Genomic DNA, 203,439 nt, shown 5'->3' with positions numbered 1-203,439 from the left:
TATAACCATCAAACTGCAAAATCAAACCGAAAAGCTACAATCTACTTTGCATCACCAGTTTGTGTTATGTGATGTTTTCTATTTTCGAAAGAAAATAAAGAGCAGCTTTAACAGCAAATATCCTTATTTTTTCCAATCAGTCATTTTCTGAAGGTTTCTCTGATCAGTCTGTTATGTCTGCAAGTGGGATCTTTTGAAAAAAGCTGGTTTCATTAAATCTGAACAGCTTGAGCCAGCTAGTTTTTATGCAGTTCAGATTACACTAAACCAAAATTTAATTTTTTTACTTACCTCGGTTCAGAGTTTAGACGTAACCTGGTGTTTGCAGTCAGCAACGAAACAATGGCATTTTCCATAACTGTCCATGAAGTCAACATCCCAGACTTGGCAATCTCTTTAATGGTAATCTGGTCTTTATTACCATCCAATGGTAATATGACAACAGTCTTTACTTGGGGTGGGTGGGGTTCCTCAATAGGCAACTGGCTTGATCTTTTCAGTCTATTAGGGATTTCTCTTGCAGATTAACAAGAACCAAAGTAAAATAATTTTAAAATTTATTTTAGAAGGTACTTGAATAAGAGTGAAGGTAGGATATAAAGATCGACTTTTTCTCCTGAAATGAATTTAAATCGAAATTTAACAGTTCTTCACAATCACTTTCCATGGCTAGTTTTAATCATCAAACTTCAGTTGTTTAAAACCCATTTACATCTGGTTGATTGAACAAAGGGTAAGAGTAGGCAAGCTGTGGTTCTTGAGTCTCAGACCTTAATATATTTTTCTCCTCTCAGATGCTGCCAGATCTGCTGAGTTTCTCCTGCACTACCGTTTGTTGAAGCTGAAATTCTTGGTGATTTTATTAGTTTGGAATGCAGGGCTTATAGACTTGCCTATGTTGCAACCTTATGTGACCGGGTGAGAGAGAATGATTGCTTTTCCTTCAGTCCAACAAAATCTGGGCCCCTGTACAGAAAGCAGCCTTGTTGCTTGAATTTGCACACTCATCTGAAAGCTACTTTCCAGAGAAATGCTGGTACAGTGATCATGTCACTGGACTCGCTCTGCACAGGGGATCCATTCGTAGCTAGTGAAATTTAAAATCAGTCAAAATCTGGAATTGAAAGCTAGTCTTAGTTTGAGAGATGATGGGGGTAGTCATGGGCACATGTATTGGTCCCATCTATGCCTATCTCTTTGTCGGCTAAGTAGAACAGTCCATCTTCCGCAGTTACACCGGAACCACTCTTTTCTCTCTCTCCTCCACCCCCACCACTCCACCTTTTCCTCTGCTACATTGATGACTGCATCAGCGCCACCTTGTGCTCCCATGAGGAGGTTGAGCAGTTCATCAATTTCACCAACACTTTCCACCTTGACCTTAATTCACATAGACCATCTCAGACACCCCTCTCCCCTTCCTGGACCGCTCCATCTCCATCAATGACGACTGACTCAACACTGACACTTTTTACAAACCCATCTACTCCCACAGCTACCTGGAATACACCACCTTCCATAAAAATGCTATTCCCAATTTCTCTGTCTCCACCGCATCTGCTCCCAGGAGGACCAGTTCCACCACAGAACACACCAGATGGCCTCTTTCTTTAAAGTCTGTCATTTCCTCTTCTGTGTGGTTGAAGATGCCATCTAACACATCTCATCCATATCCTGCCCTCAAACCCCACCCCTCTAAATGCAACGAGGGCAGAACCCCCCCGGTCCTCACCTTCCATCCTACCAACCTCCACATCATCTGACATTTGTCACCTACTAACGGACCCCACCACCAGGGATGTATTTCCTTCTCCACCCCTATCTGCTTTCTGCAAAGACCATTCCCTCTGTGCCTACCTGGTCAGGTCTACACGCCCCCCCACACAACCTACCCTCTCCTGGCACCTTCCCCTGCCTGCCCAGGAATTGTTGAACCTGTACCCACATCTCCTCCTTTACCTCCATCCAAGGCCCCAAAGGAGCCTTCCACATCCATCAAGGTTTCACGTGCACTTCCACAAATGTCATTTATTGCATCTGTTGCTCCCAGTGCAGTCTCTTTTACATGTGGGAGACTGGACGCCTTCTCAGAGCGCTTCAGGGAACATCTCCAGGACACCAACACCAATCAACCCCACCAACCCATAGCCAAACATTTCAACTCCCCCTTCCACTCTGCTGAAGACATGCAAGTCCCGGGCCGTGATCACCACCACTCCCTCACCATCCGATGCCTGGAGGAAGAAAGCCTCCTCTTCCACCTCGGAACCCTTCAACCCCAGGGCATCAATGTGGACTTCACTAGTTTCCTCATTTTCCGTCCCCCCCACCTTTTAATCCAGTTCCAAACTTTCAGCTCAGCACCATCCTTATGACTTGTCCTAGCTGTCTATCTTCCTTTCCACCTATCCGCTCCACCCTCCCCTCTCTGGCCTATCACCTTTACCCATTCCTCCATCCACCTGTTGCACACTTAGCTACCTTCTCCCTCAGACCCAACCCCTCCCAATCATCTCTCCACCTCTGAGGCTTCCAGCCTCATTCCTGATTGAAGGGCTCTTGACTGAAATGTCAATTTTCCTGTTCCTTGGATGCTGCCTGACCTGCTGTGCTTTTCTAGCAACACTAATCTTGCCTTTGATGATCATGAACCTGTTATCAATTGTCTCAATTGCCTCTTTTGTTAGGGATCTGAAGATTCATGGAAGCCAAAGTGATTGAATCCTAACTTTCCCTGAGAGCCCAGCAAACCATTCTGTTCAAGGACAACTGGAGAAGGGAAACAAATGCTGGCCTCATCAGCAATAAAATCATCCCACAGAAGAATAAACTGAAAAGTATTCAGGGAGGAAAGTGAAATTTATGGCAATATCAGACATTTGTTGAAATGCTAACTCCTATTTCTTATTGTAGTATAACCTGGTACTACCTCAACAGTAACCTAAACAAGAATAGTAATTAGTTGAATTTTGATCATGGAAAGGGTGTGACCCAGTCTTCCACTGTTTAGAATCTATCTTGCAACTTCAATGAATTTTTAAAATTTGGTCAGGGGATGTTGACATTATTGGTTGAGCCAGCTTTTATTGACCATTTCTAGTCTCTGGAGGACAAACCTGTATATGGTGATCTTGATGAAGGAACTAAATATTTGTGAATGTGGTGTTAATCAAGAAGGCTTCTTAGCCCTAGATCGTATCCTTTATTGTTGTTGTAGCTGCAGTTATCCAGGCAAGTCAAGAACATTCCATCACGTTCCTGCCTTGTAGCTGGATGGGCTTTGGGGAGTTGGGTGGTGAATTACTTTTTACAGGATTCCTAGCCTTTGTCCTGCTATTATTCAGTGATCGTAACGTAATTATTTAATGTCAAAAGATGATTGGCCATCTCCAAACAAAATTTTATGTGTCATTTGTTGGGTGTAATTTTTTTGTGCCACAATTGTCCTGGTCTTGTTGCATTTGGACATGGAATGTTTCATTATTCAGCACCATTTGCAACTCCAAATAATGTACAATCATCAGTGAATGTCCCTGCTTCTGAACTTATGATAGAGGGTATGTCACTGAAGCAGCTGAAGACCATTGGGTCTGTACCGTTATCTTGAGGCACTCTGGGCTCTTGCGTGCAACAATGCTGCCATTACTTCTGAGCCAGGAGGCCCAGGTTTAAGTTCTACATGCTACAGAGGTGTGTAATCATAGAACTATAAAATTCCTACCGTGTAGAAACAGGCCATTTGGCCCAAGAAATCCACACTGACTCTGCAGAGTAAACCATCCAGACATATTCTCTAACAACTCTACATTTCCCCTGAATAATACTCTAACCCACACATCCCTGAACACTATGGGCAATTTAGTAAGACTAATTCATTTAACCTGCACATCTTTGGACTGTGGGAGGAAACACCCACAGACATGAGAAGAATATGCAAACTCCACACAGACAGTCACCAGAGGTTGGAATCAAACCTGGGTTCTTGATGCTGTGAGGCAGCAGTGCTAACCACTGAGCCATCATGTTGACCTTGATGAATGAATTCCTGAAGCATAATAGCAACTGCTTCAATATTGCTGAGAACACTTGTTCCAATTAATGACTAGAATGCTCTGTCAGCTACATGGAAATCACTATAACAATTCTAAAAGAGCAAGTTATTGAAGATCCCTACTGCCTTCTCTATATAAGAACACTAATTGAGGAAGGTAACTGGCAGGGATATCCTTGAGCTGAGGCAATTGTCCTCCACCAACCACAACCACGTTGATAGGATTTCTTCTTTTGGAGAGTCTTCATTTCTTAAACCACCAAATGCAATTTTCTGCTGTGGATAAAGTTTGATTTTTCATTATTCACTACAACTCAACTTCCCTTATATTTACAAGATTTCATTATTCCAGTATTTCAAGTCTAATCTCTTATCTGTATGTAGACAATTTTAGCGATAGCATAAATTGTCCTGGAGATAAACCAAATAGATATTGGATTGAATTTTCACTTTTCTTTCCACATAAACTTGGGTTATTCCCCTTTAAAGATAGTACAGTTCCCCACAGCTGCAATATCGCCCTACTCAATTGAACCTTGGCAGTGAATGTTAGACTGCACGGGTGGCAAATTTGCATTGGAGCTGAATCGAACTACCTCATCTGCTGTCCATACATCTGTGTATTGTGTGAGCTTTGCTGTCTAGGCATCTGTGTGTACTGACCTTATCAAGGCAAAACATAACTAACTGTGGTGCAGACCTTATTTAAGTGGGTGCCTATACTGCTAGAGTCACCTCATGCTACAATCAATCTCCTTATTCTGACTCTAAAATCTCTCGACCTGCACTCTGTTTGAAAGCTACGGTCTAGTTGGCTTGCCTCTAGCTTCAAGAATTAAGATGCTAGATTCCTAAAACTTTTACTTGTCAGCTTGGTACAGATTCCTCGTGACACCCACCCCCAATAAAAGGAAACCGAGTGAGGTTAAGAAAGGGACTGATTAGTAAGAGATTAGAAACCTTCCTCGAGTAGTGTTCTTTTGATGCTGAGAAGGTAGCACGGCTCTGCAATATCTTGCTTTTTTTGATTTGTTTGTAGAGATCACTGCAGCTAATAGAGCATTGTTGTCATTAATTGGAACCAGTGTTTTCAGTAATACTGAAGCAGTCCATTTCATGCTTCAAGAATACGTCTGTTAAGTCATTGAGTAATATTCCGTGCCCCCCCACCCCCACCAAAACTAACTTCCTCTCCAACCTACTCAGCATCATGACTTGAAAATTATCACCATTGGTTCACCGGCTGGGTCAATATCCTGAAATTCCTTCTCTAATGGCATTGTGGGTCAACCCACAGCAGGGGACAATAATGGTTCAAGAAGGCATCTGGGGATGGACAATAAATGCTGGCCAACCAGTGATGCCCTCATTCCCCCAATAAGTAAATATTTTAAAGGAGAATAAATGGGTCACATTTCAGATAAACTCAACCTGAAAAATCCTAGCTTTTCATCAATTTGTGTTTCCATTTTATTTTGGAGAACATAAGGTGAAATGAAACCAGATCTTTCAAACTTTATCTCAAGAGCCTGTTCCTATTCTGCCTCCTCCATTGGTCTTGCTGTTTGTTTCTCAAAAAAATCTTGCTGGCAATCTTTTCAGCAGGTTAGGTGAAAAGGAAATAGTGTGTTATGTGTAAGTCAACCTCTTCCTGCTCATTGTAGACAAAGATTTTGAGCAACACTTCTTCCTCTCTATAGAATCTCCTCTTCTGGTGGAAGAGGGGGAAACCTGAACTGGATGAAAAAAAATTAGAGTTGTTCAGCGCCTTAAATAGAGTTTGGAAAATGTGCCTTTGTGAAAACTAGACTTAGCTTAACCCACTACTGTTAAGAACACAGGTGCTGACAAGACCAGGTACCTTCACAGTACTAGAGAAGGAAGAAATCCAGGTTAAAGTGATTTTGGAGTTTTATGTAACCCCTGCTCCTCAAACTTGTTTCTGTCTTGCTCTGCTTGCTGGACCACCATTAATGGTTCCGCAAGGAACTTCAAGAAGGCAGCTCACTCCCACCAATTTGGGGAATTTACTCTGGGAGAGGGTAATCATGAACCTGTGGGCTTCTCCTCCTCGAAAGGTCTCATACGTTTTTTTTTTGACGAAGAGGTGGATCGATTCCTGACAGGATTGGTTTTCATAGAATCCCTGCAGCGTAGAAACAGGCCCTTCGGCCCAGCAAGTCCACACTGACCCATTCCCCTTCCCTATTACTCTACATTTACCCTTGACTACACCCCTGAAGACTGAGGGCAATTGAAATGGGGAGGGGCGGTGTAAGGCAGAAATGTGGAGTTGAGTTCAGGTGTAATCTTATTGAATGGTAGAGCTGGGCTCCAGGTGGTGGAGTGAGAAGGGGGAAAGCTTCCCTCCGTTCCTCCCTGCTTCTACATGTGCCAGATATGCAGCAGCTGCAGCACCTCGGTGTGATTTTGAAGATGGCTGGGCCCCGGGCTTTTTTGAGCGACTAGGGACGCCGTAGCTGTGACGTCGGCGCGCCGCGCATAAGCCGCTGGCCCTTTGACCTTTGGCTGCGAGCAGCAATGGCGGACGGCGAGGTGCCCAAGTGCTGCAGAAACCGGGGCGGAGTCCAGCGGGTCGAGAGCAAGCTCCGGGCAAGCGTCGAGAAGGGCGATTACTATGAGGCGCACCAGATGTACCGGACGCTTTTCTTCCGGTGAGTTTGACTGTGTAGAGAGTGGGGGGAACATGTCCGGGTTAGGGAGAGACAGGCGGGGAAGCGCGGCTCTGCCGGGTGAATCCGCCGTTCTCCTCCTCCTGCCTGATCCGTCTCCTCGAGCCTCGGCACCTTCCAGATCCTTCTCTCTCCGCGAGCCCCGCACAACCGAACCCTGTCGACCCACCCATTCCCTGGCCTCTGCCGCCGTTGATTGGTCGTTGCCGCAGATCGGCCATTGTGACGTGAGCTGCCTGATTGGTCAGCTCTCCTGTCAATCAGGGGATTGATGCTGGGACTGAGCAACACAGCGCAGACTTGGGAAGAATTTGTGGATTTGGGATGGGATAGGTAACACTACAATTCAGAAGAGGTTAACTAGCAATATAGTGCAATGCAAAAATAGCTCATAATAGGACAAATAACGGAACAAAAGATTATTCGAGAAGACGGATAAGTGGAAAGACCAATCATCCCACACAACTAGAATATGCTGTGAATTCTGGAAATAAAAAGAGAGAATGCTACAAATACTCCCATCAGGTCCATCCAAGGAGATAAAAAGTAAACTTTGACAACCTTGCATTAGAACAGTAAAAGTTTAGAAATGTTATGTGTTTTAGCTAAGTACAGCAAGAGTGAAAAGGTGATAAAGTAACAAAAGGATGCAGATGGAATGACTAAAGGCAGAAAATCTAGTTCAGTGGAGGTGTAAATTGGCATGGCAACATAATCACCAGTTTCTATGCAAAAGCAAAGTAATATCGATTCTGAAAACTCAAAATGAGAACAGGAAATTTTGTAAATACTGAACTAGTCATGCAGCACTCATAGAAAAGAGAAGGATGTTAGTATACTTATTGACCTTTTACCAGAACATTGTTCATTCAGAATAGTTCACAGGCCTGTATTGTTAATTCCATTCCTCTCTCCACTCATACTGTCTGACCTGTTGAATATTTCCAGCATTTTTTTAGTGATGTCACCATCACCATTATCCAAAATCAAAATGGAGTCTGAGCTTGTGATGTGAAATTATTAAACTTGGTGTTGACAAAGAGTGACAAATAAAAGTATCAAATTGGAAGGTGAGCTGTCATTCCTCAAGCTTGAGTTGACTTCTATTGGAAAAATATCAGAGGCCAAGGACTCATCTGTCAGAGTGCACGTGGCTGGAGAACTTACAACATGACTGGAAGCTTGGTGATCACATTTGTGAACTGGATGATGTTCTGCAAAGTGGTCCCACCCAGTGTAGAGGGAACTACATTGTGTGCAGCTAATATAGTATATTAAATTGAAGGAAATAAGTAAATTGCTATTTCAACTGGTGTTGTAATCTAGACAATAAGAATGTAAAAGGAAGGTTCCTTTCCTCATATGACTGTGTGCTGTTGGAAGGAGAGGGTGTGATTCAAGAGTGGATCGGGTTGTGGTGGTAGGAAGCGTGCAGAAAGGTGGGTGGGCACAATGTGTGTTTGATGGTGATATCATGCTTGAGCTAGTGAAATGGAGGATGATACATTTTAATTTGAAAACTTGTGAGAAAAATGAGGTTGAGAATTCTCGTGGTTCTGGGAGATCAAATGAAAACAGAAGTTTGAGAAACTAAAGAGTTACAGTTGAGAAACCTGCCAAGCTAATTGGAGAGGAATCCTCGGTAAAGGGCCATAAATCATCCATGGCAATACTGAGTGAATTTAATGAAGAATTTGAGAGAATGGAATAAAGACATCGATGGGAAGAGACTGGACAATAGATGGAAAAATAAAGTTGCGTTGGGAAGAGATCAGTTCCACAAAGCAAAGAGAAGTGGGAATAATGGATCTGCCAAAACAATTGTGTTTGTGAATGAGAAATGAAGGTAGATATGGCAATTTGGTTTGGAGATTCAAGATGGCAGCAGTCTGAACAGTCTGCTGTGTTGGGCTCTGTGCCAGGCAAGGTGGGCTTCTACTCCCCCACCCAATTAGTCAGCCCTGAGAAAAGTTTGCAGCATAAAGCAGGTAGAGCACCTAGAGCCCCTTTAACTTAGGATTTGGAAGAACAGGAGCTGATGTGAAGACATCTGAGGGAAAGGCAGCAGAAAGGACACTCCCCATCTATGTCAGGCATACCTGCAGCTTTTACCTCAACTCCCATGGTGGCGCCCTTGAGTTCAGCGGAGCAATAGAATTTACTAATGGAGTTTGTAAAACTCTGTGAAAAAAATCAAGAGAGCACTGGAACCAATTACTGCCATGCTGACAAAGCACGAGCAGGAGATCGGGGCCTTGGATCAGCGTGTGGAGGCGGTGGAACAAAGGACGGCAGCCTCTGAGGCTGTGACGGAGAGTTCCGAAGGGTGGGTCTGAACCATGGAAGGTCATGTTTGGGCCCTGCAAGAACAAGTAGACGACCTTGAAAATAGAAGTTGGAGAAAAAGAACTACAGATCTTGGGCTTACATGAGCATGAAGACCTCGCTGATTTTCTTGAGAGTTGCTGGGCCTGGAGATTGAGTTGGGTTGAATGAGAATGAAGCGGGCCTACCAGATCGCAATACACAAGTCCGGGCTGGCTCAGTGCCCCTGCCTGGTCCTAGTACAACTCCAGCATTACAAAGAAAAGCATTTAATAATAGAAACAGCCAGAAGACTGGGGAAGAGATCCACAAGCTTTGGCTTATAAAGGTTTGAAAATAAGTGATGTTTTTCATGACTTTTCTGTGGCCATAGTTAAGACATCTTTGATGTAAAGAAAGAAAATTGAGATTTAAACATTCAAAACTCTGAGATACCCGCCAGTGCTACCTTTCAATTATGAGGTTACTGTCTACAACTTCAACTCAGCGGAAAAGAATTTTTGAACTAGCTGAAATGGTAGACTTCAGCCAAGGAGGAAAGGAGGCGTACAGACAGTGTTGTAATATAACTTTTTGTATCTTCTCTCTTTTTGTTGTTCTCCCTTTTGAGTCTCGGGCTTCATAGGCTTGGTATTGCTTTGCGGTAAAATCCAGTATGTTTTATATTATATCTGTTTTGGAGGTTATTAGTTATGCTATTGTTCTGTTTTAGAGTCATAGAGATGTACAGTATGGAAACAGACCTTTGGTCCAACCTGTCCATGTCGACCAATATCCCAACCTAATCTAGTCCCACGTGCCAGCACCCCGTCCATAATCCCTCCAAACCTTTCCTATTCATATATACCCATCCAAATGACTCTTAAATGTTGTAATTGTACCAGCCTCCACCACTTCTTCTGGCAGCTCATTCCATACACCCTCTGCGTGAAAATGTTGCCCCGTAAGTCTCTTTTATATCTTTCCCCTCTCATTGTAAACCTATGCCTTCCAGTTCTGGACTCCCCAACCCCAGGGAAAAGACTTTGCCTGTTTACCCTATCCGTGCCCCTCATAATTTTGTAAACCTCTATAAGGTCATCCCTCAGCCTCTGACGCTCCAGGGAAAACAGCACCAGCCTGTTCAGCCTCTCCCTATAGCTCAAATTCTCCAACCCTGGCAACATCCTTGTAAATCTTTTCTGAACCCTTTCAAGTTTCACAACATCTTTCTGATAGGAAGGAGACCAGAATTGAACGCAATATTCCAACAGTGGCCTAACCAATGTCCTGTACAGCTGCAACATGACCTCCCAACTCCTGTACTCTATAATCTGACCAATAAAGGAAAACATACCAAACGCCTTCTTCACTATCCCATCTACCTGTGACTCCACTTTCAAGGAGCTATGAACCTGCACTCCACAGTCTTTGTTCAGCAACACTCCCTAGGACCTTACCATTCAGTGTGGAAGTCCTGCTAAGATTTGCTTTCCCAAAATGCAGCACCTCGCATTTACCTGAATTAAACTCCGTCTGCCACTTCTCAGCCCATTGACCCATCTGGTCCAGATCCTGTTGTAATCTGAGGTATCCGTCTTCGCTGTCCACTACACCTCCGATTTTGGTGTCATCTGCGAACTTACTAACTGTACCTCTTATGCTCGCATCCAAATCATTTATGTAAATGACAAAACGTAGAGGACCAGCACCGATCCTTGTGGCACTCCACTGGTCACAGGCCTCCAATCTGAAAAACAACCCTCCACCCCCATCCTCTGCCAGTTCTGTATCCAAATGGCTAGTTCTCCCTGTATTCCACGAGATCTAACTTTGTTGGGTGAGGGGTGGTTACTTCTTTGATGTAAAGATGTGTGGGACTGAGATGACGAAGTGGGAAGTGGACATCCATTGATAATTTGTAGGAGTGTAAATACAGAGGAACAAGATGGGTGGGCACAAATTCGTTTGGATAATTGATTATTTGGTTAATTGATTTCCTCTGGGGAGCGGAGTTTTCTGTGAAGTCTGCTCCACGTTCAGGAGACTACGCAGCAGCACACCGCGCATTGGCCCCTGCCCCCAACCCCATCCGTTCCCACCCCCCAACGTCGCCAGGGCAGCCAGACTGTTCACCAACAGTAAGCCTGCTTCTGCCTTTGTGGGGTAAGTCTCCAAATAGCACACACACATGCTCAATTTTTTACTGCAACTTTTTGATAGGTTTCACCTCTGCCCTGTGCAGGGCAATGTTGGAGAGATTATCTGGGGAAGGGGGGATTTAGGGTTCACCCCTATGTCGAACTCCATGGAAAGTGTAGGGTGAGAGAGAGAGAGAGAGAGGGCAGGATATTAGTGTATTGAAGATGATGACTGGACTGTCCAGGACTCATTTCAGTGAGTTGAGTTAGTATTTAATCATTGTACGTGTAAACAAAAGACCAGCTTTTTGACGTACTGTTTCTATCAGGACTTTGAGATCCCATTCGAATAATTGATATTTGGATATTCGAAGTTCCTCTGAAATATGTTTTTTTTTCCTTGGGTTTGGGGCGTGGCCTTAACTGGAAAGTGTTAGGATGGTTGTGAGGTTAGGAGTGAATGCTGCTTATGGGCAAGGATGGGGAAATCTCTGGGAATTTGTAGTTTTGTGTTTATTTGTTTAAGTTAGGAGTAGAGTTTTTTTTTTAGTTTTAGTAGTTTTGGTAGTGTTGGTAGGAATAGTCTTTAGATTTGATAAAGTCTGTTTTTTTTCTCCACTCGTCGCACACTGAATGACTTCTTCCTCTCAGGGGACTGTGGGCTGTCATGTGCAGTCATGGCTAGCGATCTGTTCGGGTGGTGCACCTAGAATATGAAGAGGAGTCATTCTCCCCATTAAAAGGAAAAAGGTGCTCTCAAATCTTAGGAAAGAAAAGGTTGACATAGCTCTGTTGCAAAAGACACATTTGACAGATGGGGAACATCTGAAGTTACAGCAGAGGGGATACGAAAGGATACTCTTTTTCACCTTTAACTCCAAAAGCAGAGGAGTGGCCATGCTGGTACGAAAGAACCTCCCAGTTCAGGTGTCAGATCAAATCCGAGAATGGATGGTTAGTCGTTCTCAAGGTGCCGATACACTGAGAAGAATACGGCATCCTGAATGTTTACTGTCCCCCGGCACACCATGTCAAGTTTTTAATTGAAGCAGTCTCTAAATTAATGGCTCTTGAGGTGCGCCGTACGATTATAAAAGGGGACTTTTAATTGTCTCATGGACCCTGGGCTCAACTGGATGCCGAGAGGACTGTTGGGTACACCTCGGCAGTATAGATAGTTAGTGGACTTGTGTGAGGTGTCAGGGCTAGTGGATGTGTGGTGATGCCTGCACCCGAATGGGAGAGACTTTACCTTTTACCCCAACCCGCACAAGTGCCACACAAGATTTGATATGTTCTTTGTTCTGTCAGTTTGTTTGGACTAGTTGTTACCTACAGAATTGGAAGCATAACTATTTCAGACCATGTGGCAGTATATTTGATTCAGACCAAAGGTAGTGGAGTAGGCACCTGGCACTGACGCATGGATCTGTTTCTGTTGAAGGATGACAACTTTGTACAGTCTGGTAAAAACAATGACTGCAGATGCTGGAAACCAGATTCTGGATTAGTGGTGCTGAAAGATCACAGCAGTTAAGGCAGCATCTAAGGAGCAGCGAAATCGACGTTTCAGGCAAAAGCCCTTCATCAGGAATAAACTTCGTACACAATGTTCTAAGGGAGTTTAGGGCTTTTTTGGGACATCAATTGGGGTATGGCCAGTAATACATCAGTGCTCTGTGAGACCACCAAAGCATTCTTAAGGGGTATGATTATTTCATACTCGGCAACGAGGAGGAGACGGTGGGGGGAGCAGCAGCAGATGCTTGAAGCCTGGCTAAAGGCAGCTGAATCGGCATATTACACCAGACCATCCGTGGTCAAATTGCAACGGGTCACGGCTCTCTGGGCTGCTCTGGATTCAGTGCTCATGCAAGAGGCACGGGGAGGGCCTCCTTTGCAAAGCAAAGGCTGTTTGAACGTGGAGATAAGCTGGGTAGCCTAGGCTTACCTGGCTAGGAAGAAAAGTGCTCTACAGTCAGGGAGAGAACCAGCTGAGTCACTCGTGAACTGAGGAAGATCAGTGCCAGATTCTGAGAGTTCTGTGCAGAGGGTTGTGTGGATGGAGATGTGAAAATGGAATCCTTCTTTGAAAACTTGGAGCTCCCCAGTTTAAATGCAGATCAGGCCTCCCTTTTAAATGTGCACCTCTGACAGTACAGGAGGTGATAAAGCAGCTCCAAGGTGGTAAGGCACTGAGTGAATTTTACAAGGAGTCCATGCACATGTTAATTGAACCGCTGCTGGAGATGTTTCATTCATGTAGCCAGAACTTCTTCCGTCCTCTCTTAAGCAGGCTAATATCTCCCTTATCTTAGGGAAACACCCAGAGGACTGCGCATCGTATACACCCATCTCATTGTTGAATGTGGATTTAAAAATTCTTTCAAAGATGTTTCCTCTGGGATTGGAAGAGATGCTGCCTGTTATTATAAAAGAGGACCAGACAGGTTTTGTCAAGGGCCGCAGCTCCTCCAATAATATCAGGTGGTTGTTGAATATAGTGCAAATATGTCAGCAGAGAACGACTTCTGGTTTGGTGGTCTCTCTGGAAAAAGGCTTTTGATCGAGTGGAATGGTCATATCTCTTTGTTCCAGATTGTTTTTACCTGGGAGGGGCCTTGGCCAGATGGGTGGCAGTGTTACATAAAGACCCCAAGGCAGCGGTTATCACCAATGGGATTAAATCGAGCAATTTTAGTGTGGGGAGGGCAGCCGGCAAGGACGTCCCCTGTCGCCGCTACTATTTACCTTAGTACTTGAACCACTGGTGGAGGCTATCCAAAAAGACCCTGAAATATTGGCGCTGAAGGTGGGAGTTGGGAACACAAAATCACGCTTTAAGCGGACAATGACCTTTCGTTTTTGGCGAACCTCAAAAAGCCCATACCCCGGCTAATATAAAATATTAAATTATTTGGTGGCTTTTTGGGATACAAGATAAATTTCACAAAATTTGAAATCATGTTTGTGAAGGGGGGAGGGGGCAGGTTTGGTCAGCGTACTGAAACTGGAGGACGGAATAGAGTTTCCTCTTTAGATGGTCATAGAAAAGTATTCTCTATCTGGGAATTTTTATTACCCCTCACTTCTGGCATCCGTATGGAGCTCCCGGATTTGAGGAGATATCAAATAGGCACCCTGTTGTCATATGCAAGGGAATGGGTGCGTATGACTCAAAGTTGATATGGCTTAATGTGGAGGTCTCGCAGGTGAAGTGTCCTCGCATAAACTTGCTGTTCATGGATAAGATGAAGTCAATAGCTGAGTATTGTGCAAGTCCGTTTATCATAAATATGGTAAAAGCATGGAGGATAATGCAACAGAGTGAGGGCAATTTGCTTAAGACTTCGCCGTGAGCCCCAAGTTTTAGACCAGAGTTAATAGATGTCACCTTTAGAGGTCAGAGGGTAAAGGAATCTCCTGTCTGGGAGATCTGTTTGAGGGAGAGGTCTTGATGTCTTTTAGCCAATTAGGACAGAAATACACAATCCCTAATAGGGATCTTTTCCAATATTCCTAGGTTAGAGATTACATACAGAAGAAGACCACAATCTATACCCAACCCTACAAGTCGGATATAGAACATAGAGTGCTCCAATGCGGGGGCGCTCTCTCAATTAGTACCATATATCATCTGCAAAGAAGGACTGCCCTGGGGAATATGGAGAGACTCCATGAAATTTGAAATCAGGAGTTAGGGGAAGAAATCTCATTGGAAACATGGGAGGATAAAGGAGGGAATGTAAAGAAGATTTCAATATGCAATAAGGCACAAGTGATGCAATTGAAGATCTTCCACAGGGCCCATATGGTGCCAGAGAGGTTAGCAAAATTTAGGAAAGGATGTTCCCCGGAATGCCCCAAATTTAAAAACAGTATTGGCATCTTCCACATTACTTTTGGTCCTGTTACAAGATTCGTGGATATTGGGGGGCCATAATGAATGAGCTGGAGAGGAGCCTGGGAATGGAAATTAGGGAGGATCTGGTATCCCTCCTTGTGGGGCTACTGAATCTTCCCTCTCTGGGTGAGCACGGGAAGAGGTTATTCAACATTCTAACGCACTGTGAGAGGAAAATCATTCTACTGAATTGGATAGCAGAAAAGCCTCCACGTCTTGCAGGGTGGCACAGACTTGTGATGGAGCTCGTCCCTTCAGATTACCTGACAAGGGTGGTGCACCACAGGACAGAGTAATTTTATACGACATGACAGCTCTTTCTAAATTATATAGACATTAATCTATCGGTGGTATTTATTTGGGCCTTTATATAGTCTCAAGGGCCGTATATGGTGGAATGGGGTGGGGGTAAGGCTTGCTAAATACGGGTATGATCACTGTTGCTCCCGTGGACAGGAGCCTTAATGGTGGTGCAACAAATGGAGTAATGTAATATAGTACAATGTGTTGTAATTTAATTTAATGTTGTTTTATTTAATTTTGAGTTCATGCTAATTTGGTTTAAATAAATATGAATCAACTGTATCTTAATAGTGGGCAATGTATTGTTAATGTGACTGTAATATAACATTTTAGTACGACATTTTATTTTTCTGTACTTTTGTACTTTTATAACTTTTATTTGGTTTCTGTTTTTGTAAAAAAGTGAAATTTTTATACATTAAAAAGAAGAAATGGCTATATGGGTTTGGGGAGCTATGAGATTGGAAATTTTCCTCCGCTGCTTCTATAAGAGATGGGATCAGTAATTGTTTGATAATGGGATGATGCCCAGCAGATGAGGATTAAATATCAGAGAGCTGACATTAACCCATTGTGAGATAGAGTCCAGGTCACAAGATGACAACTTGCTAGTTGGACCAAGCCTTCTCCTGTGTTGTTTAATTCTAGGAACAACAGGCCACTCCATTGGCTACTTTAATGACAACACAAAAGGAATTTAACCTCTTAAAACTCTTAAACCTCTTTTCCCTGGGGTCAGGGAAAAGACTTTGCTTATTTATCCTATCCATGCTCCTCATAATTTTGTAAACCTCTATAAGGTCACCCCTCAGCCTCCGCTCCAGGGAAAACAGCCCCAGCCTGTTCAGCCTCTCCCTATAGCTCAAATCCTCCAAATCTGGCAACATCCTTGTAAATCTTTAGATCAAATCTAAAAGTTGAAGTTCTAAACTGGAAAAAGGCCAATTTTGACGATATTAGGCAAGAACTTTCAAAAGCTGATTGGGGGCAGATGTTCGCAGGTAAAGGGACGGCTGGAAAATGGGAAGCCTTCAGAAATGGGATAACGAGAATCCAGAGAGAGAGTATATTCCTGTCAGGGTGAAAGGAAAGGCTGGTAGGTATAGAGAATGCTGGATGACTAAAGAAATTGAGGGTTTGGTTAAGAAAAAGAAGGAAGCATATGTAAGGTACAGACAGGATAGATCGAGTGAATCCTTAGAACAGTATAAAGGAAGTAGGAGTATAATTAAGAGGGAAATCAGGAGGGAAAAAAGGGGACATGAGATAGCTTTGGCAAATAGAATTAAGGAGAATCCAAAGGGTTTTTACAAATACATTGAGGACAAAAAGGTAGCTAGGGAGAGAATAGGGCCCCTCAAAGATCAGCAAGGCGTTCTTTGTGTGGTGCCACAGGAGATGGGGGAGATACTAAACGAGTATTTTGCATCAGTGTTTACTGTGGAAAAGGATATGGAAGATGGGGAATGTAGGGAAAGAATGTAAGGAAATAGATGGTGACATCTTGCAAAATGTCCATATTACAGAGGAGGAAGTGCTGGATGTCTTGAAACACACAAAGGTGGATAAATCCCCAGGACCTGATCAGGTGTACCCGAGAGCTAGAGAGGTGATTGCTGAGGTGTGTATATCATCGATAGTCACAAGTAAGGTGCCAGAAGACTGGAGGTTGGCTAACGTGGTGCTACTGTTTAAGAAGGGTGGTAAGGACAAGCCAGGGAACTATAGACCAGTGAGCCTGACGTCGGTGGTGGGCAAGTTGTTGGGAAGAAATCCTGAGAGATAGGATGTATATGTATTTGGAAAGGCAAGGACTGATTAGGGATAGTCAACACGATTTTGTGTGTGGGAAATCATGTCTCACAAACTTGATTGAGTTTTTTGAGGAACTAACAAAGAGGATTGATTAGGACAGAGCGGTAAATGTGTTCTATATGGACTTCAGTAAGGCGTTCGACAGGGTTCCCATGGGAGACTGATTAGAAAGGTTAGGATTTGGATGCAAAACTGGCTCAAAGGTAGAAGGCAGAGAGTGGTGGTCGAGGGTTGTTTTTCAGACTGGAGGCATATGATTAATGGAGTGCCACAAGGATCGGTGCTGGGTCCTCTACGTTTTGTCATTTACTTAAATGATTTGGATATGAGCATAAGAGGTACAGTTAATAAGTTTGCAGATGACACCAAAATTGGAGGTGTAGTGGACAGCGAAGAGGGTTACCTCAAATTACAACAGGATCTGGATCAGATGGATCAATGGGCTGAGAAGTGGCAGATGGAGTTTAATTCAGATAAATGCGAGGTGCTGCATTTTGGGAAAGCAAATCTTAGCAGGACTTATACACTTAATGGTTAGGTCCTAGGGAGTGTTGCTGAACAAAGAGACTTTGGAATGCAGGTTTTTAGCTCCTTGAAAGTGGAGTTGCAGGTAGATAAGATAGTGAAGAAGGCATATAGTATGCTTTCCTTTTTGGTCAGAATATAGAGTACAGGAGTTGGGAGGTCATATTGCGGCTGTACAGGACATTGGTTAGGCCACTGTTGGAATATTGCGTTCAATTCTGGTCTCCTTCCTATCAGAAAGATGTTGTGAAACTTGAAAGGGTTCAGAAAAGATTTACAAGGAAGTTGCTAGGGTTGGAGGATTTGAGCTATAGGGAGAGGCTGAACAGGCTGGTGCTGTTTTCCCTGGAGCGTCGGAGGCTGAGGGGTGACCTTATAGAGGTTTACAAAATTATGAGGGGCATGGATAGGATAAATAGATAAAGTCTTTTACCTGGGGTAGGGGAGTCCAGAACTAGAGGGCATAGGTTTAGGTTGAGAGGGGAAAGATATAAAAGAGACCTACGGGGCAACATTTTCACACAGAGGGTGGTACGTGTGTGGAATGAGCTGGCAGAGGAAGTGGTGGAGGCTGGTACAATTGCAATATTTAAGAGGCATTTGGATGGGTATATGAATAGGAAGGGTTTGGAGGGATATGGGCCGGGTGCTGGCATGTGGGACTAGATTGGGTTGGGATATCTGGTCGGCATGGATGGATTGGACCGAAGGGTCTGTTTCCATCCTGTACATCTCTATGACTCTATGACTGTATTCCTTCCCCCTTCCCCATTTCATCTATACTATTCAGATGACCTACTGTATGTGGTAGTGAATGCCATAATATTGTTCTTTAATAAATTTCTTTTTGAGTTTTGTATTACATTTATTATTCCTATTTACGGAGCTCAGTTTTGGCCTTTACTCAGAAATGGAAGCATTATTCTCTCCGTGTACCCTATAAAATAATCTCCAAATGATAAAAATCTCAGTTAGGCTAAACATAACACACACTCCTATCTCTCACTTCCTCCCCACACCCACCCACACTTTGAGGGAAATAATGTACAGCTAAGCATTGCATTTCCATTAAAATTTCACCTGTCTAAGGAAAGCTTGACATATAATGTGGAGGAATAGGAACAAATGCACCAACACAATTATGGTTCAGCTTAAGTATTTAACATGTAGCAAGTAGGTAAGCAGGTGAATGGATTTAATTGATTGATTAATTAATTGACTGGGCAACTGTAAAGACAGAATAGACAGCAGTTGTGCTGGAAGGTACTGAAAAACTCTTAAGTTGAGGCTTGTGTTGCTCAGTGGTAGAGTCTCTACAGTGTTATGTAAAACTGTAAGGGACTCTAGAAAATATATTTTTTCATATAAACCATGTCCCACCTGCTCCACCAGTGTGTTATAACATCCTTGAATAGGTTTATAGGAAAATATGTAAAACTGTAAGTCCCTACCTCTGAGCCTGGACGCATGGGTTCAAATTCCAACTTCTCTTGAAGTGTATGATAATCTCTCAGAGCACATTTATTAGAAAATAATAAAAAAATGACTAAGTTAAGGTGACTGTTGGTAGTACACTGTTATTGACCCTACCTCTGAGCCAGGAAGCACCATTTTTCCATTCCCACCTAATTGTGTTAAGGTGAAGATTGGAAACTAAGAGTTCTTTCCAGATAATTCCATTTAAAATAATTATCTTGGAGAAGGATGGCTGCAGTCAGTTGCAAAGTGTCAGGATGTTACTTCCCACAAATGTTGAGGAGCTGAACCTCATAATCAATGAAAACTGAACATATAGACATGGGTAACAAAAACAGAAGTTGCTGGAAAAGCTCAGCAGGTCTGGCAGCAGGTGTGAAGAGAAATCAAAGTTAACATTTCAGGTCCGGTGACTTTCTCAGAAGATTTTGTTTATGATTTACAGTGTCTGCAGTTCTTTCGGTTTTTATATGGACATGGTTTATGTCTTTACCCAAAAAAAAGGCAAGAATGGCCTCTGCACTGTGGCAAGATTAGATACTAATTCTCAGAGCTCAATACATGGGCACTGAGAAAGATTCAGAAATTCTATTGAAATTTATAAACAATATCTTAAGACCTAAAAATACATGAGACGTGATCGAACTTTAATAAATTTAGAAAGCAGGATGTTCTTTAGAAGAATATGGAAAAGAATTTAACAGCTCATGCAAGCCTGCAAAAATCCTACTTTGACATTCCTAATTCGGTAGTTGCCTTTACATTGTTTGGCAATGCTGAGGAGTCGAACAGTTTACTGGAGTTAGAGTTTCAGAAAGATGCATGCATCATGAATAGATCTCAGAGGCCTTAAAAACTAAAGTCCTGAAAAGTATTTGTTCCCAGCGCTCTTCATTAGTTCAAATAGGACATTTAGCAGCAACAGGAAGAATGGAGATTCAATGATAGTGGTGAAGCCAGACTGCCCAAATACGGGCTGAAAGCATCCATACGAAAGGAGAATTACAATTAAAAGAATTCAAGGTAGTGCTATCTCTGGCAATGGTTAAGAACACAAGTTAGGGAACTGTAACCAAACAGTGAACCCTAGGAATGCCTGGGATATGATTGCTAGCTGTTTTACATAACATTATCCTGAATGGATAGTTTTCAAAACCACATGACAGAAGATTTGGAGAAAGAGAATGATATTGGTCAGGCAGAGTAAATTTTACGAGATATGAAGTTTAACCTGAGTAATGAAGCTTTTAGCTGCAAACTCATACACTGCTAACACAGAGCAATTGAATGTCCAGAGTATACGAAGCAGATTAGTTAAATAATAAAGACTGAAGTATAATTAAGGCATTTGAAAGCTCTTTTTGCTTCACCTTTGGGGATGACAATGTGCTGAAATCACTAAAAGAGAGTAATGATTCCCTGTAAAATAGTTGAGGTAAACCACTTTATCAGCATAGATGTAGTATCAAATGAAATACACTTACTGTCAAGGAAGCCATTAAAAAAGGTTCAAATGAAACTGGAAATGGAACATAGCAAGACAGTTATTTATGCAAAGTCAGTAGATTTACAATTTACACAAACTGGGTATTATTGTATTGCTTTAACAAAGTTTAGCGTCTCTAATCAAAAAATTAAGCAGGTATTACTGGCATTGAGATAGAAGTTTAATGGGGGAGAAAATGATTAGTTATTTTAACTACATTGGCAATTTGCCGATTCAGGTAACTAAAAAATGACACAGAGATGCAAACCAAGGCTGTTTACCCCAGAAGACAACAATTCAATAAGGAGCATTGCAAGGTGTGTTATTCAATGAAGACTGATCTTGAAGTAAAAGCCTATACACATTTAACATTATTTAAAATAATCTTAAAGTATACAAATTATGAATATTGGGTTGATGTTAAATGGCAGAATTTCGGAACTAAAAATAACAAGCAACTGGCTTGACCTAAAGCGTTGCACTATGTCTTTAAACATTTTCTTTTTCCATTACTTAACTATAAACTTTGCCTTAGAAGTTGCTACAGTATTTCACTAATTGTTTCCTGTGTAAAGTAGTTCTGCTAAACTACACTACTGTAATGATTAAATTATGGGATCTGAAGTGACAATGCTGTGAAGAAAGTTTTTTTATTATTTAAAAATCACCGCCCTGGGGAAATAAACTCCTTACTCAACAGCAACCCATTTCATCTGTTTTAAAAAGTACTCTGTGATAGTTCTAAATTATGTGAATAACCAAACCAGCTGTTGCCTACCAGATCAGTTAAAATTCAACAATCAATAATTGATAAAAGTGTACAGATTGATCAGAGTTTCCTCATTGTCGCATATTAATTATATGTGTTTCCTGCTTTAAAGGTAATTGCTTAAGGGACTGAATGTGACTTTGTTCATCACTTTGTTTGAGTACAGCAGTCTAGGGATTGTGAACACGTTTCTTTCTGGAGTCCACTCAAAAGTCAATTAGTATGCAAGTTGGAACACAATGCAGGACAGTATGAAAGTAGCTGTTTCTAAATACAGGAAATGTTCATACCTTGGATTATTAAAATTGCACACTAATATGAACTCTCATTCATAAGTATGAGCATTTGTAAGTTGGACATTCATAAATTGGGGATCCCCTGTACTCCTTTATCAATATTTCTGCAACATCCTTTGGTTTAGAGCAGTACAAACTCAAATGCATGTAACTCAGATAAGAAAAGGATCACTGAAATATGTGAATCCTTAAAAAAATCATCAGATTTATTTGACAAGGTGGAAATCTTGGCTGTGTTAGTTAATTTGGTGTTTATCAGAAATTCAGCCTCGTGGTCAGTATTGTTTTGGATGTGTATTACTGTTTCAGTGTGACTAGTGGTGGGATTTTAAAAGTATAATATTCTGTCCAAATAATGATAGTTGTTACTATAGTGATGAAACTTCAGAATCTGTTGTGGTATAGCTGCACAGGAGGATACTCAGTTTTGTGGAATGGAGCATGTGATAGAGTGAGAGATGCTAGTGTGAACTGCAGGGTAATGCTGCACCAGCTGAGGTTACTGTGAAAGACTTGCCATCTCAACCTTTCCCTTTGCCCAAGGCTTGCTGACTCTGGTTAAACTACAACCAGTCGTCTCTCAAATGAAAGAGAGTGGTCCAGTAAGACAATGTCAACTTCACCTTTTATAATAAGGGGAGAGATGCAAATTATCACATCTGGTAACTTTGCAGAGGAACATCGATACTTTAAGTGAGGACAAAGGTCTGGCAGATGGAATATACTGTAAATAAATGTAAGTAATTTATTTTGGGAGGAGTAACAATAAAGAGGACTATTACTTGAATGGAAAAAAATTGCAGCATGCCACTATGCGGAGGGACCTGGGTGTCTTTGTGCATGAATCACAAAAGGTCGGTCTGCAGTACATCAGGTAATTTAGAAGGCAAATGGAATTTTGTCCTTAAAGATACTGAGTTTAAAAGCAGGGAGGTTATGTTGCAGTTGTAGGTACTGGTGAAGTCACATTTGGAGTACTGTGTGTAGTTTTGGTCTCCTTACTTGAAAAAGGATGTACTGGCATAAAGGGAGTACAGAGGAGGTTCACTAGATTGATTCCGGAGTTGAGGAGCTGCAGAGTAGACTGGGATTATATTCATTGGAATTTAAAAGAAAGTGGGGGGATCTTATAGAAGCATATAAAATTATGAAGGGAATAGATCAGATAGATGTATAGAGAATGTTTCCATTGGCAGGAACCTCGGACAAGAGGGCATAGCTTCAAAATTAGGGGGAGTAGATTTAGGACTGAATTGAGGAGGTACTTCTTTACCCAAGGGTTGTGAATCTATGGAACTCCCTTCCCAGTGAAGTAGTTGATGCTACTTCAGTAAATGTTTTCAGAGGTAAGATGTTTTTTTTAAACAGTAAAGGAATTAAGGGTTACGATGAGAGGGTGGCTAAGTGGAACTGAGGCCACAAAATGATCATCCATAATCTTATTGAAAGGTGGCGCAGGCTGGAATGGTCAGATGGCCTACTCCTACTCCTAGTTCTTAGGTTCTTATGTTCTTATGGTTGCAGTTGTGCCCATTTGCACACAGTTGTATAAATTAAGCAGACCACAATTTGAATAAGTCGCTTGTTGACTTTTTAATCTAGATGATTTGTCCATGTATGATCGCATATTTGACTTGAAAGACTTGTCATTAAATTATGCAGTAATTGTGTTTAATGACTTTGTAAACAGTTCATGCAGTATATGAGCAGGGCTCGAAATTGTGTTGGGTCTCAAAATTGAAGGAACAAATATTTTTGTGGCAAGCAATAAATGGCTCAATGTCAAATAGTAGTGCAGTTCAGTTACTTAGGTGGTGTTTGGAAATCATTACAAGTGGAAATTCAATCTGCCCTCCCAAATGTTATTTAGAGTCATAGAGATGTATAGCATGGAAACAAACACCGCGGTCCAACCTGTCTATGCCGACCAGATATCCCAACCCAATCTAGTCCCACCTGCCAGCACCCGGCCCGTATCCCTCCCAACCCTTCCTGTTCATATACCCATCCAAATGCCTCTTAAATGTTGCAATTGTACCTGCTTCCCTTACAGTTTTACATAACACTGTAGAGACTCTACCACTGAGCAACACAAGCCCCAACTTAAGAGTTTTTCAGTGCCTTCCAGCACAACTGCTGTCTATTCTGTCTTTACAGTTGCCCAGTCAATTAATTAATCAATCAATTAAATCCATTCACCTGCTTACCTACTTGCTACATGTTAAATACTTAAGCTGAACCATAATTGTGTTGGTGCATTTGTTCCTATTCCTCCACATTATATGTCAAGCTTTCCTTAGACAGGTGAAATTTTAATGGAAATGCAATGCTTAGCTGTACATTATTTCCCTCAAAGTGTGGGTGGGTGTGGGGAGGAAGTGAGAGATGGGAGTGTGTGTTATGTTTAGCCTAACTGAGATTTTTATCATTTGGAGATTATTTTACAGGGTACACGGAGAGAATAATGCTTCCATTTCTGAGTAAAGGCCAAAACTGAGCTCCGTAAATAGGAATAATAAATGTAATACAAAACTCAAAAAGAAATTTATTAAAGAATAATATTATGGCATTCACTACCACATACAGTAGGTCATCTGAATAGTATAGATGAAATGGGGAAGTGGAAAGGAATACAGTCATAGAGTCATAGAGATGTACAGGATGGAAACAGACCCTTCGGTCCAATCCATCCATGCCGACCAGATATCCCAACCCAATCTAGTCCCACATGCCAGCACCCGGCCCATATCCCTCCAAACCCTTCCTATTCATATACCCATCCAAATGCCTTTTAAATGTTGCAATTGTACCAGCCTCCACCACTTCCTCTGCCAGCTCGTTCCACACAAGTACCACCCTCTGTGTGAAAAAGTTGCCCCGTAGGTCTCTTTTATATCTTTCCCCTCTCAACCTAAACCTATGCCCTCTAGTTCTGGACTCGCCGACCCCAGGTAAAAGACTTTGTCTATTTACCGTATCCATGCCCCTCATAATTTTGTAAACCTCTATAAGGTCACCTCTCAGCCTCCGACGCTCCAGGGAAAACAGCCCAAGCCTGTTCAGCCTCTCCCTATAGCTCAAATCCTCAAACCCTAGCAACATCCTTGTAAATCTTTTCTGAACCCTTTCAAGTTTCACAACATCTTTCTGATAGGAAGGAGACCAGAATTGTGTGCAATATTCCAACAGTGGCCTAACCAATGTCCTGTACAGCCGCAATATGACCTAACAACTCCTGTACTCAATACTCTGACCAATAAAGGAAAGCATACCATACTTGATTAGGAGCAGCATTGTATTTCCTTCATTCAGATCTACTTCATTGCAGCAAGGCTGGGTTGCTCTGGCTGCTGATTTATTATGTTCTAAGTGCTGTAAACTTTAAAAAATCTTATTAAATAATGTGCGTAATTGCTGAGTAATATTCATAGTTTTCTGTTTTGACACATTGTGGTCTGCTGTGCTTGCCTTGCTTTGCAGTTGATAATAGCTGTAAAAAAAACTTACAAAATTATGTGACTGGATCCAGGAGTATTTGTGACAGCTAACAGGAAAATCATTTTACTAAAATGTTTAAAGTTGGGTTACAAATACATCAACAATAATGCTTTTATGATTCCAGTTCTTATCATTACAAATAATTATACATTCTTAATCGATAGAAAACTTAGTTAAAATCTGTGATTCAAATAGTACAAATGTAATTTAAACTTATTTTAGTCACCTTTTTAGGGGATCAGTTATTTCCTTAATTTTAATTCTTTCCAGATCTTAAGTCCCTTGTTTTGATCCATTTTAAACCGATGCACTTAACCATTTCTATCAATTTCCAATGAGTTAAGAGAAATAATATCTAATTTTGGTTTTTTTTAACTTTTTTTGAGTCCGAATTTAACTTATGACTATCGCGTCTGAGCTTAGATTTCTTCAAATAAATTTGAAAAAAAAATTTTAACAAAATAAAATATAATTGGATTAAGGAATTTATTCAAAGCTTTAGCAGTCTTGGATTTCTGTTATACACAAATAGATGATTCTTTCTCTGGACAGAATCCCTATAGTGTGGAAGCAGGCCCTTCGACCCAACAAGTCCACACCGACCCTTCGAAGAGTATCCCATCCAGACCCATGCCCCTATTACTCTACATTTACACCTGATTAATGCACCTAATCTACACATTCTTGAACACTATGGACAATTTAGCATAGCTAGTTCAGCTAACCTGAACATCTTTGGACTGACCGGAGTACCCGGAGGAAGCCCACGCAGACACAGGGGGAATGTGCACACTCCACACAGACAGTTGCCCGAGGCTGGGTCTCTCCCTCTCTCTCTCCCTCTCCCTCTCTCTCTCTCTCTCTCTGTCTCTCTCTCTCTCTGTGTCTCTCTCTCTCTCTCTCTGTGTCTCTCTCTCTCTCTCTCTGTGTCTCTCTCTCTCTCTCTGTGTGTCTCTCTCTCTCTCTCTCTGTGTGTGTCTCTCTCTCTCTCTCTGTGTCTCTCTCTCTCTCTGTGTGTCTCTCTCTCTCTCTGTGTGTCTGTCTGTCTCTCCCCCTGTCTGTCTCTCCCCCTCTGGCAGACATGATTATTCATAGTCACTGTATCTATCCTAAAAATGATTCTGCTCTCTTTCTTGTGAGTCTTTGCATTAGTTATCTGCAACTCTGTCTTAATCTTCCATTGGTTATCAATATGAAACATATCAATTATACTCAAATTTTCAGGTGCAGCTTCTGTGGAGAAAAGCAACTTTATTATTTAAGGCATTATCTTCTTCAGAATAAGGAAGTCATGCAGATGAGCAGCTTTTAAGAAAGTTACTCAATGAAAAAAATGTTATGAAGTAGTTCATGGACAATAGAAGATGGTGAACTTGCCCACCTGAATTATGTGAGATGAAAGGAGGCATGAAGAGACAAATTGGCAAAATAAAAGATCTAAATGTGATCTGGTGGAAGAAAATGACAATCATTCCCAGGAGCCCGAGACCACCTGCTATCAACCTATCAATTGACAGTCCTCCTTTTGGTTCATGTCACAGATGCTGTGCCTGGCATTTTAAGTGTTTCCAGCATTTTTCTCTTACAGATGTCTTGCACCTTAACAGCTGTCAGTGTCAGGGGAGAATCAGGACATGTATTTTTTGCATCCAGTATAAATGTTACACATATAATCATGCAGGTTAGAGCTCCCTTTTCAATACCGTACTCTTGGTTCTTATCTTCACTTTGCAGTACCAGCTGTATAACTTTCCCATTCCAGGCATCAAATCTTAAATTTTGCACATGACGGAATGATATTTTCATCCATAGTTTCAACTAACTCCTGTAATGTGCAATTTATAATTTCTATACATGTAAAATAATATGGCCCCTTCTTGTGAAATAAAAAAAATCATGTCATTTCAAACTTTGATTTTTATTTTAGATCTCTCCTGTGTAACAAAATTGTAGAACACTTACAGTCAGCAAAGAATGGCAATCATATTCTCCTGATTTGTATTGTTCAAGAACTTGCCAATGATAAGCCAAATTAAATATGAACAGTGTTATAGTTTGGTTTCAGTCCAGGGACCCGGGGCTCAATGTAATAGGCCATTATAGTTTAGTAATTATGAATTGTGCTATCACACAACAGAGACCATCAGTAAAACTATTCGTATTTACTTTTGTCAAATTGAAGAATTCACATTAATACAGTCAACCATGCAGCCTATCAATATTGTTGTTAAGGCTAATCATGAAGAATAAAATGTGTTTAAACGAGCATGTGTGTGTACTGTGCTAGTATGAAGTGAGTATTACTTTGAATAATTGGTGTAGGATAGCACAATGCAGACACCTAATGACCACAAGTGAAAAAGTGCTGTGGACCTTACTGCTGATTTGAGATTTTCGCCCAATGCAATATGTCAAATGTGATGCACCTACTTTAACAAATGGATGTGTGATTCAAGTTACATTGCCTTTAAGAATGTATTAAAAAGCTCAGAAATTTATTATTTTTGACAACAGTGCTGCATATCTGGATGTAGGTTTGCTCGCTGAGCTGGAAGGTTCATTTCCACACGTTTCGTTACCCAATAGGTAACATCTTCAGTGGACCTCAGGTGAAGCACTGTACATGATTCCTGCTTTCATATTGCTGCATATCATATGTAATTAGAAGACAAATTTGAGCAGCTATTTAATATTAATTCCCTGCTTGGATAAATATTTTCAGTGACATTCACATTGAAAAGAAGTACTGCATGAAGGATAGTTTCACATTGTGATCTCTTAAGGATATTTCCTTTTAATGTATTACATTTCCAGATATCAGTATCAAGTTCCCATCCCATTTTATTTGTAAGAAGATTTAGGAGGATCCTTGCTTTAAAATTCCTTATTGTGGAGGTTAGATTTCTGAAAGATCTTTGCTTACTTTTATCTTGTAAAATTACTGCAGTCTTGTGAAGCATTTTTGATGAGGTTTTTCGCAGAACGTTTACTCAAACTCAGTGACTTGCTTCATTGTGCTACATAATAAACATTGATCTTTGATCTTTAAAATATATGTTTCTGCAGTGATTACATTTCAGATAATTCAGTAAGTTTTGCAATCTGATTTAGAGAAAAGGACTGTAATATTAATCATATTTTACATTGTTAAATGTTTGCAAAAACTCTTTAAATTGTTAATATGCCAGTATTGTTGGTGGTGATCTTCGAAAATGTGAGTGAGGTCTCATAACTGTCTCTGCTCCATTGCTTCTAGAATCTAAGTAGCATGGTAATTTTTAGAAGACACAGAGAAGATATTATGCTTGTATTTCTTCCAGGTATATGTCACAAAGTAAACATGCCGAAGCTAGAGAACTTGTGTATTCTGGGGCGTTGCTGTTCTTCAGTTACAGTCAGGTAATATCTTATATAATTTGCAATCTTGCTTGTTTCGACAACTCATAAAATATTATGCTGATAATTACCTGTGCTTTTGGTTGAAAATTATTAGTTCTATCTGAGATGCTTTTATAAATGTAAGTACTTTATTTGTTCTTCATTTTGTCCGATGCTTTGTTTTAAACTTTGCAAAAGATCAAAAGTATTGAATTCTACTGAGTCACTTTAATGAATCGAATATTTAGTAAGTTGCCCAGGAGGTTGCTTCACCTATAATTTATAATCTTCTTTTATTCATTCTTAAACTTGGATGTTATTGGCAATGTCTGCATTTGTTGCCCATTTCTAATTATTCTTGAACAGTTTTTGTGAGTATTGCCTTGAATGGCTGCTGTTCATGAGCTGTTAGGTAGGGAGTTCCAGGATGTTGATCTGTCGATGGTGAAAGAATGGCGACACATTTTCTAATCAGTGATAAGTATTTTGACAGAATCTATGCTGATAGTGGTACTCTCATCTATCTACTGCCCTTGACCTTCAAGTTGATGGAACCTGTTGGTTTAGAAGGTACTGTTAGAGAAATCTTGGTGGGTTGCTGCACCTTGTACATGGTATTACACTGTTGCTGCTGTGTTCTGGTGGTAGAGTTGGTGGATGGTGTGTCAATCAAGAGGGCTTGTCTTGGGTGGTGTTGAACCTCTTGATTGTTACTGCAGATGAACGCAACCGGGCAAGTGGAGAATACCCCATCACAACCCTGACATGTCTTGTAGCTGATGAACTGGCTTGGGAGAGTCAGGAGGTGGGATGCTTGCGGAATTCTCAATCTCTGACCTGCTTTTATGGCCACAGCATTTGTGTGCCTGCTCCAGTTAAGTTTCTGGTCATTGGTAACTCGCCAGGATGTGGAATATCAAAGGGAGATGATTAGATTCTCTTTTGTTAGTAATGGTCATTGCCTGACAGTTGTATGCCCTGAATATCTCTTGCCGTTTAGCAGCTAAATTTGGATGTTGTCCACGTTTTGCTGCATGTAGTTTCAACTACATGCCTTGGTATCTGACAGTTAAAAATGACACTGAACACTATGAACATCGTCAGTGAACGTTCCTGTAGATACGAGATGTCTGTTCTGTTGTCCATTGGTGTTTACTTTCTGATTATGAAAGTTTTCTCTCCAGCTATTAATTTGCTCTTGTTTTCTTGAAACAGCTAAACAGTGCTGCTGATTTATCTATGCTAGTTTTAGAGTCCTTGGAAAAGTCCGAAGCAAAGGTTGCAGATGAACTCTTAGGTATGTAAATTGTTGACATTCTCCCTTTTCTGCACTTCCAACATTTGTGCAAATACTCTGATAAAATAAGTTAATTATTAGATCCATAGCAGAAATTAAAGAAAATAAATATGGAATGAAATCTTTACAATGAATTAGTTATTTTTGGTTTTCAACTTTGGGACAGTTACTATTTGCTTAGCAGTTTAGGTGAGGAAATGAGCATTATTCTAGGAGGATATATAACAAGAAATAATTGAGATGCCATAGATATTATTAATATATCATGTAGATATCTTGTTAGTTGCTCATGATGTGTGTTGTTGAAGTGTATAGATCAAGAAGGTTCAAGGTTGTTATTGACCTAAACTAAAATTGTTTCCAGGCACAATTTTAGTCAGAGACTAAATCAGTCTGAGACTTGCTGGTGGATAGTTGGTTTCAGTTGGAACAAGATTGGGAAAATAGAACAGTACAGCACAGAACAGACCCTTCAGCCCACAAGAGCTGATTCGGTTTCACCTCCAGTTGTACAAATTTTCTGTGAAAAATTGGAGACCGAGATTTTGACATTTTTTCTTTGTTGTTCAGAAAGTACCAGGAAAACATCTAAAGCAGGTTGTAGGAAAGTTCAGATTCAGATAAATGGCCGAAAAAAAGAGTGGAGGGGGAGGGTTGCTTTTCAGTCTGGAAGCCTATCACTAGCAATGTACAACAAAGGTCAGCTCTGGATCCTCTTTTTTGTTTGTCATATGTAAATGTTTTGGATAGAATATAGAAAGCATGGTTACTAAGTTTGTGGACGACACCAAAATTGGTGGCGTAATCGACAGTGAAGCCAGATTTCGAAGATTACAAAGGGATCTTGGTCAAATGGGTCAGTGGGCTGAAAAATGACTGATGGAGTTCACTTTGGATAAATGCAAGGTATTGCATTTTGGTACAAAAACAGGGACAGGGCTTGTACAATTAAAGGTAGAGCCTTGGTTAGTACAGTGGGACCTAGAGGTTCAGATACATAACTCTTTAAAGCTTGTGTCACGTATAGACAAGGTGGTTAAAAGGCATTTAGCATGCTTGCTTTCATTGCTCAGTCTTTTTAGTTTAGGAATTGGGAAGTCATGTTGAAGTTGTACAGGACTTTAGTTGGGCCTCTTCTGGAGTTCTGCTTCCAGTTTTTGTCACCCAGTTTTAGGAAGGATATTATTAAGCTTGAGAGGGTTCAGAAAGATTTACTAAGATGTTGCTTGGTGTGGGAGGTTTGAGTTATAAAGAAAAAGGCTGGGTAGATTGGGACTTTTTTCACTGGTGTGCAGGAGGTGAGAGGTGACCTTTGTAGAAGTTTGTAAAATCATGAGGGGTACAAGTCGGGTTAATGATGCTGTCTTTTCCCTCGGATGGGGGATTTCAAATGGGCATATTTTTATGGTGAGAGGAGAAAGATTTTTAAAAATGATATGGGGCAATTTTGTGCAATTTGTTTTAATACAGAAGGAAGTTCAAGTGTGGAATGAACTTCCTGAGGAAGTGGTGAATGTGGGCACAGTTACAATGTTTAAAAGACACTAGATAGCTACATAAATAGGGAAGGTTTGGTGAGATATGGGCAGGAGCAGGCAGTTGGGACTAGTTTAGTTTGGAGTTATGTTCATTATGGACTGGTTGAACTGAAGAGTCTGTTTCTATTCTATATAATTCAATGATTCTGTGACTTGCTGGATGTTGATGAGGTATAATTATTTTATGTTTCTTTATATTTTTAACCACAAGCTAATTTATTTTAAGAGAAATCTGAATGTGTATGATAAACATGAAAGTGTTGCTGTTATGGATTGTAGCTGTGTGTCATGTTACTGGGCATTTATGCTGTGCTCCAGTTTTGGTGTCTGCAGCCGTTCATGATTTTTACAGGAGACTGACCATTACTGATTGCATTTTAACTAATTGTCTTTGTCTTTGTTCTGTTTCAAAATAAGGTGCATTGTTTTAATAGAAAATCAAACTGTGCAATACCTGTTGTACTACCTTGTTGTATTTTTGTGCCTGATTGTGTTTACAAAATACATAAATCAGTTTGCAGGTTTATTGGTATCTGGAAAGAATCATGCCTGTAGTGTGTTGATTCTGGTGGATTTGTTTTTACAGTTACCTAATATAGACGGTTGATAACTTGTAGCAATTTTTCTTATAGTTTGTTGGGTTTGTTAAGTTTCAAAGTGAGATATCAGTTAATTAGGCAAAGAAAGTATACCTTCCTATGGTTTCCATAGATATGCGATGTAAACTTAACTTGTGTCTGAAAACATTTTGGTGCTTATAATTAAAGTAGCTGGTATGTTCAGACTCCATTATTCAAATAATACTTTGATGTACTAACAAGTGACAACAACCCGTTGATTCTTCATAGACTTCAGCTTTTAATACTGTTGCCTTTAATAAGACTCAATTCTGCTACTTAAAATTTTTTAATAAATTACTCCGTACAGAGGAACATCGATTATCCAAACTAGGTGGACAGGCTTAGAGTTTTCTGAGAAGTCTGCTCCCTGTTCAGGAGACCAGGCAAAAGCACACTGCATGCGGGGACCCCCCCCCACACCATACACACACCCCAATCCAGTCCGCCCCACTGCCTGTTCCCACCCACCGTCCGACCTGCCCCCCCCCAACATTCTGGGGTAGCCGGACTATACACTTAAGACTGCTGCTTAGTGGGGTAAATCTCTCTCTCTCTCTCTCTCTCTCTCTCACACACTCACACTCACACTCCCACACACACACACTCTCCCACTATGCCCTGTACAGGGCAATGTTGGAAAGATAATCTGGGGAAGAGGGGTTTAGGGTAAAACACCATTGAAAATGTAGGGAGAGAGAGAGCGGGCAGGAGGTCAGTCATTTAGAGATGGCGCCAGGACTGTTCTTGGCAGCATTTCAGTGAGTCGAATTAGTTTTTAATCATTGTACCTGTAAACAAAAGACGCGATCAGGGTTGAAACAGCTCTTTGACGTAATGTTTCTATCCGCACGTTGAGATCCCCTTCAGATAATCTGATATTCGGATAATTGAGGTTCCTCTGTATAGTGAACAGTTTCCGAACTTTGTGGTAGGATTCCATGAAATAGTAATGATATTCAGAAGGAACTGTTTACCAGTCCTACGGTGGCTAATTACTACTAAAATACTAGTGACTCCCTACTATTTTAAACCAATCTCAAGTTAAGCATTTAAAACAATCCTTCAAATGGACCATTCCATATCTTTTATTGCATCCCAAACAACATTTGTTACTAATTCTACTCCAATGATTGACATACAAAAGACTGCTTTTGACTCAAAGATTCACATTGACATTCACAGCGCAGAAGGAGGCTGTTTGGCCTTTCCTAGGAACTCGGGAGTGGAAGTACACCATTCAGGCCCTCGAGCCTGACCATACTTCAATATGATTATTGCTGATCCTCAATCTCCATGCAATATTCCTACTCTCAATCCATATCCTTTGATCACTTTAATGTCTAAGAGTTTATCAGTCTATTTCTTGAATAAACTCAATGACTGTGCTTCCACAGCCTTTTATGGTAGCAAATTCCACAGGTTAACCACCCTCATTGAAGAAACAATTCCTCAATTCAATCAAAATTGCCTACCCTGTGAGCTAAGACTGTAACTCTTGTTTGTAGACTCCTCAGTATGGGAAACCATCCTTCTTGAATCCTTGTCTAGGCCTGTTAGAATTTTGTATTTCGATCAAATCCCCTCCCACTCTGCTAAATTCTAAAGAATACAGGCCCAATTGAACCAATTTATCCTCCTACAACTGTTTTGCCATCCCCAGTGTCAGCCAAGTGAACCTCTGCGGGATTCTCTCTATGACAAATATGTCCTGCCTGAGGGAGACCAAAACTGCTCACGATACTTAAAGTCTGAACTCACCAAGACCCTGCATAACTGCAATAGGACATCCCTACTTCTGTACTGTCATCCTCTTGCAATGAAGGCCAATATACTGTTTGCCTTCCTAATTGCTAGCTGTGTCTGCTAGTTTATTTTCATTAACTGGTGTACAAGGACACCTACATCCCTTTGTACATTTCCTTGTCTGTCACTATTTAAATGTTACTCTGCTTTCTGTTTTGACACCAAAGTATATAACCTCATTTATCACATTATACTACATCTGCCATGTGGTTTATCCAAACACTGAACTTATCTAGGTCATCATGAAGACTGCCTGAATCCTCCTCACAACTCAATCCCACCATCAGCAAACTTGAAAGCATTGTTTCTGGGTCCCTTGTCAAAGTCATGAATAGCTGGGGTCCAAATTCTGATTTCTGCAGTATGTCACTGGTCACCCATTGTCACCCAGAAAAGGACTTCCTTGTTCCCACTCAGTTTCAAGTCTGTCAACCAGTTCTTGATCCATGCCAGTATATAATCCTCAGTCAAGTGTGTTTTAACTTTGCCCACTGGCTTCTTCTATTGAAACTTCAAGCGCCTTGATATCGAAATGCACCACGTCCTCTGGTTCTCCCTTGTCTGCTGTACCGGGAACATCTTTGAAAAAGTTCCAATTGATTTGTTAGGTCTTCTTTGTTATTAATCACTCTTGGGCCATGAACATTGCTGGCTGGCCAGCATTTATTGCTTGACCCTTTTTTGTAAACCCATGCTGATTTTGTCTAATCTTGTTAATGCTTCCAAATGTTGTGTTATTGCATCTTTTATAATAGACTCCAGCATTTTCCCCACTATTAGTGTTAGGCTAACTGATCTGTATTTCTGAAATTTCTCTCTCCTATTTTAAATAATGGGGTTACATTTTCCACAATCCAATCTGTAGGAATTGCCCTAATATCTTCAGAATTTATTAAGATGACACAAATGCCTCTAGTATTTCCAAACCACTTCCTTTTAGTTTTCTGGGTGTCAGAAATTTTGCCAATCTTTACATCCATTAATTTCTCTTGCACTTTTTTTTTGCTAATACAGATTATCTTCAATTCCAATCACTAAACTGTTGAATCCCAAACATTTCTGGCAAATTATTTATCCTGCTTTGTGAAGACAGAACCACAATATGAGTTCAATTCTACTGCCACTCCTTTGTTCTCCTTTAAAATTTCTCCCATTTCTGACTGAAAACCCTACATTTGTTTTTACTCCTTTTTTTCTCTTCACATGTTTATAGAAGTTTTTGCTAACTGCAAGTTTACTGTCCTAGTCTATTTTCTTTGATCATTTTTGTCCTTTTTTGCTGAGTTGTAAACTGTCACAGCCCCCCCGTTTGTCGCTGTTTCTGGCAATCTTCAGATCTAATACTATCCCTAATTTCTTTTGTAAGCCATGGCTTAGCCACCTTTGTTTTATTTTTGCATCAAATCAGAATGAATAATTGCTATAATTTATGCATATTGTGTCAACAAAGGTCTGACCACACTAAATCCATTTTGCCGCTTTTGACCCATTGTACTGGAGGCTGTGGCAATGCAGTGAATATCTAACTACTACTAAATATTATGAAAGTTTCAGACTCAACCATTCTTTCAGGCAGTGAGTTTTAGTCTCCCACCATTTGTTAGTGAAATAATGTCTTCTCAACTCTCTTCATAGCCTTATATCTCTTGCCTTAAATCTATGCCCCTCCTTATTGACCCCTGTACTAATAGAAAAAGTACCATCCCACCTACGCTATCTGTGCTCCTCCTCTTTCGCTGCTCCAAAGAAGAAAAACAATGAGCTATCCAAATTTTCCTCATAGCATAATATCCTAGTACATCTCCCTTTTACAATCACATCCTTCCTGTAATATGAAGACCAGAGTTTTTGATTGGGTTAGATTAGATTCCCTACAGTGTGAAAACAGGCCCTTCGGCCCAACAAGTCCACACCGACCCTCCAAAGAGAAACCCACCCTCCTCTGACTAATGCACCTAACAACTTTGGACAATTTAGCATGGCCAATTCACCTAACCTGCACATCTTTGGAATGTGGGAGGAAACCAAAGTACCCAGAGGAAACTCATGCAGACACTGGGAGAATGTGCAAATTCCACACAGACAGTCGCCCAAGGCTGGAATCAAATCTAGGATCCTGGCGCTGTGAGGCAGTAGGGCTAACCACTGAGCCACCGGGGGTTCTCTAGCTTTATACAGTTCCAGCAAAATCTCTTTTCGTCTTGACTAATAAAGATAACTATATCCCATATGCCTCCTTAAACATTTTAGCTTGGGCCTTTTTTACTGTAGCATAGGTTGAGGGGTGACCTTACAGAGATTTATAAAATCATGAGGGTTATAGATGGGCAATTGGCAGGTGTTTTTTTCCTAGGGTGGAGGATTTTAAGACCGGGCATATTTTTAAGGTGAGAGGAGAACAATTTAGAAAAGATGGGAGGGGCAATTATGGGCCAAAGCGGAGGCAGGTAGGACTAGTTGAGTTTAGGATTATGGTCAGCATGGACTGTTTGGACTGAAGGGTCTGTTTCTGTGCCAAATGACTGTATGATCTGTCCTGCTATCTTCAGAGATCTATGTATATGCACACCGAGTACCTCTGATCTTTCCAGTGTCTTACTATAGGTCGCCCTGCTATGATGCATGTTTCATCAGCACAAACTGGCTATAATACAATCAACGAATTGAGAACGTTGTTTAGATAACGCAAGCTTTCTACTGAATGGGTATAGCGATTCTCTATAAGCGATCTCCTACAGTGCAGCTTTCTATTGTGGTTTTCCATGGTGTGATTTTCTATAGCGCGTGGTTGCAGAAAAACAAATCTGTCATGTCATAGCAGAACAACCTATACTCATTGTACAATCCCTTGCTTTGTCAGCTCCCGAGTGAATTACCTCACTTTTCTCGGTTGAATTCCATTTGCCCCTGCTGTGTCCAGTTGGCTGTTCATTGATATCTTTCTGCATTTTATGCCTATCTTCACTACATGCCATCTTACTAATTTTCATATCATCAGCAAACTTCTTGATCATACATCCTACTTTTAAGTCCAGATCATTTAATATACATGACAAACAAGAAGAACCCAGCACTGAGCACTCTGGAATCCCAGTGAAAACAGACATTCAGTCATAGAAATATCCCTCTGCCATTATCCTCTACTTCCTGCCTTTCAGTTAACTTTGGATCTAATGTGCTACTTTGCCTCGGATGCCATGCATTTTTGCTTTCTTAACCAATCAACCATGAGGAACCTTATAAAAATCTTGCTGAAGTTCAGGTATAACCTATCAAATAGATTACTCCCACCTGTTTACTTCCTCAAATAATTTAATCAAATTTGTCAAACACATCAATGCTGACTATCCCTGTTTTAATCCCTGTCTCTCTCAGTGCAAATATATTCTGTCCCTCACAATTCTTTCTAATAATTACTACCAAGGTTGGATTGACTGGCCTGTAATTTCTCAGTTGTCCCTTCCTCTATTTTCTAATAATGGGGCAATGTTAGTAATCTCCCAGTCCTCTGGTGCCATTCCTGAGGACACAAAAACTATTTGAAAATTACTGCCAGAGCACCGATATCTTTTTCCTTCCTCCCTCAACAGCCTGGGATACATCTGATCCAAGCCTGCAAATGTATCAACTTTTAAGGCTGATATGCCCTCTTGTACCTCCCCACACACATACTCAATTTCTTTGAATATTTCATAGTCCTCCAACCTGATGTTTATATCTGCAGCAGTCCAGTTGAGATTCTGATGCAAAGTATTAATTGAGAATTGTGCATGTTTCAGGGTCCTACTGTCTCTTCTTTTATTCTCATGCTCTTTATATATTTTTAAAGGCCCTTTGGCTTTTCCTCCATTCCACCCTCCAATGCTTTCTCATGCACTCTATTTTCTTTTCTGCTTTCTTTTTAAGTAACCCTTTGCACTTTTTATACTTCTCCACAGTCTGTGACCTATTGAGCCGTTGATATCTGCTGTAAGATTCTCTTTAAATCCTAATCTTTATATTTCGTGATACCTAGGTTTCTGGTTTTAGTTCCACCGTTTGTCTTTATGGAAGCATATTTGCCCTGTAATCTCATATAGTCTTGCTTGAATCCTTTCCACTGCTTTGACACAGTTTTATCTGGAGGTATCTATTCCCAGTCTACTTGCAACAAATTATACCTTATTTTAGTAAAATTGGTATTTCTCCAGTTTAGAATTTTTATTCCCAGTACACCCTTATTCTTCTCTATCACTATCCTATATCTAACTGATTTATGGTCACTATCTCCAAAATATTTCCTGATAGATGCGCTTCCTAACTGCTCAGGCTGATTTCCAAATGTTGGCTCCAAAACTGCTGTGTCTCATTTTTGGCTTTCTCCACACATGTTCTCTTGAATGCAATTTTAAGTATTATGTTTCCTCTTTACCAAGCACACTAAAACTATGCCCATTAATGTTTAGGTAGTTAAAGTCTCCTCCTGTTTTGCTTGTGCTCTTCAGATTCTAGCAGAGTCAATGCCCTAGTGTGCCCACTCCAATTACATTAAAACAATCTCTAGATAGTTATCCTATTTTCATATCAGTTATAATGTAAACAATATTTTTTAAAAAATCATAGTTTTTGTTACTTTCTCCAAATGAATAGCTGGATTAGTATAATACAAATTAATTTGGCTGTAGAAGCACTTCACTGTGCCATTTTCCAAAGTCTTTGAAGTTGTTTATTTCCATATTTTACATGGATAATGAATGTGTTGCCAAGCCTCTTGTTGAAGTTGGAAAAATATCTTTTTTCTTCATTTCCACAAAGTAACCTAATTAGTTTTTGAATGGCTTTAAATTCTCCCATTTTCAATCACATGCATAACCACCTTTCCTCCTTTAAAGGTTGATGATTTATTTGTTAAGGTGTTATTTATGTTAAGCACTAATTTTGACATGTTGCAATTCCAGATACCCTGCAGAATTTTGTAAAATGGTTACAAAATGGGGTCAACATTTCATGTTTTTCAGAAAGTCTTGGTAAACTTTTCAGTCTAATGGATCCAAACTCACCTGAAAGAGCAGCATTTGTATCCAGAGCACTGAAGTGGTCTAGTGGAGGTTCAGCAAAACTCGGACACCCAAAGTTACATCAACTGTTGGCAGTCACGCTATGGAAAGGTAAGGACCATGATAGCCAAAGCCACTATACAAGTTGCAGTTATGCCACTTTTACAATGATCTGCAGTTGTTTAAGGTGACTTGAGCCACGTTATCATCTGATGTCCAAACACTGGCAGCTTGAACACATCTGTTACATACTGCTTACATTTCATAGCAAGGGCGAATACCTCCAAACCAATGGGAAGCTAGCTTTGAAAATTATAACCTGATTGGCCCGAAGCACTCGATGATAAATTCAATCTTTAGTCTTTACTGTTTTAAGAAGGTGCATGCTGCATGCACCACCCTTCACAAAAAATAGTAGTAGTATTGTTAGAACCCTTGTTGATATTTTATGAATTTTATTTTATGAATTTTAGTTTGAAGCTGTGAACTGGGAACAGTGAGCTAAAAATAACTTTTGGACTGTGGGTAACACTTTATATTAAATCGAAAGCAGAGCACTTTTTTATTTATTTGAGTCCAGGTGTGGAAGTTAATTGAAGGTAGATTCCTGGTCAAAATATTCTTCTAACACTTCATCACTGAGCAAGAGCATTATGTTTAACCAGATTGTAAAAGTTGGCTGTTAATGAGGTCAGTACCAGGGAATTAGTTCTAGAAACTCTGGAAAAGAATTTATACTCAAGCAGATAGCAAATGTTAAATGGTAACTGGGACATTGTGGAGGAAATGGAGATAGACAGTCTGTCAGAAAGTGGTCAGGGTTTGACTTGGTTTGGGACTATGTTTTCTAGAAAAAAGGAATCTGGTTGTTGATGCTACAGCATGAAGACTTAAAAGCTCCCTCCCCTAAACTCTCTTACCAGCTCTTGGACGCTCAGAGAATAAAACACTTGAGTTATAAGTATTACTGGCTTTATTTCTGTGAACTGTAAAAGTGACCATGATCAACGTGTTCAGAAAATCAACCAAGAAACCCATAATATATGCCCTGGAACAGTGCATAATGAAAACCACATAAGTAAACTGGCCAGTTTTTCTTTTAGTAATCCCTCAACTCTTTTTTGTTTGTCTGTCTATGTGAAAGGGACTGAGTGCAAAGACCAATTAGATTACTTTGTTGTTGAATTTACTGTGCTAAAGTTGTTATATTGTTAATAAATTTCTAAGTTTTTAGATTTAAGGTACAAACCATTGTCTGGTATCATGTATTAGTAGTCAGTAGGATTGGTTATTCGAAAATCTGGTTAGGAAATATTGGGGTTAATTTTAAGGGACTCTGCAGGTTGTAATTATACTGTGTTATGAATACAGACAGTAAGTCTGATTTGGTTTGGCTGTCTCCTTTTTGTAACAATCTATATTTCAGTTTTGCTTCCACAGCTGGTCATTGTACATTGAAAAGAGAAACAATAGTTAAGAATTTTTGAAGTTCCTAGAACTGTTTCTATTAAATTCAATTTAAGAGTATATGTTTACTATCAAGGTAAAGTTAAAATTGTCTGCCATCTCTTTTATTGGCAAAATATAGTTCTGGTTGAGTTGATGTGTTTAATGATTTGACTAGATTCCTAATTCATAATGTGCTTAGAGAGTCAGTCAGACATCTTTCAGATAGATACATAGAAAATTGATGACACAGAAGGAGATCTTCAGTTCATCTTATCAGTACTGGTAAATTGCTTACATACAATGATTTTGCATCTCTTTCCAGAACAAAACTATAGTGAATCTCGGTATCACTTCCTTCATTCAGCAGATGGGGAGGGTTGTGCAAATATGTTAGTAGAATATTCTGCATCAAAAGGTTACCGGAATGAAGTGGACATGTTTGTGGCTCAGGCAGTCTTACAGTAAGTATTTTGTAAACAAGATACAAATGTGTTCAGTCGATAGACTGTTCTCCTTATACTATAATAATACTTCCAGATAGTTAGTTAGATTTAAATTATTAAATAATATAAACTTAATCTGATGTATCTTGGTTTCTGTTGAGAGTTAACCATTTTCAAGGCCATTTGTAGTGGTACGCCAAGCTAAAAATACTAGCCAATTGCAAGCTTTAGGTTTGAACCAGATGCACAAGAGAGATTGAAACAACACGTAGTTACTGTACTCCATAATTGGGCTAACTACTTTAGTTTTTTAACTTGGCATTTGGAAGCAGGGAAGCAGCAAAACAAAATACATATAGACGTGGAGCATTATGTAATCAATGACCTTCGTACACTTTCGAAATTGAGTGTTTTGGAGTTTTAAAAAGGCATTCACCAAATATATTTAGACTGATTAATTCAATAAAATGCTTTTAGACTCAGACGTTCAGAAAAGAATTTAAGCAAAAGCATGGATGATAGTTGTTCTGTGGTGACATCTCCATAGTAGCACCTTGACCAATCAGTCCACTTGTCAACCAAACAGAGCCCTTCTTCTCATGCAATATAAAATATTTCTTTTGAAGATTGATGTCTTAGTGCAAGATGAAAAGTTTCATGAGCATGCTGTCTTCAGCAAAACTAAAGACTTTTAATGGTTTTTCTAGAAATATAGCAAGAAACAAATATATAATTCATTTGAAATTCTTTGCTCAAGTGGCCTGGTTTTAATTAAAGCTTACAGTTTGGAAAGAAGTATGTAGAAAAGTAAACATACTGCAACTGTTTGTACTTTTACTTGGGCTTTTGCCAGTACAGTTTATAAAACAGCAAAACAATAAAGAGGTTCTTCTACAAAAATTAATAAAAAAAGTAATTTGATTCCATTTTAGTTGGTGTCATTGAGCAATGCCCACGTGATAATTGACATATTCCAGAGAGGACCAGGGAAAATGGGGACAAGCTTTTCAATGTTGTTTTCAAGCTCATGTAGTTAATAATGCTCTATTATTTATTTCGAGTGTCACATTGAAAAAAAAATCAATAATAATAGAACTATGAATGCAGAGAGACTATTTATCCTCATTGTCTGAAATTTTGAAGAGAAAGTTATTCCATTGATCTTTTCTCACAGAAAGTTAGGTCTCAAAATTGTATTCTAAACAGTTTTGACAAATGTGTGCTTTGTGATTTATGCATTCCCAATGTATTTTCATTTGTTCTGAGATGGAGATGCTCTCCATACTGCACATTAAATTATGGCTGCTGAAAGTAGCTGGTCGCCTTTTCTTTTGCCCTGTTTGCCTGTAAACAAGGTATCTCAGAAAGCAAGTGAATGAATTTGAATGAAATTTGTTTTATGTTTAGGGTGTATCATTAGGAATAGGCCATGCTTTTGAGAGGTATTGACCTGAATGCTGCGGGTTAACCACCTGCTTTTCTTAATAATGTCATGGGATTTTTGAGTCCACCTGAGGGGTTGTAAGGGGCTATGTTTTAGCATCTCATTTGAAAGATGGTACTTTCAACATTGCAGCTTTCCTTCAGTATATCTCTGGAGTATCTGTCTTGATGTTTGTGCTTGGTTACTGACCACCAACTGAATACTGACACTGCATGAAATGATATGCTGTCTGAGTCTGTGTGTTATACTTTTTCAGTTTCCTTTAGTTTGTTATAAAGTTATTACAGCTGTTCAAAAATGTCATTTGAGTATTCTTAATTTTTTTTTCAGATTTCTTTGCTTAAAAAATAAAAACACTGCATCACTGGTCTTCACAACTTACACAGAAAAGCATCCCTCTATAGAAAAGGGGCCTCCATTTTTACAGCCCTTGTTAAACTTTATTTGGTTCTTATTACTTGCTGTTGAAGGGTAAGTTTTGTTTTACTATAAAAATGATTGTTTTCTTAAAATGCTAAAACTTATCCAATGCCTTAATTGTTGTGTGTTTTTTTTGCTGAAGGGGGAAACTAACTGTTTTTACAGTGTTATGTGAACAGTATCAGCCATCTTTAAAAAGAGATCCAATGTACATTGAGGTGAGTTACTGTTCAGCTGCATTTATTTCTGTGGGTTGGACCCAAGATTCACATTCAAAATTGTTCTCTATGAAGTATCTGAATGTAAATATAGAGGAAAATGTACAACCAATCTGAGCTTTTCACAACTTTAAGAACACTACAAAGAGTCACTTCAGAAAGTGCTTTGAGAGAAGAACAGTGAAAGAATACTTCTGTACATCATCATATAAATGATCAGTTTCAGAGATTTAAAAAAAATCACATTCTCGCTATGTCTGCGTGGGTTTCCTCTGGATGCTCCGGTTTCCTCCCACAATCCAAAGATATGCAGGTCAGGTGAATTGGCCATACTAAATTGCTCATAATGTTAGGTGCATTAGTCGGGGTAAATATAGGGTCAGGGAATATGTCTGGGTGGGTTACTCTTCAGAGGGTCGGTGTGGACTTGTTGGGCCGAAGGGCCTGTTTCCATACTATAGGGAATCTAATCTACTTCTCTCCACAATTTAATGTCATTTGTGACACCAAAGTGGAAGAATTTACCAATTTGTTCGCCATCATGAAGACTATGATGTGGTTGCTGAATTCAGCAACAAATTCAAAGGCAGTTTTTGGACAGTTTGTTTGCTTGCTTGCATGTATACTTTTGGGATGATGTTCTTATCTCCTACTCAGGACTTATCCCCTCACAAATGGAAGTTTGCCTCCTATGGTATGCCTGAAGAGAAAAGAGAAAATCAGGCATCCCTGATCCTCCTTATACTGTTAGTTTTTCCATGCTTTAGTGAAATTATTACATGCGTAATGTAATTTTCTTTGAGCCATGCAGCATTTTATTTTGTTACACAAGTTTGCTTCAAAGAAGAACCCAAGAATTTATAATGATAAATACAGCTTGACCTCTTTATCAGAAAAACTCTACCTTACTCAACTACAATATCTAAGGATACCACTTCATCATTTGTGTCCAGAAATGCACCATTGTTTTAGAATTTCCAAACTAAGACAGTGCAGTACGGAACAAGGGGGTCTTTCTAAAACACTGCGTAATGGACATCATGACATTAAGTTTCTATTTTTAAAATCTCAAGGTCAGTTACATTTACAAATCCTTTTTAATTCTCATCGCTTGCACTAAATTTTCATTAAATTAATGCCATTCTCAAAATGTGTTAGTCATAACATGCAAGCAATTAATTGAGGGGTACATGGGTCCACCTTTCCTAAGTTTATGGCTATTTATGGCCATAATGCAAAGGCCAAAATTGAAGGCATGCGATGGACACCCTTTTGCATTGCTCTGGTGTTTCCAAATGAGGTGGCAAAGATGTGTGGGCAGAACAAAATTGAACTGTACCTGTAGCTGGAATAAATATAAGCTTTAAAGGACAGCTGTACTTTTGAGCTATAGGGCAAGAAAATGATCTCATTTCCATTTAAATCTATCAGCTACTGAATTTCATAAAGCAAAGGAGAAGATCAAGGAACAGATTGCTTTTGTGATTTGGTTTTTTTTAATTCCATTTTGCTGTCTCCACTAATTACAGGCCAGTACTTCTCCACATGCAGGAGCTTATTTGTTTCTGGTTTTTCCTTATTTCACCATCCTGTTTTGTGGGGGATCTACTTTCAGTATGAATTTATGTTTGGTGAGTAGAGAAATGATTGAAGAAGATTGTTAGCTTACCCAGTGATATATAGGTCTTGCAAACGTTTTCACACAGCATATCAGGATCTGGAATGTGCTGTCTGAAAAGATAGTGGTAGTAGCTTCATCAGTAACTTTCAAAGGGAATTGGACACACACCTAATAAGGAAACATTTGTAGCACTGAGGAAATAGCAGGCGAGTGGAAATGGATAGCGTTGTTGAAGAGCTGGCATAGGTATGACAGGCTGAAATCCACCTGCCGTTGCAAGTTACCTGAAGTCCCAGAACTGATAAAATTGAAAGTTGGACCACAATATCAATGTGGTGAAAGGCACAATGAAGAGGATTAGGAAGGCCTTATTTCCTCTTTCTCCCATTTCACACATTTCAGGCAGCAAAGGGAAGCAAATACCCATTTGCGTATGGAGGAGTCACTCTATTTGAATGAGGACTGTAAGGTGGTAAGTAAGTTTTAATACAACTAGTGATAATTGATACATGGGAATTTTCAGCAAATATCTCATAGAAGCTCCTTCTAGCCTGAAAGTATTGCCCAAGCGTTGTTATTTTGCTAATTCAGTATTGTGGCCAAGACTAACTTTAAGAACGCCATTGGGAAGATTTCTGTATGTTGTGTTTAATGTTTTCTCATGCAGTGATCAAGGAGGAAGCCTTTCCTTCTAATTGAGCAATTGATTGATAAAAGGCAGTAATGAGTTAACTATACTAAATTTATTTTATTGATTTCCTACAACTTGTGATGACTCTAATAAAACATTTTCCTGTAGTTATTCATTTCTCTATTATTTGCCTTAATGGTTTAAACGTCTGTACATATAAGTTGATAAGCTGACAGTGTAATTTTTTCATAACGATATTTGAGTGAATAAATCATTTTAGATTGCACAAGACAAATTTACATCACTTCACCTTTATTTTATTACAGATAAAAAAGGTAACTTTAGAATGATTTTGTCATACTCAGTTATTCAGTTATGTGGAATTGTAGACATAAATGAAGCCACGAGAATAAATTATATTGAGTTTTCCAATGAGTTATGGAAACTGCGTTGGGGAGCACAGAGAGAGAGAGAGAGACGGTGGTGAATTAACTCAAGTTTAAAAACAACTCAGCAGAAATTAAAAATGCCATTGAGACTGAGTGGTTGTGAAAAGCTTTAAATGTAGTTATGCATTAAGTTTGACATAATTATAGATGAGAGGTATGACATTCAGAGAGTCCTATGGATGGATTAATTTCATGATGATAGAAAAGATTTTACTACCCCAAAAAAACTGAAGTATGGCTTTCACTGGCCTTTTGTTGCAGCAATACATTATGCAACTTTCTTTATATTCATGCAACATATAAATTATGAATAGCTGCAAGTGAACATGGTCTAAATGATAATGTTGTTAGTTTAGATTATCAAAAACATTTTGTGTTAAACATTATTTCCAGAAGACCAATGCATAGCACTTTTAAAATGCATTGCTCTGGTTTTCATAATCTAATTCAATTATTTTTATTGTCCAAAGTTCCATACAGTGATGTTTGGGAAATCCTTGATACCGAATCAAAATGCGTATGTGAAAATTATGTTTGTGTTAATACGAATGTTACTTTAACCATTATGAGACCATTACCATAATAGACTTGAGAGTGGGTTCATTTCAGAGAAACCCATCTGTCTGAAAAGTTCGTGATTGCTTCATGGTTTTTGTTTTCTTTCCTTGTCCATCAGATTATGGCTTAACTTTTTAATTTTGTAATTTTTTCATCTTAGTATCTCGATCGAATAGGTCAGATCTTCTTTGGAGTTGCACCAAGACAGACATCTTCATATGGGGGATTATTAGGTAAGCTAAGCATGGAACCATTTATAAACTATGTGATTCATTTCCTTAAGTGGTGTTTACCCCAATTATTTCTAATATTTGTATGGACAGCTACTACTTTAGTAACTAAAATGTAGACCGAGAAGTTTAGGAAACAAAGCTTATCTGCATATCTGCATTAGGGATATTCTGCTCAAAAATTAGCCATTTCAGAAGATATAGTTTCTGATTTTCGTGCTCATTAAGGACTTAGGCAATTATTATCTATTTGCATTTCAGGGATACGTTTAGCATCAAACATCAACAGGTTAGATGGAATTCAACGTTCATCTGTTCCCAGCAGTTTAATCTCAGTATTGCATCAGTGTGATTTATTTTTCTTTTTGTATCAGTCATTGTGTAGCACTGTTTCCTGAGGATTATAAAGGGTTTGAGTTATCAATTCCATCCAATTAGGTTTTATTCCTTTGAATTTAAAAGTTCAAAGCATGATCTACTCACTATTTTTAAAATGATTAAAGGAATTTGATAGAGTAGACATAATGAATTTTTTTTCTGGTTGGCCAGTCCAAACAACAAAATACATTGCTAAAGTTAGAACTGGATCATTTATACTTTAAATTAGGAAGCATTTTCATTCCATTCATGTATTGAAAATCTCTGTTTTAGCTGTGGATGTTGAGTTAGTTGAAATTTTTTAGATTAACATAGATAGATTTTTGTTAATAAAGGTAAATGACAGGCAAGTGAGGTTCAGGGTAAAGATCAGCCAAGATCTCATTGAATACTGGAACAGGCTTAAGGGGCTGAAAGGACACCAGTTGTTGTTGTTATTGAGATTGAAGAGCCTACAAATCCCCCAACTAGAGGAGACTTAAACAATTTTGATCCGCTGTAACTTCTTGTAGTCTCAATAATTTTTAAAATGATCTCTTTGTTCTTAGAAATGATGAAGCAGAATGTTTTCAGCTAGAGGGTAGTAAATCTGTGGAATTCATTGCCATAGAGGGCTGTGGAGACCAAGTTATTGAGTATTTAAGACAGAGATAAATAAGTTCTTGATTAGTACAGGAATCAAGGATTAGGGGGAGAAGACGATACTGGGGTTGAGAAACATATATCAGCCATGATCGAATGGTGGAGCAGACTTGATGGGCTGGATGGCCTAATACTGCTCCTACATCTTATGGTCTTATGGTTCTTCAGATGTAGGTGATACTGTAAAGTCCATATTTATTCCCCATCCTAGTTACACTGAGCAACTGATAATGGGCTGTTTCTTGAACTGCTGCAGCCTTGTGATGATAGTGTTTCTACAAACATGTTAGCTCAGGAATATTAATGCAGCAAAGGTGAAGGAGCAGTGCTAGTTCAATTTCAAATTAAGATTGTGAATAGTTTTGGGAGAAACATGGAGGACGTCACCGTGTATCGAAGAATATTTCTGAATAGTCGAGATCTCTACAAAGAGAAATACTCTTGATCTAAGATTGGTGACATGCAACTTTGCAACCTACACATAGTATACGCTGCTGGCATTGTGATAGAGGAATTGCACTATTGAATCCATTGGCAATAGCACTAATGAAGAAAATGCCTGACTTAAGCGTTTTAGATAGGAGAGTGTATCTTGAATTGATCAGGTTTAACTAACTATTAACTTAAAAACATTAAATGGCGAAGTTGTATTTCCATTGAACTGTCATTTGTCAAGAATAAATAATTTTATCAACTTATCCACAGTGCAATAAGTCAGGCGTTTGTTTTTATGTTTTGTTGTCCGCATTATTCCTATGCTAGAATTTCATTTATGTAGTACAGAGATCGGAGAGTGAATACCAGAACTAGATAGCTGAAGACATGGCACCAAAAGAAAATCACATTAATTTTTGGGATGCGTAAGAGGCCAGAAATGGAGATTTTAGGAGAATTATAGGGCTGGAGCCAATTTAACAGAGAAGCACAGAGGTGTATGTTAAGTGCAAGATAGGATAGGGATGAAAGAGCTTTGGATGACCTCACATTTACGAAGGGTGGAGCTTGAGAGACCAGCCAGCCAAGCATTGGAATTGTTAAGTATGGAGGTGACAAATGCTTGGAAAATAATTTTATTAATAGTTTGAAACACAATTTGTGATTAGTGATTTCCCTATGGTGGAAGTCAGCAACCTTGTCATGGGAGTGAAGTTGCAAAACAGATGATTCAGCCAGAGATAGAAGTGGTTGTGAGGTGAAAAGTTAACCAATAACTGGAATTAAAAGCTTACCTAATAGTGACCTCTATCCACTGTCAATTGAGAAAATCCATCTGGTTCACTAATATCTTTTAAGGAAAGATATCTACTCTCTTTATCTGATTTGGCCTAAATCCCCGATCCCTCCAGACCCACAGCAGTGTGACTTTTGACTGCCCTCAGAAATGACCAATCAAACTACACAGTTCCAGGGCAATTAGGGATGGATACTAAATGCCAGGCAGCCAGTTGTGCTCGCATCCCATAGATGCTTTTTAAAAATTTGTCTATGAATTTTACCACGATGGTATATCAGGCCTCTTTCGCTGTCAAGTGTAACACAGCATCTGTCATGTGTTTGTGCTTCAAAAAGTTTACTAATTTATACTTAGTTTTCTACGTACTGATGGTATTCTTATAGCTGTCTCACATTGCACAGTTGACTGTTGTTTTGGTGGGAGGATGACGAGAGAAGTGGATAATCAAGGAATGGGACTGGTCAAGGCATTATGACAATACTTGAACGACCGTTATATTTAAGAATTATTCATGTGTTATCGTTCAACTGTAATGAACCGGCTGTGGAAAAAAATCGCACTCAGTCTAAATGTTCAGAAACATGGAGAGGAGAATCTCTGCTAAATTTAGGTTAGTTGGACTGAAAGAGATCTTGGAGGACCAGCTAACTGTGGATCATTTGATAAATCAGCTTTGACACAGCTTTCAGTTTATACATAGTACAGCATTAAACAAGACTGATGTACGACCAGCTCTATCAAAAACGCTTTGCTTTTCCTTCAAGTGTTGGTTGGCAAATGAATGTCATTGCACAGCTCAAGTTCCTTCCCATCAATACTGAATTGGAAATGTATACACACACTTTGGAGAGTTTGAAGAACTAATTACCAACAATAGTTAAAGCATTCCAAAGCTGAAAAATGGTAATATTTGTTTAATATAAATTAAATACATCATCATTTTTGATATCATTTTGTCCCTATAGAGTGGAAAGAGGCCATGGTGCCCATTGAATCTGCACTGACCATCAGAACAGCATTCCACTCAAACCCACCCCTGCATTTACCATGGTTAATTCACCTAACCTGCACATCTTTAGGGCTGTGTGAGGGAACTGGAGCATCTGGCAGAAACCCATGCAGACACTGGAAGGACGTGCAGATAGTCATCCAAGGCTGGAATTGAACCCGAGTCCCTAGCACAGTGAGGCAATACTGGTAACCACTGTGTCACCATGCCATCAGAAACCTAGATGATATTTAATTAGATGGCCAATGATTGCAATTTGACCCTTTAAATAGCATTTGATGGAACAATAAAAGCCTTAAATTTCAAAAAGCTTTAAAGTATCGGGTACCAGTAGCCAGTTAAAATTCTGCTGAAGTGGGGTGAGGACTTATTCTGGCATTCATAAGTATTATTAATCAACCTATTTAATAACATTGTTAAGCACCTCTGGAGTAGGTGTGACTTGAGAGGTGGGAGACATTGCCCTGCACCACCTAGTCCTCCATCGTGTTTTTTTTTAATCAACCTTGTTCTGATATGTTACGACACATCTCTGAGAGATGTGGGACTTGAACCTGGATTTTCTGGCTCAAGGATAAGAATGCTACCACTGCAGTCTCTTACAAAGTCTCTGAGAGTCCAGCACTCCCTCAGAGGCTTTTTGTCAACAGGTCCTTGTATCAGACTAGAACACACAACTTTGGATTCATAGGCAAGGATGTCTCCATGATTTTAAAAATATTTTCTAATTAACTCTGTTCAAGAGTTGTTATCACGTACCTATGGAACAGTTAGGAACACTGACTGTACTACCAAAGCCTCGGTTGAATAATCAGTGATTTTTATATATATATGCATTTACCCAGAACCTCAGAGATGTATTAAAGCTTTAATTAGAAAGCAAAACTTGCACGATAATCAATACTGGAAATTAAAGTGGAGGGTATGGTCATCACCGATTTATAGATAGTATTGCCATTATAGATTGTACATGTTCTCCAAGATGAATTTAAGCATGTTGACTAGGCTTCCAACTATTCTATTGACCCAGGAAAGATGATGATAGTGCAACCTCTATTGAACTGATTAAATATGGTTTGTGTCTCTACCAGAAAGTGTATTTTAACACTCTAGGAAAAGGAATCCCCTCCCATCACAAAGCTTCTGCATCCCTTCTCAATCAGTCTGACTGAGATTGCAAAAACTTTCTCTTTGAGAACACACAGGTATGGTCTGGATTTTGTCCGGGCAGCAGTGGCTCTATTGAAGAACTGGAAAACTGGGGGCAATCTTACCTTGGTCGTTTGGGGTAGCCCTGACCACAGTGTGTGTCAGTCAGGCAGCTGATAAGCTGCTGTTGGGGTTCTTAACCTTTTCAAGAGACAAAGCCAACCTACAAGAAGTGAAATCCAATCGGAGTGTCGTCAGCTGTTCAATTCCAGGAACATCACTACTACAATCTCACCCAGCTCAAAGAAGCAGCCCGGATTGTGGCCTTTGGAAGTTTAGTATTGTCAAGATACCTTGGCCCTATAATATTTAGCCTTTCAGTCTTTGGCATCCAGAAGAGTTGTGACTGCAAGACAGATTGTTACAATGCCATGATTGGTGGGAGGGCATGATTACTACATGACAAATTTCTATAGGCAGTTCCTATAATAATTTTGGAGACCAACATTTATAGTGAAAAATATTGAAACCGGAAATGCAGTTGTATGATTTTTGACAGATTGGAGACAGATTTAATAATATAAGCATCTGAATTTTATGCAGTTTTATACAGTTTTGACCTTTATCCAAAGGGAAATGATTGTTCGCAAAGTTGAGATGAAAGCATTAAAACCAAGGTGAAGTACATTTTGTCTGCAAAGTATTGAATTTTTTTTATAGTCTTCAAATTCACTTGGCAGGTAACCTTTTGAACAGTCTGATGGGTACAGGAGACGAAGATGAATTGGATGGAGAAGGACCGGAAGATGTCAATCCCATTGATCTTGACTAAGAAGAAAATTAACCTTCTGATCTAAAGGTCTAGAGACAATATTCCACTGAGGTGTCTAATGATTGATCTGCTTACACAAGTAATATAAACAGCTATACCATGGGACATTTTATATGACAGTTTCATAGCTGAATGTCTGCAAAGGGCTCTCTTTCCCTTTCTACTGAAGGAGGTGCAACAAGTAATTTCCTATTAATGTCTATTGGAAATGCTGTATTATTTATGTTCAGTAGATATTTCATGATTTAAAAAACTGGTTCCAATTGGCTGTGTGTTGACTGATGTAAAGTTTTGTCTTTCTAGATTATTTTACATAAGATTTAAATACTTTACAGCTTTGTACTAGGACACTGTACAATGGCACTACACGTGGGTAGTCTCAGCTATGATGTAAAACCACTAAGGAAATTCTGCCAAGAAGAGGTGAGACATCTCCAGTTGCTAAAATTAGCTCTTATATAACACATCACAGTGGTTGTCAATAGGAACAAAAGAAAAGCTGTAGGGATCAGCAGCACTTGATTTAACCTACACAATTGGTGTAGCTTTTGCGCACAGATTACAAAGGATCATGCACAAAAATGGGCTTAATTATTTCTGAACCAATAAACTTCATTAAAGGAGATTGTTGTCACCTTGACTTTATTTGAGGTGGTAAATTATATTCTAAGTAAATACAGCTGCTACAAAATATTGTAAATATGTCTGGGCAGGTTCTGCATGTTTCAAGTTTGCATGCAAGAAACTTACTTTAAACATTGACAGTTCAAGTGCCACAATGTGTTTAAGAAATTTTGCACGATGTACACCTAAATCAGGAACTAGATTTGTCTTGTGAAATGCAGAGACCTAATTAGATTGGAACCAGTAACATACAAAATGTTAAAATAATTATACAGTATGCTTTATAGATCTGATAACCATATCCAGCTGTTTTTCACCAAGCACTATCTGTAATTCATGTATGTGGAATGTTTGGAAAGGTTAAATCCTAAAGGGATTAACTGGCAGCAATTTAAACAGCAGACTTGAAATGATTCTTTAGTGATATTTTTGTGCAGAAGGATTGCACTGTTGCTCTTTTAATACATGTATTTATCATTAAAGAAAAATAATTAGTTTCTTTGTTTGATACAAAGTTGGAACTGCCTCATGGAATGTTTACTTTTGTTTAAACTTGAGAAAACTCAACTGCAGTTAAGTATTCACATAGGATATTAATGTTCAAATCATAGGGCACTCCGTAGTAGTCTTGTACATAAAATAAGAATGTATAATATTTTCAAGATTGTTGCACTTTGTTTTTATTTAAATTAGCCATCTCACAAATCATATTTTTCAAAATGCCTAAAGAAAAGGGCTTTGTTAAATGTATGATCAGCGTAGAATTAACATGTTAGAGGCATTCAGGTTCAGTCTAGCTAGCTTCCACAGAAGCAGTTTCTGGCTGATGCTTCTATTGTGTTCTTATTAAAAGGCTGTTCTTTGCTAGCACAGTTGTCACATCTAGATTTGTTCTGCAAAGATTAATTGGGGAAATTAGCATTTGTTTTTAATGTACCATATATGCTCATGTAAAAGTCAAATTTTTGAGACCACATTTTTAGGCCAAAAGTCATGGGGTTGACAGATTACGTATTTGAGGCATTGAAGCAAAATCCAAAATAGACCGCAGCAATGGAATAAAGCAAAAGCCAACAACACTAAAGAATTTATATTAACTGCCTAATAATCTGATCACTTTAATTTAAATAAATAAAAACCTTACTTAAACTATAAATGTTTTAAGCATTTATTTGACAGTACATTTTCATTATATTTGAATGTTTGCAATTAAGTAGGATCGTTAACATTACTTTGATTCTGAAATGTTTGGGCTTTGGTCTCTGAAAAGCCAGGATCAATATATTTTTGTTCGCACAAAGTGTGTGAAAAATGACTTTTTAAGGCCATACATTATGGGGTCAACTTTTCCATGATTGACTTTTATAGGGCTATATGTGGATGATACACCTTTGCGCACACCTTCAAAATACAGAAATTATTTTAACATGATTTTGCATTGTATAAATTTGTTTTTTGCATATAATTTGAATACAGAACTGTCTCAAAAGTAGAAGACAGATGGTGGTGGTTGTGACCAATGGTATGCCACAAGGATCGGTGCTGGGTCCACTGCTTTTTGTCATTTATGTAAATGATTTGAACACAGTTCAAATGTTAGTAAGTTTGCAGATGACACCAAAATTGGTGATTTAATGGACAGCAAAGAAAGTTACCTCACAGTACAGTGGGGCCTTGATCAGATGGGCCAAGGAATAACAGATTGAGTTTAATTTAGATAAATGTGAAGTGCTGCATTTTGGCAAGGACTTATACCCTTAATGGTAATGCCCTGGGGAATGTTGCTAAGCAAAGAGACCTTGGAGTGCAGGTTCAGAGTTCCTTCAAAGTGGAGTCACAAATAGATAGGATAGTGAAGAAGGCGTTTGGTATGTTTTCCTTTATTGGTCAGCACATTGAGTATAGGAGTTGGGAGGTCATGCTGTGGATGTACAGGACATTGGTTAGGTTACTCTTGGAATATTGCATTCAGTTTTGTTCTTACTATAAGAAGGGTGTTGCGAAACTTTAAAGGCTTCAGAAAAAAATTGCAAGGTGGTTGCCAAGATTGGAGGATTTGAGCTATAGGGAGAACCTGCTAAGGCTGGGGCTGTTTTACCTGGATCATCGGATGCTGAGGGGCGACCTTGTACAGCCATAAGGGGCATGGATAGGGCGATTAGACAAGGTCTTTTCCCCAGGGTTGGGGACTCCAGATCTAGTGGCTTAGGTTTAAGGTCAAAGGGTAAAGATTTAAAAGGGACATGGGGGCAATCTTTTCGCACTGAGGGTGTTGTGTGCATAGAATGAGCTTCCAGAGGATGTGGTGGAGGCTGGTATAGTTACACGATTTAAAAGGCATCTGGATGGGTATATGAATAGGAAGGATTTAGAGGGATATGGGCCAAATGCTAGCAAGTGGGACTATATTAATTTAGAATATCTGGTTGGCATGGATGAGTTAGGCTGAATAGTCTTTTTCTGTCTGTATAGCTCTATGACTCTTATCTGTTTAATACATCACAGACAGGCTTTGATATTGCTATCAAACCCAGATCAGTTTTAAACTGGAAGATGCAGGAGTCTTTGGGTTACGGACTGACCACCTGCTGTACCATCTCGATACACCTCCAATCACAAGCAGCTGCGCCAACAAATATCACCAGCAACATCCTCTCAGGTTAAGTCTAGGGCTTGTAGTTCAACTAGTCCCTAACTTCTTCATTATTTCTGTGCGGTTTTGAAAATGTTCTTTCTTGAAGTTAACTGCTGGTTAGATAGATGCTAGACTGGTCTGCAGAAGGTAGTGAGGAAACCAACAGTAGGGAAAAAAACACTTGACGTATTCTTACCGTACTGCCAGCTCCAGATGCATCTTTCCATGACAGTATTGGTTAACAGTCCTGTGGAAACGAAGTCCTAGGTAGTGTAAAGGCTATGAGCCCTGTTAACATTCCAGTAATAGTGCTGCAGATGTGTACTCCAGAACTTGCCTCTTCCCCTGTTGAGCTCTTCCAGCACTGTTACAATACTGGAATCCATCTGACAGTGAGAATAATTGTCTAGGTATGTGCTGTACGCAAAAAGCAGGACAAATCCAACCTGGTCAATCATCACCTCATCAGTCTACTCTTGATTGAAAGAAGGTCTCATCTGTAGTGCTAGCTTGTAGCGCCTGCTCAGTGATGCCCAGTTTAGGTTCCAACATGTGAACCCAGCTCCTGACCTCATTACAGCTTGGTCCAAACATGAAAAAAAGAGTTCAGTTCCAGAGGTGAAGTTAGAGTGAAAGTGATTGACATCAAAGCTGCATTTGACTGTGTGGCATCATGGAGCCCTAGCAAAACTGGAATCAGTGGGTATCAGGGATGTACACTCTGGTGGTTGAGTCACACTCACACGTAGGAAGATGGTTGTGGTTATTGGAGGTCAGTCATCTCTGCTCCAGGACATCTCTCCAGAACTCAACATTGAGTTCAATAACTTCAGAGTATGAATACACTCTTCCATTTTGATTACACCCCTCTCACCATGCATGCACATGCACGCACACACTTATTTTCTGCTATTTACTCTGATGATTGACTCCTGTTTTCCATCTACCGCTCTCCTTTGAGATCATTAGCGCGCTCTGTCCAGTGGAAGCAAGCCAGTCCAGCCTCTACTCATAAAACAACCTGCTCATTCCAGGTATCAATCTAGTAAGCCTGCTCTGAACCACCTCCAACATATTTACATCTCCGTAAATAGAGACCAAAGCTGCGCACACTGTTCGAGACACGATCTGGTCAATGCCCTATATAACTGAAGCTTAACTTCCTTACTTCTATGTTCAATTCATCTAATAATAAAGGATAGCATTATATTATCTTTATTAATTACTTGCTGTACCTAAAAATTAACCCTTTATGACTATCACTAGGCTGTCCCGATATGTGTGCACCTCAGAATTTTGGAACCATCTCTATTTAAGTAATATCCTACTTTTTATTTATTTTTATTTGCTACTTTTCAGCCTGATGTAATTTTTCCAGAGTCAATTGAATTTTGGAAAATTAACACCAAGACATCTGCTACCTTATTAGCCACCGCTTACAAGGATCTGAGGACTTGCCAATCTGCAGATCCATCAGCTTGCTCAATTCCATTCCCCGAGTAGTGATAATTACATAAAATTCTTTGCTCTCCTCCCCTTTCTGAATTACAGATATTATTGGGATTTGGTATCCTATGGAGTGAAGCCAGAAGTAAAATATTTGCCCATCATTCTCACTCAAGGAGACTAGTACTCAATTTATCTATTCTTTCCCTTTTTAAATATCTGTAGAAATTCTTACAAGTCATTTTTACCTTTTTACTACTGATTTTTTTTCTCTCCTGATTAACCTTTTAGTCATTCTCTGTCACTCTCTCTACTTTTCCCAATCATTCAAATTGCCAATCACTCACTTTGACACTCACCTTTGCACCATTACATGATTTTTCCTTAAGTCTGATATTTTTGTTACCTTCCTCAAGTAACCATAGATGTTGGGTCCATCCCTTAGAATTTGCAACTTGGGAACTGCTGTTTGGTGCTTACAAATCACTCTTTTTTTCATTGTGCTGGGCCCTCAAATTTTTACAATGGATATCAAAGATTTAGATGAGGTGAACAAGGAATGGTGGTTCAAGTTGAATCTGACAAATATAGGGAGGAAAGTATGTCTTAAGAGGGCATCATCTTAGTATGCGTCCTAAAGTGAATGGGCAAAAATCTGACGGATGGAGTATGCGAAAATGTGAAGTTTGTCAATTTGGTAGAAAGAATAAAAAAGGAGTTTTAATTTAATGGTGGAAGACTGAAGAATTCCGAGATGTAGAAGAATCTAGATGTTCTCGTGCATGAGTTACTTAAGGTTAGTACATATTCAAGTTTGTTAGCATTAAAAAGACTAAAGGAGTACTGAATAAAACAGTAGGGAGGTTATGCTTCAATTATGCAGGACTATGTGAGACCACATTTTGAATACTGTGCACTGTTTTAATCTCCTTAATTAGGGATGGATGTAAATGCTTTGAAGCTGTTTCAGTGGAAGAATTGATACTTGGAATGAGTGAGTTAACTCATGAGGAACGGTTGGACAGGTTGGGCTTGTTTTATTTGTGATTTGATTGAAGTTTATAGGTGGATGCTGAAATTATGTTTCGTCTTGTTGATAAGTTCAGAGTGGGGGTCACTCTTTTAGAAGAGAAATGAGGAATTATTTTTCTCTCCGAGGTTGTGTGACTTCAGAACTGTCTGCCTCGGAGGCAGAGTCATTGAATACTTTTAAAGCAGAGGTAGAAAGATTCCTGTTGGACAGGGGAATCAGAGATTAGCAGGAGTAAATGGTAATGTGGAAATCAGAATCCAAACAGATCAGTCATGCTCTTATTGGCAGGGAAAACTCAAAAGACTAAATGGTTTACTTCTGCTCCTAATTCATATGTTTTACTGTTTCTTCGTTCCACTCAAACCAATTCCATATCTTCAACTTTAGAACTAAGGTAATCTCTTCCTATAGTACCAATGCTTTCTTTAATTAACAGCTACACCACACTTTTCTCCCACCTTCTGTCCATCTTGAACACAGGGTACCTTTAGAAGTTCAAATCCCCAGATTTGGTTTTCTTGTAGCTACATTTCTGGAAATGGATATCAGGTCTTAAATTTGAACATATTTGAGCTGATAATTGATCTGTTTTATTATGAATGTTTCTGACATTCATATACAGAGTCCTTAATTCCCCCTTTTTTTAAAAACAGGCCACAGTTTACAAAAACTATCTGCTGGCCCACTCTTACATTTACACGATCTCCTCCAGCAATAGTCTGATTATCATTACCATTATTGCTATCTTAATCTATTACCCTGCCCTTTCCCTTAAGGGATAAGATAAAGATGCATGGTGTTATGGGCGATGTATTCGCATGGATAGAGGATTGGTTAACTAACAGGAAGCAAAAAGTGGGGATAAATGAGTGCTTTTCTGGTTAGCAATCAGTGACTAGTGGTGTGCCTCAGGGATCAGTGTTGGGCAATTATTCACAATTTGTGTAGATGATTTGGAGTTGGGGACTACGTGTAGTGTGTCAAAGTTTGCAGATGACACTAAGTTGAGTGGTAGAGCAAAGTATGCAGAGGACTGTGAAACTTTGCAAAGGGACATAGTTTAAATGAGTGGGCAAAGACCTGGCAGATGGAGTATAATGTTAATAAATGTGAAGTCATCCATTTTGGTCAGAATAACAATAAAAAGGACTATTACTTGAATGGTAAGTAATTGCAGCATGCTGCTGTACAGAGGGATCTGGGTGTCCTTGTGCATGAATCACCAGAAGGCTGGCCTGCAGGTGCAACAGGTCATTAAGAAGGCAAATAGAATTTTGTCCTTCATTGCTCAAGGGATTGAGTTAAAAGCAGGGAGGTTATGTTGCAGCTGTATATGGTGCTGGTGAAACCATGCCTGGAGTACTGCATGAAGTTTTGGTCTCCTTATTGGAGAATGGATGTACTGGCACTGGAGGGAGTGCAGAGGAGGTTCACTAGGTTGATTCTGGAGGTGGGGAGGTTGGCTTATGAGGAGAGACTGAGTAGACTAGGATTATATTCATTAGAGTTCAGAAGAAAAGGGAATAGATATGATAAAAATAGAGAGGGTGTTTCCAGTGGCAAATGTAACTAGGACAAAAGGGCATAGCCTCAAAATTGGGGGGAGCAGATTTAGGACTGAATAGAGTAGAACTTCTTTACCCAGAGGGTTCTGAATCAGTGGAATTCCCTGCCCAGTGAAGTAGTTCAGGCTTCCTCCGCAAATGTTTTCAAAGCTGTGATAACTTTTTCAACAGTAAAGGCATTAAGGGTTACGGTGAGAGGGCGGGTAAGTGGAGCTGAGGCCACGAAAAGATCAGCCATGATCTTATTGAATGGTGGAGCAGGCTCAAAGGGCCAGATGGCCTACTCCTGCTCCCAAGTTCTTTATGTTCTTAATCATCGTAACGCAATCTTACCCCATGGCCTCAATTAAAACAATCCCCCACTTCACTTAGATTTTCATAGCTTTCCACATGGGAGCGTGGTTCTTGAGTTGGTGTGGGAAATGGGGAGTGGATTAGAAATCACATCCATGAGCGGGAGGAGATGTTGTGGATGGAGCTGCTTGAGGAATGCAGACAGGGGTTTAATTGTACAATACACAAATGTATTCATATATGTGACAGCAAATCGCACTAAATAGCATTACAAAAATTGCATTTAATTTTCAGATGTAACTTACAAACTGTGAATAAGTTCAATTATTGAGAAAATTGCATGCAGCTCATTTAATGGAAATGTTTGCCAGTTTATGACAGGATTTTGACTGCATGGTATGCAAATTGTTAAATATTTGCCTGAAGAGGAAACAGTTGACACAATGAAGGGCAAACCTTCAGAAGACTTCATTACTTTTAATTGAGATGTGCCTTGGTTTCTAATTAGAGATAGATTACATAATAAAATTAATTTCATGCTGACAATTTGCACTTCAACATTACTTTCCCTTTTATTATTTCATGATTTGTGTGTTGCTGGTAAAGCTAGTAATTGTTACCCATCCCTAATTGCCCTCACGAACAGTTAATAATTAATTACATTGCTTTGGCCTGGAATCTAACGTAGACCAAATTAGGATAAGGATCGTAGCTTTGCTTCCCTGAAGTACATCAGTGGACCAGGTGAGTTTGTCCAATAATTAATTGTACAAAGAATCAGAAAGGGTTTGTGCATGGGAGGGAGTTCTGGAATCCTGGCTGGAGATAACAATGGCGATCTTAAAAAGAGAAGCAGTTTATAGCTCACTGTCTTGCTCATTGCTTTGTTACTTGAATACTGTGGCTTGATTTGTCTATGCAGTTGGAACATGTTCTCATCCATTTATTTGGGGCCCCAAGTTAACTGGTTAACCTTTGTACATCATTTTAGAAATAATATTTTTGTAAGGGCACATGTTCTATACCTGCTAAAGATGAATGAATAACCAAACAGTAGTATCTTGTTCCCCACTATTACCCCTGCAGACTACCACCAATGTTGCCTCAAGCAGCAAAGTGAAAACACTACTCTCAAAGTCCCATTATTTCAATTTAAATGGAGTCATGTAGCCATTAAGTATTTATAGAATCAATGAAGATTTGTATTTTATCCTAGCTGGTCAATTCAAACACATTGGATTACATTTCAGTAAATGGCAAGTGGGCAAGTTCAGTAGTCAGGTGCAGAGCATAACTCTAGATGAACAATGATGTGTTTGTTTCATACTTCATTTTGATGTGGGTATCATTAAGGCCATAAAACAACAATTTCTTACTTGGAAGAAACTGAAATAGTGACAGGATTGGACACATTGTGTTTTTCACCACTCAGTACCTGCATTTGAAACCACATCATTTCAGACTACACAGGAATTACTAGATGAAAGAAGACCAATGACCCCCCCCCCCCCCCTTCCCCATCTTAGTTTACCTTCTTTCATCATGCTCATCATATGATATATGATAACAAAGTTGTTGACTAATTGACTTGCCTTCAAATTCAGAATTAGACGATAGCAGACTGCTCCAAAACAAAACATGGAAGATTCTAGAAAGGTGAAAATCGTTTGTCCTTTCAAATGTGCTGAACTTACCAATGGTCATGTCCCAAATTACTCAGATATATGAGGCGTTTGGACAGTCTTTAAATAGCTTTTAGGGAGTGTGAGCCCTTAATTTGTAATAGTTTCATTTAGAAAGCTAGTGAGACAACTGGATCCTGAAAACTGCTGGTAATTATTTCATTTATAGTTGCATATTTTGAGACAGACAAAAAGATTTTGGTCAGATTTTTTAGTTTGTGCTGACTGGTTGTTTGATGCGTACTCAGTGATTGAAAAGACATAGATTATGTTACATCCCCGGTTTCAACAAGGGCAAAGACAATCACTGATAATCTGCAAAAAAACTTCATTAGTATGATTAAGGATGGAATAATACCCCTGTATTAAATGGTTTTAAAAAAGTAAATAATCAGGATTTTAAAAACAAGTATCACTTTAGATTACTTCCTTCCAAATTAGATTAGATTAGATTACTTAGTGTGGAAACAGGCCCTTCGGCTCAACAAGTCCACACTGACCCTCCTAAGAGCAACCCACCCAGACCCATCCCCTACATTTACCTCTTCACCTAACACTATGGGCAATTTAGCCGGGTCAATTCACTTAACCTGCACATTTTTGGACTGTGGGAGGAAACCGGAGCAGCCAGAGGAAACCCATGCAGACACTGGGAGAATATGCAAACTCCACACAGAAAGTTGCCTGAGGCAGGAATTGAACCTGGGTCTCTGGCACTGTGAGGCAGCAGTGCTAACCACTGTGCCGCCCACTTGTGTGATTTCAGAGTGGCTGACAAAGCCAGCATTTATTTTTCATTTCCTGAGAAGGTAGTGGTCAGCTGTATCTTTGAATTTCTGTAGTCTGTTTGGTTAATGTGCTCTCTAGTTAGACAATTCCAAGATTTTAATCCAGTGATCTGAAATGAAGGAATGACAGTCATATAAGCTCACCAAGATGGTGCATGACTTGGAGGTGATGGTGTTCCACTTGATTAACCAATATACTACTCAAAAAAAAATATTTTGGTGACTGTGAAAACAGAATAAATGTCTTTGGAATCCATACTTCTGTTTTTACTACGGTGTCCTTACACTTAAAGACTCTGCACCAAAAGGAGATGATAAAATGTTCTGAAAGAACAGCAGACAATTACCACAAATCAACTTGTCTCATTTGTGCAACACAATCAAGACCTTTTAATTGAAAGTAATCAAAATACAAAGTCTGATCTGGGACACCATGATAACTTTAAGTATTTCATTTCAGCACCATATTCTCCACTGTACATAATGCATAATTTCCATAATCAAATGCACACCATATTAAAATAACAAATGGAATGGACATGAGAACATGTATGCTTTAATTAATCCTATGCTTCATTTTACTCTTCCTTGTAACCATTGGTATCTTAATTTTTGGTTATCCACTTTTTTTTGATACCTTAAAACTTACTAAGTAAATTAATTCTATTATTCTTTAGCTACCAGTGCATACTTCATTTTAATTGTTAGCAGCATAACACTTTACATTTCCCAAAACCATATGTAAGTGGCCATCTGGACCAATTACAAAAATCCTAATAACTACGAGAGAAGGAAGAAATGAAATGCAGGGTTTGTGTTACTTCCAATGCATGATTCTTCAGCTACAATCTCTTCATATTACTGGCTGTGAATTCATTGAACTATACAGGGAGGTACAAGTGACCAAAAATGAGGAGGCTGAAACAGTGCAAATTGCACATAACAATATATTAGATTCTGAAAACTTCATTCTGTATTTGGAATAAAGAATATAATGTAGATTACTATTTTTCCTTCACCTAATTCACTTCTTGCCTTAACACATCTGCTGAGGTTCATCTCGAATCTGCTCTCCTGATGCGCTGGTTTCCTGAAGTGTATAGTTACCTAGTGTGCTTTCAGTGACACCCAGGGATACAGCTTCATTCTATGTCAGTTGACATAATCCACTTTTCCACATTATCAAATTGTTATAGTGGAATCTTCATATCAATACTCTTTCCCTTTGAAGATTGGAACAACCATATCATAAGAGCATATTTCCACTGACATTTTGTAAAAAAAAATCCATCACACAATTATGTTTACTCCAATAAATTCTGTAACAAGCTTGCTATACATTATTAGAAATGCTATATTTTGGACGTTATTATTTGAGGTACCTTAGGGATGCTTAATGGTTGGGTTGAGATTAGATCTCAGAAAAGATTATTGGTCCCATTTTTGAGGTACACCTTTAAAGAATGCATTTAGTGTAATGTATTAATGTTACTGTAATCAAGTTACTGCACACTGGTAAAAGAAAATTGATTGATGTTGGTAGTTTAATTGGAAGAATTAATTCACAACTTTGCAAAATAAATTTCAGATCTTTTTATGTCAGTTTTAAAAAATATGCATTTTAAAAAGCTGCAGATTAAATTTAGGAAGAATTGTTGCAATGTGAAGGCTTTTTACATTGTTTACCACGGTAATTATATATTACACTATTATCTGGCACAAACATCACGGAACACAACATATCACTCAAATTTAACTTTAAGCTGCGCAGTACAGAAAAAGCTAATTATTATTTCCTTTAAATGGAGAACAAATCTCTGAGAACACACTCCTCTGAAAACACCTAGATACACAATTTAATTCAAGCTGTACATTTTGTACAGAAGAAAGCAGTACACAGAGACTAGGTACTGACTGTATTTTCAGCTTCACTGACACCTGTATTTGCATTTTTTGTTTTGACAATCCACAGAAAATATACACACAAGAAATAAAAAAAATTTCAAGTTTTCTAGGTGAGTCAGTTGTCACAATTGCAACTAAAACAAAAAGTATTTACTGACATTTGAGAAAGTTTATCATGTAGAATCACTGCTCATTAAAGTCTGTACAGCTAAATTTAATTTTTACTTTTTATACTTAAGTACAGTTGCTTGAAGACTGTAAGAACAAAGTTGACGAACAGAGAATTGGCATATGACCAGCAATGGACAATTACAGGTGGGTACATAACATGAGATTGAATTTTAAAAAATCTTAAGCTTTTCATGTCACTGTATTTATAGTGTCCTACTGCAGTGGAAACAATGTGGTTAAATATTAACAAATAGAAATACTCATGCAGTGTTGTACTGTGAACTGAACCATGTTTTGACAGTCATCCCAAATGCTGAAGTGAAACTCATGCTCCTGATTTTACAATTTAGCGACATGCACATCACTTTCAACTTCACTTTCTTGCTACAGTTTAATTTTCTTCAAATGCTTATACCCCACTTTCCCATCCCTCCCAATGGTAGTTGTTGAGAGGAGGGAGGGAGTTTTGGGGAGCACAGGGATGGAGGAGAAGGAAACAGACTGCTGCACAAACACTGAACAATCCATATTTGAAAAAGAACAGTGACGAGCAGATGAAGTCTTAATGGGCCCACAGCCTCAGCAAGCAAGGATCTTCTACGGCTTGTGTTTGAAATGTGCTTCCACTGGAAAATAAGACAAAAGGAAGGAAGTCATTGTTGTTGAAAATACATTTTTGACAAAGAAACTTAGTATTTCAAAGAATATTATATATAATGTCCTGTCCTAAAAAGCAGAAAATGCTGGTGTCTATGGAGAGGGATTCAGTTGATGCTTCAGTTGCGTAACTTTTCGTCAGTATTGTATGATGTTAGATTGAACAGGTTTTAAACAGGTAAAAAATAACGAGGACATCAAGAAAGGGGAAAGAGTGATGGATTTGGGCGGGGGGGGTGCGGGGAGGAGAACAAGTGATTAATTGCCAAAATGATGAAGGCACAATTAAGCTGTCATGGGTGATTTTTGCAACAGGCTGATGATGAATTAATTGGACTGTTCTCTTTGCCTCAATCTGTCTGTTTAAGTTCATTAGCTCAATAGAGATCATGTATGCAGTTTAATTAGTCAACAGTTAAGTTTCATTCCTTGCAAATTAATTGAGCCATATTGTTGTTTGAAATTATTTATTAAAGATTTATTAAGGGGTAATTAGTGTTTTGATGAATGAGATGTCACATTTCTTCCCCTATATATATCAGCTTGTTTAAAGTTTTAGAGAAAATATTTCAAACAAATGCAGGAAATGTGAAAACGGGGATGAGCCAAGATATTCCACTTAGGGGTTTAATGATCGCAATCTCCAGCAGGTACTTATTAAATTTCGCTGACCTGTTACTGGAGAACACACACATTAAAAGAGATTAAACTCCAGAACAGCAAAATGTTTCAGATTCTTAAAAAAAAACAAAATAAACATATTAATGGCTTCAAGTTTCTTCCAGCCAGAACACAGCAAGCCAGGCAGCATCAGGAGGTGGAGAAGTTTCAACTGTAACCCTTCTTCAAGACAGATGCAGTTATGGTTTGCATGAGTTTTAACCATTCTTCAAAGAAACAGATTTTCTGGCAAATTTTCATTTCAATGCATGAAGCATCTATATCAAAGAATGGGACACTGACTGATGCTCAAGTAATTTAATGAATTATTCCAAAGCAGATTGCCAATAACCTACACACAGAAAAATGCATCATGACTGATAATCAGCATTGTCTTATTATTTGTCTTTATGACGGCCCTTTTTAAATGATATTGTGGTTCCAGAGCTACACAGAGGGACAGCAGACAGATTGATCCTAATTACACAAAATCGTGTGCATTGAAAGATAGTCTTAGTGTTGGGACCAAGCCTTGACAGCATTCAGAATTTTGAGTATATTTCACCCTTCACCTTTTGTGTTTGCTGACCTACGTTGGCTCCTGGTCAAGCAACGCCTCTAATTTTAAAAATTCTCAGCTTTATTTTCAAATCTCTCCATGGCTTTTCCCCTCTCTATCGCTGTGACCGTCTTCCATCTGACAACCCTCTGAGATGTCTGCAGTGCTCAGATTTTGAAAACATATGCATCCCCGACTTTAATTGATTTGCCACGAGTGATTGTATCTTCAGTTGCCTGGGGCCTACGCTCTGGAGTTCATTCCCTAAACCTCGACAACTTTCCTTTGATAGTCTACTTAAAACCTACATCTCTGATCAGATTTCAGATCCTCCTAACATCTCCTCACATAGCTCCATGGCAAATATTATTTGGTAACATCCCTGTGAAGTGCATTGAGACTTTATATTATGATAAAGTTGCTATATAGACACAGGTTGTTATTGATTACACTATAGACTCTCTTTGTCTACATGAGGAAGACGACTTTGCGCAAAGACATTTGTTCCTTACCTGCGTACTCTTGGGGCAACATTGCCCTGTCAATAACCTTCTGAAAGGCTTCCATCCAAATGCGACGTTCACTCTCAGTTTCACATGCAAACAAAAACTTCCTGTCAGGGGTTACTATGGTAATTCCATATTGCCAATGATTCCCTTGGGTTGATGGAGGAAGACCATCTAAAACACTATAGCTATTTTCCTTACTCCCGATGAATACTTCACCCCGAGCAAAGGCATCCTGCAATGAGAGAACGGGGATGGTTTATCTTCTCTCGTTAACATTGTTCTGCGTCACTGTCTAAAAGGAAAGAGGCCAGTGAAGGTGATCTATTTTGAAAGAGTGGGCCATTCTTGCTAGGGTACAATCCTATAGTTATGGTCAGTTATACCCAAGGTGTAGTGGATAGCCTGCCCACCTCTGAGTACAGGTGCCTCTCCAGGACCTTAAACACAAAGATCTGAGTTGCTGTGTGCAGGGGATTACTAAATGAGAACTACACTCTTAGAGGTCCTATCTATCAAATAAAACATTAAATCAGAGTTAACCCCAGCGTTATGACTGATTTGTATCCTTCAAGAAACATCATTGGAAAAGATTATCTGGTACTGTCATGGAATCCTATACACAAAATAACCATCATAGTCAGTGAGAATTTTATCTAGGGCTAGACGGTGGGGAGTATTAACAACGTAGCTGACCCTGATCCTTTCCAAAGCTGTTCCCAGAATCAAGTGGAAATCCTTCCTCCCCTTAAAATTAGAGCCAGGCTATTCATCAGTGAAATCAGGGAGTTCTGTATCATTTCTAGTAAAAAGCTGTGGATGCTGCAGTTCAAGAGAAATGTCAGAGACCAATATTGATAGATTTTTATTTTGATAAGGGTGACATGAAGGGATATGGATCATAAACTCTAATCATGAATCATCTAATCCTTAGGTCTGTCTCCCTCCCCCATACCACCTCCAGTCCTCTGCACTTCTTTCACAATTTCATCTCCTCGTCTCCATTATTAACAATGATGTCGTCAGCCTCATGTGCGTCAAGCTCCTGAATTTGCTTCTCACGTCTTGTCATTCTGAGTATCACAACCACACTATTCATCTTCCCCCTCCCCCCCACCCCAGCCATATTTACACAAGTACCAACAGATTCAAAACAGCTTCGTACCCTCTGTTATAAAATTTATGAATGGACCTCTCAACTTTTAAATTTAATGTTGATCTTGCTCTATATGCACCTTTACTACAGATGACATTGTATTTTCAAATCTGCCTATTAACCTAATGTACTTTGTATGGTCTGCCTGTACCGGATGCAAACAAAACTTTTCACTGTATTTAGGTACATGTGACAATAATAAATCAAAACAAAAATGTCCCCTAATCCCCAAACATCTGTCCTCCTCTGGCTTGATACCCTGATATTTTTGTCCACAATCACCTGATGAAGAAGCGGCACTCCAAAAGCTAGTGCTTCGAATTAAACCTGTTGGACTATAACCTGGTGGTGTGTGATTTTTAACTTTGTACACCCCAGTCCAACGTTGGCATCTCCAAACCATGACTTATTTTTAGTTACAGTAAATGCTTTGTGATGTTTCTCTACATCGAAGATGCTGTCTAGGTGCCAGTTGTTGTAGTTCTACGGAAAGAGACAGCAAAGGGAAAGAGGAATCCTTCACTATTGCACATTAAAACAAAATAACTTTCCCCTGAATTTTAAACTAGGTAGTCAGTTTTATTTACCATAGTGGTACAGTGCAACAATTTAACTACTTAATTACTAAAAGGTTCCTTCAATGGCATTTGTTACCTTTAACAAACAGTTTCTACAGTTACACGTTCAGAACATGGAAGTAATGTTATACAATCGAATACCAATCATTTTGTTATCTGCAAGTGGCCGCAATCAAAATGCAACAACATAGACTCCTTCACATTTAGAGACCATCCTCTGTGTTTAATCTCATACTGAAAGAATATTCTGAGGCCATTTTCCCTGATGCTGCCTTTTTGAGTTTAAATACAAAAATACACATTGACCAAACTGCTACTTATAGATATGGCAATGAAATTCATTCAGCTGGATTTATTAGCAAGCTGGGTCAGAATAAACAACGGGTTAGGAGAGAAGTGGATCTCATGGTGTACTGGCAGCATATTGTACATTGTATCTACTTTCCCAGACTGAAAAAGAATGTTCAGTGCCAAGGATTCATTACTGCTGGTGAAGACCAATTTCTTCCCATGGATTTCCCATTGTGTACTTAACAATCAACTGGAGGTTATTGGCCCTCAAAGACTAAGTGTGCTAGGTACTTGTGTACATATAAATTGTTTTGATTTTTAGATGTAATTTACTTAGACTTATCCCTCTTTTCAGTCAGTCAGTTTGCACTTGAAATGGATAAAATTGTCACTTTTTTTTAACAACATGGTAGAACATTCATATTTGTTTCATGAATTAAAAAATGACATTTGCTAGCAATGGAATTGGAGGAATCCAGTTCCAGGGTTGGCCAGTAAGAGATTATGCTTTGAGCTTTTAAGAAAAAGAAACACATCAATTTCCCAAAAGTAAGAAATGAATACATGTGTTCTGTGCCTACCAGTGGGTCTTTGAAATACATCAGCCTCCTGTCATCTAACGTGAACCATCGTTTCTTAAACCCCTCAGTTTGCTGAGGAAACACAGAACAAGGTTAGAAGCACAGATGCAAAAAAACGATGAAAGCTAGTTCTGTACGATAAATATGTAGTCATTTTTCAATCACAAGTCATTTAACACTTAACAGCACGTCCGCAGGAAGTTTTGAAGAAGAAAAAGGAATGACTGAAAAGCTTTCAAGCAGAACAAACTCATGAAAAATAAACAGGGCAATTTACTTTACAAATATGCAAATTCAAACTGATCATTACCTGTGATCTTGCTTATGTCAAAGATCCATACATTGTTTAATTAGATTCTTCTTGCATTTGATTTCAAAGTTCATTCTTGACACTCATTGCCAATCCCTAACTGCTTTAAGAAAGTCGTGGTGGTTAGTCACTTTCCTGAATGGCTGCAGTCCATGTGGTGCATGGACACCACAGCACTGATAGAAAGAAAGTTCCAGTATTTTGACCCAGCAACAGAGAAAGAAGGAGCAAGAGATATCAAATATATAACTTGGAGGGGAAAGAGACAGTTGCAAGTGTTATATGCTGATTTTGTCCATCTAGGTGGCTTTGGACATACTGCTCAAGCACGGTGAGCAATTTTCTGCAATGCATCTTTAAGGAAATCTGCCATCTTTACCTGGTGTGGCCTACATGCGATTCCAGGCCCACAGCAATGTGGTTGACTCTTAACTGCCCTCTGAAATGGCTCTAGCAAATCACTCCATTCAAGGGCAATGAGGAGTGGACAACAAATTGCCAGCCATGCCCACATCCCATAAAAGAATTAAAAAATAATAATTTGGTACATTCTGCAGCCACTATGTACCGGTGCAGGGAATCAGTAATTAAGGTGGTGAACAATAGTGTGCATAGGTCCTTAGGGTAAAAACCTCCTGACTACTCCATCCCAAAATTTGCAGACTCCTGCTACTCATTCTTCTCTCTCTGTATTCACTTACCCTCCTTTTGGGGGCAAGTACTAATTTGCCTGAGACAAGGAAAATGTGGTTCTAGGAAATCATAGAATTTCAGGTTAATGTTCAAAATTGTTAAATTTTATTCAGGACTTTCAAATCAGTAGATTGAGACAACCCAAACAATCTTAATAAAACCAATGCACCTCAAATCAGATTGCTGAGCAAAAGAGACTCCACTAAAATAATGCTGAAAATATTGTGCTATGTCTATCAGCAGCCTGGTTTAAGAGCTACTGCCGTCCATTAAACAATAATGATTTTTTTTGTAGCACATGTTTTGATCACTAAATGAAGATTGTGTCCGGCTAAAAAAGTTTTGTGGAAGATTTTTCCCTGATAAGGAGTGACTTATAGAAACCGGTCAGGTGATATGCCTATCCTGGCCTCTCCTATTTTGCTTCTATATGTACTGTTTGGAGATGTTAGTAGAAGAGTTGGAGAATATTCACCATTGGAAGGATTACCAAGAGAACAGTAAGAACCTGACAGTGAAGGAAGCAGACAGACAATATTAATGAATGGTTTAACCACGATGCAGCAACAGTGTTGCTATGGTGGGAAGCTTCTGGATTAGCAGTGCTAGAAGAGCACAGCAGTTCAGGCAGCATCCAAAGTGCAGTGAAATTGACGTTTTGGGCAAAAGCCCTTCTGTCTCCAGATATGTCACTTGACAAAGACTCTGGTTTCAGAATGCAAAGTGAAAGTAACCGTAAAGTGAAAGTAAAGTTACTTGCTGAATAGCATTAGGTTAAAAGTTGGGAATCCAAGATTTTGGGATGATCCAACAAACGTGGAATTGGCTTTCAGAAACTGGGTTCAGGTCTGATTGCAATCATGAAACTGCTGTTGAATTTCGCTGCTTCAACCACACCTGCCAGCAGGGGGAGATAGCAGACTGGCAGAGATGTTGGTTGAGCTTGATGATTTGTCGATTCATCTAGAGGCTGAGAGTTCAACTTCTCATCACGTGGTTGTCTGAAGGGTTGCCAAATCATTCTGAGGAACCTTGTAAAGATATGATTTGGAGATGCCGGTGTTGGACTGGGATGTACAAAGTTAAAAATCTCACAATAGACAATCAAGGTATTTTTCAATGTATAATTTCAGTTACATCACACTGTAAACTTTTGCTATAAATTCTGCGCTTTACAATTGTGTCCTCCACAACCACCTGATGAAGGAGCAGCACTCCGAAAGCTAGTGCTTCCAATTAAACCTGTTGGACTACAACCTGGTGTTGTGAGATTTTTAACCTCGTAAAGATAATTAGTGAAAAAAATAAATGAGGAATTCTTTTGAAACAAAACGACTGTGAAGATATACTTTCCATCCTCACAAAATAATGATTTTGTCATAGGATATCACAACTGTGAGCCTTGTACATATACAATAGGTGATGTAGTAATGATGGACCTAATACCTCTATGTGACTCAGTATAAAGTTCAGTCTGATAATGGTCTCAGAAATCAGCTTGTGACATTTCACAACATTTTTAAAAATTCAGTCATGAGATATGGGCATCACTAGCTTTTTGTCTACTCCTAGCTGCCCGACAGAAGGTGGTGGTGAGCTGCCTTCCTGCACTGCTGCAATTCTTGGGTGTAGGTCGGCCCACAATGTCCTTAGGGAAGGAGTTCCAGTGTTTTGACCCAGCGATACTGAAGAAACCAGCAATATATTTCCAAGGAAAGTAGGGCTTGGAGGAGAACTTTCTTCCCTGCATCTGCTGCCCTTGTCCTTCTGGCTGGTAGGGGTCACCAGTTTGAGGATGCTTTCAAAGGAAGTTTGGTGAGTTTTCACAGCACATCTTGTAGATGATACACACTGTGTCAGTGGTAAAAGGAGTAAATGTTGATGGTGGTGGATGTGGTGCCAGTGAAATGGACTGCTTTGTCCTGAATGGTATCATGTTTCTTAAGCATTGGTAGAGCTGCACCCACCAGGAGTATTCCATCACATTCCTGACCTGTGCTTTAGACAGACTTTGGGGAGTCAAGGGGTGAGTTACTTGCCACAGTATTCCTAGCCTCTAACCTGCTCTTGTAAACACTTTATTTATGTGGAAAGTCCAGTTGAGTTTCTGGTCAATGTAACCACAGGGAGGTTTATAATGGCGAATTGAGCGAGATGCTAAATAACTGCAAGTTGTCCTTGTGAAGTAAAAAGGACTTTTGCCATGTTTTAATTGACTTAGCATTTCACCAAAATCACTGAGACAACACCAACTTTTACTCATGTAGCATCTTTAAAGGGAAATAGATTGCTTCATGATACAGGGCCCTGGTCAGACTATAACCAGAAAACTATGTTCATGATATAAAGCAGTGAACACTCATAACATGAAGCTGGTCTTGAGGTCAAAGGAATCATTAAAACCTAAATAGAGACGCTGGAGTTTTTTTTTGTAGGAAGGAAGGCAGCTGAGGGACAAGATTTCCAATGAAAGCTGGGTGTGTTCATGAAAGTTTTATCATGTAACTAACTCCTCTAACTACCTGTATCCCAGACACTCCAATTAAATAAGATGCTGTAATTAATTAATCCAGAAAACACCAGGTGAGCGGATCAGGACTAAGGACAAGGGAGCTACACTTCATGCTAAACATCAGGACCCTTCCTCAGCCCACAACTCTGGGGCTCCTCCAGTCCATCTGTTGTGCTCCTCCAATCAGAAAACCCATGTCTCTGGTGTTCCTCCAATCACAAGCTGGTTCTCACTTGCATTTGTTGTTACTGGGCTCAGTTCTGAGGAAGGGTCAGTCGACCCAAAACATTAACTCTGATTTCTCCCCACAGATGTTACCGGACTTGCTGAGCTTTTCCAGCAACTTCTATTTTTGTCTCTGGGCAAACCTGTGATTGGAGGAGCAGGTGGAAAGATAAATGGCTGCATTGACTAAAGTTGCCATTGGTGGAGTCAGCCCCTGGGGTGGGGAGTGTTGGAGGCGCAATAATGGCCTTGGAAACAGGAGAATCAACAGGGTTCATGCTTTCTCTCCCTGGCCCGCAAGAGGTAATCTTGTACAAATATACCATTTGACTGTGTCACACTTTGAGCAAATTCAATTCAAACTGAGAATTCAAACACTGAGTGGCCTGGGAAGAGGTTAACCTTGAACAGGACTTCACATCTGTAGACTGCCTGGAAGAAGTGCGAGAGTTTAAAATTGCTAAAAGGAATATTTGGAAAAGACGGAAGGGAGGCATCCTCATAAAGAGCTGTCCACCCTCAGCACTGTCTTTCTAGGAAATCAATGGAGGAGAACCTTAGATGAGATCAGATGTGATTTTCCAGATGGATGAAGTCAGATTGACTAACTTGGGATCTACACAAGAGATCCATATTTAAAAGGGTAACTAGGGAGTGGGTAGGGCCCTTCAAAGACCAGCAAGGCAGCCTTTGTGTGGAGCCGCAGGAGAGGGCAGATACTAAATAAGTATTTTGCATCAGTGTTTACTGTGGAGAAGGACATGGAAGATATAGAATGTGGGGAAGTAGATGGTGACATCTTGAAAAACGTCCATATTACAGAGGAGGAAGTGCTGGATGTCTTGGAACGCATAAAAGTGGATAAATCCCCAGGACCTAATGAGGTGTACCCTAGAGTCTGTGGGAAGCGAGGAAAGTGATTGCTGGGCCCTTGCTGAGATATTTGTATCATCAATAGTCACAGGTGAGGTGCCAGTAGACTTAAGGCTGGCTGAAGTGGTACCATTACGGATACGGTAATGGGTAGCTCAGTGGACAGGAAAGGTACAGAAGAGGAAGAGCATTATCAAGTATCGCAGGTAGATAGGATAGTGAAGAAGGCATTTGGTTTGTTTTCCTTTATTGGTCAGAATATTGAGTACAAGAGTTGGGACGTCATGTTGTGGCTGTACAAGACATTGGTTAGGCCACTTTTGGAATATTGCATGCAATTCTGGTCTCCTTCCTATCGGAAGGATGTTGTGAAACTTGAAAGGGCTCAGAAAATATTTACAAGAATGTTGCCAGAGTTGGAGGATTTGAGCTATAGGGAGAGGTTGAATAGGCTGGGGCTGTTTTCCCTGGAGCATCGAAGGCTGAGAGGTGACCTCATAGAGGTTTATAAAATCATGAAGGGCATGGATAGGATAAATCAATGATGTCTTTTCCCTGGGGTTGGGGAGTCCAGAACTAGAGGGCATAGGTCTAGGGTGAGAGGGGAAAGATATAAAAGGGACCTAAGGGGCAACTTTTTCACGCAAGGATAGTGCGTGTATGAAAAGAGCTGCCAGAGGAAGTGGTGGAGGCTGGTACAATTGCAACATTTAAAAGACATCTGGATGTATATGAATAGGAAGGGTTTGGAGGGATATGGGCCAAGTGCTGGCAAATGGGACTAGATTAGGTTAGGATATCTGATCGGCGTAAACGGTTAGACTGAAAGATCCGTTTCTGTGTTGTACATCTCTATGCCTATGGTTCTATGACTTCATGAAGTGATGAAGGTTCATTCTATATTGATATTAACTGGAAACTCAGTTCGAATATAGAACTTATATTGCTATAAGTTTGATAGGTATTTCTATATTGTATGCATTAAGAAAGACAACGTTAGTTTTATTTTTGAGTTCCAGATGGCAAAGGGTTATCCAGAAATGTGTTTAACTGAGACCCTCTAAACAGAAAACCTCAAGGTGAATAGTGCTTTAGAAAAAAGCATAAAAGACAATTTCAAAATATTGGGCTGTTGTAGAGACAAAAACTAATTTCCTTTTTCTCAAGGGAGAACCATCCAGAAGGATAGAGAGAGCAGGTCTGTGGCAGCAAAAGGTGCTGTTACCTTAGCCACCTCCAAAAGCAGTTTAATGAAATCTTGAGGTTTAAAAGTTATTAGGAGAAAAACTCTAGAAAGTGAAGGCTTTGGAAGAGTAGATTAATGAAACCTTGTTAAGAAATATGAACTGTGCTAGAAATCTGTTTAAGGATTTCAGGAAGTGACACTAACTAAATGAGTAGCAGCTAATGAATTGCTACAGTTCCTGAGAAGGAGTGGATGTAGCTGTGCAAACTGAACAAGGAACTTTACAGTAGAAATTAGATGACCTTTCACTGAGGTCCAGGTGTTAGTGAAGTTATTATTGAGGGTGAACGGGTTTAATCTTTATTTCTGAAATTTGACTAATTGTTGTAATTGTAATACAATTCTTTTTCTTTTTTGTGTAAAGAACTTTTACAATCTTGTGTTTAAAGTACATTGCCAGTCTCTTTGTGAATATGTACAGTGACTGACCAGCACAGTAACAAGCTGCAAAATAAAACTTACAATCTATCAAGCCAGGTCTTAATCTGGGATCTGACTTGTCCACCACTAGCATCAGCTGGGATCATAACAATGGAGAGATGATAACTGAAGCATTTGATATGTAAATATTATGAAGCTTGTTTACAAACAGTAAAGCTTTCTTAGATAAATAAATTATTGGAAAAATATTGAAAAATATGCAAAAGTCTTACTGACCTTTGGACCAGTCTTCTCCATGTATCCCTCTTTACCATAATTTCTCGTTAGTTTTGGTACCAGCTGAGATACAAAGGAAAAAGTGTTGCTGTTAATATTTTCTCAGGACACACGGCAGAATTATATCCCCAGTTCAAACCAAGGGCTGGAATTAAAGCTGGGTGACATAGCTGGATCCAATTGAGGAGCTGTTGACCCCTATCCGATAGTGTTAGTAATTGGAGACAGCAATGGGTAGCTCAGTGGACAGGAAAGGTACAGAAGAGGAAGAGCATTATCAAGATTGTGTGTTGTGGAACAAAGAGGTTCCAATCAAATAACAGCTCTGGGAATACTGATAATCTGCCTTCAGCAGATGATGTCAAGGCTATCAGTCGACTCAACTGAAAAATGGCAGATAACATTTGTGCCGTACAGTGCCAGGTAATAACGAGAGAGAATCTAATCACCATCCATCAGCATTAGTGGTATTACTATCACCGAATCGTCCCACTACCAACATTGTAAGGTTACCAGTGACCAGAAACTGAGCTGGACTCACCATATAAATACTATGGCTACAAGAACAGGTCAGAGGCTAGAAATCTGGATCAGTATTCTGTAACTCACCTCCTGACTTTCCGAAACCTGTCAACCACCTTCAAGTCACATGTCAGGAGCGTGAAGGAATGCTCCCCATTTGTCTGAATAGATACAGCTCCAACAACATTCAAGCTTGACACCATCCAGAACGAAGCAGTGCACCTGATCGGCATCACTTCCAAAAACATTCACTCCCTCGATGCTCATCTATCTACAAGATACACTGCAGAAACTCACCTGAGACCCTTCGACAGAATATTCCAAACCCATAACCACTCCATCAAGGACAAGGTCAAGGACAGCAAATATATGGGACACACAAAGTGTCGCTGCCCCTCCAAGCCATTCAGCATCCTGACTTGGGAATATATTGCTATTTCTTCTGTGTCATTGGGTCAAAATACTGGAACTCCCTCTCCAACAGCACTGTGAGTCTATCTAGGGATTGTAGGATTCAAGAGGGCAGCTCAGTACACCTACACAAAAGCAATGAGGGACAGGCAATAAATGCTGGCACAGCCAGCAACACCCACATTCCATGAGTATATAAGAGAAAACTGACCCCGTACCATTCTGTGAGGTAGATGCTAAGAGACTATTTCCCCTGTCTGTAGTGTTTTGAATTGTGATCAATATTTAAGTCAGCCACTTAAAAAACTAAGGCGAAGAGAAATGCCTTCATTCACCGGTTTGTGAATCTTTAAAATTCTGTATCGTAGGGGACAATGAATACTCGATCGCCGGATTCACTCACTACTGAGATTGTGGTGAGATACAGCAGAAGGTGAAGCTGAGGTTCAAGATCTTACTGAATAGCAATGCAGGGGCAGGAGGCTATCTCTTGTTACTCACATTCTTATTCAATTTATCAGAAGGCTATTTACATGGGTCAAGTTGCCCAAGCTGCACAATACTTCCAGCTGTCTCCAAGTCTCCCTGTTCGTTGTCAAGAAAAAGCAGCAAGGAATTCAGCAACTTGGTGGATCCATGTAACCTTTCAGTGTTGCATCTCAGTCTCAACTGCCTTCAGCTAAACCTAACAAACTCCCTCATCAGCCAAAACTCTGGCTAACTGTGGCCTGATTGGGCAGTTAAATGGCTCAGAATATTATGACCTTTCACACCCATCAATAATTCACATAACCAACAGACACCACTGCACTGAAGCCTTCATACTGAAGCAGCAGAAAACCTGTTTTTAATTCATTCAAAGTTGTTGGTATCTATTGCCCAACCCTACTTACCTTTGACAAGGTGATGCTCTGCAAACTTGAATCCTATGCTGTTGGTACCCCGATACTGATTGTTGGATAGGGCGTTCCAGGACTTTGACCCAGTGGCAATGAAGGAATGGATGATATATTTCAAAGTCAGGATGGTATGGGACTAGGAGGAGAGCTTGCAGGTTAATTGACTTCTGTGAAACCTGGATCACCCTTGATTTTCAGTGAGCATAGTGACAGCATCAAGTAACTCTCAAAGTTGCTGATGTCTCTGGAGATTGAGACAAATTGCTGTACGAAATCACTGCACCTGCACTATCAGTTTATTCCATTTTAGACCCTGTAAGTAAATTGGTGATGAAGGAAATGGTTTTAACAGCAAACTGTAAAGCAGGAAAATAATCCAACTTTTGCAAGTTAAATTAATTGAAAATGACACAGGATATACAGCATAGAAATAGGTCAGGAGAAAGTGAGGTCTGCAGATGCTGGAGATCAGAGCTGAAAATGTGTTGCTGGAAAAGCGCAGCAGATCAGGCAGCATCCAAGGAACAGGAGATTCGACGTTTTGGGCATAAGCCCTTCTTCAGGAAATAGGTTAATCAGCCCAAGTTGATGCTTTTTGAATAGGAAATATTTTTGACAAATCTGTTAAAGTTGATGGAGGTTATAATAGCCAAAGTAGATAAAAAGGAACCAGTAGATACATTGCATTTAATTTCCAAACACTGTACATTCATTAAGAGGCCTGATTAAAGTTACAAGATACAAGTTGAGGGCAGCACTCCTTCATTCTTTGCAGCTGTGCAGGCCTCAGAGGTCTGTGTGTGGCAGTGACTTACAGAAGCAGTAGTCAAAACTACAATCAGCTTGCCAATTCTAATCACAGCACACGGAGTCTTGGAATGACTGTGCACACACACAGCTTAAAGAGAACTTTAGTTCGGGATGATACGTTATCATGGAGTGAAGACGGGATAACTTTACAGGAAATAGAGTTGGGTTAACACATCATCTTCTGGTGGTAGACTGAAACTAATGAATAGCCACAGAAATCAGTACTGGGACCTCAACTGTTTACAGTCTCTGCTACAGATGTGGCCATAGGGATGACGTGTATTGTAGTTAAACGTACAGCCAATGTAAAAGAGAGATGGAAAAACATGTAGCCAGGAAGACGCAGAGTATATTAGTAGGTTAAATGAATAGGTAAAATCTGGCAGTTGGAGTACAATGTGTGGAAAATGCAAGGTTATCCATTTGATAGGAAAAATAGAAAAGCAATACATTATTTCAATGGGGAGAGAAAGAGAGAGAGAGTTAGAGAGAGAGGGAAAAACTACAGATGCCTCCTCTCACACCATTTAATCAAACCCCATCAACATATCTTCCAACTTCTTTCTCTTTCATGTGTTTATTCCACTTCCCCTTAAAGGAATCTAAGCTATTCATCTCAATCTCTGGCAACAATTTCCACATACTAACCATTCTCTGGGTAAGAATTTAAATATATAATTGGACTCACATCAGCATCACTAGCTCCAGGGAATGCCACTTGTAAATAATGGAAACGTGCTGCTCGGATTGCATTGAACCAGTCAACTATTTCCTGTTTATAAATGAGAAAGAATTAGTAAACATCCTTTCAAAAATAACTACTGATGGTCAGGCAAATGACCGACACTGTAAATTTGGTTAAGCAAATAACCAATTCCACATATCTGTTGGCCAACAAATTGACTGATGCTATACATTTGATAGCCTATGTTTAAACTATTACTGTAGTTTTAAATAAATACAGGCATTGCGTTTTGAATTTGATGCATTTTGCATTTGTTACTGAATTAGAAGTAGGTTAATGGCTTGAAGGTGCTGGGTGCATTGTTATTTTATCAAGTGCATGTATGAGGGAGACATGGAACAAAGAGTTCTGAACATTTAGCCCATTACAAAATGTAACAATGGACTTTGAATTGTGTAAAACCTACACAGTTTAGCAATTTGTAGCTCATTAGGTGTGAGCCATGGCTCAGTAACTCACAACCAAGGTCATTTTTGAAAGGTCCCATGCCAGGGCTTGAGAACAAAATCTATGCTGACACTCCCAGTGCAGAACTGAGGGATTGTACTGCCAGAAATTCCATTCTGTGCAGTGAGATCATAGAATCCCAACATAGAATCCCTATAGTGTGGAAACAGGCCCTTCAGCCCAATGCGTCTGACCCTTCAATGAGTAATCTACCCAGATCTATTCCCATACCTATCACTCTATATTTACCCCTGACTAATGCACCTAACCTACATATCCCTGAACACGATGGGCAATTTAGCATGGCCAATTCACCTAACCTGGACTGTGGGAGGAAACCAAAGCACCCGGAGGAAACCCATGCAGACATGGGAAGAATGTGCAAACTCCATACAGACAGTCGCCCAAGGCTGGAATCAAACCTGGATCCCTGGTGCTGTGAGGCAGCAGTGCTAACCACTGAGCCACCAAGTATGATATTAAACAGATATTATACCTCTGTGGATGTGAAAGATCCCATAATACTATTTTAAAGAAAAGCAGGGATGGTTAGGTTGCACATAGCACAGATCCTACACTGATATTTCAACGGAGTACAGAGGCAGTACTGCATATTTAAAATGGCAGCACCGGTATTACAACTTGGTGAAGTGATCAATGCCATTTTCAAAATGGCTATGACGCCATCAATACTAGTCCATTAAATGTCCTGGCTGCCAATGATGGAAAATCGCACGTATGTTTTGCCATGTCTTGAAACCAGCAATTAAAACAGCAGCAACTCCATGAAAAAAAAGCAGTTCAAGAACACGAACTCGTGCGTCACTGAACTGAGACATAAAACATAATTAAAGACCACAGACCACCAACGGCCAGTCTACTATCATCAGCCAGACTGAGTGCAGTCTGTATCTATTTGTTTTAAAATAAGGACCACAGTTTAAATAAAATGCACACTATCTTGTTTCCCCTTGCTTTGAAAATAAACCAACCCTCAGTAACACGCTACATCCATTTTGAAATAGTTACTTCAGTTTGCATAATCTCACCTTTCCATCTTCGTGATAGACGAATATATTCCTGGTACTGTTGTCTTTTAAGTATGTAATTTGTAATCCATTTGGATTCCCAATTTTTGTCGGTTGAAAAGTGGCATTGATTTGTTCCAGCCTCAGGACAGCTTTTGGATCTTTCGCCTGGGAAATAGAGAAAGCAAAAGGTGAGCCAAACTGAAAGGTGGAGAGTTGCCAACTCCTGGTTGCATCTACACCTGGCAATGTCATCAAAACATCCTCCTTCCACTACAGCACAGATAAACAGCTCTTCTCTTCAGATCACCAAAATCTTTACTACTAATAAACAAACGTGTTCAAAAGAAAATAATCAATCCATATCCCGGACACTGCAGGCCGGTCAGGGAGGGTTGCTCGCCACATAACGAGACCTTTTGATTTTTGTTTCAAACTGTTTACTATCCCAATTTTTCCTACAGTGTTGCAACTTGACATTAATCTCCAGGAGTATTTCTGTTCTCTATTGACAGTATATCGGACCGTAGTTTCTGCTTTTCCTGGTCAAGCAATATCTGGATTTTGAAGTTCTCCTCCTTGATCTCACCCCAGCCCACTTCTGGAATATCTGCCCACCTTGACATTTTGAAGAGGAGCAGGTGAGTTCTCCCCTGTGCCCAGGTCTAAGACGTATCCCTTAATCAACATCATAAAGTCATGATCACATTGTAACATCTTGCTGTGTGCAGGCTGATGATGCAGTGAATTTCTACATTGGAACAATGACAATTCTTCAAAGGTACCTCATCACCTGAAAAGCACTTTGGGATGCCATGAGGTTAGGAAAGGATCTTTGTTTTGTTTTCGGAAATGCTGTCTTACTTGATCCTCTACCTTGCCAGGTTGGGTGAAACACTACGTGTTGGGGGCAGGGAGAGTAGAGAGGCAAAACCAACCAAATCATATTGAGGGTCCATGCCCATCAGACATCAATGCTTTCAGTGATTTTTCACTGTTGACAGCTGGAGGGTGGCAATGGATGGTAATGAGTGGCTATAACTCATCAAATATTGTTTTCTTTCACTGGTCCTGGGTGGTTCAAAAGTCTCAAAGGGTTATTTAGGGTTACTTTCCAAATAAGTTGCTACAACAGGTTGTGAGGGACAGTACAAAACAGACTATTTATTGTCATAGCTTGTGGTTTTCATCTCTCTTAGCTTAAAACAATCAACTATTTTAAGAATGGCACCTGCAACTGTCTTCTTGCAAACTGCCCCATATGAAATTATCAGAAGAAAGTCACTACTCTATGTCAAGATCTGTTGATAAATCAGTGCATTTACGTGCTAAAACCAAATCATCTCTCTAATAGGGTTACCCCAACATGGACAATGGCTAATCTTTTGTTCTTGATTAGTTAGATTCAGTTACAGAATCATTTTGCCAATCAATGCAAAGAGTAGATTCTCCTCTGCTTTTGAACTTTTATGAACCTCATGAGGATGCTGAGCTTAGTATTCTAGTTGTAAAATAATGTCAAGCCCTCAGTTTCTAAGAATATGCCAATGACAATATTTTGAAATGACATATGGACTTCCTGGTCTAGTCTGTACAGTTTGAGTTAAATAAAATACTGTCTGATGAATTTCCTCATGTACAGAAACCAGGATAATGAAAATAATCTTCAGATATCATGATACGGAATTGAGGGGTGAGCAGAAAGAATTGCTAGTTGTGACTTTATGTGGGCTGTAGGTATGGCTGCAAAAGTGCAAGTTGATATGCCCAAGGCTATGCTATTGTCATCCTCGATCAATGTTGTGAATGAATTGGACTCAAGAAAATGAGTCATTTTAGACTACTCTTGCAGGTCTCTTAACAACTAGTCATAGAACAGGATCCGCATGAACCTTTTAGCAATGAAATTGTCCATCTCATGTTAGGGAGCATGGCAGCAGGGACTAAAACAACAAGACATAAGGGCATTGTGAGGAGAAAACAGATTGCAACCTCTTATCTCCTCCAGTACTTGCCCCAGTTCCTGCTGTACCCTTCCCAGCACAAATCCAATTGCTCCTTTCTGACAGTATCGTCATTACCGAGAGCAGCATAGTAATTATTTCAGTGACATAGCAATCCAGTGGTCAAGGAGTCATAGAGATGTACACATGGAAACAGACTCTTTGGCCCAACTCGTCCATGATAACCAGATATCTCAACCTGCCAGCCCCCTTTCCTCTCGGAAGGATGTTGTGAAACTTGAAAGGGTTCAGAAAAAATTTACAAGGATGTTGTCAGAGTTGGGAGGATTTGAGCTATAGGGAGAGGTTGAATAGGCTTGGGCTGTTTTCCCTGGAGCATCGGAGGCTGAGGGGTGGTGTTATAGAGCCTTTTAAAAATAATGAAGGGCATGGATAGGATAAATAGACAAAGTCTTTTCCCTGGGGTGGGGGAGTCCAGAACTAGAGGGCATAGGTTTAGGGTGAGAGGGGAAAGATATAAAGGAAACCTAAGGGGCAACCTTTCATGCAGAGGATAGTACGTGTATGGAATGAACTGCCAGAGGAAGCGGTGGAGTCTGGTACAATTGCAATATTTAAAAGGCATTTGGATGTGTATATGAATAGGAAGGGTTTGGAGGGATAGGTATGGACTAATAATCTGGAAGTATGAGTTGAAATCCCAGTATAACAGCTAGGGGATTTTGTTTTGGAAAATTAAGTCAATCTGGAATTAAATTGCTTGCAATGGTGATGGCGATATGTAACTAACGGATTGATGCAAGGAACCATTGGGTTAACCAACGTTCTGCAGCAAAGGAGATCAAGCAACTTTACTTTGCTCAATATGTGACTCCAGAAACACAGCAATGCAGTCAACTCTTTATGGCCCATTGAAATGTCCTAGCAAGTCTATCAGTTTCATTGAAACTGTGACTGAAAATTATAATACAGTTGGACCACAATTACTGAAAAAGCTGTACACCCATGGCCTTCTCATGTTGCCTGGTATGTAAGGTTCTAGCTATGAAGAAAGGTTGAGTAGGTTAGGTTTGTTTCCATTAGAAAAAAGGAGATTGAGGAGGGGGGATCTGATTGAGGTTTACAAAATCATGAAGGGTATAGACAGGGTGGATAGAGATAAGCTTTTTCCCAGGGTGAAGGATTCAATAACAAGATGTCACGCTTTCAAGGTGAGAGGTGAAAAGTTTAAGGGAGATACACGCGGCAAGTACTTCACACAGAGGGTGGTGGGTGTCTGGAACACGTTGCCAGCAGAGGTGGTAGAGGCAGGCATGGTAGATTCATTTAAGATACATCTGGACAGATGCATGAGTAGGTGGGGAGCAGAGGGATACAGATGCTTAGGAATTGGGCGACATGTTTAGACAGTGGATTTGGATCGGCTCAGGCTTGGAGGGCCGAAGGGCCTGTTCCTGGGCTGAAAATTTTCCTTGTTCTTTTGTTCTAAGAGCAAGTGGAGACATTCGCTTACCATGAATGTATAAAAAGATACTTGGGTCTACTTGACAGAATGAGTCTGTGCTCAGAGCAGATGTGAGCCTGAAATAGATGCATGGCATGGCAATAATGTTCACCGATTCTGAATGTTACTGGAGGGATTCCTGCTGCCAATTGCACACTGAACCTTTTCAAAGCTGCTATTTTTAAACTTACAAACTGTGATTTAAATCAGACTGTTTTATGCATGTTTCAGGTTTTGCCATATCCGTGAGCAGACAAGGAACTTCAGTACAGGTGAGGGGCTTGTGTACTTACATCATGTTTGTTGAAATATTTCAGCACGCCTTCTCGTTCTGATAATATGAACTTCCTGCTCAAGAACTGACCATTGTCACGCCCCCGTTTCCAAAGAAAGCCTTCTCTGTAACCTGGAAGAAAATGCAACAGAAGGCTGAAGCACCAATTAATCATCTCCACTGGGAAAACAGCTCCCTTCAGGGTTAGCAATTAAATTCCTCCAGAGAAAACATTTGTTCGTCCCTTGTGTAACTTGTTCCTGCACAGACTAGTGGAAGTGGGTGGCACAGATGTATTTAAGGAGAATCTAGTTAGTGCGAAAGAAAAAGGAATAAAAGGATCTGTTGATAGGAAGAGATCCAGTAAGGCAACAGTGGACTCTTATGAAACATTAAACACCAACATAGCCTGTTTCTGCTATCTAAAATTTTAAACTGTATTGGAGACACGTTGTTTTCCAAATTATATTAAATTATATTAATTTTCACAATGCTTAATAATTGGGAAGTGAGTATTGTTGACTTTTAGAGGTAGCAACATTGGAAGACAAGCTAATACTCCCTCAATCCCACGCCACTTTCAGGCACCATTATTTCAGTGTCACCAATACTATTGAACACAACCACTTATGGGTTAAACATCAGGAAATGGATTGGGATAAAGAAGATCTGTAGCCCATTTGATGCTGTTAATCTGGAAGAGTCATTTCCTCCCCTGCAGCTGTTGATGCCCCATCTAGCCATGCACACAGTTTAACATCTCATTTGAATTTTCCTGCCCCTTCTTTCTCATTCATTTTGTGCAGTTGGAATCTGCCAGGAACCCCTGGATGTATGTTCCCATGGTACGGCTCCCTTGGTGCAACCAGTTCAAAAAGGTGTTTGAGCAAAGTCCTGTTTACAGACGAACCTCGATTATCCGAATAAGATGGGCAGTTAGTATTTCATTTGGAATATTGATTATTCAGTTAATTTATGCAATGCCTCTTCTCTAGGGCGCAGAGTTTTCCGAAGTTTCCTTTTTCCTCACTCTGCCTGCCTTGCTCCCTCTCTCTGTCTCAGGGTTTATTTCTTGTGTGTAAGGGACCTGCAGCATTGCTGAAGTCTCCCGCCTCCACCACCTCCTCCCCACCACAATCAGTTCAATGGGATTGTCACAGCGAACACTTGCTTAGTCCACTCCTCGTTCAGGAGACTAAGCAGCAGCATACTGCGCACTGGACAACCACCTGATGGAAGGAGCAGCGCTCCGAAAGCTACTGCTTCCAATTAAACCTGTTGGATTATAACCTGGTGTTGTGGAATTCATAGTGGTTTGGTAAATTAGATATAAAATTGGCTTGGTCATTGAAGACAGTGGGTAGTTGTGGAGGGGTGTGTTTCTGACTGGAGGTCTGGGACTAACGGTGTTCCACAAGGATCAGTAATGGGATTTCTGTTGTGGGTTTTATGTAGGTAAATGATTTGTATGGTTTGATTAGTAAATTTGCAGATAACATGAAAATTGGAGGAGTTGTGGATAGTGAGAAAGTTTGTCAAATGATACAGCAGGATATAAATCAGTTGGGAAGTTGGGTGGAGAAATAAGAGATGAAATTTAATCCAGATAAGTGTGAGGTGATGTATTTTTGGAGGTCAAATGCAAGAGCAAAGTATACAGTAAATGGCAGGACCCTTAAGAAGCATTGCGATACAGAGAGATCTTGGGGTCCACATCCATAGCTCCCCGAAAATGGTAACACAAGTGGATAAAGTGGTTAAGAAGGATTACGGCATGTTTGCCCTCATTAGTCAGAGCACTGAGTATAAAAGTTGACAAGTCATGTTACAGCTGTATAAGACTTTTAGTTTAGGTTACATTTAGAATAGTGTGTGCAATTCTGGTCACCACAATATAGGAAGGATGTGGAAACTTTGAAAAGGGTGAGAAAGAATGTTTCCTGGATTGGGGTGTATCAGAAATTGGACAAACTTGGATTGTTTTCACTCGAGTGTTAGAAGCTCAGGGGCAACCTGATGGAAGTATGTATATTGATGGGAGACATGGATAAGGTGGATGGTTGGATCTCTTTTCCCAGGATGGAAATGTTAAATACCAGGATTGTAGGCTTCAGGTGAGAAGGGCAAAGTTTAAAGGAGATGCGCAAAGCAAGTTTTTTTTTAGAACGCAGAGGGTGTATGTGCCTAGAATACTGCTGGTGGAAATGATAAAAACAGATGTGATAGAATATTTAAGAGGCATTTAGATACATGAACAGGAAGAGAATAGAGAGATATGGACCATGTAGGCAAATGGGATTAGCTTAGAATGGCATCATAGTCAATATGGGCTGAAGAGCCTGTTCCTGGGCAATAATGTCCAGTGTTGCTCCATTATATCTGGGACTATGTTTCAAAACTATTTATTTCATTGCAAAGCATTTTGGGATGTCCCAGAATGTACTTTATAAATGTAAGTCCTTCCTTTAGCTTAGTTGTACATGTAGTTGGGTCAGCAAGTACACAAATTTCATCCAATGAATAATTTATACCAGATCGAGGACATCCCTCCTAATATTACTAACCAAACAGTAACACGTCCACTTTAAACTTTCCTTCAAATCAATCCACGGTCTCACACTTCCTTCTGTAGTCTCTCCAAGCCTACAACTCCCTGAAATATGTACTCTCTTCCATTTCCACCATTTTGAGTTTTCACTTTTCTTTGGCTTCAGATGACACTCCCTTCTTTAAACATCTCCTCCTCTCTATTGCTGTTTTCTCCTTTAAATACACTCCTTAAAATATCAGCCATGAGACCTTAGGTTTACATTATGTCGTGTTAAACCAAGAACCTTTTGTGCAGCATCTTGAAATATCTGACTGTTAAATGTAAGTCGTTGTTGAGATGTCCTTGCTACAGTCAAATAGCCTGTGTCAATGATTGTCTAGACTTGAGGGTAGTCCCTCAGATGAAGTTGTAGAAGACAGAGTGTGGAAATGCACTGCAGCATGAATCACATTTGCTGGAGAAAGGAGGGAAAAAGGTAGCAGGAACAGTGACATAGTCCTTTCGCCTCTCTCACAGTGATAGACTCACACATGTAGAACTCATGAAAATTTCCAATTATCTTTTGATGCTGTCAAAGCAAGTTTTAAATAAAAGACTGCTGCAACACAGGCCTTGAACCACGTTATTTGAGAAGTTCTGAGTTAGTTCTTGGCTGTGGAGTAACTCTTTCTTTGTACACTGAAAACATATCCATCACAAAGGCAATGTATTTACCTTCCATTCCAGCAGTTCAGCAAAACTCAAAATCATATCCTTTTATCTGAGTTCATCAATTCTGAATTGCTTCCCAATCTGGTGATCTTTACCACACTTTCGGTCATCTATTTCAATATCTCCTTATGTGGCCAATGTCCAATATTGTTTGATGATATCTCCTGTGATCTACATTCTTGTGATTATTTCCTTACAAGTGCTACGTAAACAAGTGTGTGTTGTTGTTACCACATGATATAATCTCTAGCAAACCACTGCTTGCATTATCAGTTTTATTACACACATTGGACTCGAGCTGATCATTATTTCCAATTATTACTCCTGACTGACAGAAGCCATTGCATACAAATGAGCTCTGAATTAGGAGGAAACACGGTAATATTGAGCTGCAAAACCCATACTACAACATTAATGCTCTAGCCTTTGAGTCAAAATTGTGGGAATACATCCCACTTCATGAGTTTGCAATCTATGCATGTAATCTAGGTTGACACAGCCTGAAGTGCAGCATTGTTGGAAGTGCCGTCCTTCAAATGAAATGTTAAATGGAAATCCTTTCTGCCCTCTTCGATGGTACTATTCTGAAGAGCAGGGATTTTCCCCTCTGACATGCAATATTTATCTCTCAAACAACATGGTTGAAATAATTAATGTGGTCATTATCATATTGCTATTTGTGGGAGCTTACTGTAGATAAATTGTTATGGTACCTTCATTGCAACATTTCAAACATACTTAATTAACTGTTCAGTGCTTTGAGACATCTTGAAGCATAGAGGTGCTATAGAAATGAAGTTATTTTCTTCTTCCTAAACCCACAGGTCACTATTATAACAGTGTGCTCAATGTTTGCAAAAATTGCTGCTCCCTTTACATTTATAATCTATTAATAAATCAGTCATTTCATACAATTAAAAATAACTTTTCAGTTATTAGAATGGAACAAAATAAATAAAAAGAACAAATGTATAGCTTTTATAAAAAACATCTGATATTTTGAAATGAGTGGCTTTGAGAAAAAAATGTACTGTCTTCAAAACAAAAGATGTTTAAAATTAACCAAACGCATTCGACTGCAATCTATTTTCAGTATGTCAAACCAACTTTTGTTCCACTTAACCCTCGATCATGTCGGCTGCACACACTAACTGGTTAATATTTTAGTCAGTCACAGTTCACAGTTATTTAATTGGAGATATTCATTCAATGTGTTCCTGATCCTGCTGGAATGGAGGTTTCAGGAAAAACTGACAGTACTTGATGTAACGTGATGATTTCCCTTCCAAGCTCAAGTTCCGATGTTGGATAATTCTGGGATCTTTCAATCTCCGATCATATCTCAAATTCCTGTGGCCAGCAGAGTTCTCCCTGAGGATTTCCCCCAGGCTTCTCAAAGTTCAAACTTGTCCTATGTGACAACTGAGTTCATTCTTAAACAATAGTCAAAGGAGCTGCTCTTGTAGCTGACTGCTTGAACAGCCAACATCATCAAAGTTCTTTCATTTTTCGATTTGATGGAAGATGCCAGTTTGTTTAGCTTTATTCACTAGCAGTTAAGTGGCTGACTGACTGCATAAAATATTTAAACGGAGATTAAGAGATGCATGGCTTGGGGTTACACCATTCTAAAAAGGCTAGGAAGTCTCATCTTTATCAACCGGAAATGCACAATAACTGATTTGGCTGATGTCAAAATATGTATTAAATATACATGCTTCACAAGAGAGATGACCCACTCCAAAGAAAAATGGATCATAATCGGACCACAGTCTTGTATCTTGACACAACTCTTCCCTCCAATGCTAACAAACAATGAAAGCATTTATAAAGCCTTTAACATAGTAGGCTTTAAGAAATGTCTGATAGGATGAAAGCAAGGTCTGCTGGCAGAAACCTTCAGGAAAGGAAATCCAGAACTTCAGGTCTAGTCACCTGATTGAACAGTCACCAAGAGGTGGCGCTATTACAACACTCCAAACAAGTGGGATGCTCTACTGTTGAATGGATTGTTATCCAGAATGTGATACTACACAGAATATAATTGAACTGTAAGAGGTCGCTATTGGTTATGATTAATATGGCAACAACCCAAATTATTACAGTTAATAAGCAGATTTATTGAAATCTTAATTGGAAGAGGATTTCCTGAAAATATACTTTAATTTCATCCTCTAAATGATTAAAAGAATCCTTTGGGAACACAGGCTCGTTGCTGATGGACCTACTCGGCATCTTTAATTATTTTCCTCGTAGGTCTCCTTTTTTTAAGGCATCTTTCTTTCCCATTTTCAATACATTTTGGTCCCCCTTCTTCCTTTTTGCCACCATCTGAACATGGGTGCTTACATTGCAACTGTATCTACGCTTAAAAGTTTGCCCTATCAGGTGAAAAAAAAGTTCAGAGGATTGTACTGAGATCATGAAAAACACAACAGAAACACAAGTCTTTCTTTCCCTTGTGAAAATTGACGTTGTCAACATCAACAATCAATAGGTGAATGGAAGGCAATAAATTCTTTGAATTGATCCTTTTCCTGGACAACTCCCAGTGAAGATGAGCCGGCACTTTTTTCAACAGTAATGAAACGCATGTTGATGACGTTGTTACTAATCTTGTAACTGAAGAATCGTTTTTAAGAATTAGCATCCCTACAGTATGGAAACAAGCCCTTCAGTTCAACAAGTCCACACCAATCCTCTGAAGAGCAACTCACCAAGACCCATTCCCCTACCATATATTTATTCCTAACTAATGCACCTAACCTATCTACCTTTGGATCCTGGTAGGAAGCCGGAGAACCCAGAGGAGGCCCACACAGACACGGGGAGAATGTGCAAACTCCACTCAGATAGTTGCCCGAGGCTGGAATGGAACCTGGGTCCCTGGTGCTGTGAGGCAGCAGTGCTAACCACTGAGCCACCATGCTGCTCCTATCTATATTTAGGTATCTTTGCACTTAAGATGGCACTGTAAGTAGCAACTTATAAACTTTTCACTGTATTCATTTGAGTACATGTGACAATAAAGCTAATGCAATTCAAGCAAACACATATATTCGTACCACTTGAAGTAGTCACAAACAGATAGCTGACCCAGTGTAGTGAGTAAAGCCTGGTTTTTAGCAGGTTATCTGTCATGATTTACCATTACTGAGGAGACAACATAAAATGCACTAACAACATTTGCATTCATGCAGTGCTGTTAACAAAATAAAATATCTCCAGGAGCTTTAACAAATATGACTTGACAGAAACCACATAAAGAGATAGTGTATTGGTGGCTCAAACTTTCTCAAAGAGATAGGATGGTAGAAAGGTGGAGATGTTTTGGGGAGAGAAGTTCAGAGGCTAGGGCCCAGGCAACAAAGGTCAAGCCATCAATAATGGAGTGACAAAACCTGGGACTGCTCCACAGACAAGAATTGGAGGTGTGCAGATATCTTAGAGAATTGTGTGACTGGAGGAGCTTACAAAGAGAGAAAGGGACAGAGCCATGGAGAGATTTGAAAACTCAGAAAAGAGTTTTAAATGAGGACCAGGAGCCACCATAAATCAATGAGAACAGCAGTGGTGGGTATATAGGACTTGGGGAAAGTTAAGATATGGGCAGAGCTTTAGATAAGCTCAAGTTCACTTGAAGGTTCAAGATGAGGGGCAGTGCAGGACAGCATTAGAGTCCCAAAAGTATTTTGCAAAGGGGCAGCTACCTATATACAGAAAGGAACTCTCTGGTATTTTCCAATTGCCAGTCTATGCAATGTCCTAATTAAATAGCAGGCTAATTGAATTAGCTCACTGAAAAAACTGTGGATGGTGAAATATGAAACAGAAACAGAAATTCTGAGAAAATCTCAGCAGGTCTGGCAGCATCTGTGGAGAGCAATCAGAGATAACGTTTTGAGTCCAGTGACCATCTCACATATGCGTTCAGAGAAAAGGTCACTGGACCTAAATGTTAATTCTGATTTCTCTCCACAGATGCCGCCAGACCTGCTAAGCTTTCCCAGCAATTTGTGTTTTTGGTTGGAATTGAATTAGCCTCTAATTCTTTAGCAAACACACAATACGCTCTTGCCTTTTTATCCAGGTGCAGTGTTCAAATGGTGTCTCAGTTTAATTAATGCCTGTGAACCGATGTCTGATAGAATATTTAATGCTGTTTAAGACTAGTGAGCATTATCCAGTTGACTATCAGTGCCTGTATGTTAAGTCTATTGTAGTGCAGTGGTAGTGTCCCTACCTCCCAGCCAGAAGGCTAGGTTCAAGTCTTACCTGCTCCAGAGGTGTCCAAAAACATCTCTGGGTTGGTTGGTTGATTGGATGGAAATGATCTCAGTCCCTATCAGCACAAGATAGGGCTTCTTGATGCAGCCTACACTAAAGGTTAGAAATGCTGGCACTATGACAGGTGGCAAGGATCTCTCAAAAAGTGTAACTCTCTCCCCTTGCCACCGACTTCAAGCTGTTCAGCTGGTATTAGTTGTTTAAATCTCGTTGCTCTTGGAGTGAATTCTGCTGCAATATTAAACCCATTCTTTTCTTCACTGGATGTTGCCAAAGTTGTTATTTCTAGCATTTCCTCTTTTTATTTGCTCCAAAGGCAGGAGCTCGTGTTTAACTGGCATTTTTCATGAGGTAGAAGCAACCCAAGCATTTGGAGTATTTTCAGATGAAGTTGGCAACAACTCTACATACGGAGATATAAGACCCAGGTGAAATCCTTTTTAAGAAGCAGCATCTTAAACGAGGCAAGAGGTGTGAGGAGGAAATTCTAGAGTTGCAACACAAAATACTTTCCTTGGACACTTCAGAAGAGAATTAAGAGTCAATTGAGTTCTTGCTACTCCTTCAATCAAACAGGCAATACTCATGCAAAACCAAACACACTGCACTTCCATTGTGCACTCCCGAGGGCAACTTTCCAATATTAGCAGAGCTGCCGTCCACTTGAGGATAAGTTCATAAAGTGTATTTAGGCCAGTTTCTTTGAACATGACATTGTGGAACCAAACCAGGGACATGGTAGTGTGTAAGCATTCAGGATTAATTGATGATCTCCTAGTAACCAACCCTCTCGGCAAGACAGCTGATAATATGATAGAGTTTCACATTCAACTTGAGAGTGAGAAAAGTGGGTCTGAAACCAAAATGTCTTAAAACTTTAAATAAAGACCATTAAAAGGTGTGAAAACACTGCTGATTGCAGGGGACTAAGAAAAGAGATTAAAAGGTAAAACGATAGATATAAATATCATTTAGTGTCTGTAGCAGAATAATTCTCAAAAGATAGACTTTCTGGATAAATGGATGGAACACATGAGAAGAAGGCAGCATGGCCACCTCAGGAAATTAAGCATGACATCAAATTCAAATAAAAAGGCATACAGTGTTTTAAAGATTAGCAATAGGCTGAATATACAAAAAAAATAAAAATGAAAGCAAAAATGCAAAACAAATAAAGGGGAGAAATTCAAATAAGAATGATCTAGAAAGATATAAAACATACAGTAAGAGCTTCAACAGGGTATACACAAAGCTTTACCCTGGATAGATGAGACTGGATAACTAAATAATGGGCAACAGGGAAATGGCAGAGACTTGAATAACTATTTAGTGTTTTTCTTCGTGGTACAACATGATCAAAGAACATTTTAAGAATAGTACAAAAGAAAGGGACATCCAGAGGGAGGAACCTAAAATTATCACTACCACAAACAGAAAAACATACTAGGAAATCTAATTTGACATATTGTTGGATTAGATTACATTCCCTACAGTGTGGAAACAGGCTCTTTGGCCAAACCAGTCCACACCAACCTTCTGAAGAGTAATTCACCCAGACCCATTTCCCTCTGACTAATGCACCTAACTCTACAGGCAATGTAGCACGGCCAATTCGCCTAAGCTGCACATCTTTGGACTGTGGAAGGAAACCCACGCAGACACGGGAAGAATGTTCAAACTCAACATGGACAGTCGCCCGAGGCTGGAATCGGATCTGGGACCCTGGTGATGCGACGCAGCAGTGCTAACCACTGAGCCGTCATGCTGCCCTGGACCTATAAACTGTACCAAAGGATTCAAAGTTTGTGAGAAGATTTGTAGTTCGGGTGCTCGTTGTTGTGGTTCTGTTCGCCGAGCTGGGAATTTGTGTTGCAGACATTTCGTCCCCTGTCTAGGTGACATTCTCAGTGCTTGGGAGCCTCCTGTGAAGTGCTTCTGTGATCTTTCCTTCGGCATTTGTAGTGGTTTGAATCTGCCGCTTCCGGTTGTCAGTTCCAGCTGTCCATTGCAGTGGCCGGTATATTGGGTCCAGGTCGATGTGCTTATTGATTGAATCTGTGGATGAGTGCCATGCCTCTAGGAATTCCCTGGCTGTTCTCTGTTTGTCTTGTCCTATAATAGTAGTGTTGACAAGCAACATGAATTCGACTGGGACAACACTACTATTATAGGACAAGCCAAACAGAGAACAGCCAGGGAATTCCTAGAGGCATGGCACTCATCCACAGATTCAATCAATAAGCACATCGACCTGGACCCAATATATCGGCCACTGTAGCGGACAGCTGGAACTGACAACCGGAAGCGGCAGATTCAAACCACCATAAATGTCAGAGAAAACATCACAGAAGCACTTCACAGGAGGCTGCCAAGCACTGAGGATGTCACCTAGACAGGGGACGAAACGTCTGCAACACAAATTCCCAGCTCGGCGAACAGAACCACAACAATGTACCAAAGGATCTTAAAAGAAATGGCTCAAGATAGTAGATCTACAATTTCTCAACTCTGGACAAGTGCTGATGGACAAGTGAAAAACTGCAGATGTTGCACCTGTATTCAAGCAATAGGGCAATAGAAAGCAAGAAACTATAGGCCACCAAATCCACAACTGCAATTGAGGAAATGCTGGGATCTGTTATTAAGGAAGGAGTAGCAGGGCAGTTGGGAAATTGTAATACAACTAGACCGAGTCACCATGGTTTTATGAAAGGGAAATAGTTTTTGACAAATTTATTGGAACCTTTTGAGGATATACTAAGCAAGGGAGTTCGAGTGTGAAAGTAGGAAAGTCTTGCTACAACCATACAAAGCATTAATGAGATCAGAGGCAAAATACTGTATGGAGGGGTGTGGTTTTATGGAGAAAGGTTTAGCAGGTTGGGCCTTTTCTCATTTGAATTTAGAAGAATGGGAAGTGACCTATTGAAACATAACATTGAGAGGGAGGTGGTAAGTGATCAGAGGATATTTCTCCTTGTGGGGTCTTTAGAACTAGGGGGCACAGTTTCACAATGAGGAGTTTTCCATTTAAGCTAGAGACGAAGGGAAATTTCTTCCCTGAGCAATGTGTCAATCCTTGGAATTCTCTTCCCCAAACAGCTGTGAGTCATTCAACACATTAAAAGCGGGTTATTCAAATTTTTGACCTTCAAACAAGTGAGGTTATTAGGGTTGGAGGGGAGGTTACACTGTGAGGTGGAATTAACATGATCAGATTGAATCTTATTGAATCTTGACCTAATTAAAAGGCAGAGGCAGCACTTATAGGCAAAATAGCCTACTCCGGTTCCTGTTTCTTATGTTCTTATATTCACTTGCAGTTCAAGTCTGAATGTCATTGGAGGGCAGGATTTCCACATTGAAAAGGCCTGCACTTCACCCGATATCAAGAGACTTGTCTTATAATCTTATTTAATTAAAATGGTCTGGCAGTCATCAAGGATACTTTTTTTTAATAAAAGCTAGTTAATTAAAATATTCCCACACATACATAAAAGTCCTGAATATTACATTAGTCTAACTAATTTATTCATTAAGATGAATCAAAAGCACTTTGCAAAATCCAACCATTGGGTTTAGTATTAAACAGAAATTATAGTAGAGCTATTGTAATCTACTACATGCAGATCTCCAATACTGGTGCAAGGTAAAGTACCACAAAGGATCACTTATATCGATCAGAAAGGGCAGATGGGGTTTCACTTTAATATCTGATTTCAAAGACGACACCTCTGATAAACTGAAGGACTCAGCGTCCGGACTCTGGAGTGCAGCCTGAATTATGGGCTCAAGCTTTAATAAGGGTTCTGACCTATAAACCTCAGACTCAGAATCATAGGGCCATAAAGATGTACAGCAGAGAAACAGACCCTTCAGTCCAACCCATCCTAAATAAATCTCGTTCCAGTTGCCAGCATTTGGCCCATATCCCTCCAAACCCTTCCTATTCATATACCTATCCAGATGCCTTTTATATGTTGTAATTTACTAGTTTCCATCACTTCCTCTGGCAGCTGTGTGAAGAAATTGCCCTTTAGCTCCCTTTTAAGTATTTCCCTTCTCTTCTTAAACCCATGCCCTGTAGTTCGGGACACCCTCATCACACGGAGTAGACCTTTTCTATTTGCCCTATCCACACCCCTCATGATTTTATAAATCTCTATGAGGTCATCCCTCAGCCTCCGGCACTCCAGGGAAAATAGCGCCTGTCTATTCAGCCTCTCCCTACAGCTCAAACCCACCAACTCTGGCAACATCCTTGTAAATCTTTTCTGAACCCTTTCAAGTTTCACAAAATCCTTCTTATAGCAGGGAGACCAGAATTGCGCTCAGTATTCCATTGCTGGTCGAATCAATGTCCTGTACAAGTCCTTACACTGAACCATGTCTGACACTCTGCTAGCTGTACAGAAAAACAAGGTGCACTGAAGTGTGTATCCAACTCGATGACACAAACAGGGAGGAATAAGAATCTCCACATACAATTTAATCTGTCTCGCAGGTCTAATTATTGTAAGGGTCTTGGATAAAAATGGGTGCTGAGATTGTGACATCATTAATCTTCAAGTGTTGAATGCAACATAGGCACCAAACAAACTTTGTGCTCACTTGGAGGATGGTGAAGCACAGTCTAGTGCGGAATAAGTTGCTCAGTGGCAGCACAGCACAGCCCAAGCTCATGTGAGGTGAGTTTGTCAATTTTCCTGATCCTTGGATGCTACCTGACCTGCTGTGCTTTTCCGGCACCACTCTAATCTTGACTAATCTCCAGTATCTGCAGTACCCACTTCTTCCATGTGAGACCAGCCCCATTCACAGGCAGCCTGCACCTCTTAAAGGGCATACTGAAGTAGAAGCTGGAATTTAGAGTGCAAAGATGGTGCAGCAATGAGACATAGTGCCTTTTGAAGTGGTGCTATCATCAAACCTGCAGGGAAACAAGGTCAATGTATAATCCAATGTAGCCACAAGATCATCATTTAAATCTACAATGGCCCTGTCAGCAAAAATAACAACAATTTCTATTTATAATATCTATTTAACATATTAAAACATTCCAAATTCATGGAATTTCAGCACTTATTGCTAAAGGAATACAGTACAAGAGTAGGGAAGTGTTGCTGCATCTGTTTGAGACATTAATGAGACTGCACCTGGGTAATTGTGTACGATCTTGATCCCCTTACTTGAGGGGGGATATGGTTGCATTGAAAGCAGTTCAGGGGAGTTTCACTAAATTGATTCCAGAGATGACAGATTTGTCTGCTCAAGAAAGATTGAGCAGTTTAGGCTGTACATATTGGAGTTTAGAAAAATGAGAGAGCAACAAAGCTGCTCCTTTAACAAGGTTATGCTGTTCCTGGCTTTTTTTTCAGAGGTTGTAAATGACACAGACTCCAAAAAGTCTAGACTGTAGGGTTTTAGGGCCAATTTGATAATAGCTAACAGTTACTGCCTCAGACAGCGGCTTCCAAGTTTTAAAAAAGAACACTTGTACAATGAAAGAGGAGTGGCCAGTTCTCTTGGCTCAGTTTTCCTCTGGTTATGTTTGGTTTGGATTTTAGCAGTAGTGTGGAAAAAGCTGATGGACCCAAAGAAGCAGATCCAGGCTGGTACTCTCTCTCTGACCTCTCTCTTGTAAGACCCTGTGTTTGATTTTACCTTTTGTACAAAGGGGTGTTTGTGGGGATTGTTGCAAGTATTTGGAACAGCATCATTAAGTTGGGGTGATCTGTTGGGTTTTCAGATAGGATAAGTTATTCAGCATTCTGTTCTCTTTTGTTTGTGTTTCATTCAGTAATCTTGTAAATTAACTCAGTTTTGTTTAAAACTAAGTGGTTTGACCAGCTGATTCTCTCCTACAATATCCAGCTTCCAGCTGCTTAAAACAACTAGCAGACTTAGGGTCCAGGCTACCTTCTTGAAATGTTTTGAGGGGTCTGACCTACTCTATAACAGAGCGGAAATCTAATTCTGGTGTAAAAGATGCTGAAGAGGATGAACAAAATAGATGTAGAGATGATGTTTCCTCACGTAGGACAATCGTGAAGAGATTTAAAGCAGAAATGAGGAGAAACTACTTCTCTCAAAGGATTGTAAGTCTGTGGAATTCACTACCCCAGATGCTGGGACATAAAAGTAAAATGAGGGAGGAGACAGACAAATTTTTAATTAGTGCTGGGTTGAAGGGTTATGGGAATCAGGCAGGAGTTGGTGTCATAATGAGATCAGGCATGATTGCAATAAGTGGTAGTGCAGGGTCAAGGGGCTGAATGGCCTATTCCTCCTCCTAGTTCTTATGTTCTTTAAAAGAGCTTCACTGATTGATTACCTGGCCTCACAGCATTTAGACCCAGCTGGGACACAATGAGTTACAAACTCTGTTCGACTCGGCTTTCCCTGTATCAATTACAAAACCAGGGCTTGTGCCATCCCAGCCAGAATCGGTCTAACATTGTTCTTTGTGTGACAGGGTTAACATTTTCCACACGGTTAATCTGTTGTCATGCCGCCGGCAGCTCGGTTAAACCGAAGGTAGACGTGGGCCATGTTCTCCATGATTTTGTTTTCCAGCGCGTGGGCCTCTAATGTCCTTGTGCAGCACAGCTTCTGAAAGCAGATGTCAATCATCGATTGGTGTGCATGGAAACGCTACAGTTGCACAGCCTGCTGGGAATGCTGGAGACAGGCAGAGCAAGGGGTTCTTTCACATGGCAGGGCAAGCAACAGAATGGGACCATCATGAAGATGGCAGAGTGCAGGGGGGAGAATGGTGTTCAGGGCAGTACACCAGACTCCCTTCACGTTCCACAGAAACACATTTGAAAAAACCTTTCCACATTTTGGCGGTTGTTGGATACTTGGTTTGAGACAACTGCTTGGGAATCCCAAGACAAGCAGCCGCAATTCCTGCACAATTTGATCCGATAGGGTCAAATGGTAAGGAAAAAGGGGAAGGGAGCCTCATTTCTCCAAGGGCCCGATATGTGCTGTAGTCAGCGAGCCTAACATCCGCGAAGGTAACTTCAATAACATGGCAGACACTGGGCTATCATCACCAAAATTGAGTCGGTCTTGTCACCCTGGAAAACTGGTGGGAGGGCCAATTACAACATCTAGTTCAGTATGGCAGCTACCTTCTACCATATTGATATATGACGTGAAGCTGCCGGGGTTGGAGGGGGGTGGACAAGTCAGAGGTCACCCAACAATGGTCTTTCCGCCAATAAATTCCGTGTCTGTGCACTTCCTTCCACTTCACCTGAGGAAAGAGCAGTGCTCTGAAAGCTTGTGATTTCAAATAAACCCTTTGGACTGTAACCTGGTGTCAGGTGACTCATATTTATATAGTTCCTGTTCACCAATATAAGCAACTTTGGTTAAATGTTTGTTTATATATTTGGTGGCAGACTGGTAAGTACCTAATCTCAACAGAGAACATAAAAGGTATCAAACCACATCACAGTTACTCTCAATCCCCATCTAAACATTGTCAATCCAACTCTTCTTTCATGGTGTAACAAAAAAAATCAAAATACAATATTGTGTCATATCACTTGCATTGCTCAGAGAGCAGTTACAGAGTCATACAACACAAAAACAGGCCCTTCGGTCCAACTAGTCCATGCTGACCACATTCCCAAACTAATCTACTCCCACCTGCCTGCATTTAGCCCATGTCCCTTCAAATGTCTTCTATTCATATACTTATTTGAATTTCTTTTAAATGTTGTAACTGTACCTGCATCCACTACTTCCTCTGACAGTTCATCCTGGACAAGAACCACTTAAAAAAAACTGCCCCTCATATTCTTTTTTAAATCTTTCTCCTCTCACCTTAAAATTATGCCCCCTGGTTTTGAAGTGAAACAATTCTGCCTGAACAGTCACTTTTCACTTTAGAAACCAGAAAAAGACAGTGGAAAGTAGCCATTCTGTCTCAGAAAAATAACTTTTGCTCTTCCAGAGATATCTATACTAAACAGAGCATTAGAGGAAGTTAGACTTCATGTCAGAATCAAATGAAGATATTGAAGAAGTACAATGGCATTGTTTAAATGTTTAAGAAAAGATGGAGGATCAAACAAACATTGGAAGTTAAAACCACAGAGCTTTCCAACACACAAACAGGCCATTCATGAATTTATTTTTGATCAACTTCTTTGTAGAAGTCCATGCCTATTCTCCACAGCCCTGCACTACTATCTTCTGAACCTTCCCATTGGTCCCTGCCATGCCATAGCATTACCTGGTCGAACAAGTCACTGCACAAAGAAAGATTTCCTTGTTCCTACACTGTCACAGAACTAATGCATAAGACAGCACAGAATGTCGCCATTTGGTCCACTGTGTTTGTGTCAACCCTTTGGTATGGGCTAACCAATTAATCCCATTCTCGTTTGAATGTTACCATTGAATGTGTTGGAGATCTCAACAACTGGGTCTACAAAAGAAGGTTTCTTTACAACACCCATTAATTCTATGACCTCTGATCACTGACCCTTGTCACTGGAAACATAGTTTGTCCAACTCATGAATGGCTACTCAGGAATCTTCTCACAGGAGTGAACTTCAAAAACATTTCCCTTGCTGCAAATTTTCCTCCTGCCCGATTTATAGATTTTGTCACCTTGAAAGTTCTTCTATACTTCTGCTTCTCTATCTTTGCACTAATCAATGAAGTTTATGTGGCAAACTTGGTAACCGAAGGGAAATACCAGTAGTGATGGAACAGTGAAAAACTATAGGAATTGAAACCAGTAGATAAAACTGGTCCTGAAACCAGTAGCACTGGTCATAGAATCAGTAATACAGGTCCTGCCATCTGCAACAATGATCTTCACAAACCAGTAATATTGTTCTTGGTGTCAGACAATACTGGTCAATGTCCCAGTAGCAGTGCAGTGCACTGGAAATGCACATTAAAAGCCAGTCTATATGCAGTAAATGTTCCTGTTTGTGGTGATATATGTAGATCCTGCCCAGACAGGCAGGAAGCAGGTAGTTTGACCAGAAAGTAAAACCTTGCCAACCAGGAAATGCATGTGCAGGGTTGTTAATACATCACATGGACTTTCTATAAAGCACTTAATTGGGTTATTTTTGTCATGTAATTCATTCCCAGCCCTGACTTCCACTTTCATAAAAGTTGGAGATTAGACAGAAAGAAGTAATGACCAACAAGAATGAACCAAATTAATGGTTCTAAGATTCAGATTAATTTATATGTTTCTACACTGTACATATAGTTACAAAACAACACAAAAACAAAGGTTTCATATAAAAGCAAAATACTGGAGAGGCTGGAAATCTGAAGCAAAGACAAAGAATGCTGCAGAACTCAGCAGGTCTGGTCGCATCTGTACAGCAAGAAAGAATTAATACTTTGAGTCAAGTACGACTTTGCTTTGGAACGGTTCAAAAAAGTTCTTTTTCTCTCTTTCCAAGAATGTACAGTAGAGATTTAATGAAGGTAATGGCCTTATCTCCTGGGTGAAAGGTCAGGGAATGCTTGCTTCTACTTGGGGTAGGGGCATTCAGAGTTAGATATCTGACCCCAAATTGGAAGAAAGTCCCACCTCCAACCAATGGCCAGAAATTTTAAGTTCAATTCATAAATCTGCACTATGAAGCTAGCCTCAGTAACGGTGACTTGGTGCAACGTGTCGATACTAAATATATAAATATTCAGAGTGCATCAATAAAGTAAAAGATTATACGGCAGACTCAGGCAAGTGATGGCTGTGTGTCAAGCATTATGCTAAATCTCATCCTGCAACTAAGTAGAAGAATGTTGAACAAAAAAAAATAATATTGATCCATACCAAAAATTTGGTATATAACAGTCTCTGTTGATCTTAATAAGGGCATAGAATCTCCCTGCAAGGCCCACGAAGACCCAGAGTGACCATGGCAACACTCATCAAAATCTACCTGGTTCACTAATGTCCTTCAAGGAATGAAATCTGCCATCCTTATCTAGTCTGGACCACATGAGATTCCAGATCCATAGCAATGTAGCTGATTTATCTGCTCTCTGAAATAGCCTAGAAAGCCACTCAGTTATAGGGTAATTAAGGATGAGCAGCAAATGTTGGCCTTGTCTGTGATGTCCACATTGATATTTCTTTTAAAAAGCTAGCAAGATGGTGCATGCAGCGAGTGAAAAGGAAGAGTTCTAACTTCTGGGTAGCAGCTGTCACCATATCCAGAGCCACCCACTGATTTGTCTTAAGCAGAGCAGATAAAGATGCAACAGCCATATGGTACCTGGCTGCAACTGGAACTGCTGAGTACTAGATTGGCACACTTTAAACCCATCCTTAAAAAGGATTGCTCCCAGGCAGAGTTCTAGTGAGACTGGCTGTGGAGGCTCAGATGTAGTGCTACAGCTAGAATAAAGAGGGAGTTTTATTACAAAACATGCTTTACAACTTCTTTTAGATCAACAACCCCACTTAATGCAAGGCATTTTAACCAGAGCTGTATGGCCGTCACTTTTGGTAGAAACGAGATAACAAAGTCTGACTTATACAAACATCCTGCAGTACAATACATGAGCATGTGTATCCCAGAGCTCTGCTTGATAACAGCTTTACACTCAGAGCATTACCAGTACTGGCCTGTAAAGATAACTAGCACCTGCACTGCCTATGGGGCAATGCTTAAGTTTAATGAAGATAAATTGCACTTATGAAATTAAAAGCTCAAAGTTCATTCACTACTCACTGTAAGTAAGGAATTTTGAGTTAAAACAAGCTTTAATTGTAGAATCTTGTGCAGTCTGACTTAAAATATTGTGGCCAGTAGAAAAATCCATAACTATTCTTTTCTAAAATGAATGAAATCCTGTATTAATATTTCCAGAAATTATAAATTAGAATTTTGGGAAGCAATGGAACTATAAACAAATGCTTGTGTTTACCCAGTTATTATTTTCTATTTAAGATACTGTATTATCGTAATTCTCAGGAAGAAGGCCTCACTTGCTCCAGTTAACAATTATGGTGCATGCCTGCCAAGTCTGTACAAATCTTCATGTTTGCTCCAACCCAGCTAGAACTGGAGAAATTACTGTGAAGCTATGACTTATCTTTGCAGTACATTGCAATGAAGCTAAAAATGAGATAACGTAGAGATCCCTCCTGAGCTCATCCACTGACTGCGACTCATCAATAATACATGATCAGTCAGACACAATCTGACTGCAGAGTGGGTAATATGCGTAAAACCAGAACTACATTTAATTCATCACTGCGCAGTGAAGGGTAAGTGTAATGTTTCATCTTCAGTGGAGCTCTTAAGCAGGCAGCTTACACTGAACAGGGTGAACTGACTGCCACATGGAGTGGTTGATACAGGAAGCATTGATGCATTTAAAAGGAGAAGTTTGATGCTCACAGCAGGAAGCAGGGAACAGAGGGATATGGCGTTTGGGAGGGGCAGTGTAAAGTAGCAACTCCTCCAGCTTATAATCACCACACTTACCAGTGAAGCTCCAGTTCATAGATGACAATTAATTATGAAAATTGTTTTTTTTCTTTAAATCATGTTAATTGCTCAGCTAAATAATGAGACAAGAGTTTGTTTCAAGTGATGCATTTTAATGGTTCCAACTCGTTGCACACAAAAAGCACTTACAGTGGAGGTAAAGGTTATATGATGATGTAAGCCAGCTAGTATAGATGTACGATTTCATTTCTCCAAACATCCCCTCTCCATTAAAAACTAAAATAAAATTGTATGCACTATCTTTTGCAGTGGGAGAAAGTGAGGACTGCAGATGCTGGAGATCAGAGTCAAAAAGCATGGTACTGGTAAAGCACAGCCGGTCAGGCAGCATCTGAGGAGCAGGACGATCAACGTTTCGGGTAGAAGCTCTTTCTGATGAAGCGTTTGTCCTCGATTTGTCAACTCTCCTGCTCCTTGGATACTGCCTGAACAGCTGTGCTTTTCCAGCATCATACTTTGACTAAACATAACTTGTCACTGCAAAAGATAAGTTACTCAATTATAATATTGAGTTACACAATATGCATGGTCTCAAAGAAAATGAATCAATCATTCATTAGCACAACAGCACACTAAATATCACTGTATATTCATCTTTTTCAGGGGAGTTGTGCGACCAACAGCATGTGAGCAATCTACATCTGTTTCCCCTGTTTGTATGCCATGGCCAGTTGTGATCTCGTGGACAATGTAATATTTAATGCAGCACAGTGGCTCAGCAGTTAATGTTACTGCCTCACAGTGCCAGGGACCTAAGTTCAATTCCAGCTTCGGGCAACTGTCTGTGTGGAGTTTGTACATTCTCCATGTGTCTGTGTGGGTCTCCTCCTATGATTGCAAAGATGTGCAGGTTAGGTGGACTGGCCATGCTAAATTACCCACAGTGTACAGGCTAGATGGATTGACCATGGGAAATGGGGGGTGGGGGGGTCAGCATGGACGCAATGGACTGAATGACCTGATTCTATGATTCTTTGGAAATGCTTTGGAGCATTTGAGGAAGATGCCTTGAAATGGCTTGTGGTCAAACTCCACTGTCACTTCGTTACCCCCAAACAGATACTGAGGAAAATACTCACAAGCAAAGACAAAGACAAAGGCTAGGAATGCTCTAAATCAGTTGTATTCGCACCTCAGATGCAATGCAATTGGTTGTTCTCCTTCTGCTACAAGTCCTGTCTGGCTGGCTTCACACTGCAGGGCAACTTTATTATTTACAGCAGAGGTATTCTGGCACTAGCACGGCCATCACTGACCTTCATGGTCCCAGTAAAAGCTGCTTCTTATCCTGGGGCCCACTATCAGAGCACATCCTTAGCAGTGAGCTTGTATGGTGACTCACTCTGTATTACAGTAGGCAAGAAGCTTGCTTATTAGTTCACAAATCCAATAAATCAATGCAATGCTTTTACATCTGTTGGTAATCCCATCAGAATTCAGTCTTTTTGCACTCAGTACATCACCTATGCAATTGTGCTTAGTCTCCAACTGAGTCATTTTTTCACTCTTCTGGCAACCTCTGTCTACTAGTCACACCCGAACAGATGTGTCATGGTTTTTTTCCCCATTGTGTCTCCACATCTATGGTCTAGCAGATCATCCAGAAGAGCTTTCTGAAGATCATGGACTATCTGGTGGTCTCTGAGCTGATACTCTTCTGGGAGTAATGCAAGTTCTAGCTGGCATTCTCAACCATATATACCCCCAGAATGGGGTCCAAATTACAGTTAGAAAACTCTTGCTTTTATTGAATTGCTTTGCATCAAAGGCTTTGGCAAGTTATGGGAAAAATTCTTCAACAGTGGGCGGGGGGGGGGGGGGGGGGGGGGGGGGGGGGGGTAGTGAAATCTCAAAACTTTGAGATCCTTTGGATTTATGCGTACTCTTAGTTTTACAGCTTTTTCTTTCCTCCATTTTTAACTTGCTGCTAATCCAGCTTGTAGGAAGTGTCACTCTCTTGATTATACTCTTTTCTAGCTCATGTCTTGCAGGCTGGGCTTTAGGGGGCCAGAATTCTGAGACAGCAGTCAAATCAGGCTCATACTTTCATCTACCTAAAAGACGATATTCAGCAGAAAAATATTTTGACCTAGAAAGGCACCTTTGTAATCTTTTAGGATCTATTCAGCTGAGTGATCTAGAAAATGCTGAAAATCTCTTCTGGCACATTAAGTGTCCAAGTTTCAGTTGACCAGAGTGGATTTCATTTTAAATGTTTACTATCTAGAACTCCACATCTTCATTCTTCCCATTACAATGGGCTCTAATTTAACGTGTCCTCTTGGTACGAGTATAATTTTGTCGTGTAAGCCGATTCTTATTGGCAAGAACTTTGCTTTTGGGTTACCACCTCAAACCATTTTGCACAGATCTGCACCTATGTCTATCTGACACCTATTGAAGGAGGTTTGGTGATTTGGCAGAATGGATGGCTGACACCATTTCAGAAACCATCTGTATGGACTTGAACTGCTTCTTTCCAGCTAAGCACCAACAGACAGAGATTCAGCTTCTTGTAGTTTAAGTACTGCTATCCCAAGTTGCACTTGCTTCCTTGACTTTTATGCGCTGCCTTCCCACAATGTTTACATCCTGCCTTCATCTTCTTGATAGCTTTTTTAGCATTGAGTAGAGGAGTTGCAGCTGTACAGGACATTGGTTAGGCCACCTTTGGAATATTGTGTGCAATTCTGAGCAAGACTCGAAAGGGTTCAGAAAAGATTTACAAGGATGTTACCAGCACTGGAGGGATTGAGGGATAGGGAGAGGCTAAATAGGCTGGGGCTGTTTTCCCTGGAGTGTTGGAAGCTGGGAGGTGACCTTACATAGGTTTATAAAACCTCGAGGGGCATGGATAGGGTGAATAAACAAGGTCTTTTCCTTGGGAGTGGGGGGAAAGAGGAGTCCAAACTAGAGGGCATAGGTTTAAGGAAAGATTTGAAAGGGACCTAAGGGGCAACTTTTTCATTCAGAGGGTGGTGTGTGTATGGAATGAACTGACAGAGGAAATGGGAGAGGCTAGTACAATTTCAACATTTAAAATACATTTGGAAGGGTAAATGAATAGGAAGGGTTTAGAGGGCTACTGGCAAATGGGACTAGAATTATTTAGGATATCAGGTTGGCATCAAAAGGTGTTGGATTGAAGGTTCAGTTCCCATGCTGTAAATCTCTAGGACATTAATATTACTTCCCTTTTCCCAGATTGTTTTCCTCCTTTGGTTTGGAATGTATCAATATTATGCAAAGCCATGTCTGTTCTCCCATTAATACACACTAGCTAATGATCAGCAATATTACAGCCTCAAAATATCGATAGTTTTCTTGAGAGCATGTCCCTCCTCCTTCAGTAGGCATGCTTTCATAGCAGGATCGCCCATGCCCAATACAATCCTATCTCTGGAGATCATCATTCAAACTCTCAGGATGCAAATAACTATAATCACTGAGGGTACATACAGAATAATAGCATCCCTCTCCTTGGGTTGAGTAAATATCATCCATAAGTAACTTTAAAAATGTGTTCAAAGTCAGTCTTCAGATATATATATATTTTTAAAATTTATTCCTTGCTGTTTCTTTCAGTAGCTGGCTCTCTTAAGCTCTAAAAAACCCACACATTTTTCACCTCATCATTTCTGACAGCATGCCTTTTGTTGGCTGCCACAGACACATAATTGCGGCAATCCAGCCAGCACATCAAGTAGAGCCACACATTGACGTGTACCAACCCATTTGGCAAAGCACAAATCACAACTGTCTTTTAGATGCTCTGTGCATCCCTTCCACTTCTTACATCACCACAAAGCTTCTTGTGCTTGACGCAGTTGCACTGCCTGTACATTGGTTTAACAGAGCTTCCGAAATAACGAGACTGTTGGCTGACCTATTGCTGTTCTGGATCTTCCAACACTGTGGATAATAATTTATTGTCACTTGTACTCTACAATGAATAGCACCGTGAAATAGCGAAAAGCTTCAACGGTCACCACAATTCAATGCCATTCGGAATAGTTCAAAAGTAAAAAAAGATATAGCTCACATATGTTCAGGCCACCACCCACGCCCACCACCTCCTCCAAGAGCTCCATTTCCCCAGCCCCCAATACCTCATCTTCACCATGGACATTCAGTCCCTCTATACCTTCTTCTGCCATGAGCAAGGCCTCCAAGCCCTCCATTTCATCCTCTATCAACATCCCCACCAGTACCCTTCCACACACTCTTATTCGTTTGGCTGAACTGGTCTTCACCCTCAAATTTCTCCTTCAAATACTCTCACTTCCTCCAGAGAAAAGGGGTAGCCACGGGCACCTGCATGGGCCCCACTATGCCTGTCTTTGTCGGCTACGTAGAACAGTCCATCTCCCGTAGTTACACCGGCACCACTCCGCACCTTTTCCTCCGCTACACTGATGACTACATCAGCACCACCTCGTCCTCCCACGAGAAAGTTGAACAGTTCATCAACTTCACCAATACATTACAGCGACCTTATGTTCACCTGGACAGTCTCTGATACCTCCCTCCCCTTCCTAGGCCTCTCCATCTCCAACAACAACCGACTGAACATTGACATTTTTTTTTAAAACAAATCCACCGACTCCCACAGCTACCTGGATCACACCTCTTCTCACCCTGCAAAAATACCATTCCATATTCCCAATTCCTCCGCCTCCATCACCTGTGCTCCCAGGAGGACCAGTTCCACCACAGAACACACCAGATGGCCTCCTTCTTTAAAGACTGCAATTTCCCCTCCCACGTGGTTGATGATGCCTTCCAGCACATCTCATCCACTTCCCGCACCTCTGCCTTGAACCCCACCTCTCTAATCACAAGGACAGAACACCCCCCCCCCCCCCACCCCGGTCCTCATCTTCCACCCCACCAACCTCCGTATACATCTCATCATCCTCTACCATTTCCACCACGTACAAACGGACCCCAGCACCAGAGATATATTCCCTCCCCTCCTCTATCCGCTTTCCGTAAAGACCATTCCCTCCATGATTGCCTAGTCAGTCCACACCTCACAACAACCCACCTTCCTCTCCCGGCATCTTCTTCTGCCACTGCAGGAATTGTAAAACCTGCGCCCACACCTCCCTTCTCACCTCTGTCCAAGGCACGAAAGGAGTCTTCCACATCCATCAAAGTTTCACCTGCACTTCCACACATGTCATTTATTGTATCGGTTACTTCCAATGTGGTTTCCTCTACACTGGGGAGGCAGGACATTTCAAATCCCCCTCCCACTCTGCCGAGCACATGCAGGTCCTGGGCCTCCTCCATCGCCATTCCCTTACCTGGAAGAATACCTCATCTTCCACATCAGGACCTTCCAACCCCGTGGGATCAATGTGGATACACCAGTTTCATCATTTCCCCTCCCCCCACCTTACCCCAGTTCCAACCTTCCAACTCAGCACTGTCCTCATGACCTGTCCATCCTCCTTCCCACCTATCCTCTCCACCCTCCCCTCCAACCTACCACCTTTGCCCCCACTTCCATCCACCAAGCACACTCTCAGCAACCTTCCCCCATCCCACCCTCCTCACATTTAACTCTCCAGCCCCCCTGAGGCTCCCAGCCTCATTCCTGATGAAGGGCTTTTGCCCGAAATGTCAATTTTCGTGCTTCTCTGATGCTGCCTGACCTGTTGTGCTTTTCCGGCACCACACTCTTGATTCTGATAGTTGAAAGAGAGTCCATCTTCATTCCTCTGCCTCCACCACAAATTCTGAGCTGGCTGACCATCAACACCTGCACCAACAGCCTTTGGACATTTGCACTGGACCAGCCAACATTGAAGTTGCCACTCTTCATCGCTGGGCCCACCTTGTTGACAGGGTTGCCAATGCCAGGTCCTGTACTTGCCCAGTGACCAGGCACCCCCAGACCTATTGCCATTGGTAGCTCACTGATAACCAGGAGTCCCCACTCTGGGCCTGCCACAGCCAGGAGCTGCTGCCTCACCGATAACCCAGTCAAGGTCTGCAGCCACCAGGAGTCTCAGTCTCCACTGCCAGGCCAGACACCTCCAATTTAATATTCCAATTAATTCATTTCATGGCCTTTCCTTGTCCTGGGCTATGGACAGGTCCACAGTGAGAACTTTACCTATAATGCTGTGTTTCAAGAGGAAGGCGGCAGGTATTGAAGGATCCCCCTCGCCAGATTCTCCACATGCATTTTACACAGACTCCATTGCTTTTTCTTCATCCACAATAGGCAGCCTAACGTTTAACCATTCGGGCTTCATACTCTAGACTTCCCACCCTGAAATCTTCTCCTTCCTATAGTTCACAGCTTTGATTAAGCTCTTACTCACCCCAGTTCTGAAGTAGTCACAGGACATGAAACATTAACTGTTTTCTTTCTGCAGATGCCACCAGACTTGCTGAAACATTCCCAGCAATTTCTGTTTGTTTCTAGTCATCCCTCTTTGGTTTGGTATCCATTCTTCTGCTTATCCTTTCCTAGTCAATTGTTAGTTATTTAATCCATGTAAATGCAAATCATTTAAGTGGTTGTTAATGGTAATGATTTGGCTCTCGATATCATCTTCTTGCATTTAATTAGGGATTAACTGGCTTGTTTCCTGACTGCATTAACAGCATTGCGAAATAAATATATCATTTGATCATCTATACTGATCTAAAATTCTATCATTTAGCCCCTAGATTCTGAGATGTCTCTTTTCCATTGCCAAACTTTGTTTGAAAATGTTCTAGCAACATGTCTTGGGCCACACTATTGCGTTAAGGTCACCTTAGGAATAGAGTTATGTATATTAGTTTTGTAGACAGCATTTAGAAAATAATGCCAAAAAAGAAATTGGTTTCAAGTTACAAGCGGAGGTATGGAGATGTAAGAGTTCTTTCAAATAAATATTGTTTGAAGCAAATGATACATCCCAGAAAAAGAGGACCTGCCAGCCTCGAGAAGAGACTTATTCAGGTTAAATTTACTACTTGCTAATGGAGATATGATGGACTTTAGGTTTTGAAAAAAAAGTTATACAAATGGTAAAGGCTCTGCGCATGGACAAAATCCATGTCATTTTTGGAATATCTACCTTGATAAGGCTTGCCGATCATGAAGGCTGCTAACTGTATTGTATTCTTCTGTTTGTCACAAATGTGCCAATCACACAACAAGGACTGGTAAAACAAAAACGTGGGATCTCCTTTTGAGGGCAATAGCATATACCAGTAATGTGTAGAAATGTCTAACCTGCTGTCTGCTGTTGTATTCTGGTTACAGAATCATGGGACCATAAATCACAGCCAGTCCTATAGTGGAAAGTGACGTTGAGCAGCTTTAGAAATAGCCTCTTAAAAGGTACATGTGCTTCACATCCCAACACTTGGAAAGAAATAGAACTCTGGACTTTTCTTTGTCCTCACCTATTCTCAGCAACTTTGATCCCGCACTGTCGCACTGCAGGTATTAAGAGAATACGTTGATAGCTGAAACTTTTATTTTGGGGTCCATACCCCACACAGCATGACTTCTCTGGAAATGCCAATACAAATAGTGGGCCAATAGGAAATCCTGTACCTGAGGAGACTGGCGATGTTGGCGAGAGAGACCCTCATGATGTAATTCTAGTTGGGTATGGGCAGAGGAGAACAGAGGGCTTGACATTGCTTCAGTGATGAAATGGAGTGCGTGACCTCTTGCCTCACCAGATTGGCTGTTGGGACACCATCTCCTATAGCTATGTTTCAGCTTTGGGCAGGCAACACGTTTCAGAGAGGGACTATAAAGCAGGTTGTGGTGGTTCACCATTTGTGGGCAGTTGGCCTTATCACCACTGACATGCCTTTAGGAAACTGGATGCAGCTCCATGGCAGTAGACTGGCAACCCAGTTTGGGACTGGATTTTCCTGCTGCTATATTCTCAGGAGTGTCTAAATGTTCAAAGCATCATTTCCACATTGCCAAATCCATTTGATTTTGAATTCAATTTGCCCAATTCAGTCTGTGCTAGTGAACCAATCGGAATGCAAAAGGGATCCACAAAGCAAATCAGAGGAAAACAGACAGTGTACAAATAGATTAGCGTACAATGTAAAGGAGTAACACAAAAGGTCACCTACATACATATCAACAGTAAAAGCATAGTTGCAGGAAGTGTGGGAGATCAGAAGGAAAGAATCATTGCCATGGCTTCAAGCCCAAATGATTCCTCATTGAACCTGCTCTCCCTTTGACTCACAGAACGCCCCCCCTCCCTTTCCTCAGCTCCACTTGCTAGTATATTAATGACCCAAAACTCAAAGATAATAGTCTTAATCTGAAACAAAAACAAATTACTAGGAATACTCAGCAGATCTGGCAGCACCAGTAGAGAGAAAACAGAGTTAACCTTTTGGGTTCAATGACCCTTCTTCAGAACTGGTCTTAATCTCACGCTGTCTCAATACGGTGATGAACACAATTGGTTACTGTTGTGGTTCTGTTCGCCGAGCTGGGAGTTTTTGTTGCAAACGTTTCGTCCCCTTTCTAGGTGACATCTTCAGTGCTTGGGAGCCTCCGGTGAAGCGCTTCTGTGCTGATTCCTCCGGCATTTAAACTGGTTTGAATCTGCCGCTTCCGGTTGTCAGTTGCTGTCCGCTGCAGTGGCCGGTATATAGGGTATATACCAACCACTGCAGCGGACAGCAACTGACAACCGGAAGCGGCAGATTCAAACCAGTTTAAATGCCGGAGGAATCGGCACAGAAGCGCTTCACAGGAGGCTCCCAGGCACTGAAGATGTCACCTACAAAGGGGACGAAACGTTTGCAACAAAAACTTCCAGCTCGGCGAATAGAACCACAACAATGAGCAACCGGGCTACAAATCTTCTCACAGAATTTGAACATTTGGGTACTTGACCAAATCTCAGCTCTAAATTACAAAATGTACGGTGTGAGGACAGAGAGATGTGCCAAATTCAGTCACATATCAATGATGGTTGCAGGACTAGCTAATAAAGATTTTTTTTTAAATATATAGAATACTGGAATTAATAAGAGTACAAGCGAAGTGGTTATGTTAAATCTTTATAAAATGCTGGTTAGGCTATTGTTAGGTTATTATCTCACTGAGCAGTTAACTTTGAGTGCATTGCCTGGAAGAGTGATGGAAGCAAGAACCAAAAACAATGTGCATTTATGCAGCGCCCTTTTATTGTCTCAGAAGTCTTAAGAGCTTTTCAGCCAATAAAGTGTAGTCACAAACAGAAGAATCTGCTACAAACGGTGACAATGTGACAACGAACGTAATACAGATTCTAAGAGATAAATATTCACAGTGACAATGGGGATAACTCCAACATTCCTCTTCTATAGAAGAGCATGGGATCTTTTATATCCTCCCAAAAAAAAAACAGGGCCACAGTTTAACATCTCACCTCAACGATAACATCACAGCAGCATAGCACTCAAACCGCATCAGAATATAAATCTGGATTTTTGTACTCAAATCCTGGAGTCGGGTATTAACCCACAACCTTATGTCTCAGAGGCAAGAAAGGTAACTTTCCCAAGGGAACTTGATAAAAAAAAGAAACAATTCCAGGCTTATGGGGAAAGAGCAGAGAGTGATGGGCTGAATGGCCACCTATGTTCTGACTGTGTGCGCATTGTCAGTGCTATAATTTGAATTTTCAGAACCAGCAGAATTGAAGTTTGGGTCACAATTTCAAAGATGGGAGGAAAGTATAAAAAGGAGGGTTGGGAAGCGTTTATTCCATCTTCCGCCCACTCTCACATACACGTTGCAAAGGGAAACCAAATGACCCTGTTCTATAATTCTGTGACATTAATTGGGAAAAGACCATGATGCTCAAATAGAGAAACAGATGGGTTTTCCGTGGCAGATCAATTTGTCTTGATGCTCAAAGCCTTTAATTTTATGTTAATACAAGACTGGGACAAGGAGTACACCATAAGGACGACCCTCCCTGGAGGGATTAGTAACTCCACTGAATAGGGCATTGTGGATTTAAGTAAATCAGGTACACCCCCTTAGCATACATTTGATGAGGCAGAGTCAGTCCACAGGCTAACTGATATTTAGCACATTAATAATACTTTCAGCAATTTCCCCATATGCTGCCCCAACCTGTGGGCAACAGCACAATAACTAAATGGGGAAAACAGTTAATCTAACCATCTGCTCTTCCAAGAGTCCTGTTCCTATGTACCTCCAGCTTTCTACTGCTGGGAGTAAGATAAAATTGCATTTCTGTTGCAGTGCTCAAAAGTGCTTTAATGTCAGTGAAGGACCTATCAGAGTGCAATGATAACATTCATTTTGTGTACAACAAATGTCCACAAATAGCAGTATGATTGTGACTGGATTTTTGGTGTTGGGATAAACACTGACCAGGAAACCCTGGACACCAGAGACAGCAGTGGTTAGCACTGCTGCCTCACAGCACCAGAGGCCTGGGTTCAATTCTGCCCTTTGGTGATGTTGTGGAGTTTGCATATTCTCCCTGTGTCTGCATGGGGATGTTCTTCGTAAGGTCAGTATGGACTCGATGGGCCAAATGGCTGGTCTCCACTCTGTACGGATTCTATGGTTCTGTGAAACAGACAACTATTCCTCTGCTCTTCTTCGAGATACTGCTTGGGATTGCATCTATTTGAGAGATGTGGCATCTGTCATGGTACAGCATGCCCACAGTACTGGCATTTGGAGCACAAACTAAGACTTGTTTGTGTCTGTCTCTGCAGTGGGGACTTGAACCCATGAGAGAGAGGCCATAGTACAGCTCACTGAGTCATGGCTGACATTGCTAATGATAACCTTGCTCACAGCTACACACCCAGGCTACAGTACACAGTATGTAATATTCTTGGAATGCTTAGCCAGTGCTAGGTTTAAAATCTGAGAAACAGGCCTTTGCTTTTGTCTCAGCTGACACAGCTGGGTGACCAAACAAAGTTCCTTTAGAACCAGTTCTGCGAATTTTCAACTAAAGACTTCTGTTTTTGTGTTGATGGAAAATTGAATAACAGTTTTGTGTTCAACAAAGGTGTGGAGCCCCACACCAATGTAGGCACTTGCACCCATGACTCCCAGCAATACAGCAGCTTTATTGTGTACAGCTTTTCGCATGATGCTCAGGCCCTCTATCCATTAAGAAACAGTGGCCTTATTGATACCAGCATTGAAGCTAACAACAGTGACGAGATGCTCCTCAGATTTGTCTAGCGAGGTGCTGCACTGGGACAAAAACACCCAGTAAATCATTGACGGCAGAGTGGAAAACCAACAAGGAACAGACTTGAGCAAACAATTTTCAATTCAGCCTGCAGCATTAAGTCATAAATAAATCCAAATTAAAACCAGTTGACACTGAAACTGCCAGTAAAATGATCAGTTGTAATGCTCATTCAGCAACCTCAGTCCACGGTAATTGTATAATTTCTTGTGACGTGTAGTTATTCTGAAGGCCTGGAGTCAGAACGGAGTTTAAATCCCACCCAGAGAGGCTAGGGATGGGGGGGACGCGGGGGGAAAGGGGGGTGCACAAAGTGTGCGGGATTTAAGTTCAGTTAATTAAAAACAAAAATCGAGAAGAAGGACAGCAATAACATAAGTAAAAGCAAGTAAAAACTGAAAGAACTGCCGATGCAGAAAAATCAGAAACATATACAGAAATTGCTGGAAAAGCTCGTCAGGTCTGGCAGCATTTGTGGAGAGAAATACGAGTTAACGTTTTGGGTCCAGTGACCCTTCCTCAGATCTCAGTGGTAACAGCAACTGCAAAACTACTGGAGTCTTGCAAAATCCCATCTGGTTCACTGGTGTCCTTTAGGGAAGGAAATGTGGCTTACACATGACTCTCCAGACCCACAACAATATGGTTGATACTTAACTGAGATAGCCTAGCAAGACACTGTGTTATACTCAATAAAATGACATTACCTATTTGGCTCACATCACAGACTTGCTGAAATCAGTCTGTTTAGTTGCTATTGATTTTAGAAGAATGGAGTTGAAATTTTACACTTTATTTTGGAATCAACAGTGACACTAACACTTGCCAAAATCTTAATTAGATTAGATTACTTAGTGTGGAAACAGGCTCTTCGGCCCAACAAGTCCATACCGACCCGCAACCCACCCATACCCCTACATTTACCCCTTACCTAACACTACGGGCAATTTAGCATGGCCAATTCACCTGACCCGCACATCTTTGGACTGTGGGAGGAAACCGGAGCACCCGGAGGAAACCCACGCAGACACGGGGAGAACGTGCAAACTCCACACAGTCAGTCAGTCGCCTGAGTTGGGAACTGAACCCAGGTCTCAGGCGCTGCGAGACAGCAGTGCTAACCACTGTGCCACCGTGCCGCCCATTCATTCAACTCAGTAGAAACAGATATTTTTCCCCAACATAGATTGAAAAAATTCATCAATACTAATACTAATATCACTAACTCATGTACAAAAAGCTGTACTACAGAGATGATATGTTTTACTCACTGGGTATCACCCTCACTATTTGAAAATGTTCAAGAGTCAGATTTGAATATAGTACAGGCTGAAATGCATAATGAGAAGGTGCTGCACCACCAACAGTGCAACAACCTCTCAGTAAATCAGCATCAGAGCATCAGCTGCAAACTGTACAAGAACGAAGGGAAAATGACTTGAGCCCACAAGCTCAGGTGGGAGTGTTACCCACTGAGCGCAAAATCAATTCTGACTGCAGATTCTGAAATGTTGACACCAGCCCAGAAGGAAAATATTCACAATGGGAAAGCTAGGTAAGTAAGCAAGAACAAGGAGTAATTTTCTACTTAACTTGAGAAGTAATAGATTTTGTTGTCCTCTCTCCCAATCCTTACAACCCAGGTCTAAAATTAGTTACAGTAGCCCTTTTCAGCTGAACAAATGAGGTTCACCTAACTTTGCTCAGGGTAGCAGCAGGTATTGGTTATTTCTAGGTGCTGACATAGATTTACTCATGTTTTATGGAGAAGGGTGTCTGGTTTGTTTTCGATAGGTGCAGACTATTACATTTTGTTCTTGTTGTAGAACCAAAGTGCCAGGGATACTCAGCAGGTTTGGCAGCATCTGTGGAGAGAGAAACAGAATTAACGTTGAGACCAGTAGGACTCGAGTTCAGAAGAAAGGTTGACTCTATTTCTCCCTCTCTCCAGAGTTGCTTCCAAACTTGCTGAGTTTCTCCAGCACTTTGTTTTTAGTTCAGATTTCCAGCATCCACTGCGCTTTGCTTCTATTACCATGGTGCTCTCTTGACTGTCTTTACAAAATGGTCAGCTTGTAGGAAAACAACTGAGAAATTCCCAAAGAGAAGGAGGCACTGCGAATCCTGGCGATCCAGAAGTCTGGGATATAAATCCCACGACTGACACAGTGCCTCAGTTACTGATCAAATCAGATCTTCCAAATTCTGAAGCCCGGGTACGAAACAATGTAATGTACCTACCAACTGAGCCATGCAAATCCCTTTATGCCCACCCTCAACTATCTCTTCCAGCTATCATAACTGTACTCCTTCAATTCTGGCCTTGAAGATCCCCAGTTATAAGTGCTCCAACATTGGTACCCATGCCTTCAGTTTCCCACTTTTGCATTTATTGTCTCCTCCTTTCAGTCATTTCTTTGAACCAATATTTTTGACCCGTTTTTGGCTACCTGCCTTAATATATCCTTCTGTGATGCAGTGTTAAATTCTATTTGATAATCGTATCTGCCTTAGGGTATGTAACGACATTAAAAGACGTGCTTATATTACAGACAAGTTGTTGTTGATCATCAGCACAAGGGCAGCACATGGAAAACTAATAATCAGTTTATTAATGGATGATGCATTCAGAATTCCCCATGTTGCCATTGGTAACAGTTCATTCTGTAAGCCATTATTAATGATCTATTCTCTAAGGATGTCATATTACATCCTAACCAGCCTGCTCAGTAATAAAGCAGGGGTTGTATGCATCCATGGTGAGTTAGAAATGACCTTGGACTGTTTAATAGAAGTGATTTGAGTGATATATTTACAATCGCCTGTATCGAGCTAATTGGAAGTGTCAGGGAAGATCCATCAATCTCAGTCCCAGTTCTTGACACTAACCAACAAAGGGTAACAGCATCATCTCAGAATGAGACTACCCCTCCCTGTCTGCCCAAGCAGAGAACCAAACCTACGCAAAAACAAACAACCTTCCTGCCATTTCCTGGACACTGCGGATATTTCCATGACTGGCTTTAAAGATGAGCTGAATACCAGAGAACCAGGTAATGAAAACTGACCTGCTATTAATAAAGAACACGAGTTGATCATCACAAGGACAGTCTTGGCATTCCACTGAAGCTGGTGCGATTTCCACAAAATAAATGGTGACAATCTCAACTTCACTCGAAATTGCAGTCAAAGGGCACATAACCTAATTATTCATAAAATGTTTTGTTGAATTAATTTACTCATCTCCAGCAGTAGGTTAAATTAACACTATAAAAGGTTTTATGATCCTAAGTCACTGTTTATTGACACAAGGACCTTCAACCTCACTACCAGCATAATAATTCACTCAATAAGTTATCAATACAGACTTAGAGTGGAATCTTCACAGCACCTGAATGGGGAGTATTGGCTAGAAATTTAGGAAAAATCATGTAAATTGGCCAGTGAGGATCTTCAAGCATTGAGAATTTTCCACCAGGTACAACCATGGCACAGAGAAATGGAGAAGCAGGTACACTAGCAAACTCAGGACCAGCACTACTGAACAGCTTCTACATGCAGTGCTGCAGCTGAAGGTCTCTTTGAGACTCACAGTGGAGTACAGTAAGACCAGAAGCTACTGTCCTTGATGCCATTTCCCCCCCAGAGTGAGGTGCAGTTCCACTACTGTCTGAGGATATCCTAGGATATTGTCAGAGAACGGTCAACTGCTGGAACATGACTTACCGAATGGAGGAATGGGTAGTCATCCTATCCCTGTGGCTATCAGAGAGACATCCTTAACTGACAAATGTATCAAGCTTGCTACTGGTGCAATTTGTGTCAGATCACACCCAAGAAGCTGCCATGATGCTTATATCCTAGAACACGCTCATGTTCCTGCCATACACTCCAAAATATATATGTGTCGGTGTCGATGTCGGTGCACATTCAGATGTCACACTCTGCAAAACTGGAGGAGACAGAGAAGGCGTTGATGAGCTGGGAGAGCAGGAGCTGCTTTGCAAGGAGATTGGAGACACTTAGCAGGATGAAAAGCTTCTGCACGATAGAGTGCTGTAACATCAGACAGAACAAGCCAGGTGGGACTTAACTGACCTCCAGTTCCAGTTGACAACAACTGGCTGTAGTGGTCATTCACTGATTACAAATTTCCCGGTGCGCAAAAGGCAAGCAATACTTTCTGATCTGAGAAGCAAATACAGCTTTTTGTTTTGTTGTTCTCTTTTGCTGTTTCTGAATAAAAGGTGAATACTTCAAAGTGTTTCAAGGCTTTGCTGTACGTGATCATCCCACATTGAACAGTGACAAGATACTGGGCTACACAGTGCACTGGGGAAAGAACAGCACTGATTTGGAGAGAGTTGAGAGATGGCATGGTGACTCTGGGTGAGTAAGGTCGTGGTCCGGTGCTTAAACAATGATAGGTATTGCCCTTGATGCATAACCTACGTGCCCTGAGAAGTATTAGTTTGTGATTACTCTCCACTATTTGCACAATAAAAAGTCAACTCTAGGCAACCAACACTGACTGGGTACAGGCTGGCACCAGGGACCCCATCAATGGTGAGAATGTTTGCCTAGGGCAATTAGGAGCACACAACAAGTGGGGCAGCAGAAGGAAATGGTGAATCAGTGACGAGGTAAGGTTGAAAAGATAGTGTGGTCACCAAGCCTCTCGGAAAGCCAGCCTCCACAAAACCTGTCAAAAATGACACTTGGCTGATTTCTGATAAGATTCAGCTCTCAAAAAAGGTTACGCAATTTCTTCAGAATTATTTTACTGATAGCTTCCTCAGCCAATGTGACAAACTCTGGAATTGCGAGAAAAGCTCATTTCAAAAGAATGTAAAAGAGTGTAAGAAATAGGACAGAAGGGGCTTAATAATGACTGAATGCTGACAAAATTAGCATAGAACATTGAACAGTACAGGCCCTTTGGCCCTCAGTGTTGTGCCAACTTTTCATCCTATTCTAAGATCAAACTAACCTACATACCCTACATTTTACTATCCTCCATGTGCCGATCCAAGAGTCACTTAAAATGTCCCTAATGTATCTGACTCTACTAGCACTACTGGCAGTGCACTCCACGCACCCACCAGCCTGTGTGAAGTACCGACCTCTGAAGTCTCCCCTAAACCTTCCTCCAATCACCTTAAAATTATGCTGCCTTGTGATAGCCATTTTAGCCCTGGGAAAAAGTCTCTGGATATCCACTCTATCTATCCCTCTCATTATTTAAATCTTTCACCTCTATCAAGTTACTTCGCAGCCTTCTTCACTCCTGTGAGAAAAGCCTTAACTCCCTCAATTTTTCTTCATAAGACATGCCCTCCAGTCCAGACAGCATCCTGGTAAATCCCCTCTGCACCTTCTCTAAAGCTTCCACATCCTTCCTACAATGAGGCAATCAGAACTGAACACAGTATTCGAAGTGTGGTCTAACCACATAACCTCGCGGCTCTTAAATTCAATCCCCCTGCTAATGAAAGCCAACATACCATACGTCTTCTTAACAACCCAAATCAACCTGGGTGGTAACTTTGAGGGATCTATGGATGTGGATCCCAAGATCCCTCTATTCCTCCACACGGCCAAGAATCCTGCCTGTAGCCCTATAATCTGCATTCAAATTCCACCTTCCAAAATGAATCACTTCACACTTATCCAGGTTGAATTCCATCTGCCACTTCTCAGTCCAGCTTTGCATCCAGTCAATGACCCGTTACAACCTTCAACAGCTCTTCACAACTCCACCAATCTTCATATCATTGGCAAACTTACTAACCCACCCTTCCACTTCCTCATCCAAGTAATTTATAAAAATCACACAGAATAGAGGTCCCAGAACAGATCCCCGTGGAACACCACAGTTCACCAAGTTCCAGGCTGAATACTTTTCATCTATTACCACCCTCTGTCTTCTATGGGCCAGCTGATTCTGTATCCATTCCCAGTATCCCATGCCTCCTTATTTTCTAAATGAGCCTAACATGGGGAACATTATCAAACGCCTTACTAAAATCCATATAGACCACATCCACTGCTCTACCCTCAATGTGATTTATCACATTCTCAAATAATTCAATAAGGCTTGTGAGGCATGATCTGCCCCTCACAAAGCCATGCTGACTATCTCTAATCAAACTATGCTTTTCCAAATAATCAAACCTGCCTCTCAGAATCCTCTCCAAAAATTTGCCCACCACCAACATAAAACTGACTGGTCTGTAAATCCCAGAGTTATCCCTATTCTCTTTCTTTAAGAAGGGAATAAAATTTGCCACCCTCCAATTATCTGGACAAATCCAGCGGATAGTGAGATCATTGCCAAAGGTGCAGCAATCTCTTCCTTCATCTCCCTTTGGTATAACCCATCTGGCCCAGGGGATTTATCCATCCTCAAGTTTTTCAAAGTTTCCAGCACACCCTCTTTCTATTCAAGCATATCAGACTGTTTCACGCTGTCCTCACAAACGACAAGGTCCCGCTCATTAGTGAATACTTAAGCAAAGTATTCATTTAGGACCTCCCCTACCTCTTCTGACTCCAGGCACAAGTTCCCTCCACTACCCCTGAATGAGCCTACCCTCACTCTGGCCAAGCTGTTGTTCCTCACATAAGTGTAGAACACCTTGGTGTCTTCCTTAGTCCTATCCGCCAAGGCCAGGCCTACCCACCTGAGCATGCTCCAATTGGTGCACTACGTCAGGTCCGAACACCGCCGTTTTAAGGTGTTGAATGGCAGTGGCCACGAACAGGACATCTACCACTGCCCTGCTTGCTATGTCCTGCAGCAGCATCCAGCCCAGGCCCCTGGCACGAGCCCAACTCTGGTCATCCTTTCCGCCGCAGCCCTGCCCTCCGCTAGCCACTCAAACCCGCGAGTACGGAGATGCGGATTCCTGAGCAACGGCTCCCTGACGACAGCCGCTACTCCAGCCGGAGGGTAGGCACGACTAATTCGACCATGTTCCAGACAGTGATCAGGTCCTGGTAAAAGACAGGCAGCGTCCTGAGGGTGACCTCCACACCGTCACAGTCGATAAACAGGCGCTATGTGTCATAGTGGAGGTTACACACCTGGCGGAAAAAAATGCATCACCAGGATGCACCACCTAGGAGGAGGCTCAGCATAAAAGTTTCGTTGCAAGGTCTGAAGGCAGGAAGTCCTACCTGGGTGCGAACGCACACCAGCCACTGACCATCCTCCTTAGTAGGGAGACTCAGGACCTGCGCAACGACCCAGTGTGTGTTTTTGTCCCAGAAGTGAACCAGTGTTCTCTGTATGTCAGCGACAAAACTAGGAGGAGGAGGGACCAAAGTGACCAGCTGGTACCACAGCATGGCAGCCACCAGCTGGCTTATGACCAGAACTCGACTCGTGTAAGATAGCACTCAGAGCAGTCCTGTCCAGTGGCCTAGGCAAACTGAGACTTTGGCCTCCAACTCCTGCCAGTTCGTCAGCCAGGATTCCTCAGCCGGACTGAGGAATAAGAAGATGTTCTTGCCTTTTAAAGAAAACAGTTTACTGCTATCAGGTACAAGTTACTTAGAGATTGGTCTCCTAATAGTCTGAGTAACAATGAATAAACAAGTCTTCATTACCTGATGATGCTCAGTCTTTCCCACCCAAGTCCTTACCACATTAGGTTGCCAGAGAAATTCTACCCATTAACCCTTTCAGAACCATTACCTTATACAACAATGGCCATGATCTTTGAGGGCAGACCGTCTGACAGATCAGAAAAGCAGAGGAGTTACAGAAAGTTCTGGTGGCTGAGAAGATGACCTAGAGTACCCAGAGGCCAGTGAGCCTTGCATATTCTCAGCCCACTGTCTTCAAGTGCAGCAGAAGCTTCAGTCTCTCTGCCTTTATTCCTGATGAAGGGCTTTTGCCCGAAACGTCGATTTCGCTGCTCCTTGGATGCCGCCTGAACTGCTGCGCTCTTCCAGCACCACTGATCCAGAAGCTGGTTTCCAGCATCTGCGGTCACTGTTTTGACCCTGGCAAATATTTTATCCATCCTTCAGCCTCCTGTAACTTTGTTACGCTGCATTTCAGCAATTTGAGAGTGTCTTTTCATTCTGCCCTTATCGGTCTCTGATTTTTCAAGCAAACAGGTTTGGGATGGGCTAACATCACCCTTTGCCAACAGCCTCACTGACAATACAGGAGAGAAGTTTTAAAAAAAAATCATTCCCTGCTTTATAGTGTGCTACAGGGATGGGAAGTTTAACAAGGAAAGAACCCAAGCCGAAAAAAGTGCAGATGTAATTAGATTTAATGGCAGGCTGACTAATTATCACAGAGGCAGTGCAAGGTATAATTTGGCTTTGCTAGTTTACAGAGAGCTGGAATCCTTGGCCTCTGATATAAAAGCACCATCTGACTGATAGAAGTATTCTCTGCCCAAGTTTGTATTGCAGGTGAATTGTCAAATTCTCAGTTTCAAAGAAAAACAGATATTGTGCAGTTAGCAAATCTTTGAGTACTTGAGTTGCAGGACATTTAGTTTTGTTGCTGTTTGAATTTATCCCCTACCTATTCGCCCTTCTTCACATCCACTCGATGCTAAAGGCGAGCTTGTATGAACAGCCATTCTTGACCCAAACCCATTTACATTCACACACACACACAGACACACAATAGGAAGCTTGAACATCTACAAAGACATTTTCAGCTGCTTGTGCAAAACACACGCACATGTAAACGTGGACTCGTCACTGACCCAGGCCGCACCTCAAGGCCAAGTCATCAGACAAGTTTAAATTTAACCTCACGGGAATCTAGTTTGAGCAAACCTTTTGCAAATATCAGATGGGAGTATCTGGATCCAGAGGAAAACACAAAACAAGTTCAACAGGAGTTCTGCATTCGTCTGCAAAACACAGATGTGCAGTAACTGTTAGATAAATATCGCTGTAATATCGGAAAAGGGATTTTACTTTGTGAGTGGATAGAATGCAGAATCTGGTATCACCAGGAGGGGTTAAGTTGAGTTGTATAAAAGGGCTAAATCACTATCACTGGTGACTACATTTTCAGATTACTAATCCTTAAACCCATGAGTTTCCTCTCTGGACTCCCTTGCACCTCCTTCCTCCTCTAAGATGCTTGGAGTATTAGTATTAGTACTGTGGCTACAAGAACAGGTTGGAGGCTAGGAATCCTGCACTTAACTCACCTACTGACTCTCCAAAGCCTATCCACCATCTGCAAGGCACAAGTCAGGAGTGGGATAGAATACTCCTCACTTGCCTGCATGGGTGCAGCTTCAATAACATTAAAGTTTGACACTATCCAGGACAAAGCAACCTGCTTGATTGGCACCACATCCCCAAACATTCACTTGCTTCATCATCAACAATGCTCAGTAGCAGCAGTGAGTACTAATTACAAGATGTACTACAGAAATTTTCCAATGATCCTTAGTCAGTACTTTCCAAACCCATGACTAGTTCTGTCTAGGAGGCCAAGGGCAGCAGAAAAAAGGGAACACCACCACGCACAAGTTCCCCTCCAAGCTATTTAACATCCTGACTTGGAAATATATCGCTGTTCCTTCACTGTCACTGGGTAAAAATTCTGGAACTCCCTCCCCAACAGCATTGTGGGCTGTATACATCAAAACTAAAGCGGTTCAAGGCGGCAGCTCACCACCAACTTCAAGGGCAACTAGGGACAGGCATCCGTATCCCAGTTCAGTTGCTTAGATATCTCTAACAGTGATACTGCATACTGCTAATTGAACGCAAGAAAAAAAATCTTTGTTTAGAGTCTTGCACAATCTCCTAACACTCCAAAATGCTTCAGAGACATTTAAATACTTTTGAATTGGGAAACTGAAGATGATAATTTAATTGCAGCCAATAATGGAATGTTGGGTATGCCTGCAGAGCTGGTTACACACAGGCTGTGTAACTCCTGCCTTCACATAAAATGAGTCTACATTTAGATGCTTAACGAGGCTCAGCATTTATTTTAGTGGTAAGGTTGGAGAAGGGCAGGGGCTGGAGGTGGTTCTTTGGTCTTGAAACATTTGTTGGTTTTATGAGTTGGTACATATGACCAACAGCCTGGATGTGAACAAGTCATTTAAATTTTGAGGAACACCAAGCCTGATCTTGATTTTACTCAAATAGATAACTCCGCTTCAAAGCTAAACTCACCAGGTTTCACACTAGAGAGGAGCCTGAACTGGTTTTCCATCCTTACTACAATGTCAAGACCAATTATAGCTTTTTCCACACCCCTTTGGCTGTAATCAGTAAGTCAGTGTAGCCTGGCATTGTCAAATTCCAAGACCTAATGCAGTGCTTTTGCCCAGCTCACATGACACTGACACCCCTTTATAAAGATCAGCAAGTAATTTAATCCTCTTTGTTGTGCTCTTTGATGTTGCCTGCTTTCGGGTGGATCAACACTCCCCTCACTATAAATGGAAGTTTTAACCAGTCCAGTTATGGAGCATTGTAGGGAGGTCTCCAGCATGCTACTGAATTTCATATGACTAGGAAAGAGAGTTATTTTTCATTTGGAAATACATATCTACGCCAGCGAGGAAGGTTATTCACTGACTCAGTCTATCCTTTGCGCGGCCTCAGGAAAGTGACCAAAATAATCAAAGACCCCTCCCACCCCAGTTATTCTCTGCTCCACCGTCTTCCATCAGGCAGAAAATATAAACGTTTCAATACACGTCCAAGTAGATTCAAGAACAGCTTCTTCCACCCTTAAACTTTTGAATGGACATCTCAAATGTCAATTCTGGTGTCTCTCTCTCTGCAGCTGTAACACTGTATTCTGCACTCTGTTCTACTACTCTGATGCACTTTGTATGGTACAATCTGCCCATACAGCATACAAAACAACAGTTTTCACTGTATCTTAGCAGGACTTATACTCTTAATGGTAAGGTCCTGGGGAGTGTTGCTGAACAAAGAGACCTTGGAGTGCAGGTTCATAGCTCCTTAAAAGTGGAGTTGCAGGTAGCTAGGATAGTGAAGGCGGCGATTCCTTTATTGGTCAGAGTATTGAGTACAGGAGTTGGGAGGACAACTTGAGGCAAATACCGATATGAAGCACAGGACATTGGTTAGGCCAGTGTTGGAATATTGCGTGAAATTCTGGTCTCCTTCCTATCAGAAAGATGTGAAACTTGAAAGGGTTCAGAAAAGATTTACAAGGATGTTGCCAGGGTTGGAGGATTTGAGCTATAGAGAGAGGCTGAACAGGCTGGGAGTGTTTTCCTTGGAGTGTCGGGTGACCTTATAGAGGTTTACAAAATCATGAAGGGCATGGATAGGATAAATAGACAAAGTCTTTTCCCTGGGGTGGGGGTGTCCAGAACTAGAGGGCATAGCTTGAGGGTGAGAGGGGAAAGATAAAAAAGGGACCTAAGGGGCAACTCTTTCACACAGAGGGTGGTACGTGTATGGAATGAACTTCCAGAGGAAATGGTGGAGATTAGTACAATTGCAACATTTAAGAGGCATTTGGATGGGTATATGAATAGGAAGGGTTTGGAGGGATATGGGCCGGGTGCTGGCAGGTGGGACTAGATTGGGAAGGATATCTGGTCGGCATGGACGGGTTGGACCGAAGGGTCTGTTTCCATGCTGTACATCTCTATGACTTTATGTGGCAACAGTAAAACAAATTTATCAATCAAAGTTAGAACTCAAGCTGGGGGGAGGTGCAGGGAAATGTCTGGATGCTTGCATGAGAAGCCATAACGTTTGCAAATGCAGCAAGCCATCTCAGCATCCACAGGTTAGGACACTTACCAACACAAGCTAAACCCAGGGGCTGACTGGGTACAATTGTGGCAGCTTTACCTGATCTCTGGGAACTTGCGAGCAAAGATGTTCATGAAAGGTATTCACTGAAATTAGACAAGGCGCTTGATGAATATACAGGAGGCAGGAGAAAAACAAAACTTTAACAAGGAATTACGATGGGTAAAAAGGGCCATAAAATATCCTTGGTAAGTAGGTGAAGGAGAATCCCAAGACATTTTATGCATATATTAGGAGCAATAGGGTAGATGGAGAAAAGGTAGGTCTTACTCAAGGAAGAAGGACAGAGTTTATCCGTGGAGCCAGAGAAATTGGATGCGGTCATTGATGAGTGCTTCACATCGGTATTTGCCAAAGAGAAGGATACGGATTAGGAAGGGGCATTTTGACATTCTAGGGCATTCCAATATTAAGAACTATGTATTGGGTGTCTTCAAAATCATTAAAGTAGATAAGTCCCCAGGGCTTGATGGGATCTACCCCAGCATACCGAGGGAGGAGATTGTTGGGGCCTTGACAGAGATCTTTGTATCCTCTTTAGCCACAAGCAAGGTTCCAGAAGACTGGAGAATAGCCAAGGAGGGCAACACTGATAATCCAGAAAGTTATAGGCCGGTGAGTTTTATATCAGTAGTAGGGAAATTATCAGAGAAGATTCCTAGGGACAGTCTTTACTTGCATTTGGAAAATAATAGCCTTAGTTGGGATAGTCAACATGGTTTTGTGCAGGGAAGGTCTGTCAAATTTGATTGAGTTTTTTTTGAGGATGAAATGAACGAGAGCAATGGCCTTTATCTATATGGATTTTACTAAAGCATTTGGCAATGTCCCACATGGTAGGCTGGTCCAGAAGATTAATTCATATGGGATCCATGGTGAGTTGGTAGGTTGGATAAAAATTTAGAGTCAAGAGAGAGTGTGGCGAGTTCAACAGTTTGAACATTCCCCCTCCCCCCCGACATTATCCCAGTCCCAAGCCTCCAACTTGGCACCGCCCTCTTGACCTGTCCATCATCTTTCCCATATATCCACTCCACCCTAACACCTTCTCCCCCACCTTCATCCACCTATCGCATTCTCAGCTACCTTCCCCCAACCCTACCCCTTTCTCATTTATTCCTCAGCACCCCCCCCCAGCCTCATTCCTGATGAAGGGCTTATGCCTGAATCATTGATTCTCCTGCACCTCGGATGCTGCCTGACCTGCTGTGCTTTTCTAGCACCACACTCTTGACTCTGATCTCCAACATCTGCAATCCTCACTTTCTCCCTTCTGGATAAAACTTTAGCGTGGTTGTAGAAGACAGAGGGTAAGTGATGGAGGGCTGTTTTTCTACTGGAGGTCTGTGATACATGGTGCTCCACAAGGAAAAATGAAATTAGTAAATTTACAGATGACATTAAAACCACAGGAGTTGTGGACAGGTTGCCAAACAGTACAGCAGGACATAGATCAGCTAGAAGGTTGGTGGAGAAATATGGAGTTGAATCTGAACAAGTATATGGTGATGAATTTTGGAAGGCAAATGCAAGAGCAAACTATGTAGTAAGTGACAGGCTCCTTAGCTGTGTTGGTATACAGAAGGATCATGGGTGGAAGTCAATAGCTCGCTGAATGTGGCAACACAAATGGATAAAGGTGGTCAAGGCAGCATGCTTACCTTCATTAATCATGGCACCATGTGTAAAAATTGGCAAGTCTTATTGATGCTGTATAAGACTTTAGTTAGGCCACATTTGGAGTACTGTGTGCAGTCCTGGTTGCCACACTATGGGAAGGGTGTGGAAACTTTGAATAGATGCACAAAAGAATGTTGCCTGGATGGGAGTGTACCAGCATGAAGGAAAGAATGGAAAAACTTGGACTGTTTTCACTTGAGCAATGGCAGCTGAAGGGTGACCTGATAGGAGTGTCTAATATTATGAGGCATGGATAGGGTGAATAGATGAAATCTTTTTGGCAGGGTGGAAATAGGTTTCAGTTAAGAGGGGGAAAGTTCAAAAGACATGTGCAAGGCAAGTTTTTTTTTAAAAGGGCACAAACCATGTCAGGTTCCTGGAATGCGCTGGCAGGTGAGGTGATCCCAACAGATATGTTAGCAACATTTTAAGTGGCATTTGAATTATCACATGAACAAGCAGAGAATAGAGGGATACAGACTACATGTAGGCAGGTAGAAATAGTTTAGAATGGTGTTATGTTTGGCATAGATATGATGGGCCGAAGTGTTTGTTGCTATGCTACTGTTCTTCATTCCAAGAAGGTTTGTAGTGTTGAGTCAATAACAATGAATAATTGGTCAATCATAATGAAAACACCTTGCATAATCATCAACAGTTAGGCAGCTGCACCTAGACAAATTCTCGCACTAGTAAATCAGTCACAGATTATGAACCCCTGTCAAACTATTCAAAAGACATACTGATATTTGAAATTGCAAAGAAAGACACTGGGAACTCATTTACTAAGTAGGCTAACACTCACAACCCTGCACTGCCCAAACAATATTTAGAATAAGACTGCTAGCATTTTTGTTCATTTCAAGAGCCTGCTCTCTCTGTCCTGTTGATGCCTTGCTCCTCAACTGATTGACAGCCTCTCTTGTCTATCTCTTGATCTGTGCATGGGTCAGCTCTGATGCAGCAGCATGAAACAGAACCAACACTATTATAGATGCACAGAGTGAAAGGTTAGAAGGAGAAAAACAAACAAGGAGCTGGGATTGATGGCGTGCATTTCTGGGCTTAGGACACTGTTTTGGATGACAGATGACCAAGAGAATAAAAGACATGTATCGAGATAAAAGCACAATTAGAAGTTAATGGGTATGACCTTCTCGGCATTATCGAGACACCGTTACAAGGAGTCAAAACTGGGAACTAAGTAATTCCAGGGAATGTGACTTTTCAAAAGCACAAGCAAGAACTAAAACACTGGGATATTTTTGTTGGTACAAGATTGAATAAGTACGAATAAGCAAGAAAATCCCCATGGGAAACTGGGGTTAGCAAGGTTAGATCTCATGGAATATAGGAATTATTAACCATTGGGATACAGAATTTGCTCAAAAGGTAGAAGAGGGTGGTAGTGGAGGGTTTCTTTTCAGATTGGGGGTCTGTGACCAGTGGAGTGACACAAGGATTGGTGCTAAGTCCACTACCTTACTTCGTTTATATAAGTCATTTGAATGGGAGCATAAGAGGTATAGTTAGTAAGTTTGCAGATGACACCAAAATTGGGGATATAATGGACAGCAAAGAAGGTTACCTCCGATTACAACTTGATCAGATAGGCCAATGGACTGAGAAGTGGCAGATGGCATTTAATTCAGAGAAATGCGAGGTGCTGCATTTTTGAGAAAGTAAATCTTAGCAGGACATATACACTTAAATGGTAAGATCCTAGGGAGTGTTGCTGAACAAAGAGACCGTGCAGTGCATGTTCATAGCTCCTTGGAAGTAGAGTCAAAGGTAGATAGGATCGTGAAGAAGGCATTTGGTATGCTTTCCTTTATTGGTCAGAACATTGAGTACAGGAGCTGGGAGGTCATGTTGCAGCTGTACAGGGCATTGGTTAAGCCACTGTTGGAATATTGCATGCAATTCTGGTCCCCCTTCCTATCAGAGGGATATTGTGAAACTTGAAAGGGTTCAGAAAAGATTTACAAAGGATGTTGCCAGGGTTGGAGGATTTGAGCTATGGAGAGAGGTAGAATAGGCTAGGACCATTTTCCCTGGAGCGTTGGAGGCTGAGGGGTGACTTCAGAGGTTTATAATATCATGAAGGGCATGGCTAGGATAAATAGACCAAAGAGGCAACATTTTCACACAGAGGGCAGTGCATGTGTGGAATGGGCTGCCAGAGGGAGTGGTGGAAGTTGGTACAACTGCAACATTTAAAAGGCATTTGGATGGGTATATGAATAGGGAGGGTTTGGAGGGATATGGGTCAGGTGCTGACAGGTGGGATTAGATTGGGTTGTGATATCTGGTCACATGGACAAGTTGGACTGAAGGGTCTGTTTCTGTGCTGTACATCTCTATGACGTTAAACAATCTTGGATTGGAAAATGCAGAATCCGTGGGGTGGTGGGGGGAAGGGGGGGGGAGGAGGTAGGAAATAAAATGGCGACACTGGTGGGAGGTGTCAATAGGCCATCTAATAATAGCAATGCTGTAGGACACACAGGATAAATAGGGAGATAATGAGGGCATGTAAAATAAAAAGGGAGTACATGAGGGATTTCAATCTTAACGTAGATTGGGAAAAGCAAAATTGACAGAGGTAGTTGTGAGGAAGAACTGAATGTGTATTTGGGAGAGTTTCCTTGAACAATGTGTTACAAATTCAAAAGAGATAAGGCTATTTTTGATCTTTTAACATGCCTGGTTTAATATATGTGCTCAGTGAAATATCACCCAGGGAACAGTGACCATAACATGGTCAAATTTAACATTCAGTTTGAGTGAATGAAACTTAGGTTGGAAACACCTGTTTTAAAGTTAAATAAGGGTAAAAGAAAGGGAATGAGAGCGGAGTGGTCTGGGAAAGAAGTTTTGCAGAAAAGATGTTTGATGAACAGTGGCAAGTGTTGAAGAAAATAGATCACAATTCATAATAAAAGATATATCCAAGTGAGAAAGTAGGATTCTAGGAAGATGAATAAATATGGTTCTCCTTAATTTCCTCGAACAACAACAAATTGAAAGAAAAATAAAACACAATGTGACAAACATTAGTAATATGCCAGAGGATTGGGGAAGTATTTAAACAGAAAAATTAAATCTGACCAAAAAAAAGGGAGAGAAAAACAACGAGGGCAAACTAGCAAGTAATATAGAAATGAACATAAAAGCTATATTAAATACTTCAAGATAGATGCCAAAGTCAACACAGTTTGGAGGTGCTGGTATTGAACTAGGGTGTACAAAGTTAAGAATCACAACACCAGGTTATAGTCCAACAGGGTTATTTGGAAGCACAAGCTTTCGGAGTGCGGCTTCTTCATCAGGTGGTTGAGGAGTGTGGGTTATGGTGGTTGTCCACCTGATGAAGGAACAGCGCTCCAAAAGCTAGTGCTTCCAAATAAACCTGTTGGACTATAAACCGGAGTTATGGGACTTTTAAAGGTGAACACAGGCCTCTGAGAAAATATTAATGAGAACCAGGAAGTGGCAGAAAAGTTAAATAAATATGTTGCATCAGTCTCCAACAGCATTCCAAAGATACCAAATATTCAAGGGACAAAAGTGGGAATGGGGAATTGGTGAGAGCAATGCTGGGTGTGGGGGGGAATCAATACAATAACTATTGAGAGAAAAAGTAAAGTGCTCAGGAAACATGAACCCTGATGGTCAACTAATAGAAGATAGAGATGGGATAAGGGGGTTCGCTTTCAGGAATGCCAACCTGCAATTAATGGAGTTTCACAGAGATCAGTGCCAGGGCTACGATTATTTACAAGTATATAAATGACGTGGATGCGGGAAGGGAATATACTGTAGACAAGTTTGCAGATTAGAAAAATAAGTGGGAGGGCAAATGGTGAAGATGGAAAGACTGGGACTTCTTCCACTGAAGCGTAGGAGGTTGAGGGGTGACCTTATTGAGGTTTATAAAATCATGAGGGGCATAGATGAGGTGAATGACAAGGGTCTTTCTCATAGGGTGGGAGAGTTTGAAACTACAGGACATTTTTAAATGAGAGTAGAGGAAAAAGATTTAAAAAGTGTGGGGCAACTTTTTTTCTTAAAAGTGGATGTTCAATGTCTGGAATGAACTGCCAGAGAAAGTGGTGGATGCAGATACAGTTACAATGTTTAAGATTAGATTAGACTTACAGTGTGGAAACAGGCCCTTCGGCCCAACAAGTCCACACCGACCTGCCGAAGCGCGGCTTACCCATACCCCTACATTTACCCCTACGGGCAATTTAGCATGGCCAATTCACCTGACCCGCACATCTTTGGACTGTGGGAGGAAACCGGAGCACCCGGAGGAAACTCACAGAGACACGGGGAGAATGTGCAAACTCCACACAGTCAGTCACCTGAGTTGGGAATTGAACCCGGGTCTCAGGCGCTGTGAGGCAGCAGTGCTAACCACTGTGCCACCGTGCCGCCCACATGTTTAAAAGACATGTGGATGAGTTCATGAGTAGGAAAGGTTTGAATGGGTTATGCAGAAAGCGAGGACTGTAGATCAGAGTCAAGAGTGTGGTGATGGAAAAGAACAGACACTTCGGGCATAAGCCCTTCATCAGGAACTAGGCTTGTGGATTGGGGGCTGAGAGATAAATTGGAGGGGGGGGGGGCGTGGTTTCACACACTACCACCCTTGGACCCCAATGCAACAAGGACAGAACCCCCTCCCCCCCGCCAAGTCCTCACCTTCCACCCCACCAACTTCCACAACATTGCATCATCCTCTGCCATTTCTGCCACCTCCAAAAGGACACTCTCCACCAGGGATATATTTCCCCCCTCACATCTATCAGCATTCCGGAAAGACTATTCCCTCAGTGACTCCCTCATCAGGCCCACACTCCACTCGTGGCACTTTTCCCTGCCGCTGCAGCAAATGCAAAATCTCTACCCATACCACTCCCCTCCCCAAGGGATCCTTCCACATTCCTCAAATTTACCTGTACTTCTACCAATATCAAGTGGCTGAACACCTCAACTCCCCCTCCCACTCAGTCAAGGACATGCAGGTCTGGGGCTGCCTCCACTGCCAAACTTTTATCACCAGATGCCTGGAGGAGAAACACCTCATATTCCACTTTGAGACTCTGCAACCACACGGGATAAATGTGGATTTCAACAGCTTCCTCATTTCCCCTCCCACCTACGTTATCCCAGTCCCATGCCTCCAACTCAGCAACGCCCTCCAGATCTGTCCATCACTGCCCCCTCTGACCCATGACCTTCTCCCTCACCTTCATCCACCTATCGCTTTCTCAGCTACCTTTCACTCTCCCATTCATCTCTCAGCCCCGACCCACAAGCCTCATTCCTGATGAAGGGCTTATGCCCAAAACATCGATTCTCCTGCTCCTCGGATGCTGCCTGACTTGCTGTGCTTTTCCAGCAACACACTCGACTTGGAGGGGTATGAGCCAAGCACACGTAGGTGGGACTAGTTTAGTTTGGGAACATGGTTAGCATGGATTGGTTGGACCAAAGGTTCATTTTCCATGCTATATGACTATGACACAAAGAGGTTACAGTATGATGCCTGCAGCAGTAGTAGACTCGCCAACTTTAAGGGCATTTAAATGGTCATTGGATAAATATATGAATGGTGATGGAATAGTGGAGGTTACATGGGCTTCAGGTCGGTACCTCAGGTTGGCGCAACATAGTGGGCCAAATGGGCTGTACTGCCCTGTATTGTTCTGTGTTCTATGTTTTATGTCTGTTTCCATGCTGTACCTCTGTGACTCTAAGGTCGATGCCCCCAGGTTATTGATCCTTTCATCAAGGGAAAAGTTCCTTTGTGTCTCTGCTGTATATGCCCCTCTTAATTTTATGTGCCTCAATGTAAGGCTTTTGATAAGGTTCCCCATGGTAGGCTTATGCAGAAAGTCAGGAGGCATGGGATAGTGGGAAGTTTGGCCAGTTGGATAGAGAACTGGCTAACCGGTCGAAGTCAGAGTGGTGGTAGATGATAAATATTCAGCCTGGAGCCCAGTTACAAGTGGAGTTCCGCAGGGATCAGTTCTGGGTCCTCTGCTGTTTGTAATTTTTGTTAATGACTTGGAAGAGGGAGTCGAAGGGTGGGTCAGTAAGTTTGCAGATGATACGAAGATTGGTGGAGTTGTGGATAGTGAGGAGGGCTGTTGTCGGCTGCAAAGGGACTTAGATATGATGCAGAGCTGGGCTGAGGAGTGGCAGATGGAGTTCAACCCTGTCAAGTTTTTTTTGCGGAGTGGACTCAATGGGCCGAATGGCCTTACTTCCACTCCTCTGTCTTATGGTCTAAGTGTGAGGTTGTCCATTTTGGAAGGACAAATAAGAATGCGGAATACAGGGTTTATCAGTAGGTTTCTGAGTAAGGTGGAGGAGTGGAGGGATCTTGAGGTCTATATTCATAGATCTTTGAAAGTTGCCACTCAGGTGGATAGAGCTTGTAAGAAGGCCTATGGTGTATTAGCGTTCATTAGCAGAGGGATTGAATTCAAGAGTTGTGAGGTGATATTGCAGCTGTACAGGACCTTGGTAAGGCCACATTTGGAGTACTGTGTGCAGTTCTGGTAGCCTCATTTTAGGAAAGATGTGGAAGCTTTGGAGAGGGTGCAGAGGAGATTTACCAGGATGTTGCCTGGAATGGAGAATAGGTCGTACGAGGATAGGTTGAGAGTGCTAGGCCTTTTCTCATTGGAATGGCGAAGGAGGAGGGGTGACTTGATAGAGGTTTATAAGATGATCTGGGGAATTGATAGAGTAGACAGTCAGAGACTTTTTCCCTGGGTACAGAGTGTTACAAGGAGACATAAATTTAAGGTGAAGGGTAGAAGGTATAGGCGGGATGTCAGGGGTAGGTTCTTTACCCAGAGAGTGGTGGGGGCATGGAATGCGCTGCCTGTGGGAGTGGCAGAGTGAGAATCATTAGTGACCTTTAAGCGGCACCTCCATGGATAGGTGCTTAAGCTAGGACAAATGTTCGGCACAACATCATGGGCCGAAGGGCCTGTTCTGTGCTGTATTGTTCGATGTTCTATGATAGAAACGAGTGGACAAAAACCTGGTAGATGGGATAGATTGTGGGACAGTATAAAGTTATGCTTCTTAGCAGGAAGGAAAAAAAAAGAGCTAAATGTTATTAAAGTAGAGAAGTCTGCAGAAGGTTGCAACCACAGTATTGTGGGTCCTCATGTATGAATCACAAAAAAAGCAGGCCAATGTCAATATTCAGCAGGTAATAGGGAAGGCTAATGATATATTGGCCATTATTTCCAAGGGAATTAAAATATTCACTAGATCACACCTTAGAATAGCTTTAGAACACAACAGCGAAGAGTCTTGACACTCTTGTCTAAAGACATATTGCCATTAGAAGCAGTCCAGGAAGAGTTCTCTAGGTTAAACTGAGATATGAAGAGATTTTAAGGGAAAAGGTATACCAGGTTGGTTTAGTACTCATTGGACTTAAGAATAATAAGTTAACTTCTCAAACCATTCAGGATTCTTAGGGGACTTGACAGAGTATATGCGGAAAACTGGTTTCTCCTTCCGGGAGTGCCTAAAACCAGAGGACATAATCTCAGAGTGAGGGATCACCCATGTAATACAGAAGCAAGGAGGAATCTCATCTCAGAGAGCGTCAGTCAACTTGTTGAATTCTTTTCCACAGAGGGCTGTCGACCCTGAGTCGTTAAGTATATTCCAGGCTAATATGGACAGATTTTTCGTCAGTAAGGGTTAATCAAGGGTCCTGGGTAAAAGGCATAAAAGTAGAGTTGAGGATTATCCAGTCAGGCATGATCACATTGAATGGCAGAGCAGGCTCTATGGGCTGAATGGCCTACTTCTGCTCCTACGTCTTGGTCCTATAGCTGTTGAGATGTTTTAAAAAAAATGAAGTAGATGCAGAGAGGAGGAAAACAAGAAGACAAGCACTAGAGAAGAAAATAAAGAGGCGGTAGTGGGGGGAGGGGGGGGGGAAAGAGAGAGAAGAGAGAGAGGAAGAGAACATTCATGGGTCAAAGAGAACAAAGATGAAGAAAGTGAAGGACAAAAACAAAAGAAAAACAAATGAGGGCGAAGAAATGTCAGAAGGATGAGAGAAAAGGGAAGGTGGACAGTCCAGAACAAAGCTGAAGATTGGGCTGAACACTAGCAGAAAAAGCAAATGAGAGAATTTCTGAAAAGAGGAAGTGAGAAAGATAGATACCTTTATTTTTTAAGGATGGGGGCCAGCTCAAAATGAGGACCATTGAATTAAATAATTTTCCCAAATTTATCCTCAAATATATATATTGGACTGAAGTGGACCTGACTTGACACCTTGAAAAGGGTTCTGGTATTCTAACATGTCAATGGAGGGATTACAATGATTTCCCTAAATGATTGTGGTAATTAGTTGTGCTTTCGTCTGGTAATATCAATACAGCCGTGTTACAATTCACCTTACAATTTGGTTTGGTAGTTGCTCAACATTTCTTTATCAAATGGTTTAGAGGAGAACAGGTTAACTTAGCTCCTGGTCTCCATCAGTCCCTCTCTGGACTTAGCAACGGGATTCAGAAAATGAATCAATAGTATCCCTCAAACAAGAACTGGGTATACATTTAAAAGAAAAAAAAGATTTGAATGGTCATGGGAAAAGAGCAGAAGACTGAAAGAGCAATAAAATTTGAATCAAAGAGCTGGCACGGAAATGAAAAGTTGAATGGCCTCCCAATGAGCTCAAAGATTACTTAATTCAATGTAATTATTTCCCCAACGTATTCATTTTTTTTTAAAAATGCAAGTGACAAGTTAATGGAATCAGAAGAATGAGGAGAGATAAAATTGGGATATTTATGATAAAAGGTATGGATATTGTAGATGTGGAGCAGATACTTCCTCTTATGGGGTATTCTAGGGTGACAGATCATAATCTTAGTATAAGTGGTAGCAAATTTAAAACAGAATTGAGGAGAAACTACTCCCCACAAAAGGGTTGTGAATCTTGGAATTTGCTACTCCAAAGTGCGGTGGATGCTGGGACAGTGCGTAAATTTAAGGAGAAGTTGGACAGATTTTTAGTTAGCAATGGGTTGAAGGGTTATGGGGAGAAGGCAGAAAAATGGGAGTGAGGAGCATATCTGTCATGATTCAATCGCAGAGCAGGCTTGATGGGCCAAATGGCCTAATTCTTATGAACTAATTATTCATTGGAATTTATTAAATAGGTATTTGTAAACAGACTTGACTCTTTTACACTCTTGTAGGTGAAGACCATTACTGAATAGATGCTGGAATGACACACCCATATCAGAATTTTCAGAAGTATTTATACATAAAGCTAGAGATGGATTTGCAGAGGGACTGTCTGTACCCTGACACATCAGAAACTGTGTGTGTTCTCTAGAAGGTGAAATACCCATAGACCCAGTACCCATTCAAAAGCAGCAGAATTAACTTGGGTGCTTAATGTATCCTATTACTTTGAGAGATTAAAGGACTTTCGTACCTGCAGAGTAAGGCTCCTGTTTCTCGATGCAGATAAATTCCTTTCTTTCATACTTGGCACGGATCCACTGTTCCCGAAGTACTCTGAAAAGCAAGGAACCAGGTGTCTGATAAGTGAAAAAGGAGCTTGCTGAGGGCTTCATTGTTCAGTATAATTGGTAAATAAGATAATTGCACCAACATATTGAGTTTCTACTTGCAGCAGGTTGTTTGTGCTGTTTGTAACCATCTCTCTTTCTAATCTGTGTGCATTTCTGTCCAACTTTTGTCCGTCAAGATTTGCTTTAATGGATTTTTAAAAAAATTTGTTAATGACTTGTGAGTCTAGTTGGATGGCCTGCATTTATTACTCATCCAGATTGCCTTTGCCTTTGGGAAGCTGCAGTCCTTGGGGTATAGGGTCACCCACAGAGCTGTGAGGAAGGGAATTCCAGGATTTGAACCCAGTAAGTGTGAAGTAATAATTATATAGTTCTAAATCAGGATAGCCTGTGGTTTGCAGAGGAATTTGCAGGTGATGGGTGTTCCCATGCATCTCCTGCCCTTGCCCTTCTAAGTGATGGAGGTAACAGATTTGCAAGATGCTGACAGACCCCTGGTGAGCTACCGCACTGCATGTTGCACAGTGTTACCACTGCCCATTGGCACTGGAGAGAATGAATGTTGAATTTGGTGGATGGGATGCTAATCAAGTGGGCTGCTTTGTCCCAGGCTACACTCATCCAGGTAAGTGGGGAGTATTCTATTACATTTCAGACTTGTGCCTGTAGATGGTGGACACGTTGAGTGGAAACAGGAGATGAGTTATTCACCGTGGAACACCCACCCTGCTCTTACAGCCAACGGCTTGTCCAGTTTAATTATGCCCTGCCATTCACTCAACCAGTCTTTCAAAATTGTAAAGGAACTCAGGATTCAAGGAGGGTGTGGGAGGAGGATTATTATTTAAGCCTTTGCATTGACTGAAAAAGTGTAATTCACCTAAAGCTATAGCAAGGGAGGCATTTAACAGAGCCCTTACATCGAACCCACAACAACATGAGTGTTTCCACCCACATATTGTGTGATGATTGTTAAAATCTCAGGGATTCTGTAACATTACACCAACAGAACGCTTTGGCAGCTCAGGTTGGAAGGGAAGTGGAATTGGAAACAAATCATTAAAACCTTTATTAAATGAGATTACATTTAACACCAGCTCAGACATCACATACCAGAAATTTATATCTCCAATTTTTTCAGATATTGGGAAATAGACGCAATGAAAAGTGCAGGTGTTAAACAGTCAAAGAGAAGCTCGTCGGCAGTAGTTCAACTTGGGTTGGTAGTGACCTAAACAATAGGGTTAGGCTGACAAAAAAAGCTGAACAAAAAAAAAGTTAGCTGCACGGTATTAATGATGCTGACAGGAAATTATAATTAGAAATGACATTGGTACTGTCTGACCCATGAATGTTTCCAATTCCTCAGCGGATGTTTTTATTTGAAAAATTGAACTTTGGGTCCAAATTTCCTTTCAGGGAGGCTATAATGAGCAATTTCAACAGAGTGCAGGAGTTGATACGTTTGCGCTCCATGTTTGGTGTCTTACAATTCACTTACCACCTCAAATTTACTAACTCAGGCTCATTTGAAGTTTTTTTTTCTTCGCTGTCATTTGTTTAAAACGGTTAGGTAATTTGGAAAGTAATTTTATAGAAGAATGTGGTTGTTTTCTAAGACCACATGCAGGAATTTCTACAAATTTAAGAAAGTCATAAAATTAAACTATGAATATTGTCACTGACTGAAACTATTCTTCAATTATTTTTGGCATATAGGAGGGAGAGTGAGGAATGTCCTGTCAAGGGAAATCAACATCTACAGGACTCCCACTCCTCCACTAAAACATTCCAAGTCTATTGCTTTGATTAAGCTGCTAGTCATTTGGCTTAATATGATTAGATTAGATTCCCTACGGTGTGGAAACAGGCCCTGCAGCCCAACAAGTCCACACTGACCCTCCAAAGAGTAACCCACCCAGACCCATTCCCCTATATTTACCCCTGACTAATACATCTAAAACTATGGGCAATTTGGCATAACCATTGGTATAACCAATTCACCTAACCTGCACATCTTTGGATTGAGGGAGGAAACCGGAACACCTGGAGAAAACCCACGCAGACACAGGGAAAATGTGCAGCTTCCACACAGGCATTCACCAGAGGGAGGAATTGAACCCAAGTCCCTGGTGCTGTGAGGCAACAGTGCTAACCATTGAGCCACCATGCCACCCTTACATGACAGTACCATAATTTAGTTTACAATGCACTCATGAAGCATCTTTGAACCTTTTTATTACAGTGAAAAGATGCTATCGATTTTGTATAACCTTGATCACCTTCTGTGCCACACATTTTAATTTCACACAGTTTGACTGCATCCCAAAAGCAAATCCATATAATCATTTTTGTAAACTGCACAGCAAATTAAGTTCTCTATCCAGTGAGATTCTGTCCAGTGGAAAGCCTCTTCACATCACAAGTCCCTGTGAAAGTTTTCTTGCACACTCAAAAGCATATTATTCAATATCTCATGACAGCTTTGCAAAGGAAAGGTTGAAAAACGTGGAGCTTTGGAGACTACAAGAGGTTCAATTAAACTCGTCTTTTTCTTACAAATGCTTCAAAACTTTTATTGACCTGATACACTCAGGCTATTTTTCTTTTTTTAAAAAAAAAAGATGGTGCAGGAAATGGTCTGGTGTCAGCTAAATGCCAAAAGGTCCAGGTAATGAGAGTTAGACTACGTCACCTAACCACACGGAAATTATAAAAAGGATAAAATCTCTGACCAGAGAAAACAAAAGCAGCATTCTGTGCACTATCTTGCCACCCAGGTTGTGTTCTCCTTTCCAATGAGCACTGGAGAATGTAGTTAAAATTGACACGCTGAATCTGGAACAGTATCTCGTACAATACGTCTGGAGCATTACTTGGCTCCACATCAATAATAATGAAACTGTGACTGTTTCCTCAGGCAGAACAATGCATAATAAACAATTCTCTACCACTTCCTCTTTCAACACCCATGTCACATAAACAGAGTCTCATGGCAGTATTTCATTCCATACTGAAACCCAGCACAATGCTAATCAGAGGCAGATGCTGTTGGTGCAAAGCACTCACATTAGACCTTGTGCAACTTACCAGCCAGCACCCGGAACAATTCTCATCAGAAAATGAATTAATATGGGATTAAAACATTTACTTGGAACATGGGGGTCTCCATGTGAATCGCATAAAAATGATATAACTGAAATACATTTCAGCCCCAACACCATTTCCCAGGTTTGGACGTGTGCCATTGCCAAGATGATGCTGTCACAGACAATAAAACTGCAGATGCTGGAATCCAAGGTAGACAAGCAGGAGGGTGGAAGAACACAGCAAGCCAGGCAGCATCAGGAGGTGAAGAAGTCAATGATTCAAGTGTAACCCTTCTTCAGGACTGGGGGTAGGTGTAAGGGGAGCTGCAGATAAAGGGGGTGGGGAAGGAAGACAGAGTTGTGGTAAGGTCGGGATAGAGGAAGCGATGAAGGGCTTATGCTCGAAACGTTGAATTCTCTATTCCTGAGATGCTACCTGGCCTGCTGTGCTTTGACCAGCAACACATTTTCAGCTGTGATCTCCAGCATCTGCAGACCTCATTTTTCACTCAGGATAGAGGAAGACAGGTAGAGGGTACGACCTGATTGGTTGGAAGGAAGGGTTGATCAGAGGAATGGAAGGGAGGGGCAGGGGCTGGGAAGGGAGGTTATTTGAGATTGGAGAACTCAATGTTGAATACTCCAGGCTGCCCAGGCAGAAGATGAGGTGGCGTTCCTCCAATTTGTAGTCTGATTCGCTGTGGCAATGGAGGAAGCCAAGGATGGGGAGTGGGAAGGAGCATTAAAATGGGTGGTGACATGGCTGAGATGCTTGATGAAACATTCCTTTAATTTAAGTTTCATCTCCCCTGATATAGAGGTGTGTGTGTGTGTATGTGTGTGTGTGTGTGTGTGTGTGTGTGTGTGTGTGTGTGTGTGTGTGTGTGTCAAACAAACCACAGACTGGCAGAGGGAATGATCCCTGTGGATGACAGAGAGAAGTGGGGAGGGAAAGAGGTTCTTGATGGTGGGGTCTAAGTTGGAGTTGGCAGAAATATTTAAAGGATAATGTATTGATGTTGAGACTAGTGGGGTGGCAGGTGAGGACAAGAGACACCCTGTCTTTATTGCGTTTGGAGAGGTGGGAGCGAAGTGAAAGAGGGAAGGAAGGCAGTGCAGTGTAGGGCTGTCTGAATGGCAGCATGGGAAAAAGCGTGTTGTTCAAAATAGGTGGACATCTGGGATGCCTGGGAGTGGAATGTCTCCTCATCCAAGCAGATGTGGTAGAGGTGGAGGGATTGCGAGAACAGGATGGAGTTCTTGCAGGATGCTGTGTGGGAGGAGATGTAGTTAAGAGAGTCTGTGCGTTTATAGTAAACGTCCATCTGGAGACTGTCACCCGAGATGGAGATGGTGAGGTCCAGCAAGGGGAGGGAGGTATCCGAGATGGACCAAGTGAATTTGAGGGTGGGATGGAAGTGGTGGGTGCCGTCGATGAACTGCTCCAGTTCAGCCTGGGTGCAGGACACTGACCCAATGCAGTCATCGATGGAACGGTGGAAGGGTTGGGGCACAGTGCCTGTGTAGGGACTGAAGAGGAAGTGTTCAACATAGCCGACAAAGAGGCAGGTGTAGCTGGGGCCCATCCGAGTGACCACAGCCATTCCCTGCATTTGGAGGAAATGGGAGGACTGAAAGGATAAGTTATCAAGGGTGAAGACTAGTTCAGTGAGGAACATGCAGGAGAAAGGACAACCATCAAAACAAAAAAAAACTTAAAATTATATTGTGTTTTTCATAATTTCAGGATACCCTAAAGTGCTTTCTAGTCACTTTTGAAGCAAAGAATCATTGTCAGAATTATGGCAGTCAATATCTATAGAGCATTCTTCCACAAATAGAAGTCAGATAAATGACGTGATAATCTGTCATGTTAGTAATGTCAATGCTGATTTGTACACCATGGAAAACTCCCTTGTACTTCCTCCAAATACGACGGAATCTTTTGCACCTGGCTGTCAGGGCATCAAGTCTTAATAATCCAAAGGGCAGGATCTCAGTGCAGCACCTACAGCATCAAATTCTGGATTCCCCAGTTTTCAACACTTCACTATTGGTGGCCACGCCTTCAGCTAAGTGGACCCTGATGGAAATTTTATACATAAATGAATGTGCCCCGTCAGATATGAAGTAATGTAGTGAGATCGTCCATGCTGCAGATCACAGAGAAAGTGTGAGAAGGTGACAAGGAATGTTGTTTTGTTGAAATGTTATCAAGATTTACTCATCTGACTTGAAAAGGTCCATCTGCTCCCGGTATATCTATCCTCAACCAGCTTCTCCTTCTCCTGAAACTGTTGAATCATATGAAGGCATTTTATTATTGTCAGTCACAATGCCATAAAGCAGCAAAGTTAACACAGTAACACCTCGCCTTTACAAGGACCTTTGAGAAGGTTTGACAGGCACTGTCAAACATAAGTTGTTAGAATAACTGACAAAAACAGACCATTAGTAGTTGACAGTGGATTGTTCCCATTAGCAGTTATTGATTCTCTCAGGTGGACTATTACCCATTCCTTTGTCTCCCTTGCTGTTCCCTTTCTCTGGGCTTCATCTACAGTTTATTCCTCCCCTCTTCAGCATATATACCAACATTTTCCTAGCTATAATCAGTTCTGAAGAAGGGTTACCAGACCAAAAATATTAACCTTTCTTTCACTCCACAAATGCAGTCAGACCTGCTGTGTTTCTCCAGCAAATTTTCTCTTTGTTGCATATCACTTAAACTTGTCAGTAGCTATAATTGCTATGGTTTATTCATCTTAAGTAAGAGTTGCTGAACTTGTTTCACTGATGTCTCGGTTTTTAAACTGAATAACCCAGGTCACTCTAGAGACAGATGCTGTCAACTTAACATTCAGGGACAAGGGGGACATTATAAAAAGGGATTTATATTTTCATACTGTTAATTGAAATCTAGAGATCCTTTCAGTGAAAGTGTGCGCACTGGAATAATTAAGTCGAAGAGACTCCTTTTGTATTCTTCGGTCTAGAATTTGAAATAAAAGCAGCGATTTCACTGATGTAGCAAGTCACGTGTTCGTACGGACCAACAGCCTGAACTAGAGAGAATAGCACCTGTGAATGAAAGGAGTAGGTACAACTCTAAAATGAATATTGTGAACACACACCCAAAGTTCAGGCCAAGAAACACACAAATATAGTAAATCTGTTTTAACAACAGTTTGTATTTAAATCGCAATTTAGTGTAGGAAAATGTCACAAGACATTTCAAAGGGGCATTATCAAGCAAATATTGACACCAAGCCACACAAGACCAAAAAAGTTTGGCTAAAGACATCGGACTTCAGGAGCATCTTTGAAAAGTACCAGGGAGGCAGAGAGGGTTGGAGGGGAAATTCCAGAGCTCAGGGCCCAGGCAACTGATGGTACAGTTAGAAAAACGTGGTGCTGGAAACTCTGGTCTCCAGCACCTGCAGTCCTCACTTTCTCCTAGCTGATGGTACAGTCACTACTAATGAAGCAGAGATGTTGCAGAGCCCAGAATTAGGTAAACCTTGATTGAGAAGATGAAGGAGATCACAGAGATAGGAAAAGGCAAGAGATTTCAAAACAAGGATGCATGTGTTAAAAGTCAAGACGTTATTAGTATAGATGAGTGAGTACAAGGAAGCTGGGTGAATGGGGCTCAGTGGGAGTTAGGATTATGCAGAGTTTTAGGTGAGTACACACCCACTTAGTGAAAAGCATGACCCCAATGCCCATAATGGTGAGAGAAACAGATTCTTCCACAACTTCCCCACCATATAGTTTCAGTGATTGGGAACACAGGCATCCTATTCACCACTATTGTGATCAGCTGGCACATCACAGTCCAGGGACGGGGTTTGGGAACTTTCTGTTCTGTACAGTTCCAATCAATTAAAGGTACTGACTTGTTGAGGCAGGGAGCTGTATAAATGTAAAATTTAACTGATAACCTTTTGAAGCAATCCTTGCACAGCATTACACTTAAATTGAGATGATTTTCTGAGTAAAAATAAGGTTGGGAACATACTTTTGAAAGCCAGAGGGTAAAGGAATGTTGCAAGTCTGATGACAACTCAATCTACTGAGTCTTTGTGTTTGTAGCAAAGCAATGTTACACGTCCAACAATCAATAGGCAGCTCTTTAATGTAAGGAGATCTTTACTTTACCAAGAGATCTTGATAAGCTGAACATGCTCTTTATCAATTCACTCTTGGTGCTTTGGGGAATTTACAAAGAAAGCGCTTATATTGATATGGTGCCTTTCATGACCTTAAGACATTCTTAAGTGCTTTAAAGCCAAATCAAGAAACATCATGTCCAATCACTCCTGGAATATACTCAGTGTCTTACAATTATGCACTCCACAACCACCTGATGGAGTGGTGCTCTGAAAGCTAGTGCTTCCAATTAAACTTGTTGCACTATAACCTGGTGTTGCGTAATTTTTAAAATAATGGAAAAGTATGCCAGATTATACACAAGGTCCCAGAAACAGTAGGATAGAATCAACAAGTAATCTGTTTTTCCTGATGATGAAGAGATAAATTTTGTACAGGACACTGCTTTCAAAAGAGCAGGGGAGCTCTACCATGTCCATGGGATCTTTTCAGTCCAACTGATGAGGCAGATAGGGCATTATCCAAAAGACATAACAAATCACGGATGAAATGCTGTCTTTCACTGATACTATGCAACCTGAACAGTCAAGAGATACACTTTACTTATTGACTGCATTACTTACTGACAATCTGTAAACGTTGGTCTATAATAAAATGCCGGCAACTTCGACTCATATTTTGCTTTGGTTGCAGTGTTCCCATTAGAGGCCATAAACTACAAAAAGAGAAAACATCAGAGAGTTTTGAATCAATTGATTTTCATTTAGGTTCGGAAGGTCTAATGACTTATTGATTCCACACCCACCCTCCCCCATTTGCCCACGTTACAGTTAAATGTCATGCAGCCAGGAAAACAGATGAGCAAACTATACTTTTTATTCATTCGTGGGATGGTAATTTATTGCCCTGTTCTTAATTTCTCGAAAGGTTTGTGGTGAACTGTCTTCTTGAACACAACCTGACCTGGATCAGAGGACAATTAAAGGACCCAATCACATTATCGTGGACCTGGAGTCACATACACAGTTAAAGACAATAAATTTTCATTTCTAAAAGGGACTACTGTGAACCAGTTATGATGACAATTTCAGGACCTTTATGATAGTTTTCTAGCTTTTTATTTCTGATTTAATTAATTGAATTAAAATTACCAAGCCAGTTTAGTGGGATTTGGTCATGTCCCTGGATTACTGGTGCTGTAACAAACCATTGTATTCGCCATGCCCAGCCATGGAAAAATGCCCTTTGAGCAGGTCAGTATGAGAAATACATTTTTTTTATATTCATTCACAGGATGTGGGCATCACTGACCAGGCCAGCATTTTTATTGCCTACCAATCAGGACTCAACCACATTGCTGTGGATCTGAGTCACATGTTGGCCTGACTGGATAGGGACGTCGGTTTCCTTCCTTAAGGGCATTAGTAAACTAGATGGATCTTTTTTAGCCATCAACTGGAGTTTCAAGATCTTGATTAGACACTTCATTCCATACTCCCATTAAATTCAAATTCCACTACCTGCCATGACAAGATTTGAACCTGGGTCCCCAGAACTTTACATGGGTCTCTAGATTAATAGTCTAGCTATAAGCTGAAGGGAAGGTGATGGTCTAGTGGTATTAAGGTTGTCAATTCTGGATGGGTGCATTCCCAGAGGTGCCGTCATGTGACTTCTGGCCTCCAAACACCCAAATCCCACACTCCTGCCATCAGTCATCATCATGTCCATCCTTCCAATGCACTGCCTTCATATGACCAATTAGAAAGTGAACAGCTGCTTCATGACCCAATGGGTCCATTCCTCGCAGTTAGCAAAAAGCCTTGTCTTCAATCATTTGTCATAATTAAATGTTACGATCGCAGTGGATGTTATTACCAGACAAGTCTGATCCCAGAATGAAATCTGGCTTGATAGACCACATTTTGTTTGGCTTTGATTTTAATGAGGTGGTAACTCATTGAAACATGAGCATGCAAAGTTGTAGATTTAATTTTAACATACGAAATTTATTTAGTAAAAGGCATAAAAATGAAATAGATAAACCAGACTAATTACTCATAAGACAAACTTAAAATGTTTTGAAACGCAGTGAAATATAATTGTTGTGGTTCTGTTCGCCGATCTGGGAGTTTTTGTTGCAAACGTTTCGTCCCCTTTCTAGGTGACATCCTCAGTGCTTGGGAGCCTCCTGTGAAGCGCTTCGGTCATGTTTCCTTCGGCATTTATAGTGGCACTATAATATAAATGCCACTATAAATGCCGAAGGAAACATGACAGAAGTGCTTCACAGGAGGCTCCCAAGCACTGAGGATGTCACCTAGAAAGGGGACGAAACGTTTGCAACAAAAACTCCCAGCTTGGCGAACAGAACCACAACAACAAACACCCGAGCTACAAATCTTCTCACAAACTTTGAGTGAAATATAATCCTAATAATCCCAAAAACTCCTTTACAGATCCTAAAACTCCCCTGCACAGCACCCAATGCATCTCTTGCGGTACTTAAATTAGAAAATCCCTTTCCCTCACACCTCAAATGGGTTGAATTGCACTTCACCTCCCAATCTGGAAAATCTGATTACTCCGTATGAAGCATAGATGTTCTCAGCTTTAAATAATCACTTCAGGGTTCTAACAAACACTTCCAGTCTGCACTATCACCAACACCTTACTCCAAGGTTAACTCTAAGTTACTGCAAGGTCTAGTGGTAACAAATCCAACTTGCTTCTCCCTTTCTCAGAGGCAACCTTATACATTAAAGGTTCTACAGAATTGTCCAAAACTGAAAATCAGAGTTCTCTAAGCTTGGATGAGCACAAATAGCTTAAAAACAAGAAACTTGTGAAATTTCTAATAGAAACCTTGAGGTATAATTATTTATCTTGCTCGGTCAAACTTTCCTGAGGTAAGTGAAAAACCATTATTGATGAAAACTGCTCTCAAACTATTTTTTTAAAAAATCAGCATGGCTACAGAAACACTCAAGTTAATTATTAATTTGCTCAGACATAGAAAAGAACATGTTACTATTTCAAAATCCAAAGATCCAAACTTAACACAAATGATTTTAAAAACATATATAAATCATAAAACTTTCATCATATAAACAAGAGCCAACATAGAATCACTAGTGTGGAAGCAAGGCATATGGCTGATCAAATCCACACTAACCCTCCAAAGAATATCCCACCCAAACCCATCCCCATAGCCTTGCATTTCCCTGGACTCTATAGGCAATTTAGCATGGCCAATCCACCTAACTTGCACACCTTTGGACTGCAGGAAGAAATTGGAGCACCCAGAGGAAACCTATGCAGACATGGAAAGAATGTGCAAACTCCACACACAGTCATCTGAGGGTGGAATCAAACCTATGCCCCTGACGTTGTGAGGCAGCAGTACTAACCACTGAGCCACTGTGCCACCCCATTCAGGTTTTTAAAAAAAATACTTGGTTGCCTCAATGATGTTTCGCCTAGTTTGCTTGCAGCTGTGCCCTGGGTGATTGGTCTTTAAATGCTGTAGATTCCCAGGAAATCCTGAAGGGTTGCCAACCTTTGATCTGGAGAGATGTCAGGCTTTCTGTTGTGGGTGTGACATCCAGATAGACACACAGATCAACCCTGGTTTGAAATCCATACATTCAATCCTTATTGTTTACATAAAGCCAGAATGAATAGAAGGTCTTTGAAAATAAATACATTATAAATAGGAATGAGGGAGGCCATGCGATCTTTTGACCTTGTTCTGCCATTCAGTAAGATCATGGTTGATCTTATTTAAATTCACCTTCCTGCGCTGTCCCTATATCCCTTAATAAATTTAGTACTCAAAACTCTATCGAGCTCTCGGTCTTGAATTTGCTCAAGAATTGAGCAACCACATTTGATCAACATTCACACTTAATTTCCCACTTATATTTTGTGCATTTTCTGCAGGCTGAACTGTTAGAAACATAGCTGATTTATTCCTAAACCATTACTCTGCTGCCATAGGCAGCCTTAAAATAGTATGGGATAAATATGGGTCATACATGGATAGGTAAAATTTGTTTGCATCATTTGCTCACTAAAACTAGAATTCAGATCACAATTCATGTGACGTTGATAAGCTGTAACAAATGTTGTGCTCAAAGCTGGATATGTTTATTTCAAGAAGCTGAATTCCAAATCTGTCAGACAAAATCTGTGCAAACATTTCAACTCAAACACCTACCTTAACTTCATCATCTTCCCAGGCATCTAACCGAACAGATTTCACTTTGCTAACTTGAGGGATGTTTCGATGAATTCCTGAGCAATTTAAACAGATAAAAATTCCAAGAGTATAAGATGCCCAGTCACGATCTGAAACATAGATTAAAGGTTCCATGAAGTTGCCATTAATTTATTAGTGAGAACCACAATATATTATTATACTTAGTCTTTTCTTCCAAATCAATATTCCCTCCATTTCCATGTGATACTGGGATTTAAGAAGCATATTCTCAAGTAATAGCTTAAGAATTTAGGAGCATAGTGACATGAAGCTACTCTGCTCAGGTTTATTCTGCTTTTAAATTAGATAATAGCTGACCCAAACTCCATTTACCTACCTTCCATTCTTATTCTTTAATGCAAAGATCTTACAACGTCCGTTCTGAAAAAGGAGGTCAATTGACTTGAACAGCTTTTTAAATAAAGAGGTGACAATATTTCCATCACGCTTTGTGCTAAGATGCTATTCTTTGAAATATTCTAACAGGTATCAGAAGACGATCAGTGTGACAACAAAGATATCTTTAAATATTGTGCTGGTCCAACATGTACAGAAGTTCAAATCTGTTTTTACAGTTTGACTGAATAGGTGTCAATCTTCTATCACAAATACACATGGCTTGCCAACAGCATAGTATGTGAACTGCATTCTCATATAACCCCCACCCGTTTTACGTTGAATGTTGCACTTTAACAACTAACGAGTTAAGCCTTAGTTTAAAACTAAAATCAAATGGTTAATTTATTTATAAAGTTGGTTAACTCAGCTGTCTGTTTCATTAAGATTCTAATCCTCATCCTAACCAGCTTCAACTGCATCAACCTTCCATCATGAGGTCAGAGGTGGGGTGTTTGGATGAATGCACTATGTTCAGCACATTTGTATTGCCTTAGATACTGTGTCCATCTGCAACAAGACCCAGAAAACAGTTTGGGTTTGGAGCAATAATGACAAATAACATCCGCATCACACAAGTTGCTGGGCAATGACCATCTCCAAATAGAAAGAAAGAATCTAACCATCTCCCATTGACATTCAATTGCATCAGCATAACTGAATCCCCATTTTAACATCTTAGTGGGGAAAGCAGGGCTACCTATGTGAGACAAAGTGTATTTAAATGTCATAAGCAAGGGAGAAAATGGAATATGGAGGGTGATAGCAGCAAGTTGGAAAAGGACTGAAGATATTGCTCTGAAATGAATTGGTGAGCAGTCAGAAGTCCAACCTGTCCAATTCACAAGACAGTTGTTCAACAATAAGTATTTGCCTTTTTAATCAGGGATCTTCCCTCCTCTGTCAATAGCCAACTCCCCAACTATTGTCTATTTATCCTATCCATGCCCCTCATGATTTTATAAACCTCTACAAGGTCACCCCTCAGCCTCAGACGCTGCAGGGAAAATAGGCCCAGCCTATTCAACCTCTCCCAATAGCTCAAACCCTCCAAACCCTGGCAACATTGGAGTTCAATGCAGCTAAATGTGAGGTGATGCACTTTGTGAAGAATAACAGGAAGGCAGAGTACAGAGTCGATGGAAAGATTCTTGGTAGTGTGGATGTACAGAGGGATGTTGGGGTCCATGTACATAGATCCCTGAAAGTTGCCACCCAGGTTGATAGTGCTGTTAAGAAGGCATACAGTGTGTTAGGTTTCGTTAATAGAGAGATAGAGTTCCGGAGCTGCAATATCATGCTGCAACTATACAAAATGCCAAGGTGGTTACACTTGGAATATTGTGTACAGTTCTGGTCTCCATATTTTGGGAAGGATGTGGAAGCATTGAAAAAGGTGCAGAGGAGATTTACCAGGATGTTGCCTGGTCTGAAGGGAAGGTCTTATGAGGAAAGGCTGAGACACTTAGGTCTGTTCTCATTGGAAAGACGACAGCTAAGAGAGATTTGATAGAGACATACAAGACGATCAGAGGATTAGATAGGGTAGACAGTGAAAGTCTCTTTCCAGAGGATGATGACATCAGCTTTTATGAGGGGACAATACTAAAAATTGAGGAGTGATAGATTTAAGACAGACATCAGAGGCAGGTTCTTTGAGCAGAGAGTGGTAAGGGCATGGAATGCCCTACCTGCTTATGTAGTCAACTCAGCCACATTAGGGAGACTTAAACAATCCATAGGTAAGCACATGGACGATGATGGGATAGTGTAAGGGGAACGAGCTGAGAATAGTTCACAGGTCGGCGCAAGATCGAGGGCCGAAGGGCCTGTTCTGCACTGTATTGTTCTATGTTCTAACAACCTTCCAATTGGAAGGAGACCAGAATACGACAATATTCCAAAAGTGGCCTAACCAATGTCCTGTACAGCCACAACATGACCTCCCAACTCCTGTACTCAATGCACTGACCAATAAAGGAAAGCATACCAAACACCTTCTTCACTATCCTATCCAACTGCGACTTTACTTTCAAGGAATTATGAACCTGCACTCCAAAGTCTCTTTCTTCAGCAACACTTCCCAGGACCTTATCATTAAGTGTATAAGTCCTGCGCTGATTTGCTTTCCCAAAATGTGACACCTCACATTTATCTAAATTAAACTCCATCTGCCACTCCTCAGCCCATTGGCCCATCTGATCAAGATCCTATTGTACTCTGAGGTAACCTCCTTTGCTGTCCACTACACCGCCAATTTTGGTGTCATCTGCAAATGTATGAACCATACCTCCAATATTCACATCCAAATCATTTTGTATAAATAATGAGAAGTAGTAGACCCAGCACTGATCCTTGCGGCACTCCACTGGTTACAGGCCTCTACTCTGAAAAGCAACCCTCCACCAGCACCCTCTGTCTTCTACCTTCAAGCCAGTTCTGTATCCAACGGCTTGCTGAATTCCATGAGATCTAACCTTGCTAACCAGTCTCCCATGGGGACACTGTCCAACGCCTTACTGAAGTCCATATAAATCAATGGGATTGATATATTATATTGCTGAAAGTTATATATTTACAGAAACATTCACCTCTGTAACTTAAAGCAGAGTGCCTTTTTTTCAAAAATTGCCCGGAGTTTGTTTCTAAAACATAAATGGATTCAGTATTAAGCCTTTGTAAGCAGAGCCTGAGCTTGATCTAATATGTTGCACTCTGAACTATTACAAAACCAAAATCTCCTCCAGTCTAAAGCTGTCATTTTCATCCCATCTTCAAAAGTGCTTCCTAGCTACAGTCTCCATCTCCCTCCCTGACAACAATCTGTCATATGATGAACTTCCAACCTTATAGGTGCAAAAAAATCAGTAAGATTGATGCAGAGGTGAAAGTTGACAATCGCCTGATTTCACTCATCTTAGTTCATCAGTTGCTAAAACCCTCATTCATACCTTAGCTACCTGCAGCCTTGACTGTTTCAACCTATTCCTAACTGGTCTCACACATTCTACATTCTAGGATCATCCAAACCCTTTCAGCCAATGTCTTAACTCACATCAGACCCTGTTCTCCTTTCACCTCTGTGCTTGCAGACCTACAGTTTGCTCCCAGTCAAACAATGTCTTAGCTTTAGAATGCTCACCTTCATTTTCAAATTCCTACAAGGTATTGCACCTTCTTACTGCTGTGGTCTCATCCAGATCCCCACCCTTTCAGGTTTCTGTGCTTCTTTAATTCTGGTCTCTTGAGCATCCCCAATTTTAATTACTCCACCAATAGTGGCCATGCCTTCAGCTTCCAAAAGCTCAAAGCTCCCTTAATTTCAGCTCGCGGTCATTTTCCTCTTTAAACAGTAGTGTTAAAACATGCCTTTTTGAACATTTGACCCATATGCCCTGGTGTCAAATTTTGTTTTCATAATGTTCCTATGAAGGATCTTGGGATGCTTTACTTTATTGAAAAAGTCGTCACATAAATGGAGATTATAGTTTTTCTGCTGGTTGGAAGTGTCCTGGCCAGTACTAAAGGTATTTCAATGCAATTGCCACAAAGCACTTAGAACAAGATAGCTCCTAATTAATGGATTGGCATCCATCAAGGTTGACAAATGAGAAGGAGATAATGTTCATATATTGTAGTCACAGCTGTTTATCAGCAGATAGGTTCATGAAGTCTTGAAATGGCAATCCAGAGTATAAACACTCATATCGAATGAACGTGCCTAAAAGTTCCCTCTTTGTTATATCAGAAGCATATAGTGAACTAATATTGATGTTTGTTCTGGTAATCTAAAGAGTCATAGAGACGTCCAGCATGGAAACAGACCCTTCGGTCCAACCCGTCCATGCCGACCAGATATCCCAACTCAATCTCGTCCCACCTGCCAGCACCCGGCCCATATCCCTCCAAACCCTTCCTATTCATATACCCATCCAAATGCCTCTTAAATGTTGCAATTGTACCAGCCTCCACCACTTCCTCTGGCAGCTCATTCCATACACGTACCACCGTGTGTGTGTGAAAAAGTTGCCCCTTAGGTCTCTTGTATATCTTTCCCCTCTCACCCTAAATCTATGCCCTCTCGTTCTGGACTTCAACCCCAGGGAAAATACTTTGCCTATTTACCCTATCCATCAAGACTATGAAGACAACTGTTGCAAATGGGGAAAATGAAGGTGAGTGATGCCAACTCTAACCCTCTGCCTAATTTATATATGCCTTACCATGTGCACACAGGCAGTGTGGATTAGTTCAAGACTGTTCATTTCTTTAAGAAAATCCATAATTTTATTTCTATCTAGATTTTAGATGTTATTCAATAAATTAAAACATCTGGAAAAGTGCAGTGCAGCTGTGAGTTAACATTATTGTGCATTTGCCAAAAACATAGAATGAGATCATATCCTTTAATTCAACTGTTATAAATTATCAAGTCACAAAATTAATGGACTGAATAATTCATAGTTATATCTCAATCAAAACCACATTTGAAATGTTTTAGATTTCAAGTTAACTTGTGATTTTGTGAAGTAAGGGAGCCTTTGGTTTCATTTTAGTTTCATTGCCTACTAGCTGCTGAATAAAATTAACTTGTACTGCACCATAATCTCTAATAAGGCGTTAGCATAGGGCCAGTGGATAGATATTGAATAACTTTGTATTTGACCATTTGTTCACACTGTTGTGACGTCAAATAGGTCAGTAGATACTACTTTTACCTCAAAATCAGATTAGGAGTTCAAGCATCCTTCAGAGACTCCAGTACAAAAATCTAGATTAATGTTCCTAAAACACTCAGAGGTCATGTTACATTGTCAGACGTGCCAGATTTCCAAAGAGATGTTAAACTGAAGCCCTTTCAAAATTCAAAAAGATCCAATGGCACTATCCCAAAGATAGCTGCGTTTTTGGGAATCTAATCTGTGGACTTTGTGGAAATGAAAACTGGAGGATATCAATAATGCTGTGTTCTTGAACTCTATGCATGTCAAAACCCAGGGAAGGGCACTTGGACAGTGATAATACGATGAACAGTTGGAAAACGGTAGAGCATCAGGAAGCAAGTACAAAAGATGCAGCCTTCAGTCTCGCTCCTTACTGAACTTAGGTACCCATTTTTATTCAAAAACGTTCCACCCCTCAATATTAGGACAAGCTTTGCCAACCCTTCAAGAACTTAATTGTGACTGCTAATAAAAAAACCTAGGTTTAATTTGGATGGAAATCCAGTTAGAAGATAAGAAAAAAAACTCATCATTCCATGGATGTCAGTGAGTGAGCTTGGTCAACAAGACTCCGTTTGGGAAGACTCATCAAGTTTGATCCTGGTTGAACAGACCACTGGACAGTAAGGGTGTTTTCTACTTTTGTTTTCATTCTAAGATACCATCTCTGGAGAGTTTCATAAGAGACAAGTGAATAACGATATGTTTGTCTGGGGTAAAGGAGGATATAGTTCAAATGCCAGATTATGGCTTAGTTATTAACCAGTTTTCTCCCCCAATTGTTTGAGGCAAGAGATTTATTTTATTATAAATGGGTTACGTTTGGAAATCATTCAAGAGGCTTAGAGAACATGCATTCTATCCTGGAGTAGCAGCAAACAAGGGAAGCAATTGACCATTTTAATGATCACACTGACACATTTAAAGCAATGGGGTTTGCTTACCATTACTTTCCTCCTGTTACAGTCATGTCCCTGTGTCCCGGCTAATAGTCATCCCTCAGCCAAGAAGCTGCAAATCAGATCACGTGGCTGATATCATATTACTATTTGTAGACTTGCGTACAAGTTGGCTGTCTCACTTCTCACGTTTCAACAAAAATGTACTTTATTGACCATAAATTAGGCTTAAGATATTCGATGTGGAATTGTTTGCAATTGAAAGTTTGATGGTATGGGAACAGGATTTACTCAGGAAATTGGTGGCATCCCCATTCTCCTGCCTGGAGTATAGAAGAATGAGATGGTGGGAGGGAAATCTCAGCATCCTATAAAATTCTAAACAGGACTAAAGCAGGTGAGATGGCAGGAAGGCTGTACACTATATCCAAATGGTGGGGGGCTCCAGAACCATGCGTCATAATTTAAAAGGGTATGGGATAAACCTTTTTAGACTGAGAGGCCAAGAAATTTCTTCACCCAGAGAGTAGGGAGCCAGTGGAATTCAATACAGAATGAGGTTTAAGCCAAAATAGAGTGTTTTCAAGGAGATAATTATAGCTCTGGTGGCTCAAAGGATCAAGGGTGGAGGGGTGAGGTATTAAGCTCGTTGATCAGCCATGATCAGGTTCAATGGCAGAGCAGGCTTGTGGGGTTGAATGGTCTATTCCTGCTCCCATCTTCGATGTTTCCATTGTTAAGCAAGTGGCAAGAAGCCCCACACACAATTGTCTCACTTCACTGCTAATTGAGGCCCCTTAAGCAACTGATACCCATTTAAGAGCCTCGTCCAAACACTCTTCATATTAATCCAGGAGAGACAGGGATTTGCCAAGTGATGGATAGAGCAAGCACATGATTGTGTTTGCATGCACATGTGTGGGTAGACACAGGGACAGGAGACCCTGGTTGAAAGGCCCATTGAGGGATGCTGTTTCAGGATGGGAGTGAGCTGCTGATCCAGTCTCCCCTCTGACGCCCACAGGGCCACCATTTGCGTGCAACTGAGCTATCATGCAGTTTCTGATAACAAGGCATCAGAAGTGAAGCCTGTTACATGCCTGGTTGGTACAAGATGAGGTGGGCCTTCCCAAAAAAAAAGTGTGACGGGATGGTGTTCAGTTCTCGTCAGCTCTCTAGCAGAGAACAGAAACCCCTGCCATCTCGACTAGATTCTGCCTCTGTAGATCACGAAAGATAGCACAGAAAAGCAAGTCGTGCACTTAATTGTGGGAGAAGGTGGAGTAAAGAAAATAACTAGCAAATGTACCATAGGTGAGAAACACAAATCAACACAGGACTCCAGTCTTCAAAATAAAACCATAAATATAAATAGATTTTGAAAATCCTGACCACATTCAGAAGACATTTACTAAAAACACAGAAATTGACAACATCCATCCTCTGTATAATTTATTAAAAAGATGGCTGGGTTTGGCTTAAATGGATTGAGTTCCCTTCTTGGCTCCAAGTTCTGTAACAGTTTTTAAATGAGCAAATTAAACTGCACTTAATACAGACATAGTTTGAAAAGGATTTGTTTTTATAAATAGAAAAATATACTCAAGGGAGAGGAAACCCTCTTTAATGCATGTCCTCCGAAACCAATGGATTTTGAGAGATTGCCAAGCATCCTGACATGTCCAATTTTTTTCTTGCTGAAGGAGGCAAATGTGTGCATCATCATCAAGTCTGTATTAGAATGAGCTGTTCAAAGCGTGGGACTTAAAGAGGAGCTGACAATGTCATCTGACCTTTGTTGATTAATAGGTACAAGCCAGATTTTGTAACAAGTCAGGATCAGTGTCTGCTTTTTCACCTAGGAAAGCCGCACCAAAATAAAAAAAATTATTACCAGGGGAGTAGGTTTCACTGGCAAGAGGCCAGTATTTATTGCCCATCATCAGATGCTCCAAGGACGTGATGGTGGGTCACCTTTTGGAACTACTGCCACCCACATCATGAGGATAGTGGTTTCAAAAACAAAAGTCATGCAGTTCAATATTTGTCGGCTTGCCAGGCAGCAGACAGTTAAGTGACACTCGCATCACTGTGGCTCTGGAGTCATAGCTGGCCAAAGATGGCAGGTTCCTCTTAAAAAAAAAATGGACATTAGCAATCAAGCTTTTCTTTTTTAAAAAAAAGTCTTACTGATGCAGCAATTCCTCTTCAAAATGAAAATCTGGTTTACAAAAACATTAAAATTCACAATCTTTCATGGTGAGGTTTGAAAACTCACTCAACATAAATAGATGTTATGAAGATGTGGGTGTACTGTACCTTTAAGAGGGTTAAAAGAAACAGAACTACCTGACAGCACCAAGTGTTCAGAAAAAAGAAAAAAAACATAACATTTGGTGGAACAACTTGATTAGCTGGTTGCCTGGAAACGACAAAACGGATTCAAATTAGACCAGTTTAAACTATACCCCAGAGAAATACCATACTCCAATCCAGTTTGAATTTAATATAGCGACAATCTCAAAAGCCAATGATGCAATTCAATGCTTTGGGAGTATAAGACCAGGGAAAATTGAACTGTTGAGATGAAAACTGCCAAGCCTATGACATCTGCACACTGCCCAGTAAATAACTCTTTAAAAAAAGGTACCTTTATCAATCAGTAACCTCTGAAGCAGCATCCCCAAGACGACAAAAAGACCGAAAAACAATAGAATGAAAGCTGCTCAGTTTTGAGATGAGAAGTTTTGTTGAGTAAATCATAATCGGGCATTTTATTGGACTAGTGTTATAGAAGGGAAGGTAACAGACAGGTTAGTGTAAGGACTTGTAAATGGCTGTTAATTTATAACAGAGGTTACTCATGGATAAAAGTACCTTTTTGACAGAGCTATTTTCTGGGCAGTGTCCAGACGTCATTGGTTTGGCAATTTCCTCAACTGTTCAATTTTCCCTGGTCTTATACCCCCAAAGCATCAGATTGGGTTACTGAATTTGATATATTGATAATCTTAAAACCCAAACTGGATTGGAGTTTGGCATTTTCCGGAGTATAGTTTAAACTGATTGGCCTAATTAGAATCTGTTTTGTCGTTTCCAGGCAACCAACTAATCAAGTTGTTCCATCAAATGTCACATTTTTCATTCAGAATACTTAGTTCGGTCAGGTAGTTCTGTTTCATTTAACTCTTAAAAAGGTACAGTACACCCACATCTTCATAACATAGAACACCAACATAAACCACAACAAAGAGTCAAATATGGGGGTGGCACAGTGACTCAGTTGTTAGCACTACAGCCTCAGTGCCAGGGACTCAGGTTCAATTCACACCTCAGGCAACTGTGTGGAGTTTGCAAATTCTTCCTGTGACTGCATGGGTTTCCTTTGGGTGCTCCGGTTTCCTCCCATAATCCAAAGATGTGCAGGGCAGGTGAATTGGCCATGCTAAATTGCCCATAGCGTTATGTGCATTAGTCAGGATAGAGGTGTGGGTTACGCTTTGGAGTGTCGGTGGAGACTTGTAGGGCCAAAGGGCCTGTTTCCACACCGGAGAGAATCTAATCTAAATAGCTGTCTTGAATATTTTGTTTCAGACTGGAGTACTCAAAAAGGACCGGAGTTTGGTACCATTTGGATTCCAATATTCTTTGACTAAAAAGAATGATAAATATCAACAATATAAAACTAAGAATTGCAGGTACAGAAAGTTAGTTTCTTAAAGAGTCACCAGACGCTAATGTTAACTCTGCTTTCTCCCCACAGACCTGCTGAATTTTGCTGGCAATTTCTCTTTTTGTGGAAAAAAAGCAGTGGTGCCTCTACAGAAGACTGCTGAACAACACGACAGCAATATCAGCATCACACAAGATGTAACCCACTGTATTTGGGTTCATTTCCATTATAAAATCATCTTGATAGCAGACAGCACCACAGTTGGGCAGCAGCTGGTATCTCCACGAACAGTCGCAACCCAAGAATTGGGCACAGCCAGCAATTTGAAACACATGAGGAATCATTGGAGGCATACAGTTTCTGTCCCAATTGTCAGAATAACTTAATCTCAGATGCATTTGTTGGGTCTCCAAACTTTCAATTGGTATAGGTCTGTGTTGTGTAGGGCTGTCTCTATTGGAATACAACAAGTGGCTCTAATCCTTTGTGAGATGTTTGTGTGCACGTTGGCATCAAATGTAGACTTGGTGTATAGTTGCAGATTAATACATGCACCAGTTTGACTTCAGCTTTCCCTAATTTTGGGATGTGATCAGATTGCCTCACCAGCTATACTTCAGAGACATTCATTGGATACTTTTGGCAAGTTTTGCAATCATAACATACTGTAACCATCAACACTTGGCGACCATTCCTGCATTTATTTCTAGCTTAATCCTATTCAGTCTCTGGACTAATTTATCTCGGCTAGAGCTCGAATGAAACTAGACTTCAGCTTCTTGGCAATTAATTCAGTTTGAACTACATTTATTTTTCACACAGACGTGCACAAAAAACCTCATGTTAAATCATTGTTCTGAACTACATGCACTGTTCCTCTCCCAACATCTAAAACCCGCAAAATTATGTTGATTTGACTCTCAAAAGGACCATAATTGGGCCAAATTAAGAACAGGTTGGGAAGTTCCAAATCGGTTTGACTCAGCAGGAAGCTGGATTTCAGTCACTGCTATGGTAACACTGATCCAGCTCAACTCGATTGCAGCACCGAGTGTGCTATTCTGTACAGGCACTATTTCTTCGAATGAGAAACTAAGCAGAGATCCTATTCCACTTCTGTTCACAGACAGACAAACTCCATGGTATTATTTCAAAGAAGAAGAAGAATTGAAAAATCTTAATCTATTGGACCAAGTTTAATTTGGATAAATGTGACGTACTGCATTTTGGTAAAATAAAAAGAACAGGACTTATACAGTCAATGATAATGTTGCCAAACAGGACAGTGGCTCAGACACAATTATTAGAAGAAATTTTAGTCACACACAGACAGGGTGGTGAAGGCTGTGTTTAGCATGCATGCCATCATTGCACGGAGCATAAAAATTGGGATTGGGATGTCATGTTGTGGCTGTACTGGATGTTAGTGAGGCCTTTTCTGGAGTATGGTGTACAGTTTTGGTTGCCATGCTATAGGAAAGATATTATTAAATTGTAAATCCTTTTTGCAACCTTTTCCAAGGATGTTGCTGGGATTGAGGGTTTGAGTTATAAGGAGACTGTGGGATCTTTTCCCCTGGAGGTTGATAGACAACTTAGAGAGGTTTACAAAATCATGAGGCACACATTTAAAGTGAATAGCAAAAGCTAGGGTAGGGAAGCTCAAAATTAGAGAGCATAATTTTAAGATGAGAGATTTGAAAAAAAATTAAGAAAAGGGCTGGAGGAGCAGCATTTTCACACAAACAAAGGGTGATTCATGTGTGGAATTAATGACAGGAAGAGGTAAATGCAGATACTGTAACATTTAAAAACATTTGGACAGGTACATGAACAGGAAAAATTTAGAGTGAAATGGGCCAAAAGCACACAATGGGACTATATTAATTTGGGAAACCTGGTCAGCATGGACGAGTTGAACCGAAGGGTCCATTTCTATTTTGTATAGCGCTATAAATGCTATCCCTAGTGTTTTGGCCAGCATTTATCACTAAAGCCATAGATTATTTGGCCACTTCATTGGCTCATGTTCATGAGCCAACTGTGCTCATATACCTCCAAGTCCACCAACAATGACACTTCTAAAGTGCTTCCATTGGCTGTGAAATGTTGAGAGCAGAGAGGTTGTGACAGGTGCCATATAAATGTAAGCCTTCTTTTAAATCATTGGCCACTTTAGTGCATTCAGCAAAGCCGTGAAACAGCAGCATGAAAATACATGGAAAGATGAGCCTTCAGGAACTATAGCCACACCCAGTCCAGTTCCCTTTCAACAGCCCCATGCTGAATCAGCAATGCTAAGTTGATCTGCGTCTAGACTTAAACTTTTTTTAACATTCTAAGTACAAAGGAAACAAAGTTTAAGTTTCCTTTGTAAGGAGGTGGTATCACTAACAAATTTTCAGATTCACTTCTATATTTCTTTTGCTGCTAGCTCTCCATAACCCTGCATGCTTGTTTTAAAAAACCTTTGGGGCCATCACAAGAATGTATGATCTTCTAAACTTTTTGCAAAGTAACATAAGAGTTGAGACTTTGTATTAAAGTTGTCCCACAGTTTCTGTTCTATGACCAGAAACTGTAATAAACTATACAATCAAATACAGTTGTAAAGGACTCCAATAAAGCACCACGATACAAACTACATAACATTTTCTCCAAATAATTGTATGAACAACTTCTTTGCTGCTTATTTGCCCTCATGGTGTGCAGTTTAACTTAAATTACAATTGTGACTACACTTAAAAAAAATGTACCTTCCTCATGAAAGAATGGAGACACATCCAGAGGTCCTGTAAACTTCTATATTAAAAACAAATGCATCCAGAGGTTTTATTTCAGACCTGAATTAAGCAGTGGTGCAACTTTTATATAGAGGTCTTTTGGAAAGATGTACACAATTTTGAGCTTCCCAATCTCCTTTTGTTGAGCTTTCACTGGATTGGGATGGGGTGAGGGCAGCAGGTCCAGGGTGACAGGAAACATTCTGAAATAATATGCACATGACAAATATTTTACTGATCACATCAAATTCTCACTTATGGGATCAGCCAAGGTTCAGTTGGCAGTATGCTCACCTCAGGGTCAGAATGGAGTGGGCTCATGCCAATTACTTCCACACTAGCTACTCTTTAACACTCAAGTGCCCACCTAATCACAGGCAATACTACAGCTGACTCACCAAGAACAACCTGTGTTAACAATCAAGTTATCGCAATCTGCATCAGTCTCAAAATACCTGAAATACAGAGGCACGATTTGAAATTTCCATTAAGTCTGGAATCATGACTGTCAGATTGTCATGGAGTCCTACAGCAGAGAGACAGGCCCTTCAGACAAACTGATCCATGCCAACCAAAATGTCAGTCCACACTAACCCTGTTTCCCTGCACTTGGCCCATATCTTTAACTATGCACTTGTCCAAATGCCTTTTCAATGTTGTTAATCTAGCAGCCTCAACCACTTCCACAGGTGTACCATCCTGTGTAAAAACACTGCCACTCAGGTTCCCATTTATTCTTTTCCCCTCCAACCTTAAACTGATGTCCTTTAGTCCTCAATTCCCTAATCTTAGGAAAAAGACTGAATGCATTCATCCTATCCACACCTAATAATCTTATACACTTCTATATAAAAAAAGTTCCCTTCAGTCTCCTATGCTGTAAAAGGAAAAAGTCCTAGCTTTTCCAACCTTTTGATAGCTCAGACCATGGAATCCAGGCAACATCTTTAACTTTCTTCTGCAATCTTTCCAATTTAGTAACATCCTTCCTATAATAAGGTGACGAAAACTGAACCCAGTATTCCAAGTGCCGTCTCACCAACATCCTGCACAACTGCAACATAAACTTTTCAACTTCAATACTGAATGCCCTGACTGATGAAGGCCAGTGTGCCAACAGCCTTCTTCCCTGCCCTGTTTACCTGTGACTCTACCTTCAGAGAACTGTGCACCTGAACTCCAAGATCCCTCTGTTCCACTAGACTCCTTATGGCTCTACCATTCACTATGAAACCCCTACCTTTCCAAAGTGCAAGACCTCAAACTTAATCTACATTAAACTCCATTTGCCATTTCTCGGCCCACTTCCCCATCTGATCAAGGTCCTGCTGCAATTTCCGATAACCTTCCTCACTGTCCATGATACCACCTATTTTAGTGTCATCAGACTTACTAATCATGTCTTGTACATTCTCACCCAAAGTATTGATATAGATAACAAACAACAATGGGCCTAGCACTGACCCAGGGCACTCCACTAGTCATAGGCCTCCAGTCTGACAAGAATCCTCCACAATTATCTTCTGTTTCCTACCATCAAACCCATTTTATATCTAATTTGTCAGCTCGCCCTGGATTCCAGGCAATCTAACCTACGAGAGCAGCCTACCATATGGAACTTTATCAAAAACCTTACTGAAATCAATTTAGACCTCATATACCGCCCTACTCTTGTTAACCTTCTTGGTCATTTCAAATAACACTAACAAATTATGAACATCTTTAAACATATTGCGAGTCCAGGATTATTTGTAAAATCTCTGAAAGATAGAAAGCCCCTATAATTCCCATCTCATGCAACAAAGGGACAGTGGTGTGGAAGGAGATGGGAAATGGGGTGAGGAGTATAATCACTTGATCTTGACCAAGCATATATATAAAAAAAACACTAGATTAGACAGAGCTGCTGAAGGCACTGCCCTAGTGGTATTATCACTAAACTATTGATCTAAGTAATGTTCTAGGAACCAGAGTTCAAAGTCTCACCATGGTAGATGGTGAAGTTTGAATTCAAAAAAAACAAAAAAAATTGAGAGTGTAATGATGGCCATGAATATTATTCAAAAACCCATCTGATTCACTAGTCACCTTTCAGGAAGGAATCGGTCATCCTAACCCAGTCTGGCCTACATGTGACTCCAGACCTACCAGTAATGTAATTGACTTTCAACTGCCCTTTAGGCATGGGCAATAAATGTTGGCCTAGCCACGATGCCCACAACTCAAAATAAATCATGTGAAATTAGTCACCCATTCTGAAATCAAAATAGCTGTTATATTCACCTCTTCATTCCCATCAGTTTTACAACAGTAATGGGTGCAACTATAAAGCTGACTAAAAGCCTACTCCCTATTTTAATAGACACTGTCCATTTCTCGTCATTTCAGTAATCATAAAACTAGCACTGTCCAAATGGAGGCAGTAATGAAAATTTCTTGCCATATACCTCAGCGATACTGAACTAAATTATATCTCCACACAAAAGGAAAATGGTGTTACGATGTGGGAGATGCTGAAAAAAGGTTAAATGTATACAGTCAGTGACATTTTGAGATGTTCGGTCAACCATTCCACAGTATTTATTTAATTTAATCAGAAGCACGTTCTCATATTTTGGCCATTGCCTGGCCCTTTAAGCTGATGCAGTGATTCATGCTTGTAGCATTAGTTACTTCTACACCCAATGATAAACTCTAACAGGAGGTAGGAATACCATCAGGACACCATGCGAAAAGATTAAAATGATGTTAACACACGAGTTGGAGTCAGTGAGGCATTAGTTCGACTCAGCCACATTCCTGACAGTCTACACTCAGGAGATTAAAAAGGTTGCCCTTTGCTTCCATGGGATTTAGCCTACTTCATCCTCCACCAGTCAGCTGCAAAAAAAAGTATTTTTTTTAAATCTAGTGTCAGAGTGAAAAAGCAAAAACAGTTATTCATTTTTGGTACTTCCTCAGCTCATTAATATATTGTTGTCACTGAGTCAATATACTTTAGTGTGGTGAAAATTGATTCTTGTGCAATACTCTTGATTCATCATCTAAAGTGCCCCCATTACAATCACCTGTTGTGACAAATCCATTGTCATCACACTGCCTGGGAGTCAATATTACCAATGAAAAAGAAACATGACATTCTGCAGATGCTAGAAATCTGACATAAGAACAGAATATAGGGGAAGCAGATCAGGCAAAATATGCGACAGAGAGAAACAGAGTTAAGGCTGAAGGCAATTGCTTTTAACTAGAACCTGCTGATTTGGAACATTAACGGTTTTTCTCCCCACGAAAGCTTCAGTATTTCTAGTGTTTGGTTTGTCTGTCTCTTCCGCTCTCTGCTGTTACAATTGGAACAAGGGGAGAAAAATTGGCTCCCCGCTTTTAAAACTCCTGTTGTTCACAACAAACTTGCATTAACATAGCACCTTTCACAACCACAGGATATCCCAAATTAGAATTTTTGCTTCTTTAAGCATATGACCATCACATTTCAATTAAAATACAATTTGCTAGAAAATGAGGGTGCTCATTACAAGCTTTTGTTGAATGTTAAAGGAAAGGAGGAATTTTTACACGCATGTTTTTTTTAAAAAAAAAAGAGGGTCTACTACATGGAAAATAAAAATTTACCCAGTTAAAAACACTTCTTAGAGCCCTTAAAAAGGTGTTGGATTCTTAACTTCAGGCGATAGTTATTAATGGTTGACTCAGATCTTCAGCAGTAGTAGAGTCTGCAGACCTTGGAGTTTTCTGTAAATGGTTGTTTGCCCAATTTGTTTTTCCAAACCAAATGCTGTTTTTCAAGATGACTAGAGTAACAGTCAGAGAAACAGCTTTTGTAGTCATAAATAAGTTTACTTCCCAGCGGTCTGCTGCTGTAAAATACAAGTTCACTGTGTTGTGGTTTAGCTCCATTGTCTTTTCAAACTGGTTAATTGGTGTGCAACCCTGTCATCTCCCAATATGTGAAATTACCACATACACGAATAAACAGAACATGCAAACTTCTCGATTCGGACTCAGTTGCCTGATTCTGTCCTTGGGGGTGGCACAGTGATTAGCACTGCTGCCTCACAGCACCAGGGACTCCGGTTCAATTCATTTCCACCTCCCCCCCCCCCGCCCCACCTTTCCTCAGTCCCAACCCTCAGACTCAGCACCGCCTTCTTGACCTGCAATCTTTTTTCCTGATCTCTCCACGCCCACCCTCTCTCCGGCCTACCACCCCCACCTTAACCTCCTTCCATCTATCTTATTCCCAGCGCCCTTCCCCCAAGTCCCTCCTCCCTACCTTTTATCTTCGCCTGCTTGGCACACCCTCCTCATTCCTGAAGGGCTTATGCCAAAAATGTCGATTCTCCTGCTCCTTTGATGCTGCCTGATCTGCTGCACTTTTCCAGCAACACATTTTTAAGCAAGGGTCCTGAAGGGTCAGGCCAGGAACACTTTCTCTTGCTCCTCAGATACTGGCTGACCTGCCATTCTTGATCCAGAATCTAATCCACTAATGCAAATTCACCTCAAAAAACAACCCAGAAAATTCATTCTTTGTTGTACTTGATTAAGCCATTCTTTCCACTCAGTCCCATCCCAGACTACTTTATCAAGAAACAGGACACTTAACACAAATTAACAGCTAAAACAACCCCAGATGCTGTTGATCAGAAACAGAAGTTGCTGGAAAAGCTCAGCAGGTCTGGCAGCATCTATGAAGAGAAATCAAAGTTAACGTTTCAGGTGTGGGGATCCTTCCTCAGGGCTGATTGCAGCAAGGAAAGGTTTGCTTATATGGAGAAGATAGGGTGGGGAAGGGATGGGGGGGTTGGCGGAGGAGAGCGGTTAAGAAGTAAACAATAGGTAGGGATAGAGGTCAAAAAAGGACGAACAGCAGTTATAGAATGATAGAGATGTACAGCACAGAAACAGATCCTTCAGTCCGACCCGTCCATATATCCCAACACAATCTAGTCCCACCTGCCAGCACCCACGCTCTTATTCATATACCCATCCAGAGGCCTTTTAAATGTTGCAATCGTACTAGGCTCCACCATTTCCTCTGGCAACTCATTCCATACACTCACCACCTTCTGCGTGAAAAAGTTGCCCCTTAGGGGATATAAACTTAGGGGGTTTAAAAGTTGCCTCATTTAGATCTTTCCCCTCTCACCCTAAACCTATGCCCTCCAGTTCTCAAGTCCCCACCCAGGGAAGAGAGAGACTTTGTCTATTTATCCAATCCTTGTCCCTCATGGTTTTATAAACCTCTATAAAAAGGTCACCCCTCAGCCTCCGACGCTCCAGGGAAAACAGCCCCAGCCTATTCAACCTCTCCCTCTAAAATCCTCCAACCCTGGCAACATCCCAGCCACGTTGACTATCCCTAATCAGTCTTTGCCTTTCCAAATACATGTGCATCTTGTCCCTCAGGATTTCCTCCAACACCTTGCCCACCACCGACGTCAAGCTCACTGGTCTATAGTTCCTGAAGAAGGGCTTATGCCAGAAACGTCGATTCTCCTGATCCTTGGATGCTGCGTGACCTGCTGCACTTTTCCAGCAACACATTTTTCAGCTGATCTCCAGCATCTGCAGCCCTCACTTTCTCCTGTTGTTCTTACCACCCTTCTTAAACAGTGGCACCACCTTTGCCAACCTCCAGTCTTTTGGCACCTCACCTGTGACTATCAATGACCCAAATATCTCAGCAAGGGGCCCAGTAATCCCTTCCCTAGCTTCCCACAGAGTTCTAGGATACATCAGATCAGGTCCTGGGGCTTTTGCCCGAACATTGATTTGCCTGCTCCGGAGGTGTGCTTTTGCAGCGCCACTCTAACCTAGACTCTGATTTCCAGTATCTGCAGTCCTCACTTTTGCCTGGGGATTTATCCACTTATGCATTTCAGACATCCTGCACTTCCTCCTCTGTAATATGGACATTTTGAGATGTCACCATCAATTTCCCTACATTCTAGACCTTCTATGTCCTTTTCCACAGTAAACACGGATTCAAAATATTAGTTTCGTATCTGCCCATCTCTGCAGCTCCACACAAAGGCTGCCTTATTCTCTCCCTAGCTACCCTTTTGTCCTTAATGTATTTATAACACCCTTTGGACTCTCCTTAACCCTATTTTTCCAGAGTTAGCTCATATCCCATTTTTAGCCTCCCGATTTCCCTCTTAAGTATACTCCTACTTCCTTTATACGCCAAGGATTCACTCGATCGATCCTGTCTGTACCTTACATATGCTTCCTTCTTTTTCTGAACCACACCCTGAATTTCTCCAGTCATCTAGCATTCCCTACTCCTACCAGCCTTTCCTTTTTCCCCTCACAGGAATATACTGTCTCTGGACTCTCGTTATCACCTTTCTGAAGGCTATCCATTTTCCAGCTGTCTCTGTGCCCAATCAGCTTTTGAAAGTTCTTGCCTAATACCGTCAAAATTGGTATTCCTCCAAATTAGAACTTCAACTTTTAGATGCAGTCTATCCTTTTCCATCACTATTTTAAAACTAATAGAATTATGGTCACTAGCTCCAAAGTGCTCCCCCATTAACACTTCAATCACCCGCCCTGCTTATTTCCTAAGAGTAGGTCAAGTTTGCACCTTCCATATACGGAATCAGAAAATTTTCTTGTACATGCTTAACAAATTCCTCTCCATCTAAACCCTTAACACTATGGCCGTCCCAGTCTAGGTTTGGAAAGTTAAAATCCCCTACCACAACCACTATTATCCTTACAGATAACAGATCTCTTTACGAAATCTCTCAATTTCTCTCCGACTATTAGAAGGTCTATAATAAAATCCCAATAAGGTGATCATCCCTTTTTGTCCAACACAAAACTTCCCTGGATGCATTCCAAGAATATCCTCCTTCAGTGTAGCTGTAATGCTATCTTTGATCAAAAACACCACTCCCCCTCTTCTCCTGCCTTCCTTGCTGTGCTTCCTGTAGCATTTGTATCTTGGAATATTACTCTTGGACAAAAGTCTATCATGATCTGGCTGGGAGGGTCAATAGCGTTAATGGACGCTGTTCGTGGATAACAATGGGTCATGTGACTCATTAACAGCTATTGTCTAATAAAGTATGGTTTAAATAACCACTTGTACTTGGATCACTTACACTTTCCACCTCTTGAACTTTGCTCTTTCTTAGATAGTAAACCATTTTAATAATTAATTGCATTTACACAGCTTCTAAAAAAAAGGTACACCATGTTTAAACTTGAATCCACAGTTGCAGTTCCAACTGTTAGCTCGATTTCCAAGAAAACCCAAAATTAGTTAAGCAAAAGAAAAACCAAAGACTTGGTTTTACAGAGCACTTTTCATATTCTCTGAATCCAATGAAGGACTTGTGAAAGTACAGTCACTGTCCTCACAGAAATACAATTTGTGCCAAACTCCTACAGACAGTAATGTCATGATTAACTAGATAATCCAGTTTTCTGATGTTAATTGAGGGATAAATATTGATCAGAATACTAGTACTAATGCCCTTACCTACCTTCAAGTAGTGCTATGGGACCTTTTATGTCCACCACAGATAGGGAGAAGAGGCCACAGCTTAACGTCCCATCTGAAAAGATGACACCTTGACAACGCAGCACTCGGGCAGTACAGCACTGATGTGCCAGCCCAGATTTCTGAAGTTTAAAAAAAAAATCACACAACACCAGGTTATAGTCCAACAGGTTTAATTGGAAGCATTAGCTTTCAGAGCACCGGTCCTTAATCAGGTGGTTGAGGACAATTGTAAGACAATTTATAGTAAAATAAATTTGCTATAAATTCTGTGTCTTACAGTCGTTGGACTATAACATGGTGTGTGATTTTTAAACTTTGTACACCCCAGTCCAACACCGGCACCTCCAAATCAGATGATTTCTGAAGTCAGACTGGATTCTGGAACCTTGCCACTCAGGCCAGTGTGCTACCAATTGAGCCACAGTTGACTGCCAAGAACTCAGTGGTTATGCCTTAAAGAGACATGGCAGTGTTTTGTTTCGCACAATAAAATGTTGGATAAATACAGATGGCATGGTGGCTCAGCAGTTGACAATACTGCCTCACAGCACCAGGGACCTGGGTTTGATTCCAGGTTTGGGCGACTGTCTGAGTTTGACATTCTCCGCTTGTCTGTGCGGGTTTCCTCCGGATGCTCCAGTTTCCTCTCACAATCTAAAGATGTGCAGGTTAGGTGAATTGGCCGTGCTAAATTGCCCATAGCGTTCAGGGATATGCAGCTTAGCTGCATTAGTCAGGGGTAAATGTAGAGTAGAGTAATGGGGAATGAGACTGGGTGGATACTCTGAGGGTCAGTGTGGACTTGTTGGGCTGAAGGGCCTGTTTCCACACTGTAGGAATACTAAGATTCCAATAAGGATATTCACCAACAGGATTGAATTCAAAAGTCTTGCACAACACAAGGTTTAAAAAAAACCATCAAAAAAGGGTGAGCCACAGTGACAATGATTCCAATATCAGTGTTTATGCTTCATTAGGATTCCCTGCCATTATTCTTGAACAAATCCAAATCAACATATTCTCTATTACTCCCTCTCGTGCTTATCTAGTTTCCCTTGAAACTACCTATACTCTTCACCTCATTAGATCAAAGATAAATAATCGGCCAGTACATTGGAAGAGCAGTAATCATCCCCAAACAATACCATACGATTTCTAAATCTATCAGGACACTAACCACATCTCACATTTTTTTAAAAAAAATCATTTACAGGTGTCACAGGCTCGAGCATTTATTGCTCAATTATCAATTGCCCAAAAAATTGAACTAGTTTGCTGTGTCTCTGGAATCTCATGTAGGCAAGGACAAATTTCCCTCTCTGGAAAAGAATGTGCGATTCAGATGAGTTTTAACCACAAATTGACAATCGTTGCCAGTAGTTCACCTTCTGCCAGTGCTATAGGAAAGATTAGAGTAGATTATTTACAGTGCCGCCCCTAAAAAGTTTATTGCTGGCAGCAGTGGGATGTTGTGAAACTTGAAAGGGTTCAGAAAAGATTTACAAGGATGTTGCCAGGGTTGGAGGGTTTGAGCTATAGGGAGAGGCTGAATAGAGTCATAGAGTCAAAAGATGTACAAGATGGAAACAGACCCTTCGGTCCAACCAGTCCATGCCGGCCAGATATCCCAACCCAATCTAGTCCCACTTGCCAACACCTGGCCCATATCCCTCCAACCTTTCCTATTCATATACCCATCCAAATGCCTTTTAATGTTGCAATTGTACCAGCCTCCACCACTTCCTCTGCCAGCTCATTCCATACACATACCACCCTGTGTGAAAAAGGTCTCTTTTATATCTTTCCCCTCTCACCTTAAACCTGTGCCCTCCTGTTCTGGACTCCCCAACCCCTGGGAAAAGACTTTGCCTATTTACTCTAATCAATGCCCCTCAATTTTGTAAACCCCATAAAGGTCACCCCTCAGCCTCCAATGCTCCAAGGAAAACAGCCCCAGCCTGTTCAGCCTCTCCCTATAGCTCAAATCCTCCAACACTGACAACATCCTCGTAAATCTTTTGTGAACCCTTTCAAGTTTCACAACATCTTTCTGATAGGAAGGAGACCAGAATTACACAACATTCCAACAGTGGCCTAACTAATGTCCTGTACAGCCCCAATGTGACCTCCCAACCCCTGTACTCAATACTCTGACCAATAAAGGAAAGCATACCAAATGCCTTCCTCACTATCTGCGATTCTACTTTCAAGGAGCTATGAACCTGCACTCCAAGGTCTTTGTTCAGCAGTACTCCCTAGAGCCTTACCATTTGCTTTCCCAAAATGCAACACCTCACATTTATCTGAATTAAACTCCATCTGCCACTTCTCAGCCCATTGGCCCATCTGGTCCAGATCCTGTTGGAATTGGAGGTAGCCCTCTTCACTGTCCACTACACCTCCAATTTTGGTGTCATCTGCAAACTTATTAACTGTACTTCTTATGCTCACATCCAAAATAGTTTATGGAAATGACAAAAAGTAGAGGATCCAGCATCGATTCTTGTGGCACTCCATTGGTCACAGGCCTCCAGTTTGAAAAACAACCCTCCACCACCACCCTCTGTCTTCTACCTTTGAGCCAGTTATATCCAAATGGCTAGTTCTCCCTGTATTCCGTGAGATCTGACCTTGCTAATCAGTTTCCCATGGGGAACCTTATCGAATGCCTTACTGAAGTCCATATAGATCACATTTGCCGCTCTGCCCTCAATCCTGTTACTTTCTCAAAAAAAAACTCAATCAAGTTTGTGAGACATGATTTCTCACACACAAAGCCATGTTGACTATCCCTAATCAGTGCTTGCCTTTCCAAATACATGTACATCCTGTCTCAGGATTCCCTCCAACAACTTGCCTACCACTGACAACAGGCTCACAGGTCTATAGTACCCTGGCTTGTCCTTACCACCCCTCTTAAACAATGGCACCATGTTAGCCAGCCTCCAGTCTTCTGGCACCTCACCTGCGACTATTGATGATACAAATATCTCAGCAAGAGGCCCAGCAATCACTTCTCTCGCTTCCCATAGAATTCTAGGCTATACCTGATCAGATCCTGGGGATTTATCCACCTTTACCAGTTTCAAGACATCCAGCATAGGCTGGGGCAGTTTACCCTGGAGCATCGAGGCAGAGGGGTGAATTATAGAGGTTTATAAAATCATAAGGGACATGGATACAGTACATAGACAAGGTCTTTTCCCTGGATTGGGGGAATCCAGAAGTTGAGGGCAAAGGTTTAGGGTGAGAGGGGAAATATATAAAAAGGGACCTTAGGGTAACATTTTCACAAAAGGCTGGTGCAAGTATGATAGGAGTTGCCAGAGGAAGTGGTGGAGGCTGGCACAATTGCAACATTTAATAGGAAGGGTTTAATAAGATATGGGCCAAGTGCTGACAAATGGGACTAAATTAAAATTTAGGGCATCTGGTCGGCAGAGTTGAACTGAAGGGACTATTTCGGTGCTATACACAGAGTTACAGAGACGTAATGCCTTCTAGTGAAGAATGTTTGTAAAAGAAAGAATTCAGCTGGATTGTAATATTTGGAGTGCAAGACTCTGTTGCCACACTCTTGACACCAAGGCCCACGTACCAGAACTTTCAGACAAGAGCACGAGCACCTTATAACCCAGTGCAAGCTACTTATATTAATTGCGTTCAACTGTCTGCTTAATTTACATCAACTACCTGCATTCATTTAAGCCCCCCCAAAAAATAGACACAGATAAACACCGGCTCCAGAGTAAGGAGCTGAACGATTGAAGTGTGCCACATTATTTCAATATGGTTATCTTCTCTATTTACAACTTGCTTTGCATCAACAAATCTCCTTATGTACCTTCTGTACTGCAACTTAAAATCAGATTATCAAAAAAATTTCAACAGAATCATGCTTTGCTTTCTGGAAGTTACAAGTTGCACATGATCAAAGTGTTAACGAAAAGCAGAAAATTGATCATTTTTAACATATTGCCAATAAATATAAAACAGTGTAAAGATTGGCTTCAGTTGATTCCATGGAAGGTAAAAAGGAAGGTAGGCTGGGAAATGATGGTGTGTAATTTGAGAACTGGGTAAACCCATACACAATCAGAAGATTCCAGGACATATACAACTTCTTATCACTGAAGGATAACAATGGAAGTCAACTAATAACATTTCAAAAATCTTCAGTCCTCGATGGTGTATTGGGTAAACTAGGATATTGTTGATCACACACAGTATCTTATTTTTAAAAAAGATTTATCCAGAAATGTGAAAGGCACCAGCATTTACTGACCATTCCCAATTACCTTGAGAAGGTGGTAGCAAGCTACCTTCCTGAATTATTGATGTTCCTTCATGCCTGCACTATCGTTGGACTTTTTAAGGTAACCTTTGTAGTACAACTCTGCAGACTAAAATAGCTGGATTGCTAACTTTGTGCACTGCGAGGTGATATAGACTTTGCTATTTTGAGCAGGGTGGGGAACGGACAGTACTTTAATAGATTGTCTGAAACAAGAGCAATAAACTCTTATTTAGTCCAGCTGACATTTCTGTTACGATAGTATCAATATAGAAGCTACAATTTAAGCAGAGATTAAAAATTGATGGACACAGCTGTAGTGACAAAAATATATAGAACAACAGATTTTCAAATGCTTCATGATGTGATGCTATTCTAAGTCAATAAATCAACTAGGAGAAAGTGAGGACTGCAAATGTTGGAGATCAGAGTCGAGACTGTGGTGATGGAAAAGCAGGTCAGGCAGCATCAGAGGAGCAGAAGAATCAACTGATTCAGGGCTGAAGGGCTTATGCCAGAAATGTCTCCTGCTCCTTAGTTGCTGCATGATCTGCTGTGCTTTTTCAGCACCACATTCTCGACTAAGTCAATAAATCAGTCATTCCCAAGGCTTGATATCCAGCTTCCTACTTGCTTCACCTGTCACTTTCATTCCAATCAGCCCCACGTCATAACATTTTTCACAATGCTCTTTTAACCAAGCTCTATTTACCCTATGGAAATCATTATGGTGGGTATGTTACTGGATTAATTATTCAAGGAGTGAACTCAAACACCATTGGACCAACAATTTCATTTATATAGTCAGTTTTAACACAATACATTTAAATGCACTTACAAGAGTTCAGTGGGACAAACCTTTGTTGCCAAAATCACAAAGATAGGGATTAGGCCAGGTGACTAAATGCTGGTCGGACATAAAGTTAGACTTTAAGAAACATCTTAGAAGGAGGAAATGGAAGAAAATGAGAAGTAGAGACACAGGGAATGAATTCCAGAGTTTCAGGTTTAGTAAGTTGAAAGTACAGGCCTAGTAGAGCAAATAAAAGTTGGAAATGCTCAACTTGTCACAATTACAGCAATGTAAAGATTTGGAGTCCTGAAGGATCTCACAGCACGAGAGACAGGGTGAGGCCAAGAAGAGATTAGGGAGAGAAATGAGGGGGAGGGGGGGAATTTTGCAAGTTGAGGCATTGCTGGATTGGAAGCAGATATTGAATCATGAACATGGGAACAACGGATGAACTGAAGTTAGTGTAAGATAGGAAACTAGTGTCACAGAGACAGAGCTGTACAGCATGGAAATAGACCCTTTGGTCCAAATCATTCATGCCAGTTAGATATCCTAAATGAAATCATCCCATTTGCCAACATTTAGCCCATATCCCTCAAAACTCTCCCTATTCATATTCCATTCCAAACGCCTTTTAAAATGTTGTAACTGTATCAGCCTCAACCACTTCCTTTGGTAGCTCATTCTGTACATGCAAGACTGCCAGTGAGAAAATACTGATTATAAAATACTGTTTTGTATCTCACCCATTTCCTGCGGTTCCACACAGACAGCTTTATTTGACCTTTAAGGGGCCCTATTCTTTCCCTAGTTACTCTTTTACTTTTCAATGCATTTGTAGAATCTCCTCTGCTAAAAGGGTTGAGAATCCAAAGATATTTCATGTAGCTGTTTTGCCCTCAAGTTCCCTCTAGTGTACCCTTACTGCCCTTACACTCCAAAGGATTCATGCAATCCCAGCTGTGTTTACCAGCCATATTCCACCTTTTTCTTGACTAAAGCCTCAATTTCTCTGGCCATCCAACAGTCCATCCACCTACCATCCTTGCCATTCACATTAACAGAAACATACCACCTCTGGACTCTAGTTATTTCATTTGAAGGCCTCCCACTTTTAAACTACCCCATTACTTGCAAGTAACCTGTAGCAGTGCTTTGAACAGCAACCTGATGAAGGAACGGCACTCCGAAAGCTAGTGCTTCCAATTAAAACCGGTTGGACTATAACCTGGTGTTGTTTGATTTGTAACTTTCTACACTCCAGTCCAACACCAGCATCTCCAAATCTTGAATAATCTCAGGTTTACAGAAAGGAGAAGGTAGAAGGCAAGCCAGAAGTGTGTTGGAATAGCCAGGTTTAGTGATAACAAAGGGTTCAGATGAGGATTTTAGCTGAAGTAAAGTCAGGCAAGTTAAGAAGATAGGTGGAAATAGGTGGTCTTAGTGATACTGGTGTGTGGTGGGAATTTCCGGCTGGGGTCAAATATGATCCCCAAAAGACGCAAACAATCGTGTTTAGCCTCAGTCAGTTGCCAGGAAATGGAATGGAGTCAGTGACGAGGGAAGAGCTCAGAAAGAGTCCAGAAGCAATGCTTTCCTTGACTAAAAATATTTTAAGCAGTAATTCCAACATTGTGAATCAGTAAAAGGTGATCATAAAGCTGATAGATTGTGAAAACCTAACAGATTACCCTTGAGAAAAGGAAAATTGCTGCTCTTACCCAATCTAAGCCATCTGTAACTTCATTCCCTCAACAATGTAGTTAACACTGAAATGGCCTAGCTAAGAAAATAAATGTTGGGTTTACCAGCTAGGCCTACATCCCAAGGATGAATAAGTGAACAATTAATTTTTGTCACCATAGAGAGTGGCATGGCTGATTTTAATTCTGTTCTCTTTTGGGAGGGGGGGGGGGGTGGGGAAGGTGGAGGTGGAAAGAGACAGGGCTAGTGAGAAATTTTAAAATGGTTTCCCCTGAGATTTTAACCAACTATTTTGAGCAGGCAAGGGAGATCTGATATGTAACAGCACATATCAGATTGTAATTTTAACCAAAGGCCTTAAGAGTGCCGAACTGCTCATTTACATGCTCTGAAGAATCCTAGGATCACTTTAGATCTGAACTTCGCTGCCTCTCCTGAGAGATGGGCCCTTCTACACTGCTTCTGGTGTTAGTCCAAGTTAAGCAAGAAGGGTCTCAAATTTGGTAAACCTCTTTATGCACAGAGTCAGATGCACAGCATGGAAACAGATCCTTTCAGTCCAAATTGTCCATGCCGACCAGATATCCCAACCCAATCTAGTCATGGTGGAAAATGTTTGAAATAATTTGGAAGCCAGGTTATTATGCCAGAAGAGAGCCTGAAGAGACACAGTCAAGATATAGTTGGATCTAATATGGGAACTTGAGCAATTAGAATTGGAAGAGACTTGCAGCCCCTTGAGAAGATGTAAATATTCACAGTTGGTCTGAATCACGAACAATTTAGCTAGTTTTGTCACATATTCTTTGTATTTGGACTAACAAAAAGCAGTTTGTCTGTTGATCTCCAGCAGCCACAGGCCTACCAGGGGAGAGCAAGTTCCAAATTTTCCACTACCGAGAGTGTGGAAGAAGTGGCTACTCCAACTGATGGCTGTTTGGCATCCCAAAGTCCAGTTTCCAATCTTGAATGTCAAGATATTAAAATATTACAAGACATTATAACAAACAAACAACCAAGGATGTTTTTTTCCCTAAAGGTAGATAGGAATTAAATTTAACTTTGCAAAAAGAAAGCACCATGTGATTTATTCTGTCTTCTGCTCTTAAAGACAGAACTGCTGTTTAACCAACATCACATGTTACATCATAATGACAAATACAGAGGAACATGATAGGAAAACATCCCCTATCCTAAAATGTATTGTCTAGTTTTAGTGCAAATTGTCTGAAAACAAAAACAGATTTTCCAATAACATTTACTTGTAGAACTCAATGCACCAATACCTTATTGTTATTGATTTATTATACCCAATTCCACTGCCTACTCTTTTCTTCAGGATAAAGGTACCACTGTTCCCTCAGGATTTAGATGGCCTCTTACCTGCACCTCTCAATTCACTAGCGCTTCAGTTTTAGTCCCAACCCCAGGAGAAGTTCCATTTTATTCAAATGCAGTGACCCGCCTCTTGGTATTTGCATGCCAGGCTCCACTCATTATACCACCGGACAGCCTCTCCCTCCAAAACCCTCCCAACCTCCGGCTCCTGCCCAATGCTGCAACACCACTGTATCCCTCAATAATGCTGGTCAGTATCCTGACACACGAGGATGCAACTTCTTTCACCTCCACAAAGTCATCGTACTTCCAATAGTTATATTAGAAAAAAATGACAACTTATGCACCAGTTAAGCCCATAACCATCCAGTCTTTCCAAAATCCTTCTACTTATCCTCAAGCTCAAAATGTGCTACTTTCTTCTTCCCCTCTTTTCAAACACAGATATACTCTTGAAAGTTATTGAATTCTTTTAGGCAGGACATAATGTTTTTTTTAAAATCCAAATTTTCTTACATCTGTCCTTTCATTGTTGAAATATCTGCCAATGGAAATAGTTTCCCCTCAACATCAAAATTTCTCAATTCTGTACAGCACTGAAGAGCAACTCAAGCTTATACAACAGCAACGGTCAATAAGTTGCATCAGATCATTTAATTCCAAGGAAGTTCTGACTTTGGTTAAATGCACCATCAGCAATAAAACCACCAAGCAATTTTCAGTAATCCAAATCTGACTCAGCAGAACTTTCCCAATTGTGAAACCACTTCTTCAGAAGATTTGTAAAGATCTTTATCTTTGAGAAACTGCTGATTATATATTTAAATGTAGAGACAAAGATTAGATTATTTAACAAAAAAATACAAATATCTGTGTATGGATGGGATCTGCATGCTGCGCTTAAGTATAATTAGTGCTAGAGTTTCAGAAAAGGGCTCTACTACAGAGCTAACTATTCAAACTGAATTCACTCCCTGTTTATGCTGGTTCAAAAGTTTATACCAAACTGGTTCCAAACAAAAGGTAGAGAATAAAGCAATATATCATTCCCTCAGGGCTTGCTGCATGTAACAACTGATTTGGTTTGTTTTCAACTTCTTCAGTTACTTGCCCTTACCTTAAACAGTTCAACAGAAAGAAACTAAATTTTAAAAAAAGGTCTAATAAGCCTCTTATTTTCGATCAAAGTGTAACATTTGAGTGACAGGAACAAAATATGACAACATTTGATTAAAAAAAAGTGACACAGTAACACATTTCAATCCAAACTGATTTGAAAGCCATGGATTGTGGTCACCATTTTACCATGTGATTTATGTCTAACTGGATTTAGTCTCCTAAAACAATGCTGGAGTCCACAGAATTTCCTGCAAGAACCACATACACACACACACACACACAAACTCCAGAGCTCCTGTTCCCTTTCAGATCTCTACTTAATCATGTGACTCATCACACTGCATTCTTCTGATGTTAAGCCCTTTACTGTACAGTCACTGCTGAATTTCTGACATCACGACAATCTGTTTGCACACAGCAAAATCCAACAACTACCTGATGATTAATCACTTCTCATTCTAAGATTTACCTCTGACTAAGTGGTGCTCTCCCAGTAGTTCATTTTGAGTGCCAGCATAAATTATGTATTCATGCCTAGGGAATGGAACTTGAACCCACACAGACTTGGTGGTGGTGATCCATTCCAACTCACAAGTGACTGTCTTATTTACTAAGTAAAAGGAAGTTATATACAGTTTTAAACTCTGAAGTTTCTGCCAATAAAATATTCCAGTCCCAACATCAAATTCTGTTCCCAAGTGACAGACTCAATTCCACACCCTCTCCCTGGCAACAGCTCTTGGTGTCACATTGGATCCCCAAGATGAACATCCAACTTCATATTCATGCTATCACCAAGAACGCCAGCTTCCAATTCTAAGATCACCCAATGTCATTCTTAGTACAGGTCATACAATGTCAGAACATTCATTCAAATCTGTTACCTCCAGTTAGGACTATTCAGGTATTTCCAATTGGCTTCCCACCTAACATCTGTAAACTGGAGTTCATCAAAAACTGTTGTCTGTGTCTTCACACTCACTCCCATTCCTCCAACATATTTGTCCTTGTTTATCTATTATTAGTTGCCACTCAAACAATGCCTTTAAAACTTCCCTATCTTGTTTTTAAATCCCTCATGGCTTCGTAGGTTTGGAACCTGCTCCAATCCCTCAAATTTATTTTGTTCTGTATGGACCTCAGATCCACAAATGGCAGTGACTTCAGGAACCAGAAGAGAGTGCTGGGAACCGCATTGGCTCATGTGGACCTTCAAAATGGCTGTGCAGCCACATGGCTTCGAGGGAACATTGCTCACAAATTGGTGCTGCTCAAATTGTGGACTGAATCCATAACTTTAATTGTTCTGTCATTGGTGGCCATATCGTCATACTGTCTCAGCCCTCCTTTTCAACTTTTACATCTTCCTTCAGTCCTGTCATTGACTAATCTTTTACTGATCTGGACCAATATCTTCTCTCGTTTCATGGCATTATACTTTGTTTCACAATGCTCTTGCGAAGTGGGTTGGGATGGTTGATCAGGTTAGCAACTCCTAAGTACAAATTCTTGTTACTTTTATTGCGTAGTTACAGAAATTGACAGTTAATCAGATCTCAACTAGGACTAGTCACTAATAGGAGAACACTTTTAGGTGTGCATATTTTTAGTATGGTCATGAGACATATGTTGAGGTCAAGGCTTGTACAGAGTTGGACTTAGTATTATGAGATTTGTGTAAACCATAATACAAGTGGTTGCATGACTCTGGCGTCAGTAAAAGGAGACGGGTCTAGAATGAGAATAAGCAGCTAGAAGTCAGAGACATAAGAGATCTGTATGGAAAAGCTGCAATATACAGATATCAATAAGTGTACACAGTATACTTGGAGTTGAACAGCCCCAGAAATAAAGATCAAGCAGCCTCAAATACCTTGTTTGTGCTGATACCCACAGCCTGAGATACAATAGACCAGAATCTCAATATGTTAACTAGTAGTATTGGTTTAAACCATCTAGAATGATAAATTAGCTCTTAAAGCTCACTGCCTTCAGGAAGAAAATCTACTTAAAGACTTCAGAATGCCTTTGGAATCTTGGCTCAGCAAGGAGGAAATGAAAATAAATTAAATTACAAACTGCCTCAGTGTACGTGGAGTTCAAGATTCTTATACAGGGACATGCACTGTATTTAATAGAGTTTGGTAACAGAGCTAAAATAAAACTGAAGTCAATTGAAATCGGAGGGAAAGGTTTCAGCTGTATGAAGTGATGTGTAGCACAAAGATAGTTTTAGGTACTGGAAGCCAAGCTGCTCAGTCCCAGGTCACCACAGCAGAGGTTCCTCAGAGTACCAAAATAAGCTCCCTCCCTTCAAAGTCAGAAGTTGGATACTTGCTGATTATTTCAGTAGTCAAAAGCATTTGCTATGTGCATACTAAAGCCATTTATACCATACACAGCAAGACCTGAATAACATTTAGATTTAGGCTGAAACTTGACAAGTAACATTTGCGCCACGCAAGTGCCAGGCAATGACCAACTCAATTATTATTGCTGAATCCCTGGCAAATTTCCTGGGGGGGGGGGGGGGGGGGGGGGGAGGGGTCATCACTGACCGGAGATGTAGTTGGACGAACCTCATGAATATACAGTTGCCAGAGCATATCAGGTAGATGTCCTGCAGCAAGTAGCTCACTGCAAGACTCTGCAAAGCCTGGCCTCCAGCTACAAGGCAAAGTTCAGGAGGGTGATGGGCCGACTTCCCACTTGCCTGCAGGTGTGTGGCTCCAATAGCACACAGGAAGGCTGACACCAAAGACAAAGCAGCCCATTTGATTAACACCCCATATAACGTTTTGAATATTTCACTCATTCTCTGGTAACCATTACAAATATCTGGCTGCAGGATAAGAATTAGGTTCCAAATATTGAGGGATATAAGACATTCAAGAAGAATAGGAAGCTTGGTAAAGTTGGAAGGGTCTCACGCCCAAAGGTTGTATTGGTGCAATAGTTAAAAAGTATCTGGTCCAGACGGTCAGAATGTAGACTTGGTTTGAGGGAAAGGGTAAGGAATATTACGGAAAAGTAGTCACTTGTAGGAGTGATCTACAGGGCCCTTATCAATAACCACAATATAAAGATGAAGAAAAATTAGGTATTCACAATAAAGGGACAGCAATAAATCTTGGGTGACTTTAATCTACATTCAAGCAGGAGAGAGAAAAAAAAATCAGACGGTTAATAGCCTTAATGAGACATTCAGAGAATACTTTCAAAATGGCTTCCCAGAGCAGCATGTTCTGGAATTGTACAGAGACTAGGTTTTATGAGAAATGTTATTGCATAATGCGACAGGATTAATTATTGAACGTAGAGTAAAGGACCTCTAAGTAGCAGCCATCATAATAACAAAATCCTACATCCAATTTGAAAAGAAGAGGAGTGTGTCAAAGTGTTTTAAAATAATAATCTTAAAGGGTAATGGCCTGGGCATGAAAGCCAAGCTAGCTGAAGTGAGCGATGATATCTCAATAAAAGTCAGATCATGAGAGAAGTAATGGTAGACACTTAAAGGGTTATTTCAGAATACATTTTAGTACATTCCTACTATACCTCAGAATTCCAAGGAGAGAATCCACTAACCATGGTTAACTAAAGTTAAAAGGAATGCATCAAACTTAAAGAAAAAGCTTCTAATTGTGCAAAGGTAAGTGGACAGTCAGCTGGCTGGTCATAGTCCAAAGGAAATCACTAATAGGATAAAAATTACAAATAAATTACTGCCCCTGAAAAAGCTAGTTAGATATGTAAAAACAGATAGCAACAGTTCCTACTCATGACTTTTAAAAAAACGTGTTGTTCCACAAAAGCAAATGAGGAAGTTAATAGTGGATTAGAAAGCAACGATGCAATGAATATATATTTTACTTCTGTCATCACTATAGAGGATACAAAAACAAAATTTAAGTGTGGAAGTTGAAGGAAGAGAAATATTCCTGGTGAAAAGTCATTATTTCTAGAGAAGCGACACAGAAGAAACTGATGGAGCTGCATGTTGAGACCTGCCAGCTCCAAGTGGATGCCATCCTAAGTTAATGATTTTTGAGAAGATTTTTAGCTGAGGTTGATGATATGTATGTAGGTTTGCTCACTGAGCTGAAAGGTTTGTTTTCAGAGTTTCATTACCATGACCAGGTAACAATAAGTGAGAGCATCCAGCGAAGTGCTGGTGGTATGTCCCAGCTCTCTCTTTATAGGGTGACTCGTTGGCGCAGTGATTAACACTGCTGCCTCACAGCGCCAGAGACTGGGGTTCAATTCCTGCCTCAGACAACTGTGTTTGGAGTTTGCACATTCTCCCAGTGTCTGCGTGGGTTTCCTCCGGGTGCTCCAGTTTCCTTCCAGTCCAAAAGTGTGCAGGTTAGGTGAATTGGCCATGGGAAATTGCACATAGTGTTAGGTTAAGGGGTAAATGTAGGGGAATGGGCTTGGGTGGGTTGCTCTTTGGAGGGTCGGTGTGGACTTATTGGGCCAAAGGGCCTGTTTCCACACTAAGTAATCTAATCTTGGCTTTTTAAGAAGGGTGTGTCGTCATTTCCAGTTTTCCCCCCCTCCCCCCCAAAGGGAAGGTAGATGGGGTCTAAAAAAAGGTGGCTACCAAGGTAGTAGATGCATTGGTGTTAACTCAAAGTGTTTTATCAGACTGAAAATAACAAATAAAAGCCCTCGATTCAAGAGGGAAAATGTGGAAAACAGAAATAGAGGCAGCTAGCTTAACAGCTATCAAGAATTGTTAGAATCAAAATCATTAAGAACATCATAACTGGGCACTTGGAAAAACTCAAGGCAAGTGGGAAGAGTCAGCACAATTTTGTTTAAGGGATATCATATTTAACCAATTTATTGGAATTGTTTGAAAGAGTAACATGAGCTGTGGGTAAAGAAAGGCTGGAGATGTACTGCAACAAAAACAAATTACTGGAGGAATTCAGCAGGTCTGGCAGCATCTGTGGCTATCAACAAACACATTGACTTGGATCCCATTTACCACCCTGAGAAAAAGAACCGGAAATGACATCACCACCAGAAATGACATCACCACCTGTAGAAAACTCAAACATATAAATAGAAAGTGGGCTACACCACCAGTTCTTCATTCAGAGACTCAATGTGATGTTAACCTTGTATGGTGACGAAACATCCAAAAACGAGCCTTCCAGCTCAGCGAGCAGGCCTACATCTGAGCTACAAATCTTCTCAAAACTTGCTAGCAGTGCGGGTTATAATGGGCCACTTCAGATCATAATTTGTAGTTTTTCCTTCATCCCTCCACAATCAACATAATGGCAGCAATGTATCACACAAACAAGATGCATTGCAGGAATGTGCCATGGCTCCTTTGACAGCATTTTCCAAACCCTTTACTCTCCTACCTAGGAGAACAAGGACAGCAGGCACTGGAGAATACCAGCACTGGTAGATGTATCCATGCCACACGGCCTGCAGCAGTTAAGGCAGCAGCTCACTACCACCTTTTCAAGAGCAGTTAGAGATGGACAATAAATGTTGGCCTTGCCAACAATGCCCTCCTCCCACAATCAAACAGCTTTTCCAACAGGATGTGCAGCATTTGCACAAGTAGTGTAAACCATTTATACAGCTAGTGTACCAATTGCAAGCTCCATTTGCTGTTATGCGAATCTGCAACTCTTCAAAGTCGACACAGACTACACTTTGGAAAGTACTTCATTGGCTGCAAGACATGTCCTGAGTTTGTGAAAGGTGATATAGAAAATGTAAAGTTCTTCAGTTTCACAGAACACACTAACACTTACATTCAGGTGCTGCCATGCATTCCTATACCATGAGCTGGCATTGGAATAGACAGTGGACCAACCAGGAGGGAAGGGGAGATCATCAAGCGGATAGCATTTACACTGTCTATATAGTGACTCCATTTTAATATATGTTAACTAAGGCCCTAACCAAAGCTGAACAAAAAGATAGGAACGTCCCAACCTTTCTAAAGCACCTGGTCATTCATCTGGCCATATTTTGGGCAGCAGAGTGGATGATTTTTTTGGAGTCAATAATTCAATAAAGATCAGATATTGCATGCTCAAGACCTCCTATTAAAGCTTGACTGACTGCCCACCTGAAGTTGTACAGCACTATTGGTGGAAATCAAACAAATTGGGCTTTCTTTAGCTGTAGCACTGACATCAACCACAACCACTGGCTTCTAAGCAGTAAAGTGTCCTGAACTGCTTAATGATGGTAATTAGAACAGACCAGTACAGCACAAGAACAGGCCCTTCAGCCCAGGATATTATGCCGAACATGACACCAAATTAACCTAATCCCTTCTGCCTATCCCTGGACCTTGCATATTCATATGTTTATGTAACGTTTCCTTAAACACTCCTATTGTAGCTGCCTCCACCACCACCCCTGGCAGCACACTCCAGACTCCTACCGCTCTTAAAAAAAATCTGCCCCTCGTATCTCCTTTGAGCTTTCGCCCTCCTGCTTTAAATGCATACCCTATAGAATAAGAAATTTTAACTCTGGGAAAGAGATTCGACTATCAACCTTATCTGTGCATCTCAGTTTTATAGACTTCTATTTGGATACAAAACTGGCTCAAAGGTAGAAGACAAGAGGGTGGTAGTGGAGGGTTGCTTTTCAGACTGGAGGCTTGTGACCAGTGGAGTACCACAAGGATCAGTGCGGGGTCCACTGCTTTTCTTCATCATTTATAGAATTATTTGAATGTGAACACAGGAGGTGTAGTTAGCAAGTTTGCAAATGACACCAAAATTGGAGGTGTAGTCGACAGCAATGAAAGTTAACTCAGATTACAACAGGAACTTGATCAGATGGGCCAGGGCTGAAGTGTGTCAGATGGAGTTCAATTTAGATAAATGTGAGGTGCTGCATTTTGGGAAAGCAAATCTTAGCAGGACTTACACACAAAATGGTAAGGTCTGAGGGAGTGTTGCAGAACAAAGAGACCTTGGAGTGCAGGCTCATAGCTCCTCGAAAGTGGAGTCGCAGTTAGATAGGAAAGTGAAGGTGGTGTGTGGTATGCTTTCCCTTATTGGTTAGAGTATTGATACAGGAGTTGGGAGGTCACGTTGGGGCTATACAGGACATTGGTTAGGCCACTGTTGAAATATTGTGTGCAATTCTGATTTCCTTCCTATCGGAAGGGTATTGTGAAACTTGAAAGTGTTCAGAAAAGAGTTACAAGGATGTTGCCAGGGTTGGAGGATTTGAGCTATAGGGAGAGGCTGAACAGGCTGGACTGTTTTCCCTGAAGCGTCAGAGGCTGAGTGGTGAGTTTATAGAGGTTTACAAAATCATGAGGGGCCTGGATAGGATAAATAGGCAAAGTCTTTTCACTGGGGTGGGGGAGTCCAGAACTAGAGGGCACAGGTTTAGGGTGAGGGGAAAGAAATAAATAGGACCTAAGGGGCAACTTTTTCCATGCAGAGATTAGATTAGATTTGGGCGGCACGGTGGCACAGTGGTTAGCACTGCTGCCTCACAGCGCCTGAGACCTGGGTTCAATTCCCGACTCAGGTGACTGACTGTGTGGAGTTTGCATGTTCTCCCCGTGTCTGCGTGGGTTTCCTCCGGGTGCTCCGGTTTCCTTCCACAGTCCAAAGATGTGCAAGTCAGGTGAATCGGCCATGCTAAATTGCCTGTAGTGTTAGGTAAGGGGTAAATGTAGGGGTATGGGTGGGTTGTGCTTCGGCGGGTCGGTGTGGACTTGTTGGGCCGAAGGGCCTGTTTCCACACTAAGTAATCTAATCTAATGCAGAGGGTGGTGCCTGTATGGATGAGCTGTCAAAGGAAGTGTTGGACATTGGCACAATTGCAACATTTTAAAAAGGCATCTGGATGGGTATAGGAGTAGGTAGGGTTTAAGGGGTTTAGGCCTAGTGCTGCCAAATGGGATTAGATTAGGTTGGGAATATCTGGTAGGTATGGACAAGTTGAACCAAAGGGACTGTTTCCCTGCTGTACATCTCTATGACTGTGACTCTTAGTATGCCCATCAGCCTCTGAGGTCCAGAGAAAATAACCAGAGTTTTTCTAGCTTTACTTGTAGTTCTTACTCTAATTCAGGCAGCATCTGGCAAACCTCTTCTGCACCCTTTCCAAAGCCTCCACATCCTTCTTGCAGTGTGGCAATTAGAACTGAATGCTATACTCTGTAAGACTTTGGCTAGGCCACACTTAAAGCTGCAACATGACATCCTGACTCTTACTCAATATCCCAACCAATAAAGGCGAACAGGCCATACATTGTTTTTTTTAAAAACCCACCCCATCTACTTGTGTGGCCACTTTTAGGGAGCTATGGACTTGAACCCCAACATCCCATGATACATCAATACTGTTCAGAGTCCTGCCCGATAACGAGTCACACAAGGAGGCACTAGGACAGGTGACCGAAAGCTTTGACGTTAAAGATGATTTCAAAGGGGCATCTTTAAAAGAGGAAAGTGAGACAGAGGTTGGAGGAGTTTGAAGATAAAAAAAAAAGACAGGCTTCCCTTTATGCTCAGTATCAACAGCAAATCTCTGTTTGTAAATATCTGCAGAATAGATCCGGCATTTTACATTTCTATTTCATTCTCAAGAATTATGACTATCACTAGAAAGTTAAAGGATTGTTGCTGGTCACGTGAAGCCTGGAGAAGGCTACGTTGGGCCTTGTTAAACAAGGGTCCAAAAATATATTGTTGAGGTGGTGCCAGTCAGTTCGGAAAGGTAACTTTATCTGAAACATTAACCCTGATTTCTCTCCACAGATATACTGCCAAACCTCAATTTCTGTTTGTTTCCAAGCTAATATGGAATTTTTATTCAACTGAACTTAAAGTTGTGCCAATTCATTGCCTCCATGTAATTTTCCAGTCCACCAAGTACTTTATGGTTGCATAAGCTTGCTGGTGTCATACTTAATGACCCTTGTCCCCATCCCAGAATTCACTTCAATAAGAACAGAAACATACAGGGTACATGAGAAGATCTGGCTGAACATCTCAATCACCAAACTAGACAGGCAGATGGCTCTTCATTTATCACACAGTTCAATTTGTAGCTTGACTGGACAAACGGGAGTCTGAGCTGCTCAAACACCAGAACGCATTTGTCTAGTGGCCGTGAAACAATTTATAAATCAACAAGTACAGTATAGTTGACATATTTACTATGATTACATGGGAGGTACAAGCCTTTGAAGCTCAGCAGCCTTATTTTTGCCAGCATGTCTAATTTGATGGCTGTCCTATCAGACTTTTATGGTCTTGGTGGTTTGAAAAAGCCTGCTTATCTGTGTCATGTGTGCACTGGAGTTACTCACTGAGAAGTCCACAATTATAAAGTGTTTGGATTGCTCTGTTTATACAGAATGTTAAAAATCAGACAACTTTGCCCACCGCAGTCCAAAAGCCACTCCTACAAAATCATGGACAATAAGCTACTACCACATATTGAAGGTATCTCAGAACTTTCCCCAATAGGCTGAAGGAAATTTATCTCCCCGAAATTCAGTGACAGGTTTTTGAACTGCCTCCCCCAATTTAGTGCGAGTGCCTTTTTCAAAGCTATCCTCACCACCCCACTCCACTTACTGCTGATTTTTCATTCCCCCAGTGAATGCGCTGCCTTAAAGGAAGAGGATTCAATGTAATTTTCAGAAGGAACTGGATAAGCACTTGTTTAAAAAAAAACTTGCTGGGATTTGAGCTCAGAACAGGAGATTGGGAATAATCAGAAAGTGACTATGAACAAGACAAGGTCATGGTTTAATTGAACATCCAGTTTTACAAGGATGCAGCCTGAAGCATCATAAAGCAGACAGGACCATGAGGTTATCCAATACTAAATTTAATTATTTTTGCAACACATGGGGTTGATATTTTTGAATTTATAGACACAATAAACCCTCAGGTTTTTTGTGCTCAGAATAATATTTGTGCTATCAACTTGCAAGCCTGACAGTTTGAAAGAACAATTGAGTTTTTGGAATTAAGTCATTCAGCATTAAATGATTCCACATTTTTTTTCCCCAGTTAATTTGATACAGTTTTGATTTTAACTGAATTACCTTGTGTCATGCTTTACAAAATCTATTTCAACATTTCTCCAGGGATAAAGTCAATTTAAATAATTACATGCAAAATAACTAACACTCAATCTCCCTTGCCTTCCCTGATGTTCCCTCCCCCTTCAAAAAACTCATGTATTCTTTGCCATGTCACTCTTTACTATACTTTATCCTCTACCACAGTCACCAAATACAACAGACACCCCCAATAAAAAAAAGGAATGTTTTCTAAATATTGATAGAAATATAATATTTCTAGGAGCTACCTCGCCCTCTTGCCAAATTGGGACTTGGTAATTAAATCTGACATCGCAGTCGGGACCAAAGTCCATATCCGTCCAGTGCCAGATTTTACACAGTACAATACAAACCCGTGTTGTCATTGGAGTCTGCCGTGAAGGGGCACCTGTAATAAGGTGCACGCCTTGTTGGCACTGTGGGGACCTTACGCAAACAAAACCCCACCCTTAGCAAAAGTGGAATATAATAATTAATGTGGGGGGGGGGGGGAAGAGAGGAGGAAGAACGAAAGAGAAAAATAAAGCAGAAGGCACGCCCCTGAATTGCTCTAAAAAGGAACCAAATGCAACCTTCATGCCCTAACTATGTCCAACCTATCACCGGATATTGATACAGTAATTTTTGTCCCCTAAAAATGCCCCATTCTGCAGATGCTGGGCAACACTGACAAATCCTCGATGCTCCTGACACTGCCCTTCCTGCTCACAGGTGTTTGACTAGGGAGGTATAGTGAGGAGGTGCCCTGCAGGAGCACTGTCCCCCGTTTGATGTCCCCTTTCCCCACCCCCGTCTGATTTGCATCTCTCGTTTAACAATCAAACGCTGCCTCTGTCGCCCCCGTCTCGCTGCTACTTACCCGAGGCACCGCAATCCGCACACGCCTCGTTCCCTGGATTCTCCAACAGATCCTGCAAAAGTCTCCTGTTTCTCTCGACCGCCATGCTATCAAGACAGCTGGAATAGAATCTGTCCTCTCTTTTTGAAAAGAAAAATCAATATGCCTTGCCAGACTTAGCAGGCTGCAATTTCTTGCTTCCTTTTTTAAATATTCTATTTCTCTTTTTTTTTAAAAAAAGTGAATTTGTCCAGAATCTCCTCCTGCTGCTATGATTTCATCATAAGCCACTTTTTTCCTGGTTGCTGCATGTCGGTTTAAAATTAGATGAAAGAGCAAAGTAGAGGGGCGAAGCCTTATCACTAAGCCAGCGACACACACACATCAAACTTGCTCTCTGCCTCTCACTTGTACTTGTTCCGCATTCTTACGCCGGCGAGCAAAGTGACCATTCCCCCTCCCCCGTCAGAGATACGCCTTAAAAGCTCCAGACCGACCTCTAGTGGGAACCAATCAACTCGAACCTGCCGGCACATCCCAATTATTGGCTGGAATGAAGTCATCCTCATCCGCAATCTTTTGTGTGTGTGTGTGGGGAGGAGGCTGCTTTTCTTTCAGCCCACCCCCGGGCCCAGGGTCTCCCCCAGACATCTTCGCCGAAGTCCAGAATGGTCACAGAGAATGCTGGAGAAACCCGGCAGGAGTAGAGGAGACTGAGTGCCTCTTTAGAAGAAGCCATTTGGTCCCCTTATTTAAGAAATTATGTCATTTCACTGGAGGCAGTTCAGAGTCATAGAGTTATACAGCACCTAAACAGACCCTTCAGTCCAACTTCACTGTGCTGACCAGATATCCTAAACTGATCTCGTCTCATTTAATTAAAAATCGCACAACACCGGGTTATAGTCCAACAGGTTTATTTGGAAGCACTGGCTTTCAGAGCGCTGCTCCTTCATCAGGTGGTTGTGGAACTGGACCATAAGACGCAGAATTTCAGCAAAAGCTTATAGTGTCATGCAACTGAAATGATATCTTGAACAATCCTAGATTGCTGTTAAGTCTTTAATCTTTTAGAATGGTTGCCAGTTTTGGATCATTAATATGTAAATCACACGACTTCTTTTAAGTCACATTCTCAAAATTACTTGAGGTTTTATTTTTAAAAATGGTGATGTCTCAGCTCAGACTACCTGATGAAGGAGCAGTGTTCCAACAGCTACTGCTTCCAAATAAACCTGTTGTTGTGTGATTTTCCATTTTGTCCACCCCAGTCCAACACTAGCTCCTCCACATCATAGCTAGTCTAATTTGCCAGCATTTGGCCCATATCCCTCTAAACCCATCCCATTCATGTACCTATCTAGATGCCTTTTAAATGTTTAAAAATGTATTGCTGGAAAAGCGCAGCAGGTCAGGCAGCATCAAAGGGACAGGAGAATCAACATTTCGGGCATAAGCCCTTCTTCAGGATTCATTTCATCGATTCTCCTGTTCCTTTGATGCTGCCTGCCTGCTGCGCTTTTCCAGCAACACATTTTTAAGCTCTGATCTCCAGCATCTGCAGTCCTCACTTTTTCCTAGCCTTCTAAATGTTGTAATTGTAGCACCCTCCATCAGCTGCTCTGGCAGCTCATTCCATACACGCACCAACCTCTATATGAAAATGTTGCTCCTTTATGTCCCTTTTAAATCTTTCCCTTCTCACCTTAAACCTATGCCCATGAGTTTTGGACTCTGCTACCCTGGGAAAAAAAACCTTGGCACAGATGGTTATCTAGGATGATCTCTGGCATGAAGGGATTGTTTTATAACCAAAGACTAAATGGTTTGAAACTTTACTCATTTAGAAGAGAGGGAGGTGAACTCATTGAAACATATAGGATTCATAAGAGGCTTGAGAGTCAATGCTGAGGGATATTTCCACTCATGGGAATGTGTAGGTCAAAAGGGTATCGTCTCAGAATTAACGGGTGCAAATTTAAGACAGATGAGGTGATATTTCTTCTCCCAGAGTGAGTCTTTGAAACTCCTTGTTACAGACAGCTGTGGGGGGCAGAGTCTTGGTGTACATTTAATGCTGAGGTAGATTCGTGATCAGTCAGGGTATCAAGGGTGAAAGGGTGAAGGTAGGAAAGTGAACATGAGGAATGTCAGATCAGCCATGATCCTACTGAATGTGGACCAAGTTTGAGAGCCCAAATGGCCTACCCCTGTTCCTGATTTTTATGGTCTTACTGAACTTGAAAGTTTTCACTCTGTTTTTATCTCTATTGATGTCGCCAGACGTGCTGAGTCCCAAGGTGGTGGGCTACCTGAGAATTCCTATCCTCCTACAGTCTACACACTGTCAAACCCTAATCAGCTCAGTACCACCTCTTGATTCTCAGTGGGTCACTCGAAGAGCACAAGTTCAAATCCCACTCCAGTGTTGGAGTTATAATTTGAGATTGACTCTCCTAGTGTTATACTGCAGGAAGTGTGCACAACCAAAAGTGCTGCCTTTCAGTTGAGACTTTGAATTGAGACCTCAGGTATAAATGAAATATCCTATTCTCAAAGAAATGGGGGGAGGGGGAGGGTTTATCCCTGTTCATTCTTTATCCTGATGGTCATTATCTCTTTACTGTTATTGAGATTTTGCTGTCTACAAAGTGGCTGTCATACTTCCTGCATTGCAACACTGAATACATTTCAAAAGGTACTTCATCAAAATAAGTACTTCATTCAGCTGCAAAGTGCATTGTGACTTCACTGGTTTTCTTCTGAAGCAAGATTCACTATTGTCAGTGGTTAGCAGTTTCTCAGTGGACAGTTAACATAGTGTAACATTGAAGCTCTAACATGCACAGTTTTTTTGTAAATACAGAATCCCTACAGTGTGGAAACAGGCCCTTCAGCCCAACCCGAACCTCCAAAGTGTAACCCACCCAGACCCATTCCCCTACTTTATTAGTCCACGTTTACCCCTGATTAATCTGCCTAACCTACACATTCCTGGACACTACAGACAATTTAGCACCCTGACCTACACATCTTTGGATTGTGGGAAGGAACCCAAACAATCACAGGAAGAACATACAAACTCCATACAGACAGTTGCCCAGAGGCTGGAATTGAACCCAGGTCCCTGGCACTGTGAGGCAGCAGTGCTAACCACTGAGTCACCGTGCCGCCCCAGTCACACCCCAGCCCCAAGCAATTATGCTTGATTTTCAATAAGACATCAATATGTAACTTTATTCTTACATATCCTGTTCATGATCACCTGCACAGCACTGCCCTTTCTCGCCTTTCCCTCAAGTCCCTCTGTCATTGAAATCCTTAGCAATGTTGAATTGAATTGAATTTATTGTCATGTGTACTGAGGCACAGTGAAAATCTTTGACTTGTGATCAATACAGGCAGGTCACAGAGTTAAGTAGCAAAGATAAGTAAATAATAGGTAACAGCAGCAAAACAAAAACACAGGTACATGCGAATGTTAAGAGTTAGTGAGTCCATTCAGTACTCTAACAACAGTAGGGTAGAAACTGTTTTGAAACCAGATAGCACATGTGTTCAGACGTCTGTATCTTCTCCCCAATGGTAGAGGTTGTAGAAAAACATTGCCATGGTGGGATGGATCTTTGAGAATGCTGGCGGACTTTCCTTGACAGCGGACCTGGCAGATGGATTCTATAGATGGGAGGTTGGCCTATTGTCCAGGCCGAGTTCACCATTCTCTGTAACTGACTCTGATCTTGAATGGTACAGTTGCCATACCAGGTAGTGATACTTTGCAAGGTATTCACTGTCATGCCTGAGGAAGAAGAGATGTTGTTGGCCTTTGTAACCAATATGTTCACATGAAGTGTCCAAGAAAGCTTGTTGTAGATGACCACTCCCAGGAGCTTGACACTCTCCACTCATTTCACCTCTGTGCTGTTAATGTGTAGGGGGGCATGAGTAACATCCAGCCAAAAGTCAATAATGAGTTCCTTGGTTTGAGTTGCCGGCATTGAAAGCTAGGTTGTTCTCAGTGCACTGTTATTCCAGGTCTTCCACCTCCCGTCTGTAGTCTGTTTCGTCGCCATCTAAGATTCGATCGACTATGGTGGTATCATCAGTGAATTTGTAAATGGCATTAGTCTGTTATTTGGCGACACAGTCATGGGTATACAGTGAATACAGTAGGATGCTGAATACGCATCCCTGGAGGGCTCAGTGTTGAGTGATGGAGACGATGAAATATTGTCCCAAACTTCACTGAATGTGGCCTTTGGGTCAGGAAACTGAGGATCCAGTTGCAGAGAGTGGGCTTAACCTGAGATCACTAAGTTTAGTAATCAGTCTCGAGGGGATAATAATGTCAATGGCTGAACTGTAATCAATGAGTAGGATTCTTACGTAGCTGTTCTTGGTGTCAACATGTTCCAGGGAGGAGTGAAAGACAAGTGATATGGTATCCAACGTGGATCTGTTGGCCCAGTAGGCAAATTGGAATGGGTCAAGAGTAGTGGGGAAGCTGGAGTTGATTAATGCCATGAACAGCCTTTCAAAGCACCTCAGGACCAAAGTTAGGGAGACTGGGCAGTAGTCATTGAGACATGCTGCATGAGCCTTCTTAGGCACAGGGATGATGTTAGCCCTCTTGAAACAGGTAAGGACAGTGGCCTGCTGCAGGGAGGAGTTGAAGATGTCTGAGAAGACCTCTGCCAGTTAATCTCTGCATGCTCGGAGTGCATGGCCTGGTAATTCATCTGGTCCCATTGGTTTCCTTGGATTCACATGAAGGAAAACTGATCTGACCTCTGATGCAGTAACTGTTGGAATAGGTTCATCAGGACTTGTCCAAATAGATGTTACCTCTCCGCCAAAATTCTGCTCAAAGCAGGCATAGAAGGCATTGAGATGACCTGGGAGGGATGTGTCATCGTCTGCTATCATGCACTGTCTCTTTTTAGAACCTATGATGTCATTCTTTTGTCATGCTTAGGTTCAGTGGGGCCCTTTTGGGGACCAACGGGGCAGTGATGACCTCAAAGTGGAATTGATTGCTTCACTGTTCCAGTAAAACCTGTAATGTGACAATTTTGAAAGAGACTGACCAACGGGTGCTTTATGTATTATTTTCTTTCAGGCAATAGGCCCCTTCTAATACAGAAACTGAGGATTTATGATGGAAGAGACTATTTGCCATTTTAGATCAGCATTGATTGGAGCCGACACCTTTGCCCACTCTGACCAGATTAAAGGCCTTCAATCAAATATGCATATTGAATTACTTTGAGGGGTCTGAAGGATCAGAATTTCTTGGATCCCAGCCCACCTATGATCCCAAACCAAACCTCCAATAATTTAGCTTGTTAATGATTCTCCCACAGCTTGTTGTCAGACCTAAATGAGGGCTGGCAAGGTCCGTTAAATGGCAGGTTGTCTCCTTTCTTCAAGAAGAGGCATACCACCATTCTATCCACTGTAACTAAAATTTATACTGACACAAGTCACTCCAGACCTATCCTCCAGTGGAACCATCGCCACCATCTCACCAACAATTCCTGTGCCAAAAATATTGTATTTAAACGCTTCATCTTCGTTCACTGTCCCATCTTAATTCTGCTACCTGTCCTTCATCCTCCAATTTTGCAAAGCTGACCTTGAATGTCCCTGCTGTAAAAAAAAAAGTCGTGGTGCCTTCATTCTGTGACCTGGACATTTCATAATGGTAGGCTTGTTCAGAAGGTCAGGAGGAATGGGATACAGGGAAATTTAGCTGTCTGGATACAGAATTGGCTGGTCGACAGAAGACAGTGAATGGTAGTGGAAGGAAAATATTCTGCCTGGAAGTCAGTGGTGAGTGGTGTTCCACAGGGCTCTGTTCTTGGACCTCTACTCTTTGTAATTTTTATTAATGACTTGGATGAGGAGATTGAAGGATGGGTTAGCAAGTTTGCAGCCGACACAAAGGTTGGAGGTGTCGACAGTATAGAGGACTGTTGTAGGCTGCAGCGGGACATTGATAGGATGCAGAGATGGGCTGAGAAGTGGCAGATGGAGTTCAACCTGGAAAAATGCAAAGTAATGCATTTTGGAAGGTCGAACTTGAAAGTTGAGTACAGGATTAAAGACCGGATGCTTGGCAGTGTGGAGGAACAGCGGGATCTTGGTGTGCAGGTACATAGATCCCTTAAAATTGCCACCCAAGTGGACAGGGTTGTTAAGAAAGCATATGGTGTTTTGGCTTTCATTAACAGGGGTATTGAGTTTAAGAGCCGTGAGATCTTGTTGCAGCTCTATAAAACTTTGGTTAGACCGCACTTGGAATACTGTGTCCAGTTCTGGTCACCCTGTTATAGGAAAGATGTGGATGTTTTGGAGAGGGTTCAGAGGAGGTTTACTAGGATGCTGCCTGGAATGGAGGGCTTATCTTACGAAGAGAGATTGACTGAGCTCGGACGTTTTTCATTGGAAAAAAGAAGGAAGAGAGGAGACCTAATTGAGGTGTACAAGATAATGAGGGTCATAGATAGAGTTGATAGCCAGAAACTTTTTCCCAGGGCAGAAATTGTTAACATGAGGGGTCATTGTTTTAAGCTGTTTGGCGGAAAGTATAGAGGGGATGTCAGAGGCGGGTTCTTTACGCAGAGAGTTGTGAGCAGCCAGTTGTGAGTTGTGTGGAATGCGTTACCAGCAGCAGTTGTTGAAGTGAGGTCATTGGGGATATTTAAGAGACTGCTGGACATGCATATGGTCGCAGAAATTTGAGGGTTGTGCATTAGGTTTACCTTACATGCGGATCAATGGTCAGTACAACATTGTGGGCTGAAGGGCCTGTTCTGTTCTATGTTCTATGTTCTATAACTCCTGTTCCTTTAAAATTTACACCTTTGTTAAAAGTCAGTTTTAGATTAGATTCCCTACAGTATGGAAACAGGTCCTTCAGCCCAACATGTCCACACCGACCCTCCAAAGAGTAACCCACCCAGACACATTCCCTAACCCTATACAGTATTTACCCCTGACTAATGCACCTAACACTATGGGCAATTTAGCATGGCCAATTCACCTGACCTGCACATCTTTGGATTGTGGGAGGAAACCTGAGCACCTGGAGGAAACCCACACAGTCACCCACGGTAGGAATTGAACCCAGGTCCCTAGCGCTGTGAGGCAGCAGTACTAACCACTGAGCCACTGTGGGGGAACCCTTATTGTTATTTCCCTTGGTAATCTTTCCACAACATCCACTGCTCCCAATACTTGGCTCACATTTCCCTGTGTATTTCTATCCATGCAAGCTGTTGTCATCAGAATTTCTCTGGAGCCTAATGCCTCTTGTTCTTGTAGCTTAAAAAACCATTGACAGCACTGTAGTCATGCTGGGCTCTAAAACATGTGGTTTCCAAGAATGTAGTTTGTTTGAAGGTCATGGATGAGGAAAGAGAATGTAAATCCTCTCAACATTTTCTAAAAAAGAATTTACAACTTGTCTTGTTCCTCTGATGCAAACAGGAAAAGAGACTTGGGAGCAACATTGGTGTTTCCATATCTGATCAGTTGTAAGATAACTAACTCCTTTCTTGGAGAAAATAAACAAAGATTTGCTCCCAGGTTATCCATGCTATTTCTTGCACTGGCAATCTTGCTTATTTCATGGGATGTGTGTGCCACTGGCAAGGCCAACATTTGCTGCCCATCCTTAATTGCCGTTGAGAAGCTGGTGGAGAGGGACATTTTGACCTAGCTACAGTGAAGAAACAGTGGTGTAGTCCAGAGCAGCATGGGGAGTGGATTTGGAGGGGAACTTGCAGGTGGTGTTATTCCCATGCATGCACTGCTCTCATCCTTCTAGATGGTAGTGGTTGAGGCACTAGGAAGTGTTACTGAGGAAACTTTGGTGATTTGTGGCAGCATATCTGTAGTTACCACACACTGCTGCCACTGTACATTGCTAAGGGAGAGAATTAATGTTTAAGCTAGTGAATGGTTACAAATTAAGCAAGCTGCTAATTGATGGGCTAAATAGCTACTTCTGCTACTGTTTTTTTTGTTTCATCTAGGGTAGTGCCCAATATCATATCTGTTATAGGAGTTGTACCCATCCAGATAAGTGAAGAGTTTTTCATCAAACTTATGACTTGTGCCTTGCAGATGGTGGACAGTGAAACTAAAGAACATAGAGCAATACAACACAGGAACAGGCCTTTGACCCACCATGTCCATGCTGACCATGATGCCATTCTAAACTAATCCTATCTGACTCCACATGATCAGTATCCCTCTGTTCCCTGCCTGCTCATGTGCCTATCAAAATGCCTCTTAAACATTGCTACTGTAACTCCTCCCTAGTAATGAGTTCCAGGCACTTAACACCTTCTGCACAGAAAAAAATTTCCTCACACATCTCTTTTAAACATTCCCATCTCACTTTAAATCTATGCCCCTGGTATTTGATGTTTCCATCATGGAAAAAAGATTTTGACTATCCACCCTATCCATGCCTCTCATAATTTATATAATATATACTTATATCAGGTCACCCTTCAGCCTCTGAAAATTTAGCAAAAAAAATCCAAGTTTGTCCAACCTCTCCTTATAGCTAATACACTCCATTGCAGGCAACATTGTGATAACCTCTTTTGCACCCTCTCCAAAGCCTCCATATCCTTCCTAAAGTGTGGCGACCAAAACTGCACACCATACTCCAAATGTTGGCTAACTGAAGTTTTATACAGCTGCAACATGACTTGCCAGCTTTTACATTCAATGCCCCAACTGATGAAGGCAAGCTTTCTATAAGCAATCTCTACCATCTTATCCACTTGCATTGCCATTGTCAGGGCGCTCTGGACTTGCACCCCAAAATTTCTGCAATTCAATGTTCCTAAGGGTCCTGCCAGTTACTGTGTACTTTCCTCCTGCATTTAACCCCCAAAATGCATCATCTCAGACTTGGCTGGATTAAATTCCATCTGCTATTGCTCCATCCACCTTTCCAAATGCTCTATATCATGCCGTATCCTTTGACAATTTTCCTCATTATCCACAACTCCAATAATTTTCATGACATCTGGAAAACTACTATTCAAACTACCAATGTTTTCATACATGTCATTTATATAAATCACAAACATCAGAACTCCTTGCAGACCGTAACTGCTTACTGATTTCCAGTCAGAAAAATACCCTTCCACAACTATCCTCTATTTTCTTTGACCAAGTCAATTATGTATCCAATTTATCAACTTATCCCATGTGACTCAATCTTTGAGACCAATACCATGAGGGACATTGTCAAATACTTTAGTAAAGCTCACGGAGGACAACATCCAATGCCCTACCCTCAACATTCATCTTGGTCACTTGCTCAAAAAACTCAAACAGGTTTGTGAGACAGAACCTCTCCACACAAAATCATGCTGACCATCCTTAATACATCCGTTACTTTCCAAATGTGAATAAATCCCGTCGCTAAGAATCTTCTCCAACAATTTCCCTACCTCTGATGTAAGGCTTACTGGACTATAATTTCCTGGATGATCCATGTTGCCCTTCTTGAACAAGGGAACAACATTAGCTATTCTCCAGTCTTCTGGTACCTTGCCCATGGCTAATGAGGATACCAAGATCTTTGTCAAGGCCCCCAACAATCTCCTTGCGTGCCTCCCTCAGTATGCTGGGATAGATCCCATCAGGCTTGAGGACATAACAATTCCTACTTCTTAATATTGACATGTCCTAGAATATCAACATACTTCTCTCAAATCTTTCCATCATCCATGTCTTTCGTCTTGGTGAATGCCAATGTGAAGTCTTCATTGAGGACCTTACCCACTTTTTCCAGGTCCGTGCATAAATTCCCTCCTTTGCTCTTGAGGGGACCTACCCTTTCCCTAGCTACCCTCTTGCTCATAATATTCACATAAAATGTGAGGACTGTAGTTACTCACCACAGGATACCCAGCCTCTAAATACAGTTTTTCTGTGCTTTTGATATAATAATCTTCATCCTGCTCAATCAGAAAATGCACTCAACCAGATAGGAAGACCAAAGCATCTTGACACAAAGGAGTTTTGTTTGACATTGTTAGATAGTGTGAAATAGATAATAGAAAATAGGCTATTAAGGTCATGTTAACATTAATGAAAATAAAATTCAGGAAAAGTATGTATTATCACCTGTTGTATACTGTTGAATAAAGTCAAGGAAAGACTTGCATTTTTCATGATCTCAGGCTGTCTAAGAATACTTTATAGTCAATTGAGTATGCTTCAAGAAGTATTTAATGTTGGAACACATGAAACAGGGCAGCCAGTTTATGTATAACTGTTCATAATGAAATCTCCTCTACAATGGGGAGATGAAACACTGACTGGATGACTGCTTTGCAGAACCTACATTCTCCCTGTAAAAATGATCCCAAAGTTCCAGTTGCCTGCCAGTACAACACAACACCATGTCCCTGACCAACATCTCTGTCTTGGGCCTGCTGCAGTTCTCCAGTGAGACATAGCACAAACTGGAGGAACAACATTTCATCTTCTGCCTGTAATCCCTAGAACTTTCAGGACTCAATATCGATGTCAATAACCTTAGAGTCTGATCACCTCCTTGTGTGCCCTTTATTGAGCCCAACACTAGAGACTCTGTCATGACACAGCCTTCAGCACAGCCCCTATTTTCACCTAGCTATTTTCCCTAATATCAGTTTTACTTTCTCCTGGCTTACTATCAACCAACCCTTTGTTAGCTTAATTTTTTTTCTCTCTCTCTGAGGTCTGATTGTATCTATTCGCTCACTCCTTTGTGCGCCCCCCCCCCCCCTTTCCATGTCATTAGCACTAATGCCACCTGTTCCTATCAACTATCAGTTCTAATGAAGGGTCACTGGACTTGTGGGGTGGCATGGTGGCTCAGTGGTTAGCACTGATACCTCACAGCACCAGGGACCTGGGTTCATTTCCAGCCTCAGGCCACTGTCTGTGTATGCGTTTGCACATTCTCCCTGTGCCTGTGTGGATTTTCTCTGGGTGCTCTGGTTTCTTCCCACAATCCAAAAATGTGCAGGTTAGGTAAATTGGCCATGCTAAATTGCCCATAGGTTCAGGGATGTGTAGTTTGGTGCATTAGTCAAGAGTAAATGTAGAATAATAGGGTAGGGGAATGGGTTTGGGTGGAATGATCAGTGTGGACTTGGGCTGAAGGGCCTGTCCCCACATTGTGGGGATTCTATGACTCACAGCTTTAACTCTGCTTTCTCTCCACAGATGCTGCCAGACCTATTCATTTTCTCCAGCAATTTCTGTTTTTGATTCAGATCTTCAGCATCTACAGTTCTTTGTTTTGTTCTGTACATTGCAAGATTCTGCAATCAGTGTTAATGAGCAGATATCCATTGACTGTTGAGAGGTAAGTATTGTTTAGCATATGGGGTATAATGCCCTATTGTTACTTAATAATGCTCTTAATAAAAAATCCTATGGCAGTTTTTTGAGGAAAAGCTGGGACTTTTTGCCAGTGTCCAATATTTATCATTCATTGAATAAAAATGATTATCTAATAAATATCTTACTGGTGTGAGATCTTGCTGAGCACAATTTGACAATCACATTTCCTGAATTTCAAGGTTACGTCATTACCTGTAACACACTTTGGACCATCCTCAGGTGATAAATAAATGACAGCTTTTCCTTCCTTTGTAATGATCTTGGCTTTTACTGTTTGTTATGCTTCGTGCACTGAACTGCTAAGCCATTGTTGGATTTGAGTTAATGTGTTTAGGAGTTTTGAGTAAATTTATTGATCCCAGATCTAAACTTAATCAATATAGTTCCTTCAATTTTGGGAAATTTGCCAATAAACACATCAAAAGCATTCTCTTCATAGTAGTAATGACAGGACGATCTGGGAGAGCTCCACGTGGTCCTGATAAACGAATGAATGACAGTGGCATAACCTACAGTTCTGACCTCATGTGTGCCGTGTGCATGATCAGCTACTGGAAGTTGTTACTATTGATTGTGCACTGATTGGTGTAAACACACAGAAAGTGCAAGGCAGGATTTTATCATCCAATTTGGCCATCATCAGTTCCCCTTGTTAATAACATTAAAATATCAGAGGCAATTGGTGACTTCTAAATCTGAAGACTTTGTAAGCAAAATGAGTAGCCTGATAGTATTTGTTTACAAAAGACATTTATAGTAACAGTAAATAATTTCACAGAAACATCAATTTACATATGTGCCATATCTGTAATATAGTAAAATGCTCTCAAATGCTTCAGAGGGAAGTTATCAGACAAGGTTAACACTGAACCATGTAATAAGACATTAAGATGGGTAGCCAAGAGTTTATTTAATTAGAGATGCTCTAATTAACATGATAGAATAGGAGAAAGTAACAGAAAGGTGCAGAGATGTATGGAGAGAACCTATGAAGTGGAAAGCATGGCCATTAATGGTGGAGCAAAGGTCAGAAAAGATCCTTGCAAGGCTAGAATAAAAGATGTGCCAAGTCCAAAGATGTGCAAGTTAGATGGATTGGCCATGCTAAATTGTCCGAAAGTGTCAAGGGATGTGGAGGGTAAATAGAATAGCCATGAGAAATGCAGGATTATGGGGATAGGGCAGGGGGAGAGAGTCTGGGTGAGACATACTGATGCTTTGGAGGGTTGGTATAGACTTGAGGGGCTGAATGGCCTGCTTCCACATTGTAGAGATTCTATGATTCTGTGATGATGACTCTTGGAGGTATAGTAGAGCTGGAGGAGGTTACAGAAGTAAGGCGACCCAGTTGTAAACTATGTAGACAAGGACACTGTCGCAATCCAGTTTAAACTGCCTATAAAATACTTATTTGTGAGACTACTTGCTAAATTCGCACTAATTGTATTTGAATGTATGCAGGTGATGGATGTTAACTGATGTTTCTGCAAGTAGGAACAAGTTGAAACTGCAGTGGTTAGTTGGGAGGTGCATATTGGTTCCAATTCTATACTTTCCCATTCTGCCCTTGCAGAGATCATGTACTGAGGAACATAGAAACATAATAATAAAAAAGGAAGGATTGAGCCATTCAGCCCTTCGAACTGGTTCCACTATTCATATTATGTTTTGACCTTGACGGCTTTCTGTAGTTGCAAATTCAACAGGCTCACCACTCTGTGGATGAAGAAATTTCTCCTCATCTCAATCCTAAAGGGTTTGCCCCCTATCCTTACACTGTGACCCTGGTTCTGGCCACCCCAGCTAACGTCTATCCTGTCTGGTCCTGTTAGAACTTTAGGTTTCCATGAGATCCCCACCTCATGCTTCTGAACTCCAGCAAATATAATCCCAACTGATTCAATTTCTCCTCATATGTCAGTCCTGCCATCCTGGGAATCAGTCTAGTAAATCTTCCCTATACTCTCTCTATAGCAAAAAATTCCTGCCTCAGATTAGAAGTCCAAAACTGCACACAGTTTTCCAGGTGTGGTCTCAAGGTCCTGTAAAATTGCAGCAGGACATCACCGCTCCTGTATTTGAACCCTCTTGCTAGAAAGGCCAACATACCGTTTGTTTTCTTTACTGCTTGTTGCACCTATACACCTACCTTCAGTGACTGGTGCACAAGAATATCCAAGTGTCTTATACCCCTTTCTCAAATTATAGCCATTCAGATAAAGGTCTACCTTTCTGTTTTTGCTAACACAGCATAACCTCACGTTTATCTACATTATTTTGCAACCGTTATGCATTTGCCCACTCACTCAGTTTGTCCAATTCACACTAAAACATCTCTGCATCCTTCTCCCAACTCACCCACCCATTTCCACATATAAAAATTAAATCAAAGTCCCCCTTTGCTTTTATATTTCCTGCATTGCATAAACGGCTCCCTACAGGATAACCCAGAACAATGTTAAAGATGCAGTTTTGACACGGTTTGGAGAGCTGAATTGCTCCAGTGCTGATGGTTGAAAATGAGCCATGAGCTTTCATTTGAACATCCTATTCAATTAGTAGAAACCTCACACACTGACAACTCAAGTTTGCTCACTACTTACCTTATGTTCTTGACCTTCTGACCATGCAAGCACATCTGATGAAACATGTGATTTTCATAAATGGTCATTTAACGTGAACTCATTCTAACTCTACAACAGCTATGTTTTAGATCAACTTATAAAAATATTTGTCGTGTCAACTACTAAGATAAGTCTTTCTAGCTACATCTTTTGACACAATTCTGTTGATTGGGAATTTAATAGACATGTTACAGCTTTCTGGATTCAACATTGAATTCAAAATTTTAAATCATAATTTCTGGACCCTTGTCATGTTATGCATTTTGCTTAGTTGATTGTGTTCTTATGTTTCTTTCTTAATCTCTTTACGTTGTATTGGAATAGCTGCTATCGAGCCATTTGCACTTCATCTAGACACATTTTTTTTAAACTTTATCCATTACTTTGCTTTTGGTACCATGAAATTTTACCAATTAATTTGCCCTGCGTTCTGCATAATCACAAATCTTCTGCCACCTCCCCCATCCAATT

General features: G+C 40.9%; 2 protein-coding genes across 3 annotated transcripts; one reads left to right on the top strand and one right to left on the bottom strand.

The window, feature by feature from the left end:
* Nucleotides 1–6,583: 6,583 nt before the first annotated feature.
* get4 (guided entry of tail-anchored proteins factor 4) lies at nt 6,584–52,263 on the top strand. The gene is made up of 9 exons (XM_060840188.1): nt 6,584–6,726; nt 28,582–28,660; nt 29,855–29,936; nt 38,895–39,044; nt 40,705–40,843; nt 42,600–42,740; nt 42,832–42,907; nt 46,327–46,399; nt 51,549–52,263. Exons 1-9 carry the CDS (start codon nt 6,593–6,595, stop codon nt 51,638–51,640), a joined length of 966 nt encoding a protein of 321 aa, XP_060696171.1. The 5' UTR covers nt 6,584–6,592; the 3' UTR covers nt 51,641–52,263.
* Nucleotides 52,264–62,137: 9,874 nt separating this feature from the next.
* Nucleotides 62,138–189,339, bottom strand: LOC132825163 (arf-GAP with dual PH domain-containing protein 1-like). Of its 2 annotated transcripts, none has more exons than XM_060840186.1 (11): nt 188,939–189,339; nt 148,688–148,818; nt 145,092–145,183; nt 137,167–137,249; nt 83,911–84,023; nt 80,171–80,317; nt 78,618–78,701; nt 75,288–75,350; nt 68,772–68,843; nt 66,172–66,400; nt 62,138–64,409 (listed from the first exon to the last, which is right to left on the bottom strand). In XM_060840186.1, the coding sequence occupies exons 1-11, from the start codon at nt 189,021–189,023 to the stop codon at nt 64,381–64,383; spliced, it is 1,128 nt and encodes a 375-aa protein (XP_060696169.1). In that variant the 5' UTR covers nt 189,024–189,339; the 3' UTR covers nt 62,138–64,380. The 2 variants fall into 2 exon arrangements, with proteins under 2 accessions (XP_060696169.1, XP_060696170.1); XM_060840187.1 differs by lacking the exon at nt 188,939–189,339 and adding an exon at nt 168,725–168,838.
* Nucleotides 189,340–203,439: the final 14,100 nt, after the last annotated feature.

This window comes from Hemiscyllium ocellatum, chromosome 20, assembly GCF_020745735.1.
Source record: "Hemiscyllium ocellatum isolate sHemOce1 chromosome 20, sHemOce1.pat.X.cur, whole genome shotgun sequence".
Taxonomy (NCBI): Eukaryota; Metazoa; Chordata; class Chondrichthyes; order Orectolobiformes; family Hemiscylliidae; genus Hemiscyllium; species Hemiscyllium ocellatum.
This window is presented reverse-complemented; position numbering and strand designations above follow the sequence as displayed.

What these genes read in the sequence shown, in the direction of transcription:
- LOC132825163 (XM_060840186.1), bottom strand. Translation starts at nt 189,023, where the DNA reads ATGGCGGTCGAGAGAAACAGGAGACTTTTGCAGGATCTGTTGGAGAAT. An exon ending in TGCGGATTGCGGTGCCTCGG is followed by an intron (nt 148,819 to 188,938) that starts GTAAGTAGCAGC and finishes TCTATGTTTCAG; the next exon opens with ATCGTGACTGGGCATCTTAT. An exon ending in AATATTTCAACAAACATGAT is followed by an intron (nt 80,318 to 83,910) that starts GTAAGTACACAA and finishes TCTATTTCCCAG; the next exon opens with GCGAAAGATCCAAAAGCTGT.
- get4 (XM_060840188.1), top strand. Translation starts at nt 6,593, where the DNA reads ATGGCGGACGGCGAGGTGCCCAAGTGCTGCAGAAACCGGGGCGGAGTC. An exon ending in GGTTGCAGATGAACTCTTAG is followed by an intron (nt 29,937 to 38,894) that starts GTATGTAAATTG and finishes CATGTTTTTCAG; the next exon opens with AAAGTCTTGGTAAACTTTTC. An exon ending in TTATTACTTGCTGTTGAAGG is followed by an intron (nt 42,741 to 42,831) that starts GTAAGTTTTGTT and finishes TTTTTGCTGAAG; the next exon opens with GGGGAAACTAACTGTTTTTA.